The 288,358-nt window shown below is 41.8% G+C and overlaps 5 protein-coding genes and 1 long non-coding RNA gene across 24 annotated transcripts in view; 3 read left to right on the top strand and 3 right to left on the bottom strand.

Moving 5' to 3' along the window:
- The window catches only part of RNF38 (ring finger protein 38), a 128,879-nt gene extending 8,633 nt beyond the window's left edge, over window positions 1-120,246 (top strand). Inside the window, exons 2-13 of one of the 6 annotated variants that reach the window (XM_060609316.3) lie at window positions 52,545-52,615; window positions 79,105-79,254; window positions 90,119-90,312; window positions 97,226-97,439; window positions 104,236-104,403; window positions 105,667-105,837; window positions 108,730-108,912; window positions 109,180-109,286; window positions 110,791-110,875; window positions 114,407-114,528; window positions 115,796-115,895; window positions 117,289-120,246. In XM_060609316.3, the coding sequence (XP_060465299.2) occupies window positions 52,545-52,615; window positions 79,105-79,254; window positions 90,119-90,312; window positions 97,226-97,439; window positions 104,236-104,403; window positions 105,667-105,837; window positions 108,730-108,912; window positions 109,180-109,286; window positions 110,791-110,875; window positions 114,407-114,528; window positions 115,796-115,895; window positions 117,289-117,351 (1,628 nt within the window). In that variant the 3' untranslated portion in view covers window positions 117,352-120,246. Of the gene's footprint in view, window positions 1-52,544; window positions 52,616-57,885; window positions 58,158-71,180; window positions 71,561-79,104; window positions 79,255-90,118; window positions 90,313-97,225; window positions 97,440-104,235; window positions 104,404-105,666; window positions 105,838-108,729; window positions 108,913-109,179; window positions 109,287-110,790; window positions 110,876-114,406; window positions 114,529-115,795; window positions 115,896-117,288 lie in introns of those variants that run through there. The other 5 variants (XM_060609311.3, XM_060609310.3, XM_060609314.3 and 2 more) reach the window with 5 other exon arrangements.
- A 20,474-nt stretch (window positions 120,247-140,720) lies between these two features.
- On the top strand, window positions 140,721-211,150 carry GNE (glucosamine (UDP-N-acetyl)-2-epimerase/N-acetylmannosamine kinase). Of its 10 annotated transcripts, none has more exons than XM_078436682.2 (13): window positions 140,722-140,891; window positions 142,064-142,385; window positions 176,364-176,569; window positions 182,939-183,390; window positions 184,734-184,886; window positions 187,000-187,212; window positions 191,691-191,778; window positions 192,520-192,730; window positions 195,598-195,727; window positions 196,773-196,994; window positions 198,886-199,068; window positions 207,605-207,721; window positions 208,953-211,150. In XM_078436682.2, exons 3-13 carry the CDS (start codon window positions 176,406-176,408, stop codon window positions 209,186-209,188), a joined length of 2,169 nt encoding a protein of 722 aa, XP_078292808.1. In that variant the 5' UTR covers window positions 140,722-140,891; window positions 142,064-142,385; window positions 176,364-176,405; the 3' UTR covers window positions 209,189-211,150. The 10 variants fall into 10 exon arrangements, with proteins under 10 accessions (XP_078292810.1, XP_078292808.1, XP_078292812.1 ...); XM_081790911.1 differs by lacking the exons at window positions 140,722-140,891; window positions 142,064-142,385 and adding exons at window positions 170,914-171,015; window positions 173,469-173,671; XM_078436684.2 differs by lacking the exon at window positions 176,364-176,569 and having other exon boundaries at window positions 140,721-140,891.
- A 3,378-nt stretch (window positions 211,151-214,528) lies between these two features.
- On the top strand, window positions 214,529-222,544 carry LOC145713027 (uncharacterized). Its single transcript, XR_014135962.1, has 2 exons — window positions 214,529-217,409; window positions 219,288-222,544. It is a non-coding gene; the product is annotated as an uncharacterized LOC145713027 (long non-coding RNA).
- CLTA (clathrin light chain A) lies at window positions 218,187-240,134 on the bottom strand. Of its 4 annotated transcripts, XM_078436688.1 has the most exons (7): window positions 239,783-240,134; window positions 232,093-232,130; window positions 229,940-230,057; window positions 225,153-225,264; window positions 220,784-220,837; window positions 219,580-219,615; window positions 218,187-218,621 (listed from the first exon to the last, which is right to left on the bottom strand). In XM_078436688.1, the coding sequence occupies exons 1-7, from the start codon at window positions 239,997-239,999 to the stop codon at window positions 218,450-218,452; spliced, it is 747 nt and encodes a 248-aa protein (XP_078292814.1). In that variant the 5' UTR covers window positions 240,000-240,134; the 3' UTR covers window positions 218,187-218,449. The 4 variants fall into 4 exon arrangements, with proteins under 4 accessions (XP_078292814.1, XP_078292815.1, XP_078292816.1 ...); XM_078436689.2 differs by lacking the exon at window positions 219,580-219,615; XM_078436690.2 differs by lacking the exon at window positions 220,784-220,837.
- A 22,300-nt stretch (window positions 240,135-262,434) lies between these two features.
- On the bottom strand, window positions 262,435-267,482 carry CCIN (calicin). The gene is made up of 2 exons (XM_060609317.3): window positions 266,112-267,482; window positions 262,435-264,656 (listed from the first exon to the last, which is right to left on the bottom strand). The coding sequence occupies exon 2, from the start codon at window positions 264,263-264,265 to the stop codon at window positions 262,499-262,501; it is 1,767 nt and encodes a 588-aa protein (XP_060465300.1). The 5' UTR covers window positions 264,266-264,656; window positions 266,112-267,482; the 3' UTR covers window positions 262,435-262,498.
- A 531-nt stretch (window positions 267,483-268,013) lies between these two features.
- GLIPR2 (GLI pathogenesis related 2) lies at window positions 268,014-288,019 on the bottom strand. Of its 2 annotated transcripts, XM_060609319.3 has the most exons (5): window positions 287,888-288,019; window positions 278,398-278,506; window positions 277,946-278,049; window positions 275,951-276,028; window positions 268,014-269,562 (listed from the first exon to the last, which is right to left on the bottom strand). In XM_060609319.3, exons 1-5 carry the CDS (start codon window positions 287,898-287,900, stop codon window positions 269,402-269,404), a joined length of 465 nt encoding a protein of 154 aa, XP_060465302.1. In that variant the 5' UTR covers window positions 287,901-288,019; the 3' UTR covers window positions 268,014-269,401. The 2 variants fall into 2 exon arrangements, with proteins under 2 accessions (XP_060465302.1, XP_060465303.2); XM_060609320.3 differs by lacking the exons at window positions 275,951-276,028; window positions 277,946-278,049.
- Between the last annotated feature and the right edge of the window lie 339 nt (window positions 288,020-288,358).

Below are 288,358 nucleotides of genomic sequence, written 5' to 3'. Positions count from 1 at the left end.
GGTTATCTACTAAGTAAAAGAAATACTTTCTCAGGACACCTGGGTGGCTCAGTCGGTTAAGCATCCAACTCTTGATTTTGGCTCATGTCGTGATCCCACACAGTTTTTGAGATTGAACCCTACATCAGGCTCTGTGATGATAGTGTGGAGACTTCTTGGAATTCTTTCTCTCTCTCTCTCTCTCTTTTTCTCGATCAAAATAAATAGACATTAAAAAAAATTTTAGGGGCTCCTGGGTGGCTCAGTCGGTTGAGCGTCCAACTTCGGCTTAGGTCATGATCTCGCAGTTGTGAGTTTGAGCCCCGCGTTGGGTTCTGTCCTGACAGCTCAGAGCCTGGAGTCCGCTTTGGATTCTGTGTCTCCCCCTCTCTCTGCCCCTTACCCGCTCATGTTCTGTCTCTTTCTGTCTCTCAAAAATGAATAAACGTTAAAAAATAAAAAATTATTTTGGTCTGGTATTCAAGATCAGCATAATTAGGTCTTCATTATTTCAATCTCTACTATTCTTCCTCATGAATATTATTCTCCAAGGAAATAGGATACCCTGTTGTCTATATGTCCATCACTTTTTCATCTTTTTTTCTTTGATTTTTTAGCTTTAAGGGCTTTTAGTTTTTCCAAAGCCCACTTTTTAAATGTCTAGATGGTAATTGTCACTTATTGTGTGCAAAGTTCTGTTCCAAGTGCTTTACGTGGATTAATTCATTTAATTTGCACTATAGACCTCTAAGGTTGATGCTATTATTATCCTTAATGTGCAGATGAAGAAACTGGAACAGAGAGAGGTTAAATAACTTGCTAGAGAGGATGCAGCTATTAAGAGTGTTATCTGGGATATGAACTGAAGCTGTCTAGTTCCAGAGTCTATATTTTTAGCCATCATGCTTTACTACATCTCTCTCTTTCTCTCTTTCTCTCTCTCTCTCTCTCTCTCTCTCTCTTTTTTTCTAGCAGACTTAGGAGTTAGTTTTGGTAACAAAAGGTTGAATGTAAGCAAAGGTGATCACTGCTTTAGTAATGGAATTTGCAGTCTTTAGTTTTACCTTTGCTCCTGAGAAATCTCTTTTCTTAAAGCTCTGAATTACTGCATTAAGATTATTTAATTGATTTTTAAAAGTCATTCATTACTTTTTTACATAAAGAGTAGGAGTACCTGCACTGGGGTGGGTGGATTTACATTAGAACAGGCATATTTAAATTACTTCTTAGAAAATCTCTCATATTCTGTAATCCTGAACACTAGGGTCTTAACTGAGGGCTTGTTTGGGCACTTACGCAGATAAAAAAATTTATTGGAAAAATTTGACCCTACTCAGAGGAACTTCTGAATTTCATCTTTTTTGTGGATATGGGTACCCTTCCCCCAAATATCATCCATCCAAGAATGGATGTTAGACTTCATTTTAGCCTTTTCTTTTTAGTCTACTTAATTTCCATAATAAATTGGTTTGTCACAAGCTAAAGCATAAACATATCTCTTAATCCAGTAGCATAGAATATGAACATTTCAGGTGTTAGTTGGAGAGCCTGGTGTGGGGTTGATGCTGTCTGAGACAGTGGATTATTTGAGGAAAATAATATAGCATTGTGGTTACCAAGTGAGCTACTTCAAAACTGCTAAGTTGGAATCTGAGATTGAGTAAATTTTCTCATAAACAGTTATGGATGGTGTTTCTAATATTTCATCTATATTGTAGGCTTAATCGGCATTGGTGAGCCATCCTTTTAGAAAATATGCTGTGAGAAAATGAGATTCTAAGGTCAAAACCAGGTACAGTACTTACAGACTTTTGGAACGTGGCCTGTTTTTGAATGGAGCACTGCCAACAATCTTTTTCTCCTACTTTGCTTATGGATACCTAGAAAGGAAAAATGAATTGTTTGCTTTTCAGCTTCCTAAGTGATATGGAATTAGTTCATCGGAGGAAGATATTCTTTCTATTCAGCCAGGGCAAAGACTGATTAATTCAGATAATTGAGGCATTTCCACCTATTTGCTTTTTGGAGTTTAAGAATCTTACCTTCAGAACAACTCTAGAGTTATGTTTGGGGGCTCTAATGGAAATCATTGTTGACTGCCTTTGCTGTATGTCAAGAATGAGTCATGAACTCTTGTGATCTAATTATCCAATGTTTCTATTTAAAAATTCTACATATATTGTTGAAAACAAATTATTACTATTCTATGATATTTTTGAACTTTAAATAAAAGCTACCATTGTGTGCTAAAAAAACAAAAAACAAAACCAAAAAACCAACAAAGGCAACAAGTAAAAGATCTGCCTTCTTAAAATGAATTTGTGTGCAACTCATGACGTTATTAAATTGGATGTTAAGGTCAAAACAAGAGTCAGAATTTGATTCTAGAATGTTTAGATAATACTGTATATACTTTGAGTCTAATTTTTGGTAGAACAAAATCTTCAAAAAAAAAATGAACTCTGTCTCAATTGACGTAAGTGATTTTAATTTAACATAAATAGTTGGAAATAGTAGAAATATAGTTTTGCCATAGCAAAATCTTTCTTTGGAACATTGGAGATGTACATGTTTCCTTTTGAAGTATAGTTGTTTGATAGAATATTATTTATTTTTCCTGGTGCTGTGTAATTAAAACTGCCTAAATTTATTTTAAGGTTTGATTCAAACTTTGTTTCTGTGGAAGAAAAATTACCAAATTGCAAAGGGGCTTTAGAAATACTGATTCCAAGATTGCTTTTAAGAAGGGAGAGGCAAAAAAAAAAAGGGAGAGGCAAGTCAAATTGGGTATGAGCTCCACAGAATTGTCTGTGCTACTTCCTGGGTCAGAAAAGCTTAGAGAGGGGGGCTGTGTTGTAGGAGGGCGGGGCATTAACCTGGTAAGAACTAGAAGTGAAACTGGAAGTGCCTTTTTTAAAAAAGAAAAAAAAAAAAAAAAAGCAGATTGTTGTATTACTGAGTCAGGCTGGATTGAGCAGTGAGTGTTTCTCAAGCACAAATGTGTATGTAGTGCCCTCGCAGATTTCCTGATTAAGTCAACATGTTTGCAGTTGACTCAGGACTGACCTTAGACCCAATGGCGGAAGATGAGAGAAGGGCCAAAGGAGAGGCCGAGGCAGGGGTCTTAGGGTGCAGTTTTTGAAAGAAAATTTCTGAGCCTTTGAGAGACAGCAGGAAGTTAAAGGTGGAATTCTGGGAACATATCCACCCCCTCCTCTCCAGCCCAAGCTGTCTGGAGGTGGAGCCTGAGCGGTGGCAGTGGAGGATAAGTAGACTAATGGATGTTGGTAAAGGTATCCTTGTTAGAACAGAAAAGGTATATCACTGTGGTTTGTCTTAAAATGATAGATTCTCATTACAATCTTAGCCATACAAAGGTTAGCAAGTCTTACGTAATTTTATTTTGCCTAGGGTTAAAAGTGAAATTCACTTATTTTAAAAGAAAAATGAGAATTTAGGATATAACATTGACACTTAAAAGAGCATTAAATTTCCAGTGTGGTTAGATGGTAGTTATATGCTATCTGTCATGCATAAAAGATGACAGTGCTAACATGCTCTGCCTAACTAGGGCATGCAGTGCTAATGTTTTTCCCACAGGAGTGATAGGTTCAAATTCAGAGATTAAAAACCTGTGCTCTTTCTGCTGGTCTCCCTTCTTCGATCCCCAGAAACCATTCACAGATGCTCTGTGTGTGGATGGGTGTAATATGGATGAGGATTGGGTTTATGGCTCTGAGGTAGGCCAACACCTCTCGCACTTTATTTATGCATCACCTGGGAATCTTATGAAAATGAAGATTTCTAGCAAGGTTACTGATGATAGTGAAGTGGTTCGAGTAGCCAAGGAGTGGAGTAGTGGCTCTCAAACTGTATAATAGTCATCTGCAGGGCTGGTTAAAAGGAAGAGTACTAGGTGACACCACCTTCCAAGCTTTTGAATCACTTTACCAGGGGGTAGGGCCTAATATTTTGCACACACACAAAAAATTTCTAGGTGATGGTATTGTGGGGTGTGTGTGTGTGTGTTTTGAGATCCACTGAGGTAGAATATAAATACTATAGAGGAGAATCAAACCATCTGTTTTGGCTTCTTGAGCATTATTTTGTAACTGAAAATGGTGAAGAAAAGGTTGCTGAAAGTCATAATTAATACTGTTCATGGTTAAATAGGTGATGGGAATTAAGGAGTGCACTTGTGATGACCACCAGGTGTTCTATGGAAGTGTTGAATCATTGTATTGTACACCTGAAACTAATATTATGCTGCAAGTTAACTAACTGGAATCTAAATGAAAACTTAAAAAAATTACTGTTTAGGTTAGGCAAATAACACCTCATTAAACAATTCTGTGTGTTTTATTGTATGGTGAGTATATGTCTGTGTCTAGAAAACATCAACAACAGACTCACACCATACTGGTGGTAATAAAGATTATTCTTTCTGGAGAAGGATCCAGGATTATGGAGGGTGGGATTTTAGCTTTCTTTTGTAGGGTTTTAATGTTTACTGAAGAGATTGTACTTCTATTTATGTAATTAATTTTATAAAAAGGCATACAAAAACTGGGCTAGATTGCCTCCCGTTTACTTCTCTAGATCTGTCCTCCACCCTGTTCCACCTGGCTCTCTGCCCTAAGGAAAGAGCTCCCAGATCCTCTGGCTTCTTACTGTAACGGTTTAGCCTTAAGAAGAAATTGAAGGGAAGGAGGATGAAGTCAGAATATTTATTCTCCTCTCACAGTAGCCTGCATTTTATTACCTGGGTTCTGGGAAACTGTCTCTTGTCTTTTTTGGGGACCAGAGCAATAATTGTTCAGTTATTGCTAGTTCTGGTTCCTGTTCTATCCCCTGTGATTTCTGTAGGCCTCAACTAATTTAGTAATTATTCCTTTTACAGATAGACCCCTTTCAGATTATTCTGAGTTTGTCATCCCTTTACTGTTGGGACCCTGACTGATGGACCCTCTAGTCCTGTTCTTCTCTCTACTATAATCCCATCTCAGAGGTAGTGACAGTACTATTTTGGTATGTGTAACTTCCAGACATTTCTATACATAACATGGCCCTAAAATAAATGTACATATTTAACACAAAAGGAATCCTATTGTACTTCCAATTGTATAAGTTTTTCTTACATCATACTACATTGTGACCATTTTTTACATCAGTATAATCTACCTCTTTTTAAAAAATTTTATAAGCTTATTTATTTTGAGAGAGGAGCACGTGTGTGGGGAGGGGCAGAGAGAGAGAGAGAGAGAGAGAGAGAGAGAGAATCCCAAGCAGGCTCTGCATGGCCAGTGTGGAGCCCAATGGGGGGCTTGAACTCATGAACCCATGAGACCACAACCCACGCTGAGATCAAGAGTCAGACGCCCAACCAACTGAGCTACCCAGGCACCCCAAATCTGCCTCATTCTTAATAGCTACAGCTAAATACACTATTCCATTGTATTTGATATGGACATACCACAACTTAACCAGTTCCTTATATATTTAACATGATCATTTTGTAAAAAAATTTTTAATGTTTTTATTTATATTTGAGAGAGAGAGAGAGAGAGAGAGAGAGAGAGAGACCGAGCATGAACGGGGGAAGGGCAGAGAGGGAGGGAGACACAGAATCCCAAGCAGGCTCCAGGCTCCAGCACAAAGCCAGATGCGAGGCTTGAACTCCTGAACCACGAGATCATGACCTGAACTGAAGTTGGGTGCTCAACCTACTGAGCCACCCAAAGCTCCTCCAATTTAACATGATAATTTTAATCATATACTGAATTTTCATTAATAATTAGATCTGTTTCTGCATTCTGTTCTATTGTTCTGTCTCTATCCTGGCACCAATATTACACATTTTGCTTATAGTAGTTTTATACAGATAAATTCTTGGCAGGGCAAATCCTGGTAGTTATTTTTATTTTGGAGAAGACTTTGGGCTTTCATCATGTACTTTTTTCCCTTCCAGATATCTTTTAAAAGTATTTGTTAGGATTCCTACAGTAGTCATTGATACATTGATTGGAAAGGCATTAGTGAAGTTTTATAGTTTAATTCACATTTGTCAATGTATTTTACACAGTAGGGCATTTTCATCATGCTTTTTGAGTTTTGCTGATGTTAGGAAAAGGTGTGGATTTTTGTATATTTATTTAAAAACCTGCCTGTTTCTGGGGCGCCTGGGTGGCTCAGTTGGTTAAGTGTCCAGCTTCAGCTCAGGTCATGATCTCATGGTTCATGAGTTCGAGCCCTGCATCTGGCTCTGCACTGACAGCTCAGAGCCAGATTCTGTGTCTCCCTCTCTCTCTCTGCCCCTCCCCTGCTCATGTTCTCTCTCTCTCAAAAATAAGCAAACATTAAAAAAAATTTTTTTAAACCTGCCTATTTCCTGAGGTTTTTTAGTTATTTTAATAGTTTTTTCATAGATTTTTCTTGGATATTCCAGTTGAATGACTTTACTGATAAATATTGCTAATTTAGACTCCTTTTCAGTATTCCCCCCCTTTATTCTTATTTTATTGGCTAGACTATAACACCCAGAAAAATGTCATATATGTGACTTAACGAGGCTGCCTCAGGTATGCTTCACTATTCATTGTGGAGCTGACTGTGGGACTGAAACCTGACAAGTTAAAGGAGTATTTTTATTTGTTAAGTGTTTTTTTTCTCAGAAAGGATAAATTTGTCAGATGCTGTTCAACTCAGTTATCTACCCTTGGAGATTGTTTCTTTCAACCTGTGCTGAGTTAATCAATTTTCAGTATGGAATTATTACTAAATTTCTGGAACAAATCTCATAGTACTAGATTGATTTGTTAGTGTTCAGGATTTTGGTATATATGCACAAGGGGAATGGCGTGTGATTTTCCTTCCTTGTGCCATTCTTGACATGAAGATTTTGATAGTATGGCAAAATAGTGTTTGGGTTGAAAGAGCAGTAATCATTTCTATTTTGTCTTTTAGTTTATTCATTCAGTTTTCTTATTTTTTGTGTGTTGGGAGTGAGGTGGGGGGGCAAGTAGTCAATTTTGGTAAGTTAGATATTATTTTTAGAAAATTAAATTCCTTTTCCAGCTTTAAAAAAAATACGAGTGAGTTCATATATGTTCTCTTACCTTTCAAAATTTCCTCTGTATGGGGCACCTGTGTGGCTTAGTCAGTTGAGTGTCCAACTTCGGCTCAATGGCTTGTGAGTTCCAGCCCCGCATGGAGCTTGCTGCTGTCAGTGCAGAGCCCGCTTTGGATCTTCTGTCCCCCTCTCTGTCTTTGCCCCTTCCCCACTTGCACTCTCTCTCGCAAAAATAAATAAATCTTAAAATAAAATTTCCTCTGTAAATATGATTTTATCAGCTTTCTTAATCTTAATTTGTATTTTGTTCTTTTTGATTAGATTAAAATCTGTCCCTGCCTATTTATCCATCTGTAAAATAGGTATAATGAAAATGAGCTAATGTATGTATCTTACTACATAGTAAGCAATCAAATGATGGTCGCTACTAAAAGAAATGATTGCCTTTTATTATTTTTGTACTTTTAATTTATTCTTTCTGTATTTTTGTATTCTGATTCAGGAATTTCGGTTCTCATCTTTATTAAAATCTTTCTGTATGCCTTACAAGTTTTTAAAAAATTTATACATTTAGGGGGCGCCTGGGTGGCTCAGTCGGTTAAGTGGCCAACTTCGGCTCAGGTCATGATCTCGCGGTCTGTGGGTTCAAGTCCCGCGTCAGGCTCTGTGCTGACAGCTCAGAGCCTGGAGCCTGTTTCAGATTCTGTGTCTCCCTCTTTCTCTGACCCTCCCCTGTTCATGCTCTCTCTCTCTCTCTGTCTCAAAAATAAATAAATGTTTAAAAAAAAAAAAAAAAGAAAAAAAAATTTATACATTTATTGTCTTCTGATTACAAAAATGCACATGGCAAAAAATTCAAACATTACAGAAATAGGTATCAGAGAAAATAAGTCTCTTCAAATTCTTGAGAGATCAAGGTTGGTGTCTATATACATATGTGTTTTTGTTTATATTATACACTTACATGTAAGTGTATCTGTATAAAGTTATAAAAAATGGGACCATACATACTGTTTTGCAACTTGCTTTTTCCTACTTTATATCTTGGATCTCTTTCCAAGTTAGAATTTATAGATCTGGTTTTTGTTTTAAAAAAAATTTTTTTTTAACATTTATTTATTTTTGAGACAGAGAGAGAGAGAGCATGAACAGGGGAGGGTCAGAGGAAGAGGGAGACACAGAATCTGAAACAGGCTCCAGGCTCTGAGCTGTCAGCACAGAGCCCGAGCAGGGCTCGAACCTACGGACCGTGAGATCATGACCTGAGCCGAAGTCGGACGCCTGACCAACTGAGCCACCCAGGCGCCCCTGGTTTTTGTTTTTTAAAACCTTTATTTGACAGGGATGCCTGCGCAGCTCAGTCAGTTAGGTGTCTGATTTGATCAGCTCAGGTCATGATCTCACAGTTCCTGGAATCGAGCCCCGTGTTGGGCTCTGTGCTGACAGCTCAGAGCCCGAAGCCTGCTTCAGATTCTGTGTCTCCCTCTCTCTCTGCCCCTCTACTGTGTGTTTGCTCATGCTATTTCAAAATAAATAACTAAAAAAATAAAAAATAAGTAAAACCTTTATTTGACGAACAACATAGGTCTGGCAACATTGACATCTTCTGAGTTTGCACCTCAGTGAATCCTCACAATGTGAACACACTTGTGACCAATAGTCAGGTCAAGAAGTAAAATATGACAAGTACTCCAGAAGCTTCCCTGTGTGTTCCCTATCTTGTTATTTTTTAAGATTTAACAGCTTCATTAAGATATAACTCACATATCATACAATTTGCCCATATGAAGTGTAAAATTCATTGCATTTGGTATTTTGGTATATTCACAATTGTGCAACCATTACCACTATCTAATTCTAGAATCTTTTCATCACCCCAGAAAGAAACCCTGTACCCATTGGCAGTCACTCTCCATTTCTTCCTATCTCATTGGTAGGCAACAACTGAACTATTTTCTGTCTCTATAGATTTTTTCCATACTAGACCTTTTATATCAGTGGAATCATGCATTGTATGGTCTTTTATGACCGGCTTCTTTCTCTTATCATAATGTTTTCAGGTTCATCCATATTGTAACATATGTCAGCATTTCATTCCTTTTAGTGGCCAAATAATCGTTGTATGGATATACTATGTTTTATTTATTCATTCCTCAATCAATGGACATTTGGGTTGAACCACTTTTGAACTATTATGAATAAAGCTGCTATGAGCATTTGTGTGCTAGATTTTGTGTGGACATAATATTTACGTTTCTCTTAGATACATGGGCACACTCCTAAGAGTGAAAATCCTGGGTTTTTAAAGGTTTTAAAATTTTCCCTAATTGTCAGAGGCAAAGCTAAATAGTATCTTTTGTGTCTTTATAACTTTTATTTATTCTTTAAAGGTTATTTTGAGAGAGAGGGAGAGAGAGTAGCAGGGGATGGGCAGAGAGAGGAGAGAGACAATCCCAAGCAGGCTTTGCGCTGTCAGCACAGAGCCTGAGCTCACAATCGTGAGACCATGACCTGAGCCGAAATCAAGAGTCAGATGCTTAACCCACTGGGCTACCCAGGAGCACCTGTGTCTTTATAATTTCAAGCATTTCAGTACATTTGTGCTTCTCGACTCGGCTTTTTTTTTTTTTTGTAGATATAATCTGGCATTTATGTTATTTTTATATATTACATATTTTCTTTTGAGAATGATTTTTTAAAATGTTTTCATGCAATTATATAGTGAGATTTACAATAGTTATTTAGATTTATCTGTATTTTAAGTTGTTTGCTGTTGCCTTCCATTCTTAGCTATGCAGTAAATGTAAATCTGTTCATTTGTTGGGCGAGGACTACAGTTTCCAGGATCCATGCTTACACACTCTTTATTTATTTATTTATTTATTTATTTATTTATTTATTTAAGAGTGTGTGCAAGTGGGGGCTAGAAGAAAAGGGGGAGAGAGAGAATCCTAAGCAGCCTTCACACTTTGTGGAATCCAACATGGGGCTCGATCCCATGACCCTGGGATCATGGCCTGAGCTGAAATAAGAGTGCAACACTCAACCGACTGAGCCACCCAGACGCCCCCCTCCCCGCCCCCAGCCATACTTTTTATAGTACGCGAGTAGATCTGTGTGGACATTTCAAAGGTATGATTAAGGTTTGATTTTCATTGACCTAATCCAGAGCTTTGTTTGCTCTCAACTCATCAGGAGTTTCAAGGTCATATTTTTCAGTTAGTTACCCTTCCAGGAAGAACCGCCTGAGGTTGGGAGTTTGTAGGAGAAATGATGTAGTCTTTCTTGGTGATCAGAGAGGGGAATAAGGAAACTAGATGGACAGACTGGAGTGCATAGTTCTATTATTTGGAAGAATCACCTAATCCTGGAGCATTGTGCCTACTGCCTTTTTCAAATCTAATGTGTACATATCTTCATATTTGTGTGATTTATCAGTACCACTGGTTTTCCTATGAGCGTTTGCGCTATTACAGATAATTTTTGTAGTGTCTTTGCTTTACCCAAAAGGTAAACAGGTCATATTGAAATCTGAATGAAAATACTTTTTTTTCTTGTTACATTTGTTTATTTTTGAAGGAGAGAGAGAGAGACAGAGCATAAGCAAGGGAGGGACAGAGAGAGAGGGAGATACAGAATCTGAAGCAGGCTCCAGGCTCTGAGCTGTCAGCACAGAGCCCGATGCGAGGCTTTAACCCACGAACCATGAGATCATGACCTGAGCCGAAGTCAGACACTTAACCAACTGAGCCATCCACGTGCCCCTGAATGGAAATATTTCTTAAGGAGTCTGTAGGAGATGAACCACAGTGTGATATTAATATGAATTTTCCAAGGCCTAGGGGCTAGTATTCAATTGCATGGGCCCAGAAACTGGGCTTTTCCTGCATGTCTACAGGTGATCAGGCTCACACTGTCTATATAACAGAAGACTTTTATCCAGGGCGCCTGGGTAGCCCAGTTGGTTGAGCGTCTGACTTCGGCTTGGATCATGATCTCATGGTTTGTGGGTTCGAGCCCCACATTGGGCTCTGTGCTGACAGTGCAGAGCCTGTTTGGGATTCTTTGTCTGCACCTCTCCCACTCACACTCTCTCAAAATAAATAAAAAAAATTTTTTATCCAAACTGAAAATACCAGTTTATTTATAATGTGAAATGATCTTTCAAATGATTTAAATTCAACAACTAAATATGTGTCTACTTTGTACTAGGCCTACTCACTGTGTATGCAGTAGTGAAGAAAAACAGGTAAAACCTCTGCTCTTATGAAGATTATATTCTGATGATGTGAGACAGACCATAACTAATAAATACATAATATGTTGTAAAGATGGTGAGTGCTAAGAAGATAAATAGAGTAGGGTAAAGAAAGATGAGCAAAGTGTGAAAGAGAGGGTATTATTTAAATTCGTTGGCCAAAGTAGACCTCTGTGGTATGGTGATCCTTGAGCTGAGACCCAAAGGAAGTGAGAAGTCAAACAATGCCAGTGCAAAAGCCCTGAAGCAGAAGTGTGCTTACTGTCTTCAAGGAGCAGGAGGGAATTCTGAGTGGCTAGACTGGAGGAGCAGAGTGGCAGGAAGTAGGGTGGTAACCTCCTAGACCATTAAAAAGACTTTCTGACTTTTGTTCTGAGATGAGATTACTGAGCAGGGAAGTGATGTTAGGACATGACTTCCCTTTTAGCACCATCACTCTGGCTGCAGTGCTTAAGGATGGGCTCTGGGGAAGGGGAGGGGTTGGAGTTGGAAAAGCCATTAGGAGGCAGTTTTGGTAGAACAGGAGATGAAGTGATTTACCAGCTTCTTGGTTGTGGCCAGGAAGTGTGGGCTAAGTCAGAAACAGGCTGCCTGGTGTACAGTCCGTCACCTGTCAGCCCTTGTCAACTTGATCCTTTCTTCTCCTTTCTGAAATTGACTGCCCTTGCCAAGATCATCGATGATGATGAGTTACAAACCAATGGACACTCAGGCCACATCTCACTCGTACATCTTCCTGGAATCCATAGAAGTCACTCTTTCTTGAATCCCTGTGTCTTGGCTTCTGTAAGCTCACAGTGCTAATTTCGTCTCACATGTGTGTGTACTTTTTTTGTTAGTTCCCTCCCCCCAATCACTACAGGCTTGAGTTGTTCACAGCTTGGCCTTGTACCCTTGTTTTTTTCCTGTGTTCTCTTTCTTGATACAGTTTGTTCCCAAGGATTTAAATATCATTTATATGCTGAGAATTCCCAAATTTACATTTTATAGGGAGCTCATATTTTACCTGTCAAAAACTAAAATTATTACCCAGCCCAAACTGGGGGGACCTGCCTTTCCACCTTCGAGGGATTTTTTTCCCATCAATCATGGTACCATCATTTGCTTAAACTGGGAACCAAGGAGTGATTTTTGGCATTTTTGTTTTTCCTGTCATGCCCCTTTACCCCATCCTTCACCAAGCCCTTTTCAGCTTCTCTCCAAAATGTATCTTGTATCCTTTCATTTCTTTCCATTGAAACCATCTTGTCTCTCCCTTGGAACTGTCGCTTACAGAGTTTTAGTTGGTCTTCACGCTTCTCTGGCTTCCCTCCCATTTTCTCTGTGCAACAATCGGAGAGTTTTTGTTTTTCTTTTTTTAGTTTTTTTTCAACGTTTATTTATTTTTGAGAGACAGAGCGTGAGCGGGGGAGGGGCAGAGAGAGGGAGGCACAGAATCTGAAGCCAGCTCCAGGCACCGAGCTGTGGGACTCGCAAACCACAATATTGCGACCTGAGTCAAAGTTGGATGCTTAACCAACTGAGCCACCCAGGTGCCCTGCTTTTATTTATTTTTTTAATTTTTATTATTTTTTTAAGTTTTATTTATGTAAGTAAGCTCTACACCCAACGTGGGGCTCAAACTCACAACCCCGAGATCGAGAGTCACATGCTCCTCCGACTGAGCTGGCCAGGCGCCCCCAGAGAGTTTTTAAAACAAGGGGTCATGTAGCTACTTAAAATCATTCATTGGCTTGCTGCTGCACTTGAACTTACCCAATATTTCCTTAGCTCTCAGCTTTCCTGTGAGGTTTTTCTTGACTACCCTGTCTGAAAGGAGGTTCTGACCCTCTGCTCTCTCATTGGACCCTGTTTTTTTTCCCCCCTTTGAAGCACTTGACACAGTCTATAATTACTCATTAATGGAGTTACATATGTGGCCCAGACACTTCTCCCTCTAGGTCTGGCAAAGATAGATGAATTGTACTTTAGCAGAAGAGTTTGGTCTTAATTGTAACTGATACCAAAGAAAGTGAATTCAGAAGAGGCTGCAAATAATTTTTTACTTTGTCTTGGGTCAATTCCCAGAAGCCCATTCTCGTTTGATGTTCCTTCTTCTTTGCTTTTCTTTACCCCTTCCCTTTCTATTCTCATAACCTTCCTTTTGCCCAAGTCAGGGAAGGTCTTTGATAGCTTGTGTTGAAGCCTGAGGTGACTTGTTCATGGCTCTATCCAGTAAGGTGGTTTGGGGTCTCATGTTCTTCACACCCGAACATTTATACGACAGACCAGACCTCTCTTATGTGGCCATCTCTCCTAATCAACTTTGATATGTCAACCTAATGTACCTCCTGTTGACCAGGAGTTTGGCATTGGGAAAAATAGAGGGAATGAAGGGAACTGGGTTCCTTTGTCCTGCTTGCTCCCACTTTATATTGTCTTCCCTACTAGACTGCCACTGGCAGGAGGAGACAAATCTGTCTCTGATGTTCACTATCACGATGTACCCAGTGTTTATATGGTGCTTGGCACTTAGTGGCTGCTCTGTACACATCCACAGAATGGAAGTGGAACAAAAGCAGGGAGCTCATCTTGTGAGAATTTCATCTAAGTGACAGGAGGGGAGAGTTGAAAAATCTCTTCCTCTCAGCAGTTGATGCCTCTAGGATCCAGAATATTTGTGTGTTCCCTCCTGCTCCCCTCAACTGTCTCTCCTCTGGGTAGAGCTAGACATGACCAGAGTTTGGTTTCAGAACCTGTTTTTTTGGTTGCTGTTTGCCACCTTCAGGGGGCCCTTTGTTTCTCTGTATGTGCAGGTGTCACTGATTTAAGTTGGTTGCTTCTCCTAGTCCATGAAGTGTTCGTGGGCCTAGTAAAGGCTCATTTCCTACCACTGTGTTTTGATTTGCTTCACTTTCCTAATCAACCCTGTTCTTGGGGGGTTGGGCAGTTGTAGTTTTTTTTTTGTTGTTGTCACTTATACTAGAGAAGTAAACCATCAGTTTTGCAAACTGAGAATCTCTTTTTATAATACTCTCCACTACCTTCTTTGCTAGACAGCCATATGGAGTTCTGAAGAAGGTGTGTGGATAATTAACTCTTTGTGCTTATATGAAACAATTATGCTGGAAGAATTGGAATTTCTAGTATAGTTATTGATCATTACTGTTTTTAGTCCTTAACATTGCCTTCTAGGCAGTTGCTCGTCATTGTAATGAACCACAAGAAAAAAGTTTTAAAATTACATTTGTGGTCTCTAATTGGAAGCACTTATTTTGGCCCTGAGTATAGTTTTCAGATATTAAGAGATACGGTTTTGGTGAAAGGACTTAAGTTTTTTTCCTTTCCTTTTATTTTATCTTTAACATTTTTATTTATATTTGAGAGACAGGTAGAGCACGAGCGGGGGAGGGGCAGAGAGAGGGAGACAGAATCTGAATCAGGCTCCAGGCTCTGAGCTATCAGCACAGAGCCCGGTGCAAAAACCCCAAGTTTTTGCCTTTTAAGTTAAAAACAATTTTTTTTATCTTTTTTTGCATGGAGTTAAAATATTTCCCCCTAAAATGTTAGGTAGCAATAGCCTAAAAATACGTAGGTATAAAACAGCATTTGTGCGGATGTTACCAAGTACTATGTAGAGTCTTGTGTTCAAAGACTTCCTGACTAATCCTTCCTTCATTTTCTTTTGGAAGAACACTGCAATCAGGTAAAACTCATTCTTAGCTTTGTATGTGGTAGTAAAAGATAAATATGAAGATAAATTTTTTAAAACCACAAAACTCTGAAGTGAACAATTAATAGTATTTAGTGGTGGTGGGAAGAAAGAAAAATTTCTGTGTAAGCAGCATACAGTATTTAGAGTTACTATTTTATGTGGTCTGTATGTGATGGAGTGGAGTATGAAGTAAGTTCTGTCTCTCTCTCCTGCATCCAGGGTGTCAAATTTAAATGAATTCTTGGGGCTCCTGGGTGGCTCAGTTAAACGTCCAACTTTAGCTCAGGTCATGAGCTCACGGCTCATGAGTTCGAGCCCCATGTGGGGCTGTGTGCTGATAGCTCATAACCTGGAGCCTGTGATTCCCTCTCTCTCTGCCCCTCCCCGACTTGCATTCTGTCTCTCTCTCAAAAATAAACAAACATTTAAAAAAAAAAAATGAATTCTTCAGTCTTAGAAAACACTAGGGGGATTTGTAGTCAAAGGTTATAAAACCATGATAATGGATTTATTCTCAAAATATCAAATACTCAACAAAATGAGGGCAGTATTCCATTTCTGATTTTGACAGAGATGTTTTCTTTTTGGACAAATAAAAGGAGTTAATACTTTAACATAGACTAAGAGTAATTTCATGGCTACCAGACAGAATGGCTAGTATCAAAAAGACAAGAAGAAGGGGCTCCTGGGTGGGGTGGCACAGACAGTTAAGCATCTGACTTTGGCTCAGGTCATGATCTCATGGTTCATGGGTTCGAGCCCTGTGTTGGGCTTTGTGCTGGCAGCTCAGAGCATGGAGCCTGCATTGGATTCTGTGTCTCCCTCTCTCTCTGCCCCACCCTTGCTCACACTCTGTCTCTCTCAAGAATCAATAAACATTAAAAAAAAAAAAAAAAAGACAAGAAATAACAAGCGTTGGTAAGAATGTGGGGTAAGGGAACCCACATGCACTGTTGGAAGGAATGTAAATTGATGCATACTGAAGACAGTACAAAGGTTCCTCCAAAAATTAAAAATAGAATTACCATGTGGTCCTCTAATTCCACTATTGGGTATTACCCAAAGAATAGGAAAAATACTAATTTGAAAGATATATGCACCCTTAATGTTTATTGCAGCATTATTTACAATAGCCAAGATGTGGAAGGAACCCAAATGTCCATCCATAGCTGAATGGATTAAGAAGAGGTGGTAAATACACAATGGAATATACTCAGCTGTGGAAAAAAAAAATCTTGCCATTGTGACAACATGGAAAGACCTAGGGGCTATTATGCTAAGTGAAATAAGCTAGACAGAGGAAGACAGATACCATATGATTTCACTTACATGTGGAATCTAAAAACCAAAGCAGCACCTCCTCCCCCTCCCCTTTTTAAACCATTTATTTATTTTTGAGAGAGACAGAGACAGTACAAGCTGGGGAGGAACAGAGAGGGGGAGACACAGAATCTGAAGCAGGCTCCAGGCTCCGAGCTGTCAGCACAGAGCCCGAGGCAGGGCTTGAACTCACAAACTGTGAGATCATAACCTGAGCCGAAGTTGGACGTTTAACCGACTGAGCCACCCAGGCGCCCCTAAACAGACTCTTAAATATGGAGAACAAACTAAACTGGTGGTTGCTAGAGGGGAGGGTTGTGGGGGGATGAGCAGAATAGGTGAAGGAGGTTAAGAGGTACAAACCTCCGGTTACAAAATAAGTAAGTTGAAAAGTAGAGCATAGGGAATATAGTCAATAATACTGTGATAAAGTTGTATGGTGACAGATGGTAACCGTACTTACTGTGGTGAGTGTTAACTAATGTACAGAATTGTCAAATCACTATACTGTACACCTGAAACTAAACATTGTATGTCAACTATACTTCCAATAATAATTTTAAGAAAGTCCCCCAAATTTAAAAAAGTTATTTTCAGGGAGGGTTAGATCATGTATCTAGAAGGCCCTTTACCTAAGGGACTCCCCTCTCACATCTCACATTTTCACTCCTTCCCCTATCTTTTCATTGTGTGGCCATGGAGGGTGATCTTACTTTCTTATATAATACTTTTTTTTTTTTTTTTAAGAGAGAGAGCGAGCGAGCGCGCTAATGAGCATGGGAGAGGGGCAGAAGGAGAGAGACAGAGAATCCCAGCAGGCTCCATGTTCAGTGTGGAGTCTAACGTGGGGCTCGATCCTGCAACCCTGGGACCATGACCTGAGACGAAGTCAAGGGTTAGGCATTCAACTGACTAAACCACCCAGGCGCCCCTCTTTTTTTTTTTTAAAGACTTTATTTTTGAGTAATCTCTACACCCAACATGGGGCTCAAATCTACAGCCCTGAGATCAAGAGTCACATGTTGCACCGACTGAGCCAGCCAGGAGCCCCTAATGTCTTTTGAGGCTCTGTGGCTAAGAGACCAAATGTGGTAATATGCCACCTGGAAGATCTAGTGGACTTAGTATATATGCTAGACTCGTCTCCTAGTCTTGCCACCAGGAAGTTACCTCCTGGTCTCTCAGGAGTTACCACTATATTGAGTTTCTGCATTCCAGAAAGGTTGGTACCTATGAAGAGAGCAGACCTGTGTGTGACCTTTGGTGTTGAGCAGTCTGCAGCCAGCAGAGAGCTGTCTTGCCTCCACAGCCTGAAGACTTTGTTTTACTGAAAGCAGTGATTCTGAATGGATAAAGCTATAGATCTTCTCTCCTAACACATGCATGTGTGCACATCTATGAAGAATTTTATGTACAGTTTTAGGGAATTCATGAACCTCCTTAACTCCACTGATACACTTTTTAAGGCCCCATGGACTCCATTTTTTTTTTTTTTTAATTTTTTTAATGTTTATTTTTTGTTGAGAGAGAAAGATAGAATGTGGATGGAGGAGGGGCGAGAGAGAGGGAGACACAGAATCTGAAGCAGGCTCCCGACTCCGAGCTGTCAGCACAGAGCTGGATGCAGGGCTCGAACCCACAAACTGCGAGATCATGACTTGAGTTGAAATCGGTCGCTGAACCACCCCGACTGAGCCACCCTGGTGCCCCTTGTGGACTCCATTTTGAGAATCTGTGCCTTGGGGGAGCCTGGCTGGCTCAGTTAGAAGAGCATGTGTCTCTTGATCTTGGGGGTCATGAGTTTGAGCCCCATGTCGGGTGTAGTGATTACGTAAAAAATTAAAAATTAGGAACAAAAAAACTAATATATAATTGATACTTCTATTAGACATAACATTTATTCAGATTTAAAATGATACCTGAAGAGGGGCGTGTGGGTAGCTCAGTCGGCTAAGCATCTGACTCTTGATTTTGGCTCAGGTCATGATCTCACAGTTCATGAGATTGAGCCCCCGTCGGATTCTCTCTCCTCTCTCTCTGCCCTCCCTCCCCCCATCTCCTGTGCGCATGCTTGCTCCCTCTTTCTCTCTCTCTCTCTCAAAATCAATAAACATTAAAAATGGGGTGCCTGGGTGGCTCAGTCGGTTAAGCGTCTGACTTTGGCTCAGGTCATGATCTCACGGTCTGTGAGTTCGAGCCCCGCGTCGGGCTCTGTGCTGACAGCTCGGAGCCTGGAGCCTGCTTCCGATTCTGTGTCTCCCTCTCTCTCTGACCCTCCCCTGTTCATGCTCTGTCTCTCTCTGTCTCAAAAATAAATAAACATTAAAGAAAATTAAAAAAAAAAAATAAACATTAAAAATACCTGATAAATACAGTATTTTGCAATATTGATCTATGAAATTGAGGTATATTTTGTTTTCTAGGTTTTTAAAATGTATGAAATCTGTGTATTTGTAATAATCGTAGGCACACAGTATTTGTTATAGAAATATGGTTTTGATAGAATATTTGTTATAGAAAATCACACACATACACATGTTCAGAGATTAGTACAATCAACCCCTGTGTACCTTTCAGACAGGTTCAACAGTTACTGGATTATGACAATTTCCCCTATGTCTGTGTATCTTGAATTATTTTGAAACAAGTTCCAATCTTGGGCAGCCATTACAGTCTCTAGCCACCTGATGGCAGTATACCATAATTTGAAAATAAGTCTTTTGGGACTATAATTCTAAAGCATAAAGGACAGGGGATGGGGAGTTATTGCTTAATGGTTACAAGGTTTCTGTTGGGGTAACGAAAAAGTTTTGGAAAAAGATTAGTGGCTATGGTTGCACAACATTGTGAATATAATTAATGCCATCGAATTACACACTTAAAAATGGTTAGGATGGTAAGTTTTATGTTGCATATTGTGTCACAGTAAAAAAAAAAAGGCGGGGGGACAACTTCATGACAGTATTTGATAGCACGAGGAGATTTAGTAGTTTGGTTCTTGTGAAAAGAACTAATACATTTTTATTTTACTGTTGCCTTTTTGGGGAGAAAGACCTAGACCAGCCTTTAAATCGGTGAGCTTCCAAAATTACTTTGGGCAGCAAAACCGTGATAAATAAAACATTAATTGGAGCTCCTCAGATAGAGGTCTGGAAAGCTTCCATCTAGTTGAGCAACCCTCCTACTCCCACATTGTAGGGCCCCTAAGTGTTTTAAACCATGGGAGATCCCTGAGCAGTTCCTCATAAACCAAAAAGCCAGTATTCATCAGAGTTATGAGTATTTATAGAGGAGACCTAGGTATCAGTGGGTGTTCTAACTGGTTTATTGTTAGGTCTGTTTCAACCTGAGAAACGGGTTGAGCTTTTTTTGTAGGGGGGAAATGTAGGTACTTCCGGAGAACATTGTAAATTGTAAGAAAGCATGCTTAGTGTTCTAGATGTTCTGAGTTTCAGAGTTGGAAGTGGTCTTGCATTATTTAGTTCATCCTGTTCTTTTTAAAGATGTGAAAACTGAGTTTGAGAGAGACTGGCTTGAACAATGCCGCACAGCTAGTCAGCAGTAGGGCTTTGTGTTGTACCACCACTACTTTATAGCAAAAGTATATCAGAAAGAAAATAGCTCTCTTCATATGTCTGGAGATAGGACTAGTATACATTTCGATTTTTCCCTTTTCTCATGTTCTTTTTCCTGATAATTGTGAGGTTCAGTTATCAAAACCAACCTATGGTAACCAGGAAATTAAGTCAACTAGAATATGCAGTTCTTCTGGGAAGTCTGCTTAGGAAGGTTTTGCTATATTTGATCATTTCAGTTTGCATTTGTACTTGCATAATACTTTGATATAGTTTATCACAATGAACACAAGTCTAGTAGCTGCAGGGAGATGGTTTGGGGTAGCAGATCACTGGCCACAACATTAAGATCTTCTGCCCTGTTCTGTCATTAATTTTTTGTAAGCCTGGGGCAAGTCACTTCCCCTCAGACGGTGTTAGTTTTATCCTTAGTGTAAACTGGTAGAGGTAGATTTGATGAGCTTTAAAGGCTCTTTCCAGCCATTCAGAGCTGTTGAGCTGTATGTAGGTTTCAGTATTGCAGTGAAGAATCATCCTCTTCCATGCTTTTAGTTAGAATTCACAGGGTACTTGGTTGCCCATGACAGTAGTTATGCACATAAGTGAAGACAAACCCCATTGCAGAGTTCATGAGTGAATTTTTATTTAGATCTCTTAATGCAGTTAATAAATTTTTGGAGTGTTGAAATCTCAAGCTTCCTCTGGGCCTGGTCAGGAGGTCATTGGGTTTGAAAAGAAAATAGAAAGCAAATGATAGTTGGCAAGACCATTTATTTCCTTTTTGTGTTTACGTTTCTGTTACTTATTCAATAGTTATTTTGAATACTAAGTATGCTAAGAGGGCTCAAGAATTCAGAGTGTTGAAAACTTGTGTTTTCTTTGTTTCTTTCGGGACTTATTCCTCTCCTTGGTTGTCTATATTATCTATCTTTAGCAGCATCACATTACCAAATGCCTACACATCTAGAGCTCGAGGTAGGTAGCTATTTACTGCTAATTTGAATCCTTTAGAGATAGCAGAATTTTAGTTAGAAACGGGTCTCCTGAATTCATAAAGAGTATCACGTCTTTCCGTTCAGAAGTATTTATTTAATACCTACTATGTGCCCAGCGATATGCTGGGCTCACTATATCAAAACATGTAAGGTATGGCTTCTGCTGTCAAGCAGCTCATGTCTAGAAGGAGAAGCAAAGCATTGTGATGTTTTGTGATGTGTTATGTAAAGGTCTATGGCAGCACAGAGGAGTTTGTAAATCATGCTATTCAGTCACAGTGATGAGACTCTGGAGTCAGAATTTCTAGCCACCCTCAATCACAGGAGCTTAACCTATATAACTTGACGTGTATTTAAACTTAGTGAGCAGGTTTTAGATTATGTTTTTATTTTAATACAAGGAAAAATAGTTGCTTTCAAACCATTTCCTTATTCTAAAAATTTTCTTAAGAAACATGGGGGAGAAAAAAACATTTCATATAAACTTGTACTGAGTTCATATTGTCATCAGTTCTTAGAGATTGTCAGGAAAGTCCTCACTGTGTATATGAGCTCTGTGTATTAACTCCTTGCCCTCAAACTCTAAGAACAGAAAATTACCTTCCATGTGGTTAAAAATCAATGTAACATTGCCAGGGTCTGTGCTCGAAGGGCCAGAAGTCCAGCCTGGAGGCTTTTAACATAGTTAGGACTTTGGCAGGGCTAACTCACAAAGAAACCCCCTAACATGAGGAGAAGGTCCAGTTGTGCATGTGGACCTCACAGAGCATTATGAGAGTTTTTAGCACATCACAGAGCTCGGTAGGATTTTCTGTGCAAGAGCCAAAACTTTGGCGGAAGGGGCAGAAGGAAGATGAGGACTAGATTAGAGCAGAGCGAGTGTGGGAGAACCAGACAATTCAATTCGTAAATATCGCAGTAAGTAGGACTGGCTCTCATGTTCCATCTCAGGGTGAAGTGTTCAAGCCTGGATGAGAGTTGAAAGGGAGAAGAATTTCAATACATCTTTTCCTGGGCTGTCATTTCGGGTGACATGTTGAAGCTGTGAGTTGCTTTTGTAAAGGAAAGTATTCACTGCTGGTGTTTTGCTGTTTTGTGACACTCTTTGAGATCAGCTGACACTCTGAAGTACTAAATTGAAAACCTGGATTAAGGAGTTGTAGCCTGGCTTTCAGAGAGACATGTGCCTCCTTGCTTAAGGAGAATCTTTCACTAGCTGGTTCCCTCCCTCACCCTCCCCAGGTCTTCCTGGTTTATGGTTTGGCTCTCTTGTCTTAGCACGGGCTGTCTGCTTACACTGCGTCTTATACCAATTCCTTATTCTCAAGCATCTTTGTATAGTGTTGTAGGTTCCATTGCTTAGATATATATGGCAACTGGTTATCCAATCTCAAGTTGTGTATAAAGTCTGACAAAGGAAAAGAATGGAGCAAATGATAATTGAGTCTATTTAATTATGCAGTCAACAAATAACCATTATTTTTTTATTAAAAAAATTTTTTTAATGTTTATTTTCGAGAGAGAGAGAGTGTGAGTGGGTAAGGGGCAGAAAGAGGGAGACACAGAATCCAAAGCAGGATCCAGGCTCTGAGCTGTCAGCATAGAGCCTGACCTGGGGCTCGAACTCACAAACCGTGAGATCATGACCTGAGCCGAAGTCGGATGCTTAACCGACTGAGCCACCCAGGTGCCCCAACAAATAACCATTATTAAAAAGGAATAAAAATTACATGAAATCATATTCTCTCAAAATTTGGGACACATGGCCATGCAATCTACTTCCTGTGTTTATTTTTCTGTTTCCCTGACCATGTTCAGTTTCTCTCCATGTTCAGATTTTCTCAGAAAGCATTTCATGATTAAGTTCATTCCACCTGGATTTTTTTCTGTTCTTTACTTCTAATACTTGATGTTTCTTATTGATAAGTTGTCTTTAAGTGTTCCTAAATCACATTATTTGTGTATACTCTGCCTGTCATTCTAGGGTGGAAGCATCATGTCATATTGTGCTTGATCTCCCATGGTAACAGAAAGAGTGAGGTGGTCCACTCTTGTGGATGCTGAACCCTAGTGGGGCACTGTGTGCCCTGGGTCAGGTAGTGTAGCCTAGGAGATTTGAGCCTTTATGGGCTATGCAGAATTTGTTGGAGGTGGAGGTGGGGTGGGGATTATGGATTAACTAAAGTGTATCATAAATGATTTCCAGAGATGGCTTTAAAGAGGAAGGAGAATGGTTCTTAAAGCTGTAGTATGAAATTATGCTAAATTTTCAGATTAATAAAAGAGTACCAACAGCATTTTGGGTGAGAGTATTTCTTTATTCTAATTTTATTCTTTATTTTTCTTCTGAAGAGCTAACCTGTGGTTGTAGTATTTGTAAAGCCAGGGTCTGTTTGATTTTAGCCAGGGATATATAGATAATTTTGTTAGTTTAGCAAGATTTTCTGGACTGTAGGCCCCTTGAGTTCTCAAAAATGACAGTTAACTGAAGTATTTTGCTACAAAGTAGCTGCCTGCTTACTGTCCCTTTAGGCCTTTTATTCCATCAGTGGATTTCTAGTGAATCAGATTCTTTGGACACTTTTCAGTCTTGATTTCTAGTTGAACTTCCTGTTTATCACTGTTCTTGAAATCCTTCTCCATTGGCTGCAGTGAACTGTTCTGCACTGAGCATTCGCTGTCCCTTTTAGTATTCCTTTTCAGGTGCTTTGGTTGCTTTGCTGTTTTCATGTATCAAATCAGCAATGGCACATTGGCAATCTGTGTGTCAGATCTGGTTTGTAGACATGTTTTATTTGATCCTCAAAGTGCTTTGAAAATTTGTATAGTAGTTGCCATTAATATATTGTTCAAAATCTGAATGTATGGCTTTTTTGAGAGGGAAAGGAGCTGGCTGCACTGGGTGGCCGTTTCCCTGTGGCAGTGATCTTCAGAGCTGCTAGTCTGGGGGAGGTGCATCCTCGCTCTGGTTGACTTGGCGCTACCCAGAACACTTCACTCATTTATTAATCACCTATTTGAGTTTGCAACCTTTGTCTTCCCTGTTATATTCACCAGGTTCTTACCTGGGGTCTCTTTTTTTCTCTCCACATGCTCTCCCTGAGTGCCTCTGCCCCCATCAGTCACAAAAACCAGATGGATGAGTCTGTTTGCCATCTTAAGTCTTTTTTTTTTTTTTTTTTCTTCAGTTCAGTGGTTATCTCGCCTTTAATGTTTGAATTCATTTCTTCTTTGCATTTTAATTCTTTTTGTTGCTTTCTGGTCTATAAGGTTTGAGAGTTTGAAATAATTTTCCAGGAATGTATGTTAATTAAGACTTTTTATCTGCTTCTAGTGACTCCTAATTTTCATTTGAGTCTTCTGTGCCCCACCGAGTGTTGTATTGTGCATATAAAAAATATAAAGATTGAATTGCTTTGTGTTTATTTTTTTATGTAAATATATGGCGGCAGTTTCCTCACTCTTGAATCTTTCACACTTTCGCTTTAACACCTTTATGTAGAAACCTGTCTTTGACGTTTATACCCGACTGCCTTTTATATCCATAGCCTCTTTGTTTGTGTTCATCTACTAAAACTTGGCACAGACATTTCTGGCATCCTGCTCATCTCAGTTCATGAGAGATTTGATCATCTGGTTCATAGTGTTTCTGTCCTCACTTACCACTCAGTCTTACCACCGCTATGCCTGTGGACAGTCCATTTAACGTGCCACCCTCTAGGAGTTTAAAATCTACTTGGAGATAACAAACAATAGTAAAAACAGTTAAAGACTTAAAAAAATAACATTTTAAAGTATCTATAGAGGAAGTGCCATACATAGGCCTATGTTTGATAAATTCTTAATCACATTATACAAGCAATTATTTAAAGGGTGGGACCCTTGGACCTTCTTTTAGCCTAGATTCATGTTTCTATGTGGAGGCAACATTACTTCGTGTAATTTCCTTGGCTTCTCTTTGTCCCAGGGGAGGAGTGACTGATCTTAGGAGAATTTGGGTAAGGAATTAGTTAGGCCTAGCTCTCAGTCCCTTTCCTCTTTCCCTTACCTGAGGAGGCAGCCACCTATAGCCTGTTTTCTAGAAATAGGCTCTAAGCTGCATGTTTTCTTTAGAAACAGACCTCTGTGTGTGGAAACCTGTGGTTTTCCACCTGTGACTGTGATTGGGTGAATGAAATGGCTCATTTCTGGGGTGCAGTTTTAGGAAGGACACTGTTGCTATGCCTTTAAGTTACATTTAAAAAATGTGGGCTGGGGGCACCTGAGTGACACAGTCGGTTGAGCATCTGACTTCCACTTAGGTCATGATCTCGTGGTTCGTGGGTTCGAGCCCCACATCGGGCTCTGTGCTGACAGCTCAGAGCCTGGAGCCTGCTCTAGATTCGGTGTCTCCCTCTCTCTCTGCCCCTCCCCTCTGCTCATGCTCTGTCTCTCTCTCTCAAAAGTAAACATAATTTTTTTTTAAATATGGGCTTAATCTATAACAAAGCCAACAGTTTCATCTTCATCCATTTGCCTTTTTAATTTTATTTCTCAACTATTCCAAAAGTGGGTAGAAGGGATTTTCATTTAATGATCCCCTAAACTCCAGTAGTAATATTGCTAAAATGTTCATAAGGGAGATGATCTTTTCTAGTTTTTTTGAGGTTTGAGTTTTTGACTTGAAAAAATGCAGGCAGATAAAGGTGAGTCTTGTCTTTTCTTTCTTTCTCTCTTTCCCTTTCTTTCTTTTTCTTTCTCTCTTTTTCTTTCTTTCTTTCTTTCTTTCTTTCTTTCTTTCTTTCTTTCTTTCTTTCTTTCTTATTTACATCCAAGGTAGCATATAGTGCAATAATGATTTCAAGAGTAGATTCCAGTGATTCATCCCCTGTGTATAACACCCAGTGCTCATTCCAACAAGTGTCTTCCTTAATGCCCCTTTCCTATTTAGCCCACCCTCTGACCCACAGCCCCTCCAGTAACCCTCAGTTTGTTCTTTGTATATAAGAGTCTCTTATGCTTTGTCCCACTCCCTGTTTTTATATTATTTTTGTTTCTCTTATGTTCATCTGTTTTGTATCTTAAGTTCCTCATATGAGTGAAGTCATATATTTGTTTTTCTCTAATTTTGCTTAGCATAATATCCTCTAGTTCCATCCATGTAGTTGTAAATGGCAAGATTTCATTCTTTTTGATTGCCGAGTAATACTCCATTGTATATATATACCACATATTCTTTATCCATTCATCCATCGATGGACATTTGGACTCTTTTCATACTTTGTTGTTAACGCTGCTATAAACATTGGGGTGCATGTGCCCCCTTGAAACAGCTCACCTGTATCCCTTGGATATATACCTAGTAGTGCAATTGCTGGGTTGTAGGGTAGTTCTATTTTTAATTTTTTGAGGAACCTCCATACTGTTTTCCAGAGTGGCTGCACCAGCTTGCATTCCCACCAACAATGCAAAAGAGATCCTCTTTCTCCGCATCCTTGCCAACATCTGTTGTTGCCTGAGTTGTTAATGTTAGCCATTCTGACAGGTGTGAGGTGGTATCTCATGGTGGTTTTGATTTGTATTTCCCTGATGATGAGTGATGTTGAACATTTTTTCATGTGTCTATTAGCCATCAGAATGTCTTCAAAGGTGAGTTCTAAGAAATAGAAGTTGATAGCTGGCTTGAGCAAAGCCTTTGGTATGATGTTGGTAGTGGTGAGACTGGGAAGATTGGCCAGAGCAATTGTATAGAACTTTGAATGCCTGATTGACAAATTTGGCTTTTTTAATCTTTTTTTTTTTTTTAACGTTTATTCATTTTTGATAGAGAGAAACAGAGCATGAGCGAGGAAGAGGCAGAGAGAGCAAGACACAGAATCTGAAGCAGGCTCCAGGCTCTGAGCTGTCAGCACAGAGCCCAATGCAGGGCTCGAACTCACAAACTGCAAGATCATGACCTGATCTGAAGTTGGACGCTCAACCGACTGAGCCACCCAGGCACCCCTGGCTTTTTTTTTTTTTTTTAATGTTTTATTTATTTTTGAGACAGAGACAGAGCATGAATGGGGGAGGGGCAGAGAGAGAGGGAGACACAGAATCGGAAGCAGGCTCCAGGCTCTGAGCCATCAGCCCAGAGCCTGACACGGGGCTCGAACTCACGGACCGCGAGATCGTGACCTGAGCTGAAGTTGGCCGCTTAACCGACTGAGCCACCCAGGTGCCCCACCGCCTGGCTTTTTTTAATCTTAAAAGTAGCAGAAAACAAATTGACATCTCCTGTGTAGGGAAATGATAATGCTAAAGGAATGTATTAAAAAGGAGTTTTATGAATTGAGTTTTAATATAATATGTAAAAGAGTATGTTCTCATTACTATCTAAGAACAGGCTACTATCCAGTGGTAACAGCTAATAGGCTACAATCTAATGTTCTCTGTAAATCAGTTTGGAAATACAAATGATTTGATATACTAGGAAATGATTTTTCTTAAAAGTGGTCATTCCTTAAGTAGCTGTGATTTTTTTTTTTTTAATAGAAGGCTGCTTTGCAGGCTAATTTAGATGGACTTGAAGTCATCCTTGAGAATTAATTTCCCAGAGCAAGCTTTTCTGAAGGAGGTGTACAAGTTTTTTATTCAAGAATGTGTTTATGAATGTATGTTAGACTTTTGTGCTGTCTGGTAAAATAAAATAAGAGAAGCAGCTTTGGAATCCATCCTTGTGATGTAATTCAATATTAAGAAAGATTTGGCAGAGCAACTTAGTAACTCTGAACAGGTAAAAAGCCTGAAAAATGAAATAATATAAATTATATCTTTGCTTATCAGCTGACATTCATGGAGAGATTGGCTGTGTTACACACAGATGTCCCAACAGGTGCCCCCCAGCATGGGCAAAGACCATTTTGTAACATCAGCACTCCAGTATAGCATAGAGAAGACTGATTTTTTTCCATTTAGTTTTTCCTTTTTCATCATTTCTTCTACCATCTTTGTCTCTGTCCATACCAACATGCCATTCCCTGACCCCCTAGTTACCATCATGGTTAAAGGAGCCACATCCAGCTTTGCCTTGATATGTTAGATTGGCTGGCAGGTGGAACCCAAAATAAGTCAGCTTGTGGGATTTACAACTGTCAGACTGTGAGCTACTTCAGGAAAAATAAAGTTGTAGATAAAAAGATTAAATCAGCGCCCGAGGTTATATAAGTGCTTGTATGAGTAATTGTCACTTTAATTACACAGATAATACTTTTTTCTCTTCGTTATTAGTTTTTAATTGTACAAGTAGTGCTTGTAATTGTAGAGGATGCAAACAATAAAAAATATATAACGTACCCCCAGTCCCATTATCCTTTTGTATATATTTTCAGATAAACTACACCTTATTATATTTATTTATTGGTCTGCAGCTTGCTTTTTTTCACTTAATAGATCTTGGTGGCCTTTCCATGTTAGTAACTTTTAGGAGAGCTGTATGTTAAGTAGATCATAGGAAGAAATAATAATAATTTATTTAACCACTTTCCTATGGATGGATACTGATAAGATTTTCCTAGTTATAGACTGTGCCAGACAAGTTTTGGAAGTCTGGAGAAAGGGGTTCGGTGCTGTTAACTTTTTCTATTGATCTGTTATAAGAATAGCCACTTATTAACCCTTTTTGTGCCGGGGCACCTTACTAAGTTCTTTATATATATCGTATAAACTTTGCATCAGCCTGTGTCATAGATGTTACATGCTTTTCCAGGTGAGGAAAAAAATCAAAGTTCACTTGCCCAAAGTCTCACAGCTTAAGTGGCAGAACAAGGATTAAAATCCAAGCTGGTCTCACTACAAAATCTTGTTTCTTTTTCACTTCTCATTTTTAGATCTAAATATGTTATTAGCAAGTACAATGGGTTTTTTTGGCAGTGATGTTAGAATTGGCTTGAATATAATTTTTATGTTTTATGTATAAAAATTGGCTTCTGTGTATTTGTAGTTCTGTAGACAACCTCCCCCCCGCCCCCGCCCCTGTTGGTCTTCATGCATAGTTCTCTCTGCACACAGATGTGAACTGGGAAGTGGCCTCAGTGGCTCATTTTACCTCCTGTTTCTTCTAGTTTTTGTTGTAGAATCTAACAGTAGTTCTTTGCTTTTAATGTCTGTGTTGTGAAATTTAACCTGCATGTTGCTTTGCCCTCTCCCAGGCCAATGGCCCTCTAAGGTAGTGAGAGCAGGAGAGAGGGCATCTCTGCCCAAGCAAAGGAAGATGCCAGTCCTCTTACCTAGCAGGCTAGGTTTGAGGGAGGTTTTTGTTTTCTTCCAGTGAGGAATGGCCTTGACACTTCCCCCATCCCGTACCTCTTTGGTTTTTGTGGAAGTAATTGTTTTGGAGAATGAGTGAGCTTTCCAACCTTTAGGACTTTTGCTCAGCTCCGTGAAAGCTCTACTCTGGACTGAAGCTCTTCCTGTTTGTGTGTATTGGAGTGAGGGATGGTGGGAGGAATCTGGAACACTTTGTTTTAGAGTAGTGAATTCTGACTATTTGAGAATCCTGGACTACTGTGAGGATCTGTTAAAAACCACTCACCTGGATTGTTTTTGTATTTACAGTCTGAAGTAAACCATCTTGACAAGGTATTTTAGGGTTCTCTGATGATAATTTAGGATGTGTTTCCCTTCTGAGATTGAAAGCTGCCTGAAGATGGAGCCAGGTTTCTGCTGCCTTTTTCCTTCCAGTGCCAAATTCAGGCTATCAACGAGTAGCATTGATTGGCTTACCACTCATCAGATGATGAGTGAACACTGTTTTTTAGAGTGCTGCCCTTAGAATGCTGTGAGCTCGGTGAAAAGGATTAGTTCCCCAGATGGGGGATAAACATTTCACAACCCAAGGGTGTGTGGATAATGTTAAAGATACCAGTAACAGTATAACTGGCTAGGCTTGGGGAGATTTTCCTGTGTGTTGGTTTTATTTACTGGGATTTATATTTGGACTCACTTGCATCACCACAGATAACCAAGAGTTGATATAAGAAGATATTTTAATTGCAAGATTTGTTGAAGGAAAAAAGCATATAGTGTACATGTGACTCAACTGATGATGAGTGAGAAGTAGCATCTTTGATAGTTAAGATTGACACATGAATTCTCTCACTATACCTGCCCTGCCCTGCTCAAATGCCAGGAGAGGGAATGCAGGGCTGGCTGCCTGCCACTGTAGCCTGTGTGACCTTGTCAAGTGGTCACTGGTATCCTATTTATTTCCTCGGTGTTTATCTGCATAGGGGCAGCAAAGAGGGACCTTTTGCTTCTCTGCTGGCAGAAAACTGCTTTTTCTCAGAACCAGCAAGTCTGGATACACACTTCATAGATTAATGGCTCAGGTTGCCATGGCAAGGCTAGAAGATGGATGATTATCCATTTTGTATTATTTATTTTTATTTTCCTTTTTTAAAAAATTGACATCAAAATTAGTTAGCATGTAGTGCAACAATGATTTCAGGAGTAATTTCCTTAAGTCCCTTACCCATTTAGCCCATCCCACCTCCCACGGCCCCTCCAGCAACCTTCTCTTTGTTCTCTATATTTAAGAGTGTCTTATGTTTTGTCTCTCTCCCTGTTTTTATATTATTTTTGCTAGCCTTCCCTTATGTTCATCTGTTTTGTATCTTAAATTCCTCATATGAGTGAAGTCATATGATATTTGTCTTTCTCTGACTAATTTCACTTAGCATAATACCCTCTAGTTCTATCCATGTAGTTGCAAATGGCAAGATTTCATTCTTTTTGATTGCCGAGTAATAAATCATTGTGTGTGTGTGTGTGTGTGTGTGTGTGTGTGTGTGTACACACACACACACACACACACACACACACCACATCTTTATCCATTCATCTGTTGATAGACATTTGGGCTCTTTCCATACTTTGTTTTTTTTTTAAATTTTTTTTAATGTTTATTTATTTTTGAGACAGAGAGAGACAGAGCATGAATGGGGGAGGGGCAGAGAGAGAGGGAGACACAGAATCGGAAGCAGGCTCCAGGCTCCGAGCCATCAGCCCAGAGCCCGACGCGGGGCTCGAACTCACGAACCGTGAGATCGTGACCTGAGCTGAAGTCGGACGCTCAACCGACTGAGCCACCCAGGCGCCCCCATACTTTGGCTATTGTTGACAGTGCTGCTATAAACATTGGGGTGCGCCTGCCCCTTTGAAACCGCTCACCTGTATCCCTTGGATATATACCTCATAGTATAATTGCTGGGTTGTAGGGTATTTCTATTTTTAATTTTTTGAGGAACCTCCATACTGTTTTCCAGAGTGGCTGCCCAAGTTTGCATTCCCACTAACAGTGCAAAAGAGATCCTCTTTCTCCACATCCTTACCAACATCCGTTGTTGCCTGAGTTGTTAATGTTAGCCATTTTGACAGGTGTGAGGTGGTATCTCATTGTGGTTTTGATTTATACTTCCCTGATGATGAGTAATGTTGAGGATTTTTCATGTGTCGGTTGGCCATCTGGATGTCTTCTTTGGAGAGTGTTTATTCATGTCTTTTGCCCATTTCTTCACTGGATTATTCATTTTTTTGGGTGTTGAGTTTGATAAGTTCTTTATAGATTTTGGATACTAACCCTTTATCTGATATGTCACTTGGCAAATATCTTCTCCCATTCCGACAGTTGCCTTTTAGTTTTGCTGATTGTTTCCTTCGCTGTGCAGAAGCTTTTTATCTTGATGAAGTCCCAATAGTTCATTTTTGCTTTTGTTTTCCCTGCCTCCAGAGACATGTTGAATAAGAAGTTGCTGTGGCCAAGGTCAAAGAGGTTTTTGCCTGCTTTCTCCTCTAGGATTTTGATAGTTTCCTGTCTTATGTTTAAGTCTTTCATCTATTTTGAGTTTATTTTTGTGTATGGTGTAAGAAAGTGGTCCAGGTTCATTTTTATGCATGTCACTGTCCAGTTTTTCCAGCACCATTTGTTGAAGAAACAGTCTTTATTCCATTGGATATTCTTTCCTGCTTTCTCAAAGATTAGTTGGTCATATGTTTGTGGGTCCGTTTCTGGGTTCTCTTGATTCTGGGTTCCACTGATTTGAGTGAGTGTTTTTGTGCCAGTACCATAGTGTCTTGATGATTACAGCTTTGTAATACAGCTTGAAGATTGGGATTGTGGTGACTCCAGCTTCGGTTTTCTTTTTCAAGATTGCTTTGGCTATTTGGGGTCTTTTCTGGTTCCATACAAATTTTAGGATTGTTTGTTCTAGCTCTGTGAAGAATGCTGGTGTTATTTTCCTAGGTATGGCTTATTTTCCTATTTCTTATGTTCCTATTCTTCAATTAAAATTTTTTTTTAAGTTTGTTTATTTTTGAAGAGACAGATACAGTGTGAGTGGGGGAGGGGCAGAGAGAGAGAGAGAGAGAGAGAGAGAGAGAGAGAGAGAGAATGACAGAATGAATCCCAAGCAGGCTCCCCACTGCCAGTACAGAGCCCATTGTGCGGCTCGAATCCATGAAGCCGTGAGATCTTGAGCTGAGTCTAAATCAAGAGTCGAATGCTGAATCAACTGAACCACCCAGGTGCCCCTGTGTGCCTGTTCTTTAATGCTAATCTTATTATGACTGTTTCCTGCTGTTGATTATGCTTCTATAAGTTAAAATATTTCCCGCATATAATAGAAGTAAAAAATGGATGTAAATGAATCTAATATGATAATTTAGAATATGCTATATGTCTGTCATTGCTATTTTCTTCAATGTATATTAAGACAGAGGGAGAGGGTGTGCGCGCATGCACATGAGGGGGTGTGGGGGGGAAGAAGCAGAGAGAGAGGGAGAGAATCCCAAGCAAGCTTCATACTGCCATCACAGAGCCTGACTCGGAGGCTTGATCTTCTGATCATGAGATCAGTCACTACCTGAGCTGAAATCAGGAGTCAGATGCTTAATCAACTGAGCCACCCAGATACCCCATCATTACTATTGTAGTAATAGGGGACATCTTTCAGAAAAGGAACTGAGTGGGATCTAAATTCCAAACTGAATTTAGGTCTCTTTTCATTTGGATTATCAGTTAATATCAACCTTCCCATTGAGGTGATTTGGCTTCCCCAGGTACTTTATGATGCCCTTTATTTTTTTTATTTTTTTTATTTTTTTAATGTTTTTATTTATTTTTGAGACAGAGAGAGACAGAGCGTGAGTGGGGGAGGGGCAGAGAGAGAGGGAGACGCAGAATCTGAAGCAGGCTCCAGGCTTTGAGCTGTCAGCACAGAGCCCCATGTGGGGCTCAAAACTCACGAACTGCTAGATCATGACCTGAGCTGAAGTCGGATGCCTAACCTGCTGAGCTACCCAGGCGCCCCTAAAATAAACATTTAAATGAATTGTTTTGCCATTTTGAAACTGGTGACATTGGTATTTAGGAAATAAAAACCTACAAGTTTTGGTAATAAGAAAACACAGAATTGCAAAGCACTAGATTATATTTGCTATTTATTAAACCACTCAAGAAGGCCACAGCATCAACAGTGGTCTCTGAACATTTAAGAATCAGAACTGAACATTAACTATTGCTTATTTTTCAAATTCAGTTTCTCCCTCTAAATGATGGTCTGTTACCCGAATAGCAACTATGTAGATTTCACAGAATAATATAAATTATTAGTGTAATTTCATTCCACCTACTTTCTACTTTGGTTTTGGAAGGTAAATAATCCTTAGGTACAAGTCATGTCTCTGAAAAATTATGACTGTGGTGTTTGCCTCACATTTTCAACTTGCTAACCTCAAGTGTATTTAAGAATCTGCTTTATTTTAGGGGTGCCTGGGTGGCTCAGTCGATTAACGGCCTGACTTTTGGTTTTTGGCTCAGGTCATAATCTCACGGTTTGTGCACTGGCAGTGTGGAGCCTGCTTGGGATTCTCTGTCTCTCCCTGCCCCTCCCTCCCTCACTGTGTCTCTCTCTCTCAAAAAATAAATAAACTTAAAAAAAAAAAAAATCTTCATTTTACAACCAGTGTAATTTAGAGTAGGGCTGATCTCTTCTCTAAAATTTATTTATTTATTTATTTATTTATTTATTTATAGTTTATTTATTAATTTAGAGAAAGAGTGTGAGCAGGGAAGGGGCAGAGAGAGGGAGAGAAGAGAGAGAACCCCAAGCAGGTTCTGCACTGTCAGCCCAAAGCCCAATGTGGGGATTGATCTCACGAACTGAGAGATCATGACGTGAGCCAAAATCAGGAGTTGGATGGTTAACTGACTGAGCACCCAGGTGCCCCTAAAATTTATTCTTTAGGACAGGCACTGTGTTCACATGGGTCAAAAATTCAAAAAATAGAGAAAAGCATACAGTGAATAGACTTTCTTTGACACCTGTTTTCCAACCTCCTAGTTCTTCCTAGACTTAGAGACAGTTGGTGTCATCACTTTCTATTCATCTGTACTGCCCCATCTTTTTTACACAGCAGTGGCCTACTATGATGTTCCGCACATTGCTTTTTTTCTCTTTAACAGTATATAGTGGAGCTCATTCTTTATCAGTACATAAAGAACTTTCTCCCTTCGCTTCCTTACAGTTTTAGAGTGTTCTTTTATTAATGGGCATTTAGATTTTTAAAATCTTGGCTTTTACTATTTCTACTGACCAAATACTTACTGAGCACCTGCTGTGCGCTCGGCACTCTTCTTTGTGCTTAGGATGGCAATGTAAAAAGCAGAGGGAATTTCCTGCCCCCATGTAGCCAGTTCTAATCTTGGGAGACATGTAATAAACTATGACGCATAATTTGTATATATATATCAATTTGCCTGAGTGTCAGTATATTTGTAAAATGAACTCTTAGAATTGGAATATCTGGTTTAAAGGATATGTGTTTTGGGGTGCCTGGGTGGTTCAGTCAGTTAAACATCCGATTTCAGCTCAGGTCATGATCTCACTAGTCATGGGTTTGAGCCCCGCGTCAGGCTCTGTGCTGACAACTCAGAGCCTGGAGCCTGCTTCAGATTCTGTGTCGCCTGCTCTCTCTGCACCTCCCCAGCTCGCACTCGGTCTCTCTCTCTCTCAAAAATAAATAAACATTAAAAAAAATAATAAAGCATACATGCTTTTTCCATTGGAGGTAGTTAACTGCCAAATTGCTCTTTTTAGAAGATGTACTGGTTTACATCTGTCCTACAAGCAGTGTTTGAATGCCTGTTTTTTCATGTCTTTTCCAGCACAGTGTGTTATCAAACTTTTTGATCTTTATCAATCTGATGAGTAAGAAAGATGTGTCAGTACAATGCTCATTTGCATGTTTCTTTTGAGAAAAGCTTACTATTTGTATATTCTCATTTTTAGAGGTTCTTTGTAAGTTCCTGCTCTTTATTTATGCCTTATTTACTGTTCTTTATAAGTTACTGCATACTTTATTTATGACCCTGGAAAAGTGAGGAGTTTTTCTCATCAAGCCCTTTCATATTGTTGAATATAATGTTATATGTGAGTATGAATGTTGTGCCTGTGCTAAAAATCATAGCAGTAATTTAACTTTTCATTTAGGAAAGGTGTTAGAGGGTTAAAGGTTTCGACTTTAGGCTGAAGATTTGAATTTGTAAGAACTGAAGTATAAAAGAAGTATGTTATGTTACTATATATTTGCTCATCATAAATAGTAGTTAGGTGATCATCCATGCTTAGCATATGCGTACGTGGCATTTTCTACTCAGTGTCTGAAATACGATTTGTTGAAGTTCACCTTTATCCCTGGTAAAATGGAAGGTAATGAATAGATAAGAAAGTCAAGAGTTGGATTAATTAATTCATTAATTAATTTTAATATTTTTATTTTTTACTTTTAAGTATTCTCTACACCCAATGTAAGACTCAAACTTGCAACCCCAAGGTCAAGAGTAGCATGTTCCACCAACTGAGCCAGCCAGGCTCCCCAATACTTGGATTAATTTAAAGCTCAGTGAGAATGCCTAGAAACACCAGTGAGATTACTTATTTTATAGTGTGAGAAATGGATTGCATTCAGGCCATATTTTTGTTCGGATTCACAATTTCTGCATTCTCTCTATGTCCCCTTACAAAGAATAAAGAGATGCTCTGGAAATTGAATTTTACTCCCTCCTATCTAAAGTCCTCATATTTCCATTCAAATAAAGAAAAGTAAAAAGTGGAGCCATTCCCTTTACCACTTACCCTCTTGTTAAAACTTAAGAAAACTGATCAAATCAGTCTCCTTCTCTTTGCTCCTGCCACAGTCCCCAACACTATTGCCTTGTTTTTATTTTCTTCTGTCTCCTCTTCCTTTGTCTCCTTTCTTAACTACTATTCCTCACCGCTTCCTATACATTTCACTATTCAAAACCTTTTACCTCTCCGCTATTTGCTTTTCTCTGGCTACAACTTCTCAAGAGATCTTTACCCCTTTCTGAAATTTCACCAGTCATTTTGATATAGATACAAAATGTTCTATAATTCTGTTGGAGGACTGGATGAGAGGGGAAGTAGAATAGGAGGGATGGAAGCATTTAATCTTCTAATAATTGCATGGCCGAAATCTGATAAATTCATAAAATTGATAGCTAGGAAATAGTCATAAACATATTACTTAGAAAAGTTGAGATCAGTGCTAGTGGAAATGCCTAGAAGATTTGAGGATACTTGCCTCTGGGAAGGAATGATGGGAACTAGAGTAATGGAGTTCTTTTTTCATCATAAACCATTTCATTCTGTTTTACTTTTTAAACTTATGTCTATGTGTTATCATTACATGCTGGTATTTCACAGAGTTATTGACTGAGAAATGCATCTTCATAGAATAGGTTAAAATATAAGATAAATGAAAGGTCAGAGATTTTGTCTTATTTATTTTCATGTCCCTGGTGCCTGGGATAGACCTGACACATAATGGGGGTTTGATAAATATTAAGTGAATGAAGCCATTGCACTGATGAAATTTCTGGAGTAGGAATGAGATTAGAACCTTCAGGATAGAAGGCAAATACTCTCTACTGAGCTGTAAGTGCCAAAGAGCAAGGAGCTTGCTTGCTTTTTGCATTGTCTTGCACACAGGTGTCTGGTACAGCGTGGGTACTTAGAAATGCTCAGGGCTCTCTTTAGAATGGACCATTCAAGCATTACAGCCCTAAGTATAAGAAGAAAGTGTACTCCCCCTAACTGTGTCTTGTAGGTCCAATTCAGTTGTAGTATACTCCTTGCATCCCAAGGTTGATTCCTTTTTGTTAGGCATAAAATCAGAGTTCCTCAACTGCACAAAGTCTTTATGTATTCAGTAAAACTTTTTAGTAGGGCCTGCTGTGAACAAGACTGGCATTAGGCTCTACAGAGGTAATAAAGATGAATAAGGGTAAATCTCCAATTCCACGGAAAATGTAGTCCAGCAGGGGAGATTGAATTTATCTGTATTTAACTGTTATATACAAGACATGTTATGAGGTGTAAGCAGCTTGTGTGGGAGAAAGGAGGAAGACGTAATTAAATCTCACTGAGGCTGGGAGGGTAGAGGAACTGATGGAAGTATAGACCAGAGAAGAGAGAGGAAAGCTTTTTTTGCCTTTCTTCCCCCCCCCCTCCTTTTTTCTCCCCTTTTCTTTTTCATCTTGTAGTTCCTTTCAGCTTTCCTTTGTCTCTGCATTTATTTAGTGGCTGTCATGAGCTAGAAAATGTACTTCATGCTAGAATATGAAAAGATAAGCTTATGGTCTGGTTGGAGAGACAGACATGTAACCAAAAAATTACAGTGTGATGAGAGTTCTAGAAAAAAGTTAAGGAGTTAGGCAGTGTCTCAGGCAAATCAGCAGTCTTGTTTGAACAGAAGTGTTAATTATAATACCATTTATTGAATTGCTATGTGCCAGGCACTGTGCTGTGAGCATTTTCATACATTTAATCTTAGTAATAACCCTCAGAAGAGCACATGGGTAACTCACTCGGTTAAGCTTCTGACTTTGGCTCAGGTCATGATCTCACAGTTGGTGATTTTGAGCCCTGCTCTGGGCTCCGCACTCTCTCTCCTTCTCTCTCTGCCCTTTGCTCACTTGCGTGCATGCTCCCTCCCCCCCCCCCCCAGCAAATAAATAAATAAATAAATAACCCTCAGAACAACTCTGAAGTAGATGTAAGTAGACATTATTATCCCCATTTTATAGAGGAGAAAAGACGTATGATTTGTTCAATGACTTGCTTAAGATGACATTTTCAGTAAATGACTGAACTGTATCTAGGTCTGGCTTCAAGGTTCATTCTACTCCAAAAACAACCAGAGGAATCCTTATATACTGCTGGTAGAATTGTAAAGTGATCTGGCCACTTTGGAATACACTTTGGCAGTTCCTTAATACGTTCAATAGACGTACCATCTGATCCAGCAGTTCTATTCCAGAGAAATGAAAAACAAGCATCCACACAAAAACTTACTATGAATGTCTTAATAGCATTATTCCTAATATTACTGAAGTGGAAACAACTCATATGTCCATCAGTTGATAAATGAATAAACTAAATGTGGTTATCCATACACAGGAATATTATTTAGTCATAAAAAGGAATGAATCGATGCATTCTATAACATGGATGAACCTTGCAAACATTGTGCTAGGTGAAAGTCAGTTACAAAGATCACGTATTTTTATGATTCCATTTATAAGAAATGTCCAGACTGGACATATACAGGAATTAGATGAGTGGTTGTCAGGTGTGTGTAGAAGGGGAAAATGAGCTAATGGTCTTGGGTTGCTTTTTAGAGTGAGAAAATTGTTCTAAAATTGATTGTGATAATAGTTGCACAGCTTTGTAAATATACTAAAAATACTAATTTTATACTTTAAATGGATGAATTCTATGGTATATGAATTGTATCTCCATAAAGTTGTTTAAAACAACCCAAGATTGAAATTTACTTTTCTGCTGTACTTAGCTAGAAGCAGCAATAAGATCTTATTGTCACAGTAAATAGGCAGCTGATCCTCACAGAGTAAGATTTTCCCTTGCACATTATTTACCTAACATCAATAATGTCTTAAAGTATATTATCTGATAGAGCCAGTAGTCTGGCTTATAAACCTTAAGATTTCTAAAAACAGTGTAGTCTGTTTTATTGTTAAGTTCATTTGGAGAAAGTGTAGAACATTGAGAATTGATGAATAAAGTTGGGTTTAACCAGTTGGATAATACTTCAATCTTTGGAGCAGAAATATAGACCTTGTTTGTTGGTTGTTAAGACTCTGAACCCTCTAGGTGCGTTTCTCTGCAACCGCGCCATAGACTCTGGTATCCTGGTAGCAGTTGTGAAGGCTATTGCAAGTGATGTGATTAAAACCCAGAGAGATCATATTCTAGAATTTACCAGCCTCTCGGCCAAGTATTGGATACGGCTCAGTATGTTTTCGTGTCCTGCTATAAAATCAGACACTTAAAAAAAAAAAAATCCTGTTAGAGTGAAAAGGAAAAGAGCCCTGAAAGAACAGTAAATGGGAGCAGAACCAAAAAATTAGACTTAAGTGCTGAATGTCTCTTTCAGACAGTAATTGTAGTGACAGTTATATAAGAAGTACAAGCAGGAGGGGTGCCTGGCTGGCTCAGTCAGCAGAGCATGCAAGTCTTGATCTTGAGCTCGTGAGTTTGAGTTCCACGTTGGTGTAGAGATTACTATAAATAGATAAGTGAGTAAATAAATAAATAAAACTTAAAACAGTACAAGCAGGATTCTTGGGACTGGATTTTTTTAAAAGTCTACCTGTTGCATTTAGTGTAGAATGGACAAAAATGTAACTGTATAGTTTCCTTTTTTTATTTTGTTTTTAATGTTTATTGAGAGAGACAGCATGAGCAGGGCAGGAGCAGAGAGAGAGGGAGACACAGAATCTGAAGCAGGCTCCAGGCTCTGAGCTGTCAGCACAGAGCCCAACACGGGCCTCGAGCCCATGAATCGCAAGATCACGACCTGAGCCAAAGTCTGATGCTTAACCTGACTGAGCCACCCAGGCACCCCTAGTTTCTTTTTTTATTTTGCTGATTGAGATCAGATGCTTTTTAGCATCTATTTCAAATCCTTGAATTGCGGTGGCTGGTAGGCTAATTAAGTTTTCAGAAGACTGATTTGGAAGGGTTGTTCATGCCTTTAGAAAACAGGACTAGGTTTCAGAACAATCCATTAAATACATGTAGAATATCTACTATGTGCAGGGTCCTATTCCAGCGTCCTAAAGGATCTAAAAGCCATGTAAGACTGCTTAGAGGTTGGTCTCAACTACTTTCTCCAAGGTACATTTCTCAGAAGCTGTTATAGATTTGGATTGGAACTTTATAACAGAAGGAATGGAGTCAAAATATTTGTCCCTACACTTAAGCTAACAGCTGTATCTTAGCAGAGCAGGCCATCTTAACAGTTGTCATTCTCTGGACAGGGTCTCAGGAGAAAGAAGAAAATGGATAGTTCCTTTCAAGAATGCTGTTCATGGTCATGAGGGTGCTATTGGAGTCCTCTGTTTATGTCTCTTGAGGCTGTTGTCCCATCTGGTCCAATATTCCTAGGGATACTGGGAGCTAGCCTTGGAGCTAGGCCCTTTTTTTTTTTTTTCATAAGAATCATGGAAAATCAAAATATAGATGAGCAAAAATAAGAAAAATATTTCCTCCCATCACTCAGGGATTACCATTGTTAGTATCATAATATATTATTCTGAATTTTTATTATGCATATCTGTGTACATGTATATGTAACCAGTATGAAATCGTGTTATTTGTATTCTTTAAAAAAAATTTTTTTCATATTTTTCTTTACCCTGCTTTTTAATTTTAATTTAATTTTATTATTTTTTTTGAAGTAGGCTCCATGCCCAACATGGGGTTTGAACTCACAACCCTGAGATCAAGAGTCATGTGCTCAGCTGACTGAGCCACCCAGGCACGCCAATACCTTGCTTTTTAAGTTATTTCATTTTGGTAAATTTTCATCTCATCTAATTTTACAATATTCGCATTTCTCCAGTTCTTTCCCAAATATTTTTTCCTTTTTTTCTTTTTTTTAAATTTTTTTTTTTTTTAACGTTTATTTATCTTTGAGACAGAGAGAGACAGAGCATGAACGGGGGAGGGTCAGAGAGAGGGAGACGCAGAATCTGAAACAGGCTCCAGGCTCTAAGCTGTCAGCACAGAGCCCGACGCGGGGCTTGAACTCACAGACCATGAGATCATGACCTGAGCTGAAGTCGGACGCTCAACCGACTAAGCCACCCAGGCGCCCCCCAAATATTTTTTTCATCTGGTTTATTGAAACTTGTATACAACCTGGCATGCATATCTGGTTATTTTCCTTAAGGCTTTAAAATTTTTTTAAATTATTTTTTTAATTAAAAAAAATTTTTTTAGGGGCACCTGAGTGGCTGAGTCAGTTAAGCCTCCGACTCTTGGTTTCGACTCAAGTCACAATCTCACAATTCGTGAGTTTGAGTTCCACATTGGGCTCTGTGCTGACAGTGCAGAGCCTGCTTGGGATTCTCTCTCTTTTCCTCTCTCTCCGCCCCTCCCCTGCTTGTGCTGTCTCTCTCAAATAAACTTAAACACTTTTTTTTTTTTTTTTTTTTAATTAAGTAGGCGCTATGCCCAACACGGGGCTTGAACTCACCACCCCAAGATCAAGAGTCTCCTGCTCTACTGACTGAGCCAGCCAGGCACCCCCAGGTCTTTTTTTTAATCTAGCATAGTTCCTATCTTAAAATTTTCTTTTTAAAATAGTAATAACACTGACTTATTAAAAACCTGAGCCATCTGTTCTGCAGAACGACTTTGGGTAAGCTGATTGCTTTTTTGCGATGTTATTTGTTCATCTGTCTTCTGTATTTCCTGTAAGCTGGAAATCATATTCAGTAGTGTGGTGGATGTAAGGGAAGTATTGTTTTGCTCAAATGCCAAACAGACATCATGTCTGAATCTCATAATGTATCACCTCAGAATTTATTATCTGGTTGGCCACTGGATTAAGATGATAGGAGTTGATCTCCTTACTGTGTAGTTCTCTCTGCAACTACCCGTAACCTGTGTAGTGTTACTTGGGCACTTATAAATTTCCATCCGCTTTTCACCTAATGATTTTAACCTAATTGATGACCCTTGCCTGAATCAACAGTTTTGTGGGGTTTGCAAAACATTGTTTCCTAATTCTGAAAAAATACCTTCAACATGTATTAGCTGGCATTCTTCTGTAATATAGAACTCGATAGAACTAAGGCTGTTTGATTACTCTAGAAGGTAGGGTAAATGCATGTTTTTCTGGTTTTAATTACCAGTTTTTGAAGTAAGCTGTTTTAATAGACACTTCCGGAAGTGATAAGAGAAGTCTTTTCTCCCTTTTTTTGAGTACTGTTAGAGACTCACAGGTTTTCATTGATGTGAATGTGTTTTGGCCAGCTATAGTCTTTTTTTGTTGTTCTGAATGCTCAAATTGGTAAAATTTTGGCCAGTATTTGCTGCTGCTTTTTGTCTCCTAGAATAGGTCACAGAAAGCATGTGGTGCTTATGTGGATGCTGTTGCTCTTCCCGTTGTCCAGTTTTGTCATTCAAATCTTCATTTTTATTTTATTTATTTTTTGGTTCCATTTTGAAAGTGTGTTTTACTTATTTATTAAAAGAGAAATATCTTGGGGCACCTGGATGGTTCAGTCGGTTAAGTGTCCGACTCTTGATTTTGGCTCAGGTTGTGATCTAAGGATTGGTGAGATTGAGCCCCATGGCAGGCTCTGCACTGTGAGCATGGAGCCTGCTTGAGAGTCTTTTCTTTCTCCCTCTCCCTCTGCCCCTCTCCTGCTTGTACACATGCACGCTTCTCTCTCAAAATAATTAAGTAAACATAAAAAAAAATATTTTTATTTTAAACTATTAGGGTTTGACCACAGGTCAGTTCCTTGTTGTTAAATGAATACATTAGTAAATTCAGGAGTGTAGTTTTTTTTTAAATTTTTTTTTTTTTTTTTTTTTTTTTGCATTTTATTTTTAAGAGACACAGAGAGACAGAGTGTGAGCAGGGGAGGGGCAGAGAGAGAGGGAGACACAGAATCTGAAGCAGTCTCCAGGCTCTGAGCTGTCAGCACAGAGCCCGATGTGGGGCTCGAACCCACAAACTGTGAGATCATGACCTGAGCCAAAGTCGGATGCTTAACCGACTGAGCCACTCAGGCACCCCAAGAGTGTAGTTTTAAAAAATACTCCTTTCAACCTAAAGTGCTAGATCTGGAAAATACTTTTGAATAAAAATCTAAACAGGTACACATTTTACTAATATTTTTATTGAAGTGTAGTTGACATACAATGTTAAGTTAGGTTCAGGCGTGCAACATAGTGATTCGAGAAGTCTGTGAGCTATGCTGTGCTCATAAGTCGAGCTACCATCTGGTACCATACAATGCTATTACAATACTACCAACTACATTCTTCGTGCTCTATCTTTCGTCCCTGTGACATCAAAATCTTCATTTTAAAACCCTCAAATCTTTGTTTCTGAGGTGATAGGCAAATAGCTATTGAGTCCAGGAGGTGCTTAAGAGGGGCCCACTTCATATTCTAGATTAAATAATGCAACCCCCTGTCTCAGATGTGCACAATGAAGAATAATCCTCACAGCGCTCAGAATGCCATGTTTTTATCACACACCGTCAAGAGTTAACCACCTTTAAAGATATGTGCACACTTTACCCAGGTCTTTAGTTTGGTATTGTGGTTTAATGCCTCTTGTTTTTTTATACCCAGATTTCAAGGAATATACATATGTCTCAACAATGTTTTTCTGCAGATGTTTATATAAGAAGATTGTATGTTTGTATTTTATAAACACAGTACTTTTATTTTTTCAAAGCAATGTGCAGAAGAGTCTCAGTTACATTCCAACTATCCTTGTTAGAACATGTCATTTGGAAAATCATCCTGCGTGTCAACAGGGGAATATGAGTTCTGAATGGGCCTGGGACTAGGAGGCATACATAGAACAGTGTTCTGTTTTAAGTATATCACATACTAGCATGACAATTTGCTATGTGTATTTACTGTGTTTTAATTTCCTTTTAGGAAAGGAGAAGTGGCAGGAGATAAGATCAGAAAGGTCTAGGATAGCCAGGTCATGTGAAAGACCTTGTAGACTAAGGTGTAAGGACTTTGGATTTTATTATGAGAGAAGGAACCTATGTTTTCAGAGGAGGAGTGACGTGATCTGTCCGAATGGTTTAAAGGGTCCTCCATGCTACAATATGGAAAATAGACTAGGGGGGAAGATAAGGAAAGTTCACAGGGAAAGAGTAGAACTAAGGAGATCGGTTAAGAAGCTACTGCATTAGTCCAGGCTTTGACATGGGTAGCAGCAATGGAGAACATATGAAGTCATTGTATTTCAGGCATATTTTGAAAGTAGAACCAACAGGATTTGCTAATTGATCAAATGTGGGATGTGAGTTGAAAGAGAGGAGTTGAGGATGATGCCAAGGGTTTTGGCCGGTGGTGGTGAACAGCTGGTGAATAGTTTTGTCATTTACTGAAACTGGAAGAGGGGTGGTTTTGGAGGGGAAGATCACGAGCTCGGTTTTGGGTACGTAATGTGTGAGATGCTAGTTGGACATCTAAGTGATACCGAGTAGGTAGCAGTATATAGAAATGTGAATTTTCTTGTGGTGGGAGGTGAGGACGTCAGGGTTTGGAGATACTGATTTTGGAGTTATCAGCCATGGGACTAGTCAGGATCACTAAAGGAGTAAATACAGACAGAAAAGAGAAGTCGGAGGATTGATCTTTGGAACATTTCAGCCTTTAGAAATTGGGGAGATGAAGAGACTCTACCAAATGGGACTGAGAAGTTGCAGTCAGTAATGTGGGAAGTTTCCCTGAGGCCAAGTGAAGAAAAGGGTTTCAAGAAGGAGAGTGGCATCAAGTGGGTCAGATGCTGCAAATAGATCACGAAAGATGAGGACGCAGAATTGACGGTTGGATTTTGCAGCGTAGTGGTCTCTGGGAACATGGCAAATAGTGTCTCTGCTTTATATCACCACCTTGCTCCTGTTGACTAGAATCCTAGCTGATGGCAGTTGCTCTGAAACTTCACTTCCCACCACTGTTTGACCCTTGGCCTCTTTACCTCCCTTAGTTCTAAACTTTGGGCTCCACACTCTCACTTTAATCCTCATTTCTGTTCTCTTTCCTCAGTTTTGCACATTTTTCTGAGTTTTCCCAGGATGATGCAGGTCTCTTCCCTTACAAGGCTTCTGATGTGATTTGTTCCTCCGGGCCCAGCATCCTTTGCTAGCTAATGTAGGATTTGTAACCATTTTTGGTGTGTCTCCTGGATTCTTGGTAATCAGGTGAAGTTCAGTAGGCCTCTTTCCAGGAGAACATTTTTAATTGCATAAAGTAAAATACATGAGGTTACAAAGGAAATCAATTAGACTGGGATGTAGTTATAAAAATAGTAAAAACTAATTTGTAATAGAAATACATTTGCATCTTATAAATGCATTAAATAATATATTTTAGCAATGTGCCTAATAGCTATCATAAATTCAAACTAATGATAAGTGTAAATGACATTTCAGTATACCTGTAACAACTATTGTATGAAAATATTTATGGTTTTTAATAGTGACAGTGTCACATACTGTCCATACTAATGTGGTTTGTTGCTATATTCACAAGAGAATGAATTTTTACATTTTATTTTCAAGTTAATGATACTAAAGATAAAATTTTGTTTCCATGGAAGTCTTGGGTCCCAAGTTAAGAACGCCAAGTGAGAAGTGTAATGCTGGTGTGAGCAAACCATGGAATGGGCCACCAGGTGGGAGGACCAGCCTTGTCTGCATGGAAGCATGCTGTCACTTTGGCCCCCTGGCCCCTTCTCTGCCTGTGAGTGCCAGGGCATGCTCTTTCTTACTTATTTTTATTTTTTTTAATGTTTATTTATTTTTAAGAGAGAGAGAGACAGAGGGCAAGTAGGGGAGGTGCAGAGAGAGAGTAAAGAGACCCAGAATCTGAAGCAGGCTCAGCCCTGAGTTGTCAGCACAGAGCCCCATGTAGGGCTCTAACCATGAGCTGAGATCATGACCTGAGCTGAAGGCAGACCCTTAACCAAGGGAGCCACCCAGGCGCCCCCAGGGCACGTTGAGCAGGAATGATAACTTCATAAAATGTATTTGAAGAAAGAACACTCATGGTGAACACCATCTAATGTGCATTTATTTAGCTTGTTCTCTACTAGATTCTTTCACATTTCAAAAATTGGCCCTCTTGTTTCTAATGTTGCTGCTGTGTACTTCTTTTCTGATTAGCTTATCCAAAGCTACCTTAAGACATGTATTTTATTCTTCAGGATTCGGCTTTAGTCTGTCAACATCCTTTGTCTTATGGGACAGGGATAGAGAGGGAAGCTGGTGGTTTTGTGTATTCTTTCACCTCTAGGGTGCTTCTGCATTGTTTTCTATCCAAAGGCCCTTCCCTTAATGGCAAAAGAGTGAGCTCTGATATTCAGGGCAAAAGGTCACAGAGAAACCCAGCCCATTTTAACATTGGGTTGTATGTTTTCTTACTGTTGAGTTTTGAGTTCTTAGAATATTTTTGGATACCAGTCCTTTATCAGATACGCGTTTTGCAAATATTTTCAGCCGTTTGTGGCTTTGGTTTTTTATTCTCAAAAGGTCTTTCACAGAGCAGAAATTTTTAATTTAAAAGAAGTCTATCTTAGCAAATTTTTCTTTCACGGTTTAAGCTTTTGGTGTTGTATCTAAAAACTCATTGTCAAACCCAAGGTCTCTTAGATTTTCTCCTTTGTTATCTTTTGTAAGTTTTATAGTTTTATGTTTTACATTTAGGTCCATGATCCATTTTGAGTAATTTTTGTGAAAAGGTGTAAAGTCAGTGTCTAGGTGGTTTTTGTTTTTTGTTTTTTGTTTCTGTTTTATTTGTGGATGTCTGTTCATTTGTGGGACTTTTCTTTTGTTTCTTTGTTTTTAAAGTGTTTTATTTTGAGAGAGCTGTCGAGAGAGTGGGAGGAGGGGCAGAGAGAGAGAGAGAGAAGGAGAGAAAGAATCCCCTGCAGGCTCTGCACTCATAGTGCAGATGGGGGGCTTGAGCTCATGAACCATGAGATCATGACCTGAGCCAGTCAAGTGTTGGACGCTTAACTGACTGAGCTACCCAGACGCCCCTGTTCATTTGTTTTTAATACTTTCTTTCAGAAGAGATTTTTAAGTTGCTAAATAATGTATCTCAGTCTTTATCTCTCCAGCTTTCATGGAGTCCCAAGTTTTTGGTGATGGTCCCAAGTGGTGGTCTCTCCCACAGTCATTAAATGATATGATGTGAACTGTTTCCAGCACAATTGCATCTTTCTTAAACTGTGTTCAGTAGAAACACAGATGACATGATATGTTAAAATTTTTTTAATGTTTACTTTTGAGAGAGAGACAGAGAGAGAGGATGAGTGGGGGAGGGGCAGAGAGAGAGGGAGACACAGAATCCAAAGCAGGCTCCAGGCTCTGAGCTGTCAGCACAGAGCCTGACGCAGGCTCGAACTCATGAACCATGAGCATGAACCATGAGATCATGACCTGAGCTGTGAAGTCAACGTTTAACCAACTGGCCACCCAGGTGCCCCTGACATGATATGTTAAATACAAGGGTTTTGTGGAAGAGTAAAATAATGTCTGTCTTGGTACCTCTTTGAAAGTATCTAATGTATACTTATAACCGTCAATTCTTAGGGTTTTCTTCCACTAGTCTAACTTTAATATTACATGGTTATATTTAATATTACTAGGTTAATAGTGGCTGGAAGTATAATTTTACTAACTCCTCTTTAAAACACATCTACCATATTTTTGACACAATAGCTGATGTCATGATTTAATTTGTCATTCTACTTTCTCAGGAGATTTTAATATTTGGGACATTATTGTATAATTCTTTCTTCCAAATCATGGATTTGGAATATGTTAAATGATGTTAACTGATAATAATACCAGAGGGCACGTTGTGGTTTATATTACTCTATCCATAAGTGTACTTTTTGGCAACTGTGTCTCTCCCCCGCATCCTCCCCCAAATTATCATCCAGTGTCAAAAACTTGTTAAGTATATTCATAAGTGTATTTCTGAAAAATAGATATAATATCAAATGCTTTTCAGCATCTTTTGATGTGATCAACCTTTTATTTTTTAATTTTTAATATTTATATATATTTTTAATTTTTTAAGTTTTATTTATTTATTTTGAGAGAGAGAGAGAGAGAGAGAGAGAGACAGCTGAGTGGGGGAGGGGTAGAGAGCAAGGGAGAGAGAGAATCCCAAGCAGGCTCTGCACTGTCAGCACAGAGCCCAACACGGGGCTCGAACCCACGAAACCATGAGATCGTGACCTGAGCTGAAACTGAGAGTCAGATACTTACCAGCTGAGCCACCTAGGCACCCCATATTTTATTTATCTTTTAAAGTAAGCTCTATGCCCAACGTGAGGCTCAAACTCATGAACCTGAGATCAAGAGTTGCATGCTTTACCAATTTGGTCAGCCAGGCATCTCAGAGCAAACTTTTTGACATTGTTTCTTGACAAATTTTATCTTAATACTTTCTTGATAAATTTTCTTTTTTTTGAATTCATGTAAGGAATCAGGCTTCTCTTAGGTAAACATGAGTAGATTATGATGACATGTTATATTACATGTGTTGTCACTGTACTATACATACTGTGTATGCTGCAGTTTTATTTAGTGTTTTTAGTCCTGTGTTTGAGTGAGATTAATTTGTTTTTTTAAAGTTTATTTATTTTGAGAGACAGAGATAGTGCACATGAATATGTGAGAGCACCAGTGGGAGAGGGGCGGAGAGAGAATACCCCCGCCCCCAGCCCCCATGCTCAGTGCTGTGAGGGTGGAGCCCGCTTGGGTTCATTAACTGAACCATGAGATCATGATCTGGGCCAAAGTCAAGAGTCAGGCACTTAACTACTTGAGCCACCCAGGCACCCTTCTGGTAAGTTTTTTTTATTCTTTGTAGTTTTTAAAAAATTTTCTCTGCTATTGCCAATGTAATTATTTTTTCTTTCTTTCTTTCCTTCTTTCTTTCTTTCTTTCTTTCTTTCTTTCTTCTTTCTTTCTTTCTCTTTCCTTCCTTCCTTCCTTCCTTCCTTCCTTCCTTCCTTCCTTCCAAGTATAATTGACATACAGTATTAGTTTCAGATGTACAGTATATTTCAACAATTCTATACATTTCTCAGTGCTCATCACAGTAAGTGTACTCTTAGTCCCCTTTATGTGTTTCACCCCCACCCACCTCCCCTCTGGCAACCACCTGTTCTCTGTATTTAGGACTCTAGGGTTTTTGTTGGTCTCTTTTTCATTGTTTTGTTTTGTTTCTTAAATTCTACACGAGTGAAATCATATGGTATTTGTCTCTGACTGATTTCGCATCGCATTATATGCTCAAGGCTCATCCGTGTCATTGCAAAATGGCAAAATTGCATTCTTTTTTATGGCTGAGGAATATTTGAACACACACACACCCCACATCTTTATCCATTTGTCTGTTGATAGACACTTGGGTTTCTGCCATATCTTAGCTATTATAAATAACACTGCAATAAAAAACATAGGGGTACATATATGTTTTTGAACTAGTGTTTTCTCTGGGTAAATACCCATTAGTGGAATTGCTAGGTCATATGGTAATTCTATTTTTAGTTTTTTGAGAAGCCCCCACACTCTCTTCTACAGTGGCTGCACCAATTTGCATTCCTACCAGCAGTGCGTGAGGGTTCCTTTTTTTCCCACATCCTCACCAACACTTGTTATTTCTTGAGTTTTTTATCTTAGCCATTCTGACAGTATTTTCTCTTTATCAATGCATAAGAGTAACATAGGATAAAAATCTACCTTTGAACAAGTCTAAAAGACTTATTTCAATATGTATGAAATTAAAAAGTTTAATATTAAGAAAATGTGTCAAAGTAGGCAGCATTCTTTCTCAGTTGCATGTGGAATAATTGGACATCTGAATTGATGGTGTGGTGAATTTTACAAAATACAATGTAATGTCTGCAGTGGTGGCAGATGTCTTAGGTTCAACTAAGCATTTATGTATTCAGAATGATAAAAAGACCATAGGTCTCACTTGGCAACACTTTATTCAGAAGGATATAAGATGATAACTATAACTTGTCTATAAGATAGTGGGAGTCCTGGGGCACCTGACTGGCTCAATTGGTAGAGCATGTGACTCTTAATCGTGAGTTCAAACCCCACATTGGGTGTAGAGATTACTTAAAAATAAAATCTTAGGGGTGCCTGTTAGCTCAGTCGATTGAGCGTCTGACTTCAGCTAAGGTCATGATCTTGCGGGGATTGAGCCCCTCATCGGGCTCTGTGCTGACAGCTCAGAACCTGGAGCCTGCTTCAGATTCTATGTCTTCCTCTCTCTGCCCCTCCCCACTCGTGCTGTCTGTGTCTCTTTCAAAAATAAATAAACATTAAAAAAAATAATAAAATCTTAAAAAAAAAAAAAAGATAATGGGAGTCCTTGTGGAAGTTCACGTAACACTTCATACTTTCCAAAGTGTTCTTTTCACAACTCAGGTTCAGAGATGATAACCACTTTGGGTGCCACAGAGAAATCCATAGGCATAGTTTCAAGGATCCTCTGCAAGGGACATGCCTAATTACGTGTCACTAGACTCAGAGAAGCTCAAAAACATGGCTTGCTACTAAGTGTTCCTTGTACTTCTAGATGCAGATGCAATTTACTAGTTTGGCAACTTTGTATCATAAGCAGTGTTGCCAAGCGACATACAGGTAGCATGTTGTTTTAATCAGTTTAAGAGGGATTAACCCAAGGTCAAATTCTCATACATAAGAAGAAGGGGTTTTGCTCATCTTTGGTAGGCAGTCATGCCTGCTGACTTTTTGTTTATGCCTTTTGTTTTAGCTATCTTTCAGAAAGTTTCTCTTATCCCAAGATTATTTTTTAAGTCTACATTTCCTTTAAAACTGATTTCATTGTTTTTACATTTATATAGATCTTTGAGCCACCATTTTCTGTATGGTGTGATGTAGGAACCAAACTTTTTCAAATGGCTCATCAGTTGAATCATTTATTGAATAATCATTTGTTTTCCTATTGGTTAAAAAGGTCACTATTATAGAGCAGTCATTAGGAGATAGTTCTTCAAATTAACAAAGAGGTGTAGTAAAAAAGTATACTTTCAAAGTAACAACTGATTTATAATCTTATATGATTGTGTATTCAACATTAAAAAAATAAATATAAATGCTTTAATTTAGTAAATTTTAAACTTAAAATTTTAACATTTAAAATTTTTATTTTAAAAATAAAAATAAGTGTTTATTTATTATTATTATTTTTTAACGTTTATTTATTTTTGAGATAGAGAGAGACAGAGCATGAATGGGGGAGGGTCAGAGAGAGAGGGAGACACAGAATCTGAAACAGGCTCCAGGCTCTGAGCCATCAGCACAGAGCCTGACATGGGGCTCGAACTCACAGACCGCGAGATCATGACCTGAGCCGGAGTCGGACGCTTAACCGACTGAGCCACCCAGGCGCCCCAAGTGTTTTTTATTTTGAGAGAAAGAGAGCGTGCATGAGTGCGCTCACACACAAAGTGGGGGGAGGCACAGAGAGATTGGGAGAGAGAGAATCCTAAGCAGGCTCTGCACTGCTAGCACAGAACTCAACTCAAGAGTTCAATCCCACAAACCATGAGATCACGACCCGAGCCAAAACCAAGAGTTAGGTGCTCAGCCACCTGAGCCACCCAGGTGCCCCTTAAACATTTTTTAAGATTTTATTTTTTTAAAGTTTATTTATTGCGAGAGAGGGGCATGTGCAAATGGGGCAGGGCAGAAAGAGGAGAGAGAGAATCCCAAGCAGGCTTGCACTGTCAGCACAGAGCCTGATGCAGGGCTCAAACTCATGAACCATGAGATCATGACCTGAGTTGAAATCAAGAGACAGATGCTTAACCAACTGAGTCACCCAGGTGCCCCTTAGGTTTTATTAAGTAATCTCTACACCCAGCTTGGGGCTCAAATTCACAATCCTGAAATCAAGAGTTGGATGCTTAACTGACTGAGCCAACCAGGTGCCCCTAAACATTTTATTTTTAAGTAATCTCTCTATACCCAACACGGAGCTCAAACCTACAGCCCCAAGATCAAGAGTTGCGTGCTCCACCAGCTGAGTGCCAGCCAGGTGCCCCATAATTGTGTATTAGATGGTATTGTCTATATGCTAAGAGTTTATAGTGTCAGCTTTTTTCTCAAAGGAAGTATATATAGTCTGAATAGGGTATGTCTATATTTTTAAATAGGTTTGCCTTATTGAAAGCTGTTGGGCTTACTTAGGTGGCCATGCTTTGAAAGCTAACTGCTCAGTATAGTAGAAAGTGGTGAATAAGGGGTTTGAACAAGATTCTAGTTTCAGATACACCACTTCACTGACTGCTACTTTGTGCAAGACAGCCTCTCCGTGTTTTGTTTTGTTTTGTTTAAGCTGCATGAATAATACAATCTCTATCCTGCCTACTTCTGAGTATTGTTGAGGATTAGATGGGATGATAGAAAAGCACTTTTAATTGGAAAAACAGCTTAAATGTAAGGACTTAATGCATCTTAACTTTTCCTCCCTTTCTCTTGTAGGTAGTGTTGGTGCTTCTTTTCAGTGCCAGTCCATCCATCACGACCACATTTGTCATGATGACAGTGACAAGGTGAGGTCTGTGTTGATGTCTATCATGGTGAAAATGCATGCTGCCCTTATATTGTTGGATTTACTTGCATAACTGTGGACATGGGGCCAGGAGGGTGTGCCTGGGGAGGCACGATTTTGAGATACAGAAGGCCTTGCTGCTGTATGTGTCAGATTATTAGACCACTCCAGAACACTTGAGGATAATTTTCAGGAAGTGGGCTGGTCTCTTAATAAAACCTCCTTTTTTTTTTTTTTTTTTTTTTTTTTTTTTAATGCTCATCCTTGTCCCTGTCACTTTGCTTCCTCGTTTCTTGCACAGACTGGGTGGATTATCTTAATACATGAACAGGTGCTCCCAAAGCTGCTAATTGTCTCAGCAATTTGTGTCTGTTTCTAGTTTGAATTATCTTAGCCACTTTGATTTGTTTTTTTTTGTTTTTTTTTAGTCGATTGTGTTGCATTACCATTTCTTCTCGTACTTACTTTTTTTTTTTTTTTTTTTTTTCTGTTTCCAAAGCCCAATCGAAATGTTGAGGATTAAGAATGGAACCTGTCTAATTCATGCAAAAGAAACCTGCTTAGGGCCTGAGGGTTTTTTTGTTTGTTTCATTTTTTGTTTGGTTTTTAAATCAGGTCCAAACTGTTGGCGGTTTTGTTTCATTTTGGTGTTTTGCTTCTTCTCTCAAGCAGCCTGGTCTTGGGGACTTTCCAGTACTCATCAGCACAGTTGATGGCCCAGCCCTTGCAAGTAGATACTAATGTGGGCTTGGTGCTTGGAACATCTGGCTGCTGATGTTGGATGGACTTAAATTTAGTCTTTTCCATCATCAGTTTCCAGTGGCTTCCCTCCCATTTCCTGTGTCTTACATGGAGCAATGTATCACTCCCTTGGTAGTTTTCCCAGGCAAACCAATCCAAGATCCTTTTCTCTGCTGTTTTAATCAAGATCCTCCTCCCTCATCCTGTTGGAGCTAGATCAAGAAGTTTGGTTGGTCATTGGGATTTTCCAAATGGTTTTCTTTGTTCTGTGTGTTGATCTCCCTGGCTTTGTGAGCTTTGCCGAGACAGATTTCAGCCTGTTTACAGAGAGAGTGGTATGCTTTTAGCATTCCAGAGTCTCTTTTATTATTATAGTAATCCAGAGGCATGGATTTAACTTCTAACTTTTTAATAGCAAGCCACTGAAAGATACTGCTAGACTATATACAGTTAGCTCTGTAAAATTCAGTATACCAGAGATTTTAGAAATGAGCATTTGGGAAAAAAAAAAGTGATGATAGAGGGAAAGGCAGAATCACTTTAGGCCAGTAATATTGCTTACAACTGTTCTTTGTAATTGTGAAGATGTTTTGGGGTTAAGTTTTTCTTCCCTCTGCTAAGTATAATATGCTTTTCTCCATTTGTTCATTCGTAGTGGTGATGCCAAACTCTGCTCTGTTCTGTCTCCAGATAGAGTCTGGAGATGAGATTTCTCTCTACCTCCACAAGTTGCTTGCCATCTACTTGGAAATATTTTTGCTCCTAATTTCTGCATCTTTCTATGACCGATTTTGTGCTTTTAGGAGATGGCACTTTTTTCTTAAAATACACGGGGAGAAGGGAAGAGAACTTTAAGGGATTTTGTCATTTGACCAACAGATCAAAGAATTGTGAGAAACTGCTCTCCCCTTTGTCCTGCCTGCTGTGTGTTGTATACTTATGATTGTTTCCCAGAGGGAAATGGAGAGAATGGATTAGAGCCTCTTGACTGTGTATTTATAATTTATTCAATTGATTCAGTCAGATTTATTGACTGGCAGCTATGTGTCTAGGCACTTACGAAATATATCAGGATACAAAACAAAGATTGCTGTTTTTTCATGAGTGTACAGTCTTGCTGGGGGGAGGCAGCCAATAAAAATAAACACCATACATAAATAATATGTTACAATAAGTGCAGTGAATTAAAGAAAATGTAGAGCAGAATAAGTGGGATGAGAACCACCAAGAGTTGGATAGCAGATTTGAATAGGATCATCAGGCATTATTCTAGGGAGGAAGGCTGTGGATAGCATGTCTAAAAGTTAAGATCTTTATGTTTGCAACAGCTTCTGACTTCTTTAACAAATGGATATTGGTTTTGTAAAAGCAGAAACAAATTGAGCCTGCTACCTGACACATAGCACATAGCACTTGGATGTGTTTGCATACACATACATACTCACACAAGTACACAACACTCAAAGTATTCTCTCACTTTGAGAATTGAAGGGATTATAGGACTCAGATAATTCAACTCTCTTTTTATTTTTTTTTCACATTTATTTATTTTTGAGAGAGACAGAGTGTGAGCAGGGGAGGGGCAGAGAGAGGAGGAGACGCAGAATCCGAAGTAGGCTCTAGGCTCTGAGCAAGCTGTCAGCACAGAGCCCGACACGGGGCTCGAACCCACGAACCATGAGATCATGACCTGAGCCGAAGTCGGACGCTCAACAGACTGAGCCACCCAGGCACCCCTCCAACCCTCTTTTTAAAATAAACTTGGAAGGGGTGCCTGGGTAGCTCAGTCGGTTGACCGTCTGACTTTGGCTCAGGTCATGATCTCATGGTTCGTGGGTTCCAGCCCCATGTCGGGCTCTGTGCTGACAGCTCGGAGCCTGGAGCCTGCTTCGGATTCTGTGTCTCCTTCTCTCTCTGCTCCTCCCCTGCTCATGCTCTCTCTCTCTCTCTCTCTCTCTCTCTCTCTCAAAAATAGACATTTGAAAAAAAAAAAAAAAACCAAACTTGGAAGCTGTGACCCCACTGGGAGAAATGACTTGTTCAGGAGTCACCCTACAGTGCTGGAGCTAGACCAGATCTTCTGTCCCTTATACAAGTCATGCAAAATAATTGCTTAGCTATTCTGATTGTGAAAACATTGTCCCAACACATGTTGATGCCTCGCTTATTGTCCTCACTTAACTTTTCAGGCATGGTCCATTTCTCAGATTTGGGAACAAAACATGATTTTTCTTAAAAGTTGCCTCAATTTTAACTCATCTGTATGTGACTGGGGATGGAACCAGGGGGTGAGATGAATTAATTTGTAGCCTCAATGGTACACTTTCCTAGAGTGGCCTGGAACAGTTCCCAGAATGCTGGTCACTTGAGAGAAGGAAATGGGAGAATTCTTTCTAAACTGGCATGTATGTGAATGGCTACTCAGGGCAGAAGTCTTTTCTGGACAAAACTTCCATTTGTCACAGAAGAAGGTACCAATCTGGTTTGTGTAATGCCATGCAGACCACTACTTTCAGGGAAGGTAGGAAATGTGTGACTGTTTTTTCTTTCAGGACTGTATACTTTATTGTAACCTTGATATTTTAATTTTTTTAGGCTTTTAAAAAATTACACTTTGATTCTAAAAAGATATGTAGCACTAATTTTAACCCTTCTACCCAGAAGTAATAATTGGAATTTAGTATTAACAAGATTAACTAGTTATATTTGTATAATTGCAAATAGTGGTTATTAGTATATCCAGAGTTGTACGACTATCTCCGCCATCTAATTTTGGAAAATCTTCACATTCCTCACTGAAAAACCCACAACCATTAGCAGTCACTCTTCATTATCCCTTGCCCCAGCTCCTGACAATCACTAATCATTGTCTTTATGGATTTGTCTGTTCTGTACATTTTGTATAGACAGAATCATAGAATATGTGGCTTTTGTGTGTGGCTTCTCTCACTTAGCATGATTATCTCAAGATTTGTCTATTTTGAAGCATGAATTCCATTCCTTTTTATGGGTGAATAATATTCCATGGTGTGCATCTAATGCTTTTTGTTTACCCATTCACCAGTTGATGGGTATGTTTCCATATTTTGGTTATTATGAATAACACTGCTAGGAACATTTTTATGTAAGTATGTTTTTGTTTAGTTGGTCACGTGATATATTTTTAACATTTTGAGAAATTACTAAACTGTTTTGCAAAGTGGCTGCACCATTTTACATTCTAGCAAATGCATGAGGGACCCAGTTTCTTCACATCCACATGTTTACGTCCCACACTTTGGTCGTCTTTTAAATTATAGCAGCTGTAGTGGGACATCTCAGTTGTTGTTTTAATTTGCATTTCTCCCATACTTCCTAAGTATGCTGAGCATTTTTTTTATATGCTTATAAGCCATTCCTAAATCTTCTATGGTCTGTTAAAAAAAAGTCAGTTAAAACTCTTAAATATGGAGAACAAACAGAGGGTTACTGGAGGGATTGTGGGAGGGGGTATGGGCTAAATGGGTAAGGGGTATTAAGGAATCTACTCTTGAAATCATGGTTGCACTATATGCTAACGAATTTGGATGTAAATTTAAAAAAATAAAATTAAAAAAAAAAAGTCAGTTAAATATCCTTTTAATTGTTCTGGCTCCCATGCTTTAAAAAAAAAAAAATCAAATCTCAGGCGCCTGGGTGGCTCATTCGGTTAAGCAATGAACTCTTTTTTTTTTTTTTTTTAATTTTTAAAAAATGTTTATTTTTGAGAGAGAGCATGAGCAGAGGAGGGCAGAGAGAGAGGGAGACACAGAATCCGAAGCAGCTCCAGGCTCTGAGCTGTCAGCACAGAGCCCAGTTTGGGGCTCGAACTCATGGCCCATGAGATCATGACCTGAACCAAAGCTGGATGCTTAACCGAATGAGCCACCCAGGCACCCCAAACATCTGACTCTTGATTTAGGCTCAGGTCATGATCTCATGGTTCATGAGACTGAGTCCTGCGTTGGGCTCTGTGCAGACAGTGTGGAGCCTGCTTGGGATTTTCTTCCCCTCTCTCTCTGCCCTCACCTACCTATCTCTCTCTCTCTCTCTCTCTCTCTCTCTCTCTCTCTCTAAAAAAAAAAAAAAAAAAAAAAAAATCTCACCATGCACCCAGTTACATAGTTACATGTGCTCATTATGGAAAATTGGGGAAGTACACAGCAACAGACTGTCATAAAAAAAACTCCATCACTTTGCATTATCTGCATGGTTAAAATAAAACTAAATTGCTCTGGTTATCTATGGCTGTGTATGTAATTAATTACCCTAAAATTCATTTGGTGCAGAGCACTTGTATCTTTCTTGGTTCTGAGGTTTCCTGTGTTCAGCTAGGCGGTTCTTGCTTGGGAGTTTTCTCATGCAGTTATAGTCAAATGGTGGCTGAGGCTGGAGTCATCTTGAAGTCCTCACTCACATGTCTAATGGTTAATCCTGGTTATCAGCTGCGACTTCAACTGAGCCCCTTGGCCTGAGTGCCTAAAATGTAGTGTGGGTTTCCTCATAGCATTGTACCTTGATTTCTCCCCCAAGAGGGGAAGATGCGTATGGCCTTTTATGACCTAACTTTAGAAGTCACAAAGCATCACTTCCCAGCATAGTCACGGGCCTGCCCAAATTCAAGAGGAGGGAGCCTCAATCTCACCACTAGGGAGTAATGTCAACGTAAGAAGAAGAGAATGAAGGATGGGAGAACTTACTATGTATGGTCATCTTTTCTGCACTGTATATACATGAAACATCAGTTAAAATGGCTGCGTAATGTTCTACCATAAGGATACATGGTAATTTATTTAATCTGTCTTTAATTTTGGAGCCTTAGGTCATTTTTAAAAACTATTATGCATTTATTCATACAGCAAATATTTATTAAGTGCCTACTATGTCCCAGGCACTGTTGAGTCACCAGGGTAGAGTGGTGAAAAGGCTACCAAGGAAGGTCCTTGTTCTTCTGGTGCTTATTTTTTGTGAAAGGGGCAGAAAATTAACTGTACATGTAAACCAACAAATAATCAGATGCTCATAAGCACTCTACAAGTAATTGGGCAGTTGGCTACTCTAGATTAGGTGGTAGGGAAGGCCTTTAAGATGGTGACACTTAAGCTAAGATCTGAATGAGAGGAAGGAATAAATTGTGAAAATCTGGGCCATGAGGGGAACATCATAGGGAGAGGGAAGGGTTAGTGCAAAGGCCCCGAGGCTAGAAAGATCATACAAATAGAAGAAAGACTGATGTGTACAAGCCAGGTGGATGAGGATAGAAGTGGTAAGAGATGAGGTTGAAGGGGTAGGCACAGGGCAGATCGTGAACTTGGTAATAAGCCAGGGAAAGTTTAGATTTCATTCTTCCTGTTGTGGGAAGACTTTGCAAGGTTTTATGGAAAGGAATGCTATGATCTGGTTTATATTTTTAAACATCTCTTTTGCTGCTGTGATGAAATATTTTTCTAACTGTGGTAAAATACACCTAGGCATATAATTTACCTTCTTAATCATTAAAAATATATATTTTTTAACATTTGAGAGAGAGGGAGAGAGAACACAAGCAGGAGAGGGGCAAAGAGAGAGGAAGACACAGAATTGGAAGCAGGCTCCAGGCTTTGAGCCGTCAGCAGAGAGCCCGATGTGGGGCTCAAATTCACATGCCTTTGAGCTGTGAGATCATGACCTGAGCCAAAGTCAGCCGCCTAACTGGCTGAGCCACCCAGGTGCCCCCTTCTTAATCATTTTTAAGTGTACAGTACAGTAGTGTTGAGTGTGAATATACTTTTTACATTATTGTACAACCAATCTCCAGGGCTCTTTTATCTTGCAAAACTGTATCCATTAAACAGTAACTCCTCATCTCTCCCCAGAGCCCCTGGCAGCTTCCATTCTACTTTCTGTCTCTATGATTGAGTGTTCTATGTACCTCATATAAATGGAATCATAATATATTTGTCTTTTTGTGCCTGGCTTATTTCACTTAATATAACATTGTTAAGGTATGTTCATGTTGTAGCATAAATGTTGGAATTTCCATTTTTTTAAAGGCTGAATAACATTCTGTTGTATGTATATATAACACATTTTGTCTTTTCATTCATCCATGGATGGGACACTTGGGTTGTTTCCACGTTTTGGCTATTGTGAATAATGCTGTTAGGAACATGGGTGTACAAATATCTCTTAGCGACTCTGCTTTCGGTTCTTTTGGGTATACACCCAGAAGTGAAATTGCCGGATCATTTATACTTTTAGAGTTTTGAGGAACTGCTATACTGTTTTCCAAAGTGGCTGCACCATTTTACACTCCAAATCCTTGTCAACTCTTGTTATTTTCTGTTATTGTTCTTAATGGTAGCCATCCTGTTGCATATGAGGTAGTATCTCATTGTGGTTTTGATTTTCATTGCCCTACTCATTAGTGATGTTGAACATCTTTTCATGTGCTTGTTGGTCATTTGTTTATCTACTTTGGAGAAATGTCTATTCAAGACCTTTGCCCATTTTTTTTTTAATTTTTCTTAACGTTTATTTATTTTTGAGACAGAGAGAGACAGAGCATGAACAGGGGAGGGTCAGAGAGAGAGGGAGACACAGAATCTGAAACAGGCTCCAGGCTCTGAGCTGTCAGCACAGAGCCTGATGCGGGGCTTGAACTCACAAACCGTGAGATCATGACCTGAGCTGAAGTCGGAAGCTTACCCAACTGAGCCACCCAGGGGCCCCACCTTTGCCCATTTTTTAATCAGGTTTGGTTTTTGTTTGGTTGTAGGAGTTCTTTATGTAGTGTCAGTATTAACCCCTTATCAGACAGATGATTTGCAAATATTTTATCCCATTCTGGAGGCTGCATTTTTACTCTGTTGGTTGTGTCCTTTGCACAGAAATTCTTACTTTGAAGGAATTCCAATTAATTTTTCTCTCGTCTGCCTTTTGGTGTCATATCCAAGAAATTGCTGCAATCCAATCTCATGAAGGTTTTCCCCTGTGTTTTTTCCTAAAATTTCTATAGTTTTAGTTCTTAAGTTCAGATCTTTGACTCATTTGAGTTAATTTTTGTATATAGGGTAAGGTAAGGGTCTCTCTTCATTGTTTTGTATATGGATATCGAGTTCCCAGCACTGTTGTTGAAGAGTGTTCTTTTCCCATTGAATTGTCTTGGAACTCTTTGACCCTTTTGGGGTCACTTGAACCATATATATAAGGGTTTATTCTTGGGCTCTCTATCCTGTTCAGTTGGTCTATGTATCTGTCCTTATACCAGTACTACAGTGTTTTGATTATTGTAGCTGTGTAATAAGTTTTGAATGATGTATTTCTTTTTTTAAATTTAAAAAAAAAATTTTTTTTAACGTTTATTTATTTTTGAGACAGAGAGAGACAGAGCATTAACAGGGGAGGGGCAGAGAGAGAGGGAGACACAGAATCCGAAACCAGCTCCAGGCTCTGAGCTGTCAGCACAGAGCCCGAGGCGGGACTCAAACTCACGGACCGTGAGATCATGACCTGAGCCGAAGTCGGATGCTTAACCGACCAAGCCACCCAGGTGCCTCCAAATGATGTATTTCTTTAGCATAGATTATTAGAATAGAATTGAATCAAAGGATATGAACTTTTTTCAGCCTTTGTCTCTTTTTGTATATTTTTTGCACATTCATATGCATCAGTTTATGCTTCCGTATGAGAATGCCTGTCTCACTTCCTTTTCACATTGAATAGCATTCATAATACCAGTTACTTTCTGAATGATTGATGAGAAATGGTTTCTAATTGTTTCAATGAATATTTCTGTGATTACTACCAAGGTTGTATAGATTTCATATGTTCATTTGTTACTTAGTCACTGCTTTTTTAAGATTTGTCTTTTGCATAATTTTCTCTTTTGGGATATTCCCCTTTTCCCATCCCTTTGCATAGGAACATTAATCATCTGTTATACTTGAAAAAAGTTTCCCAGCTTTTAATTTTTTAGAAAATTGTTTTTAATGTTTAAAGAGAAAGTGGGGGAGGGCCAGAGAGAGAGAATTTCAAGCAGGCTCCACAATGTCAGTGCAGAGCCCCATGTGAGGCTCAAACTCACAAACCGTGAGATCATGACCTGAGCCGAAATCAAGAGTCGGATGCTTAGAGTCGGGCCACCCAGCCCCCCCCAACCCCCCCCCCCCCAGCTTTTAATTTTTAATGAATTTTTTCCCATTCAGAAATTTAAAATTATTTTGGGAGCAAATCTGTCAGTGTAGTCCTTTCTGAAATGTGTTTCATTGCTCTTATTTTTAGGAAATCTGTTTCCATTCAGATGGTTCCCTACATTTTCTTTCTCAGCTCAAGGCTTGATCTCAGAGTTGTGAGTTCGGCTCTGTGTTGGGCTCTGTGCTGGACGTGAAGCCTACTTGGAAAAAAACCACATTGTAATGATAGATATTTTGAGATTATTGTTTTGTGGCATTCTGTTTTGTTTTGTTTTTTAATTTATTTTGGGGAGGGCAGAGATGTAGAGGGAGAGAGAGAATCTTAATGCAGGCTTTGATCCCATGACCCTGGGATCATGACTTGAACCAAAATCAAGAGTCAGATGCTTAACCAACTGAACCACCAAGGTGCCCTGTTATGTGGCATTCTTGTTTTGGCCTTTGGAAGGTCATTGCCCTCTAATTTGTTTTTATTTATAAGACACTTTTGTAACAGTAACACGTAAGGAGAGAGGAGATCAATAAATTTACTGTGGGAGCTTAAATTTGATACTTGTATAGAGTTGTCCTGCCTTAAAGGTTTTTATTTAAGGTGATCATGTCTGTTTTGTGTGAATCTGGTCAGGTTACACACTTTTTTATTTAAAGTTTGGGAAAGGCCTGTTAAATGTGATTTGGGCAGGAGGGTGCAGGGTTTGTAGCAAAGTGCCATCTATCACAACATCTGTGCAAAACCACCCAGGTTAGTCAGTGTCTAAAATGCATATCATCAGTGGAAGTGACCACGAGGACATTGGCATTTTCAGTGAGCTGGCCACATCTCCTGAATGCGGGGTGTTAGAAGTCTATAGCCATGGGCATGATCCAGAGCAGGGTATCAACTATGCAGTCACATGAGACCCACCAGGAATTCCCTACAGGAAATTCTGTTTTCCATCAAATATGGTGGAAATGACAAGATATTCCTGTGTTCTGATCTGTGTAGAAAACATTCTCATGTTTCTTGCATCTCAATCATTCTCATGTCCCTTTTTAGCAACTACTTTTTCATTGTCTTCCTCAAAGTGAAGGAGCTAGTTGTCTGCTTTTCTGTTTCTTAACAAGTGCTTATACTATAATTCGTTTATTTTCTTGAAGCACTTATATAAGTGTAGCCCATGCTCACTGGCTTTTTGGGTCATATTTTATGTTAGTGTCTAATTTTTTTTTTATGTTTACTTTTGAGAGAGAGAGAGAGAGAGAGAGAGAGAGACAGCATGAGTGGGGGAGGGGCAGAGAGAGAGGGAGACACAGAATCTGAAGCAGGCTCCAGGCTCTGAGCTGTCAGCACAGAACCCGACACAGGGCTCAAGCCCATAAACTATGAGATCATGACCTGAGCCAAAGTCGGACGTCTAACAAATTGAGCCACCCAGGCTCCCTTAAGGAGATATTTTCAAATGCAGCCCAAACTATATGTATGTATGAGAGAATTCATTTTATCTTTATAACATCAAAACAATGAAAAAAGTGTAGTACTAAGTGTTACAAATACACTGGGTGCCTGGGTGGCTCAGTCAGTTAAGTGTCCAACTCTTGATTGTGGCTCATGTCATGATCTCACCATTAGTGAGTTCAGTTCCGAGTCAGGATCCACACTGACAGCACAGAGTCTGCTTGGGATCCTCTTTCTCCCTCTTTCTCTGCCCCTGCCCTGCTTGTGCTTATTCCCCCTCTCCCTACCTCCCCCTCTCTTTCTCTCAAACTTTAAAAAAGAGGAAAAAAAAGAAGAGATGGTTTATCCTTAACAGTAAAATTAACAGGCTTTGTTGAACAACCTAGATCTGTATGTGGTTAACTCTTTTCATTGCCTGTCCAATGGATATTTTAAAAGTATTGTATTGGCGTATGATTTGCCCTGAGATTGAGCCACTGGAGTGGTTTAGAATGAGAGTCATAGCAATTAGAATTGCTCCCAAGATGCTCCCTGTTTACCAGATCAGAATGAGCAAGGTACCTTTAAGATCTCTGCTTCAAAGGGTGTGCGTTAAGGCACGTCATGCCTCAGAGTCCGCTCTTTCTCATTTGTCCTGCTCCAGAGATTAAATATGCCATGATGTGCAGTGTGTGCTTTATTTGCACCCTTGCCTCTCCATTTCTGATTTGATGTGGGTCTCTATTTTTTCCACTTTCTGACTAGCTTGGGTTTCTTTATTCAACCCACTCGGGTTTCTTTATTCAACCATCTTGAACTCCTTTCTGGCTGATGGCCTTTCACCTGGTTCTGCTTTAGCACTTCTCCACTGCCTTAAGAACTGTCATGGGTTAGTCCCTGGCATCTCACACCTGTACCGTGGGAAGAGCAGTCTGCCTACTCTTCCATCCTAAAGCTGGCTACATTATGGGAGGCTTTCAGTAGAATTGGGTTTGGGTGTGCATTTGCTGCCCCTTTCTGGTCTTTAGCAACTATAGCTGGCAGCTGCTGATAAATAACCTTTCCACTCTGATAGGTGGTAACACTTGTGGGTGAAAATGCTTATTCTGATGTTTTGCATTAGATCACATCTTGTCATGGTTATAGATAATGTATAGCCTGAATAGTGCTAGGCCAATACACCTTTCCACTATGTAGCTTCATCTTATTAGGTCCTTTCAGCTGGTTTTGGTGGAGGGAGGGAAACGTTTAGGGAGGAGGGTGAGCAGAGCTAACTTGAGGAAAGTTTGAAATTCTTTTTGGTCTCCTTGTTCTTCTTTTATTATCCATTCTGCTTTTTGTGTCTCATTTCTTCTTGGGAATTTGCCTATTGAGAAACACACTGGAATTACCACTGCTATGAAATATCACATATCATTAATTTGGAACCTACTGAGTGCTTGCCATATGCTAGAACCCTTGCCAGAGTCAGTGAGACTTAGTCCTTGGCTTCAAGGAGTTCTCTGTCGAATGCCCAGAAGACTCAAGTGAATACGTATTTGCATAGCCAAATGATTAATGCTATGTTAGAGCACAGAATAGAGGCCACTAATTCAGCAGTAGTGGTTGGGATTGGAGTGAGGTTACAATCAGGAGACTTGGCAGTGGATGTGATGACAGCACAACCCTATTCCTGACAGTGTTAACAGTGGGAAACTGCCTCTTCATTATAAAGGTCATGGACTCCCAACAGGAAGGCCATTCTCTACCCAACACCTTCTTTGGCAGGTCCCAAAAGTGTTTACCATTTTTTTTCCCTCTGATATTTTTTCTTTACGTGAGTGGTTCTTCAGCATCTGGACAAGTGATTTTTAATCTGCAGCTCTTGAATCATGCGTTTGAACACCTTAAAATAAGAGATGCCTCTCCTTTTTTGTGTGTTCTCTACTAGCCAACATTCTCCAAATATGGACATCAGTGACAACAAACAAAAGAGAAATGGGACCTGCTCTTGAGGAGTTTACAGTTTCATGGGGGAAAGAGACATTTAGTAAATACTGGAAGGTATTGTGAAAAAAGTGTCAAAGAAAGACCATAGCCTCAGAGTCAGCTCTCCTATAAAGGTCCTTCAGATAATCATCTTGTTTAGATAAGTCTGTGATGTCTTAGAAATGCAAAATTTAGAACCAAATGAAATTTTATATTTACTGTTTGGCAGACTGTTTGTCACTTTTGTATAATTTATTTATGGTTATTGTTTATGCTGTGTGCTAGAAAGTGTATTTTCAGCAGTAGAACCCTTCATATTCACAAGATTAGAAGTTAGTTTTCTAGAAGCAGTTTGTGAGTTTCAGTATGAGATCTTCCTTACATGTATCCTACGATTATATTGTTCCTCCTTTGTAAAAAGTAAGGAAAAGAGAGCCTGGTTGACTTGGTTGGTTAAGTGTCGGACGACTCTTGATTTCAGTTCAGGCCATGATCTCAACAGGTTGTGAGATCGAGCCTAGAGTAGGGCTCTGCACTAACAGCACAGAGACTGCTTGGGATTCTCTCTCTCTCTCTCTCTCTCTCTCCCTCCCCCTCTCTCTCCCCCTCTCTCTCCCTCTCCCTCTCTCCCTCTGCCTCTCTCCCTTTCCCTCTCTCCCTCTTTCCCTCCCTCTGCCTCTCTGTCTGTGTCTCTCTCTCAAAATTAATAAACTTAAAAAAAAAAAAATAAGGAAAAGACAGGCACCTGGCTGGCTCAGTTGGTGGAGCATGTGACTCTTGATCTCAGGGTTGTGAGTTTGAGCCCCACGTTGGGTGTAGAGATTACTTAATAAAATCTTTATTGAAAAATTTTTTTTAATGTTTATTTTTGAGAGAGAGATAGAGCACAAGCAGGGAAGCGGGAGAGAGAGAGAGAGAGAGAGAGAGAGAGAGAGAGAAGGAGGGAGAGGGAGAGGGAGGAAGAGAGAGGGAGAGAGACACATAATCCGAAACAGGCTCCAGGCTCTGAGCTGACAGCACAGAGCCCGACTCAGGGCTTGAAATCAGGATCAACGAGATCATGACCTGAGCCGAAGTTGAATGTCCAACCGACTGAGGCATCCAGGTGCCCCCAAAATAAAATCTTTAAAAAAATAATAAGGGAAAGACTGCAACTCTGACAAGAAATTTAATTCCAAGTTCAGTTGGCTAACCAGCAAATTCTACCAAACAATTAAAGAATTAATCTGTAACCTCAGTCTTACAGAAACTACAGAGTAGAGAAAGAGAAAACATTCCCCGATTCATTTCTTTTTTTAAAAAATGTTTTTATTTATTTGAGAGAGAGAGCGTGTGCATGCAGGGGAAGGGCAGAGAGAGAGAGAGAGGGAGAGAATCTCAAGCAGGCTCCACTGCTGCTAGCAGAGTCTGACCCAGGGCTCAGTCCTGTGAACCGTGAGATCATGGCCTGAGCAGAGACCCAGAGTTGGGCGCTTAACTGACTGAGTCATCCAAGCATCCCATCCCCAATTAATTTCTATCTTATCTTATCTTATCTTATCTTATCTTATCAAGAGAGAACAAGCAGGAGAGAGAGACAGAGGATCTGAAATAGGCTCTGTGCTGACAGCAGAGAGCCTAGTGTGGGGCTTGAAGTCATAAACCAGGAGATTGTGACCTGAGCAAAAGTCAGACACTTAACCAGCTGAGCCACCCTGGTGCCCCCCCGCTCCCCCCCCCCCCATTAATTTCTAAGGCTAGCATAATCTTTGTAAAAAAACTTGATGAGGACATTATAAAAATGGAAAATAACAGCTAATTTCATATAAGAGCACAGATGTTGGGGCACCTGGGGGCTTAGTCTGTTAAGCATCTGACCCTTGATTTTGGCTCAGTTTGTGATCTCACCGTCATGGGATCAAGCTCTACATGGATCGAGGAGCCTGCTCGGGATTCTCCCTCTGCCCCTCCCCTGCTTGCGTGCTCTCTCTCTCTCTCTCAAAAATAAATAAACATTTAAAAAAATTTTTAAAATATTTCTCTCCTCCTCTCTCCCTCAGAACAAAACATAGATGTAAAAATCCTAATCAACATGTTAGCAAAACAAATCCAACAATATATAATAAGGGTAATAAATAAGACAGGATTTTATTAGGAATGCAAAATTGGTTTAATATCCAAAACCAGTCAGTGTCAGGGCACCTGGGTGGCTCAGTAGGTTAAGTGCCTGACTCTAGACTTTGACTCAGGTCATGATCTCGAGGTTCATGAGTTTGAGCCCTGGACTCTCCATACTGGCAGTGTGGAGCCTCTTGGGATTCTCTCTGTCTGTCTCTGTTTCTCTGCCCTCTTCAGCTCACTCTCTCTCTCTCTCAAAGTAAATAAACTTCAAAAAATGTATCTTTACAACAACAACAACAACAAAACAAATCCAGTGAATATAGTTCATATATTTTTTAAAAAAATTTTTTTTAATGTTTATTTTTGAGAGAGAGAGACTGTGAGCGGAGGAGGGGCAGAGAGAAAGGGAAACACAGAATCTGAAGCAGGCTCCAGGCTCTGAGCGGTCAGCACAGAGTCCGATGTGGGGCTCCATCTCACTAATCATGAGATCATGTCCTGAGCTGAAGTCGGACACTTAACCGGCTGAGCCACCCAAGTGCCCCGATGTAATTCACATATTAACAGAAAAATTATATGATTACCTCATGCAGGAAATTTTGATAAAATTAAACATCCCTTTATAATAAACTTTTAACAATTTAGAAATAAAAGAGAACTCTTTTAATTGCTATAGGGATCTGCAAAAACCTACTGCAAACATCATACTTAGTGGTGAAATGTTGGAAGTTTTCTAGTTTGGGAATTAGATAAAAATGCCTATTCTCATTGTTTCTATTTAGCACTGTACTAGAGGTCCTAGCCAGTGCAGTAAGACAAGACAAAAGGAAAAATGTATTTGAAAAAAAGAAATTGAATGGTCATTATTTTCTGCCAACAGGATTATATATATAGAAAATTCAAAAAGATTATGCTAAACTATTAGAATTAATTATATGTAATTATATATTATAGCTATATAATTATATAATATACATGTATATAATTATATCATATTTTTAGAAGTAGTAATTATATACAAAACCTGGAATAAATCAAAGAACAAAAATATGTAAGACTTGTACAGAAAATATAAAGCATTATTGAAAATATTTTATTATTTTATTATTTTAAAAAAATGTTTATTTTTGAGAGACAGAGCACGAGCAGGGGAGGGACAGAGAGAGAGGGAGCCACAGAATTAGAAGCAGGATCCAGGTTCTGAGCCGTCAGCACAGAGCCCTACCTAGGGCTTGAACCCATGAACCGTGAGATCATGACCTGAGCTGAAGTCAGACGCTTAACTGACTGAGCCTCGGTATAGTTTTATTTTAAAAGTGAGGGGACTTAAATTACTTGAGTACTTCAGGAAGAAGTTTTTAGCAGTCATTCAGTTTTTTCCTATGTTGTAAAAATTGATTTTAAAGAGCAATTTTGGAGTCAGAAGTCTCAAAAAGCTCTTGCTGCAATCAATTACTTTGTCTACAAGTGCTGTGCTATCCCTAGCCACATGTGGCTATTTAAACTGATTCTGATCGATTCATTAGATACACTAGCCTCATTTTGAGTGCTCAGTAGCCACATGTGGCCTTCTTTTGGATGGTGCAGATATTGGCCATATCTATCACAGAAAGTTGTATTGGACACCCTTCCAAGAAGGCTTTGTACCTTTTTGAACAGACACCAAATAAAATTTTAGGAAGACTGGGGTTGAGCAATTGCTCTCTTACAATTTACCACCTGCCACATTAGTAGGTCAAAAGTGGCCCAGTTTAAAGCCTATCCCACTGATTGGGTGTTTATTAGAAAGATACTAGATTTTCTGGTGAAGAAAACTAGAGAAAAAGTTACAGTACAAATATCAAACTATCCAACCTTGACTTGTGGGATTACTGTTTACATCTGGGCAGACTTCTTGGGTTAAGCCCTAGGGGCCCAGGTAGCTAAGATCATAACCATGAGAAGATTTCTTGTGGAGTTTGCCTCACAAAGGATTGGCTGAGGTCCAGGGGGATTCACAGGAGCTTTAAAGGGTGGAAACCCTGGAGGACTGTAATTGATTTTTGCTGCTGGAATTTAGCACTTGAGGAATCTGGCTTTTAAGATTAGAGAGTTCTCAAATGGTAATTTCCCTTCCGTTTCCCATTTTTTTTCTTTTTTTCCTCCTATCATCACAGAGCCAATATCCAAGTATACAAGAAAAGCGGTTTCAAGAGGGTCTGGATTATGTAAGGAAGCTTGTGCAGCTGAGGTTCTGCTGGAAGATCTGTAATGCTAGATGAGTCTACAGCAGTAGACTGGGAATTGTGAGTGACTCACAAGTTAGGAACAGATTGCATTGGATGCATCTAAAGGTGTGGATGGGATTTATGACTCTTGTTATGAAATGAAGAAAAAAAAAAAACTTTACAGTTTGGATGTAATCATTTCCAGACTGCCTGCTTTGGAAGACTGACAGTGTTGGGGAGGAAGAGTCAGCTAGGTAACAGGACTACATAATGGGGGTATGGGGCTGCGGGAGGGGATGTGTTTATTGGAGCCTGTTATATCCTTCTAGCTTCTCTTTGTCCAGGAATTGTAAAAGCTTGTGATTTATTGCTGGAACTTTAATTCAGAGTTGCTAAGCACTTGCTGTTGTATTTCAGGCTGTAGGTTTGGACCATGGGGTTACAGAACCAGTGCTCAGTCAGACATGGGAGATAAATGTACACAAATAATTACCATATAGTGTTAATCATAGGTAGAAATTCAGAGGATCCTGGAACATCAGTTTAGTCTGATTCCTTAATTTTCTGCTAGAGGCAGCTGAGGCCCAGAGCAGGAAGGAGACTGGTGGAGGGTAACTCTAGAAGAACTAGAACCTGAGTTTTGTTTTTTTGGGTTTTTTTTTGGTTGGGTTTTTTTTTTTTTTTTTTTTTTTTTTTTACTGATTGGACTACCCTAAAATGTGATCACCATCCTTGAAGGCATCATCTAATTCCTATCTGCTTAAAGACCACTTCTTGCATGATGTCCCCTTGACAGCCCTCCTCGCCTCCAATACTACTTGACTGTCCTTTTCTTGAATTTATTGTGCTTTTATGGAATATATTTCTTCCCTTTTAGATCCTGAAGGTGATCAGGACAAGCACCATGTCGGCTGTGGTCTTTGTACCTCTTCATTTCCCATCCTTAGCAGCGTCTGAATAACTGTCAGGTTTAAAGTTTCCAACCTGCTTGCTTCTTTGTGAGATACCTTGGTCTAATCACCTCCTTTTGCATCAATAAAAATTCCACTTCTCGGGTCACATGAATACATATTTCGAATTGAGTGAGGTCAGTTACTGTTTGCTCAGTTCTGGAGGAGGGAGGAGGCAGGGACCAGCAGCCATACTGTAGAGTGAGAAGATGTGTACGTTTTGAGAGACAGGGCCGACCCCAGGGTCGCGTTCGGTAGCTTGGGCCTTGCTGAGCGCGCGGCTAGAGATGCGGGCTGGGCCGGGCTGCGCAGGGACGCCGTGCGACGGGCTCTGTTGCCGGAACTAGTCCCAGTCGCGCGCCCGGACGCGCGCAGTGCCGCCCCGCCCCCTCCCCCGCGGGGTGGAAACAAAGGGGGCTCGGCGCGCGGAGTCGAGCCTTGGGGGAAAGGGGCGGAGCGTCTGGCGGTTTCGCGCTTTGGGCTCGCTAGGTTCGTTCCTGTAAGGGGACTGGGTGGAGAGGAGGGCGGCGACCCAAACCAGAGAAGTGGGAGTGCCGCGTGCTCGCGCATCCTGCGGCCTGGCGGTGAGGGGCGTCGCCTGCGCGCGCAGCGGAGGGTAGTGCGCCGGCGCGCGGCACGCCGTGCTCGTGAGCACCGAGGTGGGGTGCGGCGGGCGGGACGGTGTCGCGGCCCCGGCAATTAGGGCCCGGGGGCCGGGAGGATGGAGCCCCCGAGGCGTTAGCCGACTCTGTCAGCTCCGAGCGTGCAGCTGCTTCCTGGCGCGGCCCGTGTGATGGTGCCGGGAGGAAGGAAGCGCCGTGACAGCGCCTCGGTCGGATCCCGGGTTCCGGGGGTGAGGAGGCCCGGGGACGGCGGAGCTGGCGAGCTGGCCGCTGGCTGGGCGAGCGGTCACAATAGGAGGCGGCGGCCCAGCGCGGAGCCGCGGGAGCAGCCCCGCAGGGCGGAGCTTCCCCTCGCAGGTACTGGCCGCCCGGCCGTTGGTTCCCGCGTGAGGGCGGGCCGGGCCCGAGCCGTAGGCCGTAGGGAGCCTGCGGGGCCGTTCCCGGCAACCAGGAGGAGGTGTGGTTGCCCGGTGCTTGGCGGGCGCGGCCGGGCGGCCCGGCGCTCTTTGTTCCCGTGGCGGCGGCGAGGAGGTGTGGGTGCAGCCAACGGGAGCGCCGGCCCGCCGCCGCCTGGCAGATGGCCTCGCTCCCTCCCGTTTTGCCGAGGCGCAGGTGAAATGATGTCACCCAGGAGAACGCGGAACCCGTTCGGAAGGGTCCTTTCGCGTCCTTCTGCCGCTGCGGGTTTCTGGACAGGCTGCGTTTTGTTCTCAGGGGATGGAAGTTCTTTCAGGGCTGAAGAATGAGAGAGGTTGGTTTTGAACCAGGAATTTTCCAAATTATCGAGGGCCAAAGAAAATAAAGTTTTTGTTTGCGTTGTGTAGGACTTGTAAAAGACACAGCTTTTTCTTTGTGCCACAAAAGTTGGGTATGCTAATTCTTCCACCATAAATAGAAATGAACACTTCAACGTATATCATTGCTGGCATCATATGAATTGCCTTCTCTTACGTGGCACACTTTGAAAATTTAAGTGTATGCAACTCAAACACAATTGGTTTGTTACTTTAAAATTGCAAGCCTTTTGGGATCTTGTTTGGCCTTGATTACAGGTACTATTGTTAATATTTCAATTCCTTTAAATAGGAAGCAGCCCTGGTAACTGGGCTCCAATTAAAAACCAATCCATTCTCCGTTTTTGTATAATCAAAACTTAATAAAAATCTAAGGACAGTTGGGATGAAAGTAAAATTGTCTTCGGAAAACACTGGCCATACGAATAGATGGGACTTATATAGAAGTAACAATACAGACCAAATTTTGTATATATATTTTTTATTTTTTATAAATATATAAAAATGTATATAGTATATAAATATATATAAATATAAATAAATATATTTGTATATAATTTATATATTGGGACATACTTGCAGTCAGAATATGAAATTACTAACTGGATTTTTAAATGAGAATTGTATCTCTTCACACACTCTTCTTTCTCCAGTTCTTGCTAGTTTGTAAACTTATTGGCATAATATGTTTCACTTTTTGAAAGCATACTAAACCTTAAATCATTTCATTACATGAGTTCAGTTTTAAGCTGATTTCTTTAATTTTTCTGTAAGACTTATCTCTAAGAGATTTGGTAGACTTTAGAGGCTATAGTTAAAAAAATTTCGCCACAAACTGGCCATGTGGGCCCCAGGGCCTCATCTGTAAAATATGAAAGTTGGATTTAAACGTTGGCTATGGTCCCTCCACCTCTGATATCTTCTGTGATTCTAGAAGGTAATTTCTGTTTCTGTACTTGTCGAGGTTTATATACTCATTCTGTTTTTATCGCTGAACTGAAGGTTGCAAATATTAATCTGAGTAAATGTTCAGAATTTACTAGAGCGACCTGACTTTTGAGGAAGGTGGATATAAGATGGCATAATTAGACATAACTGAATCTGTTAGCATCATAATGTGGAGTGTAGGTCTATTGTCTCTCTGCCAACAGCTTTGGATGAACCTTTTAGTTACATTACCAGACTATTTGTGCTCATTTTTACTTTATTTCAAGGTTGTGGTGGGAAGTATGGGTGAGAAATCCTCAAAAATCTCAAATGATTGGTCTGTATGGAAAGTTCATTGGTCAAGATTATCTTTGTCTTCTACTTCCAGTCTGTTACATCTATTTCTCTGTTTGTGCTGTCCCAGTCCCAGCTTTGTTTAGCCACCTTCAGTTTGTAATTCACTATGCTGGTTTGTGGGTAGTGTCAGGGTCTACTAAATAGTTTTGGTTATTTTCCTTTTAACTACATATATCGGACCTGTGTTTTCACTTCTGTTTTACTTTGGTTAACTCATAGCTTGTTTTATTTTTCTCTGGAGGGAACATAAAGATTGTAAACACATTTGAATGTAGTTTTGGTCTACTTCATTCAGCAAATGTCAAATTCTTCAAGTGACTACCTTGTCTGGAGGAGATCAAGCAAATGCTTCAACTCTGTATAGTAAATTAACAAGTGAGAATTTGAGCAAAAAGAGGAAGAGGGGCCATCTACACAGTCTCGTTTTTCCTCACATCCTGTATCTTGTTCCTTTTTTAAGGATGTCAGCACCTTCTCACTCTATGTTAGAGGGGCCCTATTTAGTTCCTCTTGAATTGCCCCTCACTAGACTGAGTCTTGGAGGGCAAGAATAATTTTTCCCCATGTATTCACAGCATGTAGCACATAGTAGGCCTGCTATAAATATTTGAATTAATTATGAATTTTATTTAAGAATTACAGTGATCCTATACACACTTTTTTTCAAATAGTTATGTATTTACATACATAAATTTTTTGTATTGATTTGGACTGGTCATGGTCTGGATACTTTCCAAATCTATGTAATTCTTAGAAATCTTGAAGAGGCACTTTAGAACAGTGCTCTAAGAGGTTACCAGCCTAAATAAAATTATTTTAGATGTACTTCCTTGCTGGGAGAATAATCCTTGGGCAGACAAATCTGGATGTGGAAGGAAAAGAAAATAACTTTTTTTTAAAGTTTATTTATTTATTTAGAGAGAGCACACACTCACGTGAGTGGGGAAGGGGAGAAAGAGAGGGAGAGAATATCCCAAGCAGGTTCTGCACTGTCATCACAGAGCCTGATACAGGGCTCGAACTCACAAACTGTGAGATCATGACCTGATAATCTAGACCAAGAGTCAGATGCTTAACCGACTGAGACACCAGACACCCCAGAAAAGAACTTTTATTTAAAATAATATGTAGCTCAAAAAAAAAATGTAACTCTTATTTTCCCTAACCTTTATGAACGCCTTCTCAAAAGATGTAATGGTTAGAGACCTCCTTAGTTGCATGTACATCCACCCTCTTCCGAGTAACTTATGGGACTGTGGGGGTAGGGAAAGAATGGTGGAGCCTTTCAGCTATTTTCAGTAACCCTGGTTCTGTTGTGCTCCCAGAAAGACATGAACCCAGTTTGTTGTTTGCCTTAACTCAAGAATAAAAATAATAGTTTTAAAAAATGATTGCCCCAGGGGTGCCTGGGTGCCTCAGTCAGTTAAGCATCCAACTCCGTTTCAGCTGAGGTCATGATCTCATGAGAATGTGAGAACAAGCCCAGCATGACTCTGCATTGACACACAGTGTGGAGCCTGCTTGGGATTTTTTCTCTCCCTCTCTCTCTGCCGCTCCCCTGCTCCTGCCCTTGCTCGCTCGCTTGCTCTCCCCCCAACCCCATAAACAAACATTAAAAAAAAAAAAAGAGAGATTGCTTCAGTGCTAAATAGCAGTGATCTTTCCCTCAGTAGGTAGTAGCAGTCCTTGAATGGTCTAAAGTCTGTGTAATAGACCAGCAAGCATATAGACCATTATTTTATTTAGCAAATACTTATTTGTTAAACATTTAGGTTACTTCTAGTTCCCTTTTAAATTGTTGCTGTACTGTGATGAACATGTGTATGCATGTGGTTTTTCCCATATTTTGGGGTATTCCCATATTTTAGATTATAACCTGGGAATTTATCAGATGAAAGATTACTGATTCAGACTGTTCAAATAGTTGATAAAATCTACCTGATTACTTTCCAGGATATTAACATTTGCCATCATGGCAGCTGTGAGAATATGTGGATTTTTAGATAACTTGGATTCGACTTTTTCATTTTTAAGGTATCCAGTCTTGGACTTAGAGGAAGGAGTAAAAGACTTGGTGGGGTCAACATTAAGCACTTGACTTTTTATTGTTTGTTTTGGTTCTTTTCTTCTTCTTCTATTAGGCTGTGATTTGAGTCCTTTTGACCAGGTGGTATGCTGTTAGTAACAATGAACAGTTTTTTTTTGTTTTGTTTTGTTTTTTTTCTGGAGAGTAATGTAGCTGTTTTGGAGAAGACTGTTTGGGCCTTTGAGCAATTTATTTTGAAGAAAGTAGATTATTTTAATGCTGGCCTAGAAGTCCTGTACCTGAATATCCTCTACCACACCTTTATAAGAAAAATGTAAATGAATGAAGAAGGAAGCTGTCATCAGAGGTGATTTTGGAAGAAGCAAGTTATGGGACAATATCTGGACCTAAGTCCTATGTTATCTTTAGCATCATAACTGGTAACAATTACACCGTTCAAGACAGATGTTAAATTGTGGGTTATATTATCCCACAGGGAAAGGCCACATTAAAGATGGCCTAAAATAGTGTTGTATTAGTGCTTAAAAGGTTAAACTGTTTTCTGTGACTTTTCTGAAACAGGTGCTTTCTTAGTTATGCTGGGTAAATTAGTTATATAGTTACATGTAAACAAACATTAAAGATGAGAAGTATAGGGAGTTGCAGATTAATCAGGTCTCAGGGATGTTTTCTTGGCAGGACTTTTTAAACATAGGTTGCATCCTGAGAGAAGATTGAGTTACTGTATCTTTGTAATGTTCAACAGTTGCCAGACTAGAGAAAAACAGAATTGTATCTGCTTCCAGATACAGTACTTACACCGTAAGTAATTTTGAATGAGGAAGGTATAGGGAAGTAGTGGAAGGTTACGTCAGAAACAATTTACAAGGAAACATTTACTTTTTGAATACTTAAAATAACTTTAAATAGACTTTATGAAATAGTTTTTTACTAATTAGATTATAAAGACGATGTTACTTTTAAAATCCTTAAATTACAAGGTGTTTTAGTGGATTGAGCATGAACTTTAGAGCCAGATAGACTTAGCTTCAAATTATGGCTCTGCGGCTTTAAGCAAGTCGGTTAACCCTAACTTGCAGTGTGTAAAGATCAGAGAGCCCCAGTTCAGTTCCTAGCATGAAGTTAGCTATTACCAGATTGAAGTTTTAAAAACTGCTATATTGCTTAGATTAAAAAAAAAGTCATAATTTGTATCTTTCATCAAATTAATACAGCTAAAATTCTGGACAAGAAACTTTCTTCAGGTATACAACACTTTCAATTTGACACATATATGTCATGTTAGTTTTCTATTGTATATAACAAATTACCTCACATTTAGTAGTTTAAAACACAAATCTATTATCTCATGGTGTACATGGGTCAGGAATCATGGGTTAGCTGCAGGGCCCTCTGTTCAGAGTCTTACTTGGCTGGTGCCATGATGTCATCAGAGGTTTGATATCCTCTCCGAAGCTCAGTGGCTGTTGGTTCAGTACGGCTCTTGTCATTGTAGGACTGAAGTCCCCCCATTTTCTTGTTAGCAGTCAACTGGTGAACGATTCAGCTCCTAGAGGGTGCCCTCCTGTCTGCCACATTGCCCTCTTCATATGCCTTCTGGCAACATAGCAGTTGTCTGCAGGTTTGGAGGAGAATCTCTTTTGAAGAGTTCTTCTTTTAAGAGCTTTCTCTAACTCCGGCCTGCCTTGATTAATTTAAAATCAACTGACTTGGGATCTTAATTCACTTGAAAATCCCTTCACTTCTGTGAAGGGGTTCATATCATTAGATTATATAATTTAACCTAACCATGGAAATGAAATCCACACTATTTACAGTCCTGCCTACACACCATGGAGTAATGGATTGTATAGGAGATGTGTACCAGAGGTGGGAATCTTGGAGGCCTTCCTTCGTAAGAATTCTGCCTCACGTGGACATACAAAATAATTGTGTGTGATTTTATCTTATCCAATGGGTGCACCTGGTTTCATGCCCATCTTATTTGGTCCTGGATCTATATAAACTACAGCATTTGAATATACCTTTTCTCCATTATATTGTTTGTTCTCCCTCTTTATAGGCATGGAGCTTCTGACCAAAGAAAATTGTCATAGGTAGAAGAGGAATATGCTTGAAAATTATTTACTTATGACCACAAGGGTCAGGGTTGGCCAGTTTCTTGTTTGGTTGGTTGGTTGGTTTTATACTTGTATAGGACTGAAATCTTAAGTTTTCAAAGAAACAGAGAATTAAGGAGAGGAAACCTGACCCTCTGATTTCTGTTGACCAAGCTAGCTACTTGTACTAGCAGTCTATAAGAGTGCTACTCATGCAGACTGCTTTAGGGATGACAGTTGAAGGCAAGTGAGCTTATTAAAACACTCTTCAAAGGTACCTTGCAAACTATAAGCTTAAGAAGATTGCAAAAAGAATATGAAACTTAAAGGAACAGACTGTTTTGAGAAGAGAATGTCTTTAAAGTGGTGAAATCCTTAGATTGAGGAGTCAGGAATGTGAAATACACTTCTTTCTATGAAATCTTTTATAGGTCTTCAGATAAACTCAAGGCTCCTACCTCTATTCTAATTTTTGCCCGTATTGCATTTAATACATTATCCTATAGTTGGCTGCTTTGCATCCTTTTTTTTTTTTTTAACTGCAGTAAGCTCCTTGAGGGTGGGATCCATGTTTTATCTTCTTTCCTAACAACTCTTGACTTGGGGAGGCAGTCATAAATATTCCTTGATTCAGCACTTCATACCTCATCATAGTGGTAAAGAGTATTGGCACATTCATGTTTGTGGTGCGGAGACAAGTTTTAGCTCATGTCAAAACATTTTAGTAGTAGTAGTAGTAGTAGTAGCAGCAGCAGCAGTAGCAGTAGCAGTAGCAGTAGTGAATTGTAAAGTTAGTGCCTTCAAGTGATACACTTTTACTCCTAGGAAGGTGTTTGGAAGCACTTTTAGTCTTACGAACAGGCCTGGTTATCTGTTTACCAGGCTCATAGCAAACCAGAACAAAAAATGGGCTAAGGAAGGTTATTATAGAAGTATTATTAATATAATTAGCATGCTACTTCATGCTCTGTCTCTGCCTTCCTCTCTGGTTACTTCTGTACTGGCTAGCCATACTGAACATTCTGCATTTTCTTGACAACACTGCTGTCTTTTGCCAGTTACCTCTCCGTAGCACCCAGTGCCTAGCAGTATCATAGAAAGATGATACTCTGTATATTGTACGGTGATTTGCTTTTGTTTCTTTTTCATAGCATATACTTTTTGGAGGTAGGAAACCATGTGTATCTTCTTGGTTTAGTGCCTGTCACAGAATAGACATTTATATGTAAGGGAAGAATGAGGCAGTGAAACTGAAAACCAGACACGTGGTCTGAAGCACATGGTCTTCTTCAATGTAGGGATAAGCACATTCACAAACCTTAACTTCCAAAGGTGGTTCACTCCACAGCACAGTGGAACAAGTGATGCTCATGATGTCCACAGTTAAAAATGCTGCAGATTTGAGCATATTTACATATGATGAAGGGAATTAAGCTACAATCAAGCCAAGCATTTAAAACATGCAGTCATTTGCTTTGGGTCTTGTGATCATATCCTTTATTCTTAGGAAGGTTGCTAGGTTTGTGTTGAATAGAGCTGAGGTGTCTGCAGACTCTTCTTTTGTATACCTATGGTCACTATAGAAGTTTTGCTGCAAGTGTTCTGAAATCTCTCGTCTTCTTTGCATGATCATATAGGAGGTTAATTAAAAAATAGAATGAAAAAATATTAATCTTAGTCCAGATGGACACTAATCTTTCTATACTTAAGATACATGATTTTATGTCAGGTTTTCTTAACATGAAGTCTTATCTGTCCTTTAGGGTTTTAGAATCAATACCAAGAGAAAAGCTATTAATAGGTGTTATACGGGAAACACAGGAAAGGTTTTGCATTTTTGAACAGTGCTGTTTTGCCTTTTAAAAAAAGTTTTTTTTAAGAGAGATCCATTGCCAGAGGCAACCTTTGCCATCCTTATATTTGTTTTGATGTTTAAGATTAATTTTTAATTTCTTTCCAATCTCTGCTAACACAAATATTTAGAAAACCCAGACTGTCCTTCATAGACATGATTCTCCACATTGGTGCGGCTAGCCATGAACTATCCTTTTCTTCTCCCTCTTTTTCCCAGATATCTCCCGGGGCCAATTCAGCACCTCTACCTGGCCATCCTAACAAGGTGATTTGTGAAAGGGTGAAACTTCAGAGCCTGTTCCCTCTCCTCCCAAGTGATCAGAATACTACCGTTCAAGAGGATGCTCACTTCAAAGCTTTCTTCCAGGTTCTTATATATTTACCCTTTCCCTACATAGGGCTGAAAGTCACCGATACATTTTAGGTTGTTTTTAGGAAGGCTTGAAACAAAATTCTCAATATCTTCTTCTTATTTTCTATTGTATGTGGGAATAAGTATTCTTCTTAGAGGCCTTCTTCAATATAACTTAGCCAGCTTTTCTGAAGAATGTGTGTCTTCTCTTGAGCTGCTGTTTATTGTTTGACCACTTAATATTCTTTTTTTTTTTTTTTTTAATCTTTTGGTATCAATCACTTGTGCTAATAGGCCACATTCTATAGGAAAATAGAAGATATTACAGATATGTGAAATTGTGTAGGAATGGAAAAATGGAAGCATGCAAGATATTTTTTAAAGCCATTACTACTTATTTGTTTATTGCCTAGAGTTTGATAGTGATGTAAATTTCAGAAAGAAAACATGTTTCCGTACCTTCTATCACTTTTGAACCTGTGGATAAAATATGATTAAAATTTTTGTTATATGTAAAATGAAAATAAATTAAGGCAAGGACTATCATTAGTTTATTGACAAGATTGCTAGGATGTGCTCAAATAAATTACTGGCTACTAAATTTCCAATCCATTACTGCTAGAGAAGCATGTTTTATAATGGAAGTCAGTATTTTTATTACCAAATGGAAACTAGTTGTAGAATTGCTTCTGCGTTTTAGGGTTGTGGGCCAAGGTATGTATTTGTATATGTGTATATAAATCTGAGGTAGTGAGAATCGCTAATCAAAACTTGGATTTTGGATAGAGCCATTTTTCTGTTTGTGTGGAAGTGGTAGGTTGGAGCTTAGGACTAGTTCTGAAAGAGAAATGCTTGTGTGATACATTAAATTGAAGATATGAAATTTCTGAGAATAGCTTTGTAGGTGATCCAGGGCTCTGCAATCTGATATTCCTTGGAATTTGTGCCAGGTTCTCTGCTTTGCATGTATTGTCTCCTTTGTTTTTAATCCTCCTAACAACACACCAGTCGTGGATGATTTTCTAGATGAAGAAATAGGCTCAGAAAAACTCTGAGATGCCCTGTTACATAGCTAGTTATTGGCAGAGCAGAGACTTAAATTCACCTTTTGCTATTTCTTGTCTCTACTACAGCAATACCACCTGTAGAAATCAACAAGTATTTCTGTAAACACAACACAGTATGTTAAGAGACATAGCTATCTGTATTGAATTAAATGGCATATTGACTACTGTTCTTGATACAGTTGGTCTGCAGTAGCTTGATATTTAGTAGCAAACCAGTATAGCTAAGGAAGAAATTGACTTAGTACCTTCCCTACTGCCACCACTAAACAATTATATGACACTTAATTTGTTTTCTAGACTTCTTTGTGTCTCTAGGCATTAAGTCAGTATTAACTTTAAACTCAAGGAGTTGCTGGCAAATGGAGTAAATTTAAACACGTTTTAAAAATGAAACAAAAAAGAGCCAGTTCCATTTGAGTGTTGCAGAAAGGTGAAAGATATTATTGTTAAATTTTTATTTATATCTCTAAACTTAAATCTTTTTTCTAACTTTAAAACAAGGCCCTCAGTATACTTGGCTCCCAGGGAACTCTGCCCACTTTTTGGCCTACCATTGTTCTGCATGAAGCAAAGTAAATCCTTCTCATATCCCCTTTGAGATACTGTCAGAGACCTTCAACTAATTCTGATAATAAAATTGGGTGTGATTTCTTGTTCCAGTTTTGCTTTTCTCAACCCTAGAATATTTAGTTTCCATGTGAAAAGGAGAAATCTCCCCATTTCTTATTCTCAGAGTTATTCTTTTAATGTGTTATGTTTTCTTGGCTTTCCCCCAAGTTCCTTCCCTCCTAGCTTTTTTACTTTTCCTTCCCTTTGGAACACTCCATTTTAAACAGACTCACCTACCTCTTACATTTTTTTCTTAAAGTATCCTTATCTTAGCTGAAACTAGTCTCTTTTTGGAGGACATCATTTTCCCTGCAGCCTTGTGTGGGAGTAAAAAAGAACTGTTGATTTTTCCTACTCCATACATGGGGATTGAGTATGTATCTAGTAAGTGGGATGGTCATAGAGGACATAGAAGTGTTTGATATTTTCCTGGGTCTTTGTTTCCAACCACCAGTTGTCTTTTAAGAAACATCTCATCCTGTTTTGGGCTATATTTGTTTTTCATCTCCACTCTTTAGCAGTTTTGTCACTGTCCTTGTTTATTAAAAACTTTTGTGTTTTGCTCCTTTTTTACTTGCTTGTTTTAGTCAAAATCTTTCAAATTTTGCATGCTCTTTTAATTTTTAAAATTATGAAATAATTCATATATGAAAGTTACAATGTATAAAGCAGACACATGTATAGTTAAAAAAAAAACCCACCATGCATCTTAAGAAGTCAGCCATTCCCTATACTTTCGAGGTCTTCATATGACCTTCCATCTATCTACCTGCTGTCTGATACTTGTGCCTTGGGTAAAACTCTTGAGTTTTGTGTTTCGTATCCCTTTGCTTCTCTGTGTGGTTTCATCACATGCAGTATCCTTTAAACAGTATCACTATACTGTTTATTTTCTGAACTTAATATAAATGTTATCATACTTTGTATTTTGTCATTTTGAGATTCATCCATAATGATGCTTGTAGCCATGTATGTAGTTGATTCATTTTTCTTTTAGTGTTTCATTTATATGAATATGCTGTAGTTTATTCCCTCTCTTTTTGATCGACATTTCCAGTAGTTTACAGTTTTTTACTGTTATGTAAACAGTTTTTTACTGTTATGTAAGTAGTGTTGCCATGAATATTCTTGTATCCCTTTCCCAGTGTATATTGAGTTGATATTTTAATTTCTGTGAAAATGATGGCTTTGTATATTTGTCAGTCTGAGTTTTCTTACAGAAGAAACGTACATGTGTGGGCATATTTGCATCTCTATAAAAATTAGTCTATATTTAACATTAGAATCAAAGGTACTCCCTATAGTTTTAGAAATTTAAAATTAAGGTATAATTAACATACAGTAAAATTCACCCTTTTGGTGTACAAGTCTGTGACTTTGGATGAATACATACAGATGTGGAACCACCATCTCAAACAAGACAATAGAACACTTTCATCTCCCCCAAAACTCTCTCTTGTCTCTCTCAGCCCCTTACAGTTTTAAAATTAAGTTTCTGTGCCATCAATCAATCCATTGATTGTGATTGTAGATAGCGTGCTTTCATAAAACAGATGCATTGTAGGGAACTTAGATTTCATGTCTAGCACACCCCTTGGTTTCAAGGGTGTATGCATGTATCCTAATGATAGCTGTCTGATACTTTATTTTGTAAATTTACAAAAGTTAATTAGGTGATTGAAATTTTCATGATTGATACACAGAGAAATAGACTAGGTTTCTGAAAGAGAAGACTAATTATTGTAAAAAAAAATCTCTTCTCCAACAAATTTATAGACAGTAAAAATTCCAGCCAAAATATTAGAATTTTAATGATTTTAGAAACCTTATAGAGTTATTCTAAATTCATAAGAAAGATTTTCAAAGAAAAGACAGAGGGAAAAAACCTTTTTTGAAAATTGTTGTAAGGGGCAATATGCCATAATAGATGCTAAATCCTATTACAAAGAAATAACTCCATGTCACTGAGCTCCTTGTTGTTAAACACAGTGGATGTTTTTCAGTCCCCATCTTGCTTGACCTTTTAGTTGAATCCTTGCTCCATTTCACTGAGCCTTCTATCACCACACTCCATCCACCGTCTCATGAACTACTCAGCATGAAATATTTTTTAGAGTTCAATATTGGACCTTCTTTTCACTTGTATAAGTTGTTTGGGGAAATTTTGTCCATGTCTGTACCTTCATTAACCTACCATCTATCTGTATACCAAAAACTCCTTAAATTTCTAGTCTCTGGACTTGAGCTGTCTGCAGAACAGCTCTACCTGGTTATCTCAGAGGGATCCCTTGATTTCAAATTGTTCTTACTATCTTCTCTGTTTTCATTGGTTTCATACTTATGCTTCAGATTTTTTATTTTAACCATTGATTTGTGTTTACAGCTTAAAATTATTACAGTCAGATTCATGATACATAAAATCGAGTGCTTTGGTGGAACTAACATTTGAAAACAAATTACACCATCAAGGTAATGTTTTTGTGAACCAATGAATGATGTTTTGTGTGATTAAACATTAAGAAAAAAAATAGAACATAAAGTCATCAATATATTCTTAAAAAATTAGCCATTCAGGCCTCCCTAAACCCAGGAAGCCACTCCTGGACTAGCAGTTATGGCCAGTGGTAGTAACATCATTTTCACACAATATTGAATTCTACTCATTATGATAGGACTGCAGTGCTATATGACTAGAATCCCTTTCTAAGCACTCACTGCACATATTTCATGAAAATACACTAACTTGAACAATATCAAAAAGCAAAAGTTCTGATTTTTTTTTTTTTTTTTTTGATGTATGCTTTTGAAAATACAGTATTCAAAGCCTCTTTCCCCTCTGTAGCTACAAATAAGATAACATCCCAGGAAGATGTACTGGTAGTGTGGTTATGAGTTTAGATTTTATTCTGAAATATTTTGAGCTGAGGAATAGCAGAGCTATACATTGAAGTCCAATGTGAATTATGTGAAACAGGACTATACATTGCGTAGTTCAAGGGCAGTGTAATCATTCAGTTGTCTTTGGTTCATCTTGACTAATAGAAACACATTAATCTGGATGTAGTTTAAACAAAGACTTCAGATTGTAGAAAATTAAATGAGAATATTTAGAGATCTTTTCTTAAGCCATATTGTGTGATTCAAATATGAATTGTTAATTTCCTGCTTTTCCTTGCTTATATCCTTCCTTTGCAAAAACAAAACAAGAGTCTTGTCTTGATGGTTATTCTTTATTACCAAATTGCTTTATATGGAGTGTTTTAGTTTAAGTATTTCCACATCTATTAAAATGAATGGAATTCAGGGGTGCCTGGGTGGCTCAGTCGGGTTAAGCATCTGACTTCGGCTCAGGTCATGATCTCACAGCTTGTGAGTTTGAGCCCCTGCACCGGGCTTTGTGGTGACAGCTCAGAGCCTGGAGCCTGCTTGGGATTCTGTGTCTCCCTCTCTCTCTGTCCCTCTCCTACTCACATGCTCTCTCTCTCTCAAAAATAAATAAACATTAAAAAAAAAATGTAAAATGAATGGAATTCAGTGTTTACTCTGTCTGGGCCATTTAAATTTAGCGTTTATTTCTTAATTGTGAAATGAGAAATTTTATCTTTTGCCAAAGATAGTTAAGGCAAGTAGAGAAAGTCTGGGAGTTTAAAAAGAGAATTAGGGATTCTTTTCTTTTCTTTTCTTTTTTTTTTTTTTAAGTTTATTTTTGCAAGAGAGGGAGGGGCAGAGAGCAGAGACAGAGAATCCCAAGCAGGCTCCATGAACTCCCAATCCATGAGGTTATGACCTGAGCCGAAATCAAGAGTTGGACACTTAACCAATTGAGCCACCCAGGCATTTCTGAAATGGGGACTCTAAGTCATGCTGTGCTTATTTGTAAGAGATGAAGAATAGTCTTGAATGATAAGTGGAGGGAAAGGACCATATTATTGTGTAATTTTACCCCCACCTATCTGGCCCCTCCCAGTTGCCACCTTGCTACTTTGAGAAGGAGGTCCATGAGGCTCACTACTGGTAGCTGAAGTCAGAGGCCATTTCAGTTTCCAGTTTTTATCTACAACTTGGAATCTGTTTCCACTTTGGGAAAAGTTGGTCTCCACAGGATCTCGCTTTATCTCCAAGACTTGCTGATTGAGATGTATAAATTTAATTTTATTAGATAACATTTCTTTTTACATAATTATATATAAATATATAAGATATATAAGAATATGTATTTTATATATGTATATATATACATGCATATGTGTTGCATGTGTGTACATATTTCTTTTACCATAACATTTTGATTTTAATGACTTTAGACTTGCTTTTGGAATCATGCAATGCATTTTTATGTCTCCAGGGTTGTTTTCACTTCTAATGATGATATTTTGGTTATAAAGATGATTTGGTGTTGGGACACCTGGGTGGCTCAGTCTGTTAAGCATCCTACTTCAGCTCAACTTATGATCTCGTGGTTCATGATTTTGAGCCCCACGTTGGGCTCTGTGTTGACAGCTCTGAGCCTGGAGCCTGCTTCAGATTCCCTCTCTCTCTTCCCTTCCCCCACTTGTGTTCCGTTTCTTTCTCTCTGTCAAAAATAAATACTTAGAAAATTTTTAAGGTGATTTGGTATTAATAGTGGTGTAATTCATTTTATCAGATGTTTAATACCAAGTATAAAAGCTAGCAAGCTAGATTTCTTTTGTTGTTCTTCCTTTCTTCCCTCTCTTGCCTCCCTTGATCCCTAAATCTGCACCAGTATTCTGTACCAAAACGGACAGTACTTGTGCCTCATTTGAATCAATTTCTGGAACTTTCTAAAGTCAGCCCACTGGCACAGAGTCAACACGGAAAAAAGGGAAATTCTTCCACTGAAAATTGAAAAAGTAAATTTCTCTTTTATGGCGAGTCTATCCTTCGGGACTTTTGCTAAGAGAGTCCCTTAACTTGTTTTGGTAGTTTTCAAAGTGTAGTCCCACACCAGCAGTAGCAACCATCACCCAAGATTGTGTTACGAATGAAGATTCTTGGGCCCTGATCCAAAATTTCTTAATCAGAGACTGAAGAGCAGGCTGAACAATCTGGTGTTGCTGACACTTGCAGAAGTAGAAGAACCACTGTCCAAGGTCAGGGGAGTATTCCTCCAGATTCTGCTGTGCATTCACCTCTGCCAAGAGAATTTGTAGCAGCATAATTCTGGACCAGTTTCTATATTAATTTCTAAGCTTAGAGGCTCATAGGCAACCTCTGTGGGTAATAAAAAAAAAAATTGAACCCTAAACTTGGTGTTGAGGAGCTAACCTGTGGTTTGAATTCTCAGGGGATAAATCTCTTCTTCAATTTCCAGTCCAGTCCAGAGTAGATCTGTTTTCTTATTGATTCTCCATGCCAGTGGGCTTTTTCTAGTCTCCCCCCCGCCCTTTTTTAAATGTTTATTTATTTTTGAGAGAAAGAGAGCATGAGCGAGGGAAGGGCAGAGAGAAAGGGAGACACACAATCTGAAGCTCGCTCCAGGCTCCAAGCTGTCAGCACCGAGCCCGACATGGGGCTTGAACCCACAAACCATGAGATCATGACCTGAGCCGAAGTCAGACTCAAAACCGACTGAGCCACCCAGGCGCCCCACTAGTCTTCCCTTTTATTGCAAGTATAGTACTTGGGAAACTTTGGCTCTTTGCAGGGTTCAGTGAGTGATAAGGCCATAGCTTCTGTGTCCCACCCCAAGATAAACCAAATCTGGTTTTTGGTTTTCCCCTTTGTTTCTGGTCCTTGGTAGTTTCCCTTTTTTTCTGAGTTCGTTGTTACATTTAAAAACTATTTTTGTTGGGACACCTGGGTGGCTCAGTCTGGTTAAGCATCTGACTCTTGATTTTGCTCCAGTCATGATCTCACGGTTCAGTTCATGGGTTCGAGCCTTGCGTCTGGGTCTGCGCTGACAGCATGGACCTGCTTGGGATTCTCTCTCCCTCTCTCTCTGTCTCTCTCTCTCTCTGCTACCCCTCCCCGCTTTCACATTTGCTCTCTCTCGATTTCTCGATCTCTCTCAATATAAATAAACTTAAAAAATATTTTTGTTGTATTTAAGCCATTATTTCTAGATGTTTCTATTAGGATTTTTACATTTAGTCCATGCTTTTGTCAAAACAAGTCTTTATACTTAATTTACCAAAGTTTACAGTACTTACATATTTTTTTCTGTAACTACAATGGTGATCTTTCACGCCTTGTCTAGGTTGATTATAAAATTGAAAACCAGTGAACAGTCTCCATAGTGTTAGGAGTATCTGTCTATTACAGTCATTTCAGGACTAAGTAGCATGTTGGCCCATGGAGGAGAAGATATAATCTTCTACCTGTTCTACTCCAGGGATGCTTTAGGTGACAAAATGATAGTGGATTTGTTTTCATCTTTGTTTTTTCTAGACTCTGGTTACCTTTCAGAAAAAAAATTTTTAACGTTTATTTTTTATTTTTGAGAGACAGAGCATGGGCAGGGGAGGGGGCAGAGAGAGAGGGAGACACAGTATCCCCAGCAGACTCCAGGCTCTGAGCTGTCAGCACAGAGTCCCATGCGGGGCTCAAACCCAGGAGCCGTGAGATCATGACTTTAGCCGAAGTCCAGTGCTTAACCAATTGAGCCACCCAGGCACCCCTGGTTACCTTTTATACTTCCTATGACAGAATAACCATGTGCTTAAGTTTTGTAAGAACTTCCAAGTTCTCAGTCGTACTGTTTTTGAACTCATATTATTTAGAGTATATTTCTTGGAGTCCTCTAGCTTGTTCTAATTGGAATAGTTACTTTTCAGTCCTGAGATGTCTTTTCATTGCACTTCTGAGTTACTATTACTGTTCATTGGATCCTCTGTGTGTGTCTGTGACCGCAAATAAAAGCACACACATGTATGCACACATAAAATCAACCAAGTAAAAGTTTTTGAAAGATGTGTGAGAAGCAGCTTTGAACCTTTATATATCTGGCAAGTCTTTCCTTTTGCCTTCACAGTAGATTAGTAGTTAGGTTGGAGTATAAAATTCTAGGTTCAATATTTTCTCTCAGCATTTTTAGCATCTTTTGTTTTCTGAGGGAATGCTAATCTAATTCTTGTTTCTTTGTAGGTTATTCCTACTTCCCTTTTCTGGAAACTGAGGATATTTTTGGAGTTCCTTAGAGTACTAAAATTGATGAGGAATGTGATGAAACCATGTTGTATATATGTAGTAAACTAACTTCTTAATACTTCCCTGTCTTTAAATATCCATTTTGGTTTTCTATTACTTTGAGTAAAATAGGAAGAGTTATTACCGTAGTACTAATGAATAGCTCACTTCTCTCCACTTCCTATTCTTTGTCTCCTCTTTTTCACTAATGTGAATCTATCACAGCACACAGAAGAGATAGGGAACTTTCCCAGTCACCTTGTCTCTTAAAAACAATGCATTTGCAGTTTGTTTTTGTGGGTTTGTACCATTCCCCTCCATTTTGGGCAGTGACTTTTTAGAATTCAAAGTCCCTATCATAGCTTGCATTAAGCTTCGCAGTATAAGATACATATATGAAAACTGAAGATTGTGATTGGTTACTAGCATTTGGTAGTTTAAAAAAATAAAGTCAAATTTGGTTGACCAACCGGAGATCACTTATTTCTAGTGCTTCTGTGTAGTTAATGTATGACTTTGCCAGGTATTGATCATTCTGCTTTGTTTTAATCAAAATATCTACATTTCATTGGTATTTTTGAAGTTTTAGGGTTATCAGAACATAACTGATTTTCTTCTTAAAATCAAAAGGTAAAAACAAACATACTTTTAATAGCAAGCACCATTAAATCTAGGGAGAAAATAAGGTGTTTCTTTATGGTTCTGAAAACTATTTACTATTTTAATTATAATGATAAATTTGAATTATCCTTTTTAAAGTTTATTTATTTTGAGAGAGAGAAAGAGAGAGAATCTGCACACGAGCCAGAGAAGGGCAGAGAGAGAATTCCAAGCAGGCTTCGCACTGTCAGCACAGAGCCTGATGCAGGGCTCAATCTCACAGTGAAATCATGACCTGAGACGAAATCAAGAGTCAGATGCTTAACCGACTGAGCCACCCAGGCATCCTGAATTATAATATTTTTAAATATAGAAAGACAGTGACATCGTTTTTGGAACACCTCTGCTTAATAATGTGGAATGATCAAAAGTAACCATTTAGGAATTTGCTTTATTTTTATCAGTTTAGTTAATTCTTGTTTATCTCTTTAAATCTAATGTTGTAGTGTTGTAGCCCCATATACTCTTTTGCTAATCCGATTTTTTTTGTGCTGGCAGCAGGCACCAATTATTTTGCACCCAGAAGTGCTCTAATGACCAAGTAATTAGAACTTGAAGGAGTAGATTTGAGATAAGAGAGGTTCTCTTAGAAAATAGATAGACATTGGTTAGCCAGACATTGGTTAACTTGAAATTTTGATAGTTTCTGTGAGACTGGATGGGAAAATTCTATGGAGAATCCTAGAGAGTTACTAATTCAACTAAGAGATCCATACCAATTTTATAGCTAGTGATGCTGTGATCCTTGAAAACTCAATATGTAACAGGTACAGGTTTTGAATTATTCACCACTCCCACGATTTACCTGAAACTCTGTGTCTTCCTCAAAATGCTGTAATGTTCTCGTTAAGAACTAATGATCTAGATCAGTTGACTCTTTATCTGTTTCATAAAAATGTTATTTTATTCCTCTAACCCTTATTAAAGAAAATGTAATGACCTTAAATAGTGGGAATAAAGAAGCAGAAGGGTGTTATTTAGAATCAAGTCAAGGGCCTACTAAAATTATTCCCCCTCCTCAGCTGATCTCACAGATGAGAATTGATCTCTAAAAATGTAACTTAACTGATGGGGGAACATAGTGGAATTGGTTTGGGATTTTAAATAAATGGTCAAGTTCCATACAATTGTTTATTACCTTATTGTTCATCTTAAATGTCCATGAGTTTTGTGATGACTTTTAAGAAACAGATTTTACTTTCCATTTGATACTTACTGTGTATCTCCCTTCCCCTATTCAGCCTCTTTTTTCTTTAAAGATATTTAATTTGGGTTGACAGCATATTTTTCCCCTCCTTTACTCTTTAAGGTAAATATGTTTAAACGCCTGTGCATATATAGTAATGCAAAATCCTTAAAAGGTCTCATTAAGTTGATTGATTTTGTTGCATTGGCAGAGTGAAGATAGTCCGAGTCCCAAGAGACAGCGCCTCTCTCATTCAGTCTTTGATTATACATCAGCATCACCAGCTCCCTCACCACCAATGCGACCATGGGAGATGACATCAAATAGGCAGCCCCCTTCAGTTCGATCAAGCCAACATCACTTCTCAGGGGAACGATGCAACACACCTGCACGCAACAGAAGAAGGTTAGTTGATTACAATGTATTTCTTAAATTCTCTTGCATTGATAGATTTGTTTTGTTTTTTTAATGTCAAAAAGCATTTTTTCTATAGGCATTTTATAAACATTCATACACATTCACATGAAGAACGTGACATTATTTATAGACTTCCACACAAGATCATGAGAGTTCATTTAGCTTATGGTTGACAGGTGAAGAAATTCAAAGAGGCTAAAGTGATTTACCTAAAATCAATCCATGGCATCATATATGCATTCAGCTACTTTATGGTTTAAGGTGTTTTGTAGGCTAGCCTACAATCCTGATTACAGAAAAATGAATTTTATAGCTCACAACTGTAATGAAATACAGAAATCCTAGAAATGAGATACTCTTTTTTAGTCCATTCCTATTTCTTGTGTATCCTTAAGGCAATTGGGAACTTAATTAGGTTTCTTATAAAACCGTGCAGCCTCTAGTACAAAAGAGTGACTGAAGTTTACTTCAGTGCTCAGTCCTCTCTCTCATGGGACTTGGCCCCTGTCTTTCTTTCCTGGGGGAATGTATTTCTTCTGAGCTTCTTCCTCTTTAGTTGTGGCCTGAGTACATACATTTCTTATTCAGGGAAATCGTGAATCCTTGGAGTGAGTCAGCTGTTTGCATGTCCAGTATGTTGGTAATCTAAGAAATATTGAAGGTCTGGAGTTAGGAAGGTGTTATGGACTGAATGTGTCTTCTCAAAATTCATAGTTGAAGCCCTAATTCCCCAGTGTGGCTGTATTTGGAGATGGGGTCTCTAAGGAAGTAACTAAGGTTGAATGAAGTCATAAGGGTGGGGCCCCCAATCCAGTAGGATTGGTGCCCTTTTAAGAAGAGACACCAGAAAGCTCACTCGGTCTGGCATGTAAGGACAGTGAAAAAGGTGGTCATCCTGCAAACCAGGAAGAGAGCTCTCACCAGAAACCAGCCATGCTGACATCTTGATCTTGGACTTTCAGTCTCCAGAACAATGAGAAAATTAATTTTTGTTGTTTAAGCCACCTAGTCTGTGGTATTTTGTTATGGCAGCCCTAGGAAACTAATAATGAAGGATCTTAAAACCACCATTCTTTGTTCTAAATGAGACAAAATAAACCTGTTTCTGAGTTATGTCCTGTTGAGACCCTAAGACTTTTACATTACTTGGTGTGTTTTTACCCAATTTTATGGGAATGTTTAAAATAATGTATGTCAACCAGGTAAAATATTTTATAGCTGTTAAATACAATAGCTGAGACAATATGGTTGTTTGTTTCAGGGTTACAACCTGAGCATCTACTGTAATCTTTCCTATTGTTTTATGGTGAAATGTGTCATGCTTTCAAAAGAACCTGTAAAACAAGCATACACTTAAAAGGGTAACACACAAGTGTACCAACACCCAGGTTAAAATAAAACATTGTTACTACTTCACAAGACCCTGTTCATCCTTCCTAAAGGATAAACCCTGTCCTGTGATTTGACGACATTCCTTTGTTAATACTTTCTAATACTTGAATGTATTCTAAAATGATGTAATTTTAGTTTTTGCTAATTTTACTTTCATTTAAATGTATTCGTTTTTTACTTTGTTTCCTAAGCATTCTATTTTTAATGTGGGTAGCAGTAGTTCTCCATTATATTGATATGCCATTATTTATGTTTCTATCTACTACTGAGTAATGGTGATGCTCAGTTTCTTACTATTATAAAGAGTGCTATTAGGAACCTTTCATGTACACATTTCCTCGTGTACATGTGGAAACATGTCAATAGTGTATAAGCCTAGGACTAAAGGCTCTGGGCCAGCAAGGGAATGTCAGAAGTGTCTGTTCCAGATGGTAGTGATAACTAGCTGTGGGTTCTAAAATTGAAGAGAAGCTTTGTGCTCTAAGGTCATGGAAACACAAAGGGGAAGGATAGGGAGCACTTAACCTGGAAAACTTAACTATGGGCTTATCCTGCCCAGCAGTCTGTTAGGATTCCTTACTCCATTCTCCCTTTGATATTTTATTGTAGGCTAGCTAATACACTTAGTTGCCAGATATCCTCCCAGAAGCAGGCCGTGCAAGTAGATGTAATATCCAACAACAGTCTAACGTAATTTCAGATACAAAATGAAAGGAGGACGCTAAACTCCATAAAACAAAGAACTTGAAGAAACCGTTAATAGAACAGACAGAATTTTTGAGTAAGTGTAACATGAGAGAGATGCAAGAAGATACTATATCCATAAAAATCAACTAAAAACCTTACTTGGTAGAATTTAGAATTAGTAAATATGTAGAAAAGGTGTCCTAGTTTCTGGAAGATCAAGTGGAGAAATTTTCCCAGATATAGTGTAAAAGGCAAAATGAAGTGTGGATAAAAAAAAGTTTAAATATAGAGACCGAGCCATCAGTTCTAAGTATGTCTAATAATATTTTCAGATGGAGACAATTGAAGGGACCTCTTAAAAAAATTTTTTTTTAAGTTTATTTATTTATTTTAAGAGAGAGAGTGTGAGCAGGGAAGGGGCAGAGAGAGAATCCCCAGTGCAGGGGCTCAATCCCATGACCACGAGATCATGACCTGAGCTGAAACCAAGAGTCAGGATGCTTAACCAACTGAATCACCCCGGCGCTCCTCATGTGGGGACCTTTTTATTCTATTTTATTCTTTTTTTTTTTTTTTTTTTAATTTTTAAATTTTATTTAAATCTAAGTTAGTTAACATATAGTGTAATAATGATTTCAGGAGTAGAATTTAGTGATAAATTGCTTCTGTAATAAACCCAGTGCTCATCCCAACAAGTGCCCTCCTTAATACCCATCACTCATTTAACCCATCCACCCACCCCCCTCCAGCAACCCTCAGTTCTTTGTATTTAAGAGTCTCTTGCGGTTTCCCCTATGTTTGGGACCTTTCTAAAGAAATAATGCAAAATCATTTCCCAGAATGTAAGAAAGACTGAGTTTTGAACAGGATTTGAACTTTCAGAACATACACGAAGGACAAATAAAAAATTGACAAATATTCCAAGACAGAAACTTTTTTAAGTTCTGCTAGCTGCCTTATCATCTAAGTGTAAAGCCAAAACATAAAAACATTTCAAATATTCAAAGACAAAATTGACCAGCAAGAAATCCTCCTTGAAAGAATTATTAAAAATTATACTCTCCCCAGGAAGCAGAAGAATAAATGCAAGAACTATGATTCAAGACCATTGGTTGGCAAAGGAAACAATGACATGCTTTTAAGTCTGAATAAGGTCTGTTTAAAAAAGAGAAAGAAGGTGGCTCAGTAGGTTAAGCGTTCAACTCTTGGTTTCAGGTCAGGTCATGATCTCACAGTTTGTGAGTTCAAGCCCCGCATTGGGCTTCATGCTGATAGCTTGGACCCTGCTTGGGATCCTCTCCTTCTTTCTCTGCCCCCTCCCCTGCTAGTGTGCATGGTCTGTCTCTCTCTCTCTCAAAATAAATGAACTTCAAAAAGACTAAAAAAGAGAAAGAGGGGTGCCTGGGCATATCAGTCAGCTAAGCATCTGACTCTTGATTTTGGCTCAGGTCATGATCTCCCCGTTTATGAGATTGAGCCATGTGTTGGGCTCTGCACTGACAGCATGGAGCCTGCTTGGGGCTCTCTCTCCCTCTCACTCTGCCCTTCTCCCTCCTGCTTGCACACGTGCTCTCTCTCTCTCTTAAATAAGTAAACATTTAAAAAAATACAAAAGAAATATGGAAAAGATCTGCACATGAGATGGGGACAGAGAGAGAAGAGTGTATTAAGGGTAATTACTAGGAGAATAGAAATACAAAATGTATAGCTTCTACACATTGAAACAGATAGTATATCTAGAAAACTCCATCTAACAAAAGGCAGGTAAAGAGGAGGGAACAGCTTTGGGCTATTTACAGTTGATACACCTAAAATAAAATGACAGTACGATAAAGTCAACTGAAAGAAATATTTGTCCATATTTTATCATTTCTTATTTCTAGATTTTCCAGTTCTGCTTCCTAAATACTCTGTCACAAAGACATACCTACCATTTAACGAGGGGCCATATAGTGAAGATATAGAGACATACATGTCAGCATGAGGACTTGGATCTTAATTTGTGTTTAGTGTGAATGCTGTTGAAATTATTTTTGAGTAGAGAAGTGAGAACAAGTGGCAACAACAGAATAGAACAATAATAAAAGGGGACCTTAAAGTTTGTGTATAGGTTGAATAGATTTTCAGGAGATGAATGATCTGAGCACATAGATTCTATTTTGATTTTAAGGTACATATTTTTTCCCATGTTAACATCTAGTAAGGACTTAGAATTGATGGTATATCATAGTTTAATTAGCAACTTTTCCTCTTTTTAGTGATACATAAAACAGTCCTTTATTTTACTTTTTTAAGATTTTCTTTTTAAGTAATCTCTACACCCAGTGTGGGACTCAAACTCACAACCCCAAGATCAAGAGTTCCTCACGTTCCACCAACTGAGCCAGCCAGGCGCCTCATAATACAGTCCTTTAAAATATCTGTACAGATACAAAAGATATGTGCATACACATGAGTTAGTATATGTAGATACATTTTCTTGTTTTGTTCTTTTAGGGAGGCTAAAAATAGTGATTCATGTGTAGGAGTAAGCACACCTCTCTTCTGAATACCATTCTGCAATTAAAAGAACCAAGGCTCTTTGGAGAACTGGTTAATTCCAGAACTGGTGTAGGGAAAATACAGGATGAGGGAGCATGTATTATGGTGCCAGATATTAAGGAAGTACTCCAAAGGATAGAGATGTAGTGAAAGGACACAGGAACTAAACAAAGTGCACAGAGTTGAAATAACTTGAACAACAAAAACAGTAGTGTGGATTATAACCCAAACAATAAAATATCTGTGAGTTCATACTGATTATAAATAACTGAATAAACAAAAGTGGGAGAGAAGTGACAGTTCTTCCTTACAGAATTGCAATCAATACATGTAGAAGAAATGAGGGGAATAGGAAATCAACATTAGAATAGCGTAATAATGATAGCTGAATATCCATTCATGCATGCTAAAATTATTGGCAAAACTTTCAGCAGAAGCAGAAAGTTTGCATGTTCTCAAAGTAACTCACCCCCAAGTATTTGGTAATTACAAAAGGAAGAATGGTGGTTTTGTAGTAGAGGGTTTTGGCAGACACAAGTTTAGCCAAATGGTCAGTGATCCATGCATATGTCCCAGTGATGCATATCGATGTCATGTGCCCCTAGATATGGTGCACTGAAATGGGCAGAACATCTCTGTGGTATCCTTTCCAGTAATATGTAACATCAGATATATCGTGAGAAAACTCAGACAAACCCAGGTTGAGAGACATTCTGCAGAGTAAATGTCTTCAGAGAGGTATCAAGGTCATGAAAGATAAGGAAAGACAGGAACTGTCACATTGAAGAAGATTAAGGAGCTATGACAACTATCTGCAATAATGAGATCTTGTATTGGATTCTCAACAGTGGGGATATTGGTGGAAAAATTGGTGAAATCTGAAATGCGCTCTGTTGTTTAATAGTACAGTACCAAGGTTTATTTCTTAATTTTAATAATTTCTCTGTGCTTATGGAAGATACTAGCATGAAGGAAAGCTAGGTGGTGAAGGGTATGCAAAAAAAAAACTATGCTAAAATTATCTCAGAACATTTAAAAAGTGAGTTCTAGGGCGGATGGCATCTTAAATTCAATGATATATAATATGTAGATTTTGAAGTAAATATATGTAGACTTTGCAAAAAGAGACATACTAAAAATAAAGATAGAGGAAGCAGTTAATGGAACAAGAACCTGGGGAGTGGTATCAAGAGTACTATTGAAGAGTTAATGTCGCCAAAGAGTGTCCTCGTTCTCTTTAAGATTGGGCAGTTGGGGGTGAGAAGATGCAGATTTAGAAGTACAGAGGTGACCTGATAATCCGTGAAGATTGCTGAGGTGGCTGTGTGCAGCTAGGTCTGGAAGGGGGCTGTTTGGCCTCTTTTGCCCAATGTAGAGTACATTTTAATGAGGCTGCTTTTTTGAATTGCATTGGTGCTGAGCCATTATAAAAAGCAGTGGAGATAAATTGTAGAATTGTAGAGAAGTAGAAAATGGAAGTCTGCTCACAGTAACAACTTGATAAAATTTGTGTTTCACTTTCTTGATTCCTTTTTTTTTAAATTGAAGTAAAGTTGACACACAGTGTTTCAGGTATATAACACAGTGATTTGACAAGTCTATATGTTACGCTTTGCTCATCACAAGTGTACCTATCCTACCATCTGTCACCATACAACACTATTACAATACCATTGACTATATTCCCTATGCTGTACTTTTCATCTCCATGACTTGTTCATTCCATAACTAGAAGCCTCTGCCTCTCACTCGCCGTTTACTCATTTTGCTCCCCCTACCCCACTCCCCTCTGGCAACTACCAGTTTGAGGAACTATGTCTTTCTGTATATCTTAGCCAGATAGACAAACATGAAGTGCCCATTAAGCACATGTGGAATACTGACTGGCAAGATACATGAAAATTAAAATTTATTATATGTTTATAAGATAAAGGGAGCAAAATAGTGGGTCAAAACTGTAAAATTGCTGATATTTGACTACTTTTGCCTATACAAAGGGCAGTTTCATACAGTTAAAACAAAAGACTCATTAGTGGGCTATTGATTTCTAAGTACATGCAGAGCTGAATACCAGTTTTGTTACTTTTTTAAAAACATACATTCTGTTTAAATGTATACGTTTTTAGAGCTGATGAGGAACCATAGCAATTATTTAGTTGCTCAGGCTTTTGCCCTAGCATAAACGACTGATGGATTGCGAGGAGAGACAATACAGAATCCTCATGGATTGATTACAACAGTGAATATTATAATGACTTTTTTGACATTTGCTATATTACAGTCCTCCTGTCAGGCGCCAGAGAGGAAGAAGGGATCGTCTGTCTCGACATAATTCCATTAGTCAAGATGAAAACTATCACCATCTCCCTTATGCACAGCAGCAAGCAATAGAGGAACCTCGAGCCTTCCACCCTCCGAATGTATCTCCCCGTCTGTTACACCCTGCTGCTCATCCACCCCAGCAAAATGCAGTAATGGTTGACATACACGATCAGGTATAGTAACAGAATGTCCAGGAAATACAGATGCTAAAAGTTGGTGGCAGTTTATTTGAGGTTGGTTTTTGTTGTACATTTGTTTTAATTTTACCTGAAAGGAAACGATCTTCCCTAAATTGAAGCTGTTTTAGATTCATTGATTCATTCTTAAGGATTGAAATTTAAATTCTACATAGCTGAAAAGAAAGTTGAACTTTAAAAAATGAGCAAGGTTATGAAAGCTCAGAATGGCTTCATGTAATAGTTGGTTTGAAATGACTGATGACAGGATTAATAGGAGATAGCAGACAGCTGGTGGTTTGAATACATATACCTATTTTCCTCTCCCTTCCAGTTTCTTCTGGAATAATTCAGTAGGAGAGACAGTTGGATGCATCTTGGCTTATAGGTTTACATGGGTCTCCAAAGAGATGACAGGTAGAAGGCTTCATTTCCTTTTGTTCCTGCCAGGAACTGAGGGACTAATTGAGAAGAGGGCTTGCCAGTCTTCAGAGCCTGCGAGTAAAGATCAGAATTGTTTATATTTCTGTGGAGTTTCTGAAGTCAAAAAAACACAAATCTAGATGTATTCTAATAAAGTTGCTGAATTTTCAGGATGAGGAAAAAATCAAGTTTATAGACAGGAGAAATTAACAAAGGAAAGAGACTCAGATTAGCATCCCTTTTTTTCATCTACACTAGAGTGTGGAAACAATGAAAAAATTGAAAGAAAATATGATCTCCCAGGCACCATCTTCTATCAGACTTGTTCTTCCCTTGTGTTAATGAAACAATTCAAAAAATTTATCATGCAATAAGAAGTTCTAAAAAGAAAACATTTTCTAGACCACATTCTTTGTGGTCATAATCTGATACAACTATAAATTATAAGTTTGAAAATTGATTTAAAAAATGACACTGAAATATTTGAGGCAGATTATAATTAAGGAAAATTAAAGGAAAAATCCTATCAAAGTCATATGCCTAGAACTGTTTTCTGAGAAAATTTTATAAACCTTCGTTATTTGTTTTAAAAATTGAAAATAAATGAACTAATTGCTTGAGTAATTAGGGGGGGAAAATAGAGTAAACCAAAAAGAATTGAGAAGAATAAATTACTAGGAAATACAATTAAAATTAATAATATGGAAATCTGTTTTGAAGCAGCACAAAGGAAACCCAGTCCTGGTGCTTTGAAAAATTGATAAGAATGGCAAGCACGTTGTGAGCTTGGGTAAGGAGAAGAGAACAAATACATAAATAAGAGTAGGATTGATAAAAAGATCTATATCCATACACATAGGAAACATTCAAAGAATTTTCTTCAACTGTAAAATAAAAACAACTATTTTATAAGGGATGTTGGAATAATTGAATTATTTTGATCACTTAAACTAGTACCAGTGATAAGTACTCCGGTATTAGCTTAATTAACTTTGTTGTTAGCTATTATAATGAAAGTCTATATATAACTCTGGGGCAACAGAAAATGTGAAGTTCCAAAGTTGAACCAACAATAATAGAAAATTTTGAATTACCACATAAGTGTGAAAGCTACTTAAAGATTTACCATTGAAGAAGTACAGTGACCAGATGGCTTCACAGATGATTTTTCTAATCTTTAAGGAACACTCATGTAATAATACACAAATGATTCTAGGCTTTTCTTAAGACCAGTTTTCTGATTACTTATGAAACCCACATCATTTTAATATCAAGAGTAAATAAAGATAATAAAGTAAATAAAAATAATAAAAATAAAATGGGGATTGCTATCTTTAGTTTCTGTAGAAACTATCCCCAAAGAACGGTAGAAGAAAACTCTCGAATACACAGATTTTTTTAAAAAAATTTTTTAATGTTTATTTAATTTTGAGAAAGAGAACACTAGCAGAGGAGGGGCAGAGACAGAGGGAGACACAGAATTCAAAGCAGGCCCTGAGCTGTTAGCACAGAGCTGGATGCGGGGCTCAAACTCACGAACCGCGAGATCATGACCTGAGCTGAGGTCAGATGCTCAACCGACTGAGCCACCCAGGCACCCCCACAGAAAGATTTTCTAAGTAGATGTTTAGAAATACAATCTAGCAATGTATCAAAAAGAATAACCTATGAATAAACAAGGTTTATTCCAAATAAGAGGATAGCTTAATATGAAAATATTCATATTACATCAACAAATAATAGGAGAAAATGATAGTGATTTTATCAGAAGATGTTGAAAAGTCAGTTAAAATTTAGTAAAGACTCTAATAAGATAGGACAAGAAGGAAATTACTTAAATATAATAAATAAAATTATCCTAATTTTATCCTAATTGGCCAGCAATGAATCAGCAACTAGCAGTGTTTGTTCTGTCCATTTTTATTTAATGTTAGTTCTACCAAATGTAATAAGATAATGTAGTAATGGATGTAAAGCAGTGAAAGAAATAATTGTATTTTTCTCCTCGTTGTGTAATTGTAGAAGAAAACACAAATACTAATTTGAAAGGATTTGATACATTGCTCAAATACAGATTATATGTACAGAAATCAGTAACTCTATGTCCATCAGTTGAATAGATAAAATATGGCATATCCATACAATGAAATATTCACTTAAATGTGTAGTGAAGTACTAATTCATGCTACACCATGGATTAACCTTGAAAACATGCTAAGTAAACCAGTCACAAAGGGCCACAATTATATGAAATGTCTAGAATAGGTAAGTCCATAGAAATAGATGAATTCTGTTCCCAGTATTATTATGGAAGCTAAACCAGGACAGAAGGCAAGAAAAAGAGTGTAAAAATAAGAACAAATAACACCATCACTATCTGCAGGTGGAATGATGATAATGCATAGAAAAATTGCAGAGCATCTTAGGTGAACATTAGAATTAAGAATTGAACAGATTGATAGGTTACAAAAACAGCTGTCAACAATCAGTTGTGTTTTTCTATACCAGAATCAAACATAATAAAAACTTGTAAAAAGATATTTTTATGCTAAACAACCCAGATTGTTTCAAGAGATAAGCTGTGGTGCTGAAGGTGAGGAAGGGTGATGCAAGTGGCAGTTACAAACTTAGAGGTCTTCTAATTAACTGCAATATGTAAACCATTTTTGGATTCTGATCCAAAAAAAGAAAAATGCGTTTAAAATTTTTGATATTGATGACACAATTGGAATTTTGAACTAGAATACTTTATTTTTAAGGGATATACCTTATTTTCCTAAGGGATGTTAATAATGCTACTGTGATTGTGTCTTCCAGGAATACGTACTAAAATATTTATTAAATGATGGATTCTTGGGATTTGCTTCAACAAAATACAGGAAAGGGAGAAGTTGATGGAAGTTGATGGGTTAATGGTTTTGGAGGCTAAGTGTTACATATAGGGGTTCATTACACTACTTTTGAGCATGTTTGAAATTCTCCATAATATTCAAGTAAAAAAGTTTCACTGAAAAGTCAAAATAGTATGCAGGAAGTTATGCAACAATCTTAGCAAAAGATGTTTAAGATTTCTATGTAGAAGATTATAAAACTTTGTTGGGGCAGTTTAAAGAACACTTATCTAAATACTGAAGGTTTGGCTTGAAAGATCCAATTTTGTAAAAACTGCTTGTTGTCAAAACTGACATGGAATAGATAAAAATAATGTAATGTCCAATAAATGTCCAGTAAGTTTTTGGTGTACCTTGGGCAGCTGATTCTGTAATTTCTATGGCATTTTATAAAGGACCTGGAATTACCTAGAGTGGGGAAAAGCAAACTACTGCTGGCTGTTTTTGTAGAGTTTTATTGAAATACAACTATGCTTGTTTATCATCTATGGCTGTTTTGTGCAGAGATTAAGATGCCCACAATCCTAAAATATTCACTTTCTGGCTCTTTCTGAAATAGTTGGCCTACTGACACTCTGGTCTGGTGATTCTCAAAGTATGTCCTAGATAATCTGGTGGGCAGAACATCACCTACACATTTGTTAGAAATGCAAATTTTCAGACTACCTTAGACGTTGTGATTCAGAAACTCTTGGTGTGGACCCAGCAACCTGTTTTAGGTGATTCTAATGCCAGAACACTAAATAGGCTAATGAAGTAGAACATAAAGCCCAGAAATAAACCCACACATTTGTGAATACTTGAATGATAAATGACTTCAACAAATGAGTTGGAAGAAGACAGAATTTTTAATAAATGATCCTGGGACAATTGGGTATCCAAATGAAAATATGAAACTGGATCCTTTATCACCTGCCATTCACAAAAGCAGTTCTGGGTAGATAAAGATGTAAATGTTAATGGCAAAACTATAAGCTTTTGAGAAAGTAATGTAGCAATAGCTTCATGATCTTAAAGTAGGGAAGGCTTTCTTAAGACATAGGAAGAGTACTAATCATACATAGAACTGTTGATATATGGTCAGAAATAAACTTAAACATTTATTTGTCACAGATGCTAAAGGAATTCAGGGAAGGAAAGGGAGGTCGGTCTTAGTAATGGTGTGGTAACAACTGGGTACAGTGCAGATCAATTTGAACCTTGACTCCTACTTAGTATCATACACAAAAATAAAGTTGGGTTCTAGATCTAAATGTGAAAGGTAAAAAATTAAGTAGTTAAAGGAGATTGCCTTCATAAGGTAGGCAAAGATTTCCTAAACAGGATATATAAATAGCCACTTAATAAAACCCCAACATGGTATATTTCATTAAAATAAAAAATTACTGCGTATCCAAAGATAGTATTTAAAAAGTGAAAAAGCAAGTCACTGCTTGGAAGAAAGTATTTGCAGTATTTTCATGGAAAAGGCTATGAACCAGAACATAAAAAGAGATTCAGTAAACATTTCCATGAAAATCAGATATGAATGCCTTTGAACATCATTTTTGACGGTTCTTTATCACTAAAGCAAAAAGACAAGTAAATAATTAGGTTGAATCTTTGATTGAACAGGTAGAATTGTATACATAGGAAAGTGATTTTTTAAATTCTGGAATTAAGTTGGATCAGATTATTAGTTTCAAAATACATAAAAATCTAACTTTTCTCATAGTGCTAACCAATTTATATGGAAATAGAAAAAAACCATTGACAATATAATTAAAACCTATAAACTTTAAAGGAGCTTTGAGGAATAAATTTTGTAAGAGTAATACATCTTTATGAAGGAAAGTAATTTCTTGAAGGACAGTACTATAGTATTGAATATGTGGCATAATATTCCAATGAAAAGCCTTAAAATAAAATTGTGTGTCCTTTATAAAATAACATAACCTTTAACACAGATTAATAGAAATTACATAAGAATAAATGTGTGAAAATGGCCAATAAAAAAAGTATGGTAATAAGAATTTGTCTTCCTAGGTACTAACTTTTCTAGTAAGGTACTATAACAGAAGCAGCACAAATTTGGCACAAAATATAAGTGGGAAGTTACTGAATGGAAAAAGATGGTATTTCCCTTTATAGAGAAAAAGGACATCTTAATAAATGAAACAAGTATTTCAAGAAAAAAGTAGCGCTTACCTCACACTATAAACAAAAACCGGTTTTAGTTGGAGTATAAATTAAATGTAAAAAATAAAGGTATCAGAAAATTTAGGAACTTATATGTATAACCTCATCAATAAAGGGAACTACAAAAGCTACACTTTGTGTCCAAGAAATATAAATTCATGGAAGATACACTTTAACCATTAAAAGGTTTATCAAAAGATAAAACATATGCTGGGAAAACAGTTTTATTAGACATGACAAGCAGTAGTTGTGTCTCTAAAAACAAACTATAAATGAATGTGACAGAAAACCTAATAGACAATGGGCAGCAAGTAAAGGATACAGTTTACAGAGCAAGTGCTGTTTTTGTTTTTTCATTCTTCAGGTAGGTAAGAACACTTGCAATGAAAGTACATCTACTTTGAGTGGAGGTGCTGGGAAATGGGCCCTATATAGACTATTAGGACTGTGGCTTACTCATCCTTTTGCAAAAAATTTAAAATTCACCCTTTACCCAGTAATCCCTCCAAAATAAATGAAACTACTAGTATGTAGGGATATGTTCAGTGATATTTTTTTTACAATTGTGTTTGTGTTGGCGAAAGAGTGAAAACAACTTGAATATCCCATTAGTATATTAATGGTAGGACTGTATTGAGTGAGTGTACTTGAAATATCTGGCTAGTATCAAAAACAATGAATTGACTTTAACTCCCTTGAAGAGATCTCTACAATACTAAATGAAAAAAGTAAGTTGCAGAGCAATATCTCATTTTTGTTAAGGAAAAGAAAATAAACATGACACCGATTTGTGGATAATCGTGTATATATATATTTGTGTGCTTATGGAGCTTCAGGTAGGATAGGAATAAGACTGGCCAAGAGAGAAGGAAATTATTTAACTTCTTTTATACTACTTTACATTGTTTTACTAGTTGGGTTTACATAAAAAATTTTTTTCGTATTGGATGTGGCTAGATATTAGAAGGTAGGAGCTTTCATGTTTCAAGTTTCCTCTAGAAAAGTTTATTCTGTAAAGGAGGCAAGAAGACTTAATACATCAAGTCATTATTTTCTTGGCCTTTTCAAGTCTTTTTGAGGGTAGAGTTGAATCCCAGTTCTCTGGTTTTCATATACTATTCTTGAAACAGCTTTCCTATATAATGACAAAGAATATTCTGGTTGAAGCTGTTGGAGAAGTATATTGTGGAAATCTATGTAACTGAGAAGGGAATCAATAAAGGCCCAGATTTAAATTTTTAGTAGTTGATGTTTTACCCAAATAGCTGAAGTTCTAAGGTTCTGTTTTTCTTTCCTGATAGCTCCATCAGGGCACTGTCCCTGTTTCTTACACGGTAACAACAGTGGCACCGCATGGGATTCCACTCTGCACAGGCCAGCACATCCCTGCTTGCAGTACCCAACAGGTCCCAGGATGCTCTGTGGTTTTCAGTGGACAGCACCTCCCTGTCTGTAGTGTGCCTCCTCCGGTAAGTCCGCAGCCCCTCTTTAGAATGGCTAAGTGTGTCGTGTAAGCAAACAGAATTGAAGAGACTGCCTTTTGTAAAAAGCTTTTCACTTCCAAGTAAAGGGCAATTTTATTGCCACAGAAGTCTCAAAGTATACTTATAATGACAGTTTAATAAAATTAGCTTTAAAACTTGATGTATTTTTACATTAACTAAATTTATACATATTTGAATATCCTGAAGATCAAAGCATGGTCCCTCATATATCAACATTGTTTATAATTAAACCTTGATAAAGGTTGAGTTGAGGGTACTAACATAGGATATTGAACTAGTTAGTTATAAAGTCTCACAGGCTTTACTGATCAACAGTAATAGTCTCAGCACTTACGGGATTCTAACAGGCACTTCGAGTGCTTGGTGTTACTTATTTAACACTAGAGGAAGCCCGCTGTAGTAAAAATGGTATCCCCATTTTCTAGGTGATGAAATTGAAAAATGTCCCAGAGACAATTAGTATGAGAGAACAGGGATTCACACCCACTTCTTTCTGCCTTTTAAGCTTATGTTTTATCCTTTATTCTACCAACCTCCAGTCCAACCTCCTTATTTCACCTCCTTATTTCACTGTAATCCAGAGGATTTAAATGACTGTCTAAGGTCTTCAAAGGAAAGCACTTTGCTGAATCTAAATATAATCCTAATATCCTTATTTCAATTTGAGATTAAAAGGAACACATAAACACCAACACTAGTTTAACTTATTTATCCCAAGCTAGGTTTGGTTTCTCAGTAAGAGATTATGGAGTCAGTGTACTGACTAAATTAGCAGACTAAAATTATGAGAGACATAACATAAAGCACTTAACTGTGAATCGGGCTCTTAATAAATATAAAAATTCTAGAAATAAAAACATTTCTCTAAGATTGTAAAGGAGAACTTCTTGGAAAGGAAAGCAGTAATACCTGCTACTTCTTCAGTCAAGTAGAGAGGGCTTCCTCTTCTGTGCAACACTTTTCACCCCATTTCATAGGACATTAGGTGTTTTGACTAATTTGTGAGAACTGTATAAAATACAGAATTAAGTACTAATTACCAGTATTTTACTAACAGATGAAAAAATACACTTGTTTCATTTTAATATAGGTTACTAAAACATTTTGGTATTTTGAGGGGGGTATGGCAATGATATTTCAATCTCAATGTATAGACTTTTAAAAAATTGTTACCACTGGTTATACATTCTGATACTTTTTAACAACAAATAACACTATCTTTTACAGATGCTTCAAGCATGTTCAGTTCAGCACTTACCAGTACCATATGCTGCGTTCCCACCCCTTATTTCTAGTGACCCATTTCTTTTACATCCTCCTCACCTTTCTCCCCATCATCCGCCTCATTTGCCGCCACCGGGCCAGTTTGTCCCTTTCCAGACACAGCAATCACGATCGGTAGGTATCTGCTCTTGTGTCTTTAATTTTCACAGAATGTGTAGAGACCCTAAGAGGCAGATTAATTTAGTAGATGTAATTTGTTACCATTTAAAAACTATAATTTAGATTCTTAAAAGAATCAGGGAATTCACAGACCTACAAAAAAATAACAAGCATATTTACCTACAATTAACTTGCTTTCTTGAATTTTCCTAGTTGTTTTTTTTTTTTTTTTTTTTTTTTTTCCTTAAAGGGTGGGGCTTGAATTCACCCTGAGATCAAGACCTGAGCTGAGTCAGACGCTTAACTGACTGAGCCATCTAGGAGCCCTTCTAGTTCTTTTATATGTGTTTTGTATAATTTAAATTTCTTCTCTCATATCAGCAGTCCTGCAGGAAGTAAATCTGAAGAAAAATTCAGTTCTGTTTTTTCCTTTTAAGTATTTCTGAAATAGAAAGTGAAAATATAAAATTGTTTATACTTGCCACAATAATTTTATTCATTTAGGCAAGTAAAGTAACTTTCTGACCCTCAATCTTTTTTTTTCTTAAGTCCTGTTTTTCTGTATTCTGATGAAAAGAAGATGAGATCGTCTGTTAACATAATTCTGTCTTGGGACTGGAATATAGCTAAGAGGCATATTTTGGAGGGTAGGGGGTTGGAGGAGGGATAAGCACTGTAGAAGAGGAAGGGAGGGCACAGGAAGAAGGTCCAGATATCTTTTGGACTGGCCAAATTGAGCATCTGAACCATCAGGCATGGGTAAAGATTTCAGCCCTGTGAAAGGAACTTGACAGTGTATTCTACAGAACCTAACCATCCTTTACCAAGGATTTATGCACCATGCTGGGTCTCAGGTAGAGGTGAACCTAATGGCTGCTCTCCTGAAAACTGTAGAAGCCAATTTTGACAGAAGTTTGGCTAATCCAAAAAGTTAGAACTACTTCTACAAGAAAAGCTTTTATTAGAATCAGGGCAGGATTGATGCCAAGATGTTTCTTAGTTTCCATTACCTGGGAATTCAAGGTTAAAACAAAATTTAGCCATCACTTATTCCTGGGTTTGGAATCCTTTAAAAGGTCCGGTCACATAATCAATTCAGAACTTAGGTTGTGTTATCACAGTGTCAGCCGTTGTAATTTCTCTCAACCATGCATAAGCTCCCACATTAAAGTGTAACCACTTATGTTTGAATAATGTATTGATACTGCCTAACTGCAAGGGGAAGTCAGAGTAACATTTAAGCATAAATGTTCATAGCAGCATTATTCCTAATAACCAAAAAGTGGAAAGAGTTCAAATGTCTCATCAGCTGATGCAGTGGATTATTTTTTTAACTATAAACAGGAATGAAGTACTGTTGTACTAAGTACAAGATGGATGAGCCTTGAAAACATTATGCTAAGTGACAGAAGCCAGATACAAAGGACACACATGATTTCACACATGTGAAATGTCCAGAACAGGCAAACTTTGGAAACAGAAGGTAGATTGGCAGTTGTCCAGGGCTTGGGGAGGACTGGAGAAATTGGGTAGTGGACTGCTTGATGGGCACAGGTCGGGGGTGGAGGGATGAAAATGCTATGGAATTAGGTAGTGGTGATGGTTACACAACTCTTGTGCATCTACCAAAATCTATTGAACTGTACTCCTTAGAGGGTCATTTCTATAGTATGTGAATTATACCTTAGTAAAGCTACTGTCAAGAAAAAAACATGCTCTGTGCTTTGATTTTGTACATTGTCTCAGTGTTCATAATACACTTTTGAAGTAGGCTATGAACATGTCAGTTCTGTAGATAATAAATAATGAGGTTCATGTTACATTATTTATATAAAAGTTACATGGCTGTTTAGTGACAACAACAAGGATCTGTCTGATGTATTAGAAATACAGCATCATGCCTGCTGAATTTTATCCCTTTTAGCCCTGGTTTTGCTTTATAAATATATACCCTATGTGGGACGCCTGGGTGGCTCAGTCAATTGAGCAGCTGACTCTTGATTTCAGCTCAGGTCATTATCTCACAGTTGGTGAGATCAAGCCCCGTGTTGGGCTCTGTGCTGACAGCGTGGAGCCTGCTTGGGATTCTGTCCCTCCCTCCCCCACTCATGTGTGCATGCTCTTTCTCTCTCTCTCAAACTTTAAAAATAGATAAATATATACTATGCTCAATTTCATCTCTTAAAGATTAAGTGCCTGAAAATTTTGTGAGTAGGTGAGTGTATATGACTAAAAAGTAATTTTAACTTTCATATGATTGACTTACCTTTTTTGTCTCTTTTTAAAGAGAAGTTTCAGATAATAAAAGAACTGTATGGGGGAGCCTGACTGGCTCAGTTGCTAGAGCACTTGACTCTTAATCTCAGGGTCATGAGTTCAAGCCCCACGTTGAGCGTGGAGCCTACTTCAAAAAAAAAAAGAAAGATACCTTTGTTTGGTTGGTTTTTTTAAATTTTTTTTTAATGTTTATTTATTTCTGAGACAGAGGGAGACAGAGGATGAGTGGGGAGGGGCACAGAGAGAGGGGGACACAGAATCCGAAGCAGGCTCCAGGCTCCGAGCTGTCAGCACAGAGCCCAACACAGGGCTCGAATTCACAGACCGTGAGGTCATGACCTGAGCCGAAGTCGGACGCTCAACCAACTGAGCCACCCAGGCGCCCCAAAGAAAGATATCTTTGAATGGATAGTGGAAATGTTTAATGACGTGTTTCAGAAAGTGTCTTATTGAAATCCAATTAAAGACAGGAAGATACTACAGTCTGTTCACATGTATGAATTTAGATTGATATAAACATGAAGAAATAAATGGCCTTAAAAGTGTTTTGTGGGTAGTTAGTTTTTATTATTATAAAACACTCTCTAAACACTAGGTATCTAATATACTGGAAGTATGTTAATATATTAGTTTGCGTTTTTCCTCCCTCAGCCTCTGCAAAGGATAGAAAATGAAGTGGAACTCTTAGGAGAACATCTTCCAGTAGGAGGTTTTACTTACCCTCCATCGGCCCATCCCCCAACATTACCTCCATCAGCTCCCTTGCAGTTCCTAACCCATGATCCTTTGCATCAGGAGGTGTCCTTTGGAGTAGTAAGTTTTCATTCATTGTTATTAATTTATTACTTGCTTGGATAACTTACGCCTAACTTTTATGTTTTAAACTAGTTGTGTCTGTGTTAACATTTAAGACGTAGGAAATGTGACTTAAAGAACTTTGTAGATATTTTGGTTTCTTTGGGTTTTTTTTTTTTTTTTTTTTTAACTTTGTTGGTTTTTTAAGAAAAGAGACTGTTTGACAGATTAAATAGTTGCAAAGGTGGAATGATCTTAAATTGTTTTAACATTTTCCCCTTACAGCCTTATCCTCCGTTTATGCCTCGGAGGCTCACAGGACGTAGTAGATATCGATCCCAGCAGCCAATACCACCTCCCCCTTATCATCCCAGCTTACTACCATATGTGTTGTAAGTTCTGTTTTTCTCATTTTAATGAATTCTGAATTTTTACACCCTTGAGAGTTTATTTTATGAAATGAATATCTTCTCTGTGATTTATAATTTAGGCTGTGTTAGATATTAGGTTTTTTTTTTTTTAACGTTTATTCATGTTTTTAGAGATAGAGACAGAGCATGAGCAGGGGAGGGGCAGAGAGAGAGGGAGACACAGAATCTGAAGCAGGCTCCAGGATCTAAGCTGTCAGCGCAGAGCCTGACACGGGGCTCGAACTCATGAACTGCGAGATCATGACCTGAGCTGAACTCGGACGCTTAACCAACTGAGCCACCCAGGCACCCCCAGATATTAGTTTTTATTTAATGTTGAGTGGTTGGGGTGGGGGACCATTTAAAGGTGAACTAAAGAGAAGAGCCAAGGACAAGGGAGAAGTGGGAGAGGAAGAAATTTGTGAGCCAGAAAATAGGTTTAACAAATCAAAAGGTAGAAAAATTGACAGTTTTTGCCTCTTACGCAGCTGTCATCACTTGTCACCTTTGATTATCCAGCTTTCGATGCTGCTGCTTTTCTCAAGGGAAGAGAGAAAAGTTATCTATGCTTTGGAAATATTGTTAGGATTACATTTGTAACATACACCCGTGGGTTAAACGTGATAGCTCTTTTTTTCTCTCTCATGGAATGAAGTTCAGAAGTAGGCAATTCAGGGATTGTTTGTTACCCCATAACTGAGGAATGGTTCTACCATCTTCAAAATTTTATGGCTTTCTCTATGTGATTAAAGATGGTTCCTCAAGTTCTAGCCATTACATCTATACTCCAGCTAGTAAAAATGAAAATGGATCTCTCTGCCCACCTCTCAAGGCTACTTCCTAGAAGTTGCATGTCTTGTACTCCTGCCTACATCCCATTGGCTAGAATTTAGTCTTGTGCCTATAATTAATTTCTAAGAAGGGTAGGAAATGTTTTGTACAGAGGGCCATGCGCCAATGTCACACTATTTTGATAATTATAGCTTTATTATAAGTCTTAAAATCAGACAGTATCAGAACTTGGTTCTTAAAATGATTTAAAGTCTTGAATGATCCATACAAAGTTTAAAATCAGCTAGGTTTCTACTAAAGCATAGCTTGCTGGGATTTTGGTGTAGGGACTGCATGAAATCTGTAAATCAGTTTTGGAAGAGAATTGACATCTTCTAGTCCACTCAACAGTATATTTCTTTATTTGTTCATTTAAAAAAAATTTTTCCCAGCAGTGTTTTTAGTTTTTAATTGTATAGGTCTTGTACATGTTTTATTAAACTAATCCCTAATATTTCATATTTTTTATGCTATTCTGAATGGTATTTTTAAAATGTCAGTTTTTGTTTATTGCTAGCAAAGTCCATTTCATTAAAATTGCCACTGAGTAACACTGACCGTTCTTTATCCCTGTAGCATTAGCCTTGTTCTTCCCACCTGTTCATTGAAGTGATGTACCAGTGTATCAATGCTAGTTTTGATTATTTCACTGCAGATCAATGCTTCCAGTGCCACCTGCAGTGGGCCCAACTTTCAGCTTTGAATTGGATGTGGAAGATGGAGAAGTAGAAAATTATGAGGTTAGTAGGTGAACTGTGAGTTTGTTTGCATAGTATTATACACAAAAGAAGTATTTTTTTACTCATTCACTCATTCATCTAATTAAACATGTATTAGATAAATCGTCGTACATTTCACAATACAAATATATAAAAAAGTGGTTAGCATCCTTAAGGATATTTCTACATGTACCACACAGCTGTGATAATGAGATAGACTTTGGTCCTGTATTAGAATTATATATAATTCCTTTGAGAGAATGTACATGAGAAAGCAGTGAATTATGATTGGATATTCTGAAAAGATTTTGTGGAAGCACAGTTGTTTAACCTGGCTCCTGAAGGATGGGAAGGCTGCTTTATGTGTGAGATTGAGGTAGGAAAGTGCTGGATATTCTTGAGGAACAACATTGGTGACTAAAGTGAATATTGCGGGAGGAAGGTGCCTCCCAGGTGCCTCATATTATTGGAGGTTAGGAAGAGGAGGTGCAGTTTAGGGGTTGGAAGGCAGCTTTGTATTGTTGAATGTGAGCGACAGTGTCACTTTGTTTTGATACTGCTAGTTCTCTTTCTCACTCCATCCTCACTCAGTCTCTATTTGGACACTGTGAATAGAAGCTAGAGACAGGGAAGAGACACATACATACACACACATACACAATCTTAAAACACCTTTAGTTTGGTTTTTTTTTTTTGGTTTTTGTTTTGTTTTTAACACATGTGAAAGAGATCAGGCCAGGTGGTATAATATTCTGTAGTTTTCAAAATGGTATTGTGTCATTTTCTTTCTATATATATAGTCACACTGCCCTGACCTTTGGATTTCATTTCCATTTAATTTTTTTAGTATTTTATTTACTTTTGAGAGAGAGAGGGAGGGAGTAGGGGGTATAGAGAATCCCAAGCAGGCTCCGCGTTGACAGCAGAGAGCCTGATGCAGGGGTCAAACCCAGGAACTGTGGGATCATGACCTGAGCCAAAGTCAGATGCTTAATTGACTGAGCCACCCAGGTACCCCTCCATTTCCAGATTTCTAGAGAGAGAAAGGGGCTGTAAAGATTTTCTGGTTTTGTTTCTACACTGATGACTTTAGTTTTCTGCAAAGGAGTTAGTTGTCCTTTAGGCATTCTGTACTAAAAGGAAGTCATAAGTCATGTCGCCAAAAAAGACAGCTCTTGATTAAATGATCATGTACCCATTAATGAAAAAAACCGTGATATACTATCCCAGTGTAAGAAAAATATTTTTATTTGGCATTACCTTTCTAAACTATATTTTAGGTTAAATATGTTTGATCTTCTGCAGTCATACTTTAATCCAGTCAAGAATTTTTTGCTTTTCTTGTTTTGACCTAAAATCCAGTTTAGAAAGGTATTCCAGTGCCAAATAAAAAAATACTTTTGCATTCTTGCCTAAGTGCCTTTACTCCCTTTGTCCTTCTGCCTAAGAACTTTCCTCCTCCTCCACATTTAAAACTTAGCCATCTTTTAAGACCCAGCTAAAAATACTACGTCTATGAAAGGCATTTCTAGTCCATTTCCAGATCCAAATGAGTTTCTCCCTCCTTTTTGTTCTTAAAGTTCTTACGAAACCATGCGTACTGGAGCGCCTGGGTGGCTCAGTCAGTTAAGTGTCCAACTTCAGCTCAGTTCATGATCTCACGGTTCAAGAGTTTGAGTCCCGCCTTGGGCTCTGCACTGACAGTGTGGAACCTCCTTGGGATTCTCCCTCTCTGCCCTTCCCCCACTTATGTGTACATGCTCTCCCTCTCTCCTTTCCTCCCTCCCTTTGTCTCTCCCTGTCCGTCTCCCTCTCTCCTAAAAAAGTAAGTAAACCTAAAAACAAAAAGAAAGCCATGCAGACTTGTCATGTTCTGCCTTCAGGTGTCTTGCTTGCTAGATCATATAAATTCATTGAAGACTTGATTATCATAGCCTCCACCCAGTAAGGGCTTAATGATCATACTTTATTGAATATAGTTGTCTTAAGTTGTTTTCATTGACCCAAGTGTCCTGTAGTATAAAACAGTTAATACCAGCTATATTCTAAATTTTATGTGCTAATTGTAATCAGCATCAATTAAATTTAACAATTTGCTATCTAGCATTTTAAAAGGACTTAGGGGCATGCATGGTGAAGGAGGAGCAATTTATTTAGATGACCCAATTCTCCAAATAAAGCTGTATCGAAAACAGCATTGTGGCTTCAAATATCACAGCATTAATTATTGAGATTTTGGGAAGTTGATTCTATTCCTCTCATTGTCCATCATCATTTCATTGTTATACATTCTCTGTGTATACCCTGTGGTAGCCTAAGAAAGAGGGGAAAGCAGCATACGAAAGACTGGAAAATTGTAGAATAAAGCAAAATGAGTAATTAGAACCAATGAAAACTGGGAGAAAGGAGGTACTGTTGTAAAATCAGTAAGTGTAATAGCAGCCATATATTGAAACATAACAACTGTCTTAAAATCCATGAGTTCTTAGTGATGACTTCAAAAAATAAAAGAAAAAAACTCATTGGCCTACCCTTTTCTATTTAAATTATGCTACTGAGTACAGTTTCATATGGGGCAGTTGCTCAATATTAGTAATATTTCATCTAATAAATTAAGAAAATGATAGAATATTACCATTTTGCCATCTTTAATGGATTAATGGTCCTAGGCATGATGAGCCTAATGGGAATAGTTGAAGCCACCAATTTATAGGAAGTACAAGGAACAGGAAAACACAAATCTTGGGTAGGTAGGTTCAGTCAGCAAAAATCAGACTGTGAATTTGTACAAGCCATTGACCCGGTTTGTTCAACAGAACAAACAGTATCTAAAAAAAGATACTAGAGACCTGTCAAACAGTGGTAAGGTACGGATTGATTTGGATCCTGATTTGAACAACTATTTTTAAAAGTGTTTTCGGAAATAATTGAAACAATCAGAGATGCTTAACATTTAAGGGATTGTTAATTTTTTAGGTGTGATGTTACTGTGATTATATTCTTTTAAAACTTCTTTTACTTTTGAAAATGGTGAGTCTCAACTTGAGGACAGTTTTACTCCACCCTGGCCCCCAGGGTATTTAGCAACATCTGGAGACAGTATTGGTGTGCTGTTACTAGCATCCAGCAGCTGGAGGCTGGGGGCTGCTACTAAATATCCCACAATACACAAGGACAGCCTCCCTCCCCCCCCCCCCCCCCCCGACCACCACCAATGAAATTTTGTCCAGCTCAAAATGTCAGAAGGGCTGAAGTTGACAGACTGTTTTAAAGATATACACAGAACTATTTTATCAATGAAATACAATATTTTACTTTTGTTTCAAAATAATCTGGGATTTAGGAGTGGACAGTACTAGGTGAAATTAGCCATGAATTGTTGAGTCTGGGTAATTGGCATGTGGAAGTTCATTATGCTGTTTTCTACTAGTGTATGTATTAAAAATTTTCCATATTAATGATAGGGTTGCGGTTTTTTGTTGTAGGGGTTTTCGATTATTGAAATAGAAAACTTAGAGATTAAAATTTTTACTCCTTTTGCCCCCTTTCTAGGCCCTCTTAAACCTGGCAGAGCGACTGGGAGAGGCTAAGCCTCGAGGACTGACTAAAGCAGATATCGAACAGCTTCCTTCTTATCGGTTCAATCCTAATAACCACCAGTCAGAGCAGACTTTGTAAGTACATTTTGCCGACATCACTCTATGTGAAATTTCCTTTTTTACCTTTATAAAATAAAAACTTGAAAGTCAAAGATAACTTGATAAATAGTCTCTATTGCATACCCTAGGCCTGTTCCGTATGGTAGCCACTAGTCATGTGTGGCTGTTTAAAATTTTAAAGTTAAGTTTATTGCACTAGCTAGTGATACTGTGTTGGAAGATGTTCAACATTTCTGTCTCAGAAAGTTTTGTTGGACAGTGCTGTTCTGTATTTTGAGGTTGCCTAGAAATTGTTTTTGATTATTTTATTATTAAAAAAATTTTTTTTAATGTTTATTTTTTTTCTTGAGAGAGAGAGTGCAAACAGGGGATGGGCAGAGAGAGAGGAAGATGCACAGAATCCAAAGCAGGCTCCAGGCTCTGAGCTGTCAGCACAAAGCCCGATGTGGGGCTTGAACTCATGAACCCCGAGATCATGACCTGAGCCAAAGTCGGATGCTTAACCAACTGAGCCACCAGGCACTCCACTTTTATTTTTTTAATGTTTATTTTTGAGACAGAGAGAGAGAGAGTGGGGGAGGGAGAGAGAGGAGGAGACACAGAATCTGAGCTGTCAGCACAGAGCCTGACGTGGGGCTCAAACCCACAAATCATGAGATCACGACCTGAGCTGAAGTCAGACGCTTAACCAACTGAGCCACACAGGCACCCCTAGAATAGTTTATGTAAGATTGAAGAGTCTCATACATGTAAAGATTGAGGTTTTTACCTAAACACTCTGCTTATTATTATCTTTAATAACAACTTTATGGAGATATAATTCACATTTAAAGTGTACAGTTTGGGAGTGCCTGGGTAGCTCAGTCAGTTAAGTGCCCAACTCTTCATTTCAGCTTGGGTCATGATCTCACGGTTCATGGGTTCGAGTCTTGCATTGGACTCCGTGCTAACATCGCGGAGCTTGCTTAGGATTCCCTCTCTACCCTTCCCCTGCTCGCTCTCTTATCCCTCTCTCAAAATAAGTAAATATTAAAAATATTTGTTTAATTAAATAAAATAAACTTTAAAAATAAAATTTTCGTGATCTCTCAGTAGAGCAAAGCACTCTTACTAAATGTCTTAAGGTTATGATTATTTCAGGGTATTGATAGATTACTTTGTCTTAAAATTTAAATGACATTTTGAAAAGTGAGATGGTAAATGGTGTTGTAGGCTTCAGTAGTCATAACAAAATAGGAAACCACTTGGTTTTATGGTTAAATGATCTTTTTGCTTTTTTTAGGTGTGTAGTATGCATGTGTGATTTTGAGTCAAGGCAGCTACTTAGAGTTTTACCCTGTAACCACGAGTTCCATGCCAAGTGTGTCGACAAATGGCTTAAGGTAAAGAGATGGTATCTGTGAAGAGAGTAACATTGAATTCTTTTTTACTGACTGTAGTTTTAAATCCATTGCTTGTGGAGGGTGGGTAAGGGGACAAAATTTTAAATGATTTCTGTGAATGAAGAGAAAACATCAGTAAAAATTAACTACAGTCATTAATGTGGGAGTAACTTGAAAATGAGTTATCTGTCCTTGGTCATCAGTGTTTCCTTTCTCATGGTGTGTGGGGACAAGGCCTGAACTTGACGGGCCATTTTTCTCTTAAGAGTTTACAGGTGGACCTCACTGGAGCTCCTTTGTCAGAGATTTACTTGGGAAATAAACCTCTAGTGCTTCTTACTTAATTCTGATCATTTTTTCTTTTGTAGATCTGAAAAACCCAAAGGACACAAGTTCTATATTTTATAATAGTAGAATGAAAATATGATGCAGTAAAATAATTTAAAGATGATCAACTGTTTTTTTGTTTGTTTTGGTTTTGGTTTGGTTTTTTTTGAGCATTCTGATTAGGAGATAATACCACTGGGTTAGAGAAGTTTACAGTTTGGTGAGGAAGACAGAGAAGTTAAAATAGAATCAGTCTTTTCTCTGTGAGCACAGATTAAGGGTGCCCAGTTTAGCCCAAACCGAACCCTGAAGGCAAAGGGTCTTAACTTTTCAGAAGAAGAAAGTATTTTATGTACTCACAACCCTGTCATGTGGGAACAGAGACTGACCCAAAAATGACAGATTCCGTATGGCTGATAGCGAGAGTGGCGAGAGAAGAGCCGTTCAAAGCTAAGGCCAGTGAGTGACCGGCTTATGAGTGTGAGGGAGTGTGGACTTGATCCCAGAAACAGTGTGGAAGGCTGTGCTTGAGATTGTGTTTTAGAAAGACAACTGGCCACTGTTCGGGGACCAGAAAGGGAGAGATCTTTCTGAGAAATGGGGAGATGGAATAATGGGTCCTGGGCTAGCCAGAGAACAAGTTCTGGCAATTGGATGAAAAGAGGAGGACTGATTCGAGAACTGTCAAAATGTAGAAATGGGAATATTTGATGAATGATGGGTGTGGAACGTAGAGCAGGTAATGCTTAGGTTTCTGCCTTTGGCAACTCGAAAAATGGTGGTGCCATTTGTTGAGATGGAGTTTTAAGCTAGTTATTAAATCTGAACTGGTGATAGGTAATCTTGTTGGTGTGATAAAACAGACCTATTAGGAAAATCCTCAGCTACTAAGTCTGAGTTGATGGTGTATTTTTTTTTTAAGAAAGATTAAATGATTACTTTGTACCTTTTTAAAGGAATAAAGAATATAAAAACTATATGGGAGGTAAAAATAGTTTATTGCTTTTGATGTATTTCATTGTGTGACTCACAATTCGGACAAGTTTTTTTCTCTTTTATGTTTTAGGCAAATCGTACTTGCCCAATTTGCCGAGCTGATGCTTCAGAAGTGCATCGGGATTCAGAATGACCAACCTAAGAGCACAAGTTTAGTTTGGGTGTTCCTCATCACATGTATATACGGACTATCCATTGAACTTAATCTGTGTGGCTTCCAGCCCTCCCTTTACCAAAAGGGTCAATGGACCTTTCTTTGCACTGTGTGACTTAATCAACTATAAAAGCTTACAATTAGTCTTCACAATTATGGGATTGTTATACTAACCGTGTGATTGGAACTCCAAAGACTTTTTCTTTAGCTTAATTTTGTGTGTGCACTAACATTCCCTGGTTTTTGTGTGATCATTCCGAGTGTTGCTGCAAGATTACAGTGGACGTGATCTTTTAGCATGTGCTTTTATAAAAAGTGGTAGCTCCAGATGATATAGCAATCTACCTTATATAGAGCCTTCAGAAACTGTGAGTGGAAATGAATGCAGCGTGTGACTGTTGGTGATAAATGTATCTGTGTGAGAGAGAGAGTGTGCGCAACTACTTGTGTGAGGGCATGGTCGCTAACGTGTGTCTGAGATCCTATCTACCAGCATGTACCAAGAATGTGTGTGTAGTTTTAATTATGCTGCAATGTATAATCTGGTGTGTTATTTAAACAGCACTAGTACTGTACACTGGTTTTTTCCCTTGTGTTTGCTGTTGCACACTGATTGCTAAGGGTGCATCAATGATAAGCATTGAATACTCCATCCCCTTCCCTCCCAGTGAATGGAATGAGAAAAGCCTTCTTCCTTTGCTTCAGGCAGCTGTCACCTTCTCTTCGTCGGTGGTCCCAAGTGGGTCACTTAAGAAAAAAAGTGTAACAGATTCTCACTCCATGAACCTGATTTTTTGATTCTGTTGTGGGAAAAAATTTTGTACTCTCCAACTTGCTGTTTCCAAAAAGAAGGTGCAATATCATACATCATCAGTTAGCAATATTAGCATTTCAATCAGTGATTTGAATGTTGATGGTTTGTTTTTTTCCTTTACATTTCCAGTAAGCTTCTTACAGGAAGCACCTGTGATTTTTTTTTTTTTTTAATGTTTAGATTTGTAGTCTATTCTGAAGATATTTGAGTAATATATTTCTAAGAATACCGCTCGTCCCACGAAGTCTCACCTCCTTTACTTCCACCAGAACAAAATTTGTTAACTAATTCAGCTTGACTTCTGATATGTTCTTTGTTAAGCTCTCATAGGCAACTAAAATATTTTAAGAAAACTCTATTTCTGTTCGTATTGATTCACCTGCCAACCTCCAATTCTGAAAGTTGTCTAGTAGTGCTTCTCCTGGAAACCCTCATTTCCAGGATGGGTCAAGCGCTGTGACAGCTTGAATTCTTAGACCTGATGTGCTTTGATGTTTTATTGCTTTTAAAAATTTTTTTTTGTTTGAGAAAAATTTAATATAACAGGTCCAGAATACTTGCAGTATAAATGAAGATTTGATTTTTGTATAAAAAATAATGCTGTAAAACAGGAATTGACCTTCATTTAGTCGATCTGAAATACATAGCTGTGTGGGTTTTGTTTTTTTTTTTTTTTTTTTTTATAGGTTCATTGAGCATCATTTAGATTGTTTAAAGTCATTTTTCCAGCAATGTTTCGATTCCTCTCCTTCTGTTGTATTCAGCATTGTCTGCCTCTTCCTGCAGTTGGTGTCATTGCTTTGTTCGCAGTAGCACAAGCTGCATAATCCCAGTCAGGACTGTGAGGACTCTCCGCCAGCCTCACTCAGCTCTCAGCTGGCTCTGTGTCAGTTTTCTCCTCAGACAGTGTTAACGACTTGTTACTGCCATGCTACTTGCCTTCCCTTGAAGTCTCCATAGACTCATCCCAGCTTAGAGTTCAGTAAAGTCAATTCACACAGAAGCACAATTTTGCCCTTTTCCAGACACTGTTGCCTCTATCTAGTCATACAAATAGGATTTTGCACACTTTGTTTGCCCCTGTATTTGTCAGTGCATCAGAAATACATCTCAACAGTAGTAAAGTGCACGTTACTTTTAACTCATTGGGACACTCCCCACCTGTTCCTGATGAATAAAAAGTGTGTTAAAGACCAAAATTATTGGCATAATAATCAGCTACATTACAAATCACGTATAGTTTAATCTTTTTTTTAATTAAAAAATCATGTTGAAAATGGCAAAAGCCCATCTTATACATAGACTCTTTTATATAGCTGCAAAAAATTTATATCTGTACAGATCTAACATAACACTACTACACTCAGTATTCATTTTATTGAAGCATGCAAGTAAAGCACTTTTTCTAATTTATATAGATACCTAATTAACAAGGCACATTGTACTAATGACTAGGAAAAGTAGCCTTTCCTCCCCTCCCTCTGACGATGAATTCTTGTCATACAATCCCTTGTCCAGCAAATTTTTGAGAGGCATTTGGCAACTTAGGAGGCAGCAGGGTCTATTTTGGTAAAATCCTGGATTGTCGCCCTCTTGTGACTGATCTCTCTTTGGGAATGTCTTTCTGTGCATGGGGCCCTTAGAGATGTGTACAGACTTGCTTATTAGGTGGGTAGTGCGGATTAGGAGCATATGTGCATGTGCTCTGAACCAGCTCACGCCAGCCACGGTGAGCGCCTGTGTGGCGACCAGAAGAGAAGGAACAGTTGATTCATGCCCGGCTGTTGCCACCTTGAGCGATGCGCCAGGTAGCAGGCAGATGTTGGTTTGTTGCCTTCTTCCTCTTTTCTCCTAAAACGATATTGGCTTTACCATCTTAACTCTGCTGTGGGGTTTCGTTTTGTTTTGCATGAATAATCATCTTGAAATTTTTTTTAACTCTCTCCCCCCCACCCCCACCCGCCCCAAAAGAACAAAACAAAAAACAAGTCAAGGCCTCCAGGTATCAAGATCTCATTAGGATTTTCTGTCCTGAATTTTTTTTTTTTTTTTTTTTTTTTGAGCAAAATCTGGAAAATGTGAACACATATTTAGATTTTATACACTCTCTGAAACGTGATTTATTAAGATTCTTAAATTTGGGCCTCTTACAGTATTTTGAATGAGATCTACCAACTCACTTAAAGAGAATATTTTTCACAGATATCTTTAGGCCTTCATTAGAAAGCTATTTTCCCCCCTGTTGGTACATTTGGTTACCTCATTTTGCTGTTTGTTTCAGATTATGAAAGCTTACAGGGGTGTTTTTTGGAATCATTTGCTGAGTCATTTCCTGAAATCATATTCCATTGTATCAGTTAACATAGTTTTAAATGTACGTATTATAAATACCTGTAACCAAATCATTTGAAGGCTTGATAAATTTTTAACAAAGTTTGTACATTTTTTATGAAAGTTACTAGTAATGCTTTACTAAGTAGTGCAATGAATTTTTATTTTTAATCCCTGTGCCCAATTTTGGAGTTGAGAGGGTTGTTGGTAATAAATGTATGATGTACACTTAAAACATTTTTTTGTGGTTCATGTTTGTGTTGTGGAAGGGGTAGGGTTGTGTGTGCCTGGAGGGAGGGTGGTAGCAGGATTCCAGCAGGAAGATAGAGCTGCTGAGCTACTAGCAGCCAGATCTCATTTTTAGACTATAATTCAGATTTTGTTTCTGCATTTGTGTAGACGTCTTAGAAACTCAAAAACAACTAGCATTACAACACGTAGAACATAATTCTATCTTCTAAAAAGCCAAGAAGATAGCTGAACGTAGCCACACATGTGGCCTAAACTCACCGAACAGTAGGGCTACATAAGTAGGTAACTAGATTTCTTTCTTTATATGTTGACCATAAGATGCAGGAAAGAAGATTACAGTAGGTAACCAGGCAAAATTGTCCACATTAGCTACAGCTTACATCCAACTTCTTATCAGCATGATAGGGAAAGAGGAGCCTCTTTCATTTTCCGTACATGTTTGTGTAATTCCTTTCCTTTCACTAAAAAGGAAGAAAATAAGAGTAATCTACTTCCGTGTACATGCTGACTGTGTTACTTGAGAAGGAAAGTAGACACAAGATACAAAAACTTGAGGCGAAATAATCCCACTTCCTTCCGTTCCCTCTTTCAGGAAGCATTCGTTCTTTGGCTTAATTAAGGAAGGATGATGCCCTCTGCCCGCTCCAGTAGTTAACTGGTAGAGGCATTCAGTAAAGTGACCAAGTCCTGATTGTTTCTCTCTTGTATCCAGCATATTTGAAAGAATGTTTGTGTTGGACTTTGAATGCCTCAAGAAACCCAAAGCTGGTGCTGTCTTACGGCAGAGGCATTTTCTACTCAGTAAATACCAGTGCGCTCTCTTGTGACTCCTTACCTGCAGTGAAGGCAGGAAAGCCCATGCAGCTATTTGAGCCTTTGTAATGTGGAGAGTCCAAATTGAGATGTGCTGTAAATTTATACACTGGATTTCAAAGACTTGGTGTGAGAAAACATAAAGTGTCTCATTAATTTTTATACAAATCTGAAGGCCTTATAAGCATAGGTCCTGTGGGAGCATTTAAAAGCCAGCTCTCTTTTCCTCTGCCATGGTGATGGCAGCTCTGAGTTCTGAGTCACTACATGGGAAAGAGCTCTCCTAGAAGAAGCCTCGGGACTCAGATTTTCTGTGAGCAATAGAGGCCCTTAAACAAGGTGTGAAATGTGGACTCTTATCAGGACTTCATCTTTGCCGATTTATTTCCCCCTTTTACAAATCTTTTACATCTTAAATTCTTAACTATGCTTGACACTACTAAACCACTATTAAACTGGTGTTTAAATGTGTCAGTTAAACATCACTGGATACAATTACTTCTTAACAAATCATAAGACCTGATTTGTACCAAAGGAAAAAATTCTTGTGAGAGTCTGGTCAGATCACTGCAAGTGTTTGGGGTCTCTTGGATATTTCACATAGACTGCTGTCCAATACAGATGTAATGAGCCATATGTAATTAAAGGTTTTTTAGTGGCCGCATTAAAAAGTCAAAGGAAACAGTTGAAATATTTTTAATATATTCTGTCTAACCTACCCCAAATATCTCAGCATGTGATTAGTATAAAGATTAATGAGACATTTTACGTTTTCTCATACCAAGTCTTTGAAATCCAGTGTATAAATTTACAGTACATCTCAATTTGGACTCTCCACATTTCAAATGCTCAGATAGTTATCTGTGGATGGTAGCCATTATGTTAGGATCTAGATAGCTGGCCTACATAACCTTCAAGAGCAAAGTTTTTCTTGTCAATACATTCCCTCATCAGACGTTTGCTTAGCCCTTTCAGGATTCACAGCATCTTGAAAGATTATTTGCCAGTCAGAGTTGGGCAGTCTGAAGGATTGGGAGCAGGAAACTTCCAACCCACCCTGAGATGATGGGGTAGATTCCTATCGCGGTTGCCCCATAGTGCATATGCTCTTAACCTCTTTCATGTGGCTCTCTCTACCTCCCAAGATGGCAAGCAGGAAATGCAGGAATAAGAAAGAAAAATAAACCAATGACAGCCGGGGATACTGAATGTCACCTTACAATCTAAAGTCTGAAAATGTGCTGTAGAGTCAGTATGAATGTTTTCCTACTATAGAGGAAGTGAATGGAAGTGAATTGTTCGGTAAAAAGGAACCCATGTTCCCTTCAAGCCTCTGATTCTTGGTCTACACATGGAAGCAGTACAGTGGCTGGCTAATAAGACCTACAGCTAATACCCAATATCTGCCAGAACCCATCACCATGTACGGTAAACTTATTCAGAAGCTGCTTTCGTAGCCTCCCTTTCAAGTGTTAGCTAGAATCCCTTCCCCACAGACCCTCCGTAAACTTAAGAGATTTGCAATGTGGTAGCCTCTTTCTTCCCATTACCGCAACCCTTTCGTGTTTGTATTATCCAACCTTATTGGTAGTTAATACTTCTAATAAAGAAGGGTTCTATAAATGTGGTAAGATAACGCTTCTGACAGTGTAAACTTTATCCTAGTAAAGATAGGCATTTCTGTTGACGGTGCAAGTATATGATATCCATGTGTTCTAGTTGGTTCTTTTCCTCCCCTTCTGCTTTTGGACATGTTAATACTGGACTTAAGCTAAGTCAGAGGAAAATGACCTTGACCCTTGTACCAAAATAAGGTCAGCCTTCTAAAGAAAAAATTTAAACTATTTGGTGATTCAGGCTCAGACTGCCCTGGTTTTGATACCAGTATGGAGGAAAATAGATGCATTTATTCTAATTCCAGAATTTCTAAAAGAAGGTTGGACCATTCTTGTAATCCAGACTGCTAGACTTTAGTTGGGGAAACAAGTCAGGAAGAAAAAGTGATGGGGCTCCTTCTGGCTCAGCTGGTAGAGCATGTGACTCTTGATCTCAGGGTCATGAGTTGAAGCCCCACATTGGGTGTAGAGCTTTCTTTAAAAACAACAAAAACAATGGAAAAAGTGAGTTCAAAGTCAATTTCTTTTCCTTACAAAATGAGAGATTCGTCTTTCCTAAAGTGTGTTCACAGCCCCAAGGATGTGCTGTAAAGCTTCAATAGAGTACCAGTTTATGCCAGGCAGTGTCAGAATTGGGAGTTCATGTATTTAAAGTTTTTTTTTTTAATGTTTGTTCATTTTTCAGAGACAGTGTGAGCGGGAGAGGAGCAGAGAGAGAGGGAGACACAGAATCCAAAGCAGGCTTCAGGCTCTAAGCTGTCAGCACAGAGCTTGATGCAGGGCTCGAACTCACAGACCATGAGATTTATGACCTGAGCCAAAGTGGGACGCTTAACCGACTGAGCCATCCAGTTACCCCAGGAGTTTTCAGGTATTTAGGGTTAGTTTCCTAGGACTACCGAAACAAATTACCACAAATTTGGTGGCTTAAAACAAATTCTCCCACCATTATGGAGGCCGGAAGTCTAAAGTCAGGGTGTTGGCAAGGTTGGTTTTCTCTGGACGCTGTGAGGGGCAATCTGTGTCTCCGTGGAGTTGTTTGGCCTGTAGATACATAGCTCCACAATCTCTGTCTCTGCACGTGAGTCTTCACATTTCCTCCCTTGTGTCTGTCTCTCTGTGTTCTCAACTGAATGGAAGGCTCTATGCCTCCACTTGGTCAGCTGTATGGGTACCTTAAGAAAAGCCAGATTTGTCTCATCTCAGGAAATTATTTGAATCTGCTCCAACAAATGAACTCAGAACTCCAGAATTGATTATCGAACATGGCCAAAATAATTTCGACCTGGAAAATGTCAAAGGCAAACTATTCCTTAACCTTCAACACTCAAAGATAAACCACAGTGGGTGTCACAAATTGATTCAGAGTAGTGCGGCTTCCTAGTATATCCATGAAAATGTGTAAACTATGAAAGTTAACTATAAACATATCGTCAGGTAAGGGAGCAATTAGCACTGTCTTTTAAAGGGGAATGTTTACACTTTGACCGTGATGGTTTCTCTGCTGAATCAAAATCTGATGAATCATGAAAACATGGTAAGTGAAAGAAGTCAGACAAAAGGCCACATATTGTGTGATTCCACTTATGTGAAATGTCAAAGGCAAATCTGTAGCAATAGATTATTTGTTGACCAGCGCTGAGGGGATGAAAGGGTCGGGGGTGACAGCTAAGGAGGCGTGGGGTTTCTTTTTGGAGTAATGAAAATATTCTGAAATTGTGATGGATGTGCAATTGTGGGAATATATTGAAACAAATGCATGCACCAAAATGCATGTATGAGAATATTCATAGCAAACTATAATAGCCTCAAACGGGCAACAACCCAAATTTTTATCAATTATTGAAATGACAAACTATGGTTGAGCTTTACAGTGGTATTGTTATATAGCAAAAACAATGAACTACAACTACACAGAGCAACGCGGATGGATCTTGTCAAATACACTGAATAAGACACAAAAGGATACATACTGATTATTCCAGTCATATCATACTCCGGTTATAGTACGTTCAAAAACAAGCAAAATGGATCTATGCTATGAAAAATTACACGAGTGGTCATCCTTGGCCCTAGAGGTTGTAGTGAATAAATAAAGGAGCTGAGGGCATAAGCAGGGGTCCATCCAGGCTGTCTGTGATTTTGTTTGTTGATCTATGTGCTTGATTACCCAAGTGCTTCAGTTTGAGAAATTTGCTGTGCTTTATGATTTGTTTAATTCTCTGTATATATAATTTTGTAAACTTTATTTTTTAAAAAAAAGGGTAGGCCCCCCCTCTGTGACCCATTTAGTAGAAGCACAGCTATACAAAACACATGGGCAAGTGAGTTTTTAACCAATTTAAAGGAGCCCTACTAGCTACATCGATATCCCTCCCCAGTGTTGCATGTTGCATCCCACAAAACCTAAATAAGCTAAAACCTAAATCAGTCACTCCCACCCCATGTGTAAGAGCAGGAATAATGTTTTGAGAGGATTGCCTTCTTGCTAATAAAAGATAAGTTTTTATGCATGACATCCACACCAGGGGGCACTGTTGTACACAACCAAGTTCCAAATAAAAGCCTTTAAAATACAGGTCAGGATCGATGTGGTTATAAACATCCAAAATGTACCTTAATGTTGCTTTCACCTAGAAAGCATACATGGAAAATCTTTTCTCAGAATAGTACAGGATCACAAGAACTCAGAGACTCATTCCTTTCTGAGTAACACTGTTCCATACGAAGTGGGGTTTCTCACAGTGTAAATTTTTTTTTTAAGTTTTTTTTTAATGTTTATTTTTGAGAGAGAGAAAGACGGCAGGGGAAGTGCAAAGACAAGGAGACACAGAATCCTAAGCAGGCTCCAGGCTCTGAGCTGTCAGCACAGAGCCCGATGCGGGGCTTGAACTCACGGATGGCGAGATCATGACCTGAGCCCAAGTCAGAGGCTTAACTGACTGAGACACCCAGGTGCCCCTAAATTTTTTTTTAACGTTCAGTCTACCACTGGTTGGTTGGTTGGTTTGGGCTGTATTCTAAAATGTTTAAAATCAGGCTCCCTTTATATTGATCCAGATCAATTCATAGGTATGAACTCCACTCCCATACTCCTTCCACATGCACACAGGTGAGACAGAGGCTACTGTATCTGCTAAGACCAGTCCCAAGTTTACCAGCAGCTTCTTAAATGTCAAGTCCAGTGAACACTGTCCAGTCTTAGTCTTGCTGGACTTCTCTCTGGTGTATGACACTGCTCATTTCTTAGAGCTGTGTGCCTTTGGCTTTTGTGATGCTCTTCCCACTCTGACCTTCTAACTTCTCTTGGTATCTCTTCTCTCCCAGCTCTCTTAGTTTCTTTTCTTTGGCCCACCCCTTTCCTTTCCAGGCTCCCTAGGATGGTCTTCACCCTCTGGTTTCCCTACTCTGCACACTCTCCCTGCACACATTCCTCCTGTTGATTCAACAGTTGTCTCTCGGTTCTCGTGACTCACAGATTCACATCTCTTATCCCAGCTTCTCCCCCGCAGAGCTTCTGCCTGTGTTCCAGCTTCCTGCTGACCTCCCCTCCCTAATATCCCTCAGGCACTCAAACTCAGTGCCTCCAAATATAAACTCATCACATTTCCCCCCCCCAGGCTTGTTTCTCCTTCTGTGTTCTCTGTTTCCATTGCTGGCCCCACCAACCACCCAAACACCCCAGCCAGAACCGAGAAGTCATTTTAACTCACTCATCTCCCATCTCCCCCAAATTTAATCAGTTGTTCCTTTGTCTCCCCTTCCTCCTCCCCCGTCTCCCCTGGTTCAGTTTCCATCATCTGCCTTCTCAAGATCTTGCTTCCAGCTTTGCATCCCTCCCACCCACCCTCTTATTCAAACCTCTCCACAGCTTCCAGTGTGAGCCATTCAAAATGCAAATCGGATTTCCTTCACCACCCACCTCCCCCACAAAGTCCCAAACCCTCAAATGGCTCTCCATTGCCTGCAGAACTAAGTCCAGTCTTACTCTCCAACAAAAGCCCTCCTAAGTCGGCTCCTAATCATGGTTCCAGTCTCAATGCTCAAGACGCCTCCTCTCCTCCACTCTCTTCTCTCCTGACTCAATGCAGGCATCACCTCTTCCAGGAAACCTTTCCTGATCCCTGTGCGCTGGGTTAGACACTCCACTCCTCCTCCTGAACAACCCGATGTGTCACACTCGTTCTTGTGGGTTCCCCACTGGCCTCTGAGCATCTAGAGCCTGTTCTGATGCCTGTCTTTACCTTTAGGGCCTGGCACAGAGTCTGGCACTGGGTAGTGGTTCAAGAAAGGTTTCTTGAGAGGAGGAATGGAGAATGACTCCTCAGCTTGAATGGTTAGGCAGCTGGAGGGAACAATCGCCCAAGGAATGAATCTTGCAGGAGGAGCAGGTTTTGACAAAAATGAGGACAGGAGAGGAGAGTGTGTGTAAAAGATGAGGACCTGGCCTTTAGACACCCTCTGAGGTGAACACACAGGGGCGGATGGATACCCAGTACCCAGGTCTGGAGCACCAGAGAGAAGCTCCGGCCACTGAGTGTTAGAAACATTTAATCGTGTCAGCTAAGAAAAGGCGGACTTCAGGAGGCCTCATCAGGAAGTCTCCTCAGGGCTGGCTGCGGAGCCAACTGCACCTTCTCCCAGATCTGGGCCAGGTTCCACGTGGCTCTGGATGGTAGAAAATAAACACACTCTTTTGCTGACACGTGCCAGAGAGAGGCCGCCATGACTGTACCAGTTGCGGTACAGTGAACTGCCCTTCCTGGATTTGGGTAATGAATGACTTCAGGTCACCATTATCCCAGGCAGGGCGAGAGCCACACCCCACACGCCCAATACAGGTGGAGACGGCAATCAGGAGGAAGACCTGGCCTGTGCGGGGAACCCAAATGCCATCGGCTCCTTGCCTACCCAGGGTCCAGCATTTGTCTAGAAAGGGCCTTGCTTGTGCCCACCCCGGGCTGGCTTTCATGACTCTTCTAGGAATCCACTGCCCACACCCAACCTGGAACCAAAGTCCACGCTGGAGGGAATGCCCCAGAATCGCATTGCACAGCGATGTGGCGGGAAACTCAGGTTCCAAGCAACCATTTCAATGAGGGTTCTCAATCCACTCTGAATTGCACGATAAACTGCTGTAGGGGTTTGGACAACAGGCCTGCGGAGAAAATGAAGTCGGCAACCGGCAGAAGTGGGCTCAAAACTCGTTTCACAGCAACTCACCTGCTGCTGTAAGCCCCTGACTGAGCACACAGAGGTTTGCTACCTGTTGCTGGTCCACAAAGAAAATACCGCTCCTGGGTTATGCACTCCACTCATCATGACCTTAGCTAGGGGGGCAGAGGAGCAGCCATTTTGTATAATTTCATTTATCCCCTGTGCCCATGCGTGTGCCACCTCCAGGATTTAGGAATTGAAGGAGAAAGAAGAGGATGGTGACATTAGTGGCATAGATGTCCCTGGCACAATTTGGAAGGGGAGATCCTCAAGGGTGTGGATGCCGGGAGGCCAGGATCACTGGGGGCTGTCTTGGAGGCTGGCTACCAGAGCGGTGCATGGAAAGATGCCCCTGGGTGCAGAGGAGGATGGCTGTGCATCTCCTGGAGGTCTGGCACCAAAGTCCTAAACAGCTCACTACAAAGGAGAAATGTTCTTGACATCTCCTGACTTATCTCTCTTGTATTAAGTACTGAATCATTATGTTACATCCCTTTTTCGCCAGAACTTTGAAATGAATGTGACGCTGTCGTGGCCCCATGGCATACATTGGGTGTGTCCAGTGGTAAGCTTCTCCCAACTTGAGAAGCAGGGCAGGGGGTTAGATGGTGTGGGGAGGCCAAAATGACAAATGTTTATAAGAATCAGCAGCTAATGGGGCGCCTGGGTGGCTCAGTCGGTTAAGCGGTCGACTTTGGCTCAGGTCATGATCTCACGGTTTGTGAGTTCGAGCCCCATGTCGGGCTCTGTGCTGACAGCTCGGAGCCTGGAGCCTGCTTCTGATTCTGTGTCTCCCCCTCCCCTGCCCATGCTGCATCTCTCTCTATCTCTCAAAAATAAATAAATAAATGTGAAAGAAAGAAAGAAAAGAAAGCAAGCAAGCATCAGCAGCTAATTTAAAAACCTGCCTGAGGTAGCTTGTCAGCACACACACAAAACAACCCAATGTCCATCATGAAATAAATAAACGATGGCATCTGTGACTGGATATTAAGGCGGGATTCTTTGTGTCTATGTTTCAGCTGAGACCCCAAAGGCCAAGACTACATACACAATGGATGCTTAGTTCCCCTACATCCCAAGGGAAGGACTGCACCACATATGTGGATCATGCTAAGACATCATGAAACACTCTTTGCTGGCATCAGTGCTCACTCCCAGCCAGCCTGTTGGAGTGCCAAGGCCTCCCCTCCCCTCTCCATCACCCAGTGGGGAGGAGAGATGCTTTCCCCTCCCCTGAAGCTGTGCCCCTGGACTTCGGGGGACAGAAGGGATGACATCTGATGCCTACCGGAGAAGTGGGGAGGCAGAGGGTATGGGAGACTGAACAGGTCTGCACTGGCAACAGTGACTTCTCACTGGCCAGGGCTGGATAGCAGGTGTTGGGGTAGCAAGCTACCTGCACTTGAGTATCTAGAAGGATCAGAACCAGAATATTAACAGTGACTGTCTGCAGAGGGGAGTGGAATTCAGGGTTGAAAGGAGTGGAAGGGAAGGAAGGCTCTGATGTTTTAATCCAAACACTTTTACACTGCTCAAATAAAATGTGCTTGTATGCTACAAGGACCAAAAAAAAAAAAAAAAAGAGAGAGAGAGAGAGAGAAAAGAAAAGGAAGATAAAGGAATAAAAAAGTGCATACAATAAATACAAGACAGTAAATTGTTTCTCCTGGGAGGCAGTTCTGGGAAAACACTTGCAGCGATTTTAGATTTTCATTGTGTTTGAAATTTTTACAATGAACACGTTTTATTCTTAGAAACAGAAACATATCCAAAGACGGAACTTAATAAATGAGTGAGTGAGTGAATGCATGCATGCATGCATGCATGAATGAATGAATGGAATAAAAGCCACCACACTGGCCAGTTGCGTCCCTCTTCTCTTCATTTCAACACACACTCAGACCTGCTGGGTGGGGCTGCCGCTCCCCTGTCGTGGAGGCTGTTGGCACCTGTAGAACGTTCTCTCCTTTTCTCGGACTGCCCACACCCAGGGTGGGGGAGTCCAGCCAGGACTGCGGGTGGGTTTGTGTTTAAGAGCAGCAGTGGTTAACTTTCCGATATGGGGAAACCGAGGCCCACTGGGAAAAGGAAGTCAAGCAGGAGGTTAGAGAGAGGCAGGGCCAGGGCTGGGACCCAGCTGTCCTAGTAGCTAGTATCATGTTCTTTCCATGAGTGGTGTTTGTGTGGGTGGTGGTGAGCATGACGACTCTTTTCCTCCTTCGCCCTCTCCCAACCAGCAGCGCAACAACTCACCTATTTGCTCTTTGGCAAGTAAATGAGATTGGCTAGGTTTTTTGTTTGTCATTGGTTTTTGATCTGTACAGCACTGGATTCCTAGGAAAAACAGCACGCTTTGCTTACGTGCCCCTGCAGAAAGCTCCGCATTGCCGGATAAGAAACCTGGAGGCTCTGCGGCGACCGCAATTACCTTCCCACACTCCCACCTCTCCTTACCTACACCTTAGCTGGGGCTAACCAGGGACATATTTCCGGGCAGTCACTCTAATAACCCTCCACAGCCTAGAGCTTTGCTATCCCCAGAGGCTGCTGCTTAAGCCACCCATACCAGTTCCCACAGAGCCTTTCTCCTCCCTGGTCAGAACCCCTTCCTGTTGGCTCCTGGCCATGCCCCTCCATCCCCGGGGACTGACTTGGAGAAATGGGCTGTCCCCAGAGTTAATGTGTCCTTGACGCATGGCCAGACTCTAAAATAGCCTCCTTAATGAAACAGAAAAATTAAGTTCAAGTGAGTGTTTAGCACTGAACTTTGGCTCGTACACTCAGTGACCAAATGGCAGCAGAGTCACCAAACAAAAGACCATAAAGTCCATCTTGACCTTCTTGAGGCAAGATGTTTGGAGTCTGAGAGTTCTTCAATAGGCAGAGCAGCTGGCCGGCAGGTGTTAGGAGCCAGCTGGGAGTTTTAAGCAGACAGTTGCCGAGTCTGTAAGGAACCAGCTGATGCTGCAGAGTGAGAGACGCTTAAGGGGCCAGGGGCCCCAAGCCTCTGCTGATTTCCACTCTAACTTAGGTGCTTAGACTCCGTCATGGTGTTGGGGGATGGCGGTGGGGAATGTCAGCTGTGACTTTCCTTTCCTTCATGTCTCCGGGGGCCTCTGCCCATTTTCTCCCACGTCTCCATCCTGCTCTCTGTTGGCCCTTGATCAACTTTCCAGGGCATGAGCAACAAAGAGCTTTGTGTCTTCTGAAAAGGATGTTGAAACGGAACTAAACACTTCTGTATTTCCAGAACCTCCCCTTTGCTGGCTGCTGTTCTGAGTTCTTAACCTTTCTGTGTGCCATGAGCTCACGCCTTTGGCAGGCTGGCGAACTCTGGACTGCTTTTCAGAATGCTGTTTCTTAGAATTAATTAATTTTAATTTTAGAGAGAGCATGTAAGTGGGGGAGAGGGGATGAGCCAATCTCATTTACTTGCCGAAGAGCAAATAGGTGAGTTGTTGCGCTGCTGGTTGGGAGAGGGCAAAGGAGGAAAAGAGTCGCCATGCTCACCACCACCCACACAAACACCACTCTTTCCCCCTCTTTCCCCCTCTCTCAAAGAGAGAGAGAGAGAGAGAGAGAGAGAGAGACAGAGGACCGTAAGCAGGATCCATGATCAACATGGAGGCCAATGCAGGGCTCAATCTCACAACCATGAGATTATGACCTGAACCAAAATCAAGAGTTGGAGGCTCAACTGACTGAGCCACCCAGGTGCCTCTCAGAATGCTGTTTCTAGCTAAAATAACTGTGAAGAGGGAACTGACCATATTGAAATATAGTTACCAAAATATAAACAAACTTGTGATGTGGAAAATAAATGTTACTTTATTAACGCATTGAAGGACAAAATCTAGGGGCGCCTGGGTGGCTCAGTAGGTTAAGCGTCTGGCTCTTGATTTTGGCTCAGGTCACGATCTCATGCTTCATGAGATCCAGCCTCATGTCAGGCTCGATGCTGACAGTGCAGAGCCTGCTTGGGATTCTCTCTCTGCCCCTCCCCTGCTCGTGTGTGCTCTTCCTCTCTCTCTCAAAATAAATAAATAAACTTAAAAAAAAAGGACAAGATCTAGCAGTAGGTCTAATAACGATTATGCTTTTGAAGAAGTGATGAATGGGGGCACATGAGTGGCTCAGTTGGTTGGGCGTCCGACTTTGGCTCAGGTCATGATCTAATGGTTCAGGCCCCACCTTGGGCTGTATGCTGACAGCCTGGAGCCTGCTTCAGATTCTGTGTCTCTCTCTCTGCCCCTTCCCCACTTGCACTCTCTCTCTCTCTCTCTCTTTCTCGCTCTCTCTCAAAAATAAATAAGCATTAAAAAAAATTGAAGAGGTAATGAATGTAAGTGATATTTCAAGGTCTCTGCAGCAATCATGTGATAGTGAAAACATACGTAAGCCTAGCTGGGGCAAATGCCATGGTTTGTTGGCTACATTCTTAACTGAAGGCAAGTCTAAATTGTAGTTAGAGGTTAGTGAAAATCAGAGTGTAATTGCTTCCTTACTGATTGTACAGATGCTCTCAGTTCTATCTGTGGACATCTGGGAGCCCCCAAGTCAAGGCTTCTGCCTGTAACAGGCTCTTTGGTAGTGCTGGCCAGGGTCTTGCAGCCAGGCTCCCACCTTTATTCTCACCCTGTCCTTAGCCCCCCATCCCCTTCAGCCTCTCCTCAGCACTCTTTCCTCAGGGCTAGGAGTTAACATTTTCAGATTTAGATCCATTCGGCAAGAGGCAGGCATTGTATCCCCCAGTGAACCAGCTGGTAGGCAGGTAATGTCAGCCTCAAAATCCAGGTCTGCCAGTGCTCAAAATAATGTTTTTTCCCACTAGGTCTGTGGCTTTCCCAGTCATCCATGAGTGTTGCCCCCAGAAAAGCAATGACTGTCTCTGCTTCCCTTTAGCTCTGCAATGGTTCCCATAAATAAAGGGCAGCCAGTCAGACCTGCAATAAGAGAACTTTCAAATGCTCCCATGCACAGTGGGGCAGGAGAGCACTCATCTGGTTTTGCCTGCCTGGTCTTCAAGGGCTCCGGCCTGTGCACCCCAACATGATGGTGTTTCAAAATGTTGTTTGGTAAATGGGGCGCCTGGGTGGCCCAGTCGGTTAAGCGTCCGACTTCGGCTCAGGTCATGATCCCGCAGTTTGTGGACTCAAGCCCTGTGTCGGGTTCTGTGCTGACAGCTCAGAGCCTGGAGCCTGCTTCAGATTCGGTGTCTCCCTCTCTCTCTCTGCCTCTCCCCTGCTCATACTCTGTCTCTGTCTCTCTCTCTCTCAAAAATAAACATTAAAAAAAATGTTTTAATGTTGTTTGGTAAAGATCTCCCTTTATAGTCTCTATTAAAACTGGGGAAAAGGGGGCGCCTGGGTGGCTCAGTCGGTTGAGCGTCCGACTTCAGCTCAGGTCACGATCTCGCGGTCCGTAAGTTCGAGCCCCGCGTCGGGCTCTGGGCTGATGGCTCAGAGCCTGGAGCCTGCTTCCGATTCTGTGTCTCCCTCTCTCTCTGCCCCTCCCCCGTTCATGCTTTGTCTCTCTCTGTCTCAAAAATAAACGTTAAAAAAAAAAATTTTTTTTTTAAATAAAAAAGTAAAACTGGGGAAAAGGATCCAACCCCAAACCTCTCCCTGCCAAAGCCAGATACTTGTTTGTGTTTACTGCCTCTGTGTCCTACAGACGTGAATCAGAAAGCCTCTTTGACTGGACACAGGGGAAATGAAGGTCACACTACCCCCTACTACATTGCTCTGAGGCTGAACAAAGGTTTGCCCACAAAAGGCAAGTGTCTGCTTCTACTTTCTTTGCAAAGGATTTAAAGAGCTGTCTACCAGTCAGACCTCTTTTTGAATGGCTCATCTGTCCCCCCCAACTCACACTCTGTCCCCCTCTTCCATTCCCTTGATGGAATCAAGACAGCCTTGCATATTTCATCCATTCATTTATTCACCCATTCACTAGTCATCACTTGATGAATATACAGATAGGTGCCTGAAGCCAGTCTCACCAAGCTCATGATCATTGGATTAAATTCCCTCTTAAAATGGATATAACACCGTGTTCTTACGTTGCTTTTTATTTTTTCTAGAAACACGTTCAAAAAGAGGATACTGGTATCCGAAAGCAATTTGTACATAAGCCTATGGATTATGGCTGGTTGTTAGAAATACAGAAGAGACAGAGCTTTAGTTCTGACCTGAAGGCCTAAAGGATGGACATCTGTCCTCCCTCCCCTGATAGCCAGAACCCTCTGGATGGCCATAGGGACGGTCCTAACCTATCTTCTCAGCACCATCCTTCGTAAACCCTTGGCTCTAGGAGCTCTGGTCAGGCTTAGATGCTTCCACAAAGCATCTCCCTGTCCCTGCTTTGGCCCTGAGACCCTCTGCCCTCCCTTCAGGCCCCGTGGGTACCACACGTCCTCTGCGAGGGGCCTTTCCTGTTCCCATGAAGTAAATGCCTCTCCTCCAAACAGACACGCTGCTGTCTGTGCTTCTTACCTGATGCTAGCCACGTGAGTTCTAGGACCTCGCGTGCATGTCATGTTTCTGTGTTACGATCGGCCGTGTGGCACCTTCCCCTCCAAGTTCTCGAGATGCTGCTTCATCGTGTTCCTTACATCTGAACCTTTTTGTCAGTTACCTCCAGCCCTTGTCACTTCATCCTGAATATAACCTTTTATTTAGCGTCAGGTGCCTACTTGAGGCCACGCCCTGTTCTTTTTTTCAGTTTTATTGAGGTGACAAATAAAATCGCAAGATATTTAAATGTACGTGATGAGTTGACATATTCATATTGTGAAAGGAGTCCCACCATCGAGTTAATTAACACACACATTATTACCTCACATTTACCTGTCTTCTCTCTTTCTTTCCCTTCCTCCCTCCCTCCCTCCTTTCCTTTTTTCCTTCATTTCTTTCTTGTGAGAACATTTAAGTTCTACTCTCACAAAGGGCAGAAGTCTGCTTCTGCTTTCTTCACAACTGATTTAATGTGGGGTCTGTCCTTTGGGTGGCAGCTGCGAAAGTTGGGGCCCTTGATGTGTGGACAAGCTCCTTCTAGGAAGATAACAGTGACTGGGGGTTACTGTTGGAACAGGCTGGAGGGAGAAGGCAGGAGGATTTGAAGGACAGCAGCCAGTCCCTAGCTTAGAAGCCAGGCCCTCAGACAGCATCTTGAGTAATGTCTGCAACCAAACCTCTGTCAGGGAGGGGCGTCTGGGTGGCTCAGTCCGTTAAGTGTCCGACTTCTGCTCAGGTCATGATCTCGTGGTTCGTGAGTTCGAGCCCCGCGTCGGGTTCTGTGCCGACAGCTTGGAGCCTGGAGCCTGCTTCGGATTCTGTGTCTCCCTCTCTCTCTGACCCTCCCCCACTCATGCTCTGTCTCTCCCTCTCTCTGAAAAATAAATAAATGACATTTTAAAAAATTAAAAAAAAAAACCCACCTTTGTCAGGGAAAGACAGGGAACTCTGGCCTTCTCTCCCTGTCCCGAGCCCTGGGGAGATGGCAGCAGTGCTGACCACCCATTGGTAACTGTTTCTTTGTTAGCTACAGTCCTGTGAGTCTTTTGAAGGCCAGTTTTTCACGTGGGAGTCTTTTGTTGTTTGTTTGTTTGTTTGTTTTTACATCCAAGTTAGTTAGCATCTAGTGCAATAATGATTTCAGGAGTAGAATCCAGTGATTCATGCCGTATGTATAACACCCAGTGCTCATCCCAACAAGTGTCTTCCTCAGTGCCCCTTACCCATTTAGCCCATTCCCCCCACCCACAATCCTTCCAGCAACCCTCAGTTGTTCTCTGTGTTTAAGAGTCTCTCTCGTTTTGTCCCTCTCCCTGTTTTTATATTATTTTTGCTTCCCTTCCCGTATGTTCATCTGTTTTGCATCTTAAATTCCACATGAGTAAAGTCATATGATATTTTTCTCTGACTAATTTTGCTTAGCATAATACCCTCTAGTTCCATCCATGTTGTTGCAAATGGCAAGATTTCATTCATTTAAAAAAATATATTTATTTATTTTTGAGAGACAGAGACAGAACATGAGCAGGGGAGGGGCAGAGAGAGGGAGACACAGAATCCGAACCAGGCTCCAGGCTCTGAGCTGTCAGCACAGAGCCCGATGCAGGGCTCGAACTCACAAACCGCGAGATCATGACCTGAGCTGAAGTTGGACACTTAACTGACTGAGCCACCCAGGCGCCCCTAGATTTCATTCTTTTTGATTGCTGAGTAATACTCCATTGTGTGTGTGTGTGTGTGTGTGTGTGTGTGTGTGTGTGTGTGTTTATTTTCTCTGAGTGAGAGATAGAGAGTGGGGGGAGGGGCAGAGAGAGAGGGAGAGAGAGAATCTCAAGCAGGCTCCACACTGTCAGCATAAAACCTGCCAAGGGGCTCAATCTCACGCTTCAGGAGATTATGATATGAGCCGAAATCAAGAGTTGACACTGGGCCAAATGAGCCACCCAGGTGCCCCTATTCTAACACTCTCTATCTCTTCAACCAATATTTATTTAACATCTAATTAAACGCCTGTTTAAACACCTAACTTAAGACCCATTAAATATATATTTAACATCTAATATTGGGTGGTGGTAGAGGGGAGTAAGTTTCAGCTATCAAAGAAGTACAACTTAATTGAAGACACAAGAAGTAACAATTTCTAAAACTGTAGACAAGTTAAATGATATGATACAAGATAGTACATGATAGTTCCAAGGTGATACATGATGAATTGTTTGCCAAACCACACAGTTTTGCAAAATTCAGGATGTATTGATTCTCTCTGGCTTGGCTTGAGGGCTTGCAAGGGCAAAGTAGGAGCGTGGCATGGGAAGCCTGTTGGGGCAGCAAGTGGATGGAGGTCTTAAAGAATGGAGCTGCACATACAGCTAACCCCTGGGCTACCAGCTGGAGGAACAAAATGGTGGGTTTTGGAACTGGCTGTCCAGGCACACTGTCTCTAATCCCCATCATGCCCCAGAGAGAGCAGGATTCCTGTCGTCAGTGACTGGGAATAAGGAGCTGGATATGGCAAGGGCCTGCCTATCTCGATCTAAGCTGTTCTCAGCTGACTTTGTGGTCCCACAGTTCAGAGTGAGAAAATGGCAAAGACTCCCTCCCAGGCCACATCCTAAATTAGGTGTAGGTTTTGTTAGGAAAAACTGTCCAAGATGGAAATAGGCAAAAGTGATTACATACTAGGTTTCCTTTCATTAGAATGCTTAGGGGCGCCTGGGTGGCTCAGTGGGTTGAGTGTCCGACTTCCACTCAGGTCATGATCTCCCAGTTTGTGGGTTCAAGCTCCATGTCGGGCTCTGTGCTGACAGCTCAGACCCTGGAGTCCACTTTGGAATCTGCGTCTCCTTCTCTTTCTGCCCCTCCCATGCTCATGCTCTATCTCTCTCTCTCAAAAAATAAATAAACATTAAAAAAAATTTTTTTTAAAGAATGCTTATCACCACCTCTTGGAATCTCTGTCATTTTCTTTTTTTTTTTAATTTTTTTAAAGGGTTATTTATTTTTGAGAGAGAGAGACAGAGCATGGGCCAGGGAGGGGCAGAGAGAGGGAGATGCAGAATCCAAAGCAGGCTCCAGGCTGTCAGCACCGGGCCTGATGCGGGGCTCGAACTCATGAACTGGGAGATCATGACCTGAACTGAAACTGGACGCTTAACCAAGTGAGCCACCCAGGCACCCCAGAATCTCTGTCATTTTCTGTTTCTATACATTTGTGCAGCTTGACTGATTTCCTGTTGGTTGAGCTATTTTCCAACTCTGTAGGAATTGAAGCAAACCTGTGAAAAATGGCTCAGTCAGTTTAGTGTCTGACTCTTGATTTTACCTTAGGTCATGATCCCAGGGTTGGGATCAAGTCCCAAGTTGGGCCCTAAGCTGAGCACTGAGCATGGTGCCTGCTTAGGATTCTCTCTCTCTCTCTCTCTCTCTGCCCCTCTCCCCCACTCCAGTACTCTCTGTCTCTCTCTTCCTAAAAAACAAAACAAAAAAACCCACAAAAAAACAACCTAAAAAAACAAAACAAAACAAAACAAAACAAAACCCAAATTGTTAGTAATGCAAGTAGTTCTTATCCATAGCAATACAAATGAATGTTGTCTGGTAAAGATACAAGCGATTTGTTCTCTGCAGAAAAGATAATCCCAAACATGACATTCTATTGCACTAGGATATTAATTAGTTTTGCATGTATTAGCAAAACCATTTTATCTTTCCTCATTGCCTCTCTGTTCCTCACATTCTCCTTGGAAACAGTCTTAACATCTTACTGGTACCCTTATGAACTGATGGGTTTGATTAAAATCTTCGACCCCTGTTCGTGTTATATTTGCCCGGGAGTCAGATTTTTACATTTTTGAAAACATCATACTTGAACACTGTTAATTCCTGCAGGTTAATCAGAAGAAAAGATCTGCCACAATTTCCATTAATGAACCAGAAGTAGTTTCCAGAAATTCTAACTGTGGAGCTTATTGGCAACACTTTGAGAATTCTAAGCAGAGTTTTAAACAGATGCTTTATGAGCAATTAGAAAAGAAGGGGAAAAAACATTTACTGTGTATATTGCCAATTGCCACGCTAGGTGATTTACATATATTATCTCACTTAATCCCCAGCAAATCTCTGAAAGAGGTATTATTGTCCTAATTTTGCAGGTGAATGAGCAGGAAATATTTGAGTAAGTATGGTAACACCCATCTGCAGATCATGTTACGTAAGTGGAAAATTACAGTAATGGTTCATGAACCCCAGTGGTTAAAAGGGAACACCATAGGGACGCCTGGGTGGCTCCATCGGTTAAGCATTCAACTCTTGATTTTGGCTCAAGTCATGATCTCACAGTTTGTGGGTTTGAGCCCTCTGTTGGGCTCTAGATGGACAGTGTAGAGCCTGCTTGGGATTCTCTCTCTCTCCCTCTCTCTGCCCCTGTTCTTTCTCTCTCAAAAATAAACTTTTTTAAAAAAGGGTATACTGTAAATAAGGGTGCAAATGCAATAAATATGTGAGTGAGCGGATAACCAGCAAGATTAAAGTCATGAATGAGTAAAACCGGTGCCAGTGCTCAGCTCTTAGTGACACGGCAGAGATATTTACACATCCTGTTTCTTTACACCTCAGTTAACAACGGATCTTCCCACATATCCACCTTCTGCTGTCTGCTTCCCCTTCTGAGCAGGAAAGAGCGAATTTAGGGTCTACTTCAGTGCCTGCCTTCGAGTACCAAGGGACGTGTGCTCCTCTGCCAGAAGACATCTCCCCCCCCACAAGAAGCTGAAGGAAATGGAGTCGCCCCTTAGAAACAGGAAGGGCGGACCCCTCTGTGATATTATCTGTGATATTAATCTCATTACAAGACTTACTGCAAAATGGCATAATGCTAACATTGAAAAGCTAGGCAGTTACATTTTTCTCTTTTCCAGCCTCTGTATTTCATTAAAAAAAAAAAAAAAGTTTATTGTTAAGAGGGAAAAACATCTGGCGGGAAAAGGTTTAAATTATTCATTTCGATTCTGGCCCACCCTCTAACAGCAGAGAGATGAGGGGGCCGAGGGAAGGCGGGGATGACGCCTGGTGCTCTCAACACTGCTGGGGCCCCTGTTCTACCCCTGCTGCTCCCAGGCCATGGACTCTTCCTGTCCGTGTCCGACCTCCCTGGTCCATAGTCCTCTCTGTCTTACACGTGATAGATGCCTCTTCCTCTGGGACACCATCTCTTGGAAAACGCAGGCCAGCGCCGGGAGATCCCACACTTATGAGATCTGCTGGCGGAGGCCGTGAGCGTCTGTGGGTCTCATGCCTCCCCTGGCTCCGCTCTCCTGGCTTCAGTTCTCACCCAGCCCCGCCCTCTGAATCTTCTGCTCCTCCTCTCTGTATCTGTGTCTTTAATTTTATACTCTCATCAATATATCCCCCATCCAGCACACACACACACACACACACACACACACACACACACACACACACACACACACACACACACACACACACACTGGCCCAGACCAGTGTGTTACAGGTGCTGCAACTTCACAACAAACACCTGTTGATAATAAATTAGAGCCTGGGGGGTGGGTTCCTGCCTAGTTTTGCCTGAAGCCGACCCGTCCTCTCTGGCTCTGGGAACCACTGCTGTAATGGGGTGGACGGGGTGGCCCGCCTGCTTCTTCTTTTTTTTTTTTTTAATTTTTTTTAATGTTTATTTTATTTTTGACAGAGAGAGACAGAGTATGAGCAGGGGAGGGTCAGAGAGAGAGGGAGACACAGAATCTGAAGCAGGCTCCAGGCTCCGAGCTGTCAGCACAGAGCCCGACGCGGGGCTCGAACTCACGGACCGCGAGATCATGACCTGAGTCGAAGTCGGACACTCAATGGACTGAGCCACCCAGGCGCCCCAACCCCCTCATTACACTCTGGCAGCTCTGCCCAAGTCATTGGGAGGACCTGGGGCTCACATTCCAGCAACACGTGAGTACAGCTCTAGGAAAACACCTGTCACCCCTCCCCAGGACACCTGTTTCCCCGCTGGCAGAGAAGCCGCTGATGTCTTTGAAAGAGGTTTCTGCCACCGTCTGATAAAAAGGAGTGCGTGTAAGGGCCTCCAGGTCTCGGCAGAGAGCACTAGGTGGGCTACGGGGTGCTGAAGGAGCCTGGAATAGCAGCAGGGGAGGGGGCTGCCCACGGGCTGTCACAGGAACACTCCTCAGGCCTTTGTTTTCCTGACCTTACCTGAGTCTCGGGTCACTCTGACATGGTCACGGTGCCTCAGGGGCTTTTCCTTCTCCCTAAGTCCCACCCACAAGTCTTTACGGTAAACGGTCTTACTTCACTCTCACCTGACCCCCGGGTCTCCCTCCTGACAGTGAGTCTATCCTGACCGGCTCAGACTGACACCCATGTGGAACCAGAGGCCCCTGTCTACACAGTGCCCCAGGCAGCTGACTAGTTTGCTTCCTGTCAACAGAAAGCAAGGCGGCTGGTCTGCTATGTCTCATTCGTTATGAATCTTCTTGTTCTTCTGAACCACCTGACTCCCCGTGGATCATGCTTCCTTTCTGAAACCCCGGGTTTTTCCTAATGACCTTCTCAGAGGCCTTGTCACGTGGCTTTCAACATTTCTATTTTTAGTTCTGGGCTCTGAGGGGGCATGAGAATGGAACATGAGAGAGAAAATGTCTCATGAAGGCTGAAGGTACACTGTGTGGAAGGGCAGCTTGGCCAGAGCTGCTCTGAGGGAGTTGATGAGTGCAGGGAGACAGGGAAAGGGACCAGAAAACAGCCCCCTGGCTGCCCTCATCCGGGGTGGGGGGCAGAAGATGAGTCAGGAAAAGCCTTGAAAAGGAGCCACACAAGGCCCCCCCGGTGCCACAGCCAAAGGAGGGTCAATGCGCCATCACGGGCTGCCGAAGGTGGACAAGGGTGCTGACTTTTCAGATGGCGGTTTCAGGAGAGCGGTGGGGCCTGAAGGCAGACTGGACAAGTTAAGGAAGAGCGGGTGGCTGGCGAGTGGAAACCCTAAGTGTAACCTGTTCTCACAATATTATGTCACGAGAGGAAGGAAGGAGATGCCCCCTCCCCCATGCAAAGTGGCTACAGTATCGAGAACTGGTTTGGGTTGATTGTGTTTGTTTTTGTCCTAGAGAGACACGTTGGTACACAGACAGGAAGGCCTGTCAGGAGAGGAGGGGACTGAAAAGGCAAAAGACCAGGGCGATGATTGAGCAAGCCCCAGTCCCAGTGAAGGAGGAGCCTTGGAAAATCAGACTGAGGTGAGAGTCTGTTGTGTTGAAGCAGCACGCACATCTGACAGTCAGACAAAGCCGGGTGGAGCTCTTGGCCTCGCATAGAGCTGGCATCTCCCAAACCACCCCCATATCCGAACCTTGGCATCTCAGCGCATGGACCTGGAGCCCCAAGCAATGTTTTGAGAAGGATGTAGGACCCTGAGGAAAAGATAAGAGGGTAAGTGTGGCTTGCTTACCCAGTCGCCGTGGCCCTGAGCCAATTTACTCTGCAACGGCCCCGAAAGAGGAACTGAAGGCAAAGAGAGAGAGAGGAACACACACACCCAGAAGATGGCCAAACCCACACAGCAGGCTTGAGTCGATTGTCCTTACCTATAAGGAAGACTTAGATGAGAAAGTAAGAACAAGATGCTCAGGCCTTCAAATAGACCTTCCAGCCCCCAGCCCTTTCAACTTCCCTCCGTTCCACTGCATCGCGGCAGTGGAAGGGCAAAAGAAAGCCTCCCGGGAGCGCCTGGCTGGTTCTGTCAGTAGAGCGTGCAACTCTTGATCTCAGGGTTGTGAGTTGGAGCCCCACATGGGGTGTCGTGATTCCTTTAAAAAATAATAATAATAAATAAACTTGAATGCAAGAAAGCCTCCCACCCAAGGCCTGGGATCGAGTGCACTCTGTCTGGGCTTCTTGGTAAACACATAACAGACCCTCCTAACCAGTGTGGCAAGTCATGGATCTTAGTCCCAGGAACAAGGGGGGTCTGGGGCCGACTGCCTCAGCATGGGTGCTTGAGAGCCTAGATTTGTGCCAGGCTGTTCTAACTCTACTATCTGCTAAATGAATGGCTATGTGTATTCATTATCATTTGTATTGGAAAAAAAATCTATTAACTGGCATGGTAATCCTATGGAAAGCATAAAAGTCACTCCATATCTTTTAAAGATCTGTGCGTTGGAAAAATATATAATTAGTCAGTTAAACCCATGATGTCACAAATATTATTCGCTAGTACAAGGTTAAGTAAAGAAAAAAAAAGAGTTGATTTAAAGTTGATTTCAGGAAAAATAAAAGTAAAACAATATTACAAGCAGATAGGGCAGTCATCAGACTGAGACACACGGTCTCTCCCATTGCCCTCCGCCCACGAGCGCCTGTGTCCCATTCTGCCCGGGGCCTGGGGAGAGGAAGGAGCTCACTGAGTGACACTCAGTGTCACTGAGTGTCAGGTGCTGGGTGTGCATTTTGCATAGAGGTCCCCTTCGACCTGGCAACAGTCTTCTGAATATTCTCCCTTCGGAAGTATCATCAACCTTAGAAAAGCCCAAGATCAAGCAACTACAAATGGCAGAGGCAGAATTCAAACACAGCTCTGGCTGACCCCTCCGCCTGGCTCCTTTTACTCTCTGCCAGGCACAGAGAAGAGGGTGAGTCAGTGTTTAGAAAACATTCAGCTTAGGGGAGGAAGCATGAGGGAGTTTCCTTGGGAGGTTCTCTGTCTCCACAAAGTCGTTGGTGAGGCCACTGTGGGGGATGTGATAAGAAATCACGCTGACTGAAACTTTCATCTTTAAATTTTTTTTTTTAACGTTTTTATTTATTTTTGAGACAGAGCGAGACAGAGCATGAACAGGGGAGGGTCAGAGAGAGGGAGACACAGAATCTGAAACAGGCTCCAGGCTCCGAGCTGTCAGCACAGAGCCCGACGCGGGGCTCGAACTCACGGACCGCGAGATCGTGACCTGAGCCGAAGTCGGCCGCTTAACCGACTGAGCCACCCAGGCGCCCCTGAAACTTTCATCTTGATATGATAGAAAATTAAAAGAAATACAAGCACTGGAAAAGGAAAGCCTTCAGTAGGTTTGCAACCACCCATGGCTCCTCATGCTGGGAACTACTTAGGGATTTACCTGTGGCAAGATACTTTTACACTCATCCCCATATTTGAAGGGCCTCAAAGTTTCACAGTCCCCCCTTCACAGGGATCTCTAGCTCCTTACTGCTTACAGTGCGGTCCGTTGGACCAGTATTAGGGTCATCAACCAACTCGGTTGGCTTGGGGCTGAGGGACAAGGGGACAAGGACATTTCAGCGCTAAAACTGGGATAGTCCTGGGACACATTGGTCACCCTGACCAGTAGCACCCGGAAGCTTGTTAGAAATGGGGAATCCTGGGCCTCATTCCACATCTACTGAATCAGAATCTGCACTTGAGCAAAATCACGTGCCTGTTCGGGTCTGAGAAGCAGTGTCACAGAAGGGATATTGGTGTAGTACATCTAGTGGTAGTCCCCTGGATTAGTCAGGGTTCTCCAGAGAAACAGAGCCGATACACAATATACGGATAGATACATATCTAAAGACGTTTATTTTCATGAATTGGATCACATGATCGTGGAGGCTTGGCAAGTCCAAAACCTCCCCAATGGGAGGGGCTGAGAGGCTGGAGACTCAGTAAAGAGTTGTTGTTTGAGTCCAAAGGCAGTTAGGCTGGAGGCCCAGGAAGAGCCAATATTGTAGATGAAGTCTAAAGGCCATCTGCTGGCAGAATTCCCTCCTGCTTGGTGGAAGTCAGCCTTTTGTTCCATTCAGACCTTCAACTGATCGGATGAGGCCCACCCACATCGTGGAAGACAGTCTGCTTTACTCAAAGTCCACTGATTTAAATGTAAATCTCATGCAAAAACACCCTCACAGAAATATCCAGAATAATTTTTGGCCACATATCTGGGCACCATGGCCCAGCCAGGCTGACACATGAAATTAACCATCACACCCCCTCAAAAGATATGTCCACGTCAAACCCTGGGAACCAGTGAGTAAGTGTTACCTTACTGATAAAAAAGAACCTTTGCAGGTGTAATTATGTATCTTGGGATGAGAACATCCTGGGTCCTCCGACATAAACCCTGAATCCAATGACAAGCATCCTTACGAAAGACGGAAGAAGAAAAGGTCATGTGAAGATGCACAAGAGGTGAGCGTGACGTGGCCACAGCCAAAGAAACCAAGGCACATCTACAGCCCCCAGAAGCTGGAAGAGGCAAAGGAATCTCCCCTCGAACCTCCGGAGGGGGCGTGGCCCTGCCGGCACCTCCATTTTGGACTCCTGACCTCCAGAACCATGAGGGAATACTTGTCGTCGTTTTAAGCCCCCAGTTTGTGGTAACTTGTTGGCTGCCATAGGAAACGAATGCCACCGGGAAATAGCCAGAGGCTCCCTCTCGCCCACCTCTCTGCTGTGGTCCATCACGTGCACACTTGCCCACCTGTGAGAAAAGGCTAGAAGCAGTCCTTCCCTCCTACTCCCGGCTTCTGCTACTTGGGTGGTTTGAGTCCAGGCCCCCATCCTACGTCAGGACCCTTCGCCTCTAGTGCCCTCGAACCTCCTGTCCACCCAGCCCTGCAAGCCTGCCCGCCTCAGGCCTCACAGACTGCCCGTCTCCTGGGACATAGTACGGATGGTGTCTTTCAGGCTCTCTGCTCGGCCTTGGGCCCCCACACTGTCACCGTCTCAAGTCAGCAAGCGTGTGTTGTGTGTCTGCTCCTGATGCCCCCAGAAGTCCTACCCTCCATAGGTTTACTGTCAGCTCAGTCATTTCCCACCCTCTCACCTCTCCGGAAACGCGGCCCGCGGCCACCAAGGCCCAGGAATCCACGAGGTGCCTGCTCCTCGGTCTCCATGGGTAAGAGCACACCCCACACCCCCGTGTGGGGCAGCGGGACCAATGGAACTGTAGAGCCTCTTTGGAATGTGCACTTCACCTGTTGGCCTTTGCTGAGGAAGAAGCCAGGTACCAAACGAAAGTAAGGCATGGGCTGACTTCCACCCATGGAGTCAGAGATTGTTCTTTCATGAAAACCTCAGACCCGATGCTCAGGCATGTTTGTATAAGAAAAGATAGGGAACAATGAGGGTATGTTTTCCAAACTAGAATAGTTAAAATTTACATAACCGTTACCACAGCCGCTGGAAAAATATAAAGGCAGGCCTCATTTCAAATCCTGCATCATGAAAAAAACTTCACACTGTAAAATCCACTCACTTCAATAATCAAGATATTTCATCAGTAGAGATTTGTATTTATCAATTTATTATACTCTTTGAGGATGGGAGAGCATACTCTCTCCACATCTGATTTTCTTTAAAAAAAAAAAATTCTCTTTTATATCTTTGATATAGTTGTCACTTTAAATAATCCAAAATGTGTTTAATTACTTAAAATTTTTGTTTAATGTTTTATTTATTTTTGAGAGACAAAGAGAGACAGAGCGTGAGCAGGGGAGGGGCAGAGAGAGAGGGAAACACAGAATCCGAAGCAGGCTCCAGGCTCTGAGCTGTCAGCACAGAGCCGGACGCGGGGCTCAAACCAGGAACTGTGAGATCATGACCTGAGCTGAAGTTGGACGCTCAACCGATTGAGCCACCCAGGCACCCCATGTTTATTTACTTTGGATCAATCAAATAATCTACGCTAGACATAAAATCATGAAGATTAAGACTGAACTGACCTTCAGCACCAAAGAGACCATTCTTGTCTTTCTCAGCATTTTTTTTTTTTTTTTAGCACTCTTACCCCCATTTATATCAGAAATCATGGGGGTAATTATAGCAGAAATTATCTCACTTTCATTGAACTCACTATTTACCTACTTGCTGAGTGTCTACTATGTGCCTGGCATTATACAAGATTTTGGAAGCACAAAGATGAAGAAAACGGCTGTGGCCAACCCTAAGGGAGTTTACAGTCTACCGGAAGTGCCATAGTATACCCCGAGCGGTGGTTCTCAAAGTATGGTCTGGGGACCCTGGGGAAGGGAGAGGGGCCCTGAGACACTTGCCAGGGCTGTGTGTGAAGCCCAAACTATACCCCTATATTCATAATAATGTAGCCTGTTCTCGTTACTTGCAGTAGTCATGTTCTATGAGGTGGCTGTGGATACTGAATCAGTGAATACTATTGCTCCCAAGGGAAATGTAAGGTTATGTTCCTGCACGTCTCTGGTCACAACGTTTTTGTCAATGGATCAATAGAAAACCTTGTTTTATGTGTGTTTATGTTTAAAGGCACCTTAACATGAGGGGATGGGAGGCTTATGGGCCATCTCTCCCCTCCCCAACTTCTCTGGGAGGATATCTTGACACGATTTCTTTTTTTTTTTTTTAAGCTTTATTTATTTATTTTGAGAGAGACAGAGACAGGGTGAGTGGAGGAGGGGCAGAGAGAGAGAGGGAGAGGATCCCAAGCAGTTTCCACACTGCCAGCACAGAGCCCGACGCCGGGCTCAAGCCCACGATACTCTGAGATCATGACCTGAGCCAAAACCGAGAGTGGGACACTTAACCGACTGAGCCACTCAGGCGCCCCTGGTGACATGATTTCTTAAGACCTTCTAGGTTCTGATGCGGTGAGGGGCCTTCTGCCTCAGTCCCCTCAAAATAGACCTTCAGAGCATTAAACTGCTCAGCTGCAGCCCAGAATGGGGTCTTCAAAAGCGGGTGTCCTACCTCTCTACAGAAGCAGCCAGCTGGCTTCTGTATTGTCCTTTCTGGTGTGTGGGACGAAGACCAGGGGAGCTGGCCCCCCAAAAGTGGCTTGTTGTATCTTTACCCAGTCGGGCTCATCCTCAGCCTTGTGTGTACTTGATAATCAGAGAGACCAAAGGGCAGATATAGGAGAGTTACTCTGTTCACAGCTGAGCCATCTGACTCGCAGACCCCAGCCTGCAAGCCAGCGACGAGAACATTCTTTCAGTTTTAGCCCTCACGGCTGAGCCTTCGTGACAGAGACTGGAAAAGGAGGGAGGGGAGAGGAGGACTTTTTTTCCCCGAGAGGTTTTAGGTAAGTGAAGAGGAACAGACTGGATGTGAGGAAATAGTTGGGAATGAAGTGTGGAGATTTAATGGAAGAGTGTTGCTGAGGGTTTTGTATACCCTTAGTCATTTTTGGCAAATGTAAGAAAAAAAAATTGAGTTATTTAAAAATCCTCTTTGGTGGCCTAGCTGGTTTCTCTGATTGCAACACTGCTTTTAAATTCAAACCATGGCTTGCTTCATAATCTGTCAACATATAATGGTTACCTAGGAATTTCTGTGCCTGGAGGGGGGGAGACTCGTGAGGCATGACACCCTTGAATGTCCCGATGAAATGGCAGAAGACAATTCTATTATTTTCTATATAAGTACAAATTCCTTAAGCTTTCTACATGTGGTGAAAACAGAGTGGGCGTAATACTTCAGCAGAATTTCCCAGTGGGAATGGTCCTGCCTTTTGGGACAGGAAAATTTCTTGTTGGGCAAGAGAGTTTCTGGCATTGACAAAAGTTCTCACCCAGTGAAAACCAAAAGCACCCACTCCCCCTTGTGACAGTGGAAAATAACACCCCTCCTCCACACACATTTTTTTAAGTTTATTTATTTATTTTGAGAGAGACAGAGAGAGGGAGAGAGTGTGTGCAAGCATGCACAGCGGAGGGGCAGAGACAGGGAGAGAGAGAATCCCAAGCAGGCTCCACACGGTCAGCGCGGAGCCCGACACGAGCCTCAATCCCATGAACCGTAAGATCATGACCTGAGCCCAAACCAAGAGTCAGATGCTTAACTGAATGAGCCACCCAGGCCCTCCCCGCTCCATTTAAAAAATATACCCCCTTGGGGATGGAACTGCATCCCTTGAGAACGACTGTGAGTCAAGAGTAGATGAGAAAGATGAGAACTTCAGGCACTGGGTTAGGTGCTAGGAGCGCAGTGAGAACAAGACAGACATGGCCTCTTTTATCAAAGAGCTTGAGAAATTTCATCAAAGAAATCTTTGATGAATTCTTTGATGAATTTCTGAGAAATTCAGCTCCAGCCTTCTTCTGCCTAACTGTGCCATATCATTTATTTCACTCCTATAGCCTCCCCATGTTGACGGGGCAGGGGAGAAGGGGGCCCATCTTATGAGGCATTCTTAGAGACCAAATGTTTGTGTCTCCCCCAAAACTCATATGTTGAAACCGCACCCCCCCAAACGTGATGGTAGGAGATGGGACCTTCGGGAGGTAGTTCGGATTAGATGAGATCGTGAGGGTGGGGCCCTCAGGGATTAGAAGAATTAGGACAGTGCTGGCTTTCACCAGAACGTAGCTATGTTGGTACCCTGAGCTCAGACTTTCAGTCCCAGAATTGTGAGAAGTACATTTCTGTTGTTTACAAACCAGTAAATTATTTAACTATAGACTAAAACTTCTTCCTGTAATTAACTATACAGTGAAGATAAAAATTTAAACTCCTGCAAAACATTTTATGTTGAGTAATTATGCTATTATAGGTCATTCATTCATTCATTCATCCATCCAAGCATTCTACAAATATTTATTGAGTACTTACTGTACTTCAGGCACTGGGTTCGGTGCTAGGAGCACAGTGAGAACAAGACAGACATGGCCTCTTTTCATCAAAGAGCTTTCAGTATACAGGGACAGGAAAAACTTAAAAATTAATTAAACCAATAAAAATCCCAGTTGGGTTTCTCATGAAACTTCACAGGTTGATCCTAAAATTTATATGGAAAAGCAAAAAAGAGAGGAAAAAGAATAGCCGAGTGTATCATAATACTAAAATAATTAAATAGTAAAGACTATATACCTGAATTTTATAAATCTATAATAGGTTTAAGTGAAGACTGGAAATCCTATTTGAATTGTGCTTTTTTGAATGTTACATTGCTTTGGAAATAAAATGTGATTTCGTGACTACAATAGTTATTGACATATGTGTACATAACTATCAAGTGTATAGAATATAGTTTAGATTTCTTTTTTACATACATGGGATCATACTATTCATATAGTTTTGATGTTCCTTTTTCTTTTCTTTCCTTTTCTTTTCAAGTAGGCTGCATGCCCGGTATAAAGCCTAATTTGGGGCTTGAACTCATGCCCCTGAGATAAAGACCTGAGCTGAGATCGAAAGTCTAATGCTTATCTGACTGAGCTACCCAGGCATCCCTGATACTCCTTTTTCATTTAACAGTGTGTCCTAGAAGTGTTCCACGTGTGTTCCTTTTTTTTTTTTTTCAGATTAATTAATTTATTTTTTAATTTACATCCAAGTTAGCATGTAGTGCAACAATGATTTCAGGAGTAGATTCCCTAATGCCCCTTACCCATTTAGCCCATCCCCCCTCCCACACCCCTCCAGTAACCCTCTGTTTGTTCTCCATATTTAAGAGTCTCTTATGTTTTGTTCCCCTCTCTGTTTTTATATTATTTTTGCTTCCCTTCCCTTATGTTCATCTGTTTTGTCTCTTAAAGTCCTCATATGAGTGAAGTCATATGATATTTGTCTTTCTCTGACTGACTAATTTCGTTTAGCATGATACCCTCTAGTTCCATCCACGTAGTCGCAAACGGCAAGATTTCATTCTTTTTGATTGCTGAGTAATACTCTATTGTATATGTATACCACATCTTCTTTATCCATTCATCCATCGATGGACATTTGGGCTCTTTCCATACTTTGGCTATTGTTGATAGCGCTGCTATAAACATGGGGGTGCATGTATCCCTTCGAAATAGCACACCTGTATCCCTTGGATAAATACCTAGTAGTGCAATTGTTGGGTCGTAGGGAAGTTCTATTTTTAATTTTTTGAGGAACCTCCATATTGTTTTCCAGAGTGGCTGCATTCCCATCAGCAGTGCAAAAGAGCTCCTCTTTCTCCTCACCCTCGCCAACATCTATTGTTGCCTGAGTTGTTAATGTTAGCCATTCTGACAGGTGTGAGGTGGTATCTCAATGTGATTTTGATTTGTATTTCCCTGATGATGAGTGATGTTGAGGATTTTTTCATGTGTTGGTTGGCCATCTGGATGTCTTCTTTGGAGAAGTGTCTATTCATGTCTTTGCCCATTTCTTCACTGGATTATTCATTTTTAAAAAATGTTTATTTATTTTTGAGACAGAGAGAGACAGAGCATGAACGGGGGAGGGTCAGAGAGAGAGGGAGACACAGAGGCAGAAGCAGGATCCAGGCTCTGAGCCGTCAGCACAGAGCCAGATGCAGGGCTCGAACTCACGGACCGCGAGATCATGACCTGAGCCGAAGTTGGACATTCAACCGACTGAGCCACCCAGGCGCCCCTGGATTATTCATTTTTTGGGTGTTGAGTTTGAGAAGTTCTTTATAGATTTTGGATACTAACCCTTTATCTGATATGTCATTTGCAAATATCTTCTCCCATTCTGTCAGTTGCCTTTTAGTTTTGCTGATTGTTTCCTTCACTGTGCAGACATACGTGTTCCTTTTAACAATTACATGGTATTTTATAGTATGGATATTCTACATTTATTTACCTAGTCTCTTATTAGAGTTATTTAGGGTATCTCCAGTTTATTTAAAAGGTACAATGATCATGATTGTACAAGTATCTTTGTATGCATTTGCAGGTACATAGGTGTAATAGATGAGTAGAAGTGGCAGTGATTAATCAAATAGTATATATATTAAAATTAAAAATACCACTAGATGATGAGGTGCTTAGGTAGCTCAGCTGGCTAATTGATGGACTTTTGGTTTCAGCTCAGGTCAAGATCTCATGGTTGGTGAGTTCGATCCCCTCGTCGTGCTCCGCGATGACAGCAAGGAGCCTGCTCGGAATTCTTTCTCTCCTCTCTCTGCCCCTCCCCTGCTCAAGCATGCACGCGTGCGCTCTCTCTCTCTCTCTCTCTCAAAATAAATAAATGAACTTTAAAAAAAATGGATAGATATTGCCAAATTGTTCCCCAGGAAGGATGCAACCATTTATACTCTTAGCAGAGAATGAAAGTTCTTGTTCTGCCAACATCATTGCCATCATTATATATTATCGAATCATTTTATTTCATTTTATTTTTTATTTTAGAGAGACCACACGAGTAGAGAAGAGGGGCAGAAGGAGAGAGAAAGAATCTTATGCAGGCTCCATGCTCAGCCCAGAGCCTGATGGGGTGCTCAATCCCAAGCCCTTGGAACCATGACTTGAGCTAAAATCAAGAGTTGAATGATCCACTAACTAAGCCACGTAGGTGTCCCCAAATCAATTTAGCTTTGGAAGATTTGATAGGCAAAAGATAATTACTCTGTCTTTTTTTTCATTTATGTTTCCCTGAGAACTAGTGAGGTTGAAGATCTTTTCAAGTATTTACTTGAATATTTGTGGGTTTTGTTAGTTTTTTTTTTAAGTTTTTTCAATTATTTTTATTCTTTTAATTTTATTTCGGAGAGAGAGAGAGTACAAGCACGGGAGAGGGGCAGAGGGAGAGAGAAGGAATCTTAAGTAGGGTCAACATGAAGCCTGACTTGGGGTCGGATCCCATGACCCTGGGATCACAACCTCAGACAAAATCAAGAGTTGGAAGCTTAACCGACTAAACCACTTAGGTACCCCATCAAATATTTACTGGAATATTTGTGTTTCTTCTTCTAAGAATTATCTGTGTTTCTACTCTTTTTTGTCTATTAGCCTTATTTTTAATCCCGTATTTATAGAAATTCTATATATTACAGTTAAGCATTGTCTATGGTATATGTTGCAGATGTGTTTTCTAGTCATTTACTATGAGGAGTTTTGAATTTCTGTTTAATAAAATCTGTTTTTGCTTATGAATACTGATTCTTTTTCATCCCATGGTTACAAAGATACTGCCCTGTGTTTTCTTTTAGTGCTTCCATAATGTAGGTCTTGAATCAGTCTGGATTTATTTCTGAGTATGGTATGGGGTAGGAATTCACTTCATTTTTTGTTCTTGTGGCTCTTTTATTGTGCCAGTACTATTTCTTTCTTTCTTTTTTTAATGTTTATTTTTGAGAGAGACAGGCAGTGTGAGCAGGGGAGGGGCAGAGAGAGAGGAAGATGCACAGAATCCGAAGCAGGCTCCAGGCTCTGAGCTGTCAGCACAAAGCCTGATGTGGGGCTCGAACTCATGAACCCCGAGATCATGACCTGAGCCAAAGTTGGATGATTAACCAACTGAGCCACCCAGGTGCTCCTCTTTCTGAATACTCTTTCATTTTCCCACTATTTAGAAATTCTGCCTTTACCATATGCTAAAATCCCATGAGTACACAGATAAATTTTTGGACTCTATCCTCTTTCATTAATTTATTAGATAAATAAATTCCCACTCCAGTACTGCATTGTTATAATTACTGTAAGTTTTATAGATTGTTTTCATATCTGTAAGTTCTTCACCTCATTTTTTTCTGCAAACTTTTTTTCATTATTTTTGTTGGCTGCACCGGCTTGCATTCCCACCAACAGTGCACAAGAGTTCGTTTATCTCCACATCCTCGCCAACACTTGCTATTTCTTGTGTTTTTGATTTTAGCCATTCTGACAGATGTGAGATATTGGATTGTGGTTTTGACTTGCATTTCCCTGATGATGAGTGATGTTGAGCATCTTTTCATGTGTCTATTGGCCACTGTATGTCTTTGGAAAAATGTCTACTGTTAGTGTCTCCTGCCCATTTTTAACTGGATTATTTGGATTCTTTTTTTTTTTTTTGGTGCTGTGTAAGTTCTTTCTATTTTTTGAATATTAACCCCTTATTGGATATAGCATTTGTAAACATTTTCTCCCATTCAGTAGGTTGCCTTTTTGTTTTATTGATAGTTTCCTTCACTGCACAAAAGCTTTCTACTTTGGTGTAGTCCCAACAGTTTAATTTTGCTTTTGTTTCCCTTGCCAAAGGAGACATATCTAGAAAAATGTTTCTATTGCCAATGTCGAAGAGATTACTCCCTATGTTTTCTTCTAGAAATTTTATGGTTTCAAGTTTCATATTTAGGTCCTTAATCCATTTTGAGTTTATTTTTGTGTGTGGTATAAGAAAGTGGTAGTTTCATTCTTTTGCTTGTAGCTGTCCAGTTTTCTAGCACTATTTGTTGAAGGACTACCTTTTCCCCATTGTTTATTCTTGCCTCCTTTGTCATAGATTAATTGACCATATAATCACGGGTTTATTTTTGGACTCTCTATTCTGTTCCATTGATTTATGTGTCTATTTTTCTGCCAATACATACTGTTGTGCTTACTACAGCTTTGTAGTGTATCTTGAAATCTGGGATTGTGTTGCTTACAGTTCTGTTCTTTTACATGATTGCTTTAGCTATTTGGGGTCTTTTGTGGTTCCATACAAATTTTAAGATTATTTGTTCTAGTTTTGTGAACAGTGGGTATTTTGATAGGCATTGCATTAAACGTGTAGATTGCCTCGGATAATATTGACATTGCAACAATATTTGTTCTTCCAACTCATGAGCATGGAAGGTCTTTCCATTTCTTTGCATTGTCTTGCATTTCTTTCATCAGTGTTACTATAGTTTTCAGAGTATAGGTCTTTCACCTCTTTTGTTAAGTTTATTTCTAGATATTTTTATTGTTTTTGGTTCAATTGTAAATGGGACTGTTTTCTTAATTTCACTTTCTGCTGCTTCATCATTAGTGTGTAGGAATGCAACACATTTCTTTTTTTTTAATTTTAAAAAAAATGTTTATTTATGTTTGAGAGAGAGAGAGAGTGGGGGGGAGGGGCAGAACAAGAGGGAGACACAGAATCTGAGGCAGGCTCCAGGCTCTGAGCTGTCAGCACAGAGCCCAACACGGGGCTCAAACTCACGACCCGTGAGATCGTGACCTGAGCCGAAGTCTGACGCTCAACCTACTGAGCCACCCAGGCACCCCGAATGCAACATATTTCTTACGGTGATTTTGTATCCTGCAACTTCACTGAATTCATTTACCAGTTCTAGTGGTTTTTGGTGGCATCTTCAGGATTTTCCATATATGGTATCATGTCATCTGCAAATAGTGAGAGCTTTACTTCTTCCTCACCAATTTGGATGCCTTTTATTTCTTTTTGTTGTCTGATTACTCTGACTAGAATTTTCAGTACTATGCTGAATAAAAGTGGTAAGAGTGGATATCCTTGTCTTGTTCCTGATCTTAGGGGGAAAGTTCTCTTGTTACCCACTGAGAATGATGTTAGCTGTGGGTCTTTCATATATGGCCTTTATTATGTTGAGCTATGTTCTCTCTAATCCTACTTTGTTGTGAGTTTTTCTTATGGTAGATATTGTACTTTGTCAAAGGCTTTTTCTGCATCTACTGAAATGGTTATATGGTTTTTATTCTTCCTCTTGTTAATGTGGTGTATCACATTGGTTGATTTGTGAATATTGAACCAGCCTTGCATCCTGGGAATAAATCCCACTCGATCATGGTGAATGATTTTTTTAATGTATCATTGGATTCAGTTTGCTAATATTTTGATGAGGACTTTTGCATCTGTGTTCATCTATAGTTTTCTTTTTTTGTAGCGTCTTCGTCTGGTTTTGCTATTAAGGTAATGCCAGCCTTGTAGAATGAATTTGGGACCTTTCCTTTCTCTCTATCTTTTGGAATCGTTTGGGAAGAAAAGGTATTAACTCTTCTTTAAATGTTTGGTAGAATTCATGTCTGAAGCCATCTGGTCATGGACTTTAGTTTGTTGATAGTTTTTTGATTACTAATTCTATTTCATTGCTAATTGATCTGTTTGAATTTTTGGTGTCTTCCTGATTCAGTTTTGGGAGGTTATATGTTTCTAGGGATTTCTGTATTTCTTCTAGATTTTCCAATTTGTTGGTGTATAATTTTTCATAATAGTCTCTCTAAAAAAGTTTTTTTTTTTAATAGTCTCTTATAATCTTTTGTAGTTCTGTGGTATTGGTTGTTATTTCTTCTCTTTCATTTCTGATCTTATTTGTTTGATTGGGAGTCTTTAAACCAATTTCTTTTTTTTTAATTTTTTTTTTTACATTTATTTAATTTTGAGAGACAGAGAGAGACAGAACACAAGTGGGGGAGGGGCAGAGAGAGAAGGAGACGCAGAATCCGAAGCAGGCTCCAGTCTCCGAGCTGACAGTACTGAGCCCGATGCGGGTCTCGAACTCACAAACCGTGAGATCATGACCTGAGCCGAAGTAGGAGGCTTAACCGACTGAGCCACCCAGGCGCCCTAAAACCAATTTCATTTTTGATTTGTGCTAGCTTGCACTGGTTCAGTAAATGTGCTAGCCTATGCTAGTGTATATGCTTCCCACTGTTCATTGTTTTTTAAAAAAAATTTTTTAAATGTTTATTTTTAAAATTTTTTAAATGTTTATTATCTTTGGGAGAGACAGAGACAGAGACAGAGAGCAAGCAGGGGAGGGCCAGAGAGAGAGGGAGACACAGAATTGGAAGCAGGCTCCAGGCTCTGTGCTGATGGCAGGGCTCGAACTCACAGACTGCGAGATCATGACCTGAGCTGAAGTCAGCCGCTTAACCGACTGAACCAACTAAAAATAAATGCTTATTTATTTTTGAGAGAGACAGAGTATGAGCAGGGGAAGGACAGAGAGAGAGGAAGACACAGAGTCTGAAGCAGGCTCCAGGCTCTGAGTTGTCAGCACAGAGTCTGACACGAGGCTCGAACTCACAAACCATGAGATCATGGCCTGAGCTGAAGTTGGAAGCCCAATTGGCTGAGCCACCCCGGCACCCCTGTTCATTGGTTTTAAAAACAGCGATATAAAGTATTCCAAAGTAGAATGTAAAGTTGTGTAGTAGATAAGGCTAGGCTGGTGATGTGTTCAAATGAACACACACCAATGAAATGGAAATAAGCAGATGATCAGCCTATACCCTTTGCCACCAATCTGGCTGCAAGGGTCCCTGAGCACCAAAAGTGCAAGGTACATCCTTGATAAAATGTTGCAATAATTTTCTATTCTAACTAGCTTAAATAAAATGTAACAGTACTGATTTTTCCTTCAATCTCATGAAACTAAGGATTCTAAATCTGTTGAGGTCTGTGACTATTAAAAACCTTGAAACCCTCCTTGAATTTTAGTTTAATGTTTCAATTAAATTTTTAAATTATTTTAGTTTTAATTTAACTTTAGTTTAAGTTCTTTGCTTTATTCCTTTGCTCAAGAAGTACATCAGTTGGGATTCTGATAGATTTTTGTTTCTACCTTCAATCAACTCAGAAGAAAATACTTTTTCTAGTGGAACCTAGAATCAAATGGTAGAGACAGAGAAGTAACAGACACTGACTGTTCTCATACTTTCAAGCTACTGTCCAGGAATACAGGAAGAATTTAGAATCTTTTTTTTTTTTTTTTTTTTTTTTTTTTTGGTCTTCCTTTTCAGAGAGGCGGGGCTCAAGATTTAGTCTGTAGTTCAGATGCCTATTAATGACTGTTCTGTGGCAGCTAAGCCAAGAGAACAAACAGCTGCCCTGTTCATTAATTTGAACAACACCAGGTCCAGAGCTTGTGCTACAAAGCTTTTTGCTCCGGGATGGAAATCAATGTGTACCCTCACTGGAAGTTATGTTTTCAAGGACCTCATGTAAGTAATTTGGCAATTCGATAGAGCTTCATCATGAAAATTGCAGTCAGAAAAAATGAGGACATTACAAGGAAGAAGAGGAGAGCTTTGGTTTTAAGTCTGTCCCAGCCATCTTTTTTTTTTTTTTTTTTTTTTCTAATGTCTTCTTTTTACTGCTAACTCAGGTTAGTCATTCTGTGGTTCCTATTTATTTCTCAGTTACTGTGCTGAAATCCCCAGTCTCCTTAGCATTTCTAAACTGAGCTGAAAATGAACTCTTTCCCTCAGATTCCTAATGTCTTCATCAGATAAAGTGGGTTTGCTTTTACTTTATGAAACTCTACTTCATAAATGCAGTTTATTTCCCAAAGTGTGATGTTTGTTGCAACTATTTTTACTTTCTCCTTTGTTTTTGGTACATGATGCATAGAGGGGCCCAGCTGATACTCCTTTCTCCCCCAATTATTTAACTTTTGACTAACCACATGGGGGAGAAGAGTGTGTTTACTCTGAGTTAATTAGTATCCAATGATAATGGAAATTACCATGTTTATCAAAATATATCTATGTCATATACTGTAGTATATTATAATGTAACTTATTTAACTTCAATTTTTTATTGAGGTGTATGGAAATCCAGATGTTTTAGGAATTATCATCACATTTCAATTTGGTGATTAAACAACAACAACAACAACAACAACAAAATATATATATATATATATTAGTTTGTTTTTAAGATCACATAGGGGCACCTGGATGATTGAGTCTGTAAAGCATGCGATTCTTGGTCTCAGGGCTGGGAATTCAAGCTCTACATTGGGTATAGAGATTACTTAAAAGAATAAAATATTAAAAAAAATAAAGATCATCTACAGTTAAGGAATGGTTTATGAGCAGTTTTCAATCAAATAACATCATTCTTGCAATTATTGTCAACACAGTCGACTTCCAGCTATGTATCATTAATGCCTAATTTCAATTTGCCTTCCTCACTGAGAATTTATTATCTTTATTTTTTTGTAGCAGTTGCACTTATGTTTAGGCTCAAGGTCAGATTTTCTGAGTTCTGAGTTGGAACTTCTTAGGTTTTTTTTTTTTTCTTCCCTGTCATGTCTTCAATGAAATCTAAGAAATGGTTGTCTTTAGTTACAAAGGTAATGGTTGTTCTGACTCCCATTTTTCATGGAACTGATTTTTTTTTTTGATGCACCTTGAAATTACCATTTCACCCATCTGCCTAATGTCTGGTGGTTCTACAACCACATCAACTCTGAAATACTGTATGTAGTTTCTAAGCTCCCTTTCAAGATACTCTTCCCCTTAATACTACACCCATATTTTCCAGTATTCCTCAACAAAACTTTTCTCCTGTCACACTAGTCTCCTTTACATATTATTGTCCCCCCCTTATTATGTTCAACCACACCATGCTCTCTTCTCGAAAGATGCCCGTCTAAAATGTAAAATTAATAGGATTTCATGACAGAGTGAATTTGAGAGCTAATGGGGCAGGAGTCGAAGAAGCCTCCCAGAAGTTACTGGGTGGAGGATGATACCCTTCACGGAGAATTAGAGTAGAGAAAGCCCAAGTTTATGGAGGAGAAGAGACTTTCTTTTGGGCAAGTGGATTTGAAGTGCCGGTGGAACACAGCCAAACGCAGATGTCCTGAAAGGAGTTGGTTATTTGGGTTTGGACTGAGAAGACCGGGCTGGAGGTTCACATTTAGCAAAAACTTAAAATGCTAGTTTGTGAGGCCATGTAGGTGGATGAGGTCACCTTAGGTGTATAGGGAAGTGAGATGAATGTAAGCTAAGAAGGGAATTCCATAGGGCTTTGGGGGTTAGCGGTTTGAGGAAGGCTAGCAGCCAGAGAGGTTGCGGGTGGGCAGGAAATCAGGTGTCATGGAAGCCTGGGAAGCACAAAGTTGGAAGAATGAGGCAGTGACCACAAGTGTAAAGAAGGGGTTAAGAGAAGGGCCGCCGAAGGGCAGAAAAGACTAAGGGCCCGGGCAATCGGAAAAAATGAGTGGGGAAAGAGGGAACTGGCCAGGAAAACACCACTGAATGTTTGACATAGCACACAACACACTGAAGTCTCTGGGTCTCCACAGAGTTTTATACCCTGATAATGTCTAAGAGTCTAATCCTCTAGGACTTAGAAAACTGTTATATGTAGAATATTAGAAAAAGCGAACTGAACCGGCCAGGAGTAAAAGTATAACAAACTGGGCTGGGCATCAGGGGCATTAAAAACGTCTGGCGAAACAGGTAGAACAAGAAATGTAGTTGGGTGCCTTGGGCTGAGAGTGTGCTGGGGGCGGTGTATTTCAAAATAGATTCGAATTTTGTTGGATGAATTATGCGTATCACAATAGGTATCTCTGACCCATATCATTCTCCAGGTCCCCAATCAAAGGAAAATGCCCTTTAGGCACTGTAAATTCAACATATCCAAATCAGAGATCCTATCTTATCACCGCCTCTAGCCCATCCCAGAACCTGTTCCTTCTCTGTTTCGGACGGCTCTGCTGGCCACCCAGCTGCTTGAAATAGAAACCTCAGTCGTTCTCTTACATCATCAGGCCTCCCATCTCCTCTCTGCCATCAAGTTCGGTCCGTGCTTTCTCCACATTCTTTTGATTCCATCCTCTTAATTCCCACACCACCACCTTAATTCGGGTCCTGAAATAGGATTCCTGACTGGTCCGCCTTCTTCTAGTCCTTCCCCCTCTTCCTGACCCATCTTCCACAATTGTAATTAAGCAAATCTGTTCACATCACTCCCCTGATTTACAAAACCTGCCCGTTCTAGCGAGGAGAAAGAAAGGCTGACCTCCTCAGCAAGACATCCTACAAGGCCCTCGCTGACCTGGCTTTACCCCATATCTTAGCTGCATCTCGTTGCTTTCTGCCTCCACATCCAGCGTATAACACCATTAAGTTTCCCCTGCTCTTCAACTCACCATGCTTTTTTACACTGAATCCCCTGTAAAGTCCGAGCATCGGTGCTGTACTAGTAAGATCATAAGCTTGGGTGCCGGAGGAGGGGAGATGGGGAAGTTGAATCCAAGTGACATGGACTAGCCATAGAGAAAGGAACAGGGATGGCAACGACTTTTTTTTTTTTTTTTAAGATTTTATTTCTTTCAAGTAATCTTTACACCCAACATAGGGCTCAAACTTACAACTCTAAGATCAAGAGTCACATGCTGTACCGACTGAGCCAGCCAGCTGACTGGCAATGACTCTTTGATAGGAGATAGGATCCCCCCATTTCACTCAATGCTTATTAGATTGTATTTCTTTTTTAAAATGTTTATTTCTTTATTTTGTGAGAGGGAGAAAGAGTGCGTGTATGGGTGCACCCACGAGTGGAGGAGGGGCAGAGAGAGAGGGAGAGAGAATCCCAAGAAGGCTTCATGTCATCACTGCACAGCCTGATGACTGTGAGATCATCTCACAGTCTCTTGAGCCTAAATCAAGAGTTGGACACCTAACTGACTGAGCCACCCAGGCGCCCCAGATTGTATTTCTTTTAAAAGGTTTTTTTTTTTAACGTTTATGTATTTTTGAGAGAGAGAGAGAAATAGCGCAAGGTGGGGAGGGGCAGAGAGAGGGAGACTCAGAATCTGAAGCAGGCTCCAGGCTCCGAGCTATAAGCACAGAGCCCGATGCGGGGCTTAAACTCACGAACCATGAGATCATGACCTGAGCTGAAGTCGGAAGCTCACCCAGGCACCCCCCAGATTGCATTTCTTACATAAGTCATGGTTCAAGGAACTATCAGGGAGACAAACATACCCAACAGAACAAACTTCAAGGAATTTCTGATCTGATGAGAAAAATAGGACATAGAGAGTGAGTAACTAAAGTGACCGATTTTCTTAGGTTCCTTATAAAAGATCAGATCCATTATTTTACAGTCATAAATATATACATTCAGAGATACCAGGTAATTAAGTGTGAAATGAGTAATCAAGACAAATGCTACAGGCATTTAGAAGAAGAAGAGACTATTTTGGGATAGGGTGTTCCGATTAGGTTTTATTTATTTTTTTTATTTTTTTTTAATTTGTTTTTTTTTTTTTAAGTTTATTTATTTTTGACAGAGACAGAGTGTGAGCATGAGCAGGGGAGGGGCAGAGAGAGAGGGAGACACAGAATCCGAAACAGGCTCCAGGCTCCAAGCTGTCCGCACAGAGCCCGACGCGGGGCTCGAACTCACGAACTGCGAGATCATGACCTGGGCCGAAGTCGGATGCCTAACCAACCGAGCCACCCAGGCGCCCCGCGATTAGGTTTTAAAACAGAGATAGGACCTGAAGCATGAGTAGGCATGTAAGTAGCAGGAGAGATGATGGCCTTCTCATTGTGGGCAATGACACAAAGTGAGGCAGAGAAGGATCTGTTCAGGACAAAAGGATTTGGGTAGGACAAAATGTGGGTGACAGGAAGAGGTCAGGGTGTCATTCTGGGGGACCTTCAAAGCCAAAGTTGATGTCCTAGGCATACCTTGCCTAGCAGGGAATGGGAGCCACTGAAGTTTTTCTTAAGCAAAGAAATGACTTCATGAAAGCAGTCCTTTAAGGGGGGATTGACCAGGCGGTAATGTGCAGGACAGATTACAAAAGCAAGGGAACACAGGCTGGGTGAGCAGGTAGAGGCACAGTAATTTAGGTCTAAGATGCCATGTTTTCCTAATTCCAAGACACTATTGACATAACAGAGTTTGTAATAAAAATAATTCTACGTGAAATGCACACATTGATTATAAGATAAATCTTGATTTTAGGTATGAAACATCATAAAAATGTAGGCAATTTGGAATTAAGGAAATAAGGGCACCTAGGTGGCTCAGTCAGTTAAGCATCAGACTCTTAATTTCTGCTCAGGTCGTGATCTCACAGATCATGGGATCGGGCCCCATGTTGGGCTCTGTGCTGGGCGTGAAGCCTGCTTGGGATTCTCTCTCTCCCTCTCTCTCTTGGCCCTTCCCCTGCTCTCTCTCTCTCAAAAAAGAAAAAAGAATTAAGGAAATAACAGGATGAACTAAGATAGTGATAGTAGGAATAGGAAGGAAAGAGTAGCTGCAAAAAAAAAAGGGGGGGGTGCCTGGGTGTCTCAGTTGGTTAAGCATCTGACTCTTGATCTTGGTTCAGGTCATGATCTCACAGTTTGTAAGAATGAGCCCCATGTGGGCTCTACGCAGACAGCATGGAACCTGTTTGAGATTCTCTCTCTCTCTCTCTCTCTCTCTCTCTCTCTCTCTCTTCCTCTGCCTTCCCCCCCACCCCGCACACACAAACACCCATGCTTGCTGTCTCTCTCTCTCTCTCTCTCTCAAGATAAATAAATAAACTTTAAAAAACAAATCCAAAACCATTTTGAAGAAGTTGAGACACTGGATGTTAAAAGTCAGAGAGAAGATTACAATGACACTGTGCTTTTGAGTCTGAATGCAAGTGGCAAGTTGGTACCATTAAAAGACATGGGGAAGTCAAGAGGAAAAATAATGAACCAAATTTTATATATTGAGTTTGAGGTAAGGAAATATCTAGCAGGCAATTGGGACGTGGGCCTAGAACTAGGAAGAAAGGTCAGGCTAGAGTGTGCATCCACGGAATTATCTACACAGAAGTCAAAATGAAGACTTGAAAGTGAATAAAACTGAAGGATGGAGTATGTAGAGGACAGGGGGCAGAGGTGTAACCCTTAGGAAATACCCACGTTTGGAGACAGGAAGCAGGGCAGGGAAGAAACACAGAATGATATTAAAGGTTGGATTGGATTCCTTCCAGGATAGGGGCATGAAAGTCATGAGAAGGGAAAGGTTGAGGCTTTATGTTCATGCTTAGGATTTATAGACTTTAATGATGTGTACTTGGATGTGTCTCAAGCATTCACACAAGTATGAAGAAGCCCACTTCAGTCCAACGGAATGTCCATGTGGGACCCACCTTCATCCTTAGCTGTAGGCTCACTACCAGGTGGGGGCTATTCCTCAGCTCCAGGGGGTTTGGACCAGTATCTTGGCTGGTTCCTCAGCCTATGCTGAGAAATCATGAAGTTTCCCCAAAGGCTTGTTGCTGGTATTGAGTGCTGTTGATTTTAGCCAGCTCCTTTTAGGTCCAAAAGAATATCCTTCTCTCAGAACTCTTTAATAAGCAGGTATTTTAGAACATAATTTTGTTGACCTAACTTTTTATAACAGAGCCAAAGTTAAAGACAAACTAGTTTTTAACACTTTTCCAGTTCTTCTGGAATAGCTGTGCAAATTAAACTTTGTGAACTCCGATTGGTCAGGGATGGCTGAGCTGTTGCTGGCTTACCACATTCCCTGAGCAGACAAATAAGAAAATTATTTGCTGGTTTGAAATATGATCCTTTCATCGCTCATAAAGAAAGATACATTTAGGGCACCTGAGTGGCTCAGTCGGTTGAGCATCCGACTTTGGCTCAGGTCATGATCTCACAGTTTGTGAGTTTGAGCCCCAAACCAGGCTCTCTGCTATCAGCGCAGAACCCCGCTTCGGATCCTCTATCCCCTCTCTCTCTGCCCCTCCCCTCCTCGTGCACTCTGTCTCTACTCTCCCTCTCTCAAAAATAAGTATTAAAAAAAATAAAGATAGACTTAAAGATCTCCAAAAAGGGCAACAGTTCACAAAAGCAAACACATGGTCATTGCATTTATTTGTACTTTTCTTCTATAATTGGGAAAACTGGCCCAGGGATGGCTCACAACCACAGGTGCTCTAAAAAGCTGATTGGCTGACATAATACACTGATTAGCCACTGGGGATATGAATAGTGATTAAATGGTCCTGAAATATGAATTTCAAAAGGCCTCTCTTCTTGTTATGAATACCTTCATCAGTACCTTTGTAAGCATATCTTTCCAGCTCATGCTCTTGCAAACCTGAAGTTGGCATACAGTTTAGGACGTTACTGAATTATTTTCAGTCAATGTAACCTTAATCCTTATGTGCTTTTCCTAAAGGGAAAAGAATTGTTTTTCCCCCTATGTAGTGTAGCCTCATCAGAGCAGTAAGAGAAATCCTCTCTGTTCTGTGAAGGTGCCTATATGACTTGGTTAGGCTATAAACAATCTTACGCAGTGATATCTGGTTTGTCAGATGTGTTTTATCTTTTTTATATCCTCAAGAGATTCTGGCAATTAAAAGTGTTGTGCCTGAGATACAGAGTAGGGTGAGGGGAACAGTTAACGAAAGGATATTTATTAAAGGGGAAATATCCAGCATAATACGGTGATTAGTTGCTCAATTTTTTCCATGTCTTGATTTCTTCATGACACTGGCTAAGGGCAGGAATGGCAAGTACGTGGCACCGTCCCTGCCTTCCTCCCATCCTACCCCAAAACAGCATAACAGATACCAGAAGACTCTTTTCCATTGAACACAGTCTTTCCCATTTTCCACGCAGTTTTCTCAGCAGCCACTACCAAATGGTCAGAGTTGGGAATTGAAATGATGGGGTTGGGGATTCTTCCCGGTTTACGTTTTTGATGTGAGTATCTTCTGATTGCAAGGAAACAGGGCACCTTAAGAAAAAGAGGATTTATTTTAAGGACACACATGGATTGAAGTTGTTCAGGATCCAAGGCAAGTCAGGGACTGGATTCTCTCCCTATGGCCCACCTGTCCTACCTTTTATAACATATCTGCTGTGACTATGATTTGTGCCTCATTTCCCAATCCACTACCAACTGGCCAATCCTCCCAGTATTCCACAGTCTAAATGCTTCCAAGAGCTAGTATAGCATGCTTAATCAGTACCCTAGTGTCTATTAGTAAGCATAGCCTTGGTGCTAGGTCTTTTCATAGGCCATGGACAGGCAGTCCTTGGGTACACAGCCCATAGACACTGGCAATGTTTTATTTCTTTATTTTAGTGGTAGTTATCCAGGTATACTCACTTTATGAAAATTCAGAATTCAACACATACTTATTATGTGCAAGTTTCCTTGTTATATTTCAATAACAAGTTGATTTTTTTTTAAAAAAGGGCCAAACCAATCTCATTTTCTTTTTTGAAGGCTTTATAAAACTTGAATGGCAGAAGACTGTCATAGACATTGTATATCTTGATTTTAAAGGAGATATCTTTAAAAGTCTCTTAAGACATTTATGTATGCAATTCAGAGAGATGTGGCTGGATAATAGAAGAGTTATGTGAATTCTTTTTTTTTAAGTTTATTTATTTAAGAGAGAGAGAGAAAGGGAGAACATGGGAGGGGCAGAGAGAGAGGGACTGATAGAGAATACCAAGCAGGTTCCACACTGTTAGCGCAGAGCCCTATGCAGGGCTCAAACTCACGAACCGTGAGATCATGACCTGAACTGAAATCAAGAGTCAGATGCTTCACCGACTGAGCCACCCAGGCACCCCAAGAGTTATGTAATTCTTAACTAGCAGAACAGGATACCCAAAGATTGATGAGCAAGTTCAACCTGGAGATAGGTTTCTATCATAAGAAGGACTGTGTTTAGTATAAAGAGAAAATATAGGGTAGTGGCTAAACATGTGGGATCAAGGCCTGGGTTCTTCTGTGTAACAACTGTGTGACCATAGGCAACTTTCCCTTTTGTGGTTTCCCCCTATCTATAAAATGGGGGCGATGAAATCTACATTTTTGTTGTTAGGAGTACTGAGGGAATGTAAATAAAGTCTTTAGAATAGTAGAGTACTAATACATGGGCAGAATTTATAGAGAAGCAGAGTACTTTTTTAATTAAACCACCAAATAAAAGAGGAAAATAAGTCCCTATTAGAAGAAATGTTCCCAAAGTCTGTCGGGGGTGATTTTGAGAGGTTTCCTCCTTCAGTGTAAAGGGTGGGTTAGATAATCTTTTAATATTAAGGATACTCGTGGTGCCTGGGTGGCTCAGTTGGTTAAACATCTCTGACTCTTGACTTGGGCTCGGGTCATGATCCCAGGGTTGTGGGATCCAGCCCCACTATCAGGATCCATGCTGGGTGTGGAGCCTGCTTAAGATTCTCTCCCTCCCTCTCTCTCTCTCTCTCTCTCTCTCCCTCCCTCTGTCCCTACCCCGCTCGAGGTCACTCACTCTCTTTATCTCAAAGGAAAAAAGATTTAGGATTCTCTGATAACCTAATTATGCCATAAATGCTTGAAGTTATTCTGTTTATGGAGTAATCTATAGAAAAATATGATTTTATTATATTATAAAGCCATAAAAGTGCTTTTTTATAGCTTGTAGAGCCCTCAGATTAAAGCCAAAGGAAGCCAAACCAAGCATACAGAATGTAATGACTTGGGAAGATTTTTGATATGTTAATTCACTCTGTTAAATAGCAAAGTAACAGAGATCCAGAATTATAATATTACCTATAGAAATGTGATCTCAAAAAGCCAGAGGGAAATGCTCCTACAGCTCCTTGCTACAACTACATCTTAAGAGAATATAGGGGAAAATTCTAAAAAGAGGGCCATTTCATTCATTTCATTTTCATTTCAAGGTGAAATGATTCCATGAACACAGAACTACTAGACTGTATATGGAAATATACAGTTCTCAATATTGGTCAAACAAACATAAAATCTACAAGTGGCTTAATAAGGCACAAATTCTCAAAATTGTATTCTCTTTACAAAATGTATTTATATTTCTAGTTACATTTTTTCCTAGCTATCATCTTTTTTTTAATGTTTATTTATTTTTGAGATACACACACACACACACACACACATACAGATTTCGAGTAGGGTAGGGGCAGAGAGAGAGGGAGACACAGACTGAAGCAGGCTCCAGGCTCTTGACTGTAAGTGCAGAGCCTGAGGTGGGGCTTGAACTCATGAACCACGAGATCATGACCTGAGCCGAAGTCGGACACTTAACCAACTGAGCCACCCAGGTGCCCCTGCATTAAGTATTTTAAAAAAAACATTGTACTTGGGGGTACCTCGTAGCTCAGTCAGTTAAGCATTGACTCTTGATTTCAGCTCAGGTCAAGATCTCACGGTTTGTGCATTCAAGGTTTGTGCATTCAAGCCCCGCATGGGGCTCTGTGCTGACAGTGCGGAGCCTGCTTGGAATTCTCCGCCTCCTTCTCTCTCTGCCCCTCCCCTGCTCTCTCTCTCTCAAAATAAATAAACATTTAAAAATTATATTGTATTTATACATAGAAAAAAGTGCAGATATCTTAAGTGTACAGTTTGAGTTCTAATAAACTAAACACACCCATGTAATAAGCACCCAGATTTTTAAAAACTGAACATTTACATTGTTTTTTAAAAATAATTTTTTGTAACTTTCAAAAGAAAAAAATTAGTGTTCTTTTCTGGATATTTGCTGCTATGGCATGTAACTTCATTTATTTATTTTTAAATGTTTTATTTTTAAGTAATCTTTACACCCAACATGGGGTGAACTCACAAACCCGAGATCAAGAGTCACATGCTCCACCAGCTGAGCCAGCCAGGTGCCCCTGGCATGTAACTTTAAAAGCAATATGCCCATCTTGAACATCTCCTGGGAGTTTCAATAGCACTTGTGGTAGGCAACATAGTAGTTTCCCAAAGACAGCCATGATCATCTAGCCATGATCCCTAGAATTTGTGAATGTTTCCCAATACAGCAAAAGAGATTTTGCAGATGTGATTAAGGATTTTGAGATGGGAAGATTATCCTGGACTATTTAAGTGGGAACAATGTAATCACAAGAGTCTTTTTAAGTGAAAGAGGAGGAGAATCCAAGGAGATGTGACAAGGAAAGCAGAGGTCAGAGGGCCACAAATCAAGGAATTCAGCCTGTAGAAGCTGGAAAAGGCCAGGAAACGTTGTTACTTGCTCCCTAGGGAAGGTAGACCCACTGAAAGTTTTTGTTTTTTCCTAATTATTTTATTTTTGAGAGAGACAGAGACAGCATGAGCTGGGGGCTAGAGTGGGGGCGCAGACACACAGAGAGAAAATCCCAAGCAGGTTCTGTGCCGTCAGCACAGAGCCTGATGTGGGGCTCAAACTCACAAAACTATGAGATCATGACCTGAGCCAAAACCAAGAGTCAGCTGCTTAACTGACTGAGCCACCAGGTACCCCCCACTGATACCTTTAAAAAAAAATTGACATATATATTATACTTTATATATATATTACATTAGTTTCAAGGGTACACCATAAACATTTGGTATATGTATATACTGTGAAGTGATCACCACAATGTCTAGCTAACATCCATCCCCAAACATAGTTATAATTTTTTTCCTATGATGATACCAACATTGCTACTTTGATTTTAGCTGGGTGAAACCCATTTCAGACTCCTAACTTCCAGAACTGTCAAGATAATATATTTGTTTTTAGTCATTAAGTTTGATGTGATTTGTTATAGCAGCAATAGGAAACTAAGACACCCTCTGGTGAATCCGTGTCCAGAATCATGTATCTTACTGCTCACTTAGTAGCTTCATCTGGCTACTTCATAGGCATCTCAAACATATACCAAATTAAAGCTTCCCTTTTAACTCCCCAAACCTGGTTCCTGCCTCAGCTTTTCTCTCATCTTGGTAAATGGCACCCATCAACCAATTACTAATGCCAGATACCTGGAAGTCACCCTTGTTTCTTTTCCTTCCTTTTCTGTCATTCCCTCATAGCCAATCCCGAATTTTCAGTTCTACTTCCAAACTCAACCTCATAGCCATCCGCTTCGGTTGAGTTTCACTGCCACCATTATTTTTTTTTTACAATTAATTGTATTCTCTTTAATATGAAATATGTACATATATTGCAAAATACAAAAGATATTATAAATAGGTATTCACTGGAAAAGTCCATCCCCTTGCAGCCTGTCGGTGTTACCAGTTTTTTACGCATCTTTTCAGTAATTTTTTTTTTTACACTGCCACTATTCTTTAAATGCTAATCCATTCTCCCCATAGTAGCCCAAGTGATATTTTAAAAAGAAATCTGATGGCACTTCCTTACACAAATCCTCTTAAGATCTCTCCTTTTGTGTCTGATATGACCTTCCAGTAGCTCCAAGCTAGTTGCAGGGTAACTGATAGTACATTGAGTACTCTGCAAATTAGAGCTTCATTATTAATGTTTATTTATTTTTGAGAGAGTGAGAGAGAGAGCACAAGCAGGGGAGGGGCAGACAGAGAGGGAGACATAGAATCCAAAGCAAGCTCCAGGCTCTGAGCTGTCAGCACAGAGCCCCAATGTGGGGCCCTATCTCCCAAACTGTCACATCATGACCTGAGCTGAAATTGGACGCTTAACCAACTGAGCCACCCAGGCACCCCTAGAACTTCATCATGAATTGAAATACACGATGTGCAAAAGTTTGATTGGATTTGAAAAAAATTTTTAAGTGTGTATTTATATTTGAAGAGATAGTGAATGAGCAGGGGAGGGGCAGAGAAAGATTGAGACAGAATCTGAAGCAGGCTCCAGGCTCTAAGCTGTCAGCACAGAGCCCTAGCTGGGGCTTGAGCTCAGGAGCTGTGAAATCATGACCTGAGGTCCAACACTTAGCCAGCTGAGCCACTCAGGTGCCCCTGAAATTTGCTTTATAGCAACAACTCTGGATGGGTTGTTAGATTATTTAAATAGTTTTACCTGTGGTAAATTACTTAAGGATTGTAAAAAAAATGTTTTACTGTTTTGTAACACCAACTCATTCAACGTTTGTCACTGGTGCCTTAGCAATTTGAAAAGATCACTAAAAAGTCTTTATTAGGAGCTGTGGGAGCCTTTTCCCTGACACCTTTTCTGCTGCTGCCAAGTTCCCCGCCGGACGTCCCTGGGGCAGGGCTGGTGGGAAGTTTCCTAAAGAGGAGGCCTAGGCTGAGCGTCTTATAAGGATCAGCCGGTGTGTGGCTTGTTTGGGTCATCATCAACCCTCCATCAGAGCCTTCTAGGAGACACGGTCCTGGAGCGACAAGGGTTTAACTCAAGAGATGGCTCTGTGGCTGACCAGCTGCACGGCAGAATTGTTTTGGTGATAGCCTATAAAATGCCGGAGGGAATACAAGGCCTAATTCCCCCTGGGTGCAAGGCCAAAACCACTACCCTGGGTGAGGACCCGGGCTCCCGAGCGTGCGTGGCGGCACAAGAGAAGGCGTCGGGGCGGGAACAGAGCGAGACCAGCAAGACCCCGACCGCCACGACAACGGAAGGCACTCGGCGCCCCCGCACCGGCCCCCTCCAAAGACCGTTTGGCCAGGGGGTGGGGCACGGGCGGGCGCAGCCAATCACAGGGTCGCTCTCAGGTTACGTAAGGGCGCGTTCGCCGATTCGGCGCTCGGGGTGGGCGTGCAGGGGCGTGCGTGGCTGGGATCTAGACCCGAGTCGTCCGCGCGCTCGGCCGACGTGAGGAAGGCGCGGGGGCGGTCTTGGGCCGGCCCGCTTGCTGGTGCTGCGTTCGGCTCTGCCCGCGAGGCGGGGCGGCGGCGGCGTGCGAGGGAGCAGCGCGCCAGCGTGTGGTGAGAGCCCCGCGTCGGCCGGGACTCGGGAGACGGGCCGGGGAGAGCATCCTTCGGACCCCCACGGCCTCTTCCTCCGGCCCCCGCCTCTTGGCCCCCGCAGTCCGGCGGCCGCCCGTTACCTCTCCGCGTCCCCAGGCCCGCACAGACCCCGGCCTCGTCCGGTCTTCGCAGGCCTACGTGCCAGGGCCCCTCCGTATTCCTGTTACGGGCTCCGTCTTGTGGCCCGCGGAGCAGACCGCTTCATTGCGGGCCCCGGGCGGGTAGCCGGAGGCCTGGCATGATTCCATCCCCCGGGCAGCGCTGCCCTGTAAGGAAAGGGGCTTTCCTGGGAGATAGTGAGGGTTCTGTTACGGGGGTGTGCAAAAGAGGGTGGAGAGCTCCCTGACAGACAAGTTGCCCTGGGGTGTTAAGGGTTGGATTAAAAGATGATTTTGAAGGTCTGCCCCCAACCCTGCCATTCTGAGTCTGGGCTTCCTTAGTAGTTTGACGCGCGTTTATTTTCCTCTCCAATCTTGAGCACACCTGTAAAATTGTTAGAGCACGAACAAGTATTCTGGGCTCCTCGGAAAGAGAGGAGTGCCGTGTAGCAGTCTAGATAATTGGCTAACCCAGCTAGAGAAGCTCTGGAAGAGGCCAAACCAAACTACAGCTCGGGAATAGGCTTCAGAAATTTCAGGCCGCTTTTACATAGCTCCTTCCGTCTTAATTGTAAGTCGCATCCCCGCTGCACCGAGGGAAGAGTGGTATGTCATGTTCTCTTAATTGCTATGGAGCCTGGCAAGACCTGCCACGAAGGCCCGTGGATGTTAAGGAACAGACACTAGGCAAACAATGGATGTGTAATATCCTGCGTGCTGGGACTGATTTTTAGTTCTGGCAACAAACTGTACTTTGGGGCAGGTAAATTATTTTGTCTGTACCTCGGTGTCCCCGTCTGTAAAATGGGATTGGTGAGAGGGCTCTCAGGATGAGATGGTTAATGTAAAGCTCTAAATATAGTTAGTGCTTAGCACCTCAGAAGTACTTAGCAGATGCTTACTGTTACTGTTTCCTCTGCTCAGTGACTACTTGAGCCAAGTGCTGGTGAGTCTTTTTCCAACATTTCAGTTGAGGTCCAGAGGAATATTTTTCTGGGAAGTGTTGATCATGTTGATCACCTTTTGTTAGTATGTAAAATGGTTACTCTTGAAAGAATGCAGGAAGTGGGCTTTAAGAATTGGGTTTCTCAGAGACTGCCAGTGAATTCGAGATGAAAGCATACTTCTCTGGAATTTAGCTATATTTTAGTTACAATTCTGGAATTAATAGGTGAAATGGGTGTAAATATCCAGCCCCTCCTGACTTTCTGAGCTTTAGGCTTGAGGGAAATGTGGACAACATAACTACTTCACAGTGTCTATTTAAAAGATTCTTAAAAAAAAGATTTCTTGTTTTGATAGTGACAATTTCAAGTATGCTGAAAAGGACAGAAGACAATATGACACCCTCTACCAGTCACCAAGATTTAACACATATTAATATGTTACCGTGTTTGTTTCACATCTCTGCCTATGGTATGATTTAAAAAAATAAATGTTACCTAAGCCTTTTAAGCCCCATTTTTCTTTCCCTTCTCTCCCTCTCCAGAGATAGTAACTACTTTCCTGAGTTGGTGTGTAACTTTACTGTAGAGAAATAAACAACATATGATGTTTTATACATTTAAACAGTACATTATGCATTAAGACATTTACAAAAAAATGGTACCTTATTGTATCTAAGATTTTAGAATTTGTTGTTTTCCTCTAATGTTCTGTTGCTGAGATTCATAAGTGTGGACAAATATAGACATAGTCCATTCTTTTTAATTGCTGTCTGGCATTCCAGAGTGTAAAGAAATGAGTTTTATCTTGTTTCCTTTACATTGCACTTCATGCAACTTAAATCATGCTGGTATAGTTTAAGTCCATTTTGCCACATTTACTCATTCTATATTGGTTACGGGGACTCTGGTCACAGTTCTCAGTATAAAAATGTATCTTTGGGTATGACCTCTTATGCAGAATAAATGATAATGTATACTGGGCTGAAAAAAAATTCATTTTGTTTCTGGTGCTCCTATTTGGGAAAGTGAACTAGTTAAGATCTATTATGTGGCCTGGTGTCAGGTATTAGATTTAAGTTTCTAAAAATCAGAGACTAGGTCTTTCTCAGCTCTGTGTCTGCCTCAGCTCTCTTCATAGTTCTCTGCACATAAATGTTTGTGACATTGATTATTTTTACTTTTGGGGTTCTCATACCCTTCATATATTTGAAGAGTTGATGGTGCAATTTTCAAAACTTTGCACCTTTAGGTTTAATATTTCCAGTGCCTTTTAAGTTTTCCAATTTTCCCATTCAATTCAGAAACAAAATTAAAAGCATTTTATTTTTTAAATTAAAAAAAATGTTTTTATTTATTTTTGAGACAGAGAGAAACAGAGCATGAGCAGGGGAGGGGCAGAGAGAGAGGGAGACTAATCTGAAACAGGCTCCAGGCTCTGAGCTGTCAGCACAGAGCCTGATGTGGGGCTCAAACTCACGGACCGTGAGATCATGACCTGAGCTGAAGTCGGATGCTCAACCGACTGAGCCACCCAGATGCCCCCAAATTAAAAGCATTTTAAAAAGCAAGGTATGAATATCAGTTTGTAGAATGTTACCAGTTGCATAATATGTGCTGTATGTATTTGTAAGCAAATACATCTGTATTTATATATGCATATAGTTTACTTATAGAAGTATAGATAAGAATATAGTAACTCATAGCATCCAGTGAGAAGAACTACATGGCTGGGGAACACAGATGAGAAGAATTTTTGCTATGTAGCCTCTTGTGATTTCTCAGTTTTAAACCATGCAAATGTATTACCTAATCAAAAAATAAGTTAAAATTATATGTATACATATATATGTATATATATAAAACTTCTCCCCTTAAGCCATTTTACCATATTTTTAAGATTTAACTTCCTTTCCTTAAAGCTTTGGCCTTAATAACATTTTTGCCTTTTTCATTGTTGGTTTATTTAGCTAGCTTACTCTCAGTTTTGTTAGAATAACCTTTGACTTGGTAAATACTAAGTATTTTAGTATTGCAAGATAGAGTTTACTGTTCTTCTAAAATGAAAACAAATTAACCAACCATGAAAGATTTGCTTTGCCTCACCCAGCAAGTTGAATATCACCAACAAGTTATTCAACTCAAATTTAATCATCAGTGAAAGAGGGATAATGCACAAGAACATTTAAAATAACCATTTTTGGAAAAATATTTTTGCCTTTAACGATATTGGTAGTGCTTAGAGCTTATGAATACAACTGTCTTGACAGATGCTTATTTCATTATTTTATAAATGATTTCTGTTGGGTGCCATTAGCTTTTACCAGAGATTGTGAAGTTCAGAATGGGCCTAATGATGGGGCAGTTTGTGTGCTCACAGAAGTTCTAGCCCAATACAGAGGTGAGATGGCCACTGATGAGATTTCCAGCAGGTTTTAGAGTATCCTGGTCTAAAAGGCAGCTCCCCTTTTACTGGCGTCTTTACTCAAGCTTCTCTGTATTACTGATTGCAAGTTCTAAGTATTGACACACTTCCTGAAGCAAAAGCATTGCATCCATGAGGTGGAATTTTACATTGATATAGAGAAGTTTAAAATGCTCCATAAAACATCTCTTATCCCTTGCCACCAATTTTTACTTTTGAATGAAAGGTGTAGATGGCAGGAGGGCAGAGGAGTTGAACAAAAGTATATATGTGTATGGTAAGGCCATACTGCTCAGAGGAAGATAGCAACTAAAAGGGGTGAGGTGGAGAGGGACCAAAGTTTATGTCAGGGTTTTCAGTAAGAGGCAACCCTGAGACTGGGTTTTGAAGAATGGGGAGGAGGCCAGGCAAGGGGAAAAGGAAGTTTTAGGTAGAGGTACTTCTATCTAGAAAGGCACAGAGATTTGAAGACTCACTGGTTGAACCGCAGGCACTTTGGTATGGCTTTGGCACCGAGTACAGGTAATTGTAGGTCGAGGAGAAGTGGTTGGAAAGATGGGCTAGGCCCAGATCAGCAATTCGTACTTCATCCATAGGTTATGTATTCTGTCGATCATGGTAATCAGATTTACAAACTTTGGGCCGATCACTCTGAAAGCCTGTGCGAGGCAGGCAAAGACTGGCAACAGGCAAATTCCTGTGGCAGCTCTTAACAGTAGTTCAAACCTAAAATGAGAGGTTGGGCTAGGAGATGTCCTGGTGGGGAGGAAGAGGAGGAGCTAGATTTGAAAGCTGTTTGGGAGGCGGAATTGACAGGGCTTGGGAGGTACAAAGTAAGGAACAGAGAAGACAAGGATGTCAGAGCATTTGGATGAATGGAAGTTCATAACTGACTTACATAACAAGGAAGGAGGAACAGAAATGAGGGGGAAAAAAGTAAGTTTGGGTTGGGCTACTGACTTTAAGGTGTTTGTGTATAAGACAAGAGATCTCTCGTAGGCATTTGGAGTTGTCCAGTTTGTAGGCACTGGCTGTAGGTGCTAATGAGGCTTTGAAGGTAGGGGTTTTTATTTTACTGTTCTCTTCCTCAGCACTAATCACAGTGCTTTGTATATAGTGGGTATTTAGTGTGAGGGTGAATAGATCTTATCCCTTATAAAATGTGATCTTGGGGCGCCTGGGTGGCGCAGTCGGTTAAGCGTCCGACTTCAGCCGGGTCACGATCTCGCGGTCCGTGAGTTCGAGCCCCGCGTCAGGCTCTGGGCTGATGGCTCGGAGCCTGGAGCCTGTTTCCGATTCTGTGTCTCCCTCTCTCTCTGCCCCTCCCCCGTTCATGCTCTGTCTCTCTCTGTCCCAAAAATAAATAAAAAACGTTGAAAAAAAAAAAAATGTGATCTTGAACCTTGAGTTAATTTCCTCTTTCAAGACCTGTGTTTCCCTTTTTGTAAAAGAGAGAGTTGAACTAGATCAGTTATTCTCAGTCACAGTTTTGTAGTAGACCGGTATGTTGGGATCAGTTGTGAGACATTGAAAGTAGTTTCTAACTAATTAAGAGCTGATGGTTGCTTGCCCTTTAAAGAGGAGTTGATTTATATCACTGTTTCTTAATTGCATTCTGGTGTGTTTTCTTAAGTGTCACAGAAAGAGGTGGAATTAGTCAGCTGGAATTTCTTAGCTCTGGGTGTACCAGTGGGTGTGTCACACAGGAGTGGGGGTGGAAAAAAGGTTAAGAAGCACTGTGTTAAATGTTGGTTAAAGGCTTATTAGAACTTCAGAATGCTGTGTTTATATCTAGGACCTATCATTCTGGTTATAAATAATTTGTTTTTGCAACTTTAGGAACTCTATTTTAAGAATCTCTCAAAGCAAAAGAAGCAAGTCATGGAGAAGAATGGGAATAACCGAAAGCTTCGGGTTTGTGTTGCGACTTGCAACCGTGCTGATTATTCGAAACTTGCCCCGATCATGTTTGGCATTAAAATGGAACCTGAGTTCTTTGAACTTGATGTGGTGGTACTTGGCTCTCACCTGATAGATGATTATGGGTAAGATGAAAGCATTTTCTTATGATATTCTTAATTGCAACAAGGTGTGCGGAGAGCTTGGCTCTTGGCCTCATGTGGACCTAGCTTCAAATATCAGTTGTGCCATTTAGTTTTTATATGGCTTGGAGAAGTTGCATCTTCAGGTTCCTCAGTTATACAATGGAATGAAACCCTACGTTGCATGTTACTGTGGAGAACGGAGATTGTGCTGTAAAGCGTCCATCACAGTGTTGCTGCTTAATAGGTGCTTGATAACTGAAAGCCATAAATATTTTTATTATTACTTGTTACATTCAGGAGAAATGCTACTTATAAATCTATATTGTGTGACTACAATAATGTAACTACCTGTAATGTATTTTGTGACTTCTAATGGTACTTTGTTAAAACTCATGTATAGATTGACAGCATCCCAAGTAGTAGATATGGAATAAGATTTTAAAAATCTAATTGATCTACAACATAAGGTAGAATGTTACATTACCATTGGTATTTATTTTGGTGATATTAGGTTTATTATTGATCACAGTCTAAATTTGAAAAAATGACAGTTGGGAAATCTTGGAATAGAATGTCTAAACCAGAGATAAACATTCATTGTGTTCTGTGTAATAAAGTGGCATTTAGTGCACTCTTGTGGCATAAAAATATTAATGCAGTTTCCAAAGATATCAATAATACACTATTACATGTGAGAGAACCTTGTGTTAAAGTACAGTTGCCTTTTTCAGACTATTCTTTAAAAGCAAGACAACAACAACAGCAAAAGCAAACAAAAACCTGTCTCTAAAAACCAGTCCGCTCTAGGTAAATACATAAATACATAAAGTAGAGAATAAACTTATGGCTAGCTCAAAAATTCATAGGTTTTAAACATGTCAAATGAATTCTGGCTATCTAAGAAAATCCACTGGGTTTTCGTATGTACATAGAGCAAAGTAGAAGAGAAATTTTAGCCAGAGCCTGAGATGAAAGTCTAAGTGGTTCTTTTACTTCTGTGAGAAGAATTTGACAGGAAGACAAGTGGAAGAGAGGCTGTGAAGGAACTTGTGCTAGGTTTCTTATCTGCCAGCCACTATAAGGTTAGAAAGGTAGTATTTGTTTGGTGAGACTGGTAGATAGGAAACTTGACTGGTACTTAATGGAAATGTTGTATGAAGTACACTGACATAAGTTTCTGGGAGAGGAACTGGATGACTGGGAAACAAAAGTGAGAAGGTAGCCTTTTCCCTGTAGAACCTTTTGTATCTTAAATTTTAAACCATTCGAATGTATTATTATATTAAAAGACATTAAAACAACAGAAAAATAAGCTACCTTCTATTTCAACTACCTGGGTACTTTTTTTTAAAAACAGCATTTTTAGGGGTGTCTGGGTGGCTCAGTTGGTTAAGTATTTGACTCTTGATTTCGGCTCAGGTCATGATCTCGTGGTTCACGGGTTTGAGCCCTGCATGGGGCTCTTCGCTGACAGCATGGAGCCTGCTTGGGATACTCTCTCTCTACCTACCCCCTCGCCCCCCCCCCCCCATCTCTCTGCCCCTCTTGCTTGTACCCACGTGTGTGTTCTCTCTCTGTCAAATAAATAAACATTTTTTAAAAACATAGTATTTTTATACTCCTAAGAATTGGGTGAAAAAGAAAATCAAATAAGTAACAACAGACTACTTAGAAATTCATTTGTTCATTCATTTCCTATAAGTTGGTAATAAATTTTTTTTTTAAATTTTAGAGCAGTTTTGTGTCTACAGCAAAATTGAGCAGAGGGTTCTGCCTTCACACATGCATAGCCTTTCTCATTTTCAACATCAGCCCTCCATCCCTGGTGGTACATTTGTTACAGTTGAACTTAAATTGGTACTTCATTATTATCGAAAGTCCATAGTTTACATTAGGGTTCACCGTGGTGGTTTAAATCCTATATGTTTGGGCAAATGTATAATGACACGTATCTACCATCATAGTATCAGAGTCGTTTCCTTTCACTGCCCTAAAAATCTGTTCTTTAACCACTGTTCCTTTTACCATCTCCATAGATTTGCCTGTTCCACAATGTCATAGTTGGAATCATAAAGTACACAGTCATTTCAGATTGGTTTCTTTCACTTAGTAATATGCATTTAAGTCTCCATGTATTTTCATGGTTTGATATTCCTTTCTTTTTAGCACTGAATAATATTCCATTTTCTGGATATACCATAGTTTATTGATTGATTCACCTACTGAAGGGCATCTTAGTTACTTCCAAGTTGAGGCATTTATGAATAAAGCTGCTGTAAATATCCGTTTTGCAGATTTTTGTGTGGTCATAAGTTTTCAGCTCCTTTGGGAAATACTAAGGAGCATGATTGCTGGATTGTGTGGTAAGAATATTTTAGTTTTTTTTTTTTTTTTTAACATTTATTTATTTTGAGACAGAGAGAGAGCATGAACAGGGGAGGGTCAGAGAGAGAGGGAGACACAGAATCCGAAGCAGGCTCCAGGCTCTGAGCTGTCAGCACATAGCCTGATGCGGGGCTTGAACCCACGGACCGCGAGATCATGACCTGAGCCAAAGTCGGACGCTCAACCGACTGAGCCACCCAGGCGCCCCTAGAATATTTTAGTTTTGTAGGAAACTACTGAGCTGTCTTCCAAAGTGGCTGTATCATTTTGTTTTCCCACCATCAGTGGGTGAGTGTACCTGTTGTTCCACTTCCTTGTCAGCATTTGGTGTTGTCAGTGTTCTGATTTTGTCCATTCTAATAGGTTTGTAGCAGTATCTCATTGTTTTAATTTGCATTTCTGTGTTCTATGATGGGGAGCAGCTTTTCATATGCTTATTTGCCAGTTTTGTATCATCTGTGATGAGGTGTCTGTTAAGGTCTTTAGCTCATTTTTAAATCAGGTTGTTTTGGGGCACCAGAGTGGCTCAGTTGGTTGAGCATCCAACTCCTGATTTTGGTTTGGGCCATGATCCCCGGGTCGTGGGATTGAGCCCTGTGTCAGGCTCTGGCTGAGTGTGGAGCCTGCTTAGGATTCTCTCTCTCCCTCTGCCTTTCTCCACTGCTCATGCACACCGTCTCTCAAATTAAAAAAATTAGGTTGTTTTCTCTTACTGATGAGTTCTTCTTTTTTTAAAAATTTTTTATTAATGTTTATTCATTTTTGAGAGAGAGCGAGCGAGAGAACATGACAGCAAGTGAGGGAGGGGCAGAAAGGGAGACAGAGGATCCGAAGTGGGTTCCAAGCTGAGGGCAGAGAGCCTGATGCAAGGCCAAACTCACGAACTGTGAGATCATGACCTGAGCCAAAGTCAGATGCTTAACCAGCTGAACCACGCAGGCACCCCGTTCTTACTGTTGAGTTCTAAGCCTGTGGACCAAGTAAGTTTTAAGGGAAATTGGAAAATCTTCTGAACTGAATAATATTACAGTATATCAAAATTTGTGGGTATAGATGAAGGAGTGCTTGGAGGAAATTTATAGCTTTAAATACTTAGATAACAAAGGAGAAGTTTCGAGTTAATGGTCTATTTTCACTTTCTTAAATGAGAAAAAGATGAGAAGACACCTAAGTAAGTAGAAGGGAGAAAAGAATGAAGAGTGGAATTCAATGAAACAGAAGTAGGTTAAGCAATAAAAGAATTATATTTAAAAATATTAAGTTGACAAATTCCTAGCAGAGCATAAGAAAAAGAGAACACAGATCTTACCAATTTAAGATGAGAAAGAGGATATCACAACTGATCTTCTAGCCATTAAAAGAATAAAAAATATTAGGCCAGTAAAGTTGGCAATCAGTGTATATAAAATGGACAAAGTCGGGGCGCCTGGGTGGCTCAGTCGGTTAAGCGTCCAACAGCTCAGGTCACGATCTCACGGTCCGTGAGTTCGAGCCCCGCGTTGGGCTCTGGGCTGATGGCCCAGAGCCTGGAGCCTGCTTCCGATTCTGTGTCTCCCTCTCTCTCTGCTCCTCCCCCGTTCATGCTCTCTCTCTGTCTCAAAAATAAATAAAAAAGTTAAAAAAAAAAAATTAAAAAAAAAAATGGGCAAAGTCTTTGAAAAAAAACACTGCTTACCAAACTGACACAGAAGAAATAGAAAAATCACAATAGTCCTGTATCAAAGAAATTGAGTTCATTATTAAACACTTCCTATGAAAATAATTTCCTACAGAGATGGGGTCACTTATGAAATCTATCAAACATTTAAGCAAGAAATAATGCCAGTCTTTTTTTTTTTTTTTTTTTTTTTTAGTTTTTAATTTTAATTCCAGTATAGTTAACATACAGTGTTATATTAGTTTCAGGTATATAATATCATGATTGTGTACATTACCCAGTACTCATCATGATAAGTATACTCTTTAATCACCATCATCTATTTCATGTATTCCTGCCCTCCCACCGCCGTAACCATCAGTTTGTCCTCTACAGTTAAGAGTCTGTTTCTTGGTTTGTCTTTTTCTCTTTTTCCCCCTTTGTTTGGAAATAACACCAAAATTCTTCTATATTAAAAAATTTTTTTAAGTTTATTTTTCAGAGAGAGAGAGAGCATGCACAAGTGAGGGAGGGGGCAGAGAGAGGGAGAAGAATCTTAGGCAGACGATATGCTGTCAGTGCAGAGCCCGATATAGGGTTCAGACTCACAAACCATGAGATCATGACTTGAGCCAAAATCAAGAGTCAGACACTTAACTGAGTTACCCAGGCGCCCTGGGAATAACACCAATCGTACATAAACTCTTTTAGAAAATAGATGAGAGGGGAACTTTCCCAGATTGTTTTATAAAATCTGCATAATCTTGATAATAAAACCTGACAGAGACATTGTAGGAAAAAAAAATTACACCAGTATCCCTTATGAACATATATATATATATATATATATTTTTTTTTTTTTTTTTTTTTTTTTTTTAATTTTAGAGAGCATGTGGGTGGGGGTCGGGGAGAGAAAGAGAAGACCTTAAATGCTCAGCACGGAGCCCAATGCAGGGCTCGATCCTGTCACCCTGTGATTCATGACCTCAGCCAAAGTCAAGAGTCGGATGCTCAACCGACTGAGCCACCCAGGTGCCCCCATAGACATGAAATTTTTTAACAAGATATTAACAAATCACATTCAGCAATATAAAAAACAGCTAATACATCATAACCAAGTAGGTTTATCTCAGGAAATCAAGACTGATAGAACATTTGAAAATCAGTGTTATTCACATATTAACAGAATAAAGGGGAAATAAATACCAGATCATCTCAAGAGAGGTCAAAAAAGCATTTGACAAAATTAAATCAGTTATGATAAAAGCTCTTAACAGACTTTGAATAGAAGGGAAATTACTCAATCTGGTAAAGACCGTTGTTAGAGACAACATGATGGTTTGTGTAGGAAAATCCCAAGGAATCTGTAAAATGACTATTAGCACATCCACATGATGTAAAATGATGTATGTAAAGAATCATGATCAGAGAAAATATTGTATGAAATGGATTAAATAGATTATAAAATTGTGTGTGTTCTCCCCATGTTAAGGTATCATGCATAAAATGGCAAGAAAAAAGAAATAAAAATGATTACACTGATATTGCTGAGTGGTAGGTTTAGGGAGGATAATTTTCTATATTTTCCAATTTAAAAATACAGATTTTGAAAAATTATACAGAATTACATTATTATATGTTTATTAAAAACCATATCTTTTTAAATCAGTCATAACAGACAGGAAACTTTGAGGCACTGAGAATTGCTATTGTTACTAAAGCATGAAACAGACATGAAATTACATTTTATAGCCAATTTAATGCTGTAAAACCTACATTTACACCCCATTCAGAATTATGCTGCACTAATGGTACAGTACAAATTCAGAAGAGAATTTCCATCATTCAGAAATTTATAGTGTAGTGACATGTCAGGGATCCCGATTGCCTATTTTTTTAATAAAAAATGAGCTTTTCTTTTATAAGTAACATTTTTTAAAAATTAGGTAGCGTATTGTTTTAAAAAAAAACTTATAAAAAGAGAAAGAGAAAAGTCAACCACCAAAAACTTTGGTTTCTATTTTAATAAATTCTCCCCCAGTACCCTGAGTGCCCAGGTATTGGCCAGGACACTAGTGAGATACTAGTGAGGGTGCTGGATATGTTATATCTTGATCTGGGTAGTAGCTATAGGGGTATTTATGTAAGATAATCAAGGGATCTGTACATTAATGATCTATGCTTTTTAATTTTTGTGTGTAAGTTACACCTCAGTTTGTCTATTTTAACAAGTACATTTTATAAAATATTTCTCCCTTCAGGGTTGCTCTTAGATTGGTTTTTCATATGTTTTTATGGTCCTGTGTTGAAGAACATGCTCTCATATCTTTCTTTCTTTCCTGCTTTAGGAACACATATCGCATGATTGAACAAGATGACTTTGACATTAACACCAGGCTACACACGATTGTTAGGGGGGAAGATGAGGCAGCCATGGTGGAGTCAGTAGGCCTGGCCCTAGTGAAGCTACCAGATGTCCTTAATCGTTTGAAGCCTGATATCATGATTGTTCATGGAGACAGATTTGATGCCCTGGCTCTGGCTACTTCTGCTGCCTTGATGAATATCCGAATCCTTCATATTGAAGGGGGAGAAGTCAGTGGGACCATTGACGATTCTATCAGACATGCCATAACAAAACTGGCTCATTATCATGTGTGTTGCACCCGAAGTGCAGAGCAGCACCTGATATCCATGTGTGAGGACCATGATCGCATCCTTCTGGCAGGCTGCCCTTCCTATGACAAACTTCTCTCTGCCAAGAACAAAGACTACATGAGCATCATTCGGATGTGGTTAGGTACGTATCAAACTGTATTCACTCTGATGGTTGTTTTTGTCGGTGTTGGGTATGTTTCAGTTCTTTCAGAAACCGTTGTAGGTAGAATATTCCATTAGAAATCGGAAGGCTAAAGTTTTAGTTCATAGATCTCACCTTATGGCATGACTTCACCTCTCTGAGACTTTTCAAGTTTTTATTTTCACTTATTTTGAGAGAGAGTGCACACCCACGTGTGAGCAGGGAAGGGGCAGAGAGAGAGGGAGAGAGAGAATCCCAAGCAGGCTCCGTTCTGTCAGCACAGAGCCTGATGTGGGGCTCGAACTCATGAACCCTGAGATCATGTTTACACCTTAAAGTAATCTTGAGTTTCATTGATTCATTAATACTGCTGGTAATTTGCTAGAAACGGAGAAGATTTACATTTTTCTAATGCTTTGAAATATTTTGGATTTTATTTAATTAATTTATTTTTATTATTATTTTTTAATGTTTACTTAGAGCAGAAGCAGGGGAGGGGCAGAGAGAGAGGGAGAGAAAAAATCCCATGCAGGCTCCATGCTGTTAGTGCAGAGCCCAATGTGGGGCTTGATCCCACAGACTGAGATCATGACCTGAACTGAAACTAAGAGTTGGATGCCCAACTGACTGAGCCACTCAGGTGCCCCTACTTATTTACTTTAACGTTTATTTTGAGAGAGAGAGAGAGTGCAAGAGTGTGCATGTGAGCAGGAGAGGGGCAGAGAGAGGCGGGGAGAGAGAGAATCCCAAGCAAGCTCCATGCTGTCAGTGCAGAGCCTGACTTGGGGCTTGATCTCATGACCTGAGTCGAAATCAAGAGTCAGATGCTTAACCAACTGAGCCACCCAGGTGCCCCTGAACTATTTTGGGTTTTAAAACAATGGGTTCTAGTGACAGCTACTTAAAGTTAGAGATTTTGTTTATGGTAGCAAGCACCTTTATAAAATTTGCTGGATTCTTGGACTTGGTGCTCTAAATTCTTTTTTATTTTTTTTTATTTTTATTTTTTTGAGAGAGAGTGCACAGGGAGGGGCAGAGAGGGAGAGAGAATCTTAAGGTCCACATCCAGTGCCAAGCCCAACTCGGAACTTGATCTCAGGACTGTGAGATCATGACTTGAGCCAAAATCAAGAGTAGGATGCTTAACCGACTGAGCCACCCAGGCGCTCCAAGTTCTTAGTGTTTGATCCTATGTCCAGATACTCTACCTGGAATGTGACAAACTGTTTTTTCCTTAGAACTTTTGAAAACACAGACTTTGGGGTCTTACGCTTTAGAATTTGCTTCTTCCTCTTTAAGATTCTTAACTAATGAAGCAACGTGGTTTGATTTTCTTTAAACAGGTGATGATGTAAAATCTAAAGATTACATTGTTGCGCTACAGCACCCTGTGACCACTGACATTAAGCATTCCATAAAAATGTTTGAATTAACATTGGATGCGCTTATCTCATTTAACAAGCGGACCCTAGTTCTGTTTCCAAACATTGATGCAGGTAATTGGAAATGAAATTATGCCACCTCCTTTTCTGATTTTATGTTTCTATTATGTCCCCTTTTGACTGCCCCTCCTATCTTATCTTATCATTGAAGGCCACTGTATTCTGAAATGCATTCCAGTTTTTAGGGGGTCACCAATTTTGTAGTAGATTGAAGTTTGTGATGTTTTTGCCAAGTCTGATAGAAACTGGGTAGGAAAGAAAGAAATACTTAAAACAAGTTTTCTCTAATCTCCACTGTAGTTCCAAGTTTAGTCTCTGTCCCCCAGTTTCCACCAATGAGAAAATGCAGTAGCTAAAAGACAAACCTTAGAAAGTGAAAGGGTATCTCTAGGAAAGTAATGATCCGAGTGAGTGCAATAAAATAGCCCTTACTGTTATTTCTTGTTCCCTTATTTGTATTAGCTATACCTTAATCTTGAGCACAGGCAGTTTAGATCCGGAGTCCCCAACCAGTTTGTCCTTAAGCCTGACCTGGTTGATCACCTACTGGTGGATGGTACTGTAGCCTTTGGTGCTAGTGAGACCTTAGGCAGGTTAATGGGAATGTGAGCTATAAGTGAGAAATGCAGAGCAGGGCCTGGTGCTACAGAATTTTCAAGTACTGGTTTAGCTGACACCACTCGTTGCTGAGCTTTTAGGCATTTTTTGGTGAAGGAGGCAGGACCCTTCTCTGCAGTACCAAGATGTCAGCATCTTACTCTGAAAGTATCCTTCTTAGTGTCTCTTGAATAATCTTTTCTATTAGGGGAAACAAAGTAGGATGTTAGTTGGAAAAAAGAAGAACTCCCAACCCAGGTTTCATCCAGGTAACATTAGTATTTCAAAAATGTTAATATTGATTCTTCTAACCCTTTAAATTTTCTATAAATATTTGGTAATGTAATTATATATCTTTGATTCAATATTCATTGTCCGCGATACTCTGTTTATAATATACTTTCCTGATTGTACACACTTTAGAATTAGAGATATTTTTCCCCAGTGAAAATAAAGGGTCCCAGGAATGCCCAAATCATGTCTGCTACATGCCCGTCTCCTCCTCACAGGGCTTTTGACAAAATTAACACAAGGAACTTTAGGGAAGTAAGAATCACGGCATCCATTTATCATTATGAGGCTTAGTGCCCAATTCCCCAATGGAGGAGAATAGAAGTAGTGTCTGTGGTTTAGGCTTAAGGCCAGAGAAAGCCTTCAGTGAGCCTAAATCTGAATCTCAGAATAGTACTACCTTCTGGCATACTAAATACTACAATAATTATAGTTGATGACTGATGTGCTCTGGCAGAACTGGATATAGAGAGAGGTGGCCAGGCCTGCAGTAGGGAGTTAGACCCTGAGTCTGTCACCTACCTTGCCACATAGAGGAAGTTAAAAAGAGAGAAAGCACATGTGTGCCCAACTTCTGTTACGTCAGTGGCTCTGCCCACCATTAAATATGGTGTGCTAACACAGTTTGGTGCTCACGGTCTTGTCTAAGTAATAAGATTAGCAACCTTATCTCCCTTGTTAGATGCTGGTTAGGAAAGGGTGAGTAAAGAGGCAAGCAGAGAGGCATTAATTATTGCCTCCCCCTTCATACACCTGTACCATTTTAAATAATCCTGCATTTAATATAAAATACCAGCCACAATATCAGGATCTACATGCATTTTGTTGGAGTTTAGTCCATGTAATCAGGGATGCTATCCAGTTGAGCAGTTGTTAGGGTAAATATGAGCATAGCTAAGGCAGAGGCTCTCTAATCAGCTTGGTGTGTGGAGCCCGAGACCTTTCAATTTAGGAACTCCCAGCTTAAGAGAGAGAGAGACTGTTGGCCAGTCTTGCTTCTTAGTTGTTGTTTAATGTAAAGGCTTTTATTGGGGGATTAGTAAGAGGTGTTTACTTTGATGAATGCTGTTTAATGTTCCTAGATGAGTTGAAGCAGAGAGCTGACCAGACATTTTAAATATTCATCATTCCTGGAAAGATCAGTAATTAAAATTATTATCTCCCTAATAACCATTGTGCATTTGCATAGAACAATTTCTTTAAGTGGGGCTATACTTGCCAGTGAAAATGGTTTTTTAAATCTCATAAACCATTTAACAGTTGATTTTCATTATCACAGGGAGCAAAGAGATGGTTCGAGTGATGCGGAAGAAGGGCATTGAGCATCATCCCAACTTCCGTGCAGTTAAACACGTCCCATTTGACCAGTTTATACAGCTGGTTGCCCATGCTGGTTGTATGATTGGGAACAGCAGCTGTGGAGTACGAGAGGTTGGAGCTTTTGGGACACCTGTGATTAATCTTGGAACACGTCAGATTGGAAGAGAAACAGGTATTTACTTTTGTCCATGTCTCAGCTATCTAGAGATATATAGGAAAGCAGTGGCTCTGGCAAGCACAGTGTGGTCATTGCCCTGCTGTCTAACCAATCAGATTAGTAACTTGGCCTCCCATGGTAGGCAGTAGCTAGGAGAAGGTGAGAGAAGAGGCATTAAGTATTGGCTCCCCCTCATACATCTGTAACATCTTTAAAATTCTGTATATGAATTATTACAAGGCAGTGCTGGCATATATTTTTATGAATCAGTGAGTGAATGAGGTTAATGACCAGTTGTAGCCTAAAATCTATAAATAGCACAAAGTGATTACCAAATTTTTTTAGGGCTCTACATTTATTTTTATTGTCTTTGTAATATCAGAGCTAAGAGTTTCTTAGCTGATTATGGTCTTTGATGGCTGTGGGTAAGTTAGAATCGTTGAATATATTATAAGTATATGAATGCTAGTCTCATTTTTGGGTATAGTAGAGTACTTTTAGTGAGTAGTTTAGAGCATGAAAACTCTAAGATGCCCCCTTAATAGCTGAAGGATAAAGAAATTTTATTATTAATTTGCTAATTGAGTTAGATCTTGTTTTTAATAGTAGTCCAAATTCTAATACTATACATAGAAATATATTTCTGTAGCTAATGGAAAAATGTATGGACTTTGTGAAAAAAGAACAAGACTAGAATCAAGGAGGTTAGTTTCAGCTCTGCTTTTTCTCTATTCGTAATTGCTACCCTAATTTTCTGTTGTCTTTAGGTCTTCTTTCCCTTACGTTATTATTATTTGTTTTTAATTTACATCCAAGTTAGCATATAGTGCAACAATGATTTCAGGGGCAGATTCCTTTATGCCCCTTACCCATTTAGCCCATCCCCCCCCCCACAACCCCTCCAGTAACTCTCTGTTCTCTATATTTAAGAGTCTCTTATATTTTGTCCCTCTCCCTGTTTTTATATTATTTTTGCTTCCCTTGTGTTCATCTGTTCTGTGTCTTAAAGTCCTCATATGGGTCATATGGTATTTGTCTTTCTCCGACTAATTTCGCTTAGCATAATACCTTCTAGTTCTTTCTCTGACTAATTTCGCTTAGCATAATACCTTCTAGTTCCATCCATGTAGTTGCAAATGGCAAGATTTCATTCTTCTTGATTGCTGAGTAATACTCCATTGTGTATATACACCACATCTTCTTTATCCATTCATCCATCGATGGACATTTGGGCTCTTTCCATACTTTGGCTATTGTTGATAGTGCTGCTATAAACGTTGGGGTGCATGTGTCCCCTTGAAACAGCACACCTGTATCCCTTGGATAAATACCTAGTAGTGCAATTGTTGGGTCGTTGGGTATTTCTGTTTTTAATTTTCTGAGGAACCTCCATACTGTTTTCCAGAGTGGCTGCACCAGTTTGCATTCCCACCAGCAGTGCAAAAGAGATCCTCTTTCTCCACATCCTTGCCAACATCTGTTGTTGCCTGAGTTGTTAATGTTAGCCCTTCTGACAGGTGTGATGAGGTGGTATCTCAGTGTGGCTTTGATTTGTATTTCCCTGATGATGAGTGATGTGGAGCATTTTTTCATGTGTCGGTTGGCCATCTGGTTGTCTTCTTTGGAGAAGTGTCTATTCATGTCTTTTGCCCATTTCTTCACTGGATTATTTGTTTTTTGGGTATTGAGTTTGATATCCCCTTTCATTCTTAACATATTACCTTGCTCCCCACTTCACAGAGAAAATACAAACCACTGAATGGAAATTCTTTTGACTCCATTCATTAAGAAAATATTTAATAAACACCTAGTATGTGTAGGCACTGGGATTTGTCAGTAAACCAGACTAACAAGGGCTCAGCTCTCGTGGAATTTCATTTTAGTGGGAGGGGAGATAGATGATAGACAAAAAAGAAAAAAAAAAAAAGACTGTCAGAATTTATGTGTGGTGTGCAGGGTATAACCTGCAGGTGATGTGCCGGGCTACATTAGACTGCATCAGGGAAGGCCTCGTTGAGGAGATGATACTTCAGCTGAGATCTGAGTAACAGTGAATCCTCTGTGTGAGGATCAGAGAGAAGGCAGAGGGAATAGCCAGTGAGAAGACCCTAAGACAGGAACAAGCTTGATGTATTTGAGCAGCAAAAGGCCAGTGTAGCAGGAGGGTACTGGGCGGGAGGAAGAGCGATACAAGATGATGTCAGAGAAGGAGGCAGACCTTTGTAAGCCAGGGTAAAAAATCTGGGGTTTTTCCCAAGTATCATGGAAAGCCATTTATGGGAGGATGACACGATGTGACTTGCATTTTGGAAAAACCACTCTGCTGCTCTATGAGAGTGGAATGTGGTGGGACAGGAGTGGAAGCAGGGAGACTACTTGAGAGGTTATTTCAGTTGATATGAGAGTTGATAGTGGCTTAGAGTACATGATAATAACAGAAAGGGACAAAAGTTAGATTTGGGGATTGTTATAGGACTTGCTGCTGCTTGGATGTGAGCGGTGAAAGGAAGAAACTTGCAGATTTTTGGATTGAGCAGTGGGGGCACTCTTTGCTGATATAGGGGACACCGTGGGAGGAACACATTTGGGGGGGGGGGTGTGCAATTAAGAGTTTTCTAATAGCTGTGTTAAGTTCGAGATGCCTATTAGATATCAAAGTGGACATGGCAGACAAGCAGCTAGATAGTTCCAGGGAGAGTCAGAGTTGGAGATAGAAGTTTTAGAGTGATTGGCACGTGGATGTTGTTTAGTTAGGATATTAGTTCATCTGCTGTAACAGAGAGAACCAAGATAATAGTGCCTAAGTGGGATTTTCTTTGTTTCTCATTGGTATAACTCCATGGTTATCAGAAATTTAGCCTCCATCTGTCTGCTTGAGGGATGCTAATCTTGCTATCAAGTCCACGTTTTAGTCATTGGGAAGGAAGAGGAGGGAAGATGTCCTTCTTTTAAAAGCACAACCTGTAAATTTCAAATATTTCTTCATGTATCCTGTCAGAACATAGTCACAGGGTCACAGCTAGCAGTAGGGGAAGGTGAAGAATATAGTCTTGAGCTGGATTATCAGATGCCTGGCTAAAAATTCTGATGCTAGTACAGACAAAGGATATGGAGATAATGGTGCACCCTGCCAGAGATGTCATTTAAAATGAAGGGATTGGGGCGCCTGAGTGGCTCAGTCGGTTAAGCGGCCGACTTCAGCTCAGGTCATGATCTCGCGGTCCGTGAGGGCTGTGAGTTCGAGCCCCGCGTCGGGCTCTGTGCTCACAGCTGAGAGCCTGGAGCCTGTTTCAGATTCTGTGTCTCCCTCTCTCTGACCCTCCCCCGTTCATGCTCTGTCTCTCTCTGTCTCTCTCTGTCTCAAATATAAATAAATGTTAAAAAAATTTTTTTTTTTTAAATAAAATGAAGGGATTATAGGAGATTAACCAGGGTAACACGTAAATAGGGAAGAGAATGGAATCCACAACCAACTGCCGGAGCTAGTCAGCATTTAGAGTTCTGGTGAGGAGGAGGGGGCCAGTGGGAAGACTGAAAAGGAGTTGCCAGTGAGTCCAGAGGAAACCCAGGAGTGTGATAGCATTAAAGCCCAGAAAAGAAAGTGTTTCCAGGAGATGGTGTTGAACGCTGCTCAGAGTTCAAGGACAATGTGAAAGAAGAATTGAACACTGGATCTGGCATCGGGTCTTTAGTCAAAGGCAGTCTTGTACTTTGTCATTTGTCACCACACTTCTATAAACACATGTCCATCCATCCTTTCCTTCATACCTCTTTACATTGGAAGGGTTGGCATCTCTTTCCTGCCCATTGCTCAGCCTTCTACCCGTGTTCTAGATCCATACCCTTCCTGCCTTCTCAGGGACCTCAGGGGTATCCTTTCTCTACCATGATTCTTTAGCCTCCTCATCATTTAAACATGCCTTCACCTCTCACGTCTGAAAACCAACCCCTTCCTCAACCCCATGCCTCTTTCCAGCTCTTCTCTTCTTAGCTAGGTCTGTTGAAAAATATGGCCATTTTCACTGTATTTACTCCATTGCACTGGCCAGAAAATATATGGAGAAAAAGTGACTGAACAGCTGACTGGCTGATAGACTAATGGAACGACCTGGCCTGACTGCTGATGAACACCTGGCCGAGTAGATGGAAAGCAGGGTGGATTGAAAGAAGGGACGCACTGAACGATTAGATGAGGGGTGGGGGGTAAGTGGGTACTAGATTAATGTACATCATTTATTTCAGTAAATCAACAAAAACTTGATTTATTCTTTTTGGGAATAAATGACCCTAGTGTCCTTAAGTATTTGGTACATGGAAATCTTGTTGAAAGTGCTTTAAAGGTATAAAGGAGAAAAGTCGATGTTTCTCTGATAGACTCATTTGAAGTCCTCTGGGTTTCAAGGTTAATAATGAGCACAACACATTGCTAATTTCTTTATTCTTTGGATATTTCCACTTCCAAATCATTGTAATGTGTCACTGGGTTCATCTAGGGGAGAATGTCCTTCATGTCCGGGATGCTGATACCCAAGACAAAATACTACAGGCACTGCATCTTCAGTTTGGCAAACAGTACCCTTGGTGAGTATATACCCTTTCTAAAGAAGTGATTTAAAAGGGGGAGCTGTGGGCACTGTTTTTAAGCTGTGATCATTCTTCAGTCATTTTAACAGAGCTTTTGTTATATATCCCTAGGGGTCCCTAGCTGTCAGGGAGACAGGGCTTGGTAATAGAACCCCTGTTACTCTACCAGGGGTTCAAATGGAGGATAGCTGTTTTTTATTTGTCTCAGTTAATTAATATAGCACTTCTGCCAGGAAATACTTCCTTAACCTACTTTGACTTTTTATAAATATTAGAAAATAACTGATTTTCTTTAAAAATAGTCTAGTTCAGCATTTTAATTTAGACTGCTCACCTTTCTGTTTCAAATTAATGAGATTTTCCTTTATTTGGATGTTTGAAATGTTTGAATTCTGAAAATAACTTTTTTTTCCTCACGAATGTAAAGGTTTAAAAAGCAATAAATAAATAGATTCATTGTCCCAAATTATGTTATATTCTGAAATTGGCTTAACAAAGGTAATTTGTCTTTGATGATAGAGACATTTGTTAATGGTATCCCAGTCTGGAATAGTTGTATTTCAACCAACAGTGGAGTTAGACATTCCGTTGATAATATGCTAAAGATATCGGATGTTATTTCAAAATGAAGAAGCACAACTTTATTACCTGAAGTCTTGGTTTCTATTAGTACCGTGTCCTCCATACCATTTCACATGTATGAGAGAAGCATTTAATTTGACTTTTTTGATACTGCAGTTCAAAGATATATGGGGATGGAAATGCTGTTCCAAGGATTTTGAAGTTTCTCAAATCTATTGATCTTCAAGAGCCACTGCAAAAGAAATTCTGCTTTCCTCCTGTGAAGGAGAATATCTCTCAAGATATTGACCATATTCTTGAAACTCTAAGTGCCTTGGCTGTTGATCTCGGTGGGACAAACCTCCGAGTTGCAATAGTCAGCATGAAGGTAAAATAATTCCTAAGTCTTAACTTCATACCTCATATAAATAATTGGTCTTTTCTTTAAAGTATGGTTGGAAGGTAGGACTAGAAACATACATTAGAGTTTATAATCATTTGCCCACAGGATTGACTTTTAGATCCATTACAATGTTTGTCTTGCAATATTTTACAAATTATTGACATTTCAGAGAAATAAAATTCTCCGGGAATCCAAGTTAGTGAGACTTGAATTAACCATGGGAGACACCTTAGGCACCAGAGAGGGCTCTTGCCACCCAGGAGACCTGGAATTCTATATTTGGTAACAGCATGTAGCATGTTGATTACGGTCATTATCCAGAGGAAGACATCGGCAAATGGGGAAGGGAATTGCATCTCCTCTAGAACATGATTTTTAGTTGAGTACAGCATACTTCAGTCCCTTAACCAAAAAATCAGCAGTGTTGACAGAGACTGAGAGAGCATCATAAAAACACTAAATTGTTCATGTTAAAAGATCTCTGATGACTTAAGAATAAACCTACCAGAGGGGCACCTGGGTGGCTCAGTTGGTTGAGCATCTGACTTCGCCTCAGGTCATGATCTGAAGGCTGGTGAATTCTAGCTCTGCGTTGGGTTCTATGCTGCTGACAACTCAGAGCCTGGAGCCTGCTTCAGATTCTGTGTCTCCCTCTCTATCTGTTCCTCCCCTGCTTGTGCTCTGTCTCTCAAAAATGAGTAAAGATTAAAAAAAAAAAAAAAAAAAGCCTACCAGAGAAGGTTCTGAAATCTTGTGGATATATAAAGTTTTAGGAGTCCATGAAAAATAGTAAGGTCTTAAAAAATAAAGTTGTTTAGGGGCGCCTGGGTGGCTCAGTCGGTTGAGTGTCTGACTTCGACTCAGGTCATGATCTCGCGGTCCGTGAGTTCGAGCCCCGCGTCGGGCTCTGTGCTGACCGCTCAGAGCCTGGAGCCTGTTTCAGATTCTGTGTCTCCCTCTCTCTCTGACCCTCCCCCGTTCATGCTCTCTCTCTGTCTCAAAAATAAATAAACATTAAAAAAAATAAATAAAAGTTGTTTGGATCAAATAGAGCAAAACAAAACCCAGTTTTCTCAAAAGAAGTGGTGGTCTCCTTTGTAAATACTCTTTAAAAAGTATTAATAGAATGGGCACCTGGGTGGCTCAGTTGGATAAGTGTCCAACTTCGGCTCAGGTCATGATCTCACATTTGTGAGTTTGAGCCCCGCACTGGGCTGTCTGTGTCAGTGTGGAGCCCACTTCAGATCCTCTGTCCCCCTCTCTCTCTGTCTCTCCCCCGCTTGCATTCACACATTCTTTTCTCTCTCTGTCTCTCAAAAATAAACATTCAAAAAAATATATTAATAGAAGATTTTCTTAACCTGAAGATGATCTATTCTGTATCAGTGGTCAGCACCCTTTGTAGTGGTGAAATTCTAGGGACATCCCTATTAAAATCAAGAAGAAAAGAAATGTTTTCTGCAGCATTATTTCACATAATTCTGGGGGAGTCACAAAGGGATAAAGCAAAGAACAAACAGCACAATCTCTCCTTCTCTCCCCCTCCCCTGCTTGTGCTGTCTCTCTCAAGATACATAAATAAAATTTAAAAAGATCAGTAACTTTCTACTTGAAATTTTAGGCAGATTTTTGAGTTTTCCTCTTGGTGAGTGTTTGTTAGCCTGACTGTCCATTAGCATTACCTGGAAGCTTAAAAAAAAATACAGATGCCCAGGCTATTTGAATCTCTGCAGGTGGGGTCCAGGGCATCACTATTTGTTCACTATTTGTTGAAGGTTGAGAAACACAACTTTAGGTTTACTTTTTAAAAAACTATTTATTTACTTTTGCACATGTGTGTGCACAAGTGGAGGAGGGGCAGAGTAAGAGGGAGACAGTGAATCCCAAGCAGGCTCCTCGCTGTCAGCGCAGAGTCTGACGATGTGGATCTCAAATCAAGTCAGATGCTTAATCAGCTGAGCCACTCAGGCGCCCCACTTTCAGTGTCCTTTTAATGACAATCATTAGTGATTGCTTTAACCCTTGTAAATGGATAAAATCCATTAATAACAAAAGATTGGGAAAGAGCCTATTCAGAACAACAACCAAAATTGTAAGAATCATCTAAACTAACAACTTACGCAATCTATCTATATGAAGAAAAGTATAAAACTTCAACAAATAATGTAAAGGCTTGAAAAGTGTCCTAGATGGGAATGCTGAGTATTTTTAAAATGTCAGCACTTTTCCAAATTGAATTACAAGTTTAATACAATTCTAGTCAACATTTCAGTGGGATTTTTTTAAAGTTTGGCAACATTATTCTGAAATTTACTCAAAATGATGCACAAGTGAGAAGAGCAAAGAAAAAACTTAAAAACCATAATTTGGAGACACTCTCCTTGACTGGCTTTAAAACAGATCACAAAGCACAGTAATTTAAACATTTTGGAACCACGCCATTATTGGCTTCACTTATGGGAGGTGATCAGCGCTTACCTCCCTAGGATATATATTTAGGTGCCTCAGTTTTTAAGCAAGGAAGTTTTTTCAGCCTGAAAGAGTAAACTACGACCTTTTTGTGAAGATTGTGATTAGCCAGCACTGACTTTATGCGTAAGAGGGGCACCGTGATTTGCTGTGAGCTGTTGTTGCTTCAGTAGCCATGTGCCAGGATCGTTTCTCAGGAAACTACTTGGACATACCCCACGGCCAGCCCACATCAGAGCAGCTCCCTTCCTGAGCAGTCCTCTGAATCTACAGTACTCTCTATCCTATAGTGAAGTCTGATGTATCGTGAAAAAGGTCAGAAGATTCACAGGCTGCTTCTTAGCTTAGATCAATGAGACAGGGCTTGTTTTTTTCTCTTTTAGGGTGAAATTGTCAAGAAGTATACCCAGTTCAATCCTAAAACCTATGAAGAGAGGATTAATTTAATCCTACAGATGTGTGTTGAAGCTGCAGCAGAAGCTGTAAAACTGAACTGCAGAATTTTGGGAGTAGGTGAGATTGTGAATTACATATTCAAGAAATGTTCGTTTTTTTTTTAATATGAAATTTATTGGCAAATTGATTTCCATACAACACTCAGTGCTTATCCCCACAGGTGCCCTCCTCAATGCCCATCGCCCACCCTCCCCTCCCTCCTACCCCCCATCAACCCTGTTTATTCTCAGTTTTTAAGAGTCTCTTACGGTTTGCCTCCTTCCCTCTCTGTAACTTTTTCCCCCCTTCCCCTCCCCCATGGTCTTCTGTTAAGTTTCTCAGGATCCGCATAAGAGTGAAAACATATGGTATCTGTCTTTCTCTGTATGGCTTATTTCACTTAGCATCACACTCTCCAGTTGCATCCACGTTGCTACAAAAGGCCATATTTCATTCTTCCTCATTGCCAAGTAGTATTCCACTATGTATATAAACCACAATTTCTTTATCCGTTCATCAGTTGATGGACATTTAGGCTCTTTCCATGATTTGGCTATTGTTGAAAGTGCTGCTATAAACATTGGGGTACACGTGCCCCTATGCATCAGCACTCCTGTATCCCTTGGGTAAATTCCTAGCAGTGCTACTGCTGGGTCATAGGGTAGGTCTATTTTTAATTTTTTGAGGAACCTCCACACTGTTTTCCAGAGCGGCTGCACCAGTTTGCATTCCCACCAACAGTGCAAGAGGGTTCCCATTTCTCCACATCCTCTCCAGCGTCTATAGTCTCCTGATTTGTTAAGAAATGTTCATTTTGACATACAGAGTTTTCCAAGTTCTGATGCATGACTGACCATCAAGTCACTGCTCTGTGTACAGATGGCTCCAGGGCCTATCTGTGGGCCCCAAGCAGACTTCCTAGAACCCCAGTAATTGTCATGCGTACATTGGTGGGGAGCTACAGATTTTGCTCAGAATTGCCTGACATTTCCTTGCAATCTTTGGTAATGCTTGTCTTAGGAGATCTTGGGTGAATTAATTTGTGTTTGAAACCCAGTAAGTTGGCATACTTTCTAAGGTTGCTTATGAGAATTATTTTCCTTGTGTGTGTGGTGGAGCTCAGGTATTTCCACGGGTGGCCGGGTAAATCCTCGGGAAGGAATTGTGCTGCATTCAACTAAACTGATTCAAGAATGGAACTCTGTGGACCTCAGGACCCCCCTGTCTGACACTTTGCATCTCCCTGTGTGGGTGGACAATGATGGCAATTGTGCTGCCCTGGCGGAAAGGAAATTTGGCCAAGGAAAGGGCCTGGAAAACTTTGTGACACTTATCACAGGTACAGGTAAGAGGAGTAAGAGGTTGTTTGAGGAGCTAGAATGGGTGTTGGGGCATGCCTTCAGCACCAGCAGGCAGCTTGTGAGTCTGCTTTAGTGTTCACTTTCTGCCTGAGTAGAGCCAGGAGGTGAGCCCCACATGAGAGCTTAGGGCCTTCTCAGTCTTTCCTGGGCATATGCCCTGCCCTGGGCATGTGTGTGGACCTCAGATTGCTAGGAACTTGTCAGAGCTGTTCAAAGCTCTTACTCCCCAAAGCTTCTCATTCCCAGCTTTGCCTCCCAGTCTTCTTGGTTAGTATATTATTTGCCTCATCTGTCAGCTGTCGCCCTAGGCAGCAGAGACGAATAAATATATTTTGCCTTTAAATGTTTTTGACAAAGGCCACCTGAGTGCCTCCCCAGCTCTAGGGGAGTTCTGAGGTCAGTGACACAAAGGTGAGCTGAGCTGAGCTCTTCGAGTTGGTCCTCCACTAGCCGCCAAGTAGGTCAGAACAAGCAACCACAGGTTTTCGAGAATGAAGTTGGTCCTGCTTCTTCCAGTACTGCCGTCTCTGTGCAGGATGTGGGCTGGTTCAAGGCCACCAAACTGGGGAGTGGGTGGTGGGACCAGAAAATGCCAGAAGGAGCTCTTAAGAATCAGTTGTTTTTTTTTTTTCTTGAGTAAGCATTCCCTGGTTGTTACAAAACCTGTGGTTAGTTTCCAGAGTTCCAAAAAAAAATTGGTTCTGAGAGTTTTTGCCAGTTTATTCATTGCTTTAGTGGAGGGATGGACTTTTGGAGTCGCCTACTTTGCCATTTTTGCTGATGTCCTACTTTTGGAATGAAAAACAGACTGAGCTAGTAAGTGGTTGAGCCACCATTTTTCCCAGATATATGTAACTTCAAAACTTGTGTGCTCTTAAACTCTGAATTATGCTACCTCCTCTTGAAGCTCAGGCCCTTCTTCTCTTAGTTGCAGATACAGTTTTAGCAAGCTTGGATATCATTTCTTAGTTCAGAGCAGGTAATTTGCAAATTAGAAGGGTGGAGTTGAAGAGTAGGTGCCACAGGAAGTAACTGATGGCAAGAGAGCTCTAAAAATAGTCTTCTCAGGCTTTCCTCCTTAATAACTCCTAAACTTGGTAACAAGAGTCATTGACATTCATAATCATTGAATCATAGATTTTTGGACATGGTGGCATTAAGAGGCAAAATCTTAATATTCTCTGTTTAAGGAAGAAAGTGGTGTGTGAAAGGTGGTGTGCGATACATTTGGGAAAGATGGTCTTATCTTGGGTTTCTCCCACAGCAGAGCCCAAGACGAGGACTTAGGTGTGAGAATTTTATGTTGGAGGTGATCCTGAGAAACAGGAGTAAAGGAGTGAGAAGAGTAGAACAGAGTAGATGGAAAACCGTTATCCAAGTTGCCTTGAGGGCATTGGGGGCTGAAATCTACCAGAACCTCCCAAGAAACCTGTGGAATATCATCCAGAATTGTCCATTGAAATCTGTTGGCTCTTACCTTGCTTGGTTGAGGATGCCCTGTGCTCACGTGGACAGTTAGGCTCTAACGTTAGTGTTGGAGATGGCCTTGGTGAGAACAGGCATTGTGAGCTTGAGGTGGTATACTGTCATCACACGGTGAGTCTGAGCCTGCATGGATCTGTTCCCCACAGCTGTGCTTGAAATCACAGTGAGCCACGTAGGTGCGACACAGAGCATCAGAGGATCTGCTAGATAGATTTTCCTCCAAAATGCTTCCAGGTGAAGTGTTAATAGTAAGTTTCCGCTATTTAGGAAAAGGGGCATCATAAAGAATCTCACATTCCAGAGCTTTGCTAAACACATGAGGCATTGCCATATTTCAGCTTTCTGTTTCAGGGGAAGAGCCACCTCACTGATTATTGTCTCTCACTGTAGGAATTGGCGGGGGTATCATCCATCAGCACGAATTGATCCATGGAAGCTCCTTCTGTGCTGCAGAACTTGGCCACCTTGTTGTGTCTCTGGATGGGCCTGATTGTTCCTGTGGAAGTCATGGGTGTATTGAAGCATATGCCTCTGGAATGGCCTTGCAGAGGGAAGCAAAAAAGCTACATGATGGTTGGTTTCTTTCTCCTGAGGGATTAAATAGCTAAACTGTAGACAAGTATTTCAAAGTACATATTCCAAAAAGAGCTGAACACTGAAGCCAGAACTTCTACCCTTCTCACTTCCTGGAGGAAAGGTGGGGTTCCTCATACTAAAACTCCCAGGTACCCTTAGTCTTGACCCATATTAACACTTTCCTCTCCAATGCTGGGGGTGGACAAGGGTCTTGAGTTCCAGGAGAGCAGGGAGGATTTTTTTAATTTTTGTTTCCTCGGCCTCTAGCACAGGGTGGGTGCTTAATACACATTTTTAAAACTTTCTTTTTTTAATGTTTGTTTATTTTTGGGAAAGAAACAGAGTGTGAGCAGGGAAGGGGCAAAGAGAGAGACACAGGATCTGAAGCAGGCTCCAGGGTCTGAGCTTTCAGCACAGAGCCTGATGTGGGGCTCAAACTTGTGAACCATGAGATCGTGACCTGAGCCAAAGTTGGACGTTTGACCGACTGAGCCGCCCAGGTGCCCCCTTAATACACATTAAAAAAAATTTTTTTTAACATGTATTTATTTTTGAGAGAGGCAGAGCATGAGCCGGGGTGGTGGGGGGGGGGGGGGGGGGAGAGGGAGAGAGAGAAACAGAGACAGAGAGAGATACAGGATCTGAAGAAGGCTCCAGGCTCTGAGCTGTTTGTTAGCACAGAGCCTAGCACGGGGCTCGAACCCACAAACTCCAAGACCATGACCTGAGCCGAAGTCAGGTGCTCAACCAACTGAGCCACCCAGGCGCCCCCCATCCCCCAACTTAATACACATTTTAATGAAGAAGTAAATGGATTAACATACTACAGTTGTGAAGTCTGAGAAGTCTATTTGAGTTAAAGCTATTTCTGGACATGTTAATAAAAGGATGGTTTCTAGCCTAAGAAAAAGGAGTCATTTAATATCATTATAATATAGTGTCAAGTGCACTGCGAATGATGGCCAAGGAATGTAGACGTATAGAAGGACACCAGCGTTCTCTCCCTGCCCTCTTCATATGGGGAAGGGAGTGTAAGGGTGCTGCCTGGAGGTTGAGAGAGGGTAAGTAGAATTAGCAGGGCAAGTTGGGATGAGCCAGGGTTGCTTCCAAGCCTGGGAAACAGAAACAGTGGTGTGGGTACATAAAGGGCAAGGTAGGGTAGAGTGTAGCAAGAGGGAGGCCAGGACCAGCAGCTAATGAAGCCATTGAGAACTTTTAGGGGAAAAGCATGGTCAGATCTGAATTTTAGACTCTTCACTACACTGTAACTTTCTGTTTTCTGTGAGAAAAATAGTAGTTGAATGGAGTGGCTTTATTTTTCAAAATTTTATTTAAATTCTAGTTAACATACAGTATAATACTGGTTTTAGGAGTAGAATTTAGTGTCTTTTTTCCATTGGATATTCTTTTCTGCTTTGTTGAAGATTAGTTGACCCTATAGTTGTGGGTCCATTTCTGGGTTTTCTATTCTGTTTTCATGCCAGTACCATACTGTCTGGATGACTACAGCTTTGTAATATAGCTTGAAATCCAGAATCGTGATGCCTCCAGTTTTGTTTTTTTCAGGATTGATTTGGCTATTAGGGATGATTCCGTAGAAATTTTAGGATTATTTGTTCTAGCTCTGTGAAAAATCCTGGTGGTATTTTGATGGAGATTGTGTTAAATGTGTAGATTGCTTTGGGTAATATAGACATTTTAACAATGTTTTTTCTTCCAATCCATGAGCAAGGAATGCTTTTCCATTTCTTTGTGTCCTCTTCAATTTCTTTCATAAGTGTTCTGTAGTTTTCAAGAGTACAGATCTTTTACCTCTTTGGTTAGGTTTATTCCTAGGTATCTTATGGGTTTTGGTGCAATTGCAAATGGGATCGATTCTTTGATTTCTTTTTCTGCTGCTTCATTTTTGGTGTATAGAAATACAACCAATTTCTGTATGTTGATTTTATATCCTGCAACTTTGCTCAGTTCATGTGTTAGTTCTAGCAATTTTTTGCTGGAGTCTTTTGGGTTTTCTACATAGAGTATCATGTCGTCTGCAGATAGTGAAAGGTGGACTTCTTCCTTGCTGATTTGGATGCGTTTTATTCCTTTTTGTTGTCTGATTGCTGAGGTTAAGACTTCCGGTACTATGTTAAATAGTAATGGTGAGAGTGGACATCCTTGTCTTGTTCCTCAAGGAGAAAGGCTCTCAGTTTTTCCCCATTGAGAATGGTTAATTAGCTGTGGGTCTTTCATATGTAGCTTTTATGATGTTGAGGTATGTTCCATCAATGCCTACTTTGTTGAGGGTTTTTATCAAGAGTGAATGCTGTATTTTGTCATCTATTGAGAGGATCATATGGTTCTTATCCTTTCTTTTATCAATGTGGTGTATCACGTTGATTGATTTGCACATATTGAACCAGCTCTGCAGCCCAGGAATAAAAAATCCCATTTGATTGTGGTAAATAATTCTTTTAATGTAGTGTTGGATTCAATTTGCTAGTATTTTGTTGAGAATTTTTGCATCCATGTTCATTAGGGATATTGGCCTGTAATTCTTTTTATTGGGGTCATTGTCTGGTTTTGGAATCAAGGTAATGCTGGCCTTGTAGAATTAGTTTGGAAGTTTTCCTTCCATTTCTGATTTTTGGAATAGTTTGAGAAGAATAGGTATTACTACTTTTTTTTTTTTTTTTAAGTTTGTTTATTTATTTCTGAGACAACGTGCATGCACAAGCTGGGGAGGAGCAGAGAGAGGGGAAGAGAGAATCCCAATCCATGATGATAGCATGGAGCCTGACAGAGGGCTCAATCCCACAAACCGTGAGATCATGACCTGAGCCAAAATCAAGAGTCAGACGCTTAACCTACTGAGCCACCCAGGCACCCTGGTATTAACTCTTCTTTCAAGGTATGGTAGAATTCCCCTGGGAAGCCATCTGGCCCTGGACTTTTGTTTGTTGGGAGTTTTTTGATTACAGTTTCAATTTCTTTGCTAATTATGAGTCTGTTTAAATTTTCTATTTCTTCCTGTTTCAGTTTTGGTAGTTTGCGTGTTTCTAGGAATTTGTCCATCTTTATGATTGCCCAGTTTGTTGGCATATAATTTTTCATAATATTCTCTTATAATTGTATTTCTGAGGTGTTGGTAGTGATCTCTCCCCTTTCATTTGTGATTTTATTTATTTGGGTCCTTTCTTTTTTCTTTTTGACAAGTCTGGTTAGGAGGTTATCAATTTTATTCTTTCAAAGAACCAGCTCTTAGTTTTGTTGCTCTTTTCTTTTTTGTTGTCGTTGTTTGTTTCTATATCATTTATTTCTGCTCTGTCTTTATTATTTACCTTGTTCTGCTGGCTTTAGGCTTTATTTTCCCATTTCTAGCTCCCTTATGTGTAACGTTAGGTTGTGTATTTGAGACCTTTCTTGATTCTTGAGGTAGGCCTGTATTGCAAGATACTTCCCTCTTAAGACTGCCTTTGCTGCATCTCAAAGGTTTTGGACTGCCGTGTATTCATTTTTATTTGCTTCCATGTACTTTTTTATTTCTTCTTTAATTTCCTCATTAACCCATTCATTCTTTAGTGTGATGTTATTTAACCTCCATGTATTTGTGGTCTTTTCAAATTTTTTCTTGTGGTTGACTTCAAGTTTCATAGCGTTGTGGTCTCAAAATATGCATGGTTGATCTCAGTCTTTTAAGGGCTGATTTGTGACCCAGTATATGATCTATTCTGGAGAATATTCCGTGTGTACTCTAAAAGAATGTGTATTCTGCTGCTTTAGGATCAAATGTTCTGAATATATGTGTTAAGTCCATCTGGTTCAGTGTGTCATTCAAAGCCATTGTTTCCTTGTTGATTTTCTGCTTAATCTGTAAATTGGTATAAGTGGGGTGTTAAAACTCCCTACTAGTATTGTATTTCATCAGTGAGTTTCTTTATGTCTGTTAGTAATTGATTTGGGTGTCCCAGGTTGGCATAAATATTTACAATTAGAACTTGATGGGTAGACTCCTTAATTATGATATAATGCCCTTCATTTCTTTTTACGGTCTTTGGTTTAAAATCTAGTTTGTCTGATAGAAGTATGGCTATTCCAGCTTTCTTTTAGTATCCATTATCATGATAGATGGTCTCCATCACCTCACTTTGAATCTGCTGATGTCTTTAGGTCTAAAATGAGTCTCCTATAGACAGGTTATAGATGGATCTTGTTTTTGTTTTTTGTATCCATTCTGATACCCTGTATCTTTTGATTGGAGCATTTAGTCCATTTACAGTCAGGGTGATTATTGAAAGAAAGATAGGAGTTTACTGCCATTATGTTACCTGTAAAGTTGGTGTTTCTGATGATGTTCTCTGTTCCCTTCCAGTCTTCATTGCTTTTGGTCTTTTTTTTTTTTTTTTTTTTCCCCCAGAGTCCCTCTTAATATTTCTTGAAGGAATGGCTTAGTGGTCACAAATTCATTCAGTTTTGGGGGAAACTCTTTATCTCTCCTTCTATTCTGAATGACAGCTTTGATGGATAAGGTATTCTTGGCTACATATTTTTCCCATTCAGCATGTTGAATATATCCTGCTATTCCCTTCTGGCTTGGCAAGTTTCTCTGGGCAGATTTGCTGCGAACCTGATCTGTCTTCCTTTGTAGGTTAAGGACTTTTTCCCCTTGCTGCTTTCAGGACTCTTTCCTTGTCTGTGTATTTGGTGAATTTGACTATGATATGCCTTGGTGATGACCAGCTTTTGTTGAATGTAATGAGACTTCTCTGTGCTTCTTGGATTTTGATGTCTGCATGCTTCCCCAGATTAGGGAAGTTTTCAGCTATAATTTGCTCACCTAAACATTCTGCTCCTTTCTCTCTCTTCATTTTCTGGGACTCCTATGATAAGAATGTTATTCCGTTTTAATAAGTTGCTGAGTTTCCTAAGTCTACCTTCATGATCCATTATCTTTGCTTCCCTCTTCTTTTCAGCTTCATTATTTTCGATAATTTTAACTTCTGTATCACTGATTCGTTTCTCAGATTCATCCATTCTCACTGTTGTGACATCCATTCAGGTTTGCAGTTTGGTTATAGCATTTTTAATTTAAGCCTGACTGGGTTTTAGCTTTTATCTCTGCAGTAAGGGATTCTCTACAGTCTTCTAAGCATTTGTCAAGCCCAGCTAGAATCCTTAAAATTGTTGTTTTAAATTCTAGTTCAGACATATTACTTATATCTGTATTGATTAATTCCCTGGCTGTCATTTCTTCCTGTTCTTTCTTTTGGGGTGAATTCATCCATCTTGTCATTTTGGAGGGGAAAAAATAATAATAAAATGGAATTTAAAAAATAATAAAGGAAGCTAGATCCTTGATGTATAGCTTTAAGCTTTATAGAAGAAAAAAGATGAAGAAAAGGTAAAAAAAAAAAATTTTTTTTAATTAAAAAAAATAAAATACAATAAAAAATAAAAAATTTGCTTTCTGTATCCCAGGAAAAAAAACAAACACAAAAACAAATATAGAAACGAAGCAAAGAAACAAAACCCAAGGGAAGCTAGATCCTGTTTCCCCTAGAGCTGAAGCTTTGCAGCATTCTATGATCTGTAGACCTAGTGCATGGAAGCGGTTTGTGTTGGTCTTCTGGTGGAGGGGCCTACTACTTTGATTCTCAGGCTAACTTGCTCTACCAGAGATGTGCCTGGAGGGTGCAAGGGGGCGGGCTTGGTGTATTGGCTCTGTTCTCCACTTGGTGGCTCCATTCTCTACTTGGTGGTGCTGTTTAGCTCACTGAGGTTGATCAGTGCTGATGGGCTAGGGGTGAAATGGCTTCACCCCACTCTGTAGTCTCCCGAGAGGGAAGTTTGTGCCCCACAGATGTGCAATCAGTCATCCTCCTGTGTCCCCAGATTCTGTCAGCTCCCCACCTTCATTCACCCTGTGTCTGCGCTGTCCACCTGCCATATGGTGCCACCCTCCTGGGTTTTATCTCAGACACAGCTGTGTTTCAAAACCCCACACTTCAGAGACCCCTGCGTCTTGGGACCTGCATTGAATCCTGTGGGACAGCATTTTGCTGCACTGTGGCTGGTGCCACCTTGTCCTAAGCAACAGTTGCGCGACTGTGCAGCAGCAGTGGCTTAGAGTTTATGGTAAATTGCAACACGCAGCCAGCATCTTTGTTTCTGTACTGGTGAATGGGGCAGCTCAGTGGTACCCACCAGGGCTTTTGCCTGCTTGAGAGGCCATGTCGCCTCTACCAAATGCACTCCAGGGGATCCTCAGACCACACTGCCCGCTCCGGGGCTCTGCCCTGCTTCCTCGAGGGAACTGACCTCCAAAACTTCAGACTCTGCACTCCACCTTCTCCTTTTTCCCCATCATTGGTTTTGGGGAACAGTTTTTTTTGTGTAGTCCCCTGCATGTATTTTCACTCTTTTATTTTTTTTCTTCATTCTTATCTCCCCTCCCCCTGATCAGGGATCCCTCCCCTTCACAGTGTCAGCCATTCTTTTCTTCCAACGACTCAACCTTCCACAGTTCCTACCTTGCATGGGTTGTTTTTTCTGTTCGTAGACAGGCAGTTTTGTCTTCTAAGACTTCCAGTCAATTTCTTAGGTGTTCAGAATGATTTGATACTTATCTAGCAGTTTGGGGGAGGAGGCAAGCTTGGAGTCACCTTACTCCTCTGCCATCTTGCCTTAATCCCTCCAAATGGAGTGGCTTTAAATAGTACAATTCTAGAGTGACTTCCCGTTTTCTAGTCGGACAGCTGGGGGTTGAGAATATGAAAGGAGGAGCAAGTTGTGGCAGAAGATGATGGTTGGGTGCTTATGGGACATAGGGTGGAGATGTGTAGGCAGAGCCTGGCTACAGGAGTCTGGTGCTCGGAAGAGAGGACTAGAGGTGGGGATTTGGGAATCATCAGTGCTGAGGTGGCAGTTAAACCTTTGAATTGAATGAGATTGGAGTGAGGCAAGAGTTAGAGGTGGAACCTTGCAAAAACAGTGTTTAATGGGCAGAAAGGAAAATCAGGAATGGGTAAAGTCACAGAAGCCAAAAGGGAGAGTGCTTCAGGGAGGGAATAGTTGGGAATGTCAAGTGCTGCTTTTGAGAGAGAAAATCAGAAAAAGGTATTGATTTTGGCCATGAGGACGCTATTTGAAGCCCTGAAAACTATTTTTCAACCTCATTTTTTACATTCAGCCCCCCTTAGGAGCCTGTTCAGACTTTTCTTAGTCCTCCCCCCCCCCCCATGATACTTTAATACCATATATCTGTTGATCTGTTTGTATTTATGTACTATTTGTATAAGAAGAATAAGCTTATAAACTCCCCCCCCCTCCCCTCCAAGAACCAGTTTTGGTCCCCATCAGGGCAAATGCCTGTCTTAGGAAAGAGCACATTCAAATCACAGGAGCAGAAACTTGACTACGCTGAGAGGGAAGAAGTGCTTTGAGGACATGGAAATTGTGAGCACCTGCCAGTGGAAAGCAGACAGTAGGAATGGAAGCAAGGGTTGAGAATATGGGAGGGAAAGGGCAGTTGAGTCCCTACTATAAAGCTCCTGGCAAGGGGTAGGAGATGAGCTGCAAGGCCTCGACAGAGGGCCCAAGAGAGGGGAAGGATGAGTGAAGGTGTGCAAACACAGTCGTGTTTATAGGTGGGGGCAGAAAAGTGAGGGGACTGCTGCCTGTTGGTGTCCTTTAGCAGAGAGGCCAGCAGGACGGAAATCCTATGGTAGGAGGTGGGGTATAAGGTGTGAGGTGGTGGAAACTGAAAAGAGCCACGGGGGGGGAACGGGAGAGCGCTGGCAGGGGCAGCTGTGAGAAGATCCTTGGATGGGGTCTAGGCGGCAGCCTGCATGGCTGGGATTTTCTCTCATCAGCACACAAGTATGACAGCAGACGAGGAGGCAGATTGACCTGGGTTGATGACGGGCAGGGTGAGGGGCAGAAAAGACCAGGACTATAGATAATAGACATGTTTAGTGAGCATTGACTCTGGCCAGCACTTAACTAAGTACTTGATATCTGTTACCTCATTCAGTTCCTCACATAATCCTGCCAGGGTACATGGTGTTACCCGTTTTATAGAGAAAAGAAGGGTCTGCAGGTGGCGTGACGTGGACAGGGTTGTGCAGCTGGTAGTGGCCGAGCGCCAGCAACTGAGAACCCCTGTCAGCGTCAGTTCTTCAGGCCCTGCCGTGGAACGTGGGGCACTCGCAGTAATGTGACCTGCATCTGGGGTGGATAAAGGAAGGAGATAAATACAGAGGAGTCTGATAATTTGGGGGAAAAAAACACGTTAAGGATTCAGTTTCACGTGGAGGTGAGAAGTAAAGAAACTAGAGAGCCGGATAGGAGGCTGTGGTTGGAGTTGAGGATTTTCCAGGTGGGGAAGTTCTGGATGATCGCTAACCAAGACGGCAAGAGGACAGCGGCCTCTGGAAAATGTATGTGGACATTTGTGCGTGATAAAAAGCTTTGCAAATGTGAAAAGAAACCTGCTGCAGGACTGCCACAGCCCAGTGATGACTGCTGCCTCTTGCCTCTTCTCTAACAGAAGACCTGCTCTTGGTGGAAGGGATGTCAGTGCCAAAAGACGAGGCCGTGAGTGCAGTCCATCTCATCCAAGCCGCAAAACTTGGCAACGTGAAGGCCCAGAGCATCTTGAGAACAGGTGAGCATGTGGCTCTGGGCAGCTGTGCCCTAGAGGGCCCCTCAGACCGCCCAGGGCTCCGACACGTACCCAGCCCCCCTCGGGACCAATGCTCTGGAATGTGTGTTCAGGGCCGTTTTTCCCTGCTTTCTGAGAGTGAAAAAAAGGAAATGGCATTCAAGGTATTTGGCAGCATTGCTTTATTAAACAGGTTTTTTGTTTTGTTTTAAAACCATGAATAAACTACTTGTTCATTTTATAGGAGATCTAGAGAAATACAGGAGAGTAGGAAAAAGTATCCCTTTGGGGAGCCTGGGTGGCTCAGTCGGTTGAGCGTCCGACTTCAGCTCAGGTCACGATCTCACTGTTTGTGAGTTCAAGCCCCACGTCCGGCTCTGTGCTGACAGCTCAGAGCCTGGAGCCTGTGTCAGATTCTGTGTCTCCCTCTCTCTCTGCCCCACCCCCACTCTCTCACATGCGCTCTTTCTCTCTCATTCAAAAATAAACATTAAAAAAAATTGAAAAAGTATCCCTTCAAGTTTTACTTTTCAGAGATAGTCAACTATTAGCATTCCCTTCCAGTCTTTTCCAGTTTTTTTTTTTTTAAACATAGTTGAGAGCATATGGTGTAGTATTACCATATCTAGCTTTTTTTAAATTTCGAAGCATAACGACATTTTCTCATATTAAGAATAAATCATGAGGGCGCCTGGGTGGCTCAGTTGGTTAAGCATCCGACTCTTGATTTGGCTCAGGTCATGATCTCACAGTTTGTGAGTTTGAGCCTGCATTGGCAGTGAGGAGTCTGCTTTGGATATTCTCTCTCTCTCTCTCTCTCTCTCTCTCTCTCTCTCTCTCTCTCTCTGCCCCTCCTCCACTCAAGCGTACGCTTCCCCTCTCAAAATCAATAGGAGCGGGTGGCTCAGTCAGTTAAATGGCCAACTTCACCTTAAGTCATGATCTCATGGTTCATGAGTTTGAGCCCCACATCAGGCTCTCTGCTGTCAGCACAAGCCTGCTTTGGATTCTTTGTACCCCTCTCTCTCTGCCTCCCATCTCAAAAATAAACATTAAAAAATAATTAATAAACCTAAAAAAAAGAATAAGTCACAAACAGCTTTAAAAGTACCACTTTCTCTTACGTAGTATGAATGTAGTGAGTATTCTGGGCTGCTGACTCTTTCCACTGTCCTCTGGTGTTTTTGATTTGGCTCTCTCCTTGAGACTTATTTTCATTTTTGTTTTCTTGTAGCTGGAACGGCTTTGGGTCTTGGGGTTGTGAACATCCTCCACACCATAAATCCTTCCCTTGTGATCCTCTCTGGAGTCCTAGCCAGTCACTACATCCACATCGTCAAAGATGTCATCCGCCAGCAAGCCTTGTCCTCGGTTCAGGATGTGGACGTGGTAGTTTCGGATTTGGTGGATCCCGCCCTGCTCGGTGCCGCCAGCATGGTTTTGGACTACACAACTCGCAGGATCTGCTAGGCCTCCCGGGAGGGGACATGGACCAAGACTTAGAACTTCTTCGTGGAATCAGGTTGTCTTTTAGATGAGCGTTTCTTACAAAGCAAATTTGGTATTTAGCAGGTGACTTCAGCAGTTAAGTTTTTGCTTTTAGTCTCCTCTTCCAAAGTCACTTTTCCCAACCCGTTTTGGTAGATGCTGCTCTTTCTGGGGTCATTTTAGCTCAAACCCTGTAAGTACCAGTCACAATTTTCTGTGCCAAAGGAGCTGTGATAGTAGACAAGGAAGCCTTAGGACTCTGCTCACCAGACGTACCACTTAGACCTGCAGGCCTTGCTTGAGATGGGACCTTGATAACTGGAGTTTGGATTATTAATCCTTCCTACTCTGACCTTAAACTCAGATTGCAGAAAGGGATCCAGTCAGGAAACAGAAGGAAATCTCACCGTGAATGGCTAAAGTAAACTTTTTTAAAAACAGCTTTACTGAGATATTTTTAAAAGTGTACAATTTGGTAAGCTTTGACATATGTATATACCTGTGAAACCATCACCACAATCAAGACATTGGACATACCTGTCACCTCCAAATGTCATTTGCTTAAAGATGTTATTTGCTACTACTCTTGGAGAGTCTTGAGCAACTTTAGGGATCTGAATTACAGTGGCTTTAAGTGACCTTGTCCTTATCTTCTTAAGGACAGCTGAGAAGCCACTAGGACTTAACAGCCTCTGAAAGGAGATTAACCATCCCCAAAAGATCTTCGCTATGGACAAACACCTCTCCCTTCAATAACTTTTCATGCTAATGTTGAGTATGACCCTGGAGTATCTCCTAAGGCAGCGTTTGTGGAGCCCGTATCTGTGAATCTGGATTCTGGCGAAATATGATTTTGTGCTTTCATTGGTGTCTAGATACAAAGGCTAGGGTTCTTGCTATCAATTTCAACCTGGAAGAAATACGAATACCCACCATTTATTAAGTGCCTACTGTGTGCCAGGTTCTGAACTAGGTGCTCCATATACGTTATTCTAAATTCTCACAACCTGGGAGGTAGGTGTTTTAATTTCCATTTTATACAACCGCAAATTAAGTCTTGGCGCGTTTAAGTGATGGCACCTAAAGCTGTGTGGCTAGTGACTCTCAGAAACAGGATTTGCTCCCAGGTCCATCTGTGCTTTTCTGCTAAGCCACACAACCCCTCAAATAAAAACCTTGCAGAAGGTACCTATATCCTAATTTAGTTCAGACTAACAACAGCTTTAATAAGACTGTCTCATTAGCAGATGACTCAATTTGTCTTTGATGCTGTCCCTCAGTGATAAATTTAATCAAATATTCTTCTCTGCTGTGGACATTTTGCCAATACAGTATTTTGTCTAGTGACAGGTTTTTATGGGTACTTTCAGATGATCTAAGAAAGCATATGCATGTTTTTCAGATTCTTATTTTAGGACAACCAGAAAGTTTCTATTGTTTCAGTGTTAGCATACAAAATAAAGTGTGAAAGAATCAATATTGCATTTGAACTACTTCCTTCCTGGTGGGTTAATGTGAATAGATAGGTTGGCTGATTCCAGGAACTCCACCGGCCCTGAAATAATCTCCAGGTCCTGGTTATTGTTGAAAAATTCCACCGTGATTCCTAGGAAGGAAGCTAGTTCTGCTTGGCGTCAGCGTCTGGGGTGAGGTGGTGTCCTGTGAAGGGACACCAGTTGTTCCTGGGTGACATCTGTAACTGCTCTGGACACCAGACGGTTGCATTGCTACCAGGCTTCATACCAAATATTTGGAAGGATGGTTCTAAATCTAAAACCAAATCTTAGTTTTTATTGAATTCACAGAAAGGATAATTAATATATTCCAACATAATTATTACTGACAGTTAAATCACATATTTATTTTAGTGTAAATATTTGTATGTTACTGTTCTGAGCCAAATTCTAAAAAAAAAATAAATATATTTCTTTGTGGAAATCCTAACATTTTTGCATTTTGTTTTCTTAATTAACTGTCTAGCTAAAATCCCTTCCCAGAAGAAATTTAGGTTGTTGCACTGCTTACTTTTTGAAGGTCATGTAACTTCTTAAGGCATCTAATACAGATTTCTTAACCAAATAATAAATCTTTGATACTACGGAGTACTGCTATATAATATTTTTATATATTGCAGATGATCACCACAGTAAGTCTAGTTAACAGCCATCACCATACCTACAGGACTTTTTTTTCTTGTAATGAGAACTTTTAAGATCGACTCTCGTAGCAACTTTCAAATATATGGTATTTGAGGTACAGGCGTACCTCATTTTACTGCGCTTCACAGATAATGTGGTTTTTCTTTTTTGTTTTTTTTTGTTGTCTTTTGTTTTTGTTTTTGTTTTTTTTTTTTTTTACAAATTGAAGGTTTGTGGCAACCCTGTGTCACACAAATCTGTTGGCACCATTTTCCCAACAGCATCTGCTCACTTTGTGTCTCTGTCACTAGTTGGTAATGATCGCAGTATTTCAAACTTTTTCATTATTATATTTGTTGTGGTGATCTGTGATGTTACTGTTGTGTTTGGGGGCACCATAAGCTGCACCCATATGAGATGGTGAACTTAAACCAAGAAATATGTGTGTTCTTTTTTTAATTTTTTTTTTTTTGTGTGTTAACGTTTATTTATTTTTGAGACAGAGAGAGACAGAGCATGAACGGGGGAGGGTCAGAGAGAGGGAGACACAGAATCCGAAACAGGCTCCAGGCTCTGAGCTGTCAGCACAGAGCCCGACGCGGGGCTTGAACTCACGGACCGTGAGATCATGACCTGAGCTGAAGTCGGCGGCTTAACCGACTGAGCCACCCAGGTGCCCCGAAATATGTGTGTTCTGACTGCTCCACGGACTCGCCGTTCCTCCATCTGTCTCCCTCCTCACACCTCCCTATTCCCCGAGACACAATATTGAAATTAGGCCAGTTAATAACCCTACAATGCCTTCTGTGTATTCAAACAAAAGGAAACGTTACACATCTCTCACTTTAACTCAAAGGCTAGAAATGAGTGAGAAGGGCAGGCCAAAAGCCGAGACAGGCCGAAGCTATGCTTCTCACGCCAGATAGCCAAGTTGTAAATGCAAAGGAAAAGTTCCTGAAGGAAATGAAAAGTTCACTTGCTACTCCAATGAGCACACATATGATAACAAGGCGAAACAGCCTTATCATTGGTATGGAGAAAGCTTCAGTGGTCTGGATAGAAGATCAAGCCAGCCACATTTCCTTAAGCCAAAGCCTAATCCACAGCAAGGTCCTAACTCTCTTTAATTCTGTGAAGGCTGAGACAGGTGAGGAAACTACAGTAGAAAAGTTGGAAGCTAGCAGAGGTTGCTTCATGAGGTTCAAGGAAAGAGGCCATCTCCATGACATAAAGTTGCAAGGTGAAGCAGCAAGTGCTGATATAGAGGCTGCAGCAAGTTATCCAGAAGAGCCAGCTGAGATCATTAACGGAGGCGGCTACATGAGACAACAGATTTTCAATGTAGACAAAACAGCCATATATTGGAAGAAGATGTCTTCTAGGACTTTCATAGCTAGAGAGGAGAAGTCAGTTCCTGGCTTCAAACTTCAAACGATAGGTTGACTCTCATTAGGGGCTAAGGCAGCTGGTGACTTTAAGTTGGAACCAGTCAGTGTTCATTCATATACCATTCCAAAAATCCTAGGGCATTTAAGAATTATGCTAAATCTACTCTGTGCTCTGTAAATGGAACAAAGCCTGGATGACGGCACATCTGTTTACAACATGGTTTGCTGAGTATTTTAAGCCCACTGTTGAGGCCTACTGCTCAGAAAAAAAAGATTCCTTTCAAAATACCACTGCTCGTTGACAAGGCACCTGGTCACCAAAGAGTTCTGATAGAGAGGTACAATGACATTAATGTTATTTTCAAGCCTGCTAACAAAACATCCACTCTGCAGCCCATGGGTCGAGAAGTCATTTCAACTTTCAAGTCTTACTGTTTAAGAAATACCTTTCATCAGGCTCTAGTGCCATATATAGTGATTCCTTTGATGGATCTGGGCAAAGTTAATTGAAAATCTTCTGGAAAGGATTCACCACGTCTGGTGCCATTAAGAACACTCATGATTTATGGGAAGAGTCAAAATATCAACATTAACAGGAGTTTGGAAGAAGCTGATTTCAACCCTAATGGATGACTTTGAGGGGTTCAAGACTACAGTGGAGGAAGTGAGTGCAGATGTGGTGGAAATAGCAAGGGAACTAGAATTAGAAGTGGAGCCTGAAGATGTGACTGAATTGCTATTACTGTCATGATAAGATTTTAATGGATGAGGAGTTGCTCCTTATGGATGAGCAAAGAAAGTGGTTTCTTGAGATGGAATCTACTCCTGGTGGAGATGCTGTGAAGACTTGAAATGACAGCGAAGGATTTAGAAATTACATAAACTTAGTTGATAAAGCAGTGTGGGGTTTGAGAATTGACTCCAATTTCAAAAGAAGTTCTGTGGGCGAATATCAAATGGCATTTAAATGCTACAGAGAAATTGTGAAAAGAAGAGTCAATCAATGTGGCAAATTCATCGTCTTATTTTAAGAACTTGCCACAGCCACATCAACCTTCACCCACCACCCTGATCAGTCAGGAGCCACCAACATTGAGGCAGGACCCTCCACCAGGAAAAAGATTACAACTCACTGAAAGCTAAGATGATGGTTAGCATTTTTTAGCAATAAAGCATTTTTTAATTAAGATATGTATGTTTTTAGACATAATGCTGCTGCACACTTAACAGACTACAGTATTATAATGTAAACATTTATTTGCACTGGGGAACCAGAAGATTCACTTGACTCACTTTATTGCAGTATTCCCTTTATTGCAGTGGTGTGGAATTGAACCTACAATATCTACAAGGTAGGCCTGTATTATTTATTTTATTTATTTTTTTATGTTTATTTCTGAGAGAGAGAGAGGAGACAGAGCATTAGTAGGGGAGGGACTGAGAGACAGGGAGACACAGAATCTGAAGCAGGCTCCAGGCTCTGAGATGTCAGCACGGAGCCCAACACAGAGCTCAAACTCACCGCGACATCATGACCTGAGCCGAAGTCAGACACCCAATCGACCGAGCTACCCAGGAGTCCCGGTAGGCCTGTATTATTAACTATAGTTGCCACACTGTGCATTACTTCCCCATGACTCACTTAATAAGTGGAAATTTGTACCTTTTGACTCCCTTCAGCCATTTCACCAATCCCTTCCCCATCCTGCACCTCTGACAACCACCAGTGTGTTACCTGTTCTCTATGAGCATGGTTTTTGGAGTTGTGTTTTTGTTTTTTTTTTAAGATTCTACTTAGAAGTGGAAATTTCATATGGTATTTGTCTTTCTGACTTTGCCCTCAAGGCCTATCCATGTCACAAATGGCAGTATTTCGTTTTTTATGGTTGAATAATTGTGTGTGTGTGTGTACATGTATGTGTACGTAGATACCACATTTTCTTTATCCATTTATCCACTGATGTACACTTAGGTTGTTTCCAGATCTTGGCTATTGTAAATAATGCTCTAGTGAAGACAGGGGTGCATTTATCTTTTCAAGTTAGTCTTTTCATTTTCTTTGTTAAAATACCCAGAAGTGCAATTGAACTATACATTGGTTCTATTTTTAAATCTTTGAGGAAACTTCATACCATTTTCCACTGTGGCTGCACCAATTTGCTTCCTACCAACATAGTACAAGGAGTCCCTTTTCTCCACATTCTCCCCAACCGTTTTTTGTTTTTTTTTTTTTAATGTTTTTATTTATTTTTAAGACAGAGACAGCATGAGCAGGGGAGGGGCAGAGAGAGAGGGAGACACAGAATCCAAAGTAGGCTCCAGGCTCTGAGCTGTCAGCACAGAGCCTAACGCAGGGCTTGAACTCACGGATTGTGATATCATGACCTGAGCTGAAATCAGATGCTTAACCGACTGAGCCACCCCGGTGCCCCGTCTTTTTGACAATAGCCATTCTCACTGTGGTTTTGATTTTCATTTCCCTGATGATCAGGGATATTGAGCATCGATGCATCTAGCTGTTGGCTATCTGTATGTCTTTGGAAAAATGTCTGTTCAAATCCTTTGCCCATTTTTAAATCGGGTTTGGTTTTTCTGCTGGTATAGGAATTTTTACATATTTTGGATTGACCCCTTATCAGATATGATTTGCAAATACTTTCTTCCACTCATTAGGTTGCCTTTTCATTTTGTTGGCTTCCTTTGTGCACAAGCTTTTTATTTTAATGTAGTCCCACTTTTCATTTTTGCATTTGGTGTCAGATTCAGAAAATCACCAAGACTGATGTCAAGGAGTTTATTGCCTACTGGTTTCATGTCTTATATTCAACTCTTTAATCCATTTTGAGCTAACTTTTGTGTATGGTGTAAGATAAGTGACCTAATTTTCCCAACAGCAGTTATGGAATACACTGTCTTTTCTTGATTATATATTCTTGTCTCCTTTGTCGTAAATTAACTGACCATACATTCATTGGTTTATTTCTAGGCTATTCTGTGCCATTAATCTAGGTCTGTATTTATGCCAATACTCGATTACTATAGCTTTGTAATAATATAGTTTGAAATTAAGGAGCATGAGGCCTCCAGCTTTGTTCTTTCTCAAGATTGTGTTGGCTGTTTGGAGTCTTTCGGGGTCCCATACAAATTTTAGGGTTGTTTTTTAAAAATGCCATTGGAATTTTGAGAGATTGCATTGAATCTGTAGGTTGCTTTGGGTAGTGTGAACATTTTAACAACATTTGTCCAATCCCTAAGCATGGAGTATCTTTCCATTTATTTGTCTGCAGTTTCATTTATGTCAGTTTTCAGTGTACAGGTCTTTCATGTTTTTGTTTAAAAATCCCTGGGTATTTTGTTTTTGATGCTGTTTTATAAATGGGATTATTTTAATTTCTCTTTCTGGTAGTTTGTTATTAGTGTACAGAAATGCAAGATTCCTGTGTATTGATTTTGTGTTCTGCAACTTTACTGAATTTATTAGTTCCAACAGTTTTTGGTCTTTGGGGTTTTCGATATGTCATTTTATTTGCAAAAACTGACAATTTGGGTGCCTTTTGCTTGCCTAATTGCTCTGGCTAGGACTTCCAATACTATGTTAACATTTAAAATTTGACATAAAAAGCAAAGTGGTCCAAAGAAAGAAGTTTGAAACTAAATGTTGAACACTCTACTAGAGTCCATGGACCAAACTCCCTCCTTTTTATGAAACCCCATGTGGGTGATGCAGGTTATCAGGAACAATTCTAAGTTACTACTGCTTTGTCACAAACCACCCTAAAAACTTAAGAGGTTCAAACAGTAATCATTTCTCTCTCGGATTCTGTGGACTAGGAATTTAGGAAAGGCTCTACTTGGCAGTTCCGACTCCAGGTATCAGATGTATTTGCATTTACAGCGGCTAGAGCTGGGCTAGTGGGAAGTTAGAACACGAGGGACTGGCCAGACGTTTCTCTCTGCTTGTAGTTTCAGGATCTCTCTGTGTGGGCTAGTCTGGGCTTCCTCACAGAATTGGCTTCAGGGTGACTCAAGGACTACCAGCCTGTGTAGCTTTGCGTGTTCCAACAGACCAGCTATAAGCTGTGTTGCCTTTGATCTAGCTTTGGAAGTCACAGAGCAGTCCTTTTGTCGTATCAACCAGTCACCTCTTGATCTGGGGAATGTCAGACTTTATGGATCTTTTACAACCACCACATCTCCCCTCAGGAAGCCCATCTGGTGTGAGAGAGGCAAGACCAGCCTAGATACTGCCACCAGGAGAATACCAAAAGGTAAGCTGCCCCACATAGAAGGCCATGGGAGCTCACAGAGGGGAGTAAGGGAAGGCATTTTGGAGGCGACCTTTGAGCTGGTTCTTAAGATGGATTTTGACATTTTGAATGGCATTAGCAAGGTCCAGAAGTAATAAATGGTTGAACAGCGAGTGATTGACTGCAATCAAAAGTGGCTGAAGGAGAAGGAGTGAGCAGAGGCCAGAAATGTGAGCCAGATCAAGGAATGGCCAACCTAAGCAGCTTCGAGAGGTGGGGACTTGGGCAGAAAAGTAATGAAGGTTCCTCTCCCCTCCAAATACAATTACCATGGGAGAGATGGTGAACTTTCCTTCGTGGCAATATCTACTATCCCTCCTGGGTGGTATTACAGGAGTTTATAGCAGTCTCCAACTGGAAATAGTATCAGGTAACTATAAGCATGTATTTCTGATTTGGCTTTATTAGTTGCTTGAACTGTCACCTAAAATGTGACAGGCTGAAAGGCATATAACACGTGTTGAAGCCTGAATGGAGTACACAGTCTCTTAGTGCTACCTGTCGTGTAGATCAGTATGGTCCAGAACTTTCTGTGAGGATGGCTGGGATGCTGCCTAACCACAGGCAGCCATTAAGCATATGAAATCTAGGGCTGGAAATGTATTTTAATTTAAGCACACGGGCCTAGTGTGTTGGTTAGCCAGGCCTACATGAAGGGTTTGGCAAGTGCAAGAGTGGAGTCCTAGGGCTGGCACAGACCCCAATGTGTGCTGTGGAAATTCAGAGTAACAGGGCTAGCCACAAAGTAATGCCATCCTGATTCAGGTTTACTGGGTCAATCCGATGGAATAATATATACCCCAGAGAGACCCCTGGTGAAAAATACTACCCAAGCCCCTAGGGTAGGGGACAGTGACAAGAGCCGGCTGGGAAAAATATCTGGGTTGGTAAGGGGAATCACAGCTCTCTGGGGAGCAATGGGAGGTTAATTTTCAGCCACGGGACTCCCTTTTTTCAAATAGAAACTTCTACAGCATCCTACTACATACAGATGGCAGTAACTTGGAGCTCTTTCAGTTCAGAGCAGGGGTGGACACTCCGTGGCTGTGCCTCCTCAGTGCTAGAAATGATAAAAGGAAATCCATCATCCTTTCCAATCTTACTCCAATGTGCAGTGTATCTTGAGGTCAATAATGAGACTTCATGGTTATTGTTTCTGAAACAAATTTATTCTCAGAATAATGCACAAAAGTAGAGGTTGAGGCTACCTTTGGGAGGCTTCCTCCCCCTCCTCTCTGAATGCCAGGGAGAACACAGTTGAGGGAAACATGCAATCACAAACAATGATCAACTCTAAAGACAAAAACGTTTGGTCCAAAAGAACTCAACATAATTAATCCAATTACTGTGAACAGCTTCACTGAGTAGGATTAAGATATTGCAGATGTAGTGTTTCCACAGGGTGGCTCTTCAGTGCACCAGGGGGGCCTGCTTGAGGGAGATGAGGACAGAGCGCATGCGGGAGACGTCTTTGGCCTGCTTGCTGGACTTGGGGTTAAAGTCACACAGCCGGGCCACCCGTTCCCACTCAGTGCCTGGGGACGACTCGTCTATGTCGTTTACAAAGGCTTCTTCTGCTGCCCTGGAAGCAACAATGAAATATGTTGGTTTAATGTAGAACCCCTTGTGAGCTACCTGGTGGCTGCCTCTTCATGCCTGACTGAATGGCATCTGCTTTTCCAAAGAGTAACAGCCCCTGCCTGGCTCAGGTCAGATTCAGGAGCAGACACGTGGCCAGTTCTCCCAGGCACAGGGGCCCGGACTGCTGTGTAAAATGTTGGAATACAGGTGTTTGGTGCAGGGCTCACTCTCTCTCTGTCTCTGTTGACACAGAGCATTAAAAAAGCAAGTCCTTGGCCAGCTATGCACTGCCTTCATTAACAGGAGCAAAGCAGCAGGCTGGTCAAGAATGTGAACAGTGGTTTTATGTTGGGCTCTACTGAGTTTCAAGTAAATTCAGAGACTTCTAAAAAGCCCACCGGTCACTGCACGATAGCCTCTGGATTTATCCCTCAGACCGGAGAGAAACAGGGCAGATCAAAAGGAATTCAAGACAAAGCTCCCATGCGAGCAGGCACTAGAGACTTAAAGCCATTCTGGAAGGGGGTTTGTTAGGACATTGTCCAGTTCAGCTCAAAGTTGGCCATTTTCCCTCCAGCCGGGTGCCTTGGGCCACTCAGGGCACTCTCTGGAAGGGGTGGGCATCTGATGGCTGAACAGCCAATCAATGTCAGTTGCTTTTTGCTAGGATGCTGCTCCAAGGATCTTTCACGTCAAGGTCAGCCCACCCCCCAGTTGGGAACTGGTGGGAGCTACAGCCTGAAAGGACAGCGGAAGGAGGAGGGAAGACACACTATATTCATCTACTCCGACAAGCATCACGGGCAAAGCAAAAGCAATGGAGATGACTGGTCTGTGGGGACGGGGGGTGGCACTCTCACAGGGATGGCCGTGGCAGACACTGCTGAAGCCCAGAGCCACTACAACACTGCGACTTCATGGCACACACAGTTAGGGGCAGTGAGAAAGGTTTACTTAACTGTTCTAGGCTGTAGCAAGGATGGTTTATGTTTGTGCTTAAAGGTGAAGAGAAGAAAAGAAACAAGGAGAGAAACTTTAGGTCAGATATAGAAAATGAGAATGAGCTCAATGCAGATGGTCAGTAAGCTAGACATGCCCTTGCCACTCTAGCTACACTTGGGAACGTGCAGCTGGCTTTGCTGGGCCACCCTGCTGCCCAGCAAACCCAGACTCGACCTTTCCAGTCTCCATTTCTACTCCAGAGAGAATGTGCAAAAAAATCAATCCAACACCACCTGTAAGTCCAGCATTTCACAAATCTCATTGCAAATGCATCTGGGGACCCAGGGAACCCCGCTCTGTATTCTAAAGAGATGAACGTGTAAAGGTCACAGGCCCTAAGAGGCTCTACAGCCATGAGCCTATTGTCCACCCTTCTACCCTCATCTCCCTTATATCAAGCTAGTCCTAATTCTTAAGGAAACAGCAATACTGCTCTGAAAACAAGAATCCTTAAGTACTTTTCCAGAGAAGATGTAGTTTTCTTTGGAGGAAGAAACCACAGTGGCCCACACCAGACAGCTTTGGCTATCTGGACCTTAAAAAGCTTGGGGCCTCTTTGTGCCACACTAGGGGGACAGGGCATCAGAAGGTGGCCACTAAACAATTTCCAACATATAAAACCATAGAGAAACAATTACAGAGCTCCCCCCTTACCCAATGAGACAATCTCCTCTGGACTCTGCTGCCCCAAGGGAGAAGCAACCAACCCCACATGTCGTTCTATAGAATTAAACGTAGGAAATCCTGCCTCCCCCCTCTCCCCCCGCCCCCGAATAGCTCCCAACCACGGAGCTTCCACCTGTTCCAGGTGGGGACACGTCCCGTCCCCACCTAGGGCAGGTAGGTAGCAAGAAGTTAGAGCCCACCCCCGTCCCACAGCCTTCCCAGACAAGGTCACAAATGACCCACATTTTAAAAGGGAATCTGCTTCCTTCTCTCCAAAACCCTGGATGTGCAAAAGGGCTATCGGAGTTAAAGGGAGTCACGATTCTGCAACACAAATCGATGGGTCATACCCCCAACCTTATAACTCTTAGGCAATCCCCAGAGTGCCAATCTGAAATAATTCAGAAAGCAAAGCAACTTGTGACATAACAGGAACATTAACTCTAAACAAAAAGTAGAATCAAAACAAGAAAAGGAATTAGTTTTGCAACATACACATAACCAATCACGTCAGCGAAGGGTTGTTTGTAGAAAGCTTCATCTGCCACCCTAGACAGCAAGAGGTCCAAAAGGCAGGCAAGCAGGCAGGAAAAAAGAGAGAACATTGAGAAGCAGAAACATCTCAAATCCACAGTAGAGACATGACTGTGCTCCAGGGCGCTGCTCCCAAGGCTCCGTCCTCACCCAGCAAGGCTTCAAGTGCTGGAGACCAGCAGGCAAGGTTCTCCACTGGCCTTCCCCAGGGGCGGGTTCTCCCAAGGGAGCCCTGCCAACTCCTTCCCCACCTTCTCCTGACAACGGCGAGCCTTTCTCAGCACCCACTTCCAGGTAAGCCCTTTTACAGACTCCGAATCCATCCGATCCAATCCTCAACCCCAACGACCTAGGAGAACACTAGGACGTGGTCTCACCAACACTTTACAGATCAGGTAACAGGAGGCCTAGAGATGAAGCAACCTGCTCAAGCCCAGGCGGCAGAACTCGGAAGCAGGCCGGCCTGTCTCTCTGCACTGTGCAGTAAGGCTTCTTCCCCACTGGCGGATGACCGGGAAGCCACCCCGCCTTCCCGTCAGCCTCAGGGAGTCTTGCTAGGCACGAACGCTGCCAGCTGCCCGACACCAAACACGCTAGGCCCCAAAGCCACTATCCAACTATCCAACTACTGCTTCTGAACCACCCTGGCTGAATGGAATCAGTTTTCAGTATTCTGGGAACAGATGAGGAAAAAGTTGCCGGACACAAGTGGTCTGGCGGAAAGGACTGCAGCCCAGGGTCCTGGCTCTGGCACCATCTTCCTGTGTGTCCCCGAATAAGCTGGTTCGTCCGTTCAGTCCATGCCAGACTGGACTGCCACCACAAGGTGCAGTCCAGAAACCCCAACTTCACTTCCCCTCTCTCTCACACCAGGAATGGATCAAAGTGGCAGGGCTCTATGGGACAGAAAGGGAAGGGGGGCACGCTGGGTGGAGGAGTTTACACCCCCACAGACAGGCTGGCTTATTTAGACTTTGTTCCCCCAGGCTGAATCCCTGGGCCCAGCCAGCCCACCCCATCTATTGTGGGTGGGCAGGGAACCTCCCTGCGGAAATCTTACCCTGTCCTTTGCCAGACTGGTTTTGGGGCACAGGAGCGGAAGGGGCATTTTGAAGGAAAATCATGCCTGTTTATTAACCTAGGGTCACTTATTTATTTAAAGGGAAATTCTAGTAATTTTATTTCAGTTTATTTTTAGACTCACCCACAGCCTGCCTTCTTTCCCATTTTGGTTTATACATGGGAGGTGTTTTGTGGAAATTTGATTGTAACTCTCAGTGAGTCAGCAGGAAAACAGAGTTGTTTGTGGGCAGAATGAGTGGGCGGGAAAGGAAAGGCCAGACAGCTTGTAAGCCCATAATCCTTTTAGTTTACACAAAGGGCTAAACCTAATCAATTTCAGTTTGTGCTTGCTCCTACTGGAAGAAAATAAAGGTTTAGTGACTCCAGGGGAGGCAACACTAAGACAACAAAAGCCTGAATGCCAGGCTTCAGTTCCTTTGCAGTTAGCCCCAAGACTAAAGAGCTTGTTAGTGACAGCAGAGCCCCATCCGGGTCGGGTTACAGACAAGCAGGACAAATGGAAAATCATCATCTAAGTGGCCTGTTTGTTCTTCACCCACCAGACAGAAGGGCCTGAACGCAGCAATCCTCATGGAAGCCTGTGGGAAAGGCTGCTTTCCCACAGGGTGCTCAAGAGGTGACCCACATCAATAGCCCCAACGGGGCATGGGAAAAATGTCTGCCAACTTTTAGAAGTCTTGAAAGAGGGGAAAAGCTAGCACCAGAGACCCCTGTAAAAGGGGAAATGTTTCTGTCAGTTTGGAAGGGAACATGCTCTGCGGCCGGTCTGGAGTACACACTGTCCTGACTGGCTCCCGTGGAGGAGGAATTTGTTTCCACAGGCTGTCACTAATAATTGATGGCTCTTGTGCAGTGGCATCTGCATTCTGAGTTGGGATAAAAGCAGAGAGATGCAATCTGAGGACTGATACCAGTCTACAGATGCAGTGAAGGCAAGATCTGCTGTCATCTGCCCAGCACCGTGCCTGGGCACCTAGAAGGTTTTAGTTTGGGGCACCTAGAAGTCAGGAGGCCTGACGATACAAATATAGGCCCTTGCTACCCACTGCATCTCTTCTTTCAAACTACTCTACCTATCTTTGTGTTCCCCCTTAAAAATCCAGCTGCTGCAAAAGTCATCCAGAGAGAAGGGCTTGAAACGAACACTTCATTTTCTCAAAATACTCACTCTTTACCTATGAACAGAGTTCCTTTACATATATAAATGGGACTTAGTCCCACAGGATGCTGTTTAGAGAATCAAAGACGGAGGGGGAGTGGTCAACAATGTCACAATCTCGAGGAGGGGGTGTGTGCCATTGGAAGAAGTTCCCCACGGTGGCTCTAAACGGTTCCCATGCTAGTCCATGAAAACTAACTGGAGTAAAATGTAAAAACCACCCCTTCTATCCTGGAACCCTGGTGACAATGGCTCATGTGCCTCTAGTTTTACACACTCAGAGTCTGCCCTGTGCTTCGTGACCTGGTTTTGAAACAGCTACACATTCTCCATGAGTGGCAAGTTTAAGTCTTTTCCCCTCCCTGGAACTTGGGAAGTTCACCTACGACATCATCCAACCAGACATTGTACGATTCTAAGAAAGGTACCAAAGCCCTAAACCGATGCCTGGAGGGACTAAACCTTAGAGACTGAGCTCCTGAAAACAGGAGTGCTTACTCCAAGGATAACTGATACTGTATACAGACAATCCCTTTCTTTCCAGAAGGGCTACAGTTTAGCAAAACTGGCCTGAAATTTCTGCAATTAGAAGCCTATTCCCACCATAATAATTTTTTAAGTCTGAGAATCTGTATGTCAACTTGTTTACACATCAGGGACCCTGAACAGGGAGGGTCAGCCTGGTTTTACCAAGTACTTCCGGGCAGACGGACTCCTGGGCAACTTGCTAGAATAAATGGGGCCTCACACGGTACTTGCACAAAGAACTCGCTCATCTCCCCCTTTAGAGATGTGAACTTGTATCTGTGGTAAATCATCTGGAATGAGCACAGAATAAAGCAGCCTGGACCTGTCAGCACTTCAAAATGACCACAAGCTCAGGAGAAGCCCTGGTAGTTAATGCCACCCTGAGCAACTCAATGTGAAGACCAGAGGGCAGTCCCCACCGTATTAGAACTTCACTGGAACCTGAGAAGCATTCCTAGAAAACACCTCCCCACAGGAAGGGGGCCAGGACTAGGCTCCCATTTGGCATTTAAGACACAGCCAACAGAACCAACTATGGCCAACAAGAGAAAGGTAGCCGAAGCCTACCGCACACAATGGTCCATCTGTTCTGCTGTAGGTGCCCCACGATGGCACAGGCTGGCTGGCAAAGCGGTCTGCTCCCTCTTTTCTGGCAGATTTCCAGCAAGAAGCTGCCAGAGACCAGAGCACTTAAACCAACTTCTGCCTCTGAGGCAGGAACCTAAGAAGGCGCTTTACCCTGAAAATTACAACTATCCCCAGGCTCAGTCTAGCCTAACTTTCCACTGAGGTAGTGAAGCGACCGTGTGAGAGCTGGGCTCGGGATGCAGCAGGAAGGCAAGCCATTGGCCTACATCAAGGCCAGCAGTGCTGCCTCCACCTCTCTGAGCTACTTCCAAGCAGACTGAGCAGGAGACCACAGCTCCTGCTCGGCGGGGAGAGGAGGAGGCGCTTAGTTTCTCCCTCAACTTTAGGGAGTACATCCTGAAGAGCACTTTCAAAAGGTCAATCTTAGGTCAGTTTTCTCAGACAGATGAACGCGGAGGATCCTTCGTTCTCAAGTCACCGTGTCAGAACATCCCTGGCTACTGAATTACAAAGCACATTTCCCTGCTAACGGGCCCCTCTGCCTAGCAGCTTTCAGAAAGCAAGGCTGTATTTAGGGGCTGCAACATGACCAAGTCTATAATCCCCAAAGTACTGAGATCCTGGTATATTCATGAACGCAGCCCTTCATTTCAGGGTTACGTTTTTGCATGTGGACTTAATCCATGACATAACTTTCCCTTTTGCTGCTTCATACCAATACAAGCAACACATATTAACCAAACTCTTAGCTGAAGAGCTAAATCCACTGCAACTGGGATGGCTAAAGGACAGGCTGGATTAAGCTCATAAGACCCGAGAGACCTGCAACCTTTATGTTTCAAGTACTTTTTCCAAAACCTGCAAATACATTTCACACTAAAAGAGGCAGCACGTGAGAACTACACTGGCCACTGGATATGAATTTGATTCCATCCTGGAAAGCAAGCAGTGCTGGCAGCACCGGGGACTGACCTGTTATTTGCTTTTGTTTTCTGTAGCTGCTCGTCCTGCCTCGCATACCACTCTTCTAGCTCCTTTATTGCTTTTTCTTTCCACTCTGCTTCTTGCTTCCGAGAATTGGCATCTTTGAAGGGAAGGAAAAGAAATAAAATGAGGCAAAACACAAATTGAAGTCTGTTCCATAAATTTTTTAGTCTTATGAAAATTGCTGTGTGCTGGCGGGAGACTAGGCAGGAAGGAAGACAAAATTCTGTTTTCCCTGTTTGTGCATCCAGTCTCTGATCTCAGGGATTCTATTCAAGGGGTTTCATATTTTATCTCAATCCACTGACACTAGTGGATTCACTAATTTTGGGATTTCTTTTGGGGGTGGGGTAGGGGAGGAATACTTTCTTTTTTATTTTATTTATTTAACGTTTATTTTTGAGACAGAGAGAGAGCATGAACGGGGGAGGGTCAGAGAGAGGGAGACACAGAATCTGAAGCAGGCTCCAGGCTCTGAGCTGTCAGCACAGAGCCCGACGTGGGGCTTGAACTCACGGACCGCGAGATCATGACCTGAGCTGAAGTCGGCCGCTTAACCGACTGAGCCATCCAGGTGCCCCAGGAATACTTTCTTAATAGAAAAAAGACTTTGGGGACACCAACCAGGGAAAAAACAACTAAGGACCATTCTTTAATAATGCTGTCAATATCAGTTCAGGGTGGACAATTAATATTACATCATCTAACAACATCTTCTCCCAAACTATATTTAACAGCCTAGGTTTGACAACCAATGGTTTTGTAAAACATAAGTTGGCACTCTCTTTTAACTAAAAATGGTAGAAGCACCTCTATGAAGCAGGGAGCTGTTGTTAAAATTACCAGAGGTAGAGAAGATTCAGGAATATAGCCGGTAGAATATAGATGGTAAATGTTGAGGGGGACCACAAAATAGCTACTCCTGCTTGGACTGCAGAGTGAGTCTGTGGCAGAGCTAAGACACAACTAAAGAAACTAATGGAGGACTGCTGGGGGTTGAGGTGGGGTAGGGGATCACTAACAGTTATCCAAAAGGTTCTAGAAATTAGAAGACGCAAACTTAGCAGGTTTGCCATACTGGATTCTCAAACATTTAGTTTCTCAGAACTAAGTATTCACTAAGACATTTAGCTAAAAAGACCAAGTCAGTAGAGAGCGGGAGACAGAAATGCAGGTCACATGTAGCTGACATCTGAAGTTACTCTGAGAGTTCACTTTTAAACATGTTCTTAAGGAAACACTCTCTGGCAGGTGTTTTTATTTAAAAAAAAAAAATTTTTTTTAAGTTTATCTTTGAGAGAGAAGACAGCAAGTGCGCACACACGAGTGGGGGAAGGGGCAAAAAGAGAGAGAGAGAGAGAGGGAGGGGAAGGGGGGAGGGGGAGAGGGAGAGAGGGGGAGGGGGAAGAGGGGGAGAGAATCCCAAGCAGGCTCTGCACCATCAGCAAAGAGCCCAACGTGGGGCTTGAACTCATGAACTGTGATCATGACCTGAGCCGAAGTTGGATGCTTAAGCGACTGAGCCACCCAGGTGCCTGTCGCAGGTGTTTTATAATAGACCCCTCATTGAATCTTTATAACAATCCCAAGAAGGTAAACTCTAGACCCATGCTCAGCACTGAGACAAACTATAGCTCAGAAAGTTTGAGTAACTTTTCCTAAAGGTTAAAGTCAGTGGCAGAGCTAAGATTCAAACCCAGATCTGCCTCTAAAGCTTACACGATCTTACTTCATTAAGCTGCCTCCAAAGGGAAGGATGGGAAGGAAAGCAAGCCTAGAAAAAAAAAAAAAAATCACAAGATGTGACTGGAAGGTGCTCACCAGTGCTCCAGAAAAGAGTCTGGACAGCACAGAGCCAGAGCCCGACCCGTAAGTAGCATCCTCGAGGAGGTTACAAAGCAGCGGTGGTGGCCAGTAACCCCCTGAAGGAAAGAAACTGAGCATTTGGGAGCATTTTTTGGGCCTTTGCAAGCACATTTTATAGTAACAACCTACAGAAAAGGCTGTGTCTGTAAGTACTAGAAATAGCTTACTGGCACCTAGAAACTCTCCAAAAGTTTCAGGTTCTAAAGCAGCTGTTAGCCTGTAGCCTGTTGTGTACGTGAAATGGAGAACGCCACGATGCGACGGGAAATGCTGTGAGCTGGCAGTGCGTGTGGACAAGAAACCTAAGAGTACCAAGGTTAAAATTGAAGGTCACCTTTTCAAGAGTGGTGAAATCACTTCTAAAACATTACTTTTTGACTGCAGAGTATTTGCCTTTGTGTGTAGTCTAATGATGATTTTTTTAAAGTTATTTCTCTGAAAAATTAAATAAAAATTGTGATCTGCAGATTGTAGTCGCTGCAGAAAACCACCTCTTTAAATCATCTACTTGCTTTTACAGATTTATGAAGGGACACTAGCAATAAGAATTTAGAATTCTTAAATGCTTAGTACAACAGGGCAGAGATCTAAGCTGCAATACAATCTCTGCATCTGGGCAGGAGAAAAGGGAGGGAAGGATGAAGAGTCCCCTTAGAGAGCAGGGCACATGGACGGCTGTCTTCTCTGGCAATCCCTATTACTGCTCATGGAAAGGAAAATTATTTGAGGACACAGCCAACAGCTAAGCTGAAAACGACTGATGTGGATTCTCTATTTTTAGCATCTGTGCTTTCTCACAGTTCTTGCAAGGAAAAAAAAAAAACAAAACAAAACTGAAAAAACACCTAAGGTTCACAGACCAATTTAATTCATTTGCAAAGCCACATGTTTGACTTCCTTCATAAAAACATCCTAAGGGGCCACCTGGGTGGCTCAGTCGGTTGAGCATCCGACTTCGGCTCAGGTCACGATCTCACAGTTCGTGGGTTCGAGCCGCACGTCGGGCTTTATGCTGACAGCTTGGGGCCTGGAGCCTGCTTCAGATTCTGTGTCTCCCTCTCTCTCTGCTCCTCCCTTGCTCACCCTGTCTCTCTCTCAACAATAAATAAAGATTAAAAAAAAATTTTTTTTTTAAAAAGCATCTTAAGAAAACTACAATTCACTGAACATTCCCAAGGTGCCCAATCTGGTAACTGAAAAAACACAATTCTTCCAGACACCAAAAGTGTACTCCCTCCATGGAAGACAACTTCACTAAACTTTGGGGAAAGGGAAAAGATAAAGTTGGGTTCTGAAACGTGAAAAACACTAATACCAGCTAAGTCTTGCCTCTCAGCTTACTCAGAAGCAGCAGCCAGGACCAAGGCTGCCGGCACCACGAGGACAATTTTCATCTTATCCGATGCAGGAGCTACTAGCTACACGTGGCTGTTAAAATTTAAAATTCAGTTGCTCAGTCACATGAGTCACATTTCCCGTGCTTAACAGCCACATGTCGCTAGTGGCTACCATTACTGGAGAGCAGAGATAACGTAGTATTTCCATCATCAAAGACATTACTACTGGATAGTGCCATAAAGGTTCAAATAGAAGTGTGTCCTTTGATCTCAAAGTCACATAAATTGGACTGGAGAAATAACAGACTCGGTCCTACTTCCATGTGTCAACTACCCCAACTGAAGAACAGGACTCACGTGTTTACTAATTCAGTGGTTCCCAAGAAAGAATAACGCTGACATTGTGGGCACACAGAAGAACATCGTTATTTCTAGATACACAATAAAATATTTAGGCATAAAATACGTGATGTATCTGAAAGTGGACTAGAAATGTGTGTGTATAAGACATACACACACACACACGCATTACATTTATATAAAGATAACCCAATATGACAAAATGTTAATTACTGAATCTAGGGGGTACACACAAGTTCATTTTACTCTTCTTTCAACTATTCTGTTTAATGAATAACATTAACATTTCATTCTTTTTAATGAAAAGTTGAGAAGACTGCCCCATGGCTTTATGTCCACACTGTGCCATACCTCTGCAACTCTCAAGTACAGATACCAAGCCTCCCAATCCTGACCGAAAGCGACACTCCATACACAGATCTTCACCGAAGGCCAGGCCGGCTGGCACTGATCTTGGGCTGGGCCTGCCTGGTGGGATAGTGTTCACTAAATGCCATGTGACTAAGGGACAGATGGGTCTGGACTATGAAACAGGGCAGACTCGAGCTGAATTGTGACTCCACCACTTCTTAGCTAAGTGACTCAAAAACTTATCCTGGGATTCTCCCATTCCTCACCTACCTACAGAGGTAAAAACGTACCTTACAGAGCTATCAGAACAGGAAAACAAAATTGTACATGTTTCCTACAATTTACATTTTCCTCTTAAAGCATTACCTTAAATTCAGCCTTCAAATGATAAATGGACTCTGGAGTCTCTCACATGGACAGGATACCTACAAGTTTATACAACACCCTTATAAATACCACCCCGGACTACCCTTGGGGTTGGTAACACTGATCTTATTCCACAGAGGAAGTAACAGACACTGGAAGGTTTGAGCAACCGAGTGCCCAGAGCTGGTAAGAGTTAAGCCTGGGCCTTGAACCTAGTCTTCTACTCCAAGCTCAGGACTCTTTCCACAGCACTGCTCTGCTCTTCCTGAGAGGATGCACTCAGTGGTGACTCTCCGAGCTGCCCTAATCCTCACACAAGGCCTGTGATCAAGTGACTCCATGCGGGTGGCCTCGGGGCCTTTATTTAGGTTGAGAAAGAGATCTTCCCAAATACGAGACAAGGACATTATGGCTAATTCTAGTTAAAAAGGGTAAGAGTCAAGGTCAACTATCACACTGAAAACAGACACCCAAAGACATAAAGGGATTCCTTACCAAGGGCTTCCAAGCGTTCCGTTTGCTCTTCTCTCCACTTACGGATACTTTCAGGCTCTGACTGCAAGCGATCCACTTGTGAAATAGCTGCGTAACTGTCTGTTGGACCATTACTCTCCTTAACACAAAACACAATTGTGTTCTATCAGTACCAGACGTTCCTTCCTGAAACACACTTCATCCGTGGCAGAACCCCTGGTTATGTACAGCACGGAGGCTGTTGTAAAATGTTAAAGGATTACCTTAAAAGCAACAACACAACCTCACGTGCCAATAGGGAGCTTTCAACATTACTGCACATAATCCTTACAATCTACAAGGGAGGTAGTTTTTATCCTACCTGTTAATAAATGGGACGTGAGTGGGAGAGAGGAAAATTGGGGAGGCGGGTAATAATGGACTTCCTAGGAAACAGTGTTAACGGTTTTTGTTTCCCCACTTGACACACAACTTCTGTGGAATCTTCAAAGTAACAAAGGTAAATACACAGCCCAGAAAGGCCTAGAACCTAAGGCTTCTAAATGCCATTATACAATGTAGGAAAAAGATCACTTAATGCCACCTAACCAAAATGTGAGAACTCTGGGTAAAAGAGTCCAAAAGAAAACGTGCAGTCCCTACAGTCACACCAAAGAAAAGAATAAAAAGGCAAGCAAATATGAGTCACAAGTGGGGGGGGGGGGGGGGGGGGGGCGGGCAGATTCTCTTTTATAGTGGCTAAGGTCTGACAGCTGATACACTGATAAAGACTCAAACAGAATTTAATCTTTAAGAGATTTATCTTTTAGATTTTTCACCTGTTGAACTAGGAAGTAAATTCCAAATTAACCTAACCAGACCATAAAAGATGGAAGGGGAGTTACTTAAAATATTAGTAACTAAAAAACAAACAAACAAAACTTAGTAACACTTTCCATGTGTCAGGCACATAAAAGCTTTATCCCCCAAGCAAAGTTTTTCTTCCCATTTCACAGCTGGAGAACTGAGACACAGAACTGACACATCCACTTCACAGCTAGTTAGGGACAGAGCCAGAATCTGAACGCTGTTGTGTCTCACTCTAAGGATTAAGCTTTAAACCAGGGATTGGAAACTAGAGTCCGTGCCAGCTGCCTGTTTTTGTAATTACATTTTACTGGAACACAGCCGTGCCCATTCACTTATGTTCTGTCTATGGACGCTTTCACAGCACAGCAAGAGTAGTCTGACAGAGACCTTCGTGACAAAGCTTAAAATGTTTATGACCTGGTACTTAACGAAAAAATTAGTCCATCCTTGGTTTAAACCAATTAGACTAACATCCTTCTTTAATTGGTTGAGGGATGGGCAGAAGAAACCCAGGCATAAGCAAAGCATCATGCTATTCCCCCAAGGCTATAGTGACTACTTCCACTTGGTCCAGGAGGAAACACAGAACTCTTGTTGGGTGCTTGGGAGAAGGGACAAACCTCCACTTGTTCTAGATAAAAGGACATGCACACGTGAAGCCCAATGTGCCCTGTGACCACCATTCGACCACCATGAAAAAAGCTAGAGCACAAAAATGCATGCTTGGCAGCCAGAGTCCGAGAACACTTCAATTACATAAACTACTACAACTTCTGTGTTTAAGGTAATCCAAGTTGGGCTAGCAACCGAAAGCTTAGTGAGGAAGAGGTAAAATAATGGTAGTAACCAAAAATTCCAGCCACCCCCACCCCCAATATCGTCTCAAAAGTTCAAATGCTGGCCCCACCACATACCAGCTTTGTTACTTTTAGACTACTCTCTCTCTGTGCCTCAGTTTATTCATCTGTAAAATGGGAAGAACAATAGTACAGGTTCCCCGGGTTGTTGAGAAAATTAGAGATTAAGGAGAAACACTCGACACAGTACATGGCACATAGTGTTTAGTCACTGCTACCATCACCATCACGAAGGTTCATTTCTGGAGAATAAAACTGGTAACACTAGGGCCAGGTCAGTAACATTTTAGAAGAAGGCTCTATCAACGTCACTTCTCTTCAAATCCTTCCATTCTAGCAGGTAACATACTCAATAGTAATACATCTAGGCAAGTCAAAAGAGTGGAGTCCTTTCTAGATCAGTGAATTCAAATCACAGGAAAGGAAGCCTTGACCACTATCATTCAACATAATCAGAGTACTCTGTACCTGGTAGTATTCGCCATTCATCACTCCATCAACAGCATCTGCAAGACATAAAATTCAGTCTATCAATTAGGGCTGGTCAAACGCTAGGCCAAAGCACTCTTGCATATAATACCATACTATATGCTGCAGGTACTGTAAGTTATACTAACACTATCCCTTGTTAGGCACCAGACAGAACAAATGACTTCCTGTTTAATGAAATCAAGATGTAGTTATACACAAATTACTTCACCAAAATGTGGATAAATCTGCACCAAGCCCCTAGTTCAAAACCTTTTGATCTTCTGGCCTAGAAAGAGAACACACGGACGCCTGGCAGAAGAATCTCAGAGAGCAACAGTGTCTATGAAAGTTCTGGAGAAGGCAAAGCAAAAGTGGGCCCTAGAATCATCCAGTCAGCGGTGACATGCAGCTTCATATTCAAACCAAGGTGCTTTCTTGGAGGTAAGAACTCTCCATCCTGTGCCTATAGAGACCCAGGGGTCTACACTTGACTTCTTGCTAATTCCTCCAGACTACCTGGAATTAGCCTGGGCTAGTAAGATTTGGGCATACCAAATTAAATCAGTGTTTTCAAGGACACAAGTTACAAAAAACTCAAAGTATGGTGTACAATCCAGTCTTGCACAATTAATTATTCATGAGCTAAATGAGAAGGTCCATCTGAGAAATGTAAAAAATGCCTTTTCAAGTAAGACCTAGAGACTACCAATCCATATGGTACACAATGGTGGTCCAAGGGTGCCTAGTGGCTCAGTCGGTTAAGCATCAGACTCTTGACCTCAGCTCAGTCAGGTTCGTGAGGTGGAGCCCCGTGTCGGAGTCTGCGCTGACTGCTCTCTGAATAAATAAGCAAGCAAGCAAGGAGACATTAAAAAAATTAAAAGCAAACAAAACAGTGGTCCACAAGCTAACCATATTTAAAACACAAGTAAGTACTAAGTAAGAAAATTTCCCAAACCGGGATGTCCAGGTTTGGGGATGAAGGCAGGCAGACGGACGATCTGGCAATACTGGGCCTCTATGAAAGGATGGCCTTTACATACAGCGTGCTCTGGTCTATCTGCCGGGATCCCCGTCCCACTTTTTTTTTAAACTCCATTCTGTATCTCACTAATTCAGTTACCTGATCAGCCTGCATCCTAACCCCTGCCCTGACCCAAAAGCAGTCACTAAGAGGCAATCTACAGACTGAATGCCATTCCCGTGGAGTGGCTGCTCTGCCTTCCTTCAAAATCCCTGATCCAGGCAACATAAAAATGTAGCTTCCACCTACACATTCTGCACTCTAGCTGCTGGCCGACCTACATCTACTACCTACTATGAAGGACTTCTATCATGTATCCAATTTTTTCAAACTACAACGACCATCTTGTTGCCTGGGGCGGGAGACGGAAGATAAGAGATGAACCTAAAAGACACAAGGACCCACACAGTGAAAGAACGCCAAGCAAGCAGTTAGTGTGGGCCACCATCAACAAGGCCCTCAGAAGGCACTCTATGGAAACATCAGGGCTTTCCTCGAGGCCTGGGGCAGGATGCTCTCATCCTTCCCTCGAACAGGCAAAGATTTCATTAAACCACTCCTCTGCTCTTGATTCCTAACTAATTAAACCCAACTCGAACTATTTTCCAAACCAACCCTAACATTTTATCCATTCTTTTGGTTCTCTTGCTTCTCCCAGTTACTCTCCTCTTGGCTTTGAGTATTGAAAACTTTTATAGATTATTTCCCCAGCACATCTCCCTAAGACATTTTTTTAAAAAAAAGGAAAAGAGAGAAAGAAGAAAGAAATATGTAATTTCAACGCTCAGCCCATCGGCTTCTACCCTTTAGCACACACATGGCAACTGCTTTCAGTGAAACCAGACTCCTACAAACATATGCTTTCTTGGAATTCGTTCATCTATGTCCTTAACTTCTCATTTTTTTTAGTATGAAAGAACCTACTATTGTTTCCAAGGTGCCAGGCACCATGTCCAACATTTTATACACGTTAAGTTTTAATCCTTACAATAAACCTAGATGTATCAGCCCTTCACAAATGACCTGAAAATAGGTGTAGGGTTCCCTGAAAGATAAGGTGTTCTTGAAGGGGCAAATAATTAATGACAGTATTTTCTCTCTTGATTTTTTAAGATATGTAAGAAAAAATAATAAATGCATGTTTTATGAGATAATCAGCTTTTCAAAAGTGGTGCAATACCTCAGCAGGCCAGGAAGTCGGAGGAAAGATCATCTGATACATGAATACAAACAGCCAGGATCTAAGCATTTACCTACCTTCATGGATTTTGATCTATGTTTCAACGGCTGGTTATGGTTCTTGCTTATTTCAACATAGTTCTCATATTTTTTAATAAAGCTTGATTTTTTTTCCCTGTTTTCTTTTAGAGGGAGTGTGCAAGTGGGGGAGAGGGGCGGGGGAGGAGAGAAAGAGAGAGAGAGAATATCTTTATTTTTTTTTCTTAACGTTTATTCATTTTTGAGAGACAGAGAGCATGAGCAGGGAAGGGGCTGAGAGAGGGAGACACAGAATCCGAAGCAGGCTCCAGGCTCCAAGCTATCAGCACACAGAGCCTGACGCGGGGCTCAAACTCACAGACTGTGAGATCATGACCTGAGCCAAAGTCAGACACTCAACCGACTGAGCCACCCAGGCGCCCCGAGAATATCTTAAGTAGGCCTCACACTCAGCACAGAGACTGACACAGGACTTGATCCCATGACTCTTTGAGATCATGACCTGAGCCTAAATCAAGAGTCAGAAGCTCAAGCCTGCTTAAGATTCTCTCTCAAAATAAATAAATAAACTTAAATATATATATATATATATATATATATAGAGAGAGAGAGAGAGAGAGAGAGAGAGAGAATTGCTGGTCACAGGATGTACATTTTATTTTTTTAATGTTTGAGAATGAAAGAGACAACATGAGTGGGGGAGGGGCAGAGAGAGAATCCCAAGCAGGCGCCACACTGTCAGTGCAGAGCCTGATGTGGGGCTTGAACTCACAAAACTGTGAGATCATGACCTGAGCCGAGATAGAGTCAGATGCTCAATGGACTAAGCCACCCAGGTGCCCCAGGATATACATTTTAACTAAACATTGACCACCTGACCCCTTTTAGTCTATTTCTATTACTACCATCAGCACATGACTGCCCCATTTCTCAGACTTTTCTTTTTTTTCTTTTAATGTTTGAGAGAGCACTAGCACAAGCAGGCTGGTGGGCAAGTAAGCACAAGTGGGGGAGGTGGGGAGAGAGAGAGGGGGGAGGGTGGGGAAGGGGAGGGGGGAGGGGGGAGAGAGAGGGGGGAGGGTGGGGAAGGAGAGGGGGGAGAGAGGGTGGGGAAGGGGAGGGGGGAGAGAGGGTGGGGAAGGGGAGGGGGGAGAGAGGGTGGGGAAGGGGAGGGGGGAGGGGGAGAGGGGGAGAGGGGGAGAGGGGGAGAGGGAGGGAGACGGGGGGGGGGAGGGGGGGGAGAGAAGGGGAGAGGGAGGGAGGGAGGGAGAGAGAGAGAGAGAGAGAGAATATGAATATCCCAAGCAAACTCTGTGCTAAGTGCAGAGCCCTTCATCTCACAATTGTTGAGATCATGACCTGAGCCAAAATCAAGAGTCAGATAGATGCTTAACCTACTGAGCAACCAGGTGCCCCCATTTCTCAGACTCTTAATGACACTAAAGACTGAGTTTTGGTTTTTTAAATTTTGGCTAATTTGATAGCAGGGAAAAAACTTAAGGTGGCTTTGTTGTGTCAATCTTATTTCTTGTGAGGTAGTCATGTATCTGACGTTTGATTTTCTTCCTTACTGAATTGTGAGAATTTTGCCCATTTTTGTATCTTCTGATCTCTAAATATTCGCTTTGTATTATTTGTCCTCTTATTACAAATATTTTTCCCATTGTCATTTTGTATGATTTATAATATTTAACAACTAAAGCTACTTAACTTGTATGCGGACACTATCAATTTTTCCTTTAGGATTTCTGTATCTGCTTTTATGCTGAAGGACTTTTATACTGAGATAGTCGCTTTTCTTCTGATACTAAAATAACAAAAATGCCTCTCTTTAATCCACCTGGAATTTAGTTTTTGTAAGACAGGAAGAGTGAGATGATCTTGACTCCTAGAGCTTATAATAGCTAGTATGGTCAGGCCTAAGCCTAAATTCTGGTTAATTTATTACATTTAACACACCAACTGTCCTTAATATATTTCAACCCAGGGCCATTCCCAACAGGAAGAGACTTTGATCGCTACTCCATATACAAAACTAGGAGCAACTGTCATCCCATACCTCCTCCTAAGTCACATGCTGCCTGTCCTTTAGGTCTGAAGTCTCATTCAAAACCCACTGGCAAGTGATCTGAACTCTTGTTAGTTACTGTACAGACATTCAGCTGGCCCAAGTCCAAGAATTTCCTATTGCTACAAAAACATGCATAGAGGACATTTAGGGCCTTGATTTATTAGGGTAACTAAGCTAAGTAACCTGATGCTCCAGAAGGAAACTTCCTAGGGCATCTCAGGAACTCCAGAGAGAAACAAAGGCCAGAATTAGTTTCCAGAGAAGGAAGATACTTTGTCCCAAACCCACTTCGACTCCCACATTCCCCATCCACTGGGGGTCAGGCACACATCGGTTTGAATTCCAGTGGAGACATGTATTAGCTTGCTACCTTAGGAAAACTGCTCAGCTTCCCCGATGATCAGCTCTTACCTGTAATAGGAAGCCACTACTTAGCCTGCGCTTACTGCATGGATGTGAAACTACAAAGAAGCTGGCATACATTAAGTAGGCAGTACTACTAATTATCATGCATGAGACTTCCCTGAATTCTCTCCTCCACTGCTACCAAGAAAATAACTCTCCTCCTCCAGAAAACTTTAATTCATGTGCCTCCCTCCCTCCTTCTCCAAGGATAGACTTGTCAGAAACAACAAATATTGCCTCACTGCCATAATCTCTCAGTAGCTCCTTACCCGCGGTCTCCCCTCCCTCCTTAGCCGTCACGATCGAGGCTTTTCCACAGGTCTAGACTTATGTTGCCACTTTCCTGACTACTTGCTCTTCAGTATGTGAGCCACTTCACTCAGCTGGTCACCCCCCCCCCCCCCCCCCGAAACTAACCTCTCTTCTCCAGACCTCCTAACAACCGAGGGAGTCATCCAAGGCTCAGGCCCTCCGGTTTTTGCCTGTTCCCATCCTTCATGGGAGTTTCCCCCAAGGCTGGGGAAAGTTTAAGTATGTTCCTCTTTCCTGAATCTGTTAGAGCATCCTGCCCATATATTTCTGTACGGTAACACATCCGATACAGGGCTTCCTCCTAAAATCTGTTTCCTCAGCACACCCCAAGGCCCATAAGCCTCGTAATGCCTCTCTCTCCCCACTACTCCCAAGGAATAAGAGTACAGCCAGGTAACTGTGGTATTACTACCAAGTAATACCAAGTACAGTGTGTTAACGCTTTACAGGTACTAATGTAATCCTATCAACTCTGTAGATCTGTACAAGGCAGCGGTGGTTACGGAAGCTGCCTGAAACCACAAAGTTAAACTTGGGCTCAAGCAGTCTAGGACAGCACAGAATCTTAACCACTAGAGTGCCTCTTTGAAAGGAAAGAAAGCAGAGCCCAACTAGTTCTCTAATTCCCAAAGGAAGTTGCTGACCCCTACACTATTACCGATCTCAACTGCACTGTCAGGGGACTGGCTTCAAGTCCATGAACGCTTAGGTCACTAACAAAATCCTTCCTAGAAACTAAGTCAGCAACCATCCCTTCCTTCCCTTTGCTGAAAGCTTAATGCACAGGGGACCTATCCCCTCCCTTTTACCTCTCCAAACTGCCCATCACCAACATTTGTCTTTCTATGCAGGACTCTCAGACCTAATATTTTTGTTCATTCCTTTGAGTATCTATTACGTGCTAGACACCCTGCTAGGCATTGGGGACACAACCGTGAGCAAGAGTAACACTGTCCTTGAATCAGGACAGTTTTCTAACTATGGGTCCTGATTCTCTGAACTCTGTCCTACCCAAGGCAGGCACAACTGCCTACTTCTGTACCTTTCAGAAATGACCATCTCTTATCCCACGAAACCCCTGCTGACACAACTGCAACACAACATGGTACAAAGGGCAGGGGGACTTGGGGCACAGAAATAAACTTGCCCTTTTTTCCTAAGCAACTCATTGCTCTGTAGGACTCAAGTTTTCTTTTATTAAATGAGGGAAGTAAACTAAGGATCTAAAAAGTAAATTTATGATTCTCCGGCAAATGTTAACACCACCCAACCACAAAAACCTATTCACTTAAGGCCAACTTCATCTCCTGCCACAGCCCAGTTCACAGTTCAGTCCCACCTGCTTGCTGTAATTTGCATTTTCAAGTGTATCATACATTCTCATGTAAGTTTTTACTGGGGGACTGATTTGCTTAGGAGGTACCATGGTGCAGCATAAAAACTCAAGAGTCTGTAAACATGCAGTCTCCCCACTCCTACTCACAAAGATGGTTCCGCTTGGCTGGCACAGTAATTTGAGAGTTCTGAGTCCGAATCCTTCCATGAAGAGCACAACTACAGTGCAACAAAATCTTGGTCTCCAATACTCCTTAGCGTCTCATTCCCAGCAGGTTTCTCTCATTTATGTTATCTGCCTGGCCCTTTAAGGCTGTAGTACAAGCACTCCTATCTGCCCTACGGTGCCGTATTCTCCTTTAATTCTTTTTTTTTTTTAAGTAAATGAAAACCCAGGTCTTACTTCTTCCAGCTAATTTCCTACTTCCCCATATGACTAGAAAGGTCTCTTCCACTCATCTCTTCCTTCCACCATAATTCCAAACATCACCCACAGCTAAGGCATTCAAAGGTCGGGCTGGCATCCTAAGGCTCGTTTTTTGGTTTTGTTTTTGCCAGACTCCTGCTGGGAAAAGGCCACACAGTATTCTCTCTTCACCTTTTGGAAGGCTAGTCCAGGCTAATCTTAAATTCTGCTTAGGCAACACTGCTTACCAAAGCTGTTCCTAGAGGAAGTAGAGCTCCAGAAATCCTGGCTGTAATCCGTCCAATAAATGGTAAAACTCTTATCCTTCTTTGGCTGGAGTTTCTTCCTCCAGGGCTAGGCCACCTTCCTCGAGTTCCCTACTCACGCCTCCTTTCGTCCCCATAATCCAACTCTACACCCCTGAAGTCCTTAAATGCTGAACTGTATTGCCACCTCTGTTGGTGTATATCCCCAAAACGACAGCACTATGCTCATTTTTTCTGCCTTCCTTTCCCAGTAACTGGTTCTGTGCTGGGTTCAGACTTGCCTTTAAGTCTAGCCAAACTGCGCCAATGCGGCTATGTTTCAGAGGCCAGGCTCAAAGCACAGCAAGTGCTCAATGAAAAGTTCCTGAGCTGAACCGGCTTCTTCAGGCTCGTCAGCCTGACAAGTACTTTATTTTCTTTGCTTTCTCGCTCTATCCCGTCCAGGAGCACTTAAACACACTCATACGACAGAGTAGGCTCACCGAACCTAGGTTTCTGCAATGACTGGACCAGGGTCTCGTTTCCTCCTTGCACTCTTCCTTACCCTCCTCCCCGTTCAGGAAAAAAACAAGTTACACAGAGCCCTTAGACCCACCCTGGGCCAAGTTTCTACACAAGTCCTCCCGCCCCAAACGCGCCCGCACTCTCACCCGGACCCCCCGGCGGCTCGCCGTGCGGCTGGGGCCCGGGGGCACCGCCGTCCAGGATGGCGAAGGCCTCGTCGTTCTCGATGCCCGCAATCTCGCTCTCCTGCTGCGCCAAGAAGGCCGCGGCCGGGTCTTCTTCGCCGGCACCGGCCACCCCGTTCCCCAGCGCGGGGCCGCCCGGGGCGCCGGCGGGGGCGCCGAACGGATCTAGTTCAGCCATGGCGGGCAGTTCAATGGCACGGACACCAACGATGAAAGACAAGCCAACCGCCCCACCGACACCGCGCCCCGCAGCGGCAGCTGTGGCGGCGACCGCGATCCGACGACAAGCGGGAGGGAGAAGGCGGAAGCGGAAACCCTGCCCCTATATCCGGTTGGTCTAGGCCGTGTTGGGGTGGGAGCCGAAGGGATAACAACCAATCAGAGGACAGAAATAGTTCAAGAACCACCCAATCAGCAGGAGGAGGGGAGGGCCTCCGAGGAAAACTCGTGACTCGGGCAGCGCGGGCTGTGAGGGTAGTGAGCCCAGTCAGGCCTGAGGAAGGCGGAAGTGGCTTGACTTGAAGCAGCCTTACCCACCTGGCCTTTGGGGCTGCTCTGACCCTGGACTACCATCTCGGAGGGACTCTAGTGCTGAAGGCGGAGGTGAGGTGAAGTGAGGGCGACAACGATCGGTGGATTACGGAAGAGGCAAGCTGCTTACGCTTCCTGAACCCAGGTTTCCTCGTTTGGAAAATGGGATGGAGAATCTGGCACTGCCTCCCTCCCAGGCTCCTTGGGAAGACTGAATCCTTTCAGAGCTGTTTACTGGCTTTATTAAAAATTTTGTATTTGTTCATTCATTCACCCAGCCTGGATTATTTTCACCTGTGGAGAAGCCTGACTGAAACGTAATTCATTCAGGGCCGCCTGGCTGGCTCAGTCCGTGGAGCATGTGACTCTTGGTCTCAGGGTGGTGAGTTCGAGCCCCACCGTGGGTGTAGAGATTACTTAAATAAATAAACTTAATTCATTCCGATTTTTCTACCCCACAGTATTTTTATAAAAAGCCGAAGATACCTCCTTTTATAAAGCCTTTTTGCAGCGAGTATGTCTTACCAGGGCTACGCATACATTTCTAGAACTGAAAAACTCCTTAGGGATCACCTAGGAATTTCATAGGGAAACAGGCCCCTGTGTGGGAAGGGATTAATCACCCAGGGAGTGCTCAAGAGGAAACCCAGGTCTTCTGGGCACCTCAGAATTGGTACCACCTCTTGTATGTACATACCTCTGTCAGCGAAGGACAGCAGTTTTCTTTAAAATTCCTTCAGTATAGGGGCCCCTGGGTGGCTCAGTCAGCTAAGCGTGCGACCTCAGCCCTGGTCTTGATCTCCCCGTTTGTGAGCTCGAGCCCCAAGTCGGGCTCTGTGCAGACAGCTCGGAGCCTGGAGGCTGCCTCGGATTCTGTCTCCCTCTCTCTCTGTCCCTCCCCTGCTCACGCTCTGTCTCTCAATAATAAATAAACGTTAAAAAAAATTTTTTTTAAATTCTTTTAGTATTTAACATCAGGGGATTTTGTCTACACCATAAAAATGATAATGGGTGATTACATTTAACCCCCCACCATCCCCCCCCCAAAAAAGAAAAAAGCAAAACCCAACCAACCAGAGGTCAAAAATGTCTCCTGAGATGGTCAGCAAAGGACAGGAAAGTGGTTTCTTGAAAACTATATGTATCTTTAATGACTTGGGGTGCCGGGTGGCTCAGTTGGTTGAGCGTCCGACTTTGGCTCAGGTCATGATCTCACAGTTCTTAAGTTCAAGCCCCGCATCCGGCTCTGTGCTGACAGCTCAGAGCCTGGAGCCTGCTTCGGATTCTGTGTCTCCCTCTCTCTCTGCCCCCACCCCCCCCCCCCCCCCCGCCCCACTTGTGCTCTGTCATTCTTTCTCTCAAAAATAAATAAACATTAAAAAAAATTTTTTAATGACAAAAGGAGGTAATTATTTGCTTAAAGCATGTATTTTTAACGTTATTTTTAGTAGGAAATGTAAGCAAGTTTTGAAGAAAAGCATTTAAGAAACTTAAAATCTTAGGCCTGCAATTCATTCAGTTTTCTCCTCCCTCTTTTTGTTTAATGCTCATCCCTAGCATAAACTATCAACAACATAAGGAGTTTCACATTCGTCTTTTCCTTGAAACCATCTCTGCTGCCCCTGGGTGGAGGATAATGGGAAAGGATAGCCATGAGGGGGGCCAAGGAAGACAACTGTTGGATGCTCACAACAGTAGTAGCTGAGGGAGACAGCCTTCACTCTTGAAAGTAGATGGATACGGCTGAAGACAAGTGTATTAGAGTCAAATTAGGGAGGGCTTGAGTGCCCAGGTGAGGATTATTCCTGAATTGCAGGGGCTGAGAGGAGACTTTGAAGGACTTTAAGCAGGCAACAACTTAGAACCCTGTTCTGAAATCTGGCATCTCAGGCAATATAAACATAGAGGGTTCTGAGAGCAGAGACGACAGTTAGGAAAGGTGCTGCACTGAACCTACAGTGGTTCAGGAGGGAGACGAGGGGGACCGAGGATGATATTCCAGGGAACTGAGCAGCGGGCTCTGATGGAAGAAAAATAATGGAGGTAATGTACACATAACTTGGTAACTGATCACATTTAGGAGGCAGGGAGGAGATCCACAGACAATATTTATAGCTTAGAAAACCATGAACAGAAATAGCCACGACAGGAAAAGCCACTTGAGTGCCATGAGGCAGGAGATGAGACAAATGAAGAGTTCAGTGTGGATTCTTACTGAGCACAGGGCACCTGTAACGTATTCAGGAAGCATTCAACAGGATATTGGAAATCAGTCTAACATTCAGGAGAGGAGGCTTTAATTCTAGCAATGGTGAGCAGAGTTGCTTAGGGCCAACTCTTCTGCTGAGAATAACCAGAAAAGCTGGGGAAGCAGTTTTTTCAAAATCTCTCTGAAGGCATCAGAGGACTGACTGCCAAAGCAGTGAGGAGTTGCGGACCCAAGTCCTAGGAGAAGGGGGTAAGCCAAGAAAAGTGAGTCTAACATTTGGAGCCACTTTTCCTCTCAAGGAGATTGTTAGTTCTAAAAGCAGAAGCTGAGAAGCCAAGTAGAGCTCTCAGTAAACAAGGCTGGGAGGAGAAAATAGTTGAGGGCTTACCAAAAAGGAAGAACCCTGAAAACTGTACCAGGTTTTTATGTGGGGTCCAGGAGGGCTATGACTGTACAGTAGGAATCAAGGTGAAGCTCTTCTAAAGCCCAGCTTTGAATCTTACAAATCCTTGACTGGGCTTTCTAGTGCCTTTAGCCTAGAGCTGCCTGCCAAAAGCAAAAGTAAATTCTAATAGAAAAACATTCATCCAAAAATAGCTAAGCATGAAAAGACAAAACATGCTCAGAGACGTTTTCAGAGACAGACCTAGAATAGAAATCCCAGAGGATTCAGATAATGGAGTTATCAGACCTACGTTTTAAAATAGCGATGATTAAGGACTTAGGGGAATTAAAATAAAATAGAGAATTTCAGCAGTTTAAACATTTGAGAACCAAAATTTATAGTATCTGTTACTAACAAGTCAATGGATAAATTTAATAATGGATTAGACATGACTGAAAAGAGAATTAGTGAGCCAGAAGATAGAGCAGAAAAGTATCCAGGCTGAAATGGAGTCAAAAGGATGAAGAACACAGAAAAGAACATAAAAAACATATGGGATATGAGGAATAGGTTTTATAGACATAATTGTAGCTAGAAGGACAGGAGAGAGATTGGAGCAGTGTTAGAAGATAAAATGGCTGAGAATTTCCCAAACTCAAATTTCCCAAATCAAGCTACAGTTTCAAGAAGCACCACGAACTCCAAGCATGTCCAAACAAAACAAAACAGAACAAAACCTCCCTTAAACAATTAAAAAAATAAATCTACAGGCCTTGGGGTGCCTAGATGGCTCAGTTGGTTAAGTGACCAACTTGACTTCTGCTCAGGTTGTGATCTCATGGTTCGTGAGATGGAGCCCCGAGTCAGGTGCCATGCTGAGTGTGGATGCTTGGGATTCTCTCACCCTCTCTCTCTGCCTCTTCCCTGCTCATGCTCTCTCTCTCTCTCTCTCTCAAAATAAACAATAAACATCTACAGGCCTCTTGTGCATTTTTAAATTGACATCTAAATTTTTTCATAATTAGTGGCAAGGATTTAATTTCTTTTTTTTTTAATTTTTTTTTTTAATGTTTATTTATTTTTGAGACAGAGAGAGACAGAGCATGAACGGGGGAGGGGCATAGAGAGAGGGAGACAGAATCGGAAGCAGGCTCCAGGCTCTGAGCCATCAGCCCAGAGCCCGACGCGGGGCTTGAACTTGCGGACCGCGAGATCGTGACCTGAGCTGAAGTCGGACGCTTAACCGACTGAGCCACCCAGGCGCCCCAGGATGTAACTTCTAATACAAATATTGATCCTTTCCAACGAAATTGTTGTATTTCTCTTTTAAATGTATCCAGTGGTATCTATCATGATTTGATGCTACCATCCATTAAAAAAATACATCGCAAAACTTTTCATTAACACTAAGAAATTTCAGATTCTTACTTTTGCTCCCTGAACACATACTACCATTCCAACACTTGCCCCTAAATTCTACCCCGTTAGAATGTTTTTGTGCTTGAAAGACTTATCGATCAATTTATCATACTTCTTTGTAACAAAAATATGTAATACAAATATAATTGACTATTTTTAATGTTTATTTTTGAGAGAGAGGGCACGTACGAGGAAGCAAGTGTGGGAGGGGCAGAGAGAGAGGGAGAGAGAATCCCAAGCAGGCTCTGGGCTATTAGCATGGAGCCTGATGCAGGACTCCATCTGGCAAACTACGAGATCATGACCTGGGCCAAAATCAAGAGCCAGATGCTTAACTGACTGGGCCACCCAGGCGCCCCTATAACTGACTTTTAAAAAATATCCCATAACCATAAGGCTCTGTGAAAATTTTGTTTTGGATTGACATAATTAGTAGTATATATTCAATCAAAGCAGCAAAATATACCAGAAAATGTCATAATTATTAAATATAAAAAGTGAAATTTTATTAGAAATTCCTGTCTTAAAGAGCTAGATGGGCTTGTATATTTATTGCTTATTAATAAATTATCTTAAAACTTAGCACCTTTAGGTAACAAACATTTATTATTTCACAGTTTCTGAGGGTCAGAAATCTGAGAGGGCTTAACTGGGTGGTCCTGACTCCGGATCCCATGAGGTAGCAATCTATCGGCAGTGGCTACAGTCATTCAAATCTTGATGGGGACAAGTTAACCACTTCCAAAGTCACTTACAAGGCTATTGGCAGGAGGCTTCAGTTCCTTGCCATATGGGCCTCCTCAAAATGTTACGACACAGAAGCTGGCATTCTCCAGAGTGAATAATCCAAGAAAGAATGACCGAGACCGAGGCATGGTATCTTTTTACAACTTTACTGAGATACAATTCACATCCCGTGCAAGTCTCCCATGTGAAGTGTACAATTCAATGGCATTTAGCATATTCACAGAGTTGTGCGTCCATCACCACTGTCAATTTTAAAACATTTTCATTACTCCCAAAGAAATTTTACACTCCATCCTCTCAAATTCCCTAGCTCTAGGCAACCAATTTTCTACTTTCTGTCTCTATAGGTTTGCCTGTTATGGACATTTCATGAAACTGGAATTATGCAATGTATGGTTCTTTGTGACTAGCTTCTTTCACTTCACATAATAGTTACAATGGTCATCATGCTATGGTATATATCAGTACTTTGTTTCTTTTTATGGTTGAATAATATTTCACTGTATGGATATATCTCATTTTTCCATTTATCAGCTGATTTGGGTTGTTTCCACTTTTTGACTATTATGTATGAACATTCATGTACAAGTTTTTGTGTGCATACATGTTTTCATTTTCCTTAAGTATATATACCTAAAAGTGAAATTACTATTTATACCCAGTACATACATTACTGGTCATATGGTAACTCCATGTTTAATCATTTGAAAATTGCCATACTGTTTTTCAAAGTGGTTACACCATTTTACATTCTCAGTAACATCGTATGAGAGTTCCATTTTCTTCACAGAGTCATCAATACTTATTTTTTTATTATTACAGTGATCCTAGTGGATATGAAGTAACATCTCATGTTTTTTTTGTTTATTTATGTTTAATCTTTTTTACTGTTTATTTATTTTTGAGAGACAGATCATGAGCAGGGGAAGGGCAGAGAGAGAGGGAGACACAGAATCGGAAGCAGGCTCCAGGCTCCAAGCTGTCAGCACAGAGCCTGACACAGGGCTGAAACCCAGGAACCATGAGATCATGACCTGAGCCAAAGTCAGATGCTTAACCAACTGAGCCACCCGGGTGCCCCTATTTATTTATTTTGAGAGAGAGAGAGAGAGAGAGAGAGAGAGAGAGAGCAATTGTGAATGGAGTAGGGACGGAGAGAGAATTCCAAGCAGGCTCCATGCTGTCAGCTTGGAGCCCAACATGTGGCTCATGAGCATGTGTGCAAGCAAGTAAGGGAGGAGCTGAGAGGGAGAGAGAATCCCAAGCAGGCCCCATGCTCAAACCCAGGACCATGACTCAAGCCGAAAACCAAGAGTTAGACACCCAACCCACCAAGCCACCCACACACCCCGAGGCACAATAGGTTTTAAATTTGATGATGGTTATTTGTGTTTTTGGAGTAATATCTAAGAAACCATTGCCTATCCAAAGTTGTAAAGACACCTATGTGAGAATGGTACTTTTTTAAAATTCAAAATCTGAAATAGGGGGCGCCTGGTGGCTCAGTCAGTTAAGCGGCCGACTTCAGCTCAAGTCATGATCTCGCGGTCCGTGGGTTCGAGCCCCGCGTCGGGCTCTGTGCTGACCGCTCAGAGCCTGGAGCCTGTTTCGGATTCTGTGTCTCCCTCTCTCTCTGACCCTCCCCCATTCATGCTCTGTCTCTCTCTGTCTCAAAAATAAATAAACGTTAAAAAAAATTTAAAAAAAAAAAAAGAATAACCTAAAGTTTAAAAAAAAAAATCTGAAATAAAAATGGAGTCATTAAAATTTAAACACATTATAAACATCAAAAGAGGATATACAAACAACTGTATGTTAATAACACTGAAAAAGTAAATGAAAAATTCCTAGAAAATATAACTTAAAAATAACACAAGGAGAAATAGAATTGGATATTCCTATAACTAGTAAAAACAATAAATCAGAAAGCTTCCCACAAATTCCATTTGCCTTCATTAGTGAAATTTCTTGTCTTCGTAGATTCTTCCAGAGAATTTTAAAGAGGAGGATATACTCCAACTCATTTTATGGTAAGCATAATCTTGATACAAAACCCAGTAGAGAAAGGAAAATTACAGGCAAAGTCATTCATGAATATAGTTGAGAAAACCATGAGTGGGAGTCAGATGGAGTAAGCACATTCCTCCTGTCTCTCCCACTGAATGCCTCTGTAAAACCTAGCCAGAATGCATGGAGCAGAAGCTATTTGAGGACTCTGAAAAGTAAATAGTGGCAGACAAGTTGGGGAAGAAGACCAAAATATGAAGTACTGAACTGGCAATGAATTCACCATTTTTTATCCTCTGGTTCTCCTGCCACTTGGTCTCAGACACGGATGCAGTTATGAAAGCGCACGGCAGGCAGAGTAAGCTAAGCAAAGCTCTAGCTTCCTGGTGGAGAACCAAAAAGAAGAACCCCAGGGACCTGAATAGTACAAGGGAGATCATAGAGAAGGAGCACCTTGGAGAAGTGGCCCTATTAAATTGCTCACAAACTCCTGGGCTCAGCCCTGACCTGTACTTAGGTCTGGTCTTTTTTTTTTTAATTTTTTTTAACATTTATTTATTTTTGAGACAGAGAGAGACAGAGCATGAACAGGGGAGGGGCAGAGAGAGAGGGAGACACAGAATCTGAAACAGGCTCCAGGCTCTGAGCTGTCAGCACAGAGCCCGATGCGGGGCTCGAACTCACGGACTGTGAGATCATGACCTGAGCCGAAGTCGGCTGCTTAACCGACTGAGCCACCCAGGTGCCCCAGGTCTGGTCTTAATCAGCATGTAAGACTTTGAGAACTATACTTTCCACCATCCAAGTCCCAGACTGTCCACTGGGTAGCACACACGTGGACTAGATCTGAACACCATTGCAAAGTGTGAAAATTAAAATGAAATTCTAACCACAGTCCATAAGACTGGTTTGGAACTTACAGCCTGAATCTAATTAGGTCAATTGCATACTAATAAAAAATAACATTCTTCATATGATTTAAACAAGAGCCAGAGTCTCCTAGCTTAACACTCAAAATGTTTAAGATACATTCTTAAACTTGGCAGATGAATAATTACTTGGCATACGAGTAACTAAGGAAAATCTCAACTCACAAATAAAGACAGTCAACATGTGTCAATATTAAGATGACTTAGATATTGGACTCACGTGACAAAGACTTTAAAGCAACCATTATAAAAATGCCGTAACAATTGTAAACATCCTTGGAACAAATGGAAAACTTGGAAGATTCAGTAAGGAAATAGAAAATATAGTGAATAACAAAATGGAAATGCTAGAACTGGAAAATAAGAAAGCCCAGAAGTTAAAAACTCACTGGATGTACCCCAAAGCAGTATGGAGATGACAAAGGGAAGAGTCTGTGAACATAAAGATGAGTAAACATTAGTCTAAACAATAGTGAGGGGGAAAAAAAACCTGAAAAGATCCCAGGGAACCTGTGGAACAATAAAAAAAAAAAAAAAAAAAAAATCCAGCATTTGTTCCATTAGACTTCCAGAAATAGAGAAAGAGTGCAGAGCTGGAAAAATGTTTGAAGTAATAACAGCTGAAAACTTCCCAAATTGGCAAAAGACATAAATCTACATATTCATTTTTTTTTAAACATTTTATTTATTTTTGAGACAGGGAGAGACAGAGCATGAACGGGGGAGGGTCAGAGAGAGAGGGAGACACAGACTGAAACAGGCTCCAGGCTCTGAGCTGTCAGCACAGAGCCCGACGCAGGGCTCAAACTCACGGACAGTGAGATCATGACCTGAGCCGAAGTCGGACGCTTAACCGACTGAGCCACCCAGGGGCCCCATAAATCTACATATTCAAAAGGTTCTGTGAACTCCAAACAAGATAAAGCCAAAGAATTTTATACCCATACACATCATAGTAAAACTGCTGAAAACTAAAGAAAATAAATCTTCCATGTGGTCAGACAAAAATAATACATTCTGGCAGAGAAGCAATGATTTGAATGAATGCTGAATTCTCATCAGAAACCATGAAGGCAAGAAGGGGGTGGCACAATATTTTTAAGGTGTTGAAAAAAGAAACTATCAAGCCAGAATTTTCTATCCGGTAAAAATAACCTCCAGTAATGAAGACGAAATAAAGACATTCTCCGAAGGAGGAAAAGTGAGAGCATTCGTGGCCAGTTGACATGCTCTAAAAGAATGGCTAAAGGAAGTTTTTCAGAGGAAAGGGAAATGACACCAAAATGAAAGCTAGAACATCAAGAATGAAGGAAGAGTGACAAAAATGATAAATATCTGGGTAAATATAATAGACCATTCTTTTTCTTTTGAGTTCTTTAAAATATGCTTGATATTTAGAAGCAAAAAAAAAAAAAAAAAAAAAAAAAGAACAGTGTCTGATGGGGTTTTCAATGTGTGTAGATGTAACATGTAAGACAACTATAATATAAAGGGGGAGGGTAAAGGGACCTATATGGAGTAAGGTTTTTAATATCACTTGACGTAGTTAAATATTAATTTTAAATAGACTATGAAGTTCAGTATGGATACTGTAATCCCTAGAACCACTAAAAACTTTATACAAAGAGATATTATCAAAACACAATAGATTAAAATGGAATGCTAAAATACATTCAACTAACCCCAAAGAAGGTGGGAAAGAAAGGAGAGGAATGAAAAAGAGGGGCAAAATGGAAAATGAATAATAAAATGGGAGCCCTATATCCAAACATATCAATAAGTCATTAAACTTTTTTTTTTAATGTTCATTTATTTATTTTTAGAGAGAGTTTGGGGGAGAGAGTCTGTACCGTCAGCACAGAGACTGACTCGGGACTTAATCTCATGAACCATGAGGTCATGACCTGAACTGAAATCCAGAGTCATATGCTTAACCAACTGAGCCACTCAGGCACCCCTAAATATAACTGTTTTCAACACACCAATACAGGGGCACCTGGGTGGCTCAGTTAGTTAAACATCTCACTCTGGATTTCAGCTCAGGTCATGATCTCATGGTTCATGGATTCAAGCCCTGCATGGGGCCCTGCTTAGGATTTTCTCTCTCCGTCTCTCTCTCTTCCCCCTCCCTGCTAGTGTGCTCTTTCTCTCAAAAATAAATAAACATTAAAAATAAATAAGCACCCCAATATAAAAATCAGAGTTTGTTAGAATAACAAGACATGAACCAATTATAGTCTGTCTATAAGAAACTTCAAGATAATGAATGATATAGATAGGTCAAAAGGAAAAGGATGGAAAAAAGATCTTCCATGCAAACACTAATATCAGACAAAGTAGACTCAAAACAAGGAAAGTAACAGGGATAAAGGCATATATTATCCGATGATAAAAGGGTCAGTTCACCAAGAAAACATTAAAATCCTAAATGTGTATGTAAGTAACAATTACCTCAAAATACATGAAGCAAAAACAGAACCAAAAAGAAAAACACATAAATCCACAATTATAGTTGGGGACTTCAATACTAATAGAAAGAAGTAATAGAAAGAAAATCAAGGATATAGAAGGACTGAACAACACCATCTGCCAACTGGATTTAATTGACATTTATAGGACACTCTATTCAGTAACAGCTAAATATGTGTTTTTTTCCCAAGCGCACATGGGACATTCACCAAGACAGACATATTTGGGGTCATAAAACAAACTACAACCTGGGGTGCTTGGGTGGCTCAGTTGGTTAAACGTCCGACTTCAGCTCAGGTCACGATCTCACGGTTCATGGGTTTGAGCCCTGTGTTGGGCTCTCTGTGCTGACAGCTCAGAGCCTGGAGCCTGCTTCGGATTCTGTGTCTGCCTATCTCTCTCACTGCCCCTACCCAACTCATGCTCTGTCTCTCTCTCTCCCAAAAATAAACAAACATTAAAAAAAATTTAAAAACAAACTACAAAAACAAAAAAAATTGGGAAAATACAGTGACCATAATGGAACTACAGTAGATGTGATGAACAGAAAGATACTAAGAAAATTCCAAAACTTTGAAAATTAAACAAAACACTTCTTTTTTTTCATAATGCACAGAATTTATTTATTTTTAATTTATTTTTATTTTAACTTGTTTCATTTTTTAGTTTTTAAAATTTACATCCAAATTAGTTAGCATATAGTGTAACAATGATTTCAGGAGTAGATTCCTTAGTGCCCCTTACCCGATTAGCCCATCCCCCCTCCCACAACTCCTCCAGTAACCCTGTTTGTTCTCCATATTTATGAGTCTCTTCTGTTTTGTCCCCCTCCCTGTTTTCATATTATTTTTGTCTCCCTTCCCTTATGTTCATCTGTTTTGTCTCTTAAAGTCCTCATATGAATGAAGTCATATGATTGTCTTTCTCTGACTAATTTCACTTAGCATAATACCCTCCAGTTCCATCCATGTAGTTGCAAATGGCAAGATTTCATTCTTTTTGATTGCCGAGTAATACTCCACTGTATATACATGTGTGTATGTATGTATGTATGTATGTATGTGTGTGTGTGTGTGTGTGTGTATATATATATATATATACCACCTCTTCTTTATCCATTCATCCGTCGATGGACTTTTGGGCTCTTTCCATACTTTGGCTATTGTCGATAGTGCTGCTATAAACATGGGGGTGCATGTGTCCCTTCGAAACAGCACCCCTGTATCCCGTAGATAAATGCCTAGTAGTGCAACTGCTGGGTCGTAGGGTAGTTCTATTTTTAGTTTTTTGAGGAACCTCCATACTGTTTTCCAGAGTGGCTGCACCAGCTTGCATTCCCATAAACAAAACACTTCTAAATAATCCATGAGTCAAAAAGTCTGTAGGGAAATTAGAAAATATTTTCACCTGAGTGAATGAAAATACAAATATAAAGTTTTCAGGATGTAAAGTAGTTTTAGAGAAAAGTTATTAGTATTAAATTCTGGTATTAGAAAAGAAGAAATGTCTTAAGTAAATAATCTAAGCTTTCACTTTAAGCAACTAGAAATAGAGCAAAGTAAACCCAAAGGAAGCAGTAGGAAAGAAATGAGAAAGAGCATAAATCAATAAAATTGAAAACAGAAAAATAGAGAAAATTAATGAAATCAAAATCTGGTTCTTTGAAAAAATAATAAAATAAATCTCTAGCAAGACTGAAGATACAAATTACATGCAATACTCTGCAACATTAAAAGGATGATAACAGGATGTTATAAACAACTGCACATAAATTTGACAACATAAGTGAAATGGACAAATACTTGAAAGCCACAAACTACCAAAACTCACCAAAGATGAAATGGATAATCTGCACAGTCATATGACCACTTAAGAAATGGTCACCTCCCGAGGGAAAAAAAAATCTCCAGAACTACCTAGTATTGTCAGCCAAATATTTAAGGAAGTAACACCAGTTCTAAGCAATGTCTCCTGAAAAAGAGAGAGAAACAGAGACAGAGAAAAGGGAGCACTCCTCAACTCATTTTATGAGGCAAGCATTGCTCTGATACTAAAACTAGACAAAGGGAGTACAAAAAGAGAACTATAAATCAGTATCTCCCAAGGACAGGGATGCAAAAATCCCCCGACAGAATACAGTCCCTGACTTAATGCTGGCTCAGTGTATAGTTTTTCAACTTTATGATGGTGCAAAAGCAATACTCATTCAGTAGAAACTGTCTGAATTTTGAATTTGGATCTTTTCTCAGGCTAGCGATACAACACTCCCTTGTGATGGTAGCTCCAGATCACAAGAGTAGACAACAAATATACTTAGAATGATTCTGTACCTATACAACCAATCTGTTTGTCACTTTCAGTACAGTATTCAATAAATTACGTGAGATATTCAATACTTTATTATAAAATAGGCTTTGTGTTAGATGACTTTTTCCAACTGTAGACTCAAGTAAATGAGCCTGTTTAAGTTAGGCCAGGTTAAGCTATGATGTTTGGTAGGTTAATTGTATTAAAGGCATTTTTGACATGAGTTGTTGTCAACTTACAATGGGTTTATCAGGACATGACCTCACTGTAAGTCGAGAAAGATCCGTATTAGCAAGTTGAATCTATCAACATGTAAAAAGAACAGTATATGATGACAAAATGGAGTTTATCTCAGGATGCAAGCTGGTTCAATATTGAAAAACAAATCAATGTGGGGTGCCTGGGTGGATCAGTCAGTTAAGCGTCCCGCTTGGGCTCAGGTCACGATCTCACGGTCTGTGAGTTCAAGCCCCAGGTCAGGCTCTGTGCTGACAGCTTGGAACCTGGAGTCTGCTTCAGTTCCGTGTTTCCCTTGCTCTCTGCCCCTCCCCTGCTCTCTCTCTCTCTCAAAAATGAACAAACGTTAAAAAATTTTTAAAAAAGAAAAGAAAAACAAATCAATGTAATCCACCACAAAGTCTAATGAAGAAAAATCACATAATTCACACAGAAAAAAATTTGACAGATTTCAACATCTACTTATTATAGAGTCTCATCTATGAAAAACCTATCATGTTAATGATAAATTTGGCATATTAATGGTGAAAGACTGACTGCTCTTCCCCTAAGATCAGTGACAAGTCAAGGATATTCCCTTACCACTCCTATTCAATTTTGCACTGGAAGTCCTAGCCAGTAAAGTAAGATAAGAAAAAGAAATAAAAGGCGGTGGGTGGGGGGATGGGTGAAATAGGAAGGGGACTGAAGAGTACACTTATTGTGATGAACACTGAATAATGTATAGAGTTCTTGAATCACTATATTATATATCTGAAGCTAATATAACACTGTATGGTTTTTCAAAGAATTTTAATTAACATTTATTTATTTTTGAGACACAGAAGAAACAGAGCATGAGCAGGGAGGGGCAGAGAGAGAGAAGGAGACACAGGATCCGAAGCAGGCTCTGAGCTATCAGCACAGGGCCCCACGCAGGGCTCGAATCCACAAACTGTGAGATCATGACCTGAGCCGAATTTGGATGCTCAACCGACTGAGCCACCCAGGCACCCCATAACACTGTATGTTAACTGTACTAGAATTAAAATTTTAAAAGAGTATGCAGAGGAAGGAATGAAGTTGTCCCTATAATTGTCTATACAGAAAATTTCAAGAAATCTGCAAAAAAACCTCCTAAAATTAATAAGTGAGTTTGACTAAGTTGCAAGATACATGGTCAACACACAAAAATCAATCATATTTCTCCATACTAGCAATGTATAGTTAGAAACTAAAAATTTTTAAATACCATTTACAGTTAGTTCCCTACGATAATTTTACAAGTAAAATAAAAATGAGCGAATATATAGTAAATGGAATCCAGCACCATATAGAGGGAATTCTATAGTTGCTGAGTCCAGTAATTATATAAAAACATACAGTATTTTATATAAAAGTATGTCATATGTTGGGGCGCCTGGGTGGCTCTGTCGGTTAAGCGTCCGACTTCGGCTCAGGTCATGATCTCGCGGTCCATGAGATCGAGCCCCGCGTCGGGCCCTGTGCTGACAGCTCAGAACCTGGAGCCTGTTTCAGATTCTGTGTCTCCCTCTCTCTCTGCCCCTCCCCCACTCATGCTCTGTCTCTCTCTGTCTCAAAAATAAATAAACATTAAAAAAAAAAAAGTATGTCATATGTCATAGCCAAGTTAGGTTTATACCAGGAATGGATGAATGGTTTTGCATTGACAAATTAATAAAAGTGACTTGTCCTTATTAATAAAGGAGACAACTTGTGTTCATTTCACTAGATGCAGCAAAAGTATTTGATAACATTCAATATCACAATAAAAACTCTTAGTAAATTTGGAATAAAGGCAATTTCCTTAAAGAGATAGAAAGTCATTACACATAATATAATTGTATATTTGGAAAGTATAGCAGTATCTACAAATATATTTTTTAAAAATTTTTTACATATTCTGGATACAAGTTCTTTGCCAGATAGGTGACTGGCAAATATTTCTTTCACTATGTAGCTTGTCTTTTCATCCTCTTAACAGTATCTTTCCTGGAGCAAAAGTTTTTCATTTTGATGAGGTCCAATTTATTATCAATTTTTTAAATGGATCATGCTTTCAATGTCATATCTAGGAAATCTTTGCTTAACCCCAGGTTACAAATATTTTCTCCTATGTTTTCCTCTAAAGTTTTGTAGTTTTGCTTTTTACATTTAGAGCTATGATTCATATTAGTGGAGAGAAGATATTTACCACATGTACAACTGATAAAGGGCTCACATCCAGAATATATAAAGATGTCCTAGAAGTTGCTAAATACAAAGTCAGCATACAAAACCCAGCTGTATTTCTATACATATTCAACTATGAAAAGAGGAAATTAATTTTTATTTCTTTTAAATTTTTTTCGATATATGAAGTTTATTGTCAAATTGGTTTCCATACAACACCCAGTGCTCATCCCAAAAGGTGCCCTCCTCAATACCCATCACCCACCCTCTCATCCCCCCCACCCCCCATCAACCCTCAGTTTGTTCTCAGTTTTTAAGAGTCTCTTATGCTTTGGCTCTCTCCCACTCTAACCTTTTTTTTTTTTTTTTTCCTTCCCCTCCCCCATGGGTTTCTGTTAAGTTTCTCAGGATCCACATAAGAGTGAAACCATATAGTATCTGTCTTTCTCTGTATGGCTTATTTCACTTAGCATCACACTCTCCAGTTCCATCCATGTTGCTACAAAGGGCCACACTTCATTCTTTCTCATTGCCACGTAGTACTCCATTGTGTATATAAACCACAATTTCTTTATCCATTCATCAGTTGATGGACATTTTAGGCTCTTTCCATAATTTGGCTATTGTTGAGAGTGCTGCTATAAACATTGGGGTACAAGTGCCCCTATGCATCAGTACTCCTGTATCCCTTGGGTAAATTCCTAGCAGTGCTATTGCTGGGTCATAGGGTAGGTCTATTTTTAATTTTTTGAGGAACCTCCACACTGTTTTCCAGAGTGGCTGCACCAATTTGCATTCCCACCAACAGTGCAAGAGGGTTCCCGTTTCTCCACATCCTCTCCAGCATCTATAGTCTCCTGATTTGTTCATTTTGGCCACTCTGACTGGCGTGAGGTGATATCTGAGTGTGGTTTTGATTTGTGTTTCCCTGATGAGGAGCGACGTTGAGCATCTTTTCATGTGCCTGTTGGCCATCCGGATGTCTTCTTTAGAGAAGTGTAGGAAATTAATTTTTAAAAGGATACTATAAAGTATACACACATGCATGTGTACAAATTTTTAAATGTCAGGTAGAATAAATCTAAAAAAAGTATGTGACACCTCTACAAAGTAAAGAATAAAACTTTAAGGGAAATTAAAGAAGACTCTCCAAAGTAGAGACATATACCATGTTCATGAATTTTAAAAATTGATATTGTAAATATATCAAATTTCCCTAAATTGATCTCTAAGTTTAGCACAATCACAACCAAAATCCCAACAGGTTTTCTGTGGATCCTAATGGTCTAATTCTACTAAACTGTGGAGGATGTGATAGAGCTTTGGTAATGTCAGTAACTGCTGACTGTGGTATTGGCATAAGATCAGAAGAACAGACCAATGAAATAAGAGAGCTCATAAACACATTTCTGTCTGTGGACACGTGATTTACAACAAAGGTGGCACTGCAGAGAAGTGGAAAATTGGCACTGGGGCAGTTATATATCCATATGAGAACTTTGTAACCCCGGGGTAAAGAATGATTTCTCCAAGTATCAAAGAGCAGTAACAAAAAAGGAGAAGACAAATCAGGCTAATTACAATTAAAACCTACCATTAAGAGTGAAAAGACAAGCCACAGAGGCAAAGAAGATACTTACCATATGTGTAACTGATAAAGGGCTCATATCCAGAATATATTAAGAATTCCCACAAGTCAATAAAGAAGACAGAAAAAAGAAATGAAGACTTCACAAAAGAGGAATTCCACATGGACAATAAACATGAAAAGACGCTTAACCTAATTATCCAACTAAGAGAATGCAAATTAAAAACCACACTGAAATACCACTTAATATCCAGTTGGCTAGGATTTTAAAAAGTCTGACCAATAGCAAGTATTGGCAAGCCTGTAAAGCAACAGGACTTCTCATATACTGCTAATGGCAATGTTAATTAACAATCACTTTGCAAAAATAATTTGGCATTATCTTACAAATAAGACAGCAATTCCACTCCTAGGTATATGCCCTAGACAAACTTGGTACATGTGCACCAAGATACACTCACAAGAACAGCATGGTAATTGTAATGGCCCAAACTGGAAATGACCCACATGTCCATCAACAGGAAACTAGATAAGGAAAATGACATATTCATATAAAATAGCATACAGACGTGAAACGGATGGAACTAAACCTACATACAACAACATGGATAAGTTATAAAACATAATTTCGAATGAAAGGAGCCAGACACAAGATAATTCATACTGTACAATTTTCTTGTGAAGTTCAAAAACAGTCTGACCTAATCTATACTCCAGAAATGCCTATTTAGATAATAAAACTATATCGAAAACCCAGGAACACATTATCATAAAGGTCAGAGGGGAGAGAAGAGATTATAATCTGGAAAGGGGCTAGATAGCTTTTGAGGTATTGGCAATGCTCTATTTCTAGCACTCAATAGTGGTTACAAGGATATTTACAGTAACTCATTAAGCTACACGGTCATGCATCATTGCTTTTCTGCATGCGTTGTATTCACAAGAAGGGTTATTGAGCACGTGTCTCATTTCTTGATAAGTGTTCTAACTTACATGTGATGTGTTTACTTTGTTCAAAGATGAAACACTGATCTTTCGGAAGTAAACGTGGAATGTTTTATGTCATCCTTTAAATGGCGTAAAATACGCAACTAGACATGGGATGATGGAGCTTCTTCTCAGGAATGCGAGAGGTGAAGATGTAGAGTAGGCATGCTTGGTCGCAGGTATTTTCTAAAATACTTGGAACAAATCTTGGACATTCTAATTCTAAAATAAATGGGTAGGTAGGAAAGCATAGACTTGCCATGAGTCTGTGGCCTAAATGAAATAGTACACTATGACTGTCAGTGTTGCTGAGCCACACTGTCTGTGTTTTGTCCTCACAGGACACTTCCTCAGGAAGAAAGCTTTCTCTGAGAACAGTGGCATGCGGAAGAGGAAAGGTTATTAAGCAACTGTCATAAAATAAGCCCATGAAAAGATGCTTAATATCATTAGTCATCAGGGAAATGTAAATCACAACCACCATGAGATGCCACTTTGCTCCCACCAAGATGACTATGTTTGGAAAGAGAGATAACAAGAAGTGTCCACGAGGACGTGGAGAAATTGAAACGGTCATACATTGGAAGTGGGAATGTAAAATGATGCATCTGCTTTGAAAACAGTCTGGCAGTTTCTCAAATAATTGAACACAGAGTTACCCTATGATCTAACAATTCCACTCTGAGGTGTATATCCAACAGAAATGAAAACATATGTGAACACAAAAACTTGTACATGAATGCTCACAGAGCATTCTTCATACTAGCTGAGAAGTGGAAACAACCCAGATGGCCATCAGTTAACTGATAAATGAGTAAATAACATGTGGTCTATCCATACAGTAGAATGTTACTCAGCCATAAAAAAGGAATGACGTACTGGTATATGCTACGACATAGATGAACCTTGAAAACATTAGGCTAAGTGAAAGCCGGTGAAAAAGTCATATACTGGGACACCTGGGTAGCTCAGTCGATTAAGCATCTAACTTGACCTCAGCTCAGCTCTTGATCTCAGGGTCGTGAGTTCATGCCTCGCGTTGGTCTCCACGCTGGGCATGGAGCCTACTTAAAAAAAAAAGTCACATATTGTACGGTTCTATTTAGATGAAATGTGTAGGACAGGCTAATCCATAGAGACAGAAAGGAGACTAGTGGTTGCCTAGGGCTGGGAAGATGAGGGAGTTACAGGTGACAGCAAAGAGGTTCCAGGCTTCTTTTGGGGGTGATGAGAATGTTATAAAATTGTGACAATGATTGTACAACTCTGTGAATATCTAAGAGTCACTGAATTGTACACTTTGGTTGAATTGTATGGTATGTGAATTATATCTCAATAAAGCTTTTCAAAATATGTCATCATTCCATCATGCTATTTAATATTTCTGAACAACCTAACTTGGACAAAGCACCCCAGTTTTTAGTATTTTTTAACCTTTATTTATTTTTGAGGGATTGAGAGAGAGAGAAAGAGAGAGTGCACCGAGCAAGGGAGGGACAGAGAGAGAGGGAGTCACAGAATCTGAAGCAGGCCGAGAATTTGACTCTACATTCAGCTCTGCCAGCCTCCTCAGGGTAGTAAGCTTCAAATGTTTCAGCCTTATGGTCTAATTTTAAGGTGGGAAGCGGTTAGGAAAGAAGGAAGAGGGAGAAAAGAAGGACCACTTGGGTTAATAGATCAAATTAGAATCCTACCATGCCAAAGATCTCCCTTTTTAGCAAGCACCCTAGTGATTCTGCTGCAGCGGGGGGACAGGTCAATTCTGTCCAAGACTGCAAGGGAAAGAACTGACTGAGAAAAGGACAAAGAGGACAGTGTCATCAGGAGACGGTTTGGTGGCATGATAGGAACAGAAGCCAGACTGAGTGGTTTAGAGATTGATCTGGAAGCAAGAGGTGGAGCCAGAGAATAGATGCACAGGAAGCTCAACTAAGGAAATAGATGAGCAGAGAGCAAGAGCTGGACTTCAGGGCCAAGGAGGGTTTGTTTCCAGAAAAAGACAAACTTGAGAATATTTGTGGAATAAAGAGAGAAAATCGGGAAGGGGGTGTAGAGAGAGAAGGAACTGAGGGTCCTGAGAAGTTGTGAGGTGACAAAACGAGACCCAGGGGAGGGGATCAATGCTGAATCCTGGAAGGACAGCTCTTCCTCTGGGATGCAGGAAAGCAGCAGAAGGTCTGGAGAGAGTTTTGGTAGATGTGGGCTTGTTCGTGGAGCTCCGATCATTTGACCTCTATTTCTCTGGACATGTGGTGGCAGAATGAGAGGTAAACAGTTGAGAAAGAGGAGAGAAAAGAGTGGGGCCCCAGGACACCAGAGAGGGTTAGAGAATGAGCTGTGGGGAACGGCACCGGAGTCAGTGAGAGGTGACGCGGTGGCCAGATAAGCCTGGTGGGGTGGGGGTGGGGCAGGTGGGCTTAGCCACGTGGATCTGTAAGATGCTGTTGTTCTTCCAGCTGGAGGACGGCAGTGAGGTAAGCAGAGGTGGGGGCTACCCAGCACTGAAGAAGTGAGAAGGGTGGGAGAAATTCCAGAGAAGAGGTCAGCTGTGAAGTGGAAGGTCCTCGCCTGCAGGGAACAAAGTAAGACGGGGCAGAAGGCAGGCTTTGAAGCCAGAGACCACCCAGCAGCGAGGTCAAGAAGATGATGCTGAGAGGCAAAAAGAAGGGGATGGAGCAGGTTTGAACGACAAAGCTACTTAAAGCGTCCTGTACTAATACGGTAGCCACTAGCCTCCAGGGTCCTCACGTGGTTGGTTAGTCCAAATGCGCTTGTGCTGTAAGTGTAAAGTACACACGATTCCGAAGGCTTCGTACGAGAAAAAAAGAATGTTAAACATCTCAATAAATGCTTGCCCTGATCACTTGTTTAAATGATGTTTGGATATATTGCGTTAAATAAGATACATTAACGTTAATTTCACCTGTTTTTTTTACTCTCGTAGCATTGCTTCTAGAAAAATTTAAATCACATACGTGGCTTGCATTGTATTCCTGTTGCACAGCACTGCTATAGATACTCCCTTACTGGGGCATGGATTGTCTATGTCATGCCCGCGGCCCCAACGCCCGGAACAAGGACCTGCGCAGAGAGGCCTCAGTGAATGGTGTGCATGTGAACTGATGAGAGGATGAATAAATCAATTCATGAATGCGTGAGGGGAAAAATAAGGATTATATATTAGTACGCAAATGAATGAAAGGGGAACAGAGACAGTTAGAATTGAGGACTGCTCATCAAAGCTTTGCGGTAAGGGGTCTCAGAGAGCATTTTACGGGACTTTACTCATACAAAGGCTCAAGAACCTGGACCCTTGCCACACTCTTATTTTCCTTTAAAAAAAAATGTACTCTTTTGGCACTTTTATATATGCCAGGGCTGTCCTAGGCATTTACATGTATTAACTCATTTAAGCTTCACCCTATGAGGGAGGTGGTGGAATTGGCATTTAAATCAGGCCAACTGGTCCCCATGTCTGTACTCCTAACTACTATACCATCCTGTCTCTCTTAGCCCCTCTCATCCCCCAGTTTCTCCAGCAGAGACACATTAGTCCCCCCTTTATCTACAGGGGATCTGTTCCAAGACCCCTAATCGATGCCTGAAACTGCAGATGGTACTGAACCCACTGTATTATGTTTTTTCCTATAGAAGCATTTCTCTGATAGAGTTTAATGTATAAATTAAGCACAGTAAGAGATGAACAACAACAACAAATGATGGAACAATCTTAACAATATGCTGTAATGAAAGTTGTGTGAATGTGGTCTCTCTTTCCGTCTCAAAATATCTTATTGTGCTGTACTCCCCCTTCTTGTGATGATGGGAGATGATAAAATTCCTGCGTGAGCAGATGAAGTGAGGTGAGTGACCACGTTGTGACATAATGTTAGGCTCTTACTGTCTTCTGATGATACATCAGGAGGAGGATCATCTGTTCCTGGATCACAGTTGACCATGGGGAGCAAAGCCACAGAGAAGGGGGGACAACTATATAGATTTGTTTTTTCTCCCTTTAGTGATCTCTCTTTTGCTCGCAGTCCCTCAAACCCTGTATTCCTGGAGAAAGTTTTCCATGAACTTTGCTTACTGAAAACAACTGTAAGTAACCCCCCAACTTCCCCACAAATGAGACACAAACACACGATGGCTGCATAGTCAAATACAACAGCCAAGTAACCATGCCTCCTCTGTTCCCTCTGCCTCCATCCCTGAGCCTTTCCCACACCACTTTCTTCACCCTCCCCTACCTCACCCCCAGACCGTGAGTCTCCTGTCCCAAACCTGGGATCTGCCCTCCCCTGCCTTCCTGGGCAGACTCAAGGGGAGTGAGTGTTGGAGGAGCCTGAGGCTCTAAGCAAATGCTTTATCTCTCAGTCGAGTAGATGCCAGCGGAGATGACTACAGAGGATAGAATGGGGGCTTTCCGGACACCACCTTGGCCAGTGCCCAGGAGTTGCTTCAGTCCCACCCACCAGGGACTCCATTCCAGCCTCAGCTTGGATCCCTCCAGGGACAGAGTAGCCCTGAATTTCCACCCACTGGGAGCAGCCCTAACCCAGGATCTCCTCTTTCAGGGCCAAACATAGACTGGAACGCTAAGAAGGAACCAACAGGCCACCTTCCTCTCTTTCTCTCATTAAATTGTGAATAATAATGCATTTACTTATTCTCCCACTTAAAAAGTTGTTTAAATCCTTTGAAGAATCTTGCAAGGTAGCTTGGCTAGACAGCAGGCAGGACAGTCCAGTGCTTCCGGTGGGGGGGCCAGGGTCTTCCACTCGCCCATCTTTTGGTCCAACAAGTAGGCGTTTGGGTTGATGGTGTAGTCCTTTGTCTGGACATCACTGGCTGTGGTGACACCCCCACAGACAAACACTTTACTGTCTCCAATGGAGCATATAGCATGGGACACATCCAAGGGGCAGTTGTTGGGCAAGAGAGGCACCGAGGTGGTTGTCTTGTTGGCCTTTATCTTCTGCAGGTTGATTTCCACACTCTGCCGGTGGCTGTGTACACAGAGGATGTTGTCCTGGTGGAAAGAGAGCAAGGGCCGGTGGTTGAACTCAATGGGGAAGGTGATACACTGGACCACATCCCCAGTGGTGGTATCAAAGCAGTCCACCACTCCAACCCGAGAAATGTAGCCCTTCACCAAGCACCGCCCAGTGACAATGTACAGGTTCCGGTCACCCTTGGTGATCACGGCTGTGCCATCCATAGGGATGCTCATCTTCCCTGCCAGGCACCAGGCCTCCTTGCGCTCATCATAGCGATAGATATTGGAGACATACCGCCTTGGAGCAATGCTCCCACCCACTGAGTACACTGTCCCCCCGCAGGTCACCATGGTGTGGAAGACAAGCCCAATTGGCAGGTCTGGCAACTTGGTCCAGGAGTTGTCATCCATGTCATACCGCCAAGCTGTCTTCAGCCCTGAAATCTGCTCAGTGGTGCCACCAGAGATGTAGATGTAGCGACCAGCCGAGGTGGCGCTAAGTGCTGCTGCCCGATAGGGCATCTCTGACAGCTTCAACCACAGGTTCTCCTGGATGATATAGGCAAACACGCCATCATTGAACTTGCCATGGGCCTTCTGGCCCCCTAGGATGACCACCGAATCAAGCAGGGCGCCTTTCCGCTGGTAGCTCAACAGGCTGCACGGCCTCTCCTGTTTTCGGTCCATAAGGACACTCTCAATCAGGGTCACATGGGCCGAGCTGTTCTCCATGCCCATCAACTTGTTGCTGGCAAACATCAGTGTCTTGTTGGAGACGGCATTAAGGTTGATGTAATTGAAGAACTTCTTGAAATACTTCTCCCGCTCATCCTTCCGGAAGTGCACCCAATTGATGAGTGCGCTGAGAGCCTGGTCCTCATTGAGCACATGCAAGTTTTCATCTCGGAGCAGGCGGCCAAAGATGACAGGTGGACAGCGCATGAAGTGCATAGAGCCCTCGGGACTCGCCCAGTAGTGGAAGTTGTCACGAATGCCAGAGTAGGCCAAGTCTGATACCTCTTTGAGCTCAAACAACTCAGCCAAGAAGAGGTAGCGCAAGCAGTTTGCTCGGCGGATGGACTTAATCAGGAAGTCATTACAGTGGATTTGAAGGCGTGGTGTGTTGAAATACTGGGCCCCACGCAGGAGCTCCTCCACGTTCTGCTCCGAGATCACCACCTTGCCGCTGTAGAAGTAGTCCAGGAGCTGGTCCACTGTGGCCGGACTCAGGTAGTTGGGGTCAATGGTGATAAAGAGCTCATCGGTGGTCTTCATGTCATTGCTGGAGATGAGGCTCTTCACCAGTGGAGAGACAGCAGCCAGCACGTTGCGATGTGCAAAGAAGACATGGTGGTCCACAGTCAGGGCCATGTCCCAGTACTCTTTGCGTTTCCTCTGTTTGTTCAGGTTCTGCAGCACGAAGCTGTTGTAGTTTTTCTCCGTGAATTCCAATTTCATGGTGCTTCTTGCTGGCTGAGGCAGAAGATCAGCGGCAGGTACTGGAGAACAGATTTTCTCACGCCTTTGGGATTCAGATTGATGGTTGTTTGCAGAGCAGTTGATCGGAGAGGAGGGGGGCTGGGAGAGAGGGTGATGTCATAGAGTGGATGAGGGCATCACAATGCCAGCCCCCTGAGGCCCCTCTCAGAGGCACAGGACCTTTCTCCCTTTTGATGGCTCCAACGTGCCACGGCTAGATCCCCTGCCAGGACTTAATGCCCTGGGTCCAGAGCTCAGGAGAATGGGTTGCAGCTCTAATCTGGGACTTTTCCAAACTTAGTTCAAGGTTATATCCGGAATGTTAGAGCCAGTTTGGGTGGAGGGTGGTATGGGAAGAGAAGAGGGGAAGCTGAGGGAAGAAAGGAGATTTTTGGATTTAGAAGAATCTCCCCATGGATAGGAGGGAAACAGACCCAGAGAAGGGAAGGGACTCGCTCAAGATCCCACAGCAGGTTGGAAGTAGACTAGGGCCTGGAACTCAAGCCTTCTCTAACTCAGTGTTCTTTACCTTTCCAGGAAGCTCCTAACTCCCTAGCTCTCCCCAGTCTCTGGTTCTCAGGTCTCGAGGTCCCTTTCTCTGCCAAGGCTCCTGGCCATCAGAGAATTTCAGGCTCTGTCCTTTGCCTTCTGACCTTTGTAGCCAAGGACACCGTTTTTCTTTAAAATGGAGAGACAGAGACTACTAGTTGGAGCAGGGATACAGGAGTTAGCCACACACTGGCGGACGGGAGGGCCTCTGAAGCTCTGATTATTTCAGTTCCACAGCAAACTGGGACCTTCTCTCCACATTTCCAAGTCTATAGTCATGCAGCTTTGGGAGCTGCGGTGGGTCAGCTCTCTCCATCAAGTGTGGACTTGGACCAGTGGCTCAGACTCTTCTAAACTTCGGTTTCCTCATTTGTGAGATGGGAATGATAGTACCTGCTTCAAAGATCCTTAAGAGTTTAAATCAGAAAATGACTAGACAGTGTTAAGCACAACGTCTGGCGGGTAGCAAACGTCCAATAAATGTTAGCTGCCGTTACTTTATTAATCTATTAGTTCGCTCAGGGCTGGTGTCCTTGGCTGCTCCCTTCCTAAATGCCTCTCTCCGTCTGGTTGGCTTGTGATGGTGGTGGGGGGTCTGGAATCCCGCGTCCCCTCGGAGGGTGGGGGGAGGCTCCCCGAGCCCCGTCCGGCCACGCGGTGGAGCTGGAGGGCCATCTCCGGCCACCGAGGCCCCGACTGCCACGCCCCTCCTCGCTCGCAACAGCAGCGGCTCCAGCTGGGAAAGCGGCGCGGCGCCCCGCCCCGCCCCGCCCCCTCTTGCCACGGGGTTCCGCGCCCCCGGCCGCCGGTGGCAGGGCCTCCCCCGTTCACCACCCGGCCTCCGGTGCCCGCTTTACAGGTGGCGGCCCCGGGGAGAAGCCGTCTCAGACTCGGGGCGTCACCCCTCGGCAACCCGGGCGGGCGTGGGGTTCCCCGAGTGCCCGGCTCCTGCGGAGAGTGGAAGAGCCCGGGGGCCCCACCCGCACCAGCCTTTGGGGGCCCCCAGCGAGGGGCTCAACTCGCAGGCATTTGCCGGGAAGGCCAGATGTCACAGAGAGGACCTGGGCCCGGAGTCCCACTCCTGACCCTTACGTCGTCCTTAGCGCCCCCACTAGGAAACCAGTGTTGCCTGGAGCGTGGGGAGCGTGAGCCTGCAGGCTCTTCCCCTGCCCGGCTTGGTCCACTTATTCATCGTCTCTGCACCACATCCTTCCAGTTTAGACCTGGCTTTTTCGTTGGGGATTTGGCAGCTTGAAAAGTATTTTAAAGTACTTACGTTTGAATGCTGAACTTGTTCACCTTGATACCTGAATGGAATAGAGGCACTCAGTCTCTTGACCTATCCCTGCACAAGGCTAAGAACTAATGTTTTTTCCCATGAAAAGAAGGCTGACTTCAGCCCCTCCACCACAGACTAGCCGCGAGGTTTAGGTGGACCCCTCTCTATCCGTTTTCTCCATGTGAGGCTAACTGAGCTCTAAATGCTTCACCAGCCCTGATCTCGCGAGAGGTGGCTGCCACCTAGGTGCAGGTGAGACCTCTTGGTGTTGATGCCGGCCGCTTTTTCATCCATTGACATCTAGGCTTGCCCTTGTGAGAGGCGGGCAGACCTCACCTCCGCGGGCGTTTCAACCAGTAGAGGATGGGTGGGGTCAGGCCTGTGGTTGCATCCACCCCTTTGCCCCCACATCTTTCAGCCTTAGGGGCATTTTGGTGGAGGAGGTGGCCGGGCCCCTTTACGTTTGTTTCAGGCACCAGAACACCAGGGCAGGAAGTCTCTCCAGTTACGAAAGTTGGGCACAGGGGGTGTCACGGGACCTGAGAAGATCCAGTAGACTTAACTCTTTGTGCCAGACCTGGTACAGCCGGACAGACTGCAGCCCCGAGTGGGGAAGGGAGCACAACTCTGAGAGCACAGGGCTAGAGCCTGGAGCCAGGGTTCCTAATTCCTTCCTCTGCTCTCTGGCGACAAAGGAGAACTGGCGATCTGGCTTGTCTTTGGCTCTTACTGATTGTGGGAGTTGCTGTCTTTAAGAGATCCATTAAAGAAGTGAAATCAATGCCCACCCGCTCAGCCAGCTTTGTTGCCTGGCTTTTCTTCAGCCTAGAGTGCTCTTCTGGTCAGCTTTTTTCTTTCTCCAGCCAACTGACGAAACAGACTCCAACCTCAAGAGCCTGGCTGCATGCCAGCATCCACCACCCTGTTATGTGTGTGCATTGGGTGGAAGCAATTGGGTGGGAGCTGCCAGGAAGTTCACTGACTGGTCATTCAGTCCCTGTTGCTCAAGGTGGTTGCCCAGGTGTGGCCTCAGCCCAGTCTTTTTATTCCCCCCATCCTCAGCTTTCTGACCAGCTCATTATTTGGTTGATAAGACTCCCTCAGGGAGGGGACCCTACTATTCTAACCTTCTGGAGAACAGCAGTTGACATTATCATTTTGTTGGGAAGCCCTGAAGATGAGGGGTATGTTTTAAAGATACACAGATTTGGGGCCCCTGGGTGGCTCAGTTGGTTAAGCGTCTGACTTCGGCTCAGGTCATGATCTCACGGTTGGTAGGCTCGTGTCAGGCTCTGTGCTGACAGCTCAGAGCCTGGAACCTGCTTTGGATTCTGTATCTCCATCTCCTTCTGCCCCTCCTCGGTTCATGCTCTTTCTCTCTCTCTCTCTCTCTCTCAGAGCTAAATGAACATTAAAAAAAAAAAAAAAAAAAAAAAAAAAAAAAAAAGACTTAAAAAAAAAATAAAGATACACAGATCTGGCCTGGAGCTAGAAAGCTCACTCCACCTCTTTTGTACCTCTAACAACTGGCTTTCTCACGTCTATGTATTTTCAACTGGCAACTTGGCTTGCGTATAGTTTTGGCTTGCCATGGCCCTCATTCAAACCCATGGCATCTGAATTTTTTCGGTGCAACCGGCAAATTCTCTCCTCAGGTCTTAGCTAAATTCCTGGTCCATGGTCAGCCCAGGGATTGGCTGCCCTTGGATCACGTGTCCACTTCAGCCCAATCAGCTGTGTGAGGGTGGGTCACATGGATCAAAACATGGCTGCCCAAGAGGCACGAAGTACAGGGGAGAGGTTAGAGGTATTCAGAAGCTTGAGTTACCTGAGACAGGAACCGACGGTTATGATTACCTTAGTCACCAGTTAAGAATCGGGCACGAATGACATGGAAGATATTACACCAAGGAAAAAGATTTTATTGTTGTCTTAGTCAACATCCCTGGGTGAAACGAAGGGCACAGCATGAGGCTGTGTTCACAGTGTAACACAGACCTTCAGGAAGCACGTTTCCTGACTGGCCTGCTCAGACATCTGTCTTTAAGCCGGCAGCCTTCCAACTCCCACCCTTGCTATCTTAGGACTCGGAGATGCCAGTTTCACGCCACTCAGCCTGGCATCTGGGTTGGTTCTTCCCACATGGACCATGTGAAATTGTTATTCAGGGGAACTTTGTGTAGTTTGAGGCAAAACACAGAAGCCAGTTGGCCATTCTAACCCCTCACCCGGGATATCTCCCTGGAACGCTTGGGCCTGTCACACATTCCTGGAGGGGCCGCCAGCACAGCTGCAGCCACAGCCGCCAGGAACAGGCCCGGCTCCCGCCCTGTGTGTGAGGGGAGGGCAGAGGCTGGAGGGCTTCCTCTGGGGGCCCTGGTGAGCTCACACTCACCCCCACGCGCACTGACTTCATCTGTTGGATGCTTGGCCGCGAGCCCAGGCCTTGTGAGGGGCTTTCTCCCAGAACAGGCCCTGGGCCACCTGGCCGGGGTGGGGGAGGGGGCAGCTTCGGGCCTGACCCAAGGCCTTAGAAACCAGAAGGCACATACTGAGCTCTTCAATGCCAGAGGATTTTAAGAAAAAAGGTGGGAGGGGGCAAGGGTAGTGGTAGTGGCGCTAGTCTGCTATTTAAAGGTAGAAAATGCAAGGAAGTAAAACTTTTCTCTCCATTTGTTCTTTGGCATTCCCATCAGAGAATTCCAGGAGGCACGCAGATGACATCATGTCTTACAACCGAGAAATCCCAACGATGCTGTGAAATGGAGTTGCTGCCTGCCCCATGTTTCCAATGGAAGCTGCTTTATGTTTATGTGTTTAAAGCTGTTTTATGTTACATTTACACGCGAGTTTAATATTCCTAAGTATCTACCAAAAGTAGATTACAATGCAAGAAGATCACACAAAATGAACTTCACTTCTAAGCATCGCAAACATTTGGAATAGAAAAAGACCAGGGATGGATATTATAAGAAATATACAAAAAAAAGTTTGCTTGAAAAAAAAACCAACCAAACGTTTTAAAGTTGATTTTTTTTCCCCTGAAGTCCAAATTATTGTGGTCTAGGTAACCATTAGGATAAAGGCTTCATTTGCTCCTTCCTTTGATAAGAATAAGTTCATGCATAACCGTATATCCAAGCGTGTGGTGCAAGAGACACTCACACATGCATCACACACACACCAAGCACGTACACCCACAGGGACAGACACACCGCTGAGTTTTTGTTGTTCTAGGAACTTCGTATCCACGCTCAGTCTGCCACCTTCCCATTACGTTTAATGAATTACTTCTTTGGAGGCAGGACATTTTCTTCAAAGAAGCCCTGGTTGACGACATTCCCTGCCGGGAAGTATCGGGCCACCACGAAGGAAGACCCGTCGCTTGCAGATGCCTTCCCCACTCCCATCTTCTTCGTATTCTTCCACACCATGGCCGTGAAGTGTCCTATAGGGGCACAGGCAGGGGGAGAGGGAAGCAGGTCGGTTAGCAGAATCTGGAGAAGGACGTTTCAAAGGATTCTTGACCCCTGCACTGTCTTGTAAGGCTTGGGAAGCTTCATCTTCACGCACACCGATCAGAGGAAGGAGACATAGAACGCTCCGCCTACCTGATTTTCTGAGGCATCACGTCCTCTCAATCAGCCACACAGATCCTCCTCACCCCACCAATTCTCGATGCCCAAAGGTTTCATGGTCTCCCAGAGATCACGACAAAGCTGAGTGACCCCAACAGTTAGGATGACACCCTACCAGCACCTGACTCCACCCCTCCCCGCAGACTGTAGTCTTCAGGGTCACTGATGATCTGTCTCCATGTTCTTCCCCAAAGACCCCTTTTTGTCTCTATCTTACTTGACATCTTAGGAACATTTAATAGGGTCGACTCCTCCCCTTTTCGAAGCACTCCCCTCTTTTAGTTTCAACGACGCTGCCCTCTCCGGGCATCCCCATCTCACCGCCTCTTCTTCCTCCTCTTCCATCTCACTTGTAAACGTTGGAGGGGCTTGCGCTTCCCAAGGCTCAGTCCTGGGCTCTCTGTTTTTTTCTTGCTGTCCTCTTTAGGTAATTTCATCTTTCCCTGGCTCCCAAATGTATTTCTCCAGCCCAAATCTCTGTATTCCAGATACAACTACTTACTTGACATTTCCACTTGGATGACTCATAGGCAAACCTATCCAAACCTCATCCTTGATTTTGGTTCCCCGCCCTCCCCATTTCCCCACCGCCAGAGTTGCTCTTCTTCCTCCCTTCCATTTCCATTAATGGTCCCCTTATGCACACAACCCTAGGGGTTGGTCTATATCCCTCCTTCTCCCACATTTCTCCCTCAACAATGCATCATTCAATCTTGAAGATTTGAACTCCAAAATATATCTTAAGTCCATCTACTCCCCAAACTTTGGTCTCAACCACAAACTTTCTCACTTGGACCACTGGGATAGCCCTTGATTGGTTCCCTAGCATCTGCCTTTGCCTCCTCTAATTCACTTTCTACCAAAGTAGTCGGAGTAACCGTTTTGAGACAGATCTGTTTACTTCCCTGCTTAAAAATCCTTCAACTGATTCCAACTGCACCTAGAATAAAAGTGAGGAAAGTGAAGGCTTTGGCCTGATGGCCTCCTTTCCATTCCTTGAGCACATCAGGTTATTTCCCACCATGGAGCCCTTACACACACTGGCCGTTGTGTGGACTGCTCTGATGATGACCAACATCATCTTGTCCCTTAGGCCTCAGCTTGAATATCACTTGTGCAGGGAAGACTTTCACAGTGACTCATTTCCTGAACACCTCCCTCCTGAGATCATCTTATCATACCTTGTTTTTCCCCTTCAGCATTCTTACCATTTGCAATGTTATGTGTGTTTGGTTTCTTGCTAATCTGCTTGGCTCTTTGACTAGGCTATGAGACTCACAGGGGCAAGAATGAAATTGTTTCAGTAAATTCAGTACCCTGGCACAGCCTGGCACATGAAAAGTATAAAGTAAACCTTTGTTGAATGAATGAATGAATGAAATGAGTGAATGAATGAAAAGGCATATGGAAGAACCATCTTAGACTTGGGTTCTGCCCTCACTGAAGTGCAGGCTTTCTATTTTGAGCTCTTTGAGACCTTGACAGGTTAGAGCCTCCTTCAATTTCCTTTGCTCTGAGCCAAACAGCCCAGTTCCTTCTCAAGCTACTGTTGACCCTCCAGACACTTCTATGGTTTGCTAAGCTGCTCAGCATCTCAGGCTCCCTGCCCCTCACCCACTGCTTCTTTTGAGCTTTTAATATAGCTCAGCTTCCAACTCCCCTTCTGCTTTGCGGTCAAAGAGTTGCTATAGTGGCTTCTTTGCTCAGTGACCATTAATACTTCTGTCTCCTAGGAGTAGAGGTTGGGAGTTTATCCCTCCCACCTTCACTGTTGAGGACTCACAGAGATCCTTTGACAAGTCAATATTTACTTCCCTATCACAGAATGGCATTCATTTGCTAAAACAACACTGAAGAGGCTATGTTTCCTCTTTGAGGGTGGGCACCTCACCTTTCGTATTGACCACAACATACCCAGTGTTTGGCACAGAGCTTGGCACAGGTAGATGCTCAATAAATAACTGATGAAGAATGGAAGAGATAGAGGGAAGGAGGAAAATTGTGATCAGAGGAGCTAAGTTTCCCACAAGGCAGCTAAGAAAGAAAGAGGGGAACCACTTTATGTCCATTAGGATGGATATTATTTTTTTTCTTAAAGAAGAGGAAAATAACAAATATTGTTGAGGATGTGTAGAGATTGGAACCCTTATGCATTGCTGATGGGCATGTAAAATGGTGCAGCCACTGTGGAAGACAGTATGGTGACTTCTCAAAAAATTAACTATAGAACTATTATATGATTCATCAATTCCACTTCCAGGTATAAACCCATAAGAACTGAAAGCAGAGACTCAGATATTTGTACACCAATGTTCACAGCAGCATTATTTACAATAGCCAAAAGAGGGGAAGAAAACCAATATCCACCAATGGATAAATGGATAAACAAAATGTTGTATATATACATATAATAAAATACTATTCAGCCTCAAAAAGGAATGAAATTCTGGTACATCCTACCTTGAGGATGAACCTTGAGGACATCATGCTACATGAAATAAGCCAGACACAAAAGGGCAAATATCAATGACTCCAGTTATATTAGGTACCTAGAATAGTCAAACTCATAGAGACAAAAGTAGAAGAGTGGTTGCCAGAGCTTAAGGGTGGGGAAATGGGAGGGAAGGATGGGAGTTATTGTTTAATGGGTTCAGAGTTTCAATTTGTGATGACTGAAAAGTTCTTGGCGATGGTTGCACAATATGTGAATGTACTTAATCTCTCACTGAGCTGCATTCTTAAAAATGGTTAATTTTATGGTAAATATATTTTACCACAAAATGGAAGGAAGGAAGGAGAAAGAAAGAGAGAGAGAGAGAGAGAGAAAGAAAGAAAGAAAGAAAGAGAAAGAAAAAGGGAAAGAGCAGTAGATAGTCACACTCTTCCAACCCGACAGTTGATATCTCCCATTGTGTCTCATGTATGGTAAGGACTGAAAAAATGTTCATTGATTAAATTGTGTGTTTTGCCCTACGGTTGAACTCCATTTTTATAACTATTAAATTTAGGTATACTTTTTTGCTTTGTCTACATCCATAAAAGATTTGAGATTACTAAATTGTGAAAATAACCAAACATAAACACTGATGAGTAGAGTTGCCATGATAAAATCAAAGCCAGAACTAAAGGAAAGGAAACCCGAGGCTCAATTATGCTTCTTTATCACATATCTTTAGACTTGTATTAACCAATGCCCAAGAAACTCTGATTTTCACCTCAAAATAGAGGAGAAACACTTCTTGCCAATTCACCCTTGGTCCTTACACTTTTGAGTCACAGCTCCAGGCTTTCAGCAACTTTGCCAGATGTCACTGCTTCTAAAAGCTGCCTTTTTATTAAGGCTCAAGCCCTTTTCCACACCAGCCTTTTCTCTCAAGAGAACCACATGCTTTGGCTACTGACCATTCACTCTCTCTGCTGCCCAGACAAGGACAAACTGCCATTTATCCACCGGTTGCCAAGGAAGTGATTACAGACACAAGGTGCACATCAGCAGTTTGCATGCCTGTGGAAGCCTTTTCCAAACAGATGAGACTAAGTAATTTTTCCTCTGGCTGGGGAGGTCTCTGGTTACGGAGATAATTAAGTATGGGTATTCGGAGATGAGTTAAAGAACATGACTTCCTTAGCGACCATCAGATACACAGTGGTTTCTAACTAAATCACTTACAGTTTCTTCCCCACCCCCCACAAAAGGGATCACATCCTCTTTTCTGCTATGGACCCAAACTTGCTAGAATACACATTTGGAAAGCATATTAAATATGTTACAGTATATTCTTGCAAAGGAATAACGTAAAACAGTAAGAAAGAATGAAAAAGCTCTTTTTGTATTAATAGGGAACAATCTCTGGCAATCTGCTGCATGAAGAAAGAAAGTGCAAAACAGATCATATATCTGACACATAAAAAAAAAGGGAAAAAGAGAACATATTTACACAAAGGCTGGTATAAAATCAGAACAACTCTCGAATGATACCCAAGAAACTGGTATCACTGGTTGGAAGGGAAAGTTCTGGAGACCAGGGATGGAAGAAAGATTTTTTTACCTCATACAGTTTGCAAGTTTCATGTCGTGTAAAAGTATTATTTACTCAGAACAAACAAACCAACCGACTCATTGAAACAGAAAATAACAAAGGAATTGCAAGAAACCATTTCTTTCCACACAACACATAGCACAGAACTGTGTCCTTCGTCACAAGATGCTGACCCAAGGTGGGTGGGGATAGATTACAGGATATTTCAAAGGCCCTTCCCCTACATCATGGACTCAGGCCAGGAAATCCCTGTAAACAGCAGCTCTGGGGAGGCTGAGGCACGGGGAATGGGCCCGAGGATCTTGAAGGGTCTTGCAGGCTCTGACTATAACACCGTCCAAAGCCGTGCTTCTGTCTTAGGATCAGGCTGTCTCCCCCAGGCATTGCCCACCGGCACCTGGGACAGCATAGGGGCTAGTTGCTCTGAGGTTTTCCTCTTTCGGGCTGGGAGATGTGGGCCAATAGGTTGGACAGGCGGTCAGTGATCAAGGAAAGTTGAGTCCCATTCCCAGCTCTGACCCTTGTGAGATTCCCACCTTGAAGCAGGGGCCACGGAAAAAGCATCAGACTGAGGATAGGAGATATAAAAGAAGACTCTTCCTCTTTATGGCCTCAGTTTCGTCCTCTGCAAAATGGGTAGAATAAAGCCCCACCTACGAATGGTGTTGTGAGGCTCACGTGGCCGTGGCTGTGGAGGCGCTTTATAATTGTCAAGTGCCATGCACATGAGCAACGCTAATAACTCGCTCTGACACATGTCTGATTGCTCGCGAGTCTTGCTCATGGGGTAAGCAAATCCAGACGCTCTGAAATAAAATGTCTTCTGGACGCCGAACTTTACGAAAAGAAGACAGGTCTGCACATACATCCTTAAACACTGGTAGGAAGCTGTTCCTGTTCCCTTCCTCACCCCTTCAACTGAACTGCCATCCAACCGTCAATTCTTACTTAGGGCCCTGACAGCGGCCTCCTTGTCCCCAGCCCGGGGAGCTGAGAGGAGAAATGCCTCAGCAGATGCTTCCACCTCTGCCCCACAGTCCTGCCTACGCTGTCGAAAGAACCCCTGCCCAGAAGGGTGAGCAGCAAACCACAGGAAACAGTGACTGGCTCCGACAGCGTGTCACTTCCTGCTTCGGAAGAATGCTCCAGGGGGTGAGAGGCCATAGTGGCCCCACCCATGGGTGGGATGGGGGAGGGGAGAGGGAAGGGGGTGGGCAGAGAACCCCCTTTTCAGTTTCCCTGGTGCCTTTCGGTCAGAGAAACTCACAGCCCCTTCCGACCCATCCTGGGCCGCAAGTGGATCTGAGTCGGTTCTGAGGAAAGAGGGTGTCAGGTGAGGGAAGCCTGCTGAGGGGCAGGAGGGAGCCCAGAGCACAGAGCAGCTGGTGGGGCTGTAGTAAGCTGAATGTTTACCGCTCACTCTGGAGGCCTCGCAGAAAAGCCGGTCCCACAGCTGGCCCTTCCCCGCATCTAAACACCAGCTCTCAGAATGTCCCCTAAAGGCCACCACCTGGCCCCTCACCCTCCGGGACGGGGGAAGCACAGGGAGTCAACCCAAGTTCACACAACTGACAGTGCTGGAGCCGAGAGCAGATCTAGGCTCTCTGCTCACCTGAACCCCAAACTGGAGAGAGAAGATGAAGGGGGAGCCTGGGAGGCTGTAGGTGTGGGAAGCACTTGGGAAGGGTGTTGGGGGAGGGGGTGAGTGGGGAGGGAGTTAAGACCAGGAGGAGAGAGTGAGCAGTTTGGCCCTTTTCCTGAAGAGAGGGCTTTCGAATATTCTGGCTGTGGGCCCAGGCTGGATCGGAGGGGAGCAAGACTGGCGGTAGGATGATGGGCCATAGCGCCACTCCTGGGAGGAAGCACTGAGCAGCGGTTAAAATCCACAGCCTCCTGTGACACACACACTCTAGTCATCCAGAGAACTTGGAGCTGGTGGGGAGGGAATCCGTGGCTCGGGTGTTCTCAGATAGAGGGGGATGTGTGCGTGTTGGGAGAAGTGATGGCGAAAGAGAGTTTTGCCCTTTGGGCAAAGTCATACAGGAGAAATACGGAAGAGGTAAAATAGGAGGGAAATGGCCGCTTTTCAGAGTGTTAGTTCCTTTCCAAAGGGCAACCCTGCCCAGGACCAGGCCACTGGTGTGATCCCATCACTCACCAGTCCCAGAAGTGAAGCCGGGCTGCTGGAAGTTGTAGTTCTTGATTTCACTGTACCATCTATCAGCCACCTCCTTTCCTGCAGGGAAAAGACACTGCTTAAAACTCAGCAGCGGGATTGGGGCACCTGGGTGGCTCTCTCTGTCCCTCCAGAGTGCGTGCTCTCTCTCTCTCTCTCTCTCTCTCTCAAGATTAATAAACTTAAAAAAAAAAACAAAACCCAACACCTCAGCAGGAAAATCAACTCACTCACTACTCCTTCCATCTTCTCCCGTTAACCCCAAACCACCCACCCCACAGTTAGATGTCTGATAAAGCACCAGTGAGCCGAGATAGGGACTCCTGCCCAGGAGTGTATCTAGGCTGAAGAGAGAGCTTTGTTGGAGATTGGGAAGAGCCCTGGCCTGGGGTTGGAGAACTGCCTCTGTGTCCCTGCCCTACCACCAACTTGCTATGTAATCCTAGGCAAGGCCTTCCTCTCTCTTGGCCTCCGTACAAGGGCTGACTGCAACGTACTCCAAGGGCTTCTAATGATGCTCTGAGTTTTCGGGAGACTCTGCCCTCATCCCACCCAAAAGAGGCGTCTGTCTCCTGAAATATCCACAGGAAGAAAGGCAGTTGGGCTGGTGGGCCAGGGTCTCCACTGCAGGCAGAAGGGTCCTCACCTAGAGCATCGGCTGGCCCCCGCCGGGCAGGTGCTGGTAGGAGAAAACCCCCAGCATCTCTCTGGGAGCTGTTGGTGTCGGGACCACAGCCGGGAGCCTCAGATCCCACAGCTTAGTCCCACTCTGAACTGTGATTTGTGCATGAATCACCTGGGGCGCTTGTTAAAGTTCTGACTTCAGGAGGTCGAGGGTAAAGGCTCTGAGTCTGCATTTCTTGGCTGGTGGACCACACTTTGAGTAGCAAGACCTTACACAACAGAGGCTACACACTGGCCTCACCCGGGGAGCACCGAAACGTTGCTGAGGCCTGGGGCCTGCCACAGCCTGTATCAGTGTCTCCGGAGGAACCGGGTGTTGGGATTTTTTTAAAGCTGCAGAAGATCCAGGGCGGGGATAAAGACAGCCTAACGAAACAGAGATGGGGAAGCTGGGGCCAGAGAGGGTAGTGACTCACTCAAGGCTCCACGGGGAGCCAGCGCAAGGCTGGAACCAATCACATCTGTTCCCACCCCTTCGGTGAGACTTCTCTCCCAGGCCCACCAAAGCCAGCGGCCTGAGCCTGGAAAGGAGGCCAAAGGCACCCACCTTCCTTGGGAGCATGCGCACACCTCTCAGGGAGGCCCGCTGCTCTGGGGAAACCGGGAGGCCCACAGGGCCTCCCCCCCCCCCCCCCACGGGAACTCCCAGGAATGTCAGGCCCCAGAGGGCACAGTAGCTCTCTCCAGCATTTTCCTAAAAAGCCGGACAGCCCTGTCCGAGCCAGGAAGCTCAAGAATGTTTGGTCAGTGTGGGGGGATCATCATTCCAGGCTGTGACCTTGGATGGAGGAATTGTCTTTCTCATTTTTTTTTTTTTTCTAACATGGAAAAAGCTCAATTGCATTTTTCTGGTGATAAAAGTTAATACACCACATTTAAAAGAAAGAAAAATGTGAAGAAAGTACAATTCTTCTGTAGCTGGGGATACTGAGGCGCCCCCAGGGTCATGCTGAAACCCTGCACAAAAAGGGCACAGAAATGGATTTGTCTCCCCTGCCCCCATTCCTCAGCTGGGAGCTCTTCCGAAGGGGAGGGCTGGGCAGTCTGACTCATCTCTGTGTCCCTGGCACCCAGCACAGACCTGGCCCTGAGCCGGCCATCGGAGAGTTTGTGGTGACCAGCCCCTGGGAACAGAGGCGGAGGGTTCTGGGGCGCCTCTCTCTGGGCCGGTAGCACCAAGGCCACACGGGGGAAGGTGCTGGGGCCAGAAGGGGCCTGAATACTGGATGTCCCAGGCCCAGCTCAGGCGGGGGGGGTGGGTGGTGGCAGGGGGCAGCTGAGAAAGTGACCTACCTGTCTGATCGTAGGAGGCCCATGCCAGGTTCTCTCCGCACTGGCCGCGACTGGACTCCGGGCTGTGCTTGAGGATCCTCGTGCTGGCCAGGGCCTCCGAATACCTGCCAGAGTCCATGTACTTCCTCAGAGCGGGTGCAGCCCAGGGAACCCCAGAGTATGAGCCCTAAACTGGTGTGGCTGAGCTTCCTTCCCTGCCCCAGGCTAGTTGCGCAAAACAGGAGCATCGTGCCAGCATCTCTTCTGAGCCCCCAACAGTCTCATTTCACAGAGAAGCAAACTGAGGCTCGGAGGAAAAGGACCTGCCTAGGTTAAGTGGCTCAAGGATTATTCAAGCCTGGCTGCCTCTGCCCCCCAGTCCTATGTCCGTCCAGCTACCCCAGGGCCCCGCCACGACTGCAGCCACAGCGCCACGAAAGGTCAGAGTCAGCCGGGGCTCTGGGGACACTCACTGCTGGGCCTCCCGGTTGAGCTTCTTGCAGAGCTTCAGTGGGGGGACGCCGTGCTGCTGCCGGTACTCGTTGTGGGCCTTCAGGACCTCATTATTAAACTGCTTGGAAGCTGCAATAATTTCAAAATGGAGAATGTCTCAGTGCAGAGAAAAGACCCACCAAAAGCAGGATGGCAGGCTTCAGAGTGACGCCCAGCTCAACCCTCAGGCTACAGGGACCGGCCGCTGCTGCCCTTGGGCACCGGGGCCAACCGAGCAACCACGATGCCCTGTTTCATACCCCTGATGTCACCTTCCACATCTCTGCGCGTCTGCACCTCACGGGTCACCTAGGGCCTTATGGACCACATTAGGGATTTGGGTCTTTATCGGGGCAATGGGAAGCGACTGAATGGGCGCAGGGGGCTGGGCTCCTGAGATCTGTGTTTCTGAGAGATTCTGCTGGCCGCTGGGTGGAGGATGGGCCGCAGGTGCACAGAAGACGCAGGGGGGGTGTGGGCGGGGCAGTGAGCAACGGAACCGGAACCGCTGGGAAAAAAATGTGCGGAGACTGGATATCTCAGACTGGACCCACAGGATGTGGTGGGGACCGGGAAGAACAGGCGTGGCTGTGGTGAGGGTGACAGGGACAGGTGAAGAAGGGGAGCAGGGGGGACAGCACCGGGGAGGTGGGGTGAGGGACAGAGTGGAAAAGAATGTGGTGGTGTTGGGGAGCAAGGTGGGGTCAGCTGGACCCAGGGGTGCACTGAAGGGAGAGGTAGAGCCTGGGCCCAACTGGGTCATGACCTCAGAAAGGACGAGGTGAAGGAGGCTGGAGTCAGGGAGAGAAGAAGTGGGTGAAGGCAGAGTCAACAGTAGACAGAAGTCACAGCAGTTTGGATCTGAGATGGAACCCCATCCATCCCACACCTTCCATCCGTCTCCCCGCCACTTGTCCATCCATCTTCTGATTCATAATCTATTCGGCAGCAGCAGCAGCCAGCCATCCACCCATCATCCACGCATCTGTTTGTCTGCTCTCCGAGCGCCTTCTCTACTCCAGGTCCTAGATTATGTGTGAGAGGTCCAGAGACAAATGTCCTGCCCTCAGTGAGCTCGCAAACAGAAGGGAGACAGCTTTGTACACAGACACTAGCAAAGAGTATGAGAGGGCTAAGGTGCAGGTGAGCAGAGGGCAAGGGGAACTTGGAGAAAAGCAACCTAACGTGGGCCGGGGGATGGGGAAGGTGGCCCCTTGGATTGAGGCCCCAGGATGCCAGGCTGACTGCGAAGTCACTGAGCACCAGCCTTAGGCATCCGGGAGTGCCCCTCTGTGAAATGGGGTGAGTTGGGTGGGTTACGAGTAAGAGCCATGGCCGGGAGGGCGGGGTGACACTGAGCTAGTCCCATCTGGCGGGACCCTTCCCTGAGGCTTGGCTGTGGGCAGCAAAGGAATAAAGTGGAGGGTTGAAAGAAGCGCCACTCCTATCCCTGCCCCCAGCTCATTCACCAGGCTGCCTGTCCTCTCCTCTCCTCTCCTCTCCTCTCCTCTCCTCTGCTCTTTTCTTCGCCCCAGAGGCTGAGATGACCCAACAGGGAATCTTCCTCCCCTCCCTCAGCCAGATTCCCCATGTCCCCTGGGGCTTCAGATCAAATCCCACTGGGTCTCTGAGGAGAAGCAGAAGGAAGGCTTGCCCTCAGGGAGCTCTAGGCTAAATGCGGCCCTGAGGGGTGAGGCAATGCCAGTGGTGGCTAGCTGCCTGAGGGGGTTCCAGTGACCTGAAGAGTTAGGACCCTGGGGGCCCAGCACTGCCTTTCCGTGAGGTCTGGTCACAACAAGGCGCCGGCAGGGGGAGGCGGGGCTGAATGGCAGGATTTGGGAGGCAAACACTGGGGCAGACACGGGGACACTGAACAAAGGGGTGATGGTAGCTGGGCACAAGGCAGAGGCGGAGCTGCGATCTGAACTCTTCAGGTCTTTGTGGCCAAGAAAGGGGCCAACCCCTCGTTGGTATGAAAGGTAAAGATTTCAGGTTTATGGGAGGGAGGAAGAAAAGGGAAGGAAGGTACTGTTTGGAGATCTGTTGTAGGACAACGTGAGTATACTTAACACTACTGAACAGTATACTCCAAAATGGTTAACATGGTAAATGTTATGTCATGTGTGTGGGTTTTGTTTTGTTTTTTTTTTTTTTTTACCACAATAATAAAAAAGATTGGGGGTTTAGCATGTTAATGTGGTATTTGGGATAACGGAGTCACAGAGGTTCTTAAAGAATCTCTCAGGTGGAAGCCATAGCAACTCAAGGGGACCAGAAGGGGTTCCTGTTGGTGACGTGCAAAGGAGTCAGCGGGGCGACTCGGCGGCCAGTAACCCACCAGCTCCCGGGCAGCGCACTGCTTGTCCTGCACGAGCCGGTGTCCAGCTGGTGTGCTTCACCCAGCCTGGCCCCGGCCTTGTCTGCAGGTGGCGACCATCTGTAGTGTGTCCAGAAGTGGTGACAAGGTGGAGAAGGGGCCGGAAATGGGGGTCTTATAAAGAATGGGTACAATGCTGGGTATGTTCATCCTGCAGATCAGACTTTGGAAGACACAGTGGAGGCCTCTGATGAATTCTGGGATCCACAGGGCAAAGTCGGGGTCAATGGGTAGAAAAGGCAGGATGATAGAGTTCAGCTCAGCCTAAGAAAAATCTTTCTCTCAATCAAAGCTTTCTAAAAACTGACAACCTCACAAGGTAATGAGCTCTCCAGCACTGGGGGAATACAAGCAAAGTGATTTCTCTCAAAAGGATTCAGGCACTGGAGGCCAGTCAGATGACTTTCGAGTCCCTTCAAATCCTGAGATCTCAGAAGGTCCCATCAGGGTGGGGTGAGAGGAGACAACTGAATGACCCACCTCAGACTTCCAAGGAGTTCTGAGCTTCTCTCAGGAGAGGGAGTGATCAAGATAAGTGTATGTGTACATGCAGGGGCAGGTGTGGGTGCACGAGGTCAAGGTGGCAGAGGATCCCTATCTGAGGGACAGGCTTGGCGAGGCCCACACTAATGTCCCTTCCAGCTCCTATGTCCTGGGGAGGCCACAGTGGGACACCACAGGAGGTGCACGGGATTGAGTGGCATGGGCAATGCGGACCATCAATGAATGGGGAAAGCTTCCCGGAGGAGGTAGTGAGGAGGTGGAGAGGCACAGAGAAAGCCAGGGCCACCGGGAATCTGGTGTATCCGGGGCTATGGGGAGGAAGGGGAGACAGGGGAGGAGTGGGTAGCTTAGATGAAGCTTGTTTGTTTCAAGCAGCCCTGAGTGCCGGGCTCAGGTTGCAGGGGACCCAGTAGTGCTGGAGGTCCTGCAGTCTTTTTGGCAGAGAGGGACATATAAGGCTGCTAGAAACTAGGTCACTGCACTCCCAGAATGTGGGAAGTAAAAAGAAACAAAAGTGAAAGTTCCTGTGCCCAATCTAAGCTTGGTGCCCAGAAGCCAAAGCTGGTCACTGTCTCCAGCAGGGCCAGTTTCCTGGGCCAGGGTTTCTAGAAAGGGGTCAGGAAGACTTTTTGGTAGGGGAAACTTCTCTCCCCACCCCTGGCTGGAAGGCATGGGGGCCCCAAGGCCACATCTCCCACTGGCCCCAGAGTCCCTCCCACCTCGGAGGCCAGTCCCCTCCCAGGTGGCTCTTCAGAGCAGGGCCTCCCGGAGGCAAGATACCACTTGTGACCACACCCAGCAAAAGGCACACCTCGCTCTGTAGGAAAACCCAAGAACACATCTACACACAAAGATTAAAAGTCAAAGAAAATCTCCCCATCCCCACATCAGGCAGGGAGAGCCCTCACAGCCACCCCACAATGGGGGAGGGCAGTGATTATGTCCTTATTTTGTAGGAGGGTAAACCGAGGCTCAGAGAGGTCATACAGGCTCAGGGTGCCAGCCCAGAATGAAGAACGTATCCTTTCTTCTGCTTGCTGACCAACTATTTCTAGGTGCCAGGCCGGTGCACGATCTTATTTACTTATCACCCTTATCACCACCTTTTGTGGGAGCCCCTGGTTTTATTTGTGTGTTTGCTTGTTTGTTTTGATGAGGAAACTGAGGCTACTTCCACAAGGGAAGTAACCTGCCCAAGTTCTCACAACTGGTCCAGGGGTAGTAGGCCCGCGAAGGGGGAAACCCTGTCCTTAACCCCACACCACGCCCGAGGGCCACGACACAGAGGACAGCGCATAGAAGAGACAGCAGGGTTTCCAGATCCAGGAGGAGGATCAGGTCTGGGGAGGCTGAGTCTTTAGATCCCGAGGAGGAGGAAGTATGAGGAGAAAAGAACTTTCTCAAGAGCCTCCTCCATGCCAAGCCGTTTATGAACGACCTGCCTGAGGGGCCCCAGATGAAAATCAGGGGCTTCAGGAGTAGAAGCTCCAGGGGGCAGGTGTGAGGCTTGAATTCAGAGCTTCTGGAAGGTGGAAGGAGCTGCCTGGGCATGGCTCTCTGGGGCTGAAAGAGGGTGGCAGGACTGGGCTGTCTCTGCTAGAGTAGAGGACACTGAACTGGGATGGGGACTCTTGAAGGTCTGAACTTGGGGCCCAAGCTTCTAACTGCCAGATAGACTCAGGTCGTGCCCCTCCCCCTCTCCCTGCCCTTGGGCTAGGACAGGCTCCTCCCTCAGCGTTGAACGTCCTCTGAGGCCTCCCTGGGCCTGACTCATTTCTCTGCCCTCTCCAGAATCCCCACCAAAGAGGCCCATCAGGGGTCAGGGCAGGAATTGTGAACGAGCCCCTTCTGTCCCCTTGGCAAGAGGCTGGAAAGCAACCTAGTCCCGCCTTTGGGGCAAAGCTGGTTGTGCTAGTTTATCAGGAAGAAAAATTATAAGTTGATCAAAAAAAAAAAAAAACCACCAAAAAACAAAACAAAAAAAAGAATGAGTTCCAGATGGGTAGCTCTTGCTCTTTCAGTCTGGCTTCCAGGAAATTCAAGAGGCAAATCCCAGCTTTTACTCACTGTACGATCTGGGACAAGTTGCTTAATCACTCTGTGCCACATTTCTCCCATATATAAAATGGGGATAACAGTTTCTACCTCACAGGGTTGTTGTGAAAATTCAATGAATTGGTCTATGTAAATGCATTAGAACAGTTCTGGGACATAATGAACAGTTACTAAATGTCAACTATAATTATCATCATCACTATTGGGCAGAGATCCTTTGGCCTCTGGCCTTCGGAGAAACTGCCCTGTCAAAGCCCTTCCTAGATTAAAACAAATTTTTATAAGTTTATTTATTTTATTAGTTATCTCTGTACCCAACAGGGGTCTTGAACTCATGACTCACAGATCAAGAGTGTGCTGGCTGACACTGCCAGCCAGGGGTCCCGCCCCTCCCAGATTCTAGAGAAAGCAGGGCTGCTGGTATTTAAATTGGTCTTTGATGACTTCTTTCGGTACCTCTGGGCTTAGACGTTTGCTGAATGAACGAGTACACAAACAAATAAATGAAAGTCCCACACTAGCACAGAGAAGGCACTAGGATGGGAGGCTTCTCATTGCAGATGAGGAAACCATAGAACAGGAACGGCTGAACATGTGAACTGCCCAAACTCAAACAATGAGTCCACAATAAAGCCAAATGTAAAGAATGTCCCTCCCTTCGCCCTCTTCCCTCCCTCAAATCTCACACACTTTCCACTTCATATACGTCTTCCTCTCCCTAATGACAAAAATGATGGTCACTGAAGAGTTGCCCAATTGCTTACTGGAACAAGGATGTCCCGGAGCATTGGGCCCGGCTGCCCCTTTGCAGGAGGACAATACTCCTTGAAGGACTGAAGGAACCAGGGCCGGGAGAGTGCTTGCTCCGCCTACAAAGTGGCTGTCCAAGTTCCAGCCCCACTTGTGGCCCCTTGGGCCTGCCACAGGCACTGGGCAAGTCCCTGCCTCTCTGGGCCCTGGTTCCCCATCCGTGTGAAGGAAGGATGACATCTGTGGTTTTCAAAATATCTTCAAAGCAGGAAACCCTTTCTTTGAACTACTCCCCCCTCCTTTTTTTTTTTTTTTTCAATAAAATCAACTGATGGCAATGACACTGCTGGGAGTGACCCAGCCCACACAGCCTCCCCTAGCAGAGGTGTGACAGCTCCACTTGGTAGAAAGTTCCTGGGCTAGTCGGTCCCCAAAGGCCCTCTGCTCTGACTTCCCTGGGTGCTGGGAGATGTGGGCGGAGGGACACTAAGATACTTAGCAATAATTGCAGGGTGTGTAGAGTTCCCTGTGGGGCTGGCATCTCGGGTGAGAAGCATCTGGGGAGCAGGTAGAAAAGCGGTCAGTGTGTCTGAGGGGCAAGCACACAGCTGGGAAGTCAGAAACTTGGGTTCACATCCCAGTCTGTCCACTTACTGGTCAAGGTGTGAACTTGGACAAGGTGAGTCAACCTCTGTAAACCTGTAAAATTGATAATAACTGCCTTGTAGCGCTGTTACAGATGTTGGTAATGAAATACCTAGTTTCAGGTGTGGCACGTAGTAGGAGCTTAATAAATGGTAATCACGATTATTAGGGGCTAGAGGCTTCTACAGAGCCCAAGGTCATTGCTTTTCTCTGCCTCCATAACACGTGCTGGAAACTGAAGGCCAGCAGGGAGACCAGGGCGAGGAGCAGATCCTGGGAAACTCTAAGTGCTGGGCTGAGTGTCTTCTGGAATTTAAGCTGTGACGGTTGTTTGATACTTTTTCGGCAATGCCCACAACCCCAGGCAGCTCTGGAATATATCTGAGGTTAAATATTAAAAAGAGATTGGCCCCGGGGCGCCTGGGTGGCTCAGTCGGTTAAGCGGCCGACTTCAGCTCAGGTCATGATCTCGCGGTCCGTGAGTTCAAGCCCCGCATCAGGCTCTGTGCTGACAGCTCAGAGCCTGGAGCCTGTTTCAGATTCTGTGTCTCCCTCTCTCTGACCCTCCCCCGTTCATGCTCTGTCTCTCTCTGTCTCAAAAATAAATAAACGTTAAAAAAAAAAAGAGATTGGCCCCTAGGCAGTGATGAGGAAACTGAGGCCCAGAAGAGGCAGGGGCTGGCTCTTTACCCCGGTCTTTTTGGAACCACGTAAAGCCCCTGTGTGGATAGGTATCTGTGAGTGCTATCGGACGGCAGGCGCAGGTAACCTCAGGCTGGTGGCCTGGAACCTCAAGGCTGGCCCTGTGCTGAAGGCCCGTGGGGCCCAGAAAAGCCACTTTCTCTTGAAGACCCTTAGGGGGGCCAGACACTACCTGGGGGCTCATGGTCTTTGGGACAGCCAAATAAAATGCATGTGGCTGTGAGGGAGATACGCCTGGACCAGCATTCTGGAAGGTCCCTGGGTATGTGGTAGGACCAGCTCTTACCTGCCTTCTGCACTGCCCTCCTCCTCTGAACTGGCCTGACTGTGCATCTCTAGTCCCACAAGGTGTCACCGCCATCCCGCACCCAGACTCACAAGGCTGGCCCTTCTTCACATTCACAGTAAGTTGGTCTCCAAGTCCACTTTTGGCTACTATCTCAAAAACCCTTCTCCTCCTCCTCTGCAGTCCTAGATGCCTCCATCTCTCTCTCCTGAGTAACTGCAGCAACTCCCCCTGACCCCCACCTCTACCCTCCCCGTCTGGTCCACCCTGGCACAACTCTGGTCTTGCCGTGTTTAGATCAATGTCTTTCAATGGCACCCTAGGGCCCATGGGTAAAGTCCAAATCCCCAAGACTCTCCAGGAGGCTGCAAAGGTCCCCTCCGCACACATTTCCCCCTCCCTTGAGCTCCTACCACTCACCACCTGCCCTGCGGCTTGAATCACTTCCCACCTATCACTGGAGCCTATCCACCCTCCTCCTCAATTAGCTTTGTGATTCATTTCATGATCCAAATGAATACTCCTGAGGACTGAGGCCATGCCCTCCACAGCAGTGGGTCTGCGGCTTAAAGAAGAAGCCAGGAACAACTGATAAAAATGTAACGTTAGAGAATTTGCGGATTTTCTCCTAAGGTACAGAGAAAGGAGTTGATTTTCAAAATGCTTTTTCACATCTGCCGCATTCTTGCCCCATCATCACCTATCATCCTGTTCTTTTACTACATGACAACTCCTTATGTCACCTTTCCATACTGGAGATCATAGGGGCCACCCTCACTGTACAGATGGGGAAACTGAAGCACAGAGAAGGAAAGAGCCTTGTTCAAGATCACACAGCAAGCGATTAGCAGAGCCAGGGCTGAAGGCCAGACCGTCAGGGCAGGGCAGGAACAACGCCAGGGAAGGCCACTTACTCCCAGCATGGGTACCTCGTGAGTCTGGATCTTGAGAAGAGATTCAAGAAGGGACCCAGCCTCACCCACCTGAGGATGACAACCCCAGCTTCCCATTAAGCAGGACTCCTGAACTCTGCTGGACATCTGTTCACTGAGAGCCTCCTGTGAGGCAGGAACTATGCTGGGACAGACATGGTCCCTGGCCACCAGCAGTGAGGAATCTGTGGGAAACAGGTCCATGGCTGGGGTAGTGTCCCAAGCTGACTGCTGGGAGGGCTGCAACAAAGAAGACCCAGAGTGGGGCCGTCCCTCTGGGGGAATGGGGAAATCAGGGAGGGGGTCCCAGCCCCGAGTTGAGCCTAGAAAGATGGGGAGGATTTGCCACCTCAGCGAAGTGGGAGAGGCAAGGTGGCTGCGAGCACTGGAAAAGGAACCCTGGGGAGGGAGCAGCGTGCCAGCCTCCTAAGAGCTGAGTGTAGGGGAGTTAACGGGTGACGACCAACTCTCAGGGGGTTCCAAGCCCCAGGGAAGAGTGTGTACTCTCTCACCTGTGGACAGTGGGATGGAAAGTGTTAGGGAGCGACAGGACAGATCTGCATTTTAGAAAGTTCACCCCGACAGCCACAGTGATGAGGATGCGCAGCCACAGGTCAGACGTAAGGGGGAAGCGCGAGTGTATATGCCCGAGTGGAGCCAGACAGAGCCTGGCACAGAGCCTGGCACCGAGGGGGCGCTCAGGGGAGGAGGGACGACGACAGAAGAAAAGGATGCTCAGAGCTGTCCTGAGGGTTGGTTGGGGCGAGCTGTTTTGCAGCCAGAGATGCTGTCATAGTTTGGAGGCTTTTGCCGATTCTAACTCTGCTCCAGAAACAAAGCAAAGCCACGCCTTGGCCGGACGCTGAGCGCTAATCCCCAGCGCCTGGAAGCCCTCCCTGACGCAATCTCTGGCTCGCAGACAGGGGGACCCTCCCTCGGTCTCGCCTTCCCTCCCTCTCTCGCGGTGGCCCGAAGGCCACCCCGGCTTCCTGGCTGCCCCGGAAACCGCCGGCGCCGAGCCCGCGGGCGCTTCGCCCCGCACGCCGCCCCATCCCGCAGCCGGGGGTCTCGCCGCGCAGCCGGAGCCCCGGTCCCGCGTGGCCGCGGCGGTCCCGCTCCCCGGGGAACCAGCCCGCCGCGGGGGACGGTGAAGGCGGGGATCCCCGAGCCGAGGCTCTCGAGCCGTCCCCGCAGCCCGCCTGGCCGGCCCGCGGGCTCACCTGACTTGCCCATGGCCCGCTCGGCGCGCTCCCCGGCTCCAGCTGCCGCTGCGCTGCGCTGCGCTCTCTCGCCCTCCCCGCGCCGCTGGAGAGCCTCGGAGGTGGCCCGGCGGCCGCAGCCCCTCCCCCGGCGCCGCCCGGCCCCCGCCTTATAAGGCAGCGACAGCTGCAGGCGGAGGAGCCCGGGGCCACCCCGCCGGCTGCCCGGAGGAGGAGGCTCCGCGGGCCCCCCACTCCGCGAGCCTCCCCGCCCGGCTTCAGAGAACTCTTGTAGCCAAGGGACCCCAGCGGCTGTCCAGGGCTCTCCAGGTGCGGCCTGGGAGCCGGGACCTCCCGGATCTCTCAGCCCCGAGCTGCCCCTCTCGGGACGCGGAACGGGGGTAGGGCAACCGCTAAGGCGCTTTGAGGACCGTGGTGCTCACTGTCGCGCGTCACCAGGGGTTCGGGGCTCTCCCCACCTCGGCCTGGCCC

Source organism: Panthera onca, chromosome D4 (assembly GCF_046562875.1).
Source record: "Panthera onca isolate mPanOnc1 chromosome D4, mPanOnc1 haplotype 2, whole genome shotgun sequence".
Classification (NCBI taxonomy): domain Eukaryota; kingdom Metazoa; phylum Chordata; class Mammalia; order Carnivora; family Felidae; genus Panthera; species Panthera onca.
This window is presented reverse-complemented; position numbering and strand designations above follow the sequence as displayed.

Excerpts from the sequence above, each read along its gene's own strand:
- GNE (XM_078436679.2), top strand. The coding sequence starts at position 171,296 with ATGATTCCATCCCCCGGGCAGCGCTGCCCT. Across the intron at positions 184,887-186,999 it reads GTTTCCAAACATTGATGCAG|GGAGCAAAGAGATGGTTCGA; the intron begins GTAATTGGAAAT and ends TCATTATCACAG. Across the intron at positions 196,995-198,885 it reads GACACTTATCACAGGTACAG|GAATTGGCGGGGGTATCATC; the intron begins GTAAGAGGAGTA and ends CTCTCACTGTAG.
- CLTA (XM_078436688.1), bottom strand. The coding sequence starts at position 239,999 with ATGGCTGAACTAGATCCGTTCGGCGCCCCCGCCGGCGCCCCGGGCGGC. Across the intron at positions 220,838-225,152 it reads AAAACAAAAGCAAATAACAG|GGTGGCAGATGAAGCTTTCT; the intron begins GTCAGTCCCCGG and ends CTTGCTGTCTAG. Across the intron at positions 219,616-220,783 it reads GCTGACGTGATTGGTTATGT|CACAAACATAAACCATCCTT; the intron begins GTATGTTGCAAA and ends TTCACCTTTAAG.
- CCIN (XM_060609317.3), bottom strand. The coding sequence starts at position 264,265 with ATGAAATTGGAATTCACGGAGAAAAACTACAACAGCTTCGTGCTGCAG.
- GLIPR2 (XM_060609319.3), bottom strand. Across the intron at positions 278,050-278,397 it reads CTCAACCGGGAGGCCCAGCA|GTATTCGGAGGCCCTGGCCA; the intron begins GTGAGTGTCCCC and ends GGACTCTGGCAG. Across the intron at positions 276,029-277,945 it reads GGCCTCCTACGATCAGACAG|GAAAGGAGGTGGCTGATAGA; the intron begins GTAGGTCACTTT and ends TTTTCCCTGCAG.